This window comes from Poecilia mexicana, unplaced genomic scaffold, assembly GCF_051168715.1.
Source record: "Poecilia mexicana isolate PSO_F unplaced genomic scaffold, ASM5116871v1 scaffold_10, whole genome shotgun sequence".
In the NCBI taxonomy this organism is placed as follows: domain Eukaryota; kingdom Metazoa; phylum Chordata; class Actinopteri; order Cyprinodontiformes; family Poeciliidae; genus Poecilia; species Poecilia mexicana.
Window position 1 is genome coordinate 8,980,368 of NW_028263379.1, and position 215,168 is coordinate 9,195,535.

The 215,168-nt window shown below is 37.7% G+C and overlaps 3 protein-coding genes across 6 annotated transcripts; 2 read left to right on the top strand and 1 right to left on the bottom strand.

The window, feature by feature from the left end:
* The first annotated feature begins 76,157 nt into the window (after positions 1-76,157).
* Positions 76,158-168,898, top strand: ppargc1b (peroxisome proliferator-activated receptor gamma, coactivator 1 beta). The gene is made up of 12 exons (XM_014997792.2): positions 76,158-76,255; positions 136,578-136,763; positions 142,387-142,587; positions 150,519-150,644; positions 153,223-154,282; positions 154,825-154,870; positions 157,328-157,392; positions 159,204-159,849; positions 160,820-160,877; positions 161,089-161,207; positions 161,672-161,799; positions 162,672-168,898. Exons 1-12 carry the CDS (start codon positions 76,175-76,177, stop codon positions 162,761-162,763), a joined length of 2,808 nt encoding a protein of 935 aa, XP_014853278.2. The 5' UTR covers positions 76,158-76,174; the 3' UTR covers positions 162,764-168,898.
* Positions 168,899-176,161: 7,263 nt separating this feature from the next.
* pde6a (phosphodiesterase 6A, cGMP-specific, rod, alpha) lies at positions 176,162-200,891 on the bottom strand. 3 transcript variants are annotated; one of them, XM_014997797.2, is made up of 24 exons: positions 200,014-200,891; positions 198,330-198,663; positions 197,576-197,717; positions 195,504-195,656; positions 195,162-195,251; positions 194,799-194,939; positions 193,607-193,681; positions 192,545-192,609; positions 192,044-192,110; positions 190,811-190,858; positions 189,831-189,980; positions 188,178-188,321; positions 187,477-187,542; positions 186,240-186,386; positions 185,549-185,656; positions 184,939-185,048; positions 183,732-183,819; positions 183,339-183,439; positions 181,696-181,803; positions 181,553-181,616; positions 180,032-180,106; positions 177,456-177,539; positions 177,207-177,375; positions 176,162-177,057 (listed from the first exon to the last, which is right to left on the bottom strand). In XM_014997797.2, exons 2-24 carry the CDS (start codon positions 198,656-198,658, stop codon positions 177,017-177,019), a joined length of 2,565 nt encoding a protein of 854 aa, XP_014853283.1. In that variant the 5' UTR covers positions 198,659-198,663; positions 200,014-200,891; the 3' UTR covers positions 176,162-177,016. The 3 variants fall into 3 exon arrangements, with proteins under 3 accessions (XP_014853283.1, XP_014853285.1, XP_014853280.1); XM_014997799.2 differs by having other exon boundaries at positions 176,162-177,054; positions 198,330-198,666; XM_014997794.2 differs by having other exon boundaries at positions 198,330-198,666.
* Positions 200,892-201,061: 170 nt separating this feature from the next.
* Positions 201,062-209,992, top strand: slc26a2 (solute carrier family 26 member 2). Of its 2 annotated transcripts, XR_015764455.1 has the most exons (6): positions 201,062-201,171; positions 202,336-202,944; positions 203,111-203,401; positions 204,941-205,389; positions 206,584-208,508; positions 208,553-209,992. XR_015764455.1 is itself a non-coding variant. In XM_014997800.2 (5 exons), exons 2-5 carry the CDS (start codon positions 202,351-202,353, stop codon positions 207,404-207,406), a joined length of 2,157 nt encoding a protein of 718 aa, XP_014853286.2. In that variant the 5' UTR covers positions 201,062-201,171; positions 202,336-202,350; the 3' UTR covers positions 207,407-209,992. The 2 variants fall into 2 exon arrangements, 1 of the variants encoding a protein (XP_014853286.2); XM_014997800.2 differs by having other exon boundaries at positions 206,584-209,992.
* Positions 209,993-215,168: the final 5,176 nt, after the last annotated feature.

Consider the following 215,168-nt stretch of genomic DNA (forward strand, 5'->3'; position numbering starts at 1 on the left):
TTTAAGGTGTATGGCACAAAAGAAATAAACCAGAACCTGGTAAAAGATGATGGTACAAGGCCTCTTGGCAAATAAGTGTGTATAGACGCTGGATGGATGAATATTGCAGCTCAACACTGTTTTCACTGCTTAGTTTGAGGTTTTTCCAAACGTGATTTTGCCAGTTTGGGATTTTCTACTCATATTAACACCATAAAACACATCTTGTGCAGGAGCTCCAGCTGTATTTGGCTGTTTTGTCTGAGCTTCCAGTGGAATCCGGGCAGACGAATGTGTGTACCAACCACCTCCATCGAGAGCATTAACAGGCTTCAGCAGCCGCTCGAGTGTGAACTGAAGAGCTGGTTCTGTGGCTTTTAAGGGCGCACTTAGAGAACAAGAGCTCCCTCTCTTTCTGTATGGATGCTGCTAGCACAAGTGTTTTGAAGCCTCCTGCATGCATGGCTATTTTATTGGTCCATTTACATTTCTGAACAACCATCCTTTATAGTTTATTTGTTAGCATTCTTGCTAAACATACTGTGTGTGTTGCAGGATGTGCAATAGCACTTAAAACTCAGTGTGAAGATGTGTGTCATGCCCATTAATGCTTACATCAGCAGCCATTTGATGCAAGTAAGCCCCTCCAGGCACTTGATAGCCTTTAAATGACTGCATGTCTGAGTGTATTAATGAATTAGTCCTGGTCCTGGAAAGTGTGCCTTGCAGTGTGAGTGGGAGGATGCACATCCTGCTGTGTGTATGTTTGTGTGTGAGGCTGAACCTCCACAGCCCAGTAGTGAACAGATTCACGGCTATAAATACCCTGTCCTCCAGCTGAGGCTGAGCTAAAAATAGATCTGCAGCTCACTGCGGCACCTAGAGGACAACGGCAGAACTGCTGCAAGGCCCTTTGGATTCGATCAGGCTTGTGGAGCTGGATTTATAATGTAAAGTTTATTATATAGTTGTATCATTTATGAGATTCATTATTCATTTTGTTTCAGAGGGATGAAAAAAAAGAAACAAAGCTAGAATTATCTTCCTGGCCAGATATTTACTCATTTTGAGTTTTTAGTGCTTTTTTAATGGGAGCTGATAGTTTACTGATGATTTTTACAAAACAAGAATTATGTTCACACATGTAATTTATTATGGATATTCATAATCCACACATGCCTAAAATTCAACATGCTCAACAATCTTGTGTAAAATTTCGAGATCAAGTTGCAGAAAAACCACATTTTTGTTGTCAACTCCAATCTTTTACTGTAATTGTGGGCTGGTATTCAACAACTGTTGTTGAGATCTTAATTTTAAAATAGGGTTGGTTTTCTGGGACTGTATTTTTTGTCTAATTTCTAGCAGTACAAATATCTTAGTGCACTTTAAATAAAACAAAACTAACACTTTTTTTGCATCACATAAGCCACGTGATCAAGAACTGGATGTTACTACTGGCAGAAAAGACAAAGAAGAAGACAGGAAGTTGTAGGAGGACGATGGCCCAGCATGGTTTTTCATAACTTATTGCATGAATAAGCTTATTTGTGTGAGGATTTAATTGGGTTTCTTATTTAATGGAAAGCACCGCAACTGCAAAATTGTGTTTTTTGACATTAACAAAATATCAACCAAGTTGCTAATGTCAAACTTGGCAAATTACAGAATCTCATTTGTTATGAAAACACAGCAATATTTTCCACAGTAACAAAAGAGCTGTGGAGGAAAGGAGCTGATATTAATGACATTTTTAAGATTGGCAAAATAAAATCAGTATTATTACTTGTGGTTGTACTCAGAATTCCTTCAAGAATACACATGAAAACAGTCCAAAATAGAAACAAACACAAAGTCACTCCTGGGATTTTATCGCTGAAGCTTCATTCAAATGTGGTGTCTCTTCAGTGCTGAAAATAAATGCTGAACAGCCATCATCTTCTTAGCATTGGGTGCCACTGAGGTGCCAATTTGTTCTAATTAAGTCTGCGTGTGAATGTGTGACAATCGCTCTGAAAGCTTTCTGAAAGTGTTAGTGGTCATCGCCGGGGTCTTGTTTCTTACAATCTGTCTTCATAATGATGCCAAGCTCCTTCAGTCATCTCATAAAACCGAACTACAAAATAAGGTTTCTGCTTTCTTTTTGACTGTTTAAGTACTATCACTTATTCCCTTTTATTTTGCATGTTAAAAGTGCTTCCTCTTTGTGGCTCAGTAAGTTGCCCACACAGCAGCCTCACTGATGAATTTCCATTTCAAAATGCATGCTGGGTGGATCAGATGGCGCTTGTTTCATAATAACACTGTTGCTATCATGATAAATAAACATCAGGAAATAATAGCTCACTCACGCTCTCATTAAACTGATTCACAATACATTTTGTGCACACTCTCCTGACACATTACTGCCTGCATGATGATGCGGTGCAGGCCATATTCAGACAGAAGACCCTCATGTTCTCACACATATCAGGGGATTGTTGCCATTAGATCTGAAGTCTCCCGACAGCAAATGGATACACTCTCCCTAACTCACGCAAGCGTCTGCACAGATTTATATATGCAGTTTCCCTTTCATCTACAAACATATGCGCTTATCAACTTACAGCCTGACCTGTCGTTCTTCTTTAGCTGCCTCACTGCATCTCACATTCCTCAGAAAGAGAAGACAGCCGAGTGAATATATGACAGAGTCTAAATAGTATCTTAGTTAAGGAACGTTGCAATAATTAACTTGAGTCATCATGAGATTTTAAAAGCCCTTGAGCATAATCTTAAAAACATATAAACCACATAACTGTCTCAAAATTAATAGTACTTGATTTTATTACCTTTTTAAGGAAACTGACTCTTCAATTTTATTTTCTGGAAAACTGAATCTAAGAATTTCATCAACTGGAGCAGTATTTTCTTAATTAAAAAAAATACAATTAGTTTAATGATAATTGCTTTTGATATTTATTCACTTGCTTTTAAATTTTAAAAAAGCTTTAAAACATTATTAAATCTTCATTGTTATTGTATTTGGATACTCTCAAAAGCACAATCTACAGAGTTAAAATATTTTATTCAATACAATATCACCTGCAGACATATCTCTACTTGTGTTCAGAATAAAGTGTTTTGCTGGGTGCATGAATTAGGATGTCAAAGGCCAGTTTTTGTGTGTTTCTCAGAATTACACATTTTAAATAAATTATGACACAAGAACACCAAAGTATTTAATCATAAAATTATCATTAAAATAATTTATGCAAAACAGGAGAAGAATCAGACATTAAACAAGACACTAAGAAAGAAAATGTAAAGTAGAGAGGAAAATGTATATTAACTAGAGAAGAAAAATGAATTAGTGAGAAAGTGGAAGCAGATAAGTCATATCTTCATTGGATGAAGAACAAAATAAGGAGATAAAGATAAAAAAAGATCACAGAGGAGAAAGAAAAGGTCACTTGTGCCAGTCAACCTAAAAAGTTGTGTTCTGTGTGAAAATGTTCAAAATTTTTGAATTGCTGGATTGGAGAAAACACACTGAAGGATAAGAACAAAAAATAGAGTAGCACAAATCTGTTTCTATTTAAAAGACACATTTCACACAATGTTTGGAGACAAGACTGACCTTCATCTTCTAGCCAATCACAGACAGAGAAATACATTTTACCAGGAAGTTGCAGGTAAACCAGTTCCTACAGGAGCCAACAATATCTGCATTACTAATATCCTAACAAATACCCCTTAATTATATTAATTGAAATTTGAATTTGAAATAGTAACTCATAAATGTTAAATCAATTTTTTGTTTTTTATATATTCAAATTTAATCAACATATTTTGGCATAAATTGCAATAAATCAAATCTATTTAAACTCTAAATATGGATTATCCATCTTTTAAATGTGTCAAAAACATGTTATTTGCTTACAGTTTAAGGTATAAATGCAGTTTAAGGTATAAATGCAGTTTAAGGTATACATTTCCCTTTTGGAGGGTTTTCCATATTACAGATGTATACACTGGTTTGGATGCCTTTTCCACATGTCTAGACCTACATACCAAGAATCATGACCTTCCACTCTGGCACTAATCACTTCTCTGAGTAACTCCAGCACCATAAGCAGTTGTTGAGTCCTGCAGCTTTAAACCAAGCAGCTGGTCAGTGAGAAACTGCCAAACATCTGGCAAACAGCCCAGAGCTTCCAATTATAAACTTACCAAGCTTATCCAACCAACCTGTTTAAAACCAACTACAACCTCATCAAGTTTCACTTCCAGTCATTAACCGCTTAGCCAGCCGGAGGGATTTCTTGTAATGTTCAGTTCAAAGGAATACAATCAGTAACAAAGGTACCATGAAGCTAATAATGAGCTGGATGCACCATTAACCCGTCAGAGCTGTAAAAGTAAGAACAGCCACCATAAATTCAGGTGAACTCCAACATTCCAGTTATCTGCACTCGACTTCTCTCCAAATAATTTTTTTTCTTGGAAAATTACCACAAATTTAAATTTCAGTGTATTTTACTGAAGCTTTTAGTTGCTAGACCAACAAATAGCTCATAATTGTGAAGTGGAAAGAAAATGATTTACCTGAAAGGTGTGGCTTGCATTTGTAGTCGTTCTTTAGAATCAGTAGCTTTTAGAATCATGGATTTGTGCAAGAGATTGAACGTCTCCGCTAACTTTACACATCTAGAGACTGACATTTTTGCTTATTCATATTTGGAAAATAACTCAAGATTGGATGATGGTAGATGATGGTTTTCAACTCTCGCCACAGATTCGCAATTGGATTTAAATCTGGAGGTGATGTTCTATGCCTCAAACATGCTTTTATCTAAATCAGGGGTGCCCAAAGTTGGTCCTTGAGGGCCAACATCCTGCATGTTTTAGTTCTCTCCCTGGTTTATCATACCTGGATCAAATGATGGCTCATTAGAGGCCTAAGAAGAGCATAGACATGCTGAGAAGGTTGTTACTACCACCAGAGTAACAACATGCAGGATGCCAGGCCTTTGGGCACCACTGATCTAAATTATTTTTTGTTCACCTGTGGCTGTATATTTAGGGTCTTTGTCTTGCAGGAAGGTTAACCATAAGCCTTCTGCTTTTTTCTCATTGCTCTAAAAGATAAAAACATTTTTTGGAATTTCTTCCTCCTTGCCTCAGAAATGAAAGTGACTCTTTCAAACATCTGGAAATTGTTCTCAAGGGTGAATCACACTGGTGCAGCTTCCCATTGTATCAAACAAGAAAGCAAAGTGTTCAAGGTGTGGCCTTAAATACATCCACAGGTGTGGCTCAAAACATCTCAAATATTTCAGTTAACCTCTTAGAAGATTCAGAACCAATGAAATAATCATCTGTGCTTTGTCGGGTTAGAGATAGTATTCTTCCTGAATGTTAACTCGATTTTGACTTAATAAATTAATGAATCTCTCTTATAGTTTTGTCATTTAGCAAATAGAAAAAGAGAAGTTTGGTTTGATTTAAATTTAAACTGAGAAAAAAAGGTGAACATGCCATTTGATATGTATGTAAACTTCTGGATTCACCTGTACATTAAGGTTTGTGGTTCTATTTAGATCAAATGTGAAAAGTTCAAAGGATTTACATTTTTATTTTACAAATCTCTTATCCAGTCCAAGGCATACAGGAATAGAAACTGGCCAGCAGAAACATCAGCCATCATGCTGCCATGGTTGGAGAACATGAAAATGAGCCCCAACTGCAGATCTCTGCTAACATCTTGTTGACAAACCCATTTCCCAGAAAAGCAGCCCATCGCATATATGTAGTAATTAGCACAAATAGCTGCCATCCCTAAAGGAACAAGACATGGAGAGGCAGCTAAAAACAGCCAATTGTCAACAGAATCAGTGAGTCATTCACATCCTGCAAGCCGGAGCTTCCGATCCAAACTTCGGAAACACTGTCTGCTAAGTTTCAGTCTGTGAATTACTTATGGAAGTTTTTAGGGGTAAAATGATCTAAATAATTTCCAGATGAGCAAAAAACAAAACAAAAAAAAAAAAAACAATAAAAATAAATGAATAATAAATGTTTTGTTTGTAATACAGTTGAGACACTGAGAATGCAAATGGCTCAAAAACAGGCAGAGATCACAGGGGATTAAATGCTTTGTGTATATTGACCTCTGCTGGTAAAATGCAAGTAAATGTAGGGAGGAAGGAACCAAAGGAACAGCCTGAACTGCATGCAGACGCTGTGCTGCAGTTTATGGCTTCTTCCTCTTTTTTGCAGATTGGTCACGAAATCCCTGATTGTTCTCGTGAGGTCTTTGTGATCCAACATCAGGTTATCCTAGAACATCCTTCTTTTCTTACTAGATGAGGAAATACTTTTATGATTGTGAGTTTATTGGGTGGACCACCAAGGCCAGAAGTGAATTACATTTCCTTCCCTTCTCACCATCTATTGTTAGGCTGACCAACAGCTAGACGTAAAAGGCTGCCAACAGCTCAGGATAATTTTCTTTTTGTGTAAAATTTATGTTAGTTTAAAATGTATGTTTTAGATAGTAAAAGAAGTGCCAGACTTAGGAGAAACATGAATGTTTGATTTAACACTATTGACAATAAAAAGGAAGCAGGAGGAGCTGCTTAGCCCAGCAAAATTATATTTTTATGCAGCACACTCTTATGCTGCAGCCCCTGTTAATAAAACCTTAATTTCATCATAATATAAGTGAGATTCTAAAAGATCGGTTTCAGACTGCTGAACAATAGATTGGGCACTTATTCAGTGATATAGTGTTTCAGGCTACCCATTTAAGCTAAACTCATTTATAAACCATAGAAAAATAATAGTGGCCTTATAGAATTAAAGTAAAAGCTTTTTCTTGTTACTTTCTGGCTTTTGAAGATTGAGGACCCAAGATATTTATTTACACAGTAGAAATGGAGGATCAATATATTTTTGCATGTAGCTTTAGGTCTTCCATATACTTTGTTACTGCTTTTATGACAGTAACCCAAACATTACGGAAAGGATTGGGTTAAAACTGAAACATGTCAGGATATGGGTACAACACCTCGATGTGCAGTTTCATATAAAAACAGTTAGAAAAATCACACTTTGTCATGTGGTGGTGAGGATGAACGCAGAGACCCAGGTTGTGATGAAGATGATGATGAATTTAATGTTAAATGTGGCTCAAAAGAGTCCAGATCAGGCAGCAAGGCAGAGAGTTTAGCACACAGCTAATTACCGGTAGCAACTGATATAATGAGGACTGAAAACAAGAGCTAAACGCTAACCAGGACTATACAGCACAACTGGAGAGCAGAGAACGTAAGACAGAACTGACTTGAGATGACAGTAGATGAGGACCCGACAAGAGACAGAGACAACAGGTGGACTTAAATACACTGGGAGGGTAATCACAGGAACGAGACACAACTGCAGAACAATCAAGACAGGGAGGACAGGACATCACAGAGACTCACAGGGAACAGAATCACAATGAACACAGAAAAAACCCAAAAATAAACACAGAAAAAAAAACAAAAATAAACACAGAAAAAAACAAAAATAAACACAGAAAACTACGGATCACAACACACTTGACTTTACAAATTCAGATATTCATTAGGTATGGAAAGAGAAAGGAAATAAAAAGTCTGGAAATAATTTTTTTTTTAAACTTTATTTGCTTTTCCCGTAATTGTCAAAATCTAGAAAAGTTCAAACTTTTTTAGACTATAATATAAAGACAGTGGAAGAACCCTAAATATTGTTCTTCTGCACTCCTCATCAACTGTAAAACTATACATGATAGATATATAAAATGTCCTTGATATGCAGTAAATGTTCCTAATTTAGCTGGTTGAATTAAATTAACTTTAAAAATGTGCTGGTAAAACAGTCTCATGTGTGCTGTATCGTTCCTGTTTTTCTATTTGTCTGTACAACGCCTAGCAGACAATACTACAGTGTTGACACAAGTACTTATCCAAGGACTTTAAGGCATTTTGACACATGTACAAACAAAATGAATAACTCTGCGGAAGTCTGATAGAAAGAATTCCTCAAAATTAAACTTCCTGGATGTGTGATGACACACATACTCTCTTTAGTCATTGTTTATACTGTCTTATAATAAGGCTTACATATCAACAATGATACGGACTTGTTCTTCATCAACAAACATCTAAACATGTTGACAGTGCAAGCAGCCAACATAAAGGATTTAAACCTAAACCCAAACAGTGCAGAGCATGATGGGGGAAACAGTGATCTAATCAGACTGCCTGGGAAGCAGCACCATGAACTGACTCAACCTTTTACTACCGAGTTTTTCTGACACACCTGCTCAAAACAAATACATATCACATTGTGTTGCTTGCTTACATCTGATGTCTTAATGGAGAAAACGTTTATTTTTATTTCCCCAATCTTTAAGGCCTTCGTGGCACTGCTGTTTTCTTCTGCTTGGACATCCTCTTCAGAGAAACTGATTTTCTTTTTCCTCTCGGTTAAATGTGTGCCTTCACCCCTCCTCATGAACTCCACATCACTTCTTACCCATTTATAAGCCCGTCTCCCAGTTGTACTGACTAAGTCTGTTTATGTTGGCATCAGCAAAATCAGTAACAAAGCCCTTGGAAACTTGCCAAGCTTTGCTTTTTGAGCTACAAAAATGTCCTAAAAATATAAATGCTGAATCCCAACATGAAAGGTGAGTTTGGTTGAGAGACCACAGAACAATGTCTTTTCTTCTGTAGGAATTTTGCAAAAAATAAAATAAAATAAATAAAAGGTGAAATAGCTGATATAAATATCACATCTAACTGAAATTAGAATGTTTTTTGAAAAAATATGTACACATTTTAAGTTTAATACAATGTGAACCTAGATGAAAGATTTGTGTCTCCCAGCTTTGGATTACTGACGTGTATTGATTAAAACACTTGAACGAAGCACAAAGCGGATTCCTGTTTTGCAGCATAGTTGTGCAAGACAACACACCCATGCCCATGTCGGGAAAAAAACAGGTTGAAACTGACTGGGAACACGTCTCGGTTTACAGCTTTTGTAACAGGCTGTTTGAGAAAGTGTTTGTAAAGGTTTAGAAATAACAGGATTACCTGCTGTAAATTACGTAAAGCACTACAACTGATGCTGTTTTCCACTTTCTCTCATGCGGCATGAGAGGAAGCTGTTTTTTTTAAAGTACAAACTTTTTATAGATCTTGAAGCATTTGTTTTTCTCTCACACTCAAAGTACAAATTGTATGTTAGTCCAGAAATGGTCCTTGTAGTGCACATATGGTAGCTGGTTGACATCATGTTAAGTAATGTTGCATCTTCAATGTTTACAAGTGATTGATTGTAACTCTAGCTGACACAGCTCATGTTGTTAGAACAGTCTTACTAGTTTGCTTCTCTTGTTTACAAAGGTAAAATGTTCACAGATGATCAATTTCCCAAAATAATGAAGTGTGATGTTGAACCAATATTTTGTTAATAAATAGTGTTTCAACTGTTGAGAGATCACCCCATGGTGCTGGAGAGGAGGCTCTGATGTTGAATATTAGATCCAGGAGGAGCAGAGTGGGTTTTGTCCTGCTCATGGAACTGGACCAGATTTTGATCCATGCAGAACTTCAATGGGAGGCCATCAGAGTTTGAGTGTCCAGGCAGTCCAAGTGTATTTTATGGCTTACAACCATGTTCCTTGTGTAGTTTTACAAGAGTGTAGATACAGAGTCCTGGAATGATTCTTGGAGTTGTATGCAACCCTTAAAGTCAGCCTCATTCACACAGGATACTAGGATGTACAGGAAACAATCTATGAAATATTGAAAAGAAGACGTTTAGTTGGGTATATATATTCTTACATGTGTATAATGTGCATGTTCAATAGCAAGAACACAAATTACATAAAAAGTGTACATGGAAGAATAGACTGATTATGACACTAAGTTTTAAAGTCAGAAAGTTTTAAAGTCAGAATAAGAAATAGCCAGTGTTTGAATGACTAGTCCAATGTGATATATATATATATATATATATATATATCACATATATATAAATGTCACAATACCAAGTGACCACAACATCAGGAAAAAGGAGCAACTGGAGAAATACCAGGGCCTCAGAGAGGAACTGGAGAAGGCCTGGAAGGTGAAGACCACAGTGGTGCCTGTGGTCATCGGGGCCCTCGGGGCAGTCACCCCCAAACTGGAGCAGTGGCTCAAACAGATCCCAGGAACAACATCAGACATCTCAGTCCAGAAATGTGCAGTTCTAGGCACAGCCAAGATACTGGAGGAGAACCCTCAAGCTCCCAGGCCTCTGGTAGAGGACCCGAGCTCAGAGGATGAAAGAGAGAGAGAGAGACCACCCGCGGAGGGTGAGAAGGGAATTTCTTTTTTATATATAATCACAAACAAAAAATACACTGAACAAAATCAAATGGGAAAAAGTGCAATCTGTTTTTCAAAAGAAGTAATTAATGCAACACAACAAGCATTTTATTACTTGTTTTCCATTTGGCAATTAATTAAAGAACTTTATGGCTCAGTAACTTTTTTCAAAGAGACCTTCTTTGTAATTGCTGTTTTTACCTTCGTCAAATAAACAAAATATTTTCTCATGTCCTGACTCCAAGTATAGTTTCTCACTCTTCAATTCTTTGTTTCAACATTACAGAAGAGGACACATTTTATATACACACTTCATTTCACCTACTGAATGCTGAATCATTAAGACATCACTAATCATTAGACATCTTAATGTTCAGTAAAGGTTTTCCCTCTGCTTTTTATTTCAAGAAAATTATATACTTTGCATAGGTGATAAGTGTAACAACAATTAGTGTAATGACATGAAATCATATTTCTTAATGGAACTAGTTTTTGTAGCATTGAGCAAGATGTTGAACAGCTCTTAAGTGGCATTTGGCTTTGATGGAGATTTTAATAAGCAGTCCAGGTTTTAATGCAACAAAAAAAAAAAAGATGTGTTTAGTGGAAAAAGGGAAATGCTTTTAAAAGGCAATTAAGTCAACCTAACTGCTCTGATGTGACGTACCATACAGGAATATACCAAAACATCTCAATTCAAACGCATTCAGAGTTACTTTTATTTAGTCAGAGTCCAATGTGTGGCTTTGTGTTCCAGGAGATATTTGTGTTCTCCAGAAACAACACAGCAGGAATATTTTACACTCCTCTCCAGTCTTTTATGGTAGAAAGAGTCAAGACAAACATTTCCTTGCTTGGTAGGTCTTCTATACAGGCAAGCTGAGCTGCGGTGTCCTCTCTCTATTCTTTCTTTGTGTAGCTGTGAGTGAGTGTGCATGCCAGGCACTAAGACTGATGAGGCTGTTTGGAGCTGCACATACCTTGGGAGCTTGAGAGAAAAGCAAGTCCTCACAATTTTGATGGAAGTATGTGTTTTTAAGTTTGTCCTTTCTATTTGTTTTGCCCAGCTGTCACCATTTTGTTGGTTGAGTGTAGTTGTGTATTTCTGTCCTCAGCAGATTGACACATGCCACTGAATGTTGTACTTACTGTCAGTCAAAAATGTGAGAAACTGAAACAGTGTGTGATGTTCCAATCTCCTGACATGGACTTCTAATAAGTATTTTCTGATCAGTTGTTGCAACTCTCACATGTGCCTGTAAAGAATGCCTCGCTCACAGAATAAAGGCAAATTCCTCTTTGAAAAGTTTAGAAAACATATTTCAGAGTGAACATTGTGTTGATGAGCCCATAAATATTTATGAAAGAGCAGGTTAATTTACACTCACAAATCTCTATCATTGGTTGACTGGTTAGTTAAACAGTCAGTGAAATTTATGAACCAGATAAACAAGCATGTAGCACTTTATTTACATTAAAACTGATCATTGCTTTTGCTGGACAGTGTCGTAGTTGTCAGAGATACAAATACCTGCCTGAACGATGATGCTGTCACACCATCAGGGCACACTAAATGACCTTTTTGTAAAGTATTGCACCCTGATCCACACCAAGAATAATGGTTTAGGAGCATGCTAATAGCATTTGTGGGATGTGCTTTGCAAACAGTTCCAGATTTCTGCAGGCGCCACATCTCAGATATCAGGAACTGAAGGATCTGTCCTTTACAGCGTGGTGTCAGATACCGCAGCAGAACTTCAGAAGTCTACGGGTGTCCGGACTGTTGTGACTGCAAAACAAGGGACCAAATAATACTTGATGACAAAATAAAACTGCTCCAATTAAATTCATGCATTACCAAATGTTATGTTCAAGAAAATGCTTCCATATGTCTTAATGTGTTGGTTCTTCTTCAACGCATCTCCTATGTGTGGACAACTCCTGGTTTACCAATTTATACCAAAGTCAATAACATGCAATCAGAGCACGTTTTTATGCGTCAACATGCGTGTTTGCTGACAGCTCTCATCTACAACTGAAATCCTGCTGCTCTTCTTGAGAGATAAACATACATGAGGCTCTGCCTAGCAAGCTGCTGACAGCTGAGGATGTGCTCTGTTTGGAGAGGAGGAGGTTTACAGTTCAAGCAAGTTCAAACCATTTTTTATCCGACTCATTAAAGCAAAACTAGACGACCACCGGGAGCAGATTTTATGCAAGTCTTTTAATGTTGGGAAAAGGCTGCTGTTGTTGTCAAAAAACATATGTGCCCTTTTTTTACTGCAAACAAGAGAGCAATCTGGTTTTACCTGAATTCAATATGCAGCACATCAGAGAGAGAACTTGAAATGATGAAAACAAAAATTCAGCATTCATTCTTCTATATTTTTTTAAAACTTTACTGTTCAGCCAACTTCCAACTCATCTATAATCATGAGTGGTGCACTGTAAGTGAAGAAATGAAACTTCTGATTCAAACATTAACTTCCGCAGAAGAGTGGCTGGACTTAACGTTGGCAATAGGATGAGGACTTTTGTCATAAGTTGTTGTTGCTCAGCATTTTACTTCAGTTATTTTTGGCACTGAGTTAATGTATTTAAGTGTCTGAAAAATGAGCTGTTTCAAAAACTTATTATTAAGTCACAATTGATGGGCACTATTCCATTAACTGGCAACTCTAGCAAAGCCCAGCCCAAGCAGAGCTCCAGCATGTCTGGTCAGCTGGTTTCAACACTGAATGCGCTGTACAAAGCTGCTGGAAAAGACAAGTGTTTTGTTGTTGGCATACCATTCAGAAACCACTTGCAGAGGCTTTACTTCTGTTTTTCAAAGATGTACTGCTGTATAATTGTACATCTGTGTGCAACCATTTTCATGTACACATGTAAACGTTATGTTGGGGCTGTGGCCAGCAGCAACTTAATTGGATTTAAAGAGACAAGACGCCCTAAGCAGCTCATTCTGAAAAGAGCTCAATGTAGGCAGAACTGACCAGACTAAAGCCTCATTATCTAAGAATGACTTTGTACAAAAAAAAAAAAAGAACATGTTTTATATAGTCAGTAGATGATGTATCCTAATCTGTTTAAGGAAATGTGTCACCTGTAAGTTATTTGTCATATAAAAATTGGATTTTGCTAATGATAATGCTGCTGGTTATTAGACTTCATGGTGAATGTTTCATAATCAAAATAAATGTATTATAGTGATCTGTTCGATGTGTGCAGCCAGTCTGAAGTTTTTGCTAATCCCTCCATTGTTGTCAGTTAAATACCATATGTAAATTTTTTAAATTGCTTTTGGGGTGCAGAGGGACTTTGCCTCATCCAGGGTCCTGACTAAGAAGTGGAAATAAAATCAAAGAAAGAATAAAAAAGGTGTGGAAGCTTGTGTCTTGTGGTGTAGCTTGTTGACAGTAAAAGTGTAGAGTTGATGATGGGTGACACATTCAGGGTCAAAGATGGCAGTGAGTGACAGCTCGGGCCCAGAGTCTGGGCAGCCTCCGGTCTGACCGCCATAACAGACAAGCAGGACTGGTGGGCTCAAGGCAGATCAAAGACTGACAAACTGGAAGCAGTGGTCTGTAGTTTGGGCTTGTTCTGCCAGCATGATCATGACAAAGAGCTTGGAGGTAGTACTTGTAAATAAACCACACCCTATTTACCCATTAAATATAAATTAAGAATATTAATGAAGGAAACACCCTTAACCACATTAAAATAAATTATTAATCAAAGTTCAGAGCCAGGACAAAGACAAAGCACATAGAATGAACAATTAACCAATTATCCATGTTTTTTAACCATGAAAATCTGCAGCTCCTGTTGAACGCCCATGCGTCAGCGGACTTTGTACATGTGTCTTGAGCTGGCTGAGAAACAACTGAAGGGTTACTGAATTCACTTTGAACTTATTGTATTTTGCACTTTTTGAAATGGTTCTCACACAAAAGGCCTCTTTATTTATAAAATGGACATTTCATAAGTATGTTAATTATACAGAAGAAGAATAAACTTTCCTGTTAGATGCTAATTGAGCTCAACATATTTATCTCATATTTTCTATATCATGGCATCACATGTTGAGAGAACAAAATTTCCACATTACCCTCAGCTTATCCAAGGTTGCCGGATAAAATATTAGTTTGTAAAACTTGTATATTTCCAGATAAAGTGGATCAAAACTTCTGATTTACATGGGAAGCCCATCCTTACTCCATGCAATAACTACAGAGAAAACGACATTTGGTAAAAAGACATCAGAAAGTCCTATTAAATTATGTCTAACAAGTTTTTCCTTAAGACAAACTATCTATCTTATGTTTTAGTAATATGGGGAAGAATACCACTGTGAGCTGTCAGTGAGGCAGCACCAATATAGAGAAAGTGAGATGAGAGTCATGAGGGCGAGGAGCCCGAAGCCAAAAGCAATGAGTCAAGATGATTATTAAACTAATATTTTGTGACAGGAAACCATATTTCTGGCAAAAGGGACAGTAATTTCTAGGCAAGTCCTTCAAGTAGAAAAAAAATACTCCTACAAAGTTGCTTTTGTTCCATTAAATATTAAAAATGTGTCTTTTTACAGCAAAATGATGATGATGCTGAAAAACATAAAACTACACTGAAGCTGGGAAAAAAGCATACAGAACATTTTTAAATTCTGCAGATGCTTTTCAAATCATATTTAATAACAAGAACCAACATTTTTATTTTACAATAAGCTTCAATGAGAGCATTGCATTTTCCTAAACTCAATTAAGTGGCTTTCTTGTCACAGCCTAAACAAATGGTAAGCAGAACCAAAATAGAAAGTGAATGAATGCAAACAAGAGCAATCTTTACAGAGACCATGTGATTCCTTAAAACATGGAACCGTGGTGAACCTTCCAGGAAATGGCTGTTCTGCCAAGAATTTACCAAAAACACATTAATGACTCATCCAGGAGGTCAAAGAAGTACCAGGAAGAAAACAGCTCAAGCATTTCAGACCTCACTAACCTTTGACGAGGTCAGTGCTCACCAGCGAACAGTCCATGATGTGAAGCTTATGCACAGTTGGGTTGTGTAGAGAGACAGTAATCTGAAGCAGATCAGCAGGCAGACATAAAACTGAGCTGAGGTAAATTAATGGTGGTTGTAGTAAATTCAAACAAAGGAGACAGTCTGTCAGTCAGTTAATCTGCAGCTGTCTGATGTTGAACCTTCTGACCTTTATAGCCGGATAATGACAATTTAATCCCACCCCTGCTCTCACACACGCACACATTTATGAATATATCTCTTTTTGGAGGATTCTGTTCACATTTGGCATTTCTTGTCTTTTTACTGTAGAACACAATAATGCTACGCAGCTGTTTGGATGCTTGTTTAAGAAAATAGTGACATGAAGACAAATGTAATTTCTCTCTTTCTCTCTCTCATTCTCATTACTTCCTCAACCTCTCAATTGTAGATGTCCAAAAACACACTCTTCTGCACATGTACATAGTGGCCATGGTTCATTTCATAAATCCTCGTGGCCCTTGACATACTATTATTATATTAAGTTTTGCTCTTTCTCCCCCTTCAGCCTTTATCCATTTTACTTTAAAAACTCAATTGCGCATAGCACAGCTGGTGACTGAGATTTCTACCAGTCACCTGCTGTCCTGTGAGGTGAGGAGTAAAGGCAGGAGACCTCAGTCATTGTTCTCTCTTCAGATTTTTGTTGTCTTCTTTGTGGTTTTCTCCAGTAGTAACATCCGGCTGTCGATCACATGAACCGTGTGATGCAAAAAAGTGTTTCCATCGCAGTTTTGTGAAATACATCTATTTTGATAAACCACCTTGTCATAGCACAAAACTTTTTATCAAAGAGTCAGTTTTTAAATTGGCATGTTTCCATTGCACACATTTATTTTATTTATTTTATTTATTAAATTTATTTATTTGCAAGTTGTGCAATTTTATGGTTTATAAAACTCAAGTAAGCTATACAAATATTCCTGCTAATAAAGAAATAAGAATTATTTCATGTTCTTTTTTTGACGTTTGGTTTTGACAGATGTCCGTCTTGCCGCTGACCTCTGTGCAGCTCTCCTGTTTGCCCTTTGCCGTGGCATCTCTCGGCCATCCTGCAGCTGCTGATATGCTTTCTGCAGCCCTCTGCTTCCTCAAAGGAAAACCATTAACAGCAACAGCATCGCCACTGTATGACACTGTGGTTTCCCGATAACCGTGTTATGTCTTGTTAAACTCCCAACACACAAAGAGAGAGAGAAATGAACAGCTTTGTTAGAAGATTAAATGGTTTACGATAAGAAGCTCCAATTGACCCGAGTCCTGTTTAAGAAAGGATCAAAGTCACACAGAAGGAGTTAAAACAGATTCTGCTTCTTACATGGTTTGCACCAAATCACATTTTTTAGTTGTAAATTCTCCCTTGGACATTGTAAAGCCTATCAGTTTGCATACACTCCTGGGCTCTGTAAGGTTCTTTTTCCAGGGTGGATCATACGACATCTAGCTGGAATAAATAATGAACATGGGTGAAAACAAATGCACCTCCAAATTACTCCGGTTGATGCTGCAGCTTTGATTTGTGTGTTTCAGTTGGATGAGGAGTAGCAAACAGAATTTCCATCGTTGGATCAGATGCATGTGAGTATGTGTGAATTATGTGTGGTGGTCCAGCAGAGTTATTGATGCTCGTGACCTTGAGGCCTTAAAATAACAGCCATCTACTCAATTATAGATTGCACTGCTCCTATGAGGGAAAACTGAGCGTGAGTGCCAAAGTTAACCCATGTCTGTATGAGCGCACAAGAGCGGGGAAAATGACTGACATATTAGAAACACATTTGTGAGCTAGAATTAATTTGAGTCTCTGTATGTTCGTGTTTGGCTGCGAGTTTTGCAGGATCTGCAGCATGACGGAGATGCAGGGGGAATTCACCACTGCTGTAAAGGATCTACATGTTTTTCTCTCCCCAAGGGGTGAAGAATAACTGAGGAGACACAGGAGAGGGTGGATTTGTCAGGACATGAATGTGTAAGGAGATTAGGTGGAGCTGAAAAGATAAAGAAAAAAAGCAAAGTCATCATGAACAAAACGGTTTATGGAAAGAGGAGAGTCATCATGAGCAGCAGAAAAGGGGATACATATAGAAAAACATGGAGCTCTGATTGAAAGTAAGAACTCTGTTTTGCTGCAGTTGATTATGTTTGGGTGCCAAGCAGTTATTTAACCAGCTAAGTGTTTAATTCTGCAGAAATAATAGTCATGCTGTGCTGTTGCTGTGGACCCAAATGCAAATGTTAAAGCAACTAATGCCTGAGGTGATTTAATAAACCGAAAGAGGGAGGTTACAGACAAGTCACAAAGAATTCAGGCCATGAAACTAGAGCGACAGCAACTTGAGAATCCAGCAAACAAACGCTTAAATAATGACGAAGAATTATGGAAACCAGGTGAGTTTAGACAAAGGGCTGCAGAACAATTGAGGGAGAATCCCAGGACAATTAGGGGTGGTGAGGAGTAAACGGAAAATGAGAGATGTGGCTCAATGTCAGCATAAGATAGTAGAGAACTACAAAATCCAACTCAATTAAGCTACTTATTGTTACTGTTGATTTTTCAAACATGTCAATGTCTTTGAGTTTAAATGTTTGCAACAGGACTGACATAAAAAAGATTTCAATAACAACTCTAGAAACAAAGAAATGAAAGCAACAAATGAAGTAATGGGTAAAAATCTGGCGTGACAGAGAATACTCATTGAACATACAGGACTTACCAGGGTTAATGTGACATAAGTATTTTTTGACTATCATCATCTCTGACCAATCTTATGTGTGTTTGATCGTTATGAATAAATAACAAACGTCTAACACCTCCGCAGGACATCTCTGCTTATTCTGTTATTACCTCAAATTCAAGCAGTATCCATGTTTTTGCAAGACACTGTAGATAAACAGAGGAACTAGGTGAGGCATATTGTGCATTGACTCTGTCTGTCTTCTAGAGATATCTCTGAGGAGCCACTTTATTGCAGTCACATCAAGCTGGGAGGACACCCTGGGGCACCTTACTGGAAAAATTATATCTGCCAAGGGAGTGCTGGTGGACTCCTGTAGAGGGGAACCATTTTTTACTTCAAGGACATGTGAAAGTCACTGCAGTTGTTCGTAATTTGCATGCAAACACATTATAATTTGTGGTTATTTAACCAAACAACATGCGTTCCTTTTTTCACCTTATTTTCCTAGACTTGGTGGCTGAAAACAGTGAAGTACCTTTCAGGGGAAAACGCTTTTCAGCTCAGGAAATGAATCAAATTTCTCCCAGCCGTTCGTCGTGATTTGTAAATGCCAGGATGGATTGGAAGTTGAGGGATTGGAAAGAGAAAGAACAGGTGATGCAGAGTGGAGGTAGGTAGAAACACTGTATGTGGTCACAATTTACCAGTGTTCTCCATAATATGAGTCATGAAGTAACTATCTGTGAACTAAAGAGGAAACACAGAAGACAAACTCGCACAGATGTAAAAACGTATACAAGGACTGAAGTATTTCTTTTAATATAATCAATAAAAAATATTGTCATATGAACACTGCCATCTTGTTTTTAAAGAAAAAAGTCAACATCAATACAACAAATACTGCAATGGTATTGAAGATTTTAAAAACATAAAATGTTCAGTTTTATTTTAATTCTTTGAATACTGTATAGTAACTTAAATGTGAAATTCTGTTGTATTTCAGTGATTGTTTCTATCTGCAGTTAAGACTCATAATAAGTTATCAGCTTGTAAATTGCTGCCAAGCAGACAGGCTCTCAAAACTTTTCTGTGAACTTCTTGGGGGAGATTTTTGACTTAAACTGCATCTTTCATTTTACAATATTAGTTAAGAAAAATATGTCTGCAGTAAAAGAAGTGCATAGATTTTTGTTTTGCTAAGCTTTTGGGGTTTGATCCCTATTGGAGGAGAAATTCCTCGTTTTTTGAAGCTTCAGCAGCTTGTAATGTATGATTTTAAATGTAAAAGCATAATAAGGGAACTCTTTGTGATTTAGAAGAGTGTTTCCTGTCTTAATGTTGCCTGGAGAGAAACTTGTATCATCACTGATATGAATGTCTCGAAGATTCATTCATCACAGTTTCGTATTGATCTTTACCATTTAATGAACATAAATGTAAAATAAAGTACAGGTCATAAAATTATTCAACAGGTCATGAATAAATTTCCATTGCACATAGCCTGACTTATTAGCTCATAATTTAAAGAAACCATTTACAAAATGAATCCAGCCTCCTTCATTTAAATAAGAGGGTAAAAAAGTCACGATTTTTGCCATCTATGGCCTTATCCTCTAATTCTCAATTTTTTTTGCATGAGTTCATCTTTGTCACCACTTAAATCCAATACATTAAACTGTACCAGTGCTTTCTATCCTGTACAGTATAACAGCAGAATCCAACCCACAGAGTATAGGATTGACTTTACAGCAAACAACAATTGACTGCATAGATCAAATCATAATTATGAGGATTTGTTTGCCCAAAAACATTATAAATACCTGAACACACACAGTGAAAACTTCATGCTGCCATGGAGATGCCTGAACAGTCTTTCACCTCAAGGCTACATGCAGTTTTCCATTAATAGTGAGTGGCTGCTGCAGGGAGAGGGTTGCATTTTAATACGTTTTCATTATTTAATTAGAAAAAAAATGTATTAAAATGGGGGCTTTTATCTCCAGTTCTCGAGAACCACTGTCCTGCATGATTTAGATGTGTCTCTGCTTCGACATAGGTGACTCAAATGGCTGAATTACTTCCCCTGCATGTCATCAGGTTCTGCAGGAGCCGATTAATAAAACATTAATTTGATTCAGGTTTGTGGCACCAGGGAAATATCTAAAACATGCAGGTCACTGGCTCTTTTAAGAATAGAGTTACCTCCAACTTTCAACCAAGGATTACTTACCTGGAAAAATAAATACACAAATTTATTTTTAATGAAAAAGAATGAATGGTTATTTGAACGCAGAAATATAAGGTCAAACATTCCAACAGGGTTTTTTTTTTTTTTTACAAGGACAGATGATGTTAGCATCCTTGTATGTGTGTTTCGCTGTTTGATGGTCACGTTGGGAATCTTGAAGCTTTTATCTCTGAAACATGAACTCAAGGGGGAACAGAAAAAAGTAGAGCAGCTTCTGTATCTGTGCTGCATTCTCACGGTACTGCAGCAAAACACAATGAGTGTTACAACAAGGAGAGTTCACACAGAGTTTATAAGGAGCAAACCGTTTCCAGTTACTTGCATAAGAACATAGTGAATCAAAATCCCAACATTATCATTAGAAATTAGCTAACAGCTCAAGAAACACTCACATATTGGTGTTGACATTAAACTTAGCATTTAGGTGTTTATTTCATCTCGAAAATATAAATTGCACATCTTTCAGAACATAGTGCTCCTCTATTATGTGAACAAGATGGTTTGCTTTCAGCAGCCAGTCAAAGCTAAGGTCACACAAAGAGAAGGTGAGAAACAGGACATAGTTTGTTCACTAAGTGGGAGGAGTGTGTGAAATGTTTTAAACCTTGGTTCATTTTAGTGGCTATGCTATTCCTGATTGATCTACTCCCAAACACACATGCTCCATCACAACTTAAATCAACTTAAGTGGCTATTCCAGAAATCTGGATACCTTTGGCTCAGGGTCAATGGAGTCAGTAACAACTGGTCAGCTAACTTTAGTGCCAACAGGCATGTCTGTAAAGAAAAGGTCAGAACTATAGGCTAAGGTCTGTGCATAGCAAAATGTTTTAGGGAAATAGAAATAGAAAATGTCAAATCAAAATGTGGCTAACTTTGCTGTGAGTGTGGATTTAAGTCAGATTTACAAGAACACAACAATAACTGTGGTGAAGACAAACGGATAGGAGTTAAACAGAGTCAAAACAGGGTTATTTTTTCTGTAGGCATCTTTCAAGGTTTACAGCTTAGTTACTGTACACATGTACTGCACATGCTTTAACATAAGATTGCATGTGATACAGACTGAAGCTGGACTATTTAGTATCAGTGCATTTTCTTCCAAAGACTACCAAAAAAGGAATGTCACAACCACAACCCTGCAGTAAACATTCAACCTTCTACAGACCGACATTATTGCAGTGAAGAAAGTTTCTACTGAGCTTAAAAGCAGAAAAATGCAGATGGCCTGGAAAGGGAGGGGCTATGCAGACACATTTTTGATGCAACCAGCTTGGACAGACATTATTTTTAAACCAAAATGAACTTAATTGAATTGTTTGATAACTAGAGTCAAATTGAAATTGACTTAGAATCTGACTGTGATATGATTGGACTGCATTGACTTTTGTTGTGAAGTTCCTTGGAATAACATTTACTCTCAATTGGCACTGTAGAAATAAACTGAAAATGAATTGAATTAAGTTCTTTAACCTAGTTGTAAACTTATTTGAGCCAAGACCAAACCACCTGTGGAAAGGAGCTGAAAATATGCAGGAAAATATTTATATTACATCCCTTTGTATTTTTCTATATGTATTTTACTTTATTAAATGAAAATATCATATACCCAATGTCAAATAAATAAAATAAGTCAATAATGTAATCAACACAAACTAAGAAAATATGTAGGTGCAGCAGTCAGTAGTTTGCAGACATATTAACTAAACATCCATCCATCCATCCATCCATCCATCCATCCATCCATCCATCCATCCATCCATCCATCCATCCATCCATCCATCCATCCATCCATCCATCCATCCATCCATCCATCCATCCATCCATCCATCCATCCATCCATCCATCCATCCATCCATCCATCCATCCATCCATCCATCTCCTAACGGGGTCAGGAGTGGTGCTGGTGCCTATCTCCAGTGAACGTTTTGTATTTCTTACTGTCGGACATTTTCCTGTTTGAGGTCAGTTAGGGTGACTAAAATTATTTTATACTCCAAGTACCAGACCAAAACACAAGACACATCTTATTTTCTTCAAAGTTGTATGTTTTTATGGATTTTCTTGGCATTTGTGGGCAACCCTCTACAAAATTATGGTTATTATATTATAATTATTATTTTTGTCCTTTCCTCCTGACAGAATTAGTGCAACTGTCATGTTCGCAGTTTGCAGATCACTGTTGAAATCGGTGATTGGAGATGGCTCCTCCCTCCTGCAGCAAATAACTCACCAAACAGGATGCTGCCACCCTTCAGAGCTGTAATGGTGTTCCCAGGCCTGCATGTTTTCTTCTTTTCCCTCTCAATGTCACAGTTGTTGTCATGGCCAAACCTTCTCTCTCTTTTATGTTGCTATTTTTAACCTATGTGGATAATCACTCTCCTACTAACTTCAGCTAGCACTTTCTCAGGATCTTTTGCTTTCATTTTGGGATTGATACACACAATTCACACCAAAAGTCCTTGGCCTTTCATGTAATTTATGGACAATCTTTTGGCATTTATATTGAATGTTGCACTTTCAGCAACTGGAAGAATTAATCAACAGGTATAATTCAAAACTGGCTATTAAGTATATGACTGAATTTACTGAATACATGAGCTTGGTGCCTTTTGTACCTGCTGAAGCCACTGCATCTCCACGGTACAAAGCTGACGCAGCGCTTTAGATAAGAAAGGTCACCGTCGCTTACTGTATAAACTTCTGTTACAGCAAACATTAGAAGCTGCCAGTGGCCTTCACCATCAGAGTCATATTTGGAGACACACACTCTCCATGTTCCATATTGTTGGTGAAATGGTGAAATGTCTGTTGACATCTTTGGCTTTAGACGCTGTTGGCTCCCTTCCTGTGTTTGGCAGTTAATAAAGGTGATAAATGATTCAGGGAGCAAATCTATTCTTGGCTTCCACCTTCTCTTGTTCAGTCTAAGTCTTCACTTTTATTATCTTTATATATTCTAAACTGTGGTTCTTATTCATTCTTTTATGTTTTATTTTTGTTTCTCTCATCCTTTAAAAAGTCCAAATACAATCTTGTATTTGCTCTCCATCTTTTGTCTGTTTGTTCCAGTATTACTCCAGGTGATTGGGTGCATGTGTTGTATTACTATCATGCCACAGGGAACAGCCGCTGTGTCCGCTCTCTTTTGCGGTCCATTGCTATTTACAGAGTGTATCACATGAGCACAATGACAAACACACACACACACGCACAATGACCTTCATAAACGTGCTTACACACAGTTCCCCTGTTAAACACACACAGATGCTGACACTGAAATTTGCAGACACTTATACAGTCAAACACACGCTACATGCTCCAGTTACAAACACAGGTATTCAGAGCACTCCCACATTCGTCCACACATAAATTGTTTGAACCATATACAAATGCCACCAGCATGCATAACAGCGTCTTGTCTTGTGGGGCTCACTACTCCCACACCAGTTTACTCTGCTCATCTTTTTTTAAAGATTTTTTCCTTACATTTCTTTCTTTAGGCAGGAAAAAGTTTATCCAAATTTACTCAAATCAGTTTGATAACAGTTGTATTTATACAGGGATAACTCAGCTCTAACTCTAACCGTAAAGACATGTCATTACAAATGGCGGATTTGTTTATATTTAGTCAGCAGCACTGCAGTTTTATGTTAAAGCTGCGCCGGTGGAAAACTGGGAGGTAAATCTCTCCGCCCATCTGTTCTCCTGACCTCTGCTGCAGTAATTCAATGTCTAACTGCTTTCTGTTCTTACTGTATCCATTCATCTCATTTTCGTAACTGCAGTGCCTTGGAAAACTATGCCCATCTCTTGCACATTTCCCCATGGTATAATCACAAATTTCACTGAAATATATCATTGTCATGATATGAGGGAAGACAGGAGAAGCAATCGTCGGTTGGAAAGCTGTACTTCTTTATTTAGCCAGAGCACGAGTTAAACACATGAACATGTATTGCAGGAATTAAGAGGCTTCCGACAGAAAAATAATGCGCATTTGGGGGAAATCAAAGAAGAAATTTGAAAGATGAATATCAGACTTTAAGTCACCAGAAATGGTCCTGGAACAACTGAAAACTTCAAAAACTTCTGTTCATTTTACTGACCGGGAGCAAAAAGGCCCTCACAAGAAAATGGCTTAAACGGGAACCTCCAACAACTGATGACTGGATAAATGTAGTGAAAGAGATTTATGTACTGGAGAGAGTGTCTTTTTCCATTACTGTGCAGAGAGACACTTTCTACAAGATATGGTGAAAGTGGACAGAATGTGTCAAACCTGTTATGTCTGATTTTTTTTAAACCTTGCTGTCATTCAGATTGATGCTCTAATTTGATATGTGATGTCAATTATTGGTTGGTTCTCAGGCTGCCCCGCCGCTCCTATTTAAGTTTTGGTGGTTGATGTTTTTTTTTTTGTTTTGTTTTGTTTTTTCTTTCTCTTGTCAAAAAAATGAGAAAACAGAGAAAGCTTATAAAAATGTGAACGCAATCAATATAATTATATAATTGTATTGTAACGTGCTTTCTCAATAAAAATGTTAATATATATAAAAAAGTTCCTCGGCTTCAATACGTTTAGGAGCATAAAATCCAGAAAAAATATTTCAGCATTTGTGGTAACAATGTAACAAAATGTGCAAATTGTAGGTGATTGAAATACTTTTCTAAGACACTATATTCTGAATATGATTTCTAAACTTTTTAGTGAAAAGTAGTGGATAAAACCCAATAATACTAATGTGAGTTTAATTGCTGAAACAGTTTTTTATGTCTCCATGCTGCATGTGGCATGTGCATGCATGGTTTTTGTGTGTTGTACAACCTGGGAGCTAGCTTCAGGCTGAATCAGACCTGGCTGGCATCTCCACATGCTGTGAGAGACAGAAAAGGAGAAAAGGCACAAGAGAACCAGGAAAATGTCACATCTATTAAACAAGGGAATGTGATATAAATAGATGAACATGTCATGAGGAAAATGCTGAAAGTAGGGATACCCTATTCCAAAATACGATTATTATCCTTTTTCAGAGGTGGGTAGAAACCCAAATAGTGTATTCATAATTTTATTTAAGTAAAACAATATTACTCAAGTAAGAGTAAAAATTTTTTGTTAAAATGTTTACTTAGGTACTGAGCAACTGATCAAAGCATCGGTCATTTAATATTCAAATTATGTGGAAATGTTGATATTTTAAAGATCAGAATGAAAACAATTCAAACAACATAATTACAAAATCAGGCAAAATAAACATCTTTCTAAATCTTTTTTTTTTCTGTCTAAAACATCAACAAAAACTGCAGATGTGTGTCTGTACCTGGTGAATTTTTTGTTAAAACAAGTTTATTATTCCTTCAATAAAGTTACTCACTGTAACTGTCACTGTATCCAGAAATTTTACTCAAGTAAGAGTAGTGAGACTTCATAATAAAAGCAAAAGTAAAAAAGAATGGCATAGTGAAAATATCCCTAAAAAGTATTTTTCTTTCTTTGTTACTCAAATAAAAGTAATTGAGTAAATGTAATTAGTTACTGCCAAACTCTGCCCCCTTTAGACGTTGAATTGTAAATTTCTTAGTTTTCTTAGTTGTGAACATGTAATTATATGAAAACCCCAGAAGAAAATAATATTTTTAGGCTTATTTTACTTTTGTTTTGAGCAGCATGATCCACTTGATCTTCATGGTGATGTTTGGCCCTTGCCTGGGGGTTTTCTAGCCAATCAGCCCCTGAATCCAGGGATTTACCCTCTTGCACCTGCCAGCAGTTAAGGGAAGCATTAGGACTTTTTTTGTTTTTCTCCACCTCGGCAGCAGTGTCCATGAGCGTGTGTGCACGTTAAACAAGCAGGATTAGACCTAACCTTTACACCCTGTTATGAAAACACAAGAGGTGGGGGCTGAGTTATGCTAGTGCCTGTTATTTTACAGGTCTATGTGACGATAGCATGTCTCTGTGTGTGTGCATCTGTATATATAAGAGCTTATGCAGGCACAAATTTGAGTGTGTGTTATGAAGGTTGGCTGCCCATGGGGAAGACTGGAGGCGCTCTTGTTTTGAATTCCTTCAAGCCAACTGTCATAATAGAGTTGCATAGAAGAAGTTTGAGAAGTGAGGGGAGGAAAACTATCACAACAATACAGCAATTTTTCTTTGTCATTGAATTTTGGGATTTCTACCCCACAAATCTGAAGAAAAATTGTGTGCACTCTGCAACACTTGAATAACATTTTGAATAAAATGTTTCTTCCTTACAATTTAGCCCTTCACTGCCCAAACCTAACCCTTCCAAGCAAATAATATTCTTCTGATTAGCTTTATCTCTTTTGAAGCAGGGTGATATTATGTAAAATAAACTTTTTTGAGTTTTATATTATGTTATAATGTTATTGCCTCATCAAAAATACCTTTGAGTGTTGCTTGATTTTTTCGTGCATATTTGAGAAATTGTTGAATCTCTGAATTTCCTCAGAGCTGCAGTCCCCATGCAGCCATGCTTTCCCCACACAGCTCCTCCAGACTAGTGGTAGCAGTAATAAGTGAAAACCTGGTGGAACTGCATGTCAGCTGAGCTCATCAAACAAACTCATTCTCAGTACAACACGCCTATGTTATAATATACGAACATTGTTGTGATGACGTGTTGAAAGATGTCAGAAAGACCAGGAGCTTCTTAAAGAGATGGAGGCAAATTTCAAGATTGTGAAGTCAAGTTTCTGTTAAGTTATGCTTGATAGAGCATTTTCAGAATTGATAGTAACAGTTATTTGATTGCACTATGTGCCTGGAAAATATACAACACCACCCATTTTATATGACTTTTGCTCCATATTTTAGTGCTAATAAAGGGACATACCTTAAATCTTTACATCCTTCCCCCCAAACGTTTTGTTGCAAAGCTGAACGACTCCTCAAGCCGAAATAGCTTGTCTGTGTGGATAGCAGTGATTTTTACCTGCTTCCCAAAACTTTATGCAGCAGAAATGTATTTTTTTGCACATTTTATCCTCCCTACAATTACTTGTGGAATATCCTTGCAATTATATTCCCTACCATTAAATGCCCTGCTGGTTGTGGGCATGGACACTGACTCATATTATGAAGCCTCTGAGGGGAGTGTTGGCCTCACAGTGACCCCTGTTAAGCATGATAGGATAAAAACCAAAACCCCGTATCAACCCAATTATATGTGATGCACCTCTGCAAGCAAAAGGTCAAAGAGAAGTCAAAATGTGAATCAACAGTTTGTGGGGAATCCATTGTGCTGTCGGATGCACAAAGGAAAGAAAGTATGCAAATTGATGTTTCTTGCTTGGTAATAATAATGATGACTTGCATTTTAACTTAAATATTATCATTGGGATTTGTCCTTGTACTGCTCTGTATTCAAGTTATGTTTGTTTGAATATATGCAACTAGTAATACTTTAATTATGTTGTAGAAATGGTAAAAATCATCCGTTGAAGAAAGAACATCAAGCCCCCAAAACTGCAGAGGCTAAAATATCGATAGACTGGATCATCCAGCTAGTCGAGTGAAGCTCCGATTTTAAGTTCTAACATCAAAATATGGGATTAAAGCAGTTTTCCTCTTTTGAAGGAATATTTTCTCTTTGTGACAATGTTGCCTGATTAAATTTTATTTCTGTATTCAATTATTGTTTGTCATAGTTTGAGCTACTGTGAGTTACAGGTTATGTTTCATGTCATCCTAATTACTGATGACAAAATGGTAATTTTGGTTTGGTGGTTTTGCACAGTTCCTTTTTTTTCTTGAAATGAGATGATTGTCAAATAACTAGATGTCCAATTATGAGTCTGACAAGACAGTTTAGTAAATCACAAACAGAAACAGTCCTTCAGTTCTGTTTCTTTTTAGCTTTTTTTCTGGCTCAGAGTAAATCTGTCCCTCCGTCTCTCTATTTCAGCTAAATACAATTTCACACATTTAGCTTATTTATGATTAAGTCTTGCATTTATTTGACCTTTGGTTCCACAGAATTTCATCCTTTTGGAATTTAGGTAGAATGAGTCAAGAGTCGCTGATAATATTTAGATTAGGTTATGTGATTTAGCAGGAGTTGTAAGAAATGTTGCTTTTCTTTATTTAATAAAATCAAATATGAACTAATCAGGTTGTGGTAAAATAAGTACCGTGGGTTCATGATAATTCAAAGCAGTTCTAGTGACATCAAACTTTCACTCAAATGACAATTTTATTGGGTTAATTCAGCATAGCAATTAACCGAATTCACGGACATGAATAAAAATAACCTGTTTGCTGTTTAAATCTGAGGAATACCTGCTGAATACAGCAGATTTGTAAAGGATTAGTAAATGGGTTGAAAATTAAAGAATGTGAGAAAGCAATTGTCCAAACACTCAATTACCACGAATATTGCCCGGCTGCAGTTAACCTGGCAAAGATAATTTGAGCTCTTTCTGTGACCACAGTTTTTTGTGAGAGCATCGATCCACCAGGAAACACTCCAGAGGAACCCGGTGTGCCTTTGAGATGGCCTTGGTAGCAGCAGAATTAGATGGAGGCTTATTATCTTAACCGCCTCCCACCACTGCACATACACACACACACCACATGTCCAGCATGCATACAAATGGTAAAAACTTGGCAGCAGCTACATTTGCACAAGTGCACAAGAACAGACTCAGGTAGGAAGAGACCCTCCCTGACAAACATCTAATAACACAACACTGATCAATATCTGAGCTAATGGGAACTCATGACAAGCCACAGGATCAAAGTGAACACATATGAATGCACACCTTTTAATACGATATGCACACACACACACACACACACACACACACACACCCCTACACACACACACATGCACAAACTTACTGACCTAAAAGACCTTCAGCTTATGCTGTAAAATGTAAATGTAGCCTGGAGGTCAACTGGTCCTGACTCAGCCACACACACACACACACACACACACACCCACACACACACACACACACACACGCACACACACACACACACACACACACACACCCCCACACACGCACACACACACCCCACACACACACACAACCACCCACCAACCCACACAAACACACGTGCGCGCCTACACAGCTGAGGGCTCCAGTATAACACCAGTCACTCATGTGGAACCATTTGACCTTCGACTGATACTTGTCCTTGAGTCCCATGAAACGGATTGGAGAGAAGTTAAAAATTACATTACTTGTAGATGTAAAAGCTAACCTGCTGAGCGTTTTAATCCTGCACACCTGTTCAGACAACGACTGCAGCACTAAGCTAATATCTTTAAGACTGTTCCACTGGGATGACATATAGCCTGTACAGGTCAAATGTTACTGCAACAGCATTTTTAGCACTTGATTGAAGAATAAGAACTGAAAAACAAAATGTTTACACTTTTTCAAGTAGCAGAAATTTTACTCTTTTTTTGTAATGTCAGTGATTGATCAGTTTTTGTCAACCTTAATCTTTTGTCAAAAACTGATATCTAACCTGTGATTTTCTCAAACCTTACAACGCTGTGAGAGAAAGCTAACTGAATAAAAACAATTATAAAACTAAACTTTGAGATACATAAATATAAAAATGTTCTATATATTAAGGTCTTGAACCAGGTCTCTTTACACTTCTCATCAGGGTTAACTAAAGTGGATTAGAGTGTTCTGACTTTCTCCTCAGTTGGAAGACACTTTATTCTCTTTGACAAGTGAAATGTTTGTTTATTCTTTGGTGTTTAATTAAATGTGATATACAATAAACTGCAATTAAATTATTTTCTTCTTCTGAGATCAAATAATTAGATGATGTGACCATTCCTTTATAAAGAACAGAATACTGCAGAGTCCAAATGTTTTTCTCTAACTGAGGATCAGTTGAGAAAACTTTTTCGCACTGTTTCTGACTCCTGATTGTCTTGAGGTTTGAGCAACAATTCAGTAAAGATTTAAATAACAAAAGGGATGTTTTCATCCCTAATCTCTTTCCAGCTCTTTCTCATTCGATATATTTTACCTCTTTTCCCTGAACATCTTTATTGTTTATTCATCTTCAAATTCTTCTCCCACCACCTTCCACCTCGCTCTGATTTTAAATTCCTTTCTCCTTTTTTACACAATTTCATGCTACTGATTCAACATAATAACGCAGCTTTTTAACTTCCACACATTTTAATTGATCTCTCCGTTTTCTTTATTCTGGCTTGCAGGCACAAAGCTGCTGCTGCTGCTGCTGCATAAGTTTCTCCTCATTTCCCTAGTTGCTCATAAGATCCGTCAAATAAAACATTTTGCACAAGATTGAAACAAACAGATTAAGCTAAACTTGCTGATCCAAGATAATCTGAGTAATCAGCCATCGACAACAGTATAGATTTTAGCTGAATAAATCAAAGCATTAACAGTGCTTGAGAGAGATTTTGCTTGTGTTGATTTGTGCAGATTTTAAAAGTCTAAGTCTTCTGTGCTTTGAGTTTTAGTTACCATCACAGGGGTTTTGTATCACTTTATTAGCTTGTTATAAAGTCGCAGAAAGATAGAAAATCAATACAGCTTTCTTGGTTGTTTATTCTCCTACCTTCAATATCCAAACACCCATTCACAGCAGCAGCACTAGACTCTGCTTTTGCTCTTATGGACTGCAGACATTCAGATTCTGGTCACTTCTGTCATGTTATTTTGCACCAGTTCATGTCAAAAGGGAATTCACCTGAAACCAAAGAAAATATGATCATCCTCAAGGAATCTACAATCATCTTCCATTCAGTGTGATGTAATTGCAAAAACCAGAAAAGCTTTGGGTTTTGGAACATTTGCTAACAATTGCATATGTTTTTATATATTCTCTGGTATTCGTCTGTGACTTGGTAAAATCTTATAATTAGCAAAGAAATGCTGTCGGTTGCAGTAACGGTTCAATCAGTTCATCAAGTTTATTTGTGTGGCACATTTCAGCAACAATGCAGTTCAAAGTTCTTTACATCATAAAAACACAAAAAAAACTGCTACTATCATCTGAAGAAATGCATCACTCCAGACCAAAAACAACCAACCAGAGCCAGGAGGTATGTCTTAGTGCTGCCAATCATCTTTGTGACTGTGCTGCTAAATATGCTAATGGCAGAAAAACAACTCACTGTTATAGGAAAACCATTTATCTGCCATCATTGGTGGCCATGCTAACTAGCATTAGCATTCAATAGAAGCTCTGCTGACAGGGAGGAGGCTGGTAGGCGGTGCACATACAGGCCTGATTGACAGTGATAAAACCCTCCTGTCGGCTCTGATTGGTTGTTTGTAGTTAGAGCTGGGATAATTTTTTTCACTGAGTATCTATCTCACAGTATACTGTAACAACAAAGTGAGAGTTTTAACAAATATGTAAAAAAACACTTTTTGTAAAAGTTACAAACATGCTGCCTTCCTCTTAGATGTCAGACTCCACCAGCTGAACAGATTGAGAAGATCCTCAAAGTGCTCAATCCATCACAATCGTCGTCCCTCGGTGTCCTTTTGAGTGGAAATCTGCCAGCGGTGTCCTCGACAAAGTTGTCTTGTTGCAGTCTTGTCTTCAGCGACAGTCTTTGAGCTCAAAGGTCTTTCTCAGCTGTGTTTGCAATTCACTTTCCACATACCACATATAAATCAAAATGTTTTTAATAAGGTAAAAGTAAAATATTATGTCATATTAATGTAAAATACCTCAAATACTCTACCATAAAGATAAAAAAAAAAGTTGACTGAAGCTGTGATTCAACTGACAGACTGTTAGAAATCACTTTGAGGCATCTTCATCATTGTCAGCTGACTTCATAATGATGCTGTTTTATGATCAGATGTATGGAAACTGCCTTATCATGCTGAATCATTTGGGCTTGCTGCTGCAGGCAGCATGCAAGAAAAAAACATAAAACACTGAGATGTTTTTTTCCACAACTTATCTGATGATCCTGTACAGAGCCTCTGCACCACAACAACACACAGTGTAGCCCCATTTTGCAGATTTCATATTTTACTACCCTGTGGTATTCAGACTACTCTACATGCCTGTACACATTTTATTGCTAAAAACAGCAGGAAGCCAAAGGGCTGGTTGCACATCAGCTGGGAACTGTTGTTTGCTTCCAACTTGTTTTTGTTCATTTCAAACTTAATTGAATGGCTTTTGTAAATAAACTACAGTGCATGAAAATTGTTTTAATCATTGTTTTAAAGTTAATCACTTTTCTTGGGGGCTATACTTTTTTCTGAAGACAGAGAGTAATGGTGTATAGATTTCAGTCTCAATTGTTCAGCTTACTTGATGAATTTCCTCTGCAGATTCTACAAATCGTTGATACAATATCTTCCAAATTCCTCTAACTCGTTTGTACATGTTGTCTCATTAAAAACACAAACTTTACTGTATATTGGTTTTCATGTGTCAAGCCAACACAATGTAATGCATAATGATTGTGATTTTTATTTATTCATTTTGTAACAAATAATCTGGATAACGTGGCATGCATTTATAATCAGCTCCACATAGTCAATAATTTTTAGAACCAGTTTTCCTTTAATTACAGCTCTGGTATCTCAGAGTGTGTGTGCGTGTTTTGCACATCAAGAGACTGAAATATTTCTCATTTTTCTTTTTCAAAATAAGTAAAACTCAGATTAATGAAAAATATATGTGTTAATATTCAAGACTTGTCCAACTTCAGTGCTCACAGGCAGGCGTCCTGTGTATTTAAGGTGCTCCAACATAACTGATTCAAACAGCTTAATTGTAATGGATTTAATTTTGAGTTACAGAGGAAAGGGGGTTGAAAGCAAAGGCATGCAAAAAACACGTAGATCATGTATGATGGCATATGTTTTTTTCACAATAATGTTTGCATTTGTTTGATGCATTAAAAATCCCAATTAGACGTTAAATATTGTGTTTGTAAAATAGTGTAATCTGCTACTCAGAAGAAAACCTCCCTTCATTCCTATTCGTCAGATAATTGGAGATTAAATCAGAAATGGAGTTTCATCACAAGCTTGGATTTCTTGGATTTTCTTTTTCATATAAAAGCGTCTGCCATGATCTGACCTTCTGTTGGGACCAACATATCTTAACTGCTTCTTCTCATGTCTATCACCTGAAAAGAAAAATCCCTTTGGTCTAGCCTTTTAACTTTACAGCTTTTGGGAAGTCATCCTGTAAAATATGTAATGAAACCTGCTGTGTCTTGCTGAAAGAGGCAGTCAACCACTTTATTTCCCTATTGTGGGTAACAAAAGTGTAGCATGCAACACTAAAAGCAGCTTTACAGGATTTCCCAGCTGCCGTTGCTTTCCTGTGTGTTGAAATCAGTGTAATAAGGCAGATTTCTCTGTACAGAATCCTGAGTAAAGATCAGATTGTTTAAGTGTTTTAGACTATCAGATTTTGATATCAATGTTGTAAATGCAAAATGCAGTTTTCAAATGAAGATTTCATTTATTAGGAGAATAAAGCCATCCATAGTGTAGCCTATCACATCATGATATGCTAGCAGGTTTGTTACTGTATCTATTTAAATCTGGGACATTGCCTGCTTCAGGTTGTGAGACTGGTTCAGATCAAGTCATTTCTTCATTCTACAGGCCTGGGAGTAATTAGGTACCACTGTAATTTCGAAACTGAATTTTAAATTTTATATGAAACTGTGATAATCTGAAAAATGAATGTGATGAAAATCAAAAACAGAAGAAAAGGCACAAATACTTTTTCACAGCACTTTGAATTTTTAAACTTTCAAAGAGATATCAAGGTTTGTTTTTCCTTCTTATCTCTGCTCCTCATAAACACACGTTATCTCTTTTGTACTCCGGTTGTACTCAGTGGCTTTTGCTTTTAACGTCTCCGGTACAAAGGGACACGGCAGCTGATAAATGGGCCAGGAGAGGAATAACTGGAGCTGAAATTGTGAAACAGCGGCCAACTTTATTCAATGCACATCATATTTTACCTTTATAGTCACTTCCTTATTGTCTTCAGTCAGAGGTTCTGCTTCCACACATCTATTCCAAAAATACTCACAAGTCAAAGGTTCGGACCCGCACTGCAGGGGACACATTCTCCCTAAATGTCAAAGTGTTGTTATTCTACAGGGCAACATTCTTGTGCTTCTAATGTTAGTGATGCAGGTTTTGTTAAAGTGTTTGGATTAATAGCCTGACTAACTGTAAAAATTGAACACTGTCTTCTTCTCTGGAAATCTTTAGTACGTTTTCTCTTCACATGGTTTGCACACAATTTCCCCTTTGCATATGTGTGTGTTTGCCATTCACTAGTTTAAATGTGGTACCTACCAGTAAATGCAAGGTAAAAAACAAAAGTACCCTTGAAGGAATATATTTTTTTATCATTTAATAACCCCCACCTATTTTCTGATCAAGTGGTTTTCAGGTATTTCAGTGAGAAACAGAAGCTGGTAAAATTAAATCCATAGAAGATGAACTGAAACTGACCCCCATTAATGTCTATACAAACCATGGCTGATTTTTGTGCCACTGGAACAATCTATATCATTGAAGAGAGAGGAAGCTTATAATTAAAAAGGAGAAAAATAAAACACTAAGTCAGAATGTTTTTTATCTGGTGTGATGTAAAGTTATTTTTTTACAAGTCTAAATTTAAACGATCTAAACGACGTTTGATTTGGATAATAGATTTCAATTCTGACGTTGAAATCTGAAAGAAAAATTGATTCAGCTTTAAATGCAGACATGACAAACGAGCTTAATTTTTATTCTTGAGAAAGACACGTGGCGTACTTTCAAGACAAGGCTAAAACATTTGTTTTTTGATAAAGGTTTTACTTAAAGAGTCTAACGATACCCTAAACTTTCTCTGTAAATATGACATGCTGCTCTAGGCTTATGCTTCTGGTGGAAATATTGACAACTTTTCTCACTCTGCTGCTTTCTCCTCTCCATTTATGCATTATCAACAGTTACAGTTTCCATTAGTGTTATTCCCTCTTCCTCTGTTTTCTTCTCTCTATTGAGCTGCAGCTGAGCTGGTCTTTCTTTGTTTAGCTGTGCCGCCTTTGGAAGAACTGTTGCTATCAATAACCTAAAATGTCTTCTTACCATAGATGAGTGGCCATGTTTTCTGTGTTTAACTTTGTTTCGTTTCTTTTTTTCTTTTTTCTGTTTGTTGTGTTTCTGTTTTACATGAAGTGACACTCTGGAACTGATGCATTGATTATCTGAGTATATAGTGGAGATATGTTGAACTAAACTCAACTTTACTGACTGAAGCCAAATCTAGTGTGACGTTTCTCTACTAGTCAATCTTTTAAGATTTATTTCCAAATCACTCTTCTTTTAATTTTTAATTTTCATCATGTGCACACACCAAAATTATGTATCTTTTAATTTATTCTCTACTCATCTGATCTGATACTCTTCTTGTCTTGATTTTGCTTGTCCTTTCTCCCATTAAATCCAGATGTGTTTTTATGCCTTCAGCACTTTCTTCGGCTTCCCACGTGTTTGCATGTGTGAGTGCAAGTATTTGAATGGCAGAGCAGCTGGGATTTTGCAGCATGTTTGGAAGAATTTACTCAGATTATTTGAGGGATTTTAATACCCTTTCTGTGTGTGTTTGCATGCGCGCGCGTGTGTGTGTGTGGTCTTGTGGGGCACTGAACTAATCACAGAGATTTCTTCCTCAATGGAGCGAATAAGAAGCAGGAGCCTAAGGAATAGTCTCTCTCATCTCATTTGTTTCTTTCACTTTATCTCCTCTTTCCTCAACTCACCTTTTATTTTCTGCTACTCTATTTCTCCCTTTGTCTTGTTTGACACAGTGCTCCTGTCAGAGCATATCAGTTTGTTAATATTTCCTAATACTAAATCTTTTTAATGTCCCCTTCCATGCTATAAAATACTTTTTTTCTGATCTACTACGATGCATAACACCGTACTATGCACGTGTTAAGCACTGTACGTACAATATGGTAGCACATATTGCATCCAATATGATTGTCTGCTACAACAGTTCACAACAAATGACAAATGTTCATTGTTCAGTTTGTTTGTTTAACTTTCTAGCTCCTGAAAAGTTACCATATACTTTTTGGTTGTTTCTGTGATTAATGTTCTCAGTGGAATTGTGTTTTTCTTTTTTTCTGTTTTTTTCTTTTGCACATTGGCTTAGGGGTTAGGTTGATTACATTTAATTCAGTTTATTCATGCAATAGCAATTCACAACAAACATAATCTCAAGACACTTTGCAAAGTGTCATGTTAATCCTTATAATGTGTTGTAAAAAGGCAAAGTGTGTTGCATGTGCAATGAAAATGTAAATGAGAAATGACAGAATTTTACAGTGCAACGTTGACTTTTTTATGCAACAAAAGAGCTATAGTCCAAAAAACATATTTATGTGTGAAAAAACAGACATACAAAACAACATATGCAAAAAGAGGAGGTATGCTGTTAAAACAGATTAATTCCATCTTATTTAAACTTCTTGCACGCTGCCTTTATTCTTTATTTTCCCAGGACTCGTCCCTTTCAACGATGACTCATCCCTCTCTCTGTTTACCACCCCCTACTCTTTCTGTTTGCATCTTCACTCTCTTCCTTTAACTCCTTTCTTATACCCCCCTCATTTTTGCTCTCTGCTCTTCCCTCCACCTCTTTACCTCCTTCTCCCTCTCTTTCCCATCTATCTTTCCTGCCCCTCTTCCAGACTAAGCGGATGTTTTGGTGACTGTCCAACAACAGCTGTTTATGTTAGTTGGCAAAGGTTTGGTATGCGAGTGTGTGCATGTGTGTCTGTGTGATCATTAACTCTACAAATCAGATTCTCATTTGTTCACCCACTGACACACCATCTCATTTCAGATCAAACAGGCTTCAGATGCATGATTTCTCTGTAACCACTGCAGAATTTATACACACTCTGCCTCTAACTGAGAGTCAGAGTTGCGTGTGTGTGCATGTGTGTGGACCTCATGAATCCAGTGATATATTTCAGAAATGCTCTCCATCAGCCACACGTGACTCAGGGATTATTTCTCTCCTCTAGAATAAAGCTGAGAGAGTGAGAGAAGCTGAAAGAGAAGAGGAGGAGAGCAAGTAAAGCAAAAACAGAGTGAAATAAAAGAACGGCAAAGAGCTGCAGTATTAGTCAGAGTGTGAACCTTCACCAAAAAAGCAGAAAGCGTGATATAAGCCTGTTTTACTGTAGCAAGTAAAACAGATATAAGGATAAATAAAAACTGCAAAGACAAAAAAAATCTTAAATCAAATCAGAAGTTTTTTTTTTATTTCTTGAGGCACTACTGGGCCCAACCTTATGAACCCGTGGATTTTGATATTTTGAGTTTTCTGTCATTCTTCACTAGATTCCTCCTGCACATTTGACATTTTCTCTTTCCTGCTTGCATCTTGGCTCTCTGACCTCAAACTTAAAAAACTTTACAATTTCTACCAAAAGTTCATATGTGTTCATTCTCACATTATTTACTGCTCGACACACAGCATTTTGCCTCACCACAGTTTACATTATCTCATGCAAGTCAAGGGTACATTCACACCTGCCCTGTTTCGTCCACTTTAATTAAATTCTAGCTCGTTTGCCTTCAAAGTCTGGTTACTTTGGACTCTGATGCGGAACAAAAAAGCTAAATCTGGTCCACCTAGAAACCTGGGTCTGTGTTTGGTTGAAGTGAACTCTGGTGTGATTCAAATGGATATGTGAATACCAAGCAGACTGGAGACCGCTCCAAGAGCAAGAAGTGGACTACAGCACAGGGTATTCTGGGAAAATACAAACAAAGCAAACTTGAGAGTCTAACGCTAGTGGGTGAAATGGGTTCCAGTCTTTTATCGACAGAAGAGAAATCCTCCAACCGGTGAAATCTGACACTACTTCATTTTTGTTTACATTTTGTGAAGAAGGAAGTTGCGCTCATGAAGTTTGTGTGTCATTTCCCTCAGGGGTCTAGGTACAGCACCACCACGGGTGATGGAGGGAACAGTTTTTTTCTGATATTTTGGATCATTTGACACAATGCAGTGTGAAAGCGAACTGCACCAGCTGAAAATGTAACAAACCGGACTATCTCAATTTGAGATAGTCGGGTGTGAAATTGATTGTGGGGCAATAGAAGAAGGTCTCACCACTTGCAGAAATGATTGATGAGGACAAAAAATATTTGTCTATCCTAACAATATTTAAGAGGAAAACACCCACATTCAGAAACTGCAGGACACGACAGAGAGGTGAAAGTTTTGAGCTTCTGTAAACAGCAGAATGTGTGAAATCTTCTTGATGCAGCAGCAGCATCACAGTGTGTAACATCACGCCGCACAGCAAGTTCCCTGCAGTCACTCTGCATTACATGACTCACACACGCGCTGCTTCTCTCTGAGAGGAGGGCTGCTGTGTTTGTATCTGCACTTACATACTCTAGGACTATTTACATGCTGCACATGTAGTGCTTTTCCCACTGTACACTCATTTGCATGCTCACAGGATGGTATCATGAGCTGCCTTAATCTGTGTTTTTCCCTTACTAGTATCTCTCAGCTTTTAGATTTAATTGATAATCTGACAGAAACTGGTTTACATTGGTGTAAATCTAATTTACTTCAGATGATCTGCATAAATGCTGCATTAACAGTTAGAAGACCAGTAAAGGATATAAAGTAACATAATAAATGGCACCATGTCGTAAAAAAAGGAGGATCTGACACTAATTGGAGAAAATTGGGGAGTAAAAGTGCAGGGGAGTGTGATTACTACATGAGTGTTTGCTGATTACCAATGGATGACAGATGGAGCTAGGAATGAGGTGCATCCAATGAAACAACTGAGGAAATCTAATGAAACGGATTCACCCATCCATCATTTGTTCATATCCGCATTTGTGTCACTTGCAGGGTCATGGTGGGTGGGCAGTTGGGAGAGGGCAGCACAAAAAGAAATGAACATACAGCACACACAACCTTGTCCACGCACACACACTAACTCCTGTGGAGATATCTCTTCCTCCTAGTATCTGTGTTTTTGGAAAGGAGGGGAAAGTTGGAGTACCTGGGAAGAACTCACACATGTACTGAGAGAACATACAAGCTCCATGCAAAAAACCAGAGGGCGGGACTGAGCCCAGGACCTCTAAGGGAACAGAGAACTGTGGTGCCGAACCACCCAGGGAAGGGATTTCTAAGCCAAAATAAATAAAATGCACACAGAGAAATCCATAAAAAACAATAATCTCAACCAACCAAACACAAACCACCTCTGAAACTCATACGATTTACCTGTGTAAATCACCACTGTTCTTCTTTTGAATACACCAGTTACATTCTACTCCAACATACTAATTAAACAGCATAATTTGGTGACATGATGCTGGATTCAAAGGTGGGAAATCTTGTTTGATCTTTTGACTGTTGTTTTTATCAGGTTGACTTATTAAGTGCAAAGGAATTTATTAGCTGTGCAGTGATAAGAGGGAAAGTTCAACTAATCTCATAAGTAACCTTTTCATGGGCTCTCAGTCACGAGTTTTGGCTTTTGTACAAAATTGTTAGATGTTTTGAGATATGCATTTTCCCAGTACGCTTTACAAATAAAACAAAAGTTAAACAGTATGAAATTATACAGGTAAATTCATTTTGTTATAATTCAAAATATATATTAATTGATTCAAAGAGTTCTGCCTGTCAATGCAAACTGACCTTTTTTTTTTTTTCAAATGACCAACAGAGGTCATACGTTTACATGAATTTAATTTCTACTACATGCTTGTCTGTGGCAAAACATTCAAAATGACTCACAACATTAGTCACCGAACCTGGGATAAAGAAATCACATTCATTTTTAAACACTGTAAATCCTGACAGAAATCCCAACAAAAGAATAATCAGACCACAGACATTCAAATCTGGACAGAAATTATGTTTATTGACACCAGACTTAATTTTTGCTCCACAAATTCACACTGACATGATGACAAATGCTTCAGTTCCTGCTTGGAATACGTCATGAGACTTTACATATAACGAACTTAAGATGTCCTTCTCTCTGTAAGTTATCGTGTTCAGGTTCAGGCCATGATAACCTGTTCTTTTTGTGCATAAATAGGTAAAAATATTTTGAAGGTAGTGATGGTGGTGTTATTTTCTGTTATCTGGTTGTGTATGAGCCTGCATTTTACCTTCATCATTGCAGAGAAAATAATCCTTGCAAAAATATTACAGGTGACACTAAAAGAGTCAATCAGCTCTGTATATTGCTGAAATAGCACTTTTAATCCAAACAAATAATTTTATTAAACATACATTTCTGATTTTGGATTCCGTTGTCTTTATAGTGAGGAGTAATAATGACACATAAATAGCTTGGAAGTGTTTTAATGTTTGATATTGACACAGGAAGACTGTAAGCTACATTTTTTGATCTATCAAGTAGAAGAAAATAAAAACAAGCATGTATTAGATTTACCAGATTTTCCAGATTTTCCATATTTTCCCCTGTCCTCTAACTAAACTGCCATTGATTGCTCTCTCCAAGTTAGAAAGTAAGACTAAACTTTTACCAAATAGTGGAAATGTATTGTCAAGAAATCAAATCTTGATTTGTCCACAATAATACTGGATTTTTAGGCAGTTAAATTATCTGAAGATTAGTAGAAGTGGTAATTAACTGACTTTTCAGCCGTGTGCTATTTTGTGACAGCTTTGTTGGGCAAGTTTCCAGCCTTGGCAAGCTAATGTCCAACTGAGGCAGTTGCTGATACTGTAGGTTACACAGTTCGACGTACAAGTTGTTTTCTATGTCAAACGGATACTCATCTCCACCCACTGGCCTAATAGTTTCCTTTTTTGCCTTGGGTTGGTTAAATCAGTTGGTAATTGACCTCCACAGACTTCTCAGTAGTCTCAGCTTCCCTATGTCATAATCTCCTTAAAGGGCAGGAATCTGCTGCTGATGTGAAAACAGGATGTTTTATCTTGTGTTTACAAATCATAACAACTATCACAATCATTTTAAAAGATTAAAGATAGATGCAAATTCTGCACATGTGATTTTAGGAGGCCTGCTTGTGTTTCTGTGGGTATGTGTACATTATGTGTGGATATTTTTACAACTAACTGTATGCGTCTGTGTCCTGTGCTCTCTCTCGTGAGTCATGTTCTATTTCTGTGTTGTGCACGAACTTTCATGTAGAAAATGTACCAGAGTCTTCACATGACCAGCTGTGTTACTGGGGCAGTCTGATTGGACAAGAGTGGCGACTAGCCAAACATGCAAAGGCAACGAATTACTTTTAAAATACCCATCACTAATAATGTAGACAACATGGTGTTTAGAGCATAACCTTTAGCAATGCTTAGTTTTTATAAAAACCCAAAGTGATTCTATTTTTACCTGGTCTGTATGCTGAGAGCTCAGGGTTCATGATGTCCTCTGTCTGTCCCAGCAGTGTCACATTTTCATGGACAAACATGCCTTCTAATAATCAACAACCACCTGTGTTTAAAAAATGTACAAGCTTGCGCTTCTGTTTCATTAAAACTATTTATGATATTTGTTTCCCTAAATAATGATTTTTCTGCTTTCAGTTTTTACAAAGAGCTTTACTCTCATGCCATAAATGATTAGTGTAACATAAAACCTGCTTTTCTCACTCTGTAATTTTCCTCTCATTTAATGTTTTCTTTCTTCATTTACTCCAGTGATTCATTTGTTTCTTATGGAGCTTAAATGTTAATGATTTCCTTTCTTTATCTCACATCGCTCTTATTCCAGAAACTACTGCTGGATTCATCCACACTAACATGTAGCTTTCTTCATGTTTTCACACAACATTTTTCCTAAGCCTTGCATGTCTTAACAATACAATATTTGTGTTTAGATGCACTCAACTATTGGACATAAAACACAATCTATGCTTACTGTCACCTTTCATAAAGATGTATAAGAAGCCTTGATATAAATTTAACTTTTTTGCAGGAGTAAGATAAAAATTGTACATTTCATAATTCTTTTGCTACAAATACATTTATTTAGCAGAGAGCGCCTTTAATAACTCCCTTTTACTCATAGGACCTCACTTCTATGAAATTTCACAAGTTTGGAGTTTCCTGAAGGGAATATTTGACCATCCCTTGTTGCACAATCCCTCAATCTTAGTCTGCTCTTTTTTTTTCTTTAGCTTTCCTCACAGGTTTTCCGAATGTCTGTGAAAAATTTCCTAGAAATGTTTTTATTTTTGTTCTGGTGAACTGCTTCTGTGTTAATGCGACCATAAAAAATAAAGACCCAGAGACGAACCACTTTTCATTTTTCTCCCAGAGAGCACTAGCTTTTTATGTGAAATATTTTGGTGTTTTCAAGAGTCCATGATGGCATTTACTCAAAGGTTCTCAGTGCTTTTGTAAGAGAAATGGGCCCACAGGATCAGAGGTCTTCCACCGTGCTTAACAGCAGGCATGATGTGCCCACTCCAGTGTTTATTCCTGAAAAGCTTAATCTTAGCCTGATCTTACCAAAGCACTTGGTTCCAGCTAAAGACTTATAACAGTTCTACAAACTTCACACCTTTACATTTGTGGTGGCAGAGAAGAAAACTACAGTTTTCCTGTCAGATCTCCCAAGCATTTAATGCAGATAGTTTCTAATGGTTGCCATTGTGGGTTTATTCTTTGTTCCTTGGTCTCTTTCTTTGATTAGATCAGTCTTGTTTCTGTTTTAGTTCAGTCCTTCTCAGTGTTTCTAGTTATGTTTATTTCTTGTCTTGGTTATTTCTTGTTACTTTAGTTTAATTATATTTCTTATATGTAGTTATTTTTGTTAGAATCCCGTCCTATTCGTCAGTGTGTCTGTCTTTCTCACTCCTCAGTCTGCTTTCTGCTCTTTCCTCACTCCTGCAACCTGTTAGCTCATCAGCTCAGGGCTTTTGTTCAGCATTCAACCTCCCAGTGCTTAAGCACCTCAATTTCAGTCACTCCTTGCAGGTTCCTCCTGTTATACGCTGTTATTTTCTCCATTTCTTCACCATGGTCCCTGCTGGCTTTTTCATTAGATTTGTGCTTTTTGTTCTGCCCTGGCTCCCTCTGATCTTTGTAAGTTTTTCCATCATTTTTTATTAAACATTTGTCATTTACTCAACATCTCTGCCTTTCTGCATTTGCATCCACCATCAAAACACACATCATAACATATATTTAGAGTTCGTGAACCCAGGATGTCATTTATTGCTGCAGTTGTGCAAAAATGTGATTGGGAGAACTTTCTTTTTTTAATCTCCCCTACCACCATTTTTACTGTGCATGTTGGCACAATAAAATTGTGTGCTGGCCCAGCCCTGTTTATCACACTTCCAGTTGTTTAAACTTTAAACTTTTAATTATTGCTCTGACTGGGGAGATGGGCAAGTTCAGAGAAAGGGCTATTTTCTTATTGACTTTTTCTGAAATGAAGCATCCACTTATCTTTGCCATTTTTAAGAGAAAAATGGCTGTGTATTGAGAAATAGAAAGTCATAAATTACTGATTAAAGGTTCCTAAATGCAGGTTAAGTTATAAACAACAGTTTTCCACAAATACTTCAATTACATTTGTAATTTTGGGACTACTTATAAATTTATCTACTTTTCAATATAAGAAGAAAAAAACTTTAATGTGTGAAGTTTTCTCCTTCATTCAATCAATCTGCAGAATGCTTTTTCTGCCATTTTGTATGAGATTATGACAATATGCTACTACATTACTACTGTTTTCTTTGAGAATTACTTAAACCTTGTAACCAGAAGGGCCAGCATGTGGAGGGCGCTGTGAGCTTCCATGATCTCTCAGCGTGTTTGCAACAGATGACCTGGATTATGTCCAAGGAAATTTCAAGGAAATTCAGTGAAACATTAAAGATGACCCTGTGTAATGATCTACAGGGATTCAGATTACAGGTTCTTCCTCATAAAGGGAAATATGAGACTTATCTGTAAGAAAACCGACGGCATAATGAAGTACAGTTCTGATATGATAACAGATTACTGTGGACTCACATTAAGTTGCATCAGCAAAAGAAGGTTGATACTGAAATTTTACCACAGCTGAACCCTAGCACCTTTCTTTGTGTGAGAAGAATTTTGAAAAAGATGATTTATTGTGAATATGCTGGTGATTTTCCAATTAAAAGTTGAATTACTGAACATATTTTACTTTCGGTTTTAAAGGAAAAAAACAATCATATCAAGACCTAGAATATTACGCTGAGACTACTAGAAATTTGTTTTGGTGCTGAGACAAAACTGTCAAACTTTTATAAAAGTAACAATTAAGTTCACAGTATATCTGTAGCAGAGGTTATCTGTCTAGATCTGTCTGCAAAGCACACTAAATAAACCATTCTGAACTTTCTGTTTGTAATGCAGATTATTTTTTCAGCATGATTTATCTTCTGACTGCAGACTTGACAGAAGGCTCATGTTAAGTGATACAGTATGTATTGCATTACTTTCAGTAATCAGTCTGTGATATTGACAGTAAGATTGTGTCATCACTGTTCGGGGAAGAGAAGCCAGTTTTGAAATTTAAGAATTTCATTTACTATGTTTTTAAAGAAGTACTGTAGTTTGTCATAAGGAAAGTTTTGTAACTTCATTGTTTTTCTTCCAATATGATTTTTATTGTAGCCAAACCGCTCATAATTATACAGAAACTGAAGAAAAGTCCCTATTTTCTCCTGTGTTGTTTATCAGCATATAACTGCTCTGGGTCATGAATTTTCTGAGATTATTTAGCAGTGAAAAATGAACAATTCCAGCTGAGTACTTCTGCTGCAGGGTTTTCTTGAGAAAACGGATAATGATTGAATGAGGCAGCTGGTGGAAGACCAAGTACCATTTAAACAGCAATCCTGATTGCATACTGTGGAGCGGAGCTATGGACCAACAGCTGCAGATATAAAGTGTGCATGCTTTGTACATACTTTAAAGTAAAAAAAATCAGGGGCAAAGGAAGCTTAGCTCCTCAAGTTTTTTTGGAGAAAATGTGCTTTTCTTCAGCTAAACACACAGCTATAATTACAGAAAATGTTTCAGAATATAAAATGAATTATGAGAATATAAATCCCTGTCTTTGAATTTATTTGCCCCAAATGTTTAACTATTCAGGCAAGGCTTATGAATACAAAACTGCTTTGAAGAGGTAATTTCATTGTAGAGCAAGAAAAACTCAGAGTGTAAAATATATATATTTTATCTTTATGCTTTTTTACAAACCAGATAAGCAATTAAAGTACGACAACAAAACTAAATAAATAAATTGAAGCAATGCCTCTTTGAAACAGAGTAGCCATTACCATATATTACTGATAACTTACTGATAACTGTTCACTCAGCAGATCTTGATACACAATTCCCATATTTCTGCCGAAACCAGATTTTTTCTTTTCATTGTTGTTCATGCTACTAAGTAATGCAACCAGACTTATGTGTGAACAGTTTACAACCCTAAAGCTCATCTTGAAGGCGGGGCTAGGTCCATCCAGGCGTTTTATTCGGCTAAATGGTTGCCATGGCGATTAAAGTATTCCTCAAACATGAAAGAAAGAATCAAAACAGGTATGTTTTGATGTGTAACATTATACAATGATGTAAAGCTCAAAAGAGTTGATTTTATATAATACTGCCCCTTTAAAGGAGACATGGTAGAATTTTTCTTTTCTTTACCAGCTGATTTTTTTTGACATATTTTATGCATAGTCCTGTTTACCATAATACTCTAAAACATGTGTGTGTGTGTGTGTGTGTGTGCGTGCGTGCGTGTGTGTGTGTTTGTGCTGTTTGAGCACTGAAAAGCAGAAGTTTCCCTGAACAGCCACCAGCAGTTGAAACGTCAATGACAAGAATCTGATGCAGTAAACACACCCGCTGCTTTGAGTCAGCCTCACACTCTCACACAGACCAGACCCCCACGCATAAACCCGCACACACACCTAAATACAATGCACTTAACTCCTCATAGAGTTTGGATGAATCAGTGTTTGCACATGGTTTCCCACTAAAACCAAAATCGAACTTTTATTCTGAAGACATAAATTCCTTACTGGAATGCTTAACCAATGCAGGAACACGTTGGTCAAATTCATCCACTCCCACAAACACACTCTGAGTTCAGATGTCAGAAAATTGCTTAACATAGTTTTGTTTTGATAATCTTTTAATTTTAATTGTGTTAGATTTTTACTTGGAACACCTTGTTAAAGGATTCCTCTTTAAATTTGTCACATTTTGTTACTTTACAACCAAAACCCTCCACATTTTTATTGAGATATTATGTGATACTACAACAAAACGTTCTGACAAATTGTGAAGTAGAATAAAAATAATACAAATTAAACTTGTTTGCCCTTTTTTCCCCTGCCAAATAGCTCAAGCTAATTCAGATCAGGGACATATAGTGTCTGTGAACAGCTATTTTTTATTATTATTATTTTCTTTTTGCAGACTCTTAATTTGATTTACATTGGACTTTGGCTTGGTCAGATATGATCTAATACAAACTTTTGGAACAGTGAGTCAGTTAAGTTTAATTCAGTGTTGAAAATGCAGCTTCTGCCTCTTCTGCATTTAAAACTTCATAATGAAAACATGTTTAATTCACAATGAAAGTAATACAAAAGAAATATTTTAAAGAAGAGAGTTTAATCAGCTGAAATGTTCCTTTACTAAAATATGACTTCAGAACTCAATAAATCTTGTTAAATACATAAAGGTGAAAGACACAACTTTGAGGAAGACTCATCTAATTTCCTGTATGTAAATTAGATTTGAAAAAAGAAAAACCTACTGCGTCCTTGAATTTAAAATGTTGCTTAGTAAACGTCATCTGTTGAAGTGATTGAGTTGTGTGATATGTATTGGTCAATAAGACTCAAACACAATGTCTTTTAACGGCTGACTTGGAAAGTTAGAGCACCGTGAGCAACTCCCAGTTTCAAGTCAAGATGGCTGCCACTCATATTAAAAGTCTTTAAAATCTAGAACATGCAACTCACACAAATTCACACAAAAATTATGTTCCTGCAGCAAGAAAAAACTGCTAAAAACCTGATTTAAAGATCCAATTTCATATTAGTTATCTGTTTTCTGATGTCAACAAAAATATATCCTTTGAATCTTGTCGTTTTATGTCTGAATGATTAGAAGACCACACCTACATTAATTTTTAAATAAATCTTCTTGTAATATAGACTGACAAATATCAGGTAATGACCAAAGAAAGAAAGAATCTTGAAAATAATTAAACGAGGGATGACTCAAGAGTGTCTCTGTGTATTTTTGAGCATTTCCTTGTGTGCAGGATTTAGTGTTGAATGAACCTAGAAAGTGCTGTATAAACAGAGAGTTTCTTTTCACTTGGGACTGCAGCGCCTTTCACAAACGTATCCTTCCACTCTGTCAAGCTTGTCTGCTTTGCGTGGGCAACCCTGCCTTTATATGACTGTTGACATGTGTGTGCATGCATGTGCATGAGTTGGCAGGAATGCAAGTGTGAATATTCCTTTTAATATTCTTTCTGTGGCCCAAACACGCAGCGCAATTTTGCTCACGTTCCTCCCCTTTGACAACCGTGAAATGAAAACAATGGAATATGGATCAGTGCAGCTGCTGTTTACCTGCAGGATGTTTTGTGATGACCAAACAGCCTATATGTGAGAAACTGTTCTTTATGCTTGTTTTGTCCTGTACACACCAGCAAACCTTATAGTCTATGCAAATCACGCACACATAGCAAGGGTCAGGGATTGATTTTTAGTAAAAGTGTGCTGCCATCTTAGGTTCCCTTCATGCATTAACCAAAAGGAATGAAGAGACTCGAACCATAAATTAGCATAGCAAAAATGTTCATCTGACTAGAAACTTCTTTATCTGTTTAATTTTTAATTACTGTGGATATCTGTTTTGAAAATTTTTTCTCATCAACTCCCTCTTTGTGATAAGGTTTTCTAAATCATGAAAATATTCTTAGATGAGTGATAAACTGGAAGTTGGCAAAACTAAGTCTGAAATGCAGTAAGAAAAAAACGAATTCAATGCATTCTTTTCATTTTTTTATGTTAATCTTATTTTTTTAAATATATATACTGTTTTCAACACTTTAAGAACTTTTTGTGTAAACCTTTATTTCTGTTTCAGCTGGTAAACCTGAATTTCCCCTTTGCGGGACAATAAAGGTTGTTTCTATTGACACTCCTTCACACAAATAGTCAATTAACAGCTTTCTCTCAGGTGTGGGCTTCTCTTTTTATTTATTTATTCTTTACAAAATCTACTCAGTTAAGTTACACATAAATGAATGGAAAATATTGAACTTTTATGCTTCTTTTTTTGCTGCTTTTGCTCTTTGCAATTCTAATTTGTTTACAGTGTTGCACAAAAACAAAGTACAAACCTATTAATAGCAAACATAAGAAACATCCTTTGGGTAAAGCTGTGCACAACTTGAACAATATCATCAGTAAAAGCTGAGGTTCACTTGAGAGAAAGACATTTTATAATAGAATGATAAAGAAATGCAGAAAATATGTTGGAAAGATTTTGACAACTAGTTCATTTTTGAATGCAGTGACTCAAGCAATGATGTGTGAACTCTTTGTTTCATAGGAAATGACTATTCTGCATTCATAAGTATAGTTAATTTTGACTGACATGACATAAACAAATAAATTGTATAGAAGCAACTGATGCATGTCCAAAATAATTAGCAATTTGTTGGAAGGAATGAGGAACTGCTATTATAATTGACTAAATGTTGTGGAGGTTAAACTATAAAGTAATTGAGGAGAAACGGTAAAATATAGTGTTAAATGCATGTGTCTGCACTAGGCTACATAACATTCAAAAACTGGACCTTCTCATGTTTTTCGGCAATGCCTGACAGGATGTTGTTGTCCATCACAGGAGGAAATGCTCTCTCTGCATTTTTGTCTTACAGTAGCCCATAGGTGCATATAGTGGATGTGTTTTTTTGTTTTTTTTGTGGGCTGACACATACGCCATTTGGTCTGTCTAAAGGGTCACAGCTATAAAACGTAACTGCCACACAGATTTAGTAGCTGAACCAGGATGAGTGACTGCAACAAAGACAAGGATGGAGAGAAAACCTTAGAGGAGGAAAAGAGAGATGAAAAGAGGGGCCTCGGGTGGCTGTCTGACAAAACTGATTATGAGAGAAAAGTGTGAGAAACACCAGGCTTGATCATTGCTATGTCACCCGAAAAGATAATAATTAAAACATTTCTGAAACACAGAGAACAGACATTCAGGATCCAAGGATGTAAGGAATTGCTTATGAGTTCATTAGCGTGTTTCATTTGTTTTGCTTCATTCGCTGCAAGTTCACATAATTACCATACAAGCAAAGAGAGGATGAAGAAGTTGCGAGGAAAGGGAGTATGAAGCCAGATGGACATAAGGAAAAAAGGATATATAATGCAGGGAGGAGAGAGGAATGTGGCCGGATGAGAGTAAAAATGGAGCAGAGCAGAGAGGAGAGCGTGGAAAAAGCCCAAGCGAGGGAAAGAGATCAGTACTGAGTCATGTGACAGAGCAGCACGTGTCGGCCGGTAGTGTCAGCTCTCCCTCCTCTTCCTCACTCTCCTTCTTTCCACTCAGATACAAGAGGTGTTCCCAGCCAATCAGGACACAGCAACTCTGTTTTGCTCAGTTTATGTGTCTCTGTGTCTCTGTGTGAGTGTGTCATACTATTCGTGACAGAATAATTAATGGGAAGGCTCCTTTGCGATTTTAATGTTCAGAGCCATGACGGTAATGGCAAAATCCAAGGCAACACAACCTAAACTCAAAACATGACCACAAATCAAAACAAGACTTTGAAGAAAATCAACACAAAGAAGAGATTTATAGCAAAAAGTGTTGAATTAGATCAAATGACTTCTACGCATTGCTTTAACTGCAACATGGTGGATTGTTTCTTTTTCTGAACGTAGTAATTATGAGACCCAGCAGACAGAAAGTGCTTTCATCCAAAGCGGATAAACTTCATGCACATTTTTAATTCTCACCCATTAACAAATTGTTCAATTGTTTTTCTGGTTCGTAATTTCAGTGTTCCCGTATTTCAGCTTCTATTATTTAAGACTTTACTCTTGTGTGGTGTCACTAACTTTACAGCAAACTCTCATGCTAAACATGCCGTGCTTAGTATGCGACGGTGGAAAGAAATCTCCAGCAGAATCTTAGTACAAGCAAACATCTATCACAACCAACTGGAGGTTTCTCTTAACTCTGGACAAATCAAATATTTGTTTGGCTTGCGTGGATGACCTTATTTTGCTTATTTGACATCCCAAGAAGCTTTTGAATTACCGTATTTTCCGCACTATAAGACGTACCTAAAAACCTTCAATTTCCTCAAAAGCCGACAGTGCGCCTTATAATCCGGTGCGCCTTATATATGGACCAATATTGAGCCACAACAGGTCCAGCAACGGACCTTACCACAGGGGCCGCGTTTCATTGGCTAATGCCCATTTTAGGTCACAGTGCAGCTACCACGTGCGTGACCGTCTCACAAACACAAGCTACAGTAGTAAACATATGCTAATGTACATTGTGGACCATCAAAACCATGAATGCCGACTTACCCAGCCTTGCAAGAGCAATAGGCATCAGTGATCTTGTCCACAGCTATATTTATGCTGAGGGTGTGAGGATCTGCTGTTTTCCTCATCTATCGGTAGCTTTTAGCTGTGACGCGCACAATGTTGGAGGCATCCAGTGGCTCAAACACCTTGATGTCGTCCAAAAAAGATGACATGAACTTGTTGGTTCCCCTGTCCATTGTCGTGGCTGATATGTTGTGAAAATCCGGCAGAAATGCTACGCTAATTAACTCAGATCGAAATGAAAGACGTCATGTTTACACAGACATGCAGTAGGCTGCTTACGTAGTTGGTCCACTACGGTAAGCAGCCGCCAACTTCTTTTTCCCCCGAAGAAGAAGTAGTGCGCGGTGCATGCTGGGATAGTTGTCAGAACACTGGTTTGTTAATAAAGTTTGATAATACATTTAAAGGGGGGGAGGGGCAGGGGAAGAGAGACAGAGACTGCAGTGGCAGCGTGTCGGTTGGTCTGTGTTACCCAGAAAGCAGTTGGGCATAATATCGCAACACCAACACCGTGAGTGAAACAACGGCTGGGCCAGCCTACTATATAAAGTACTCGGGGACCACTTCTTTATTAATGTGGATGTGTAATAATAGAGTATGAAGCGTCTATTCTATGCGCCTTATAATGCGGTGCGCCTAATGTATGAAAAAAGTCCTAAAATAGGCCATTCATTGAAGGTGCGCCTTATAATCCGGTGCGCCTTATAGTGCAGAAAATACGGTACCCTCAACTAGCTGTTAAACTTTAAAATGTCCAGTGTTGAATTTATTTTCTAAATGCGAACTAGGTTCCAGTCATGGGATATGCATTGTCTCAAGTGATAACGTCAGTTTTTTTTCTCTTAGTCTAAAGACAATGGTTTGGAAAAGACACTGAGGTCAGGGTTTTTTCCACTTTCTCTCCTATGTAACACATCACCCATTTTACCTTTAATCCACCTCTAACTTGTGCTCAGCTGCTTCCCTTGGCAGAGGACACTGCAGAGGAGCTTAGCTGAGTCAGAGACAAAGAACAGCAGAAGAAGGTTTTGCTTAACCAAGTCAGAAAAAGGTCTGATCAACCTTTCAGTTTCAGTTTCATCAAATATTTTCACTTATATCATAGTTTATACTGTGTTTGTTTGTGTTTGTATAAAAAAGATTTCAGTTTTCATTCCACCTACTATGAATGTGAGGTGCTAAGTTCACTCTTTGTATCCAACCTGATTCTCAATCCAAAGAAAGGAAACATCCAGCAGCCTGTGCCAGAACTAACCACCTGCTAGTCTGCGAGTGACCTCTATGCTGACAGGCCCAGCTGTTCGACCAGTGACCCAGTTCGTCCTCTAAGCCAAGACACGGACATGTGGGAAAACCCACATCAAGGAAACCAAGCAGGGACCATGAGAGGGCTGACGTAACAGACCACAACGGATGAAGGAAGACATTTATTCCTCAGGTCTTTAGTGGTAGTTTTGTTGTTGAAAGCTGAAAGGTCCAGGCGTCTCAGAAACTTTGAATTCCAACCATTCATCTGTTTTCTGGACTCAGTAAATCACTGCAGGGTCACAGCAGGGCTGGTGCTTATCACCGTTTGTCAATAAGTGACAGGCGGGGTGCACCCTGCATAGGTCATCATTCCATCACAGGACTTTGAATTCCTTTCACTTTTTCTTTCCCCTCTTAGGTTAAAATGAGACATTAGAGTTCAGAAGCTGGTCATACAAACCTTTTAGCCAACCAATATACTCTTCATGAATTTCAGATTTTTAGTAATCACTTCAAGATTTTTATTCTAAATGGTTATTTTTTTGTTTGTGGGCTCATTTTGCTTAAAACAGCATAATGACACTACTTATAAAATTCTTCATTTCATTGATTACACGTTGTAATTGATTTTTGTATAATCTTGCTTTTTGTAATCTTGACATTACATAAATCCTTATTCTGAGAATTAAACAGGAATCTTTGAGTGCTTTGTTCTTATGTGTCATTTAGTGGAGAGCTCAAGAAATCACTATCAGACTGATAGACTGATTTATGATCGCTAAAATGACTAAAGGTAGATAATCTTTAATAACTGCAATTAGAGAACAGCAATCCAAGTTGGACAATCTGTCAGGACTGAGGAACCTATCTGGCCTCCCTGAATGATTGAGATCAGGTGAGTGATCAACCTTAACAGAAAATAAAAAGAGAAAATAGAAGAGATCGTGACAGCATTCAATAATGTTTTTTTTTTGCTTAATAATTTATCTTAAGGGTTTTTGCAGATATTACAGTAAATATTAGAAAGTTAAACTAATAAGTACAGACAAGCTGTTGAGAATCCACCTACAGTTTGTTTGCAAGTCTGTTGAGGTCAAATACTTTCTAAATGGTGCTGCGTGGTTGTGTTCAGGGAAACAATAAACATGTGGGAGAGAAGGGAAAGCTCAAATACTGCATCAGTGTTGACATGCATTTTAGCTTCAGATTCATTTGCATTTTGTTGATGATTTCTGTGCTTCTGCTCAGTCGTAGGCCATGAATAACATAAATCAGAATTAAAATGAAAGTTTTTCCTTACTCTTTCTCTCTGTTAATTTAAAACAAGCACATTGCTAGTTGAGTCCACGTTAAGTGTTTGAGTTTGTTTTAAAGTGTTGTTCATTTATTCAAATTGCTGATGTGTTGAAGCTTTAAATGAGGTAAATATTTCTCTCAGCCATTCCATTTCTCTCATCTCTCTCTCTGTCCCCAGCATTACTCGCTGTTTAAATCTGCAGATATTTCCATCTGTCTTTCAGTCTAGCGTACAGATTTGTGCAGCGTGCTCAGTCGTGGATAAAAAGCTGATGCATTGCACACTCGAGCACACTGGGATGACTTGGTTGAATGTGGTGTGCCCTAAGCCTCTGTGTCACTATGTGGCAGATGGAGGAAGAGAGAGGGCGGGAGTGAGAGACATAGTTGAACAAACAGGTATTTGCCTTGCAAGACGATGCTCGGCTGATCCTCTTGTTTACAGTTAATTGAGTGGCTCCGCAAGTGTGCATGTTTGCAACTCAATGGCCATCACTATGCAAGCAGATCAATACCCACGTGATTGATTTACAACACAGGTTATGTGAGTTAATATTATGTAACATGGAGGAGAGCTTGTTCATGGTGATGGTATCTGAGTGCGTGCGACAGATGTGCAATGTGATCATTTTATTGAATGTAAATACCTACAGAGGTTATCAGTCACGTAGAGTTTGAAGTCATTTGAATCAACCTCTTTAAAAATAATATTTTTAATTTGTGTTTTTATAGTACATTCCGTATTTCTTATATTTTTATTCCAAGAAAGACTTTTAAAAAGATTTTCCAAGTATAAATCAAAGGTTTTATTTTCTTTGAGATCTTCAGAATCATAAGTGGGGAAGTTACCTTCGTATTGATAATGTTTTATCCTCATTGTAAAGCTAAACGTCTGGATCTAGCAAACACAATTTGTATTTCTAAATGTACATTTTTGCATTTTTTTTTATTATTCTTACATTTTACTGCATTTATTTTTTGTGCAGATCTTGTAAACTAAGTATATGTTACTACAATTTCTTATGCTTGTTTCACATGGTTATATGCTCACCTTAACAATGGCACTTCCCCAACTTTAAGTTACATAAAAAAAGAATTGATTGATTTATTAACAACAATATAATGTGGCCTAATCACACTACATAAATTCTGACAACTTAAATGCTCCACAGTTCAACATATTAACAAGATTTAAAACATTAAATAAACTTTCTCGATCTACAAGGATTCTGACTGAGTTCATTCAGTAACATACATCTTTCAGTCACTGTAGTTTGCACATCTGTTATTTATGCATCATTTGCTGCTCATCAACCTAGACGCACCTTGCACATCTGTGACTTTGCCGTCAGCTGCCAAGTCTGTTGATGCCATGCAGGAAGAGTCTGTTTTGTCTCTAAGGATGCAAATTTGTGACTTCCACATATGGAACCTTGTGGTTGTTTTTCCCCTTTCAATAAAACAAGACATTGTTTCAAAATCAGTTGGCATTCTGGCTGAAGAGATTGCAAGATCATATTCAGCTGAAAATATCTTCTGGTCCTTTGAGATGAGAAAAGTTCAGCATCAGTTCTACTACTTTGAACCCTTAAAGTTTGTGCAGAGTTCAGTGTTTATCAGATTACAAGTGAACTGAATGAAGACAATAGGTTACTGAAACAGATGAGACAGCTCACCTGATGTAGGTACACCATGAGGTCCTTTGGGATTCAAGAGAAAGAACACTGCACAACTATTGGTGAGAGAAAAATCAGTCAGTCCTGCGCATCCTACAATCTAACCACAACTTGGATTGAATCACATTCATAGACTGTAATGGAAATTTATTAGAACACCCTGAATATGAGACAGGCTCTGACAGAAATAGAAACACAGAGCACTCACCAAACTCTCACCTTGGAGGGAAAATGCAGTTACTAATATATTAAAAAGGAAACATTGTCCAACAAATACTCATATTTTAAAATGTTTTATTAGCTCAAAATGTTGACTCCAAAGCAAAGAGCATGTTTAATGACACCAGGTAGACTTAAAGAATAACAATTTAGTATATTCATACAAAGCAGCACCAATAATAAACAACAACTGAAGCCTGACCATCAAAACTTAGAGGTCTGGATTATACTGGTTTGTATCCCAGTGATGAGACTGACAACACTTATTCTAATATAGCCAAGCAGTCTAAGGGAACAAATCCAAAGTTAATCAATTTTGACTAATTGGACATGTGGTTTCCAAATGGGGACAAGGTTCAGGTCCCACCGTTCTGTTCATTTGTATTACTCTCAGCAGGGGTTATTGTTTCACAGTCCATTAAACTGGAACTGCCTTTCATGGTGAATAGCTGATCGAGTAAAGGCAACAGAACATCTCACCTTAATTAAACATCAAAGCAGTCACATCTGTCCTGTTTTTAGGCAGCAAATGGCAAAGTAAAGCGTGTCTGGAGCTGAAGTTATTCAAAGCACTTCATACAGGCAATGAAAAAGGTGACATTTAAAAAGAAACTGAATTAAATCTAAACATGAAAGAACTGAAGACACAAACATATATTGGAAAATGTTTCAAAAAGATATGTATAACGCTTTCATGCATTGCCTTCTGCTGAGCCACACTGACAAAAACCCACCAACTCTCATTTTCCATCTGAAACTAGGAATGCAACTCCTCTCAATGGACATCAGGTATCAGTTTTTATGATGACTTTTACAGATGCAGCGCACCAAGGCTGGACTGATCCAGTTATCTTTTAGGTCTCTATTGCTGAAGATGATTGTCAGAAGAGGTTTGTCTTGTAATCCAACAGTTGCTTCGTTGCTCATGGAAGCTTGAAATATTTGGCCTAAAACAAGAAACAATGTCAGAATAAGTAGATACAGTTGGATGTTTCATTGTCTGAAGTGAGTGACATCCTAACCCACAGTAGTTATGGTTAATGTTTTGAACCTAAAATAAACACACTCTAAAATGAATAAGATGTTCAACCACACAGCACTACTAAAGTACACATCTCTATACAGTTAGAACCTCATATTTATGCTGTATAAAAATATGTATAAGTGAATTTTCTAAATGTTTTACATTAAAGAAATCCAAACTTTTAATTTTTAGGTCTGCTAGGATTATCAAAATGATTCTTTTTATTATTTGTTAAAAAGTACTAAGAAAGGGAATTTTTGGAGTTTTTTGTTTTACTTTAGTGAGGTTTATTTATATAAATTGTTATGCTTTTAAGGAATTGGTGAAAGCTTGGATAATGGTGTTATGGCTTAGTAGAGGCACACCTTAAGTTCATTGTCATCTTGTATAAACAATAAATAAACAATACAGTAGTAACATAATGAGATGTGATGTTAAATTGTTAGTCCAAAATCAACATAAAAATGTAGGATCAAAGTTTTCAAATGCACCCAGGAACAAAAACTGGCATTTTAAAGTCAAATAAAGTAAACAAACATTGAACTGTTTGGCTGTAATTACCACTTTTTCATTTAGAGGATAAAAGAGTAAATTTACAAGCTTGAGAATATAATTATAGCATACAGGCATGGCAACTTCCTGATGTGTTGTTGTTTGCTGCAAGATGGACTGGTACACTTTGCAAAATTGATGGCAACATGAGAAAAGAACATTTTCTACTGTACTCAGTAATTGTTCAATAGGTCTTCCAAAAAGACTGATAACTGCAAATAAAACAAACAGCCAATAGATGAAGCTTTCTTGCTCTACTGTAATTATTACTAATAAGTTTTAAATTGTATGTGACCAAGAAACCTCCAGTTGTTTATATGAACTATATCAGTTAAACTGACATATAATGTTGTTATTTTTTTTTACTTTTCTCTGTATTTGTTTCTAAAAGAAGCATTTTTTTTTGTTTGTTTTATAAGCAGATATAAAAACTAGACATCACAAGCAGCAGGAGCTTGTAAGCAAAAATGGATCACTGGAGTTAGTCAGAATGAGAATAATGTTGTTTTGGTGCAAATTCAATTGCATTGTTATCACAGCTGTGTAGAGTGAGGAAACAGCACCCTGTGGGAGCAGAGAGAGATTTCTGAGATGAAATAGGAAGAAGGAGAGCACAAATGAAACATTAAATGAGATGAAGAGGAAAACTGTGATAGAGACTGAGAGGATTTGGAATGGCTGTGTCAGGTAAAAGGAAAAAAGTGTGGAGATTTTTTAAATTTGTTGGAGGAAAAATAATATCTAAAATTATGCAAACAGATTAAAAGTAAATAATGAAATAAACATCTAGTGAGACAATAAAAGTGGCTCCATGGCAATTTGAATTTGGATCATGTGGATTTGATTTTGTGCTTTTGTTCTTTGTAACTTCTGTACAATAAAACTATTTATCTATAGATCACTAAACTGATCTGCATAAAAACATCATCCATGTTTCTGTCCCATATTTCTATGACATTAAGGGATGTACTGACACTTATTTGTCTCCACTTGAAGTACTGTCCATCATCTGAATACACACACACACACACACACACACACACACACACACACACGCACACACACACACACACACACACACACACAGTAGAAAACTGCACAAGTAACACCCACTCACACAGATTTCATATATATGACAGAACTTGATGTTTCACAAAATGTGCTTCATTTGGCCACTTTTAGAACAACATTTTTTTTTCACATGACCCAACATATGTGGGATGATGAGAAATAGTGCAAGACTTGCTTAACCTCAGAAATATAATCACCTTCATTGGATGAATTGTAGGAGATTACGCTCCCTAAAAATATATGTCAACTAAGAAATTATGAAGCAACATGTCAGGGACAGATTAAATAAAAATGTAATCGCTGTAAAGATATAAATAAAGACGACTACAAAACCGCCAGGACAATGACCTTAGAATCTGGCACAACACTTGCTGAAGTGGCATGATACCATGATGTCACAGATGCAATCAGGTCACTATTCCTCCGATTATCAAAGATGTTCTCTGATTAACATAGTGAGTAAAGGTGTAATTTAAAAGTCTCCAAGAACAGGTGTTTATAAAAACATAGATTTTTGATATGAATTTTTTCTAGAATTGTAGAATTTTGCACAAATATTTAACAAGTATTGATTTCATGCAAAAATCAGTGTGTACTCAATATTTGCCTTTTCCTGTGGAGTAAAGGTCATCTCCAAAAGCATGATAAAAAAGTTTTATGTCTTAATCTTACAAATTTGCATTTCTTTGAGTTGCAAAAGGAGGTAAAGCAAACCCTTTCCTAACGTCTTAGCACACCACAGACCTCCGTGTCATGTTGTGAAACGCCTCATGTGATATTCTCCTCAAAGCTGTTCAGGCGCTGTCTGCGAAAAATGTACATTTTCTGTCAAGTCAGCACATTTACTATCCCATTCTGGGGCCTTGTCTCAATTTGTCGGTGTGCTCATGCTTCATTTCACAACAAAAGTTTAGAAATTCTTCATATGTGATCATAATGAGGAGTGAGCAACATAAGCCTCCTGGTCTATACCTTTTACTAACCAATCCCATGACAGAAAGCAATTTAAATCAATATACCTTGTTTGGTTTTGATAAAACAAGTTACATTGTAACATTGTAGTTTAAACTGATGTAGCTGGGAAAGTAGATTTTATAAGGGAAACTACATGTGTGAATAGCTCTGGGCAGTCTGCAGCTGAAGTAAATTATGAACTGCTGGGAAGAAAACAATGACAGAGGAGTGGCCAGAGAGAACAGGACTGAAGGTCAGACGTTGTTTCTTTTCATGCCACCCTAAGGTGCGATAAAGAAAACTATTCTGGCTTCTGTTTTAAAAAATATCCCTTACGGTTTATTGTGCAGCTGTAATTAATAGCTGATTTAGCATTTTCTAATTAGCTGTTTCAAACTGTGTTTGCACTCGATGACTTTTTGCTGTCATTTCAGTATTTTTTATGTAAACTATCATTAAATCATGTTCACACAAGACAGCAACTGAAACAATTCGAGTTGATAAAAGAAAACGGCAAAATTACTATTCTATGTCAGTCCATTCATCGTCTATAACCGCTTATTCTGGGAGGGTAGATCCTGGACGCTGGTCCATCTTACAACACAGGGGACAAATATGTACACACACACACTTGCACGCATACACGCACGCGCACGCACACACGCACGCACGCACGCACGCACACACACACACGTCCTTAGTGCAAATATATATCAGGGTCAATCAGTTATGCCAGTGGAAACAAATTTGCAAACTTGTTAACATGATTTACATATCTGCTGAGCATACCTTTAATGTGCAATAATAGCAGAAGACTCTAAACTACAGCATTTAACTGTCAGGGTTCTGGGGTGTTTGGGTTGCATCTGTGTTTGTGTTTTGATTATTTCCTAGTTTATTTCAGCTTATAGGTTTTGCCTCTCCCGTTCATCTCTTTTGTATTTAGCCTCTTTGACTATGATATTTCATTCTTTGTGTAGTGTTTTGGATCATGTTATTTCTCCTCTAGGTTTACTCCTCTGTTCCTTCCCCAGTAATTGCCCCAGGTGTTCCTCATTCTCCTGATTACCCCTGTGTGGTGTGTGTGTGTGTGTGCGTGTGTGGGTGTGTGTGTGTGTGTGCGTGTGTGTGTGTGTGTGTGCGTGTGTGTGTAGGTGTGTGTGTGTGTGTGTGTGTGTATCCCCACCAGTTCCCATTTCCAGCTGCTGGATTCTTGTGTCCTATCATGCTCATGTACTCCAGTGCTCCTTTGTTTTCTGTGTTATATCCTCAAGTTGTCCTGTAAGTGTTTTTTGAATTATCTTAATAAATCATCATTTGATTCCATGCTCTTCCTTGCAATTCAATCCACCACTCATCTGGCAAAACCTGATATTTAATCCTTTAATTGCCACGTCTTTACTCATCAGTTGTTCAAAAGTTTATCCTCTTTCCTTTAGTGCTATTAATTATATGTAATCCACTTGGCAGCTGTTAAAATATCATACCTGGTCAGTGTTTATATCATTGGTATGTTTTGGGATACCAAAACATACCAATTAAAAAGTAAAACACAATGATATTGCTACAGAAACCTACAGTTCGTGGAACCAGAGATATTTTAGTGCTGAAAAAGCAAAAGTAGAAGTTAAGTAGAGAAAGAAGTTATGCCACACAGCTATAGGAGAAACAAGGTACTTGAGAAGCAACAGGAAGGCTACTTGCAATACAGAGCACTAATTTACATTATTCCTTGAGCTTTAACGCTCTTTCTGCCATAAAGCATGAAATATTTGGAAATGTTGAAATTTTGTTGGGAGACAACATTTATGGTAAAAATATTTAAATATATTTAGATGTCAGGACCAAATCAGAACCCCAAAATTTTGGATCAGACTATCTCTGATCTCAGACATTCATTATTGCATCAACTGCTGTGGACTAACATGATTCACCCTCATGACATGGACATCAGGCAATGCTAGATTAAAATTTCTACAACCTTGCTGTAATCTGCAGAATTTCCATATCAGTGAGAAGTGTCTGAACCTCCACAATCAGTTCCAGGCTTTCCAGCATGAGAGATTGCAGTCTAAGAGGTTTCTGTTAATGCTGCACCCAAGTTAATTGTTCAAACAATTTTAAACTGGGCTCATCACTCTGTACACATACCTTTCAAGGTGCGGTCAGAAGGAATCATGCACATGGAATCTAAAAAGTCTGTTTGTGCATCAATCATGATAATTCTTTGGAGTTGAACATTTTTGTTTCCTGGTCATGCTTCAGCTTGCTGATGCTTTTTCCTCTTCATCCTCATTGGTAGCAAACTTTATACCATGGTTACTCTTGCTACTTGCTGCATTCTGACTGCATCCTGAAAAGCTCACAACTTCCTTTGGTCTCCTGGCAACTAGCACAGCCAGGTCTATGTACAATTTGGAGGTGTGCGCCCCACTGTGCATTTGGGAAACTAAGAGCATACTGATTAAATGTGGGGCCTGCAGCTGCTGTGTTGCTTTTTGTCCTAGAAAGGGGATTGTTTGTAGCAGTTGTGCATTGAGGTCTTTTTGGTTGAAGCAAAAACAGCAACAACTTGGAGTCACATTAGATTCCAGAATAGTTGTGAGGTTGTAGCCGTGGCATCTGGCCAATGTGGCCATTCCTGCTTTAAATTCTGTGCTTATGGGTTCCTTAGAATAGATACAATGCCTCTACTGCCAACACACACCCTGAAGCTCCTTTATACTCTATCCAGGACCCGGATTTGCTGCCAACACAACAATGAACCACCATAAACTCACCATGGAAGTTCTGTTCAGTCTCAAAACAGTCATTGGAAAAGTCACATCTAATTAAGAACTCACTTTTTAAAACATTTGTCAAATGAGTAAAATTAAAAGTTATTTCAGTCATTTCATTCTTATATAATACAGTTTGTCAGAGTCACAGAGCCTGTCATTTTATTCACAACTTACTTTACTACTGCATTGTGTAGCAGTACGACTCCAGTTGAGATTTGAAACCAGAACCTTTTTGGTACAAGACAAATGGATGAAACAATTTGTAAGTCCATACTTAAGCAGGGTTATTCACAGGTCAGAGCCCCCAAAATGGATTTCAATTTGGTCAGTGTTCCGGCAGATCTGATTTAAGGGGTTAATCCAGTTGACGGCTTAGGTGCAACAATTGAAATCGTGTGATCCCTTGGGTTTTTGAGCCACTACAAGTATCTGGTTAGACTGTTTGAGGATGACTAAGAAATAAAATATGACAAATAAGTAGAGGTAGCCAACCACCATATATTAGAACATACTCATTTAAAATCAATCCTAAAAGAACAAGAGTGAAATCCACTTACAGTGTGAAACCCAAACACCAGTCCACATGTGTCACTTTTCCACATGTTTTAAATTTGTCACAGCTCCTACATACCTTCTTAAAAGAAAAAAAAAACTTCCCCAGCATGTTGTCAGGTTGTGTGGATACTTGTTATTCTGCATCAGATGTGCTGAAAAGAGGAACATGTCTGAAATGTGCACATTTTTCAGTTATAGCTTTCATATTTTCCATTTTTACTGCATCTTAGCTGATCCCCAGTGAGAAGAGAAGAAACAAATATTCCAACGTTTTCAAGGTTGCTTAATTTTGAAATACAAATCAGTTTGGACATCTTGTATGGTAATAGCTGATACATGCTCAGGAAATTTAGCCAAGCCACAGTAATTTGTTGAATGTGGTTTTGCAACACACACAAGACACTCCTTAAAACATGTAACGTACTTAGACATTACATAGTGTCAACAAAATCACACACGGAGTAGAGTGTGTTACTCCCTGTATGTAACACACCCAACTCCCCCCCAGAGGGGACCGTTGGGGTGCACACACAGTGACATAAGTAGCAAACATCACATGAGGAGTCATTAATACAGCGACAGAGTGTGATAGGTCACTGGGAGGACATTTGCAAAGGAAGACTATTTACAGCATGTCTACACATGCTGTTGTGTAAAGACTTATTATGGTTGTATAATAATTAATATGTACAGTTTAACTTAATTTAAAATCCTCAAACAATATGAAATGTATGTGTGTAATCTGTGGTAGCAGAAAATAGCTTGTGCCAGCCATCAGCTGTTTAATACAAAACAAGGCAATTGTTAAAAAAATTCACTTTTTCACTCTTTTGTTTTGCAGAATTGGTTGTTTGCCACTTTTCTTTTTGCAGGTGTGAACAGGAATGTGTTCCATTGAGACATTTCATAAATTTGCAACTGCCTTGAAAATGTTTCAGTTACAGCTTGATGACAAATTACTTTTAAAAAAATGCTGCTTTATGACTCCAGTCTACTAGTAGGAGGTGATTTAAGTTATTTTGGTTAATCATTAGTTATTAGTTTTGTCAGATTGTATGCATAACTTAACCAGCCTTATTTGAATCTTGGCCAAAATAAAACAAAATGGTGTAGAAAAAAACTTAAAAAACATAAAAGTAAAGAAAAGGATTTGGAAAAAGGCCAGTCTGAGCAGGGTTGTTAATTATTCCTAATTCTAGAAGTATTTCTACAATTTACTGTGCATATATATCTACACACTCTTTAGAGCAGACACAAAATATAGCTCATGAAATTTAATCCTAATATTATCACATTATCAGCAGTAATGAAATCAATGAATGACTGCTGGAAGGCAATATTTGATTTGTTATAAAACTTCAGGTGCCTTGTAGGATTCTATAAATCTTTATGGGTCAGTTGAGAGTGAAATATTAAATAACATGGATTTCTGAAAATACTACCAGATGGGGAGAAAAGGGATTTTGTTGCAATAAATGCAAAGTAAAAATAAATAAGAACAATGAAGTTTTTCTGTTTTAAACATGAAAATTCTTTGGCGATATTTAAAGCATGATGGGAGGGATGTAAGTGAAGCAAGGCCTTGCCCTGGTCAACAGCTGTAGTGTAACTGTATTTGGATGCAGTGGCATTTAGCTGGACACACACATGATCCGTCAGCCCCACTGTGATATGTAGTGCAAAAGTCAAGGTCAGCTTGCAAAAGAGAGGGACCGATGAGGAACATAAGTGAGTGAGCTAAAGTGTAGAGAAGCATGTGTAGAGGAGAATAACGCATAGAGCAGGATAAATTAAAACCTACCTCGCTCAGATTCACACCACACACAATTTTTCCAGCAGCTCTTCACCAGATTGACCAAGCAAGTAATGAAATTCCCTGGTTAGAAGTGAATGATGCAGGCTGACTTGAATGACATACTCCTATAAATCAAGATGCTCGTCATTCAGTGATGTACATTTAGGATGAGGAATGGAAATGGTTTTAGACCATAAGGGAATATACCTGCAAAATACAAGCAGAAGCTGGCCTGTTCTCAATGCTCATCTTGGTCCAGCAGTTGTCATCCTATGTTACAGTCATGTTTACCCACCTGCAAGTCCTTGATACACTAAGCCACAGTGTAGGAGGACCAATAGGATTCCCTTCTAGCTTTGTGGTAATGCAACCATTCTCAATATGCAGAAACTAAAAATGTTATTTACTCCTTATCACCTTTGTCCCTTCTCTTTAACAACACCAGCTGTAGATCAGTGAGCATCAGTAATCACTTGCCCACAAGTTAAACTCTTTAATCAGATAATGTATTCAATCTCTTGCTAATTTTAAGATCATTCGCCAGGATGCTGGTGGAGAACATGATTATCTTTGAAGAAACAGCTTATTAAGATTACAATAAATAACTTTACCAATTTTCTGTGCCTGTCTGTAGTGTGTTGATGTGTTTGAGTCCCAAGATTAAAACAGGATGTGGGTGGTTTTCCCAAAAGGCCACATAAATAACTTACATTTTTACAAAGCTTAGTTTCATTAGCTGAACTAAATTATTCCAAAAATATACTTAGTAATAAACTCTGAATACATTTTCATCTGCTGCAACAATAAAATGTACCAAGATCATTCGCCAGGATGCTGGAGGAGAACATGTGTTCTCCACCAGCATAATTGAAACGTTCAATTATCTTACAGAAAACAATTATCTTTTAGAATAAACAATGGTCAAAGAAGGAGGAGATGCACAACTTTCAGTATTTCAGTGAATGCTTAGCCTGGTAATGATCACTGAAGAGGCAACCCAAGTGAAGATCAACCTGCTGAGAACCACAGTGACTTCAGTTAGCAGAGGGATTCACATTGTTACATAACTGATTTGTTAAACTATTGCCTTTAGCACCCTCTGCGACCTTTACAATCGTGGACACCATTATTTGTGTCACATGTGTGCATCTACTGGAGTAAGACTCCATCCGACGGGTTGCATTTACTTTGTAATATTGACATGCAACTGTTTTCCTAAAATCACAACAAATAAATAATGCATTCCAAATAGTTGTCTGAAATATTATTTATCTGCAAATTGACAATATGATGATGATATTTCATGCAATCGTTGATTGATTATCAGGTTCTGTTAACAACTGTATAGTCAGTAGTGTTCATAGGGCTGGTCTAAGGTTGTATGAAGCCTTAAGCAGAATTTTATTTGAGCCCCTTCTTCCTGTTAGAAACATCACTGCAGTTCACAGTGGTTGGTGGATTCCATGTTTCATTGAGGGAAGTACATTTATGGACCAATTGAACTCAAACACAAAGAAAGACTAAACTAGAAGCTTCAAATTTTCACTGTGTTAACACAACAGTAGAATATTTTCTGTGCTTTCACAAAATATGTTTGTGCTTTTTCAGCTTTGTCATTCTCAATAAACAAATATAAACTCTAGCAAGCCAACATTAACCCATACAAGAGGGTTTTAATGCAGCTATCCAATCGGAGAAACAGCTGCAATAATCTTCAAAATAACACAAACAATAAATCTACGCAATTAATTAAACAGATACAAGTTTCCTAAATCCAGCATAGTTTTGGTTTAAACTTTGCAACATTAGACATCTGTCGTGAGGTTATTCACCAAATGTACAGGAAAACTCTGATCAGTGCTCAATAATGACCCTAAAATTATTCCTGTCTGATAAGTAATTATAGTTCTTTTTACACTGTTATCACTCAAACTGTAAATATCTACTGTCCGAGTTTCTGTGGCCTACAACAAGGTCAGCAGTTCACAGTCTGACTGCAGTTCATCTGGAAGACAGCTTTACTATTTAAAGTTTACTAGAGTTTGAATTCTTTATTCGCTCCAAACTTCAATTACAGAGCAGCAAAAGAACAAAGCAACACAATGTGCCTGTTTGAGCTTTTTTTTTTTTTAGATTAGTCTGACATCAGCTTGAGGATTTTGAAGAACTCAGCTTTGTGAGTTTGGAAGTTTCTTTTAATCTCAATAATCCACACAAGCATGATAATGGAACTGACATATTAACATCCTTGGCTCTTAATCCTGCAAACAGCGTTCAACTTGATTCCTGTGGAAACTCAACCTGTGTGTCTGAAGTGAGAAGGCAGTGTAGCAGAGTGTGATATTCTGGCTAAGTGGGTGCCTCCTGGACTGCCTGGTTTACAATGTTCCAGAGTATTCCAATATCTTGGACGGTTATATTTGGAACATCCTTCTTACATGACGAGATTCTTTTCAGCTTCTCACTGACTACGTTTGATCTCAACATCATAAAACAGTCAACGATCAAACAGTCAGCTGGAGTTTTTTTTCTTTTGCTGAACTTTATGGACTTTTCTTGTGTGGGTTTTTGTACTTTCAGAAAAGTCCATAATGACTTGTTTTCTGCATGTGAAACAGATTTGAGAGCAGACAGAAGTTAACTATTATTTTTGGGGTGTGCTTACAGAGCAGAATCACTGTTCACATTGACACTGGGATGCTGAGTATGTGGAAGAGTTGTGTAGGGTAAGGGTCTAACACAGTATTCTCATTTTTAGACTGTTTTGAATCATTGGACACTTTGGGAGAAACCTGCTGTCATCCCTGACTTTTGCTTCCAGACTCACTTGTTACATCAGATAAGTAGATTAAAAAAGAGAAAACCTTAGAAGGATCTTAATTGATTCTGTCAAGATGTCATTTACAATTCCCCCTTCTACTGAACCAAATATGTCTGTACAGAGATGTAATTGTATCATTTTGCTAATAAATTATTCTATTTTTGAACATTTGAAAAAGTTCAGATGGTATAGCTGTATATATTTCTGTAAGAATATAATAACAAATCAGAATTAGTTTGGTGATTTATGTTGACAGCTCCCCATTTTCTTTTACCCATCAATTCTGTAGTACATGGTGAAATTACAACATGTCCCCAGGACACAATGCGACTATTGATCAATGTGCCTTGAAATTTAGACATAATATTAATGGTTGTCAAAACTCTTTGTAGAGTCATAGATTTTTATTTTGCACATAAATTTTAAAAAATCTGACCAAATAGACTAAAATCTCATATGTTCATTGCTACTATCTCCAGCCTTAGTTCTTTTCCAGCAATGATCAGAAGGGATCATTTGTAATCATAAATTAACACCACCAATGGGAAGTTTAAAAGCCAATTACCTTTTTTTGTTAAGTTATGATAATTATTGGTTCTTCTGCAGTGTCGGATTTAACTTTTCTGCAGCTTGGGCTCACATTTGGAGAAACTACTGAATGCAGGGAGCTGAAGAGAACTGTAGGAAACTACAAAATAAATTTACTGATCAACAGAAAAATAAAACATTGGGACATAATAAATATAACAGAACATGACTTAACAGAAGTCCAAAGTCTCACATATACAAAACGACAACTCTGTATAAATGAAAGAAAAGAAAAACAAGAAGTAATTAGACAGAATGATGGGGACCTCTTCAACGGAAACAATGAGCACAACTTTATACATTTCAAAGAGTAAAAGCATGAAACCAAACTTCAAAATAAACATATTGAAAGTCCCAAGGATTATAACACTTGTTAAGCTAAAAGTTACAAAGGTTTACGTTCACAAAGAAGTACAGAGTAAGAGGTTTCTTCAATAAAAGGAAAGCCAAATACAATGCACATAAGTAATGGCAGCAGAATTCTCCCTTGGAAAGATGAACAGCTACATGTGAAAAGCATTCCAGAGTGTTTATTTGTCATTAGAGTCTTAAATTATCTAAAATTAAGGACTTAAAATGTCTTAAATCCATTTTTAAAAAACTATGTTTTTTGCTTTACATAATCACTGGCCTTTACTTTTAAATTTTATCTCATATATTCTATGTAGTTAATATTTCCTGTGGAACTTTTTTGAGTCGTGTACAGACATCTTCATTGCGCTCTGTGACTCAAGGCGGTTAAGGCTACTGCTAACTAGCTCCTAGTTTTCTAGTTTTCTGGATGACGTTTGTTTTTCCTACTGGCTCACTTCTGTTGTCAACCATTAGATGCTACATTTATTCTAATATTAGCACTAGTTCCATCAACAGCTGTGTCTACCAAAAGAAAAGGATACAAACCATTCTAAAACATACTTTGATTTACTGTCCTATTAATTTAAAATGTCCGCTGTAAGTTCTCACACACCTGTTCTTGGTAGGTTTCATAAAAGGCTTTTAGGTTTCTTAGAGAAGTTTTCACTGACCTTTTGCATGAACAACTAGTAAAAGGGTGTACAAGCATACATTGTTTAGTAGAGTACAAAACTGTGAAAGATTTGAAGTTGTGCATACATGCATTATTTAAAAGAAATAAAGAGCTAATTTTAATAAAATCCTTTCTCACCTCTTAGTAATAAGGTGTAGCTTCTGGAATGTCCTATTACCCCTGAAGCTATCTGAGGTCAGCCTGACTGTTGCAGTGACATTAAAAAGTTCAGGAGTTCTCTGTTATCTTCTCATTTGCACATTAAGGCACAGAAGCAGCTAACAACATAAGCTTGAGTGCAGCTAAAAAGCCCACTTCAATAAAATACAGCAGTTATCTCAAGAACCGCCTCACAATGCCAACCCAGCTCAATGACAGCCTGACCTCAGATCATGAGCTTGGATTGAGACTGCATGGCCTGAGGGACAAAAGTCAGAGAAATGTCCATTTTAATGGTCTGGATATGAGTGAGACACACATCGTCAGTATTTATTCTTCAGTGGTATTGATTGTTTTTGGTGTTTGTTGTGGTCGGCCGCAGCTTGGTGTGATATACGAAGGCATTAATGTTGCCCTGGTTGCTGCAGCTTATTGCCTGTTTGTCATTTTGAATGGAGTTTTTTTCTAGGAGTTGGAAGACATTTGTTGTGTAAAGCTCCTGTAGGCTTCAGGGTCTCACTGCATATTCTCGTTCCCTTTTTGTCATTTTGTACACAGAAAACTTCACAAAGACATAGTTCTGAGTTATTTGTGGTATGCTCTTAAAAGTGACCTATGCTTCCCTGACCTGATTTGGATAGATATGAACTATTCGAAACATGTTCACTACATTTTTTGCACCAAAAGGATTCTTAGATAATGAGATTTGAATCTGCTCAGTTCTGCCTATTTGACCTCCTTTCAGAATGAGCTGTCTTGTAGGGTTTCTTGTCTCTTTAAATTCAAATAAGCTGCTGCTGTCCCCCCAACTCAATCTTTACATGAAAATGGCTGGAAACAGATCCAATTATACAACTGCATATATTTGAAAAGCAGATGTGGAGCCTCCTGCACAACTAACAAGAATCCAGCAAGTGGTTTCTCTATGGCAGTGTTTCTCAATTCCGGTCCTCAGGCCCCCTTGCCCTGCATGTTTTAGGTGTTTCCCTTCTGCCATACATCTGGATCTGTGCATTATTAACAGGCTTCTGCAGTACTTGATGGGCATGCAATAATCTGAATCAGCTGGTTTGGAATAGAAGCACATCTAAAACATGCAGAGCAGGGGGGCCTGAGGATTGGAATTGAGAAGCCCTTCTCTATGGCAATCCAACAACAAAACACTTGTCTTTTCCAGGAGCCATTGTACAGTGTGTGCAGCAGCAAACCAGCTGACCAAATGTACTGGAGCTCAGCTTGGGTTGCTAGGTGATGGGCAGTAACTATTGGTTTGTGACATTACATTCCAGAGGTTTATGAAACTGCTCATTTGAAACTGGAAACCGGTCCAGACACGAGAAACATTAACTTATAACCAAAATCCAGCTGTGTGGGTTTTTTAAGCACTTGGGCTGTTTTTAGGAGCAGTAGATGCCCAAATGAAAGTACAAAAACATGCAAAATGTGAATTTTACATAATACATCCCCTTTAAGTAAAAGAGATCTCATTGCAGTTTAGTTGCTCTCTCTTCCTCTCCATCTTTAAGAATGCCATTTTAGTTATGCTGCTGTAGATGCTCTAGATGTTTCGAAACTGAATGTTACTCTGTTGTTGAGCTCCTTGGCTGTGTTTCAGGGTCTGGGAGTTGACTGGAGGCATTAATGACACCAAAATGCAGTAATAATAGAACCAGGCATCACCAGAAATTGATTTAGAGTACTTTGCTGGCATTTCAGCTATGGTGGCTTCTTTAAAACACTACTGACAAAACACCCTGAAGAAGAAATTACAGTTGCTGCTATTTCAACCAGTTGTTATGACTTAAATCATTAGTTTAGTTCTCCTGCAGCAAACCTAACACATTGTGTCTAATGTGACTGCCTTATTATTTGTGTTTTCATATTGACATTGTTTTTGCCATTGGAGTAATCAATTCTTAAAGCCTTGCTCTGTTTCAGGCCCAAAAGAAAAGGAATAGTGTGTGGTGTAATGTGTAAACTAGTGGGTGTTGAAATCAGATGAGGAATGAGTAATGCTGTACATTAAAATAAAATTGCTGTTGGCTTTGGGTCTTTTACTGCAGTTACACAACAGTATAAGATAAAAATTTGTAACCATGAATAAAACCTACCACAAAATGCCTCTGATTCTCACTGTACCTTCACTTTGTTAGAACTTCCAGGTGTTAAGCCTAGCTGTGGTGCCATTAGACTTGTATGTTTAAATGCCTCATTAATTCAGTAAAGTACTGAAAATACATTATGTGTAAGTTATGAATTGAGGAAAAAGAACTTTAGATCAACAAAAATTCCTGTCTAAGTCACCTTTACTGGCAATGCTTGAACCATGCAACCCCCTCTACTCCAAAGGCCTAAAAGGATTTGCTTACAAAGCCAAACAGACCTGTACTGCACAAAATTCCTATTTCCCAAGTTTCCATTTTAATATGCATCTAAATCAGCAAAGATTCATGTTCATGTAGCCCTTACTGACAACAAACACCTTTTTGAGATATTCTAGAGAAAAATGTGTGCATTCATTCTTGTTATATTTAAATGTTTCACACTATGAAGCAAGTTGAACATCAAACAATAACACAAAGTAAATCTGATGCAGTTTTCATGGTGAAAACCCAATCTGGCACAGCATTTCAGTCAGACTTTGACCAGGCCACTACAAATCCTTAACTTTGGTTCTGCATGCACTGTAAAGTACATTACATACATAACATTTCTGTATTAGGATCAAATTTCTCTTGGTCTTCTGCAGCATTCTACTTTTTCAGAAACTACATTTTGAGTTTTCATCAGGTGTGAGTCATAATCACCAACAGTATTAAGCATTTTTTGTATTTACTTTATCATTCTGTGTAAAACAAATTTTATTCTGAAATAAACATATTAAAATCAAATTTACTGAAAATAATTATCTTCTCAATGATATTCCCATTTCTTGAGATGAAGTGGTATTCAGACGACCTTAACTGCAAGTAAATGAGTTTCTCCTTCATGATGAGGATGTTAATGAGGCATCATTACTATATCACACCCAAACTTGTATATCACTGCCTTTGGTAAAAAAAAAAAGAAAAAAAAAGCATTTGTAATTCCCTGTGCATAAGGAGAAGTTAGTATTTCCTGCTCCCATGGTTGTAAAACATGATCCCCGTGCCTCTTTCATGTCAGTTGATAAGTCCTTCCAGCCATTCACTCGCAGTGACTCATACTTTGGTGTTATGACCTAAATACTGTACCTGCCAAACTAACCTTTAGCTAATAAAACCTTTCACTTGGTTTCTGCTAAGGAAAACATCAAAATCAAAGACATAAAAGTTATTTTTACTACCTTACTGTGTTGAAGCAAAATAGAATTTGATAGGTTTTTTTAATCTCCCACTTCACTCAACTTATAAAGTCTTGGGCACTGCATGACGAATATGTTTCCTTTGTTTTCAAAACTGACACTGTTAGTTGACATGTTGTTTGGGAATAAGTTCTGACAAGTTGCCCTAATTTATATAGTGTATGTATGAAACTCATCTGTCTCTTGCAAGTAACAGTTTATTTCCCCAAAATATACTCTATTTGAAACTGTCTATCAACTTGTATTTCAGTGTATATTCACAGCTTGCAAAATGAGTACTTGTCAAATTGTGCTTCTCTCTTTCTCTCTCAGATGCATGTGTGGAGGTGCTAACTGGTGGTACTGGGCTCAGTAAATCTGTCTGCCAGGTAATCATTTTCTACAGAAGTAGTTGTTGGTCCAGCAAAAATGCCGGAAACATTTTTGGGACTTAAAAAGTCCTGTTGATAAAAATCATTACCCTTAATGGAGTTATTAGTTTGACTCATGCAGTTTGACTCAGAAAAATCACTGAAGGTCTTTGATAATGAAATCTGACCATTCCAGTCAACCCTTGTTCTCTTCACCAAGCTGTCTTTATCCATTCTTAGACTCTTTGTCTGCTCCACTATTTAGTCGCCTTTTTGTGTCATGTTTTTGTGAATGTTATATTTCATTTATTGGTTTTGTCTTTTCTTATTGTGTAATTTGTGTCATTTTAAAATTTGTCTTGCCTTTCAGTCCTTTTTAGTTGTAAGTAAGACATTTGTTCACAATGTTTTTTTAGTCTATGTATATAAATGTTTTATTGTAATACTAATGAAAGTTCTCATCTACAGCTCCAACATGTTGGTGCAGCCAGAAATTGTACACATTTTTTCCGTATTACAGCAAGGAAAAAAACAAGATGCATCTTTTGTCTTATATATTGTGTGATGTCATCAAAGGCATGTGTGTGTGGAAGATTGTTTTTAAGGGATTGGACAATAAAATAGCAAAATAAAAAAGTACAACCAAGACATGATGTCCTACAGCTGACACCTTATATCTAGAAAGAGTTTGATTGATTTTACAGAAAGCAATGCCTGTTACCTTTACCTGAGCTGTTCCTCATTTTTTTCAGGCCCAAAGGACTTGGACCATTTTCTTTTTAAAATCTAATTCTGCAACACCTTTCTACAAAGGGATTTATTTGCTCTGTGATTTGTTTAGATAATTGGGAATCTGTCCAATGCCATAATTTTTCCTGGAACATTTTAAGGAAAACTGCATTACATGGCAACTTTTTTTCCCCCCTGACCAACAACAAAACACAAACTTGCCTCCCAGCAAACCTACTTACTGCAATAAAGCATAGCTACTGGTGCCAGCAAACAAATGCTGAGGTGTATTTTCCATTCTGTTTTGCTCTGCATCTGGATCTGACACAATTTCAGAAACGCATAGTAAAAATGTAACAGTAACGAGTGTGTAGTGGGAATGTACAACTGTGGATTAATTCTGACTGCATCCAAGGAGCTGGCCTAGTTTAGATAATTGCTTTTACTGGTACTAATAAGGCAACAGATTTGTTTCTAGTTTCTGCATCTGAATGAAGAAAACTTTGTGTTTTTGTGGCATAATTAACATATTTGCATCTGCTCGGGTCATGGATGTGCACTGTCAGATGCATTCATATGGAAAACAGAAAGGCTGTTATGAGTTCAGAAACTCTGGAGATCTACTGACAGAGCACATTCATCATTACCTGGATCTGACTGTCCATTATCAAGTGAAATGGCTTTGGATTAAGTTAAAGCATGTGCTGGAATGAACTTAAAAAATATTGTGCTCATCCACTGATGATACAACCACAAAGGATTAAAATGTAAGTTTGCCTCTAACTGCAAAAGAGAGAATTGTGTCTAAACTATACTGTTTAGTCGTGTCTCTGTGTGCAGAAGGTTGTCAACAAACTGCCAGGGGAAACTATAAAGAATTAAGTCATCCAATTACCACTGACTGTGTGCAGTAAAGACGAGATTTACTCGAGCGTGCTATTTTGCTTCAGGCTAGGTGTCAGGTTGAAAGCTAGGTAAAGCCGGTTAATTCAGGCCAATAAGGCAAAGTCATGCTGACTTTCAAGAAACAAGGTTGAACAACATCACTGTTCTTATCAGATTATAAACAAATGGCTCATAAACATAAAACACCATTGCAGAACAAAGTATTAAATTTAAACATTTTAGCATAGTTTCTTGCAAAGGTATTTATACCTTTTGAACTCATTCACTTTTTGTTATGTTACAGCCACCATCAACAGTGTTTTCATGGGGATTTTACCTGATATGTCAGCACAAACGTGAAGCAGAAGGATTGCTTCAGTTGTTTTTCAATCTTTTTCACAAACAGAATTCTGAAAAGTGTCACATAAAATAAAAGCCAGCGTTACCCACTGCTTTCAGAGGCCACCTGATTAATGAATAGACTCCATGTAAGTGTAATTTAATGTTAGCGTTAATATTGCTCGTCTGAGAAGACTGCAGAGGTTTGTGATGAGAAAACAGCTATTGTTAGCAGGAAACCATAAGCCAATGCGCTCATGCAGGAAGGGATACAGTAAATATGTGGAAAAAGGGGCTGTCACTATATGAATCAATACAAATATATAAATATATACAAAAACCCTGAGTGCAAAAGAAAACAGTACCTGGTTAGAATGGTTTCGCAGAACATCAGCTGTGTTGGAATAGACAACTGACAGGCGTCGATGTTGCTGTTTCCCAGCAACAGCAAGAGGATTTTGCCACTTATAGCTGTGGTTCTGAGACAAAAGCTGAATGTTTCAAGAGTTTTTAACTGTACAATGCATGTCCCCACTGATCAGCCCCACATTTTGTGTTTTTCTTTTCTGTGGTTATAAAACAATGTCCTTAATGAATGCATATTAGTTTGGCGTTCATTTTTATTCTTAGTTTCAATGCCAAGATTGCACTTCAGATTTGTGTTTGGTGTCATGTATTCAATGATCAGGCATAACATTATGACCACTAAGAGTTGAAGTGAATGAAACTGATTACATTTTCTTTACGGTACTGCAATGGAACACTTTGTCCTAAATGTTGATTTGGAGTAAAAATTGATAAGTGTGAAGATTTGAGTGACTTTGACAAGGCCTGAACAACTTGGTCAGAGCATCTACAAAACTGCAGCCCTTATAGGGTGTCCCTGCAGTGGAAAACGCCAGTCAAAAATAGCATAGAGGACTGATGTCTTGGTCATAATGCACATCGGCAGCAAAGGCTGGCCTGTGCAGAGAGCTGAAATTGCTCAAGAAGTTAACGCTAAATGGCTTTTGCGTATAACATTTTTTCAAACCAGAAGACCCAATTCTCTCACCCCCCCCCCCCCACACACACACACACACACACACACACATTCTAATGGTGGCAAGCTACTGGATAGTAGCCACAGTTGTCCTATCAGGGCTATTTTATATTTTAGCAGAAAACGAGAAACCAACCCACTAATAAGCAGCCGGTCATAATGTTAGGTCTAAATCATGTGCGGTGATGCTGGACATTGCTGAAACCCTAAAAATATACAAGGAAGAAATAGAACAGGTAATTCTACAATAACAACAATAAACTTCAAAAGTGAAGTCCCAAAACTGAAACTATGGATGGTGACATGTATTTGCATGTTTGAGCTATAATTCATCTACTAGTTCAACAAAAATATATCAGAACATTTTAACTGCTGTAAACTGTTGATTATATTGCAGAACATGTTCTTTCTTGTGAGAATATGTCTATCTATTTCTATAAACAGATCTTTATTAAGCTTATAGGGCAGTGACACTGCAGTGAAAATGTCCTGATTTAGCCGCGGGAATCCAAGCATTGACCCCCTGGTGCTCCCCGGAGACCGCTTTTGAAGAGCCGCATGTTTTTTAATGTGTATGTTTGTCTCCACTAGTAAATAGATGCGCCCCCTACAGGCGGCCCGCTCTCACTCCTCCTCCTCCTATACTCCACTCTCTGACTCCGCAGCTCCTCATTCACTAGAAGATGGCGGACTGCGCTCCACTATTAGATGAGGAACTCTCGTCCTTTGTCTTCAGTTACCTGACAGAAAACTCCGGCAGCCAGGTAAGATCCCAGCCTTGGAGGATACACGGGACGCAGGGCTTTGCAGAGCGGGGCACGTCTCTGCACGTCGCCGGCTCTGGTGCACGCTGTACCCGGCTGATGGGAGCCTCTCTCTGGGCTGCACAGCAGCATCTCCCCGGCACAGTGCAAGCCGGTTTCTCGGTCTGCATGCGTGTGTGCGTGAGCTTGTGTGTGTGTGGACTACAATGACTTGATGTCTGGCTTTCACGTGCCTTGGAGGAAATGTCATCAGCCATCGGCAATAGGAGAATTTAATGGATGAAAACGGATAAATGTTTTGGTGTTAGATCTGGAGGCGGAAAGCAGCCGGTGTGCTGCTGCTCGGCCGGGATTATTTGGTATTCAGAGGGGCGCTTTGGAAACTTTAGACGCATTCTTGAGGGAAGTTTTAATTTCAGTGCCGGGGACTCGGAACACGTGGTGCGCCTCTTCATGCGTGGACGAAGCCGGTGGATTATTGTGATATATTGACGTATTAATTGGCTTCTGGACTGTTTATTTTTTAAATGTGTGTGAAGAAAGGCAAACTTGTGTGTGCTTAATCCATGTGTTTGCGTTCCTTGTTTTCTTTTTAACACTAATTGAATGTTTTGAAGAGGTCTCTTGTTGTGGCATTGCAACACATTAATGCTGTGTAATGTTATTTATCCACTTCATTATTAAGCTGATTGCCTCGACACAGCGGGCTTAGAGCGCTGGAGGATCTTTGGATCTCCTGCGGATCTACGCGTGCTGGTCGGAGCGCTCAAAAGTTGAGCAACACCTTTCCCACGATGCGTTCACGGACATTTGATTATTATTGTTAATGAGACTTTGTATCTCCAAAACCTGGACGAAGAAGAGCAGACGCGGGTTCCGAGTCAGCTGGGAAAGTTGATGCGGTTTTACGTTTTCGTAATGCTTTGCGTAATCGAAACGATTACAAAACGCGTCTGAGTGAAAAACTGACAGAAATCTGCTCGATTCTTTGACCGCTTACCTGAAAGTGTGATTTTGGTTACAGGCTGTTAACCGATTGTGTGTATGGATGAGGAGGGTCCGCGGGGGGCTGCGCTTTAAAGGGGCCAGTTATGTCAGGAAATCAGCGAAGATTTTCTGATTCTTCTCTAATTTACAGTCGCAACACACGAAGATTAATCTCCTAGCAGGTAGTCTGCAGGAAAGACCCCCTCAGGGGTCTGTCACTGTCAATCCAGGATCCGCAGCACAGCGTGACATAATTGCATTGCGGTGATTGTTTTTGCTCTCGATGATGCAGGGTCATCGCGGCATCTGATGCGCTGTGTGTGTGGGTTGGAGGTATCGGTGTTGCTGTTGGTGAAGTGGGGGATGAAGGGAGGTCTGTCACAGCTGATTGGCAGCTCTAGCAGGTTGAAATCAGTGCGTGGAGGGATGTAGGGAGACTGTGGGCTATTTATAAGCCGCAGCAGTGACATGTGCCTACACATAACACATACTGTGGATGAAAGCCATCTCAATGTTATGCATATTAAAGGGAGATGCAAAACAATGTATGTTATATTTGCAGAACATTATGTTACACATAACTCAGCTATATTATTCATGTATTCTCACTGGAATTTATCACATATTAAGCTCTTTAAATTGGCTTTGCAGCAACAAATTGAATCACAGTCATCACACATGATCAGCATATGCAATATCTCTATTCCAAAGCACTGCAATATTTTGTAGCCTATCATATTTCATGTTTTATGCATTCAAACTGCTTTCCAGTAATCCTTATAGGAGGTACAAACATCAATTAGCATTGTAAATTACTCAGACTTTTTCTTCATCATGTTGCCAATAAGTAGTTGGGATATATTAGGAAAACATTTCTCCTCAAAGTCAGAAAAATGGGCAAGCGTAAGAATTTGAGTGAGTTTCATAGGGCAAGTGTGTGATAGTCAAATTGTGTCAGAAACAGCAGCAATTTGTAGTTTGATGTCTTTTTTAGTTAAAAATACTTTTTATATATCATTATTATTATTATTATTATTATTATTATTATTATTATTTTCTGTTTTTTTTATAGAAGAAGCTTGTTAACTTGTCTGTATTGCACTGTCATGTATTTTTAATGATTGTACCCTGAGAGACTATGGCTAACTCTGGTATATTATATAATATTCATTGTCCCTTTTTGAAATAAATAAACAACAGGTTGATATAGCTTGTAATGAAAAACTGGAAATAATTTAAATCTCTACAAGTGCAAATCTGGAAGAGATTACATCAAGAGGGGCCTTGCTGGTCATAATGTTATGCCCTGATGGGTGGGTATTTGGCCCATTGGACTGATTTGACTTTAGTGCACTTTATATCTGTACCAAATCTAGATTTTAGTGACCAAGAGTCTGAAGCTCAGGGGATATCATGACCATGGAAAAGAGCAGTACAGTACATAATCATATCTCTATTACTTGCAATCATTATTATTAATGTGGTATTAATCAACAATATTGTGATACAATTATTTGCCCACTGACTGATAATGTAAAATTGGAATAGAAGACATATTCATGGTGTATATGATACAAGTTTTGTTGTCTTTGTCCTTGTCCCTCCCCAAATTGAAGTGGCGCCCTAGGCGGTGAGTCTTAACGGCCAAATTACAAAACGCCATTGTGTATCAGGTTACCACTGGTGTGAATAAAATTCCCTGAAAGATTCAAAAAGTGGTGTACCAAATCATTTCTGTTCAAAAATGACCTCTGCCTTACAAACCCACACAACCAAACATCAGTCAACCAGCAGAAGGGAGTTGGAAATGCACATCATACTGAGCACAAGGGGGGAAAATAATGCACAAGACACCTAATACACATTTCGATTTGGAAAATGTGACTATAAAACAAAAGTATATCTGTGCTGTGCAGATCCAATAAAGACGTGGATGTAGAATGTAAATGGGACAACTGTGAGGGAGAAAAGTGCTCAGATGAAAATAGGCATGCTGTTACGTCTACGCGGCGCTTTGCTCTGAGGCTTTTAATGCTGGATTGCTGCTAAGTCCTTGACTGGCACGGAAGAAGGAAGATAAACTTGAGTCAGAAACGGAATCAAACTGTGCACTGTTTCGCAGTGTGAAGTCCTTTCTTTATGTGCTGTCTGATAAGGTTATTTATAGTGCAAATGGCACACTAATATGTTAATATTTACTACTGGTTATTAAGGTGGACTTATGGCTTTCTTTTACTCCCCGTTGCTGTGTGTGTGTATTTGGGTTGTACTTGTAAAAGACACACTCGCCCCTGCCGGCTGGTTATTGTAGTACTCTATCCTCGTGACTGGTGTTACAGAACTGCCCTGCTGCAGTCATGTGAGTTGTAGTGGAGGGAGGGGCGGATGGAGGCGTCACCGTGACGTAGAGGAGGGATGGGCTGTCTCGCCTCCCTCCTCTTCTCTTCTTCCTCCAAACATGTGACTGCTTCCTCTTCTCGCTGTCTCTTTAGTTTTCTCTCACACATGCTCACACAAACAAGCATGGCACAGTTTGCCTCATTTTTTCTCTTCCTGTCTGTTTTGCACATGCACCTCCACATATATCAAAATAAATTGCTGTTTGGGCTTAGATTCCATTTCTACAAACCTAGACAGGAATTGCCTTTCCAACAAACTTAGGTTTTTGCTTTTTATTTTGGGATTTTCTCTGGCAATATTTGCAGAATTCAAACTCCCCAGAGTTAGTTTTCTTGAGTTGTCTCCTAAATGACACAAACTACTGCCTATATCTGTTGTACTATGTCACCATATAATCAAGTTTGGAGTATTTGCTCATTTCTTCATCATAACATGACAATTATAGATTAGTCTTACACAAAATATGCTGTTGCCTCCAGGTGAAAGTGATGGTTTCTTAAAGTTGCTGCAATGTTGGCATCTAAAACATTTGCCTTGCAAAATCACAATGTCTTTGATGACAAGTTCCTGCAGATGCTGCTTCTGACGTCAGCGTGTTTTGGTTTTTATCGCAGAGAGAACAAGTAGATCCTTCGTAAAACTGCATATTTTAAAGTAAAGGCAACAACAGGCCCAAGTTCACAGTTATACCTTGCAGCCAATTAAGATGATGAAATTCCCAAGATGATTCTGGAAGTGTCGGTTTGAAATATTTTTTGCAAAAACTCTTCCTCTTCTTTCATTGATGAGTAAGTCCATGACAAATGTAGGTCAACGTAAAAAGGTTGAGTGAAGCCTGTAGATCATAACTAGAAGTTATGATTTACAGTCAAGCCTGCACTCAACTACAGGATAACTAAAAGTTATGATTTTTCCTTTATGTATTTTGCTGAATTTCCTCAATGTGGGACAAGAAAATATATTTCTATTTTATTCTATTCTATTTTCACCCCAAGCTACTTTCAAAATACCAGATAATCCCAATTTGTTATTACATATAAACACAGTTACCTAAAAGCACCAGACAGTGTTAAATTGTCACTTCATACAAATCTTTAGTAAAGTATTGCTGCATTTGTGCAACAATTTGGCAAAATTCTAGAAAAAATTGCAACATCATCGAATTTATTTCATTTATGTAGAAACAGAATAGTTATTCCAACTGCTTCTAAAATAAGACAGCATATAAACAACCCCCCACTATATTTTGTTATTGTATTGAAGAGTTTAATGCACAGTTTGTCTGTTTGATTAACAAGCCTGCTGGCAACTGCGTAACATTCACAGCTTAACAACTGTAGTTCATAGTGCTAGCATACTACATGAACATACTAATGTTCTTGTGAACTTAACAATATCAAAACATTAATATTATTATCCTATGACAAAAGTTATTGTAAGAACTACTCCTGTGTAATCTAAGTTTTAAATGTGTTATGGTTTTACAGGATAACAATGTATGTTTTTGGACTTGCAAACCTGCTGCTTCTCTGGAGGTTTAATGCAAAGACAACATGATGTATTTAAAACTTTTCTGTTTCCGTTGACCCGACCGGACCCACAGAGAAGTCGCTTTAGATCACAGAAGGCTTCTCAGACCTCTCTCAGGGCTTATAACTGACCGGGTGTCGAGGGTCACTCTCAGCCCTCTCAACAGGGGTGGGAGGGATTTTGGCGGAGATCAGTCCGACTTAACATCAGCAACACATCCTGCTTTGACAGGACACAACCGGCTAAGGGACGCATGCTGGTAAAATATTAGCCTTGTCATGTCCAGGCCACTCTGCTGTTCAAAGCGCCGGTTGGGCAAACTCGCTTCACTACTGAGAAAATCACATGCGCGTACAGCGCACACGTGATATTTTCCAGTAAAAAGAAGGTGAACTCAGAAGCACTTGCTGCCTCTTTGATCACCATACAGTAGGCCAACCATCATTCATTAAACAGCACCATAAAGTTGGGTGAATCATTTTTTGTCAAAGTATTTTGATGTTCTTTGGATATTTGAAAACCATAGTCACATTTATATCCATAGATATTGTGGATTTTTAAAATATTTTCCTGCATAATTACAAAAGTAAGTTGCTTTGCGTGCTTTTAAAGCACTTTTAGTTGCCCTTTCTATGGTTAGAGCCTCCCTCAAAACCATAATCGTCCTTTACCTCATTGCCCAATTGGAAATTCAACTTTCTGTTTTTTCATGATTTATGGAAGATCTAGACAGGCAAATGATTTCTTTTGAAATGTTGGAAAATATTATCGGACATATTTTTGAGTCTGCTAATTTTATTAATCTTGAAATGAGTCACCAACCTCATTCAGGATGTAAATGTTGCCTTGAGCTCAAGCAGACTTTATTTCTAATTCCAGCCAGTTAAAAACAAGCTTCTAATGTGTTCATGCATAGTTTTTTATGTTTCTGTATGATTACAGGAACAAGATGATGCTAATACACAAAACAATCCGGTGGAAGTTAGAATAAGATTTATATAAAATCTCTGTGATTTAATTTGGATATACAATTCTATTTGATTTGTTGCTTTCAGCCGAATGGGGGCTGAAAGCCAGCTGGCACATCCCCTTCTTTGTATAGACTGATAAATATGCCTTAAACTGGTTGGTGACTGAGGAGTGAAGGCTCCGCACAGACAGCAGACAGACGAGTATAGATATCAAGGCTTTAAGGAGCCTCCCAGGGGTGATGGATGTCTTCAATACAGACGTTACTGCCAGTGTTCAATATATATTCTATCCTGAGTTGTTTTTTTTTGCTTTTCAATGATTTAGGCTTTTTGCTGTGTCTCCGCTGCATTTCCTTTCGGTGTGTTTGTGTCCACCATCCTGTGTTTTATTCCCAATTCCGTGCCTTTAGCTCTCTTGCTGTTCCTCTCTTGTCTCTGCGAGTCGTGATGTGCAGTGCTGCAGTGCAATGTGTTCAGCCTGCAGCCCCACGGTGACTCACCTGTCCCTTCTGTCACTATGCGCTGCTCACATCACGAGCAGCACTTGGATATAATCACACAATTGTGTGGAAACAGTGTCCAAAATGACATAAGATGACTTGGTTTGTCTTTTAAATATTTTAATATAGCTGGGGATGATACAATTAAGGCTGCAGCTGGTGCAGTATCCACCTTGTTGGAGACAGAACAATATGTCCGCCTGACATAAAGTACGAAAGTAAAATGAGAAAGTTTAGGTGATTTGTTGCCCAGGTGTCAGATTCACAGCTTAGTAGTATTAAAATAGTCACTGGTCTTTTTAAAGCACCCCATTATAGTGTTTTGCACCTGATAAGAATCACCTAGTTTTTGTCAGGGATATAATTGCGTTGATGTTTGGCTAATTCCCTTTGGGTTTGTGTTAGTCTGTGATGGTGTTGGGGATATGTTTGTTTCCTCTGATATCCCTCTGAGGTTCATCAGGCATCCTGCTGAGACACAAAGGGCCCCTGCTCCCATTAACCGCGCTCCTAGACCCTGTGTGTGTGTTGAATGGATCTCTCAGCCCATCACGTGTTTGACTGTTGCTAGCTACCATGCTAGCAGAGGCAGGTTGGTGGAGGGGGTGTTCAATAATTAATTAGGTGGTGATTCATCAGCTGCTCACTCAGACTTTCTTGGCACCACAGCAAAAATTCATGCAGACATACTCCCAGTTAGATCATACAATCTCTGATTAATTCTGGACTTCTGTCTCTGAATTCAGATTATTATTGTGTCGTCTCTATAATCATAGCTCTTTGTTCTTTTTCTCATTCATCTAAGATACTTTTCTGTCATGATTTGCATTGTCAGTCATTCTGGTAACTTAGGTCACCGCTCAGATTTGACCATCACTGAAAATATATTGTAACAGTAAATTGATCCAACTCAAAATTACTTAACTTAGAGTTTTAATGACAACTGATTTTACCTTATTAGCGGAAGCAGTTGGCTAACTGTTTATTAACTTTTCAGCAATGCATTAACCGAGTTGCTTTGCAATATGACATCTTGGCATGTGTACACTGTTTTATGCCATTGATAGTGTTCTTGTAAATGTGTGACAAAAACTGCAGTGATTTCTAATAACTGCACTCTAAGCGGCATATCAAGAAATATGATTAGCAACTGATTTTTCTTACAATTTTAGTCATGATACATCAGTCGTTGAGTAAAAATCCAGTACATTTTTGCTACGTCCAAAAGATTTCATGAAGTATACATCAGCCAGGTGATCCAAATCAAATGCAGTTGATTAACTGACCACCAGTCAGTTCACCACTAAATAGCCAGTGGTTTTGGGAGGACAATGACTTCAAACACAGCCGTAAATCTGCACCAGCTTAGCCGAAATGACGTGAGTCCTGGTGTTGCAATGGCTCGGTCAAAGTCCAGACTCCAGACTTTGTCATATTGAGTCATATTGTCAAAACAATTTACTACGACCTACGTCAAGTGAATGCTACAAAAGATAGCTATAGAATAATTAGATCTTGTTCTTCCTGTTTCCATAACTATGTTTGTGACTTTTTAAAACACAACAATGGGAAATTAAATATTGTCAATTGTATTGTATGATTGCCTTCAATTTTTGTCCGCAATGGTTTTGCAAAGTTTTACCTGTAACATAATCTCATGTGACCCTAATTTTGCAGGGGAGTAATCAGAAGGTGTTTTTTAGACGCAACAAATCACCCCTGCTAATTAAAACATAGCACAGTTGATTTCATTAAGCCTTGATGGATACAGTTTTAATGTGCAGAAGTGGTATGATTATTGCTAAAGAGCCAGACTCATTAAGTCTTTGCTGGCAGTCCTGTAAGACTGATACGGTCTATCCATCTGTCAAGATCAGATGCAGTTTCTTCTTCTAATCATGTGCCTTTGTCTTTGGTATCCCATAACAGAGCACAGTAAGGCTCTTGGGCAGTGTTAACCTTTAGCCCAGTTTCCAAACAGGGATAAACGGTGCTAGCAAAGGCTTACCGACCTGCAGGTTCAGGTCAAAGTGGAGCTGTACATTATTGCTTTAGGTTTAATCAAATCAACATGAGTTTTGTTCCTGCTTCCCTTGAATGGATATCAAACTGCCCCCCACCCCCAATCACCACAAGCTTCAGTTTCATTTGAAGGACCTTGCGTTAGTGGAACTGCCTATTTCAATTGATAGTTTGAGCACTGAGCTTTCTCATGATCCTATAAATGCTGTTTGTAGAACGGAAGTGGAGTATAACAGGTTGCATTTCTTACATTGCGTTGTAAGAAACTTGGATCTATGGATGAATCTCTGAAATCCAATTTCCATGCAGCAGAATTTCACACAGTGGCTTTCTGTTAGGTATTGCAGTAAGCAGCAAAAAAGGAAAGATGCTGGAGAAATCAGGCAGGCCGAAAAAAAATCTAACATGACTCAGACTCAAGGGGAATTCAGATCCTATTAGGAATTCCTTATTGCATTTTTCCACCTTAATTTATATGAAAATCTATTCAGACTGTCGCCGTGTTGCAGGTTGTTGCCACTGTGACTCAAACCGGAGTGGGATGTGAAGATGTAAATTTCTCCTCCGTCTCATCTTTTGCACTCAGTCCAAGCTTTTCAGTTAGTGTTGTGATTCACTGGTATCACCTCTCTCCATTTCCTCATGCTGCTGATTATTCTTCAAATTTATGCTTTTTATCTTTATGGCACATTGAAATCCACCTCAGAGGGTTTAAATATATTCAGTCTTTTATTGTCAAATCATCTTTTACACACCGTTTAACACTGGTGAGCTGGTTAAGCCTCTTGGTTGGATCTGATAGAGCTATTCCCCTGCACAGACCCTGATTCATCAGCGAGTCAAATTACAACAATTTGAGTAATTTTTCAGTCGCTAAAGTCATTGAGAAACTTCTTTGGATCAATCTTTTTGCTGCTTTCTCCTGTGACTGTAGGCCCCAGGCAGTCATTAGGTATTTTGTACTAGTATTTGATACTGAATAGGCTCATAAATGGCTAATTAGACATTTATTAGACAAAACCCTGACTCTAAAGCCTTACTTTTTACCCACTCAATAGCTTACATTGTATTGCATTTATAACACTTTGCCATCTTGCAAAGCTAAACATTTACTAAAAATATATGTTTATATGCATTAATTGCTTTCCATATATTAACTCAATAATTATTCAGCTTACGTACGGTTTGGAGGCTTAGGAGGAAGGTAGACGCTCTCTGACTCATGGCATATTGACATGTCCACTTTCTGCAAGCTTTGCCACAACCCCAGAATCTGCTTTCCCTTCAACCAACTCCTTTCTGATGTTTTTGTGTCAATCTATATTCATACTCCTACTTAGGAACACAAATTGGTAAATTTAAGTGGAAATCATTGGTAATTTGATAATTGGAGCTGCAAATGTAGTTTCTCTTAAAAATTTAACATTAGATCACCAAAAAATGGTTTTTACAAATTTTTAGAACTACACAATCTTTGGAAAGACTTCTGACTGGACAGTTAAATGATAGTCAGTCACTGACACTTTCATGAGAAGGGTAAGCCATAAGAGATCATTGCTAAAGAAGCTGGTTGTTCAGTGTGTTTTGGTGGAAAGTTGAGTAGAAGGAAAAACTGTGGTAGGAAAAGTTGCAAAGGATTGTGAAGCATAACCCACTCTGGGATAACTCTGCCATATTCAGATTTTACTTCACTGTCAAATCAGAGGTAATGACAAAAGAATATTGCCTGAGGCAATGAGAAAAATAACTAGATTGATGCTCAGTGGTGCAATATTCTTTTTTCGAATGACTTGCAGTCTAAAGTCAAGAAATTGACTTTAGTATCTCTATAAACAAGGTTTATAGAGATACTAATTTCATATTCCTGCAGAACGTGACTTCTGCTCACACTGCCAAATGAACCAGTTCCTGCTATACTGGCTTACATACTTTAGACAGCTGTCAGTGTCAGTGACAACTGTACTTAATTGGCCAGTAAACATATTGTTAAGCTGTCTAAAGTCTGTAAGTCAGTTGTCCCAACTTTTAAGGTGTCCAGAGAAGATCCTAAGTGGCCCAGTGAACAAAAATTATCTTAATAAAATGGTTGGACTGGTGCAATATTTGAAGTTATGAGAAGCTGGCTTTTGGCTTTCAGTAGCTCTACGCCATAACAATCAAAATTACCCAAGAATAAACAATTTAAATGGATTACTCTGTTTGCAATGAATAAAACAAACTTTTCAATGATATTCACTTGTGTTCTACGTGTCCTTTCCTAACCTTTGTTTGTAATTTGCATTCATCACAACTGCCATGGTGGCTATATTGATAGTGTCAACATAAGAAGTGCAGCTGTCATCCGTTGTACACTCAGACACACAGTAGATGTCCACATCACCTGAGGGAGGCGTGGAGGGGTTGGTGGAGGGGGAATTCAATCTCACCCTGCTGCTCAGGGCTTTGTAGTGAGGCAAGAGCTCGCTGGATGCCCTAATTCTTTAAAGCTCTCTCCCACCGCTGCCTGATTTATCATGGGGGCATCCACACAGGAAATGCCTTATTTTAAGGGTGAAAGACCCATACCCAGTGTTATGTCTCTTTTCAAAACCTTAGATGAGTGGAAGATAAAAGAGAAGGTCTAATCTTGCTGTGTAGGAAACGTGACAAGCAAATAATGGAACATACTTGCAGTGATAAACCACTGCGTCTCTTCCCTCCAAATAATCCACTCGTCCTTCTGGATTAATGTGTAAGATTATGACCCATGCTCCACAACTTCAGGGATTACATGGTGCTTCCTGGGGCAATGCCACCCAGAGCTGAGGAGGCAGTGATGCAACATCAGTGCATATGTTGCACTCTCTGTAGTATTTCCCTTTACTCTGCTTGTAGTCGCACCGACCAGTAGATTCACACAATGCTAGAAATGGCATTGCTCAAAAATGCAGATGATGTGTGTTTGTGGAAGGAAACATTTAAAGCTGTGAAATGTATTGCAACATTAACTGTGATCACAATATTATTTGCAGAGAGTACATAAGTCTTTCTTGCAGAGGGTCTCTCAAAATCAGAAATTAAGAGATTCCTTAAATTAAAACACACCACAATACAACCACTATTAAACTGAACCTTGATGAATTCATGACTTTATTTAGCTTATGCAAATTTGTGACTACACTGTCCAACTGTCTCACCTCAAATCTAGACTCATCGGCCAGGCAACATTTTCTGCTCATTTTCAGCAGTCCAGTTTTGACTTTGTGATTTGTAGCTTAAATCAACGAGTGGCACCTGCTCAGGTCTTCTGTTGCTTGCGTTATGCTCCTACTAAAAGTACGCCTTTCCTGTGGCTTTGCTGGGGTGCCTTTGTCATGGGAAACAGTAACAACAGAAGTTAAAATGTTGCTGGTCCCAGTTCATACGTTGAAACCAGTTTGGTAGCTTTGTTTACCAGCGCCCTCTGTTGTTGAAGAACACATTACTCTATTGTGCCTAACTACTGCAAAGAATATTTTGTGCAAGCCACAACATGTCTGAAAACTTGATTTGCAATTTTACAGTATTTGTGTTGTGAAAGCAGCAGGATGAGACTGTTGGAGATTATAACAGACTTTTAGAAGTAGTCTTGGCTAAGCTATTAGAGCAGTCGAAGCAGTGATATTACTCATCATGTGGCTCAATGTTTTAGGAGTTTGGACACCTAAACGGTCTCCATGGCAGTTGGTTTTATCTCTACTGAACCGTTTACTGCCCCCAACAAAGAGACAGGGGAGATAGAAAAAGTTTTTGTTGCACCGAGAGATCTCTCAAGGGCAATGGTGTAAATGAGGGAAAGGTTAAAGGAAATTTCCACGGAATGGCGAAACAGACCTTAGGGACAAAAGGACACACAGTCACATGCATGAATGCCAGCATGGCATATATCTGTGGCAACAGTGAGCTAAGGGAAGGCAAGCGCAGACTGGTATGATCATGCACCTCTGCAAACACAGGTATCCATGGTTTGCTTTAAACACAGCCTATTACAAGCAGCGCAACATTATTAGATATGGTTCAGTGCAGTATTGCACACACTCCTGCACTTATAGCTTAGTGTTTCTCCCTGTGCTTTACTCCGCTTTAAAAGATGTCTTATTTTTAGATTTAACTTTGTTGCTTCCTCCGATAAAAGGCACATTATTGTCTCTCTTTACCTCAGTGTGTGTGATCCAGCAGGGAGTGACTGTTATAAATAGATCTGTTGGCTTCGAAGTGAACACCTTTCTGTCACATCATGCAGACTTAGACTTGTGGATGATCACAGGTTCAGACGTAATTGCTAAAAGAGCTCCATGTGGGCTTGTTAAAAGAATAACGTAGAAAAATCGCAGACTAATGCTGTAGCTCATCAGAATGTATTAAATTACAACAGCAGAAATCCAAAATTGAATTGCTCTGATTTTGTGATGTATTCTGATGATAATCTAATGTAATATCTCTGATAATTCCTAATGATGAATACATTAGAGTGGAGTTTCAGTAATAGGCTCAGGAGGCTCTGTGGGGCTTAGTGATGGAAAGTTTAGAGGTGTGTATGCTGTAAGCAAGCAGGCGTCTACCTGCACTGAACGGAGGCACTGGTAGAGGTGGGTGAGGTTGTTGATGTACATAGCGGTGCTTACTTCCACACTGGTACACGCATGTCAGCATTCATGCCAAGTCTAACATGTGAGCACATGCTTTCCGCTAAACAGACATCCTGCTTCTGGAAATTTCCATCCTTTTCCCGCCTTTTTGTGCAATCGTACTCCTTTATTATGATTTTATATCTGACTTGAGCATGACTTATTTCCACCTCCTGCCATTCATCAGCCTGCTGCTCATTGACCTACATCCCAAATTGCCGCTTAGGTTTGCGTGACCGCAGTTCAGTGCCATGGTGATGTGGCATTACACACATACAGTTTTGTGTGTACAACCAAATTTGCTGCTGGGAAGTTCAGATCTGCTTCTGGATGCTGTAATCTCAATCCAATCCAGAAACCTTCAGTCACAGTTTGGACACAACATTGTAACTAAAATTAATAAAAATGATTGTTATATTTAATGATAAAATGTAATTCTTAAATATACTCGAGTGTGAAATTGTTCAGATTGAAATCAGAAAGGTGCATAATACGTTTAGTCAAAGCCAATAAGCATAAAGTAGTAAACTACTGAAAGCCATTATCTGTGTTATTACATTTTATTGCCTTTATCTGTTACAACAGGTAATAAATTGTAAAGCGCATTCACAACTGGTCGGACATTGCTTGAATACTAGATGATGTGGATCAGGAACAGTGCTGCCTTGTGGTGTTTTGTCTTTGTTGAACTTTGCCAAACTTTAATGCAAACAGTTTGGTGGATTGATGCCCAATATAGATGATTTAGATTAGATTTAGATTATAAGGCTTTACAATACACCACTGATTCCACTACATGACACATGGTGTATCACATTTTGAGCACTGCTAAATAAAAACAAGTGGTGGATATTCAACCTTCTGCATCTCACCCAGCTATTCTTACAATGGTTTAGATAGCAGCCTAATCTGTCATCTGTTGTGATTCTTACAATGCCAGCTAGCCCTGTTCCGGGTGATTCCTATTGACTGGCTTATTCTTTGTTGGGCTTCATGTGAACATCACCTGCACAGTACATGTATGCCCCTTAAATAGCTTGAAAATAAATAATTAAATGTTCAGTGTTTTACCTGCATTCTTTGTAATGTCTGTATAGAAGCCAAATTGCAACTAAAGCATGCAAACACTCAGCATCTTACTTTGTGCAAATGTTTAGGTTGGTCTGACTTTTTTGAGCCAGAGAGGGAAACATTTTCTTTTGTGATTTAACTTTTCTGTGAATATTTTCATTCTTTTGCATCAACGCATCCAACACAAGAAAGTGAAATGAATCAAATTTAAAGTTTGAAAATCCGTTGTTGCTCTGTTGATGCAGCGCAGATAGATTAAGCAACTTTCTTCTAACTTTTGTATTAATCACATTTATCAGAAAATTGAGACGAGCCTCAGGGGAGCATCAGGTTTGAGTTAATGAGGAAATGATTTCTAATCAACTCTGACATATTAATGTGCCCGGTCCTCCTCTCTCACCTCTTCAGTCTGTCAGTAGTTGGGAGAGTATCCGATCTCCATCAACAGACTAGAAAAATGACAAGCATCTTGTTGATTGTGCTCTGAAAATATGGGCACATCCAACACTGTTGAATGCTGCACTTTTGTTTCCTTTTTTGCTCTCTCTCTGGTTCCCAGCTTTGCTGCAATGCGGGGGCGCTGTTGACATAAGGAACATTACTATTATAATGGTAGTTGGGTAATACGTCTCATACTTTATTGGTGAGTGTGTCTGTTTTTGGTGAATTCATCCTTTGTGCTAGTTAGTTGTAAATTAATCTTAAAAAGTTCAATAGTTTAGTGAAAAGCTGCACATTAAACCAGCGTGTGCTGATTTTATTGTCACATTAACTGAAATTCTTCCTCTTTCAATTTTGGTTGGTGGTTCTTCACAGTTATGTTAGGTCCAAACACTTAACTACTATTTTATATGCAAGTAGTTACATCTGCAAATTCATCATACTTGTTCACATTTAGCATTGTGAAACCAACAAATTTTACCTCACAAACTGACATAATCCCAGAGTTTTCCAGCTTTTGATTTATTTATTGGCATATTTGTCTGACTGAGGTTTTATTTATCTTAAAGTAAACTTTTTATGTATGTTTATTTAATAATTCACAGTTGCACATTGTAAAAAAGAATCTATTTACAAACATGCTTATATTATATATTTTCTAGCTTCATGCTGTTCACCTCCAACCTCTGTTTTTGCCCTGGGTGAAAATGGTCTGTTCTTTTAAGGCTTGTTCCCATCACACTACAAAGAAGTAAAGGTTAGCTAAATTGGAGGCTTATATGGATAAACCAGCAGCCTGGAAAGAGTGAAACCAACCCTGAGCCATCCAAACTTTGGACCTTTCAGCACCACGTAATTGGGTGGAGGTGATGGATGGCTGCATGGACACACATTAGAAGACTAAATGTCTCCTTCTGGTGTTGTGTACTTTTATCTATACTCAGTGACTTTTTGATGCGCTGTCATTCTTCTGTACTTTGTAGGTCTCACTGATGCTCTGACTTTCCAAAACATAAAATGTTTAAAAACATACACCGCTGAATTTCCATCAGTCCATCCAGTCTATATTTTTTGCAGGTCCCATATTTAAAGCCTGGCAAATGTTGAAATGGCTACCATAATCCCATTGCAACCATTTTGTATTTGACCTTTAAAAGTTAGCCATAAAAGTATTGATTATTTTACAAAATGAGGATCTGGAAAATTGTAGAATCGGGGCTGAAAATGTGTCATGAACCCATGTTATGAATTCAGATTGGGGGACTAACCAGATATGCACAATATGATTTCTAAAGTGATGAATCCTGAAGGTCAGTGCTGCATTTTGGTTTCCCAAGCACACGGTAGAAGAAATCCATGTGATTTGCTTGTTTGGTAGTTGGCAGGGTTATGCAAATTTCCTTACACCTCATGTAAAGTTGGACTATGTACAAATACAGCTGCGTTTCCGGTCACTACAGACCTTTCACGGCATTTTTTGTTCACCTCACTCGTGTCCTTTCCGTGTGCTTCTTGGCTCTCCATCATCGCCCCTCTGTTCTGGGCTCCTTGCTGGAGTCTGTGACCTTTCTTTCAACTGCCTTCCTCCTTTTATTTCCTTCCCATTTTACTCTTTTCAATGTGTTTTTTATTTCTGTTGGCTTAGATGTCGCTGCAGCCTGCTCTATCTTTTTTTATCACTCAGCTTGAATATTGCTCTATTAACAGTTAGTCATGTTTCGGATACTGGGGCAACACACACACACACGCGTGCACACTTGTACACACTCACTGTGACCGGTAAGCAGTCATGAGTGAGTGATAGAGATTTTGTCAATCAAATGTAGGATTTGAATTGACAGCACACACTTGCACGTAAACGCACACACACTTTGTCAGAGAAGAGCACAAATACCGGCTCAGGCAGGCTGATAGCCAATTTACACAGCGTGAAATACAGGCCGAAGAGATGAGAGTGAGTCTGTGAGTTGTCGTGGTCTGATAGCTTATCGATTCCTCTGCAGGTGATTTTAGGAAGAAGACGACCAGGGAATGCGGGGAAAGGAGGAAGTAGACAAAAGAGTCAGAGCAGGTGAGGCAGATAGTGAAGCAGAGATAGACTCATATTATTTTAGTCGAGGGAAACAATCCTTCTGAGAAAGAAAACCACCACAGACCTTTAGTCTCCTTTCAATGGGTGCGTTTCTTTGAAATTTACTTTCTAGAAAGAGGAGCTTGCTCAGTGTGTTCACTCACTTATTCAACTCTGAACTCTTAAAAAACATGTATTGGTGAGAGAGGTCATAGTCTAGCACTTATGGTACTGACTTTTTTTTTTAATAAAAGATAGCTGGAATCAATATTCCGAGGTATAAATAGAAAAGGTAATCTGTAATCAGTCTAAGAAAAGTCACATTTTAGCCTCTGTAGTGGATGCTTAGGCTGAGAGGTGGCCATTTATGGCTGTGATTTCTGCTGCAGTTTTAACTAGGTTAATTAGTTAAGCCCCAAACAGCCCTTTGCAGCTATTTAGGAGTGAAGCAGGCTGATGAGGAGCTCCCCAACGCCTGGTTGTGCCTTGGATAGAGTGTGAATGTTTGGCAGTGCCTCTTCAGTTGATATCTATGCTACAAAGTAGGTGTGTTTTATTTGTTCTGGAAATAAAACAGAGCAAATAAAACTGTTACGTAAAATTACGTCCATTCTGGAAAATCGACATAATTCCTTTTTGAAGGGCTCGTGAACACATCAGCCAGATCAGACATCCTAGCTTGTATGTTTGCTCTACATTTCTACTATTTACATGAACGAGCTCCTTTTGGTTTCCTCAGCAGAAGTCAGACTAGTTAGCAAGCCATGTTTCTCCCGGTCTGGTTGTATTTCAGAGTACTGAACAGTGCTGTTTAATATTCAGGTCTTCTTTCTTCCCCCTGAGGCTATGTGTTTGGGTAGCAGTACTGCCACATTGTTTGATATTGTTGTAGACTGCCCACGAAGAAGACTGAATGATCACCCAGTGTATACACTTCTGTGGCCTTGTCCCATCAGAATGGCGATCTTGGTTTAGTTCATCAGCATTATTGCCAGGACCTGAATGAGAACCCGTCGGACATCTTGGAAATCAACAGTAAAAGTCTAACATTCTTTTGAATATTTTAGATAAATACACAAACATTTAATTGGTGAATTGTCTGCAAATAATTCCATCGATTAAATAAATGCAAATATGTGAATTAGCAAATAGGAAACTTCAGTGTTTATGTATTGTTTTGGTTGGTTACATTTGTGTGTATATGCATGAATAGATGGCTGAGCATTGCAGCCTCCAGATGAAGCCACTTTAAAAAGGTGTTCAGCAGCAAAGCAAAGGGAAGTGATTAAGTGATGGAAGGCTTCTTTCAGGCAGCCATGTTGGAGGTTTTTAAGTCCTAAAAAGTGGCAGTGAAGAGCCAATTGAGTCTGATTGTGGATCTTAATTTGAGCCGTTCAGCCGAAGTGAAGAATTGTGCTGTTTACTGAGAGGAAATAACCCCCGGAGGAGAGAACCTGAATAAAACAACAGATATCCAGGAGAGAGATCAACTTTAGTTGGTTGGTGTGGTTTCCTATTCATTACATTGCCTAATTAATCATCTGAGAAGTCTTAAATTGATTCATGTCCTCCAGCCTGATGTAGTTTATTAAAACCACCGCATGGGATGGTTTAATAACCTAATAAGTTATTAAAGTTATTAAAGTTTAAGAAGTGAAGGGAGACAAATAAAATGAATAACATGATTTGAAGCAAGATATTTATTCTTCCTTAATGAATGCTTCCTGTTGCAGGCCAGCTTAATTTTAAGGTGTCAAAACCCTTTAAAGTGTGAGACGTTAAATGTTCTGACTGTGGTCAGGCAGCTTCTCCAAACAGCCATTCCCATCTGGATCTGATGATGGATTCTGACACCACTGTCAAAAGATTAGTGGCTCAAACTTCTGTTGCTCTTTTAGAAAAAAACAACAACATGTTTTTCTGTGGAAGTCAAATTGAAAATGCAATAATCTCATCGAAATTTTGCAACTCTTAAACAAATGAGCATCCTCCTGAGGTGTTCTTATTTGCCGTGAAGAAGTCCCATTATGGACACCAGGAGCAGTTTTACAGTGTTCACTAGTAAAGTACTGTAAAGTATGTGGATACAAACTCTCTGCGATTAATTGGAAGAAAACCTGCCGGAATTTTTTCTTGCATGTATAGAAATGCTGAAAATTGCTGTCATGACTAACACTTGCATAAGAGCTTCCTACACACACTTCATCTCACTGACACAACACATACTCACACACTTTATGATTCATCAAGCAATCACAGTTTTTGCAAAGTTGCTGAGTGACAAAATCTACGTTCACATTGTGTGCCATTTTTCTCAAAAGGTGTGCGCTTTAAGTGCAATTTGCAAAACTGATAATATATATTACACGACCGAAATTCTGCTGTCCCTGTCTTTTTATGGCGCCTCTAATTCTCTTACTGCTAAAGCTTAAATTGTTCTATTTTATCACGTTGGGATTAGTCTGTTCAGTTAAACATCTTTTTTTTGTAGTTGCATTGCTGCACCTCACATTTTAGTTTGTAGCTTCTCTATTTATTCTGATGCTCTAATAACAAAAGTCCAGTTTCAGCAGGATTTGACTAGAGCCGTTTCAATAAATGCGGTTCTTCACATCAGCCTTATTGACCACTAAGACTTTTATGCACAGCTTGCTGTTGTGTGTCTTAAGATTTCCCAATAAAAAACCACAGCATTTCTTTTCAAAAAGGGAAGTCAATCTGCAGGACTGTCATATTGCTGCCAGTGTCACTTTGTTTTATGAAATAATTCTTCAGACGTTTTAATTATTGGCCCTGGATATGAAGGTGAGTGTTTAAAATTTGGGACTACGTTGTACAGGAAGTGGTTCTTCTGGCTTACCATTAGCTGGTACCTAGAAACTAGGATGTTTGGCATCATCTCATGTTCAAAATCTGGAATAACTAGGATGATTTAGCCTCAACTGAGCTATTCTACACTAAACAAATATTGTTTTTAAAACACAGTTTGAGATTTATGAAACTTTCATTTTATATTAAATTGTGTTTTGGCCTTAAGAACACTACCAGGAATATTTCCAAAATATTCCACAAAGACTATTTAAAACATTTTTAATTTGAATGTTTTTGATTTGTGAAGCTTCATAGACACAAAAACTACACACACACCTGTGTGCATGGGTTTGTATTAAAGGAATGATGGTAGTATAGTAATAGAATGAGGTGGTGGTGTGAAGGTCATTCTGCCACCATAAACATGATATGATACACACACACACACAGACACACACAGACACACCCCCTCACATCAGCCGCCTGTCCCACTCTGCCTGCCTGTTATTTACTGCCACATTTTCAGAACGAGCCCACGGACCGAGCTCTGTCCGAGTGTGTGGTGGAGTGTGTGAAGGCCAGTTTCAGTCTGCAAGGTGAAAGATTTGCTGCAGGTTTGTTGTCATGGATGAACCAAAGCAGCAGCAACTGGAGGGAAAAAAAAGTTTTTTCTTGTACATTTAACTGAGTAGTTTCAACGTACCACTAATAAGCAGTTCTTCTTTCATTTTCCCACTCTTAAACATTTGCTTTTTCACTTTTTAAAAAGATGTGTAAAAATGTTTTGACTCAGTTGAGAGCTATTTTTGTGTCGCCTGTTAAAACACAGCTGAAGTTCTCTCTCGTCACTAAACATGCGCTTAAACTTTTAACGTGTTGCATCATAATTTTTAATCACAATGATTGATCACTTTTTGAAAACAACACTTTCGAGATGTCATTAGTGCATTTAAGATAGAAAAACAAAACTCTTGCAGATGATGTTGCAAAAATGTAAGTACATTTTTGTCAATATCTTATAAATTATTTGTGAGCAGCAGTACATTGATAGACGCATTATTGCAATATCGTAAAATCAAAATCATTCATACAGATTTAGTTTCAAGTGGTCAGTTTTGACAGAAAATTCAGGAATTATTCAGAGGAAACAGAAAAAAGCCACATGAACTGGACAGCATCATGTTTGTGTAGCCGAACTGAGTCGTAATGGAAAAATGAAAGAGGACACCACCCGACATTTGTGTGTTCATGTGATTTTGTAGATGCAGCGTGCGTCTGTTACACTATGATCCTGCGGACCAGGCTGGACATAATGGCCTAAATAAAAAAGGATGTTGTGTGTGGTGCAGTGTGTGAGAAAGATGTTAAGAGGAAGCAGATCTTTTGATGGGACAGCTGGGAAGTTCAAAGCCCGCAAGGCTTTGCGTCTGATGATGAACACACATGCTCCTATAAAAACACACGCACGCAAATATACATATTCTGGTGTATAGTTCACAGCTGCAGCAACACACAACCTCCCACACACACATACACACGCGCACACTTGTTTCGTCAGCCTCTCAGAAGCAGGTTCACTTTCTGCAGAGCTGTATTTAGAGATAAACCAGGAGGTCAAAGGTTGCAGTACAAAGTCCATGTCTTTGTTTCCCTCCTTGTCTTCCCTGCCTAATATGGATCTGCTGCCGCATGAGCCTTGCAGTCACGTGTGTCATCCAGCTGCGAGACCACACACACATGCACAAAGACACACAGAAATTCAGCTCAAAACGGAGCATTTCAGATGCAGCGGTTCTTATTGCAGGCATGCTTGGTGTAGTTCAGAAACATTAACGTCGCTCTGTAAATGTTAGGGACTCCTGTTTAATACCGGTCTCTTTGTTCCTTGACTCCTCTTCTTTTTTCCTCTTATTTCTTTTTTTCTTTCTGCTTATATCCAGCTACCATCTTTTTATTATTTTATTTTATTTTTTTACAGATTTCATTTCTTATCTTCTGTGACCTCATTTTCAGGTCTGTTTTAGGCAGTCATTATTTTGACATTAGGTAGAGTGATCTTTCTCATGCAAATACGTTTTATTCTTTAGAATTCCTTTGCAAAATGTGACAACTAGTAAACTTTTCTTTTAATTTTGTCCTGTGCTCCCATAACGAAAAATAATAAAAATAATCATTTGTTAGTAGAATGCAATTTTTAACTTTTAATTACCTGTGTTTCCAGAGCATTTGATGATAAATTACCTCTGCTGCTTTGTTTAATCTTTTACAAACAAAAAAAAAGAGAAGCAGCAAAATTAATCTACTTTGAACATTGACTAGTTGGACAGAAACTCAAAAATTCATTAATTTTCTCATAAGTAACCACACTAAATGCTGCTAGCGTAAAGTGCTAAAGGACTTCAGCATGAAACTTTTCATAAATAAAGAAAATTCAACATTGGGTGCAGAGATTAACTAAACTTTGAGGAGTAATGCATTCTCTACAATATAGCAAGATGTCTGTGGTTGAGTCAGGCTGATAACAGGAAGGGTAAGTGGAGCACAGAAAAGTTGTAGTTTATCATGGAGTATTCTAGATTTGGGAATGTTGGCAGCCTTTTGAAAACCTCAGTTTGACTTAAGGTCTGAATTCTTTAAGAAAAATACTGGGAGTGAACCTTTTTTAATGCCAGTCGTGATAACTTCTAAATAATGTCTTTTATAATGTCATCACTGAAATAATTTTCTCTGTTTCAAAATAGTAAAGCCACGACTTCCAGTGAATGCTCACACACAGCAGTGTTGTCGCCTCCCTGCCTCTTAATGGGCAGGTTAGCTAAAATCGGTCAAAGCTTTACAAAAACCACCCTGTGAAGTCTGATTGTTGCACTGTCTAAAAAATCATTCATGTAAATGTTAAAGTCGACATTAAAATACTCCCACAACACTCAAAATGTTCTGTGACTTTTCAGAGTCCACATAAAGCAAATGTGTGTGCTTGACTGGAGTTTGCAGGGCGTTGCAACTGGTTGTGCTGGACTAATTCTGCATGTGTTAAGCCACTAAGCCGTGGTTATCTGCTCACATTTGGCTAAGCAGCCTATCCAGGCAACGTCTGGACTGAATTCAGATGCACCTGCCCTCTCTGGTCATTATGTGAGAGGTGGCAGGAGCTTGTACCTGCATGGGTAATACTTCTTATGCTAATGCTCTGCTCAAACCTCCTTTTAAACTCTTTTCACTCATTTCCTTCCTTTTCAGACTGAAACTGGAGTCTAATAATGCCAATAAATTAGAGGAAAATGACAATGAAATGAAAATTGCCTCCCTGTCAGGTAGAAAGGCATGCATTAATTTTCAAATCAAAATGCTACTTTAAAGACTTCTGAATTTGAATCTAAAAGCAGCTTCTGAAAAGGCATAAGATTGTCCCCCACACACCTTTAGAAGCCGCTAAAAGCAGCAGCACAAAAGAATGTGAGACAGAGTAAAGGAGAGAAAATAAAAAAAAGTTAGTAAAAGATGGTGGATGATGAAGCATGTCGTGAGTTTAATTGAAAACTGAGAGCGTGTAAAAAAGATATCAGGAGGAAAATGGCAAAAAGGAGAGAGATGAGTCTGCAAGATTCCTTCTCTCTGATAAAACAAGAGAAAATGTCAGAGGATTAGAGGAAAATGTTAAGGACGCTGAATACATTTGTTCTTTAATCATATCAGAACTCTTCAGACTGTATAACATCCTCCTGCAAGGTGTACATGTATGTGTGTGTAATGCCTGAGCAACAGAACCACGTATGTGATTGTGTGTGTGTGTTTGTGTCATGTCTGCTTGATGATGTGTCACTCGCAGCATTCCTCACTCAGCCCAAGGACGGAGTCTCTGATTGCACTGGTCATCCTCCACTGCCTCACTCACTGTGTTCATGTGTTGGAAAGTGTGTGTATGTAAGTAAATATGAGTGTATGCCTGCTGATCCTGTTCTCTGCTTTCATGTATTTATTGTTTTTTGTGGACTTATGCAATGGGTTAGAGATTGTTCAGCAGTGACAGGTTGCAGGTAAAAGGAGGAGGGGTGACTTTTACAGATTGCATGCAACCATGCATATCTTTAAGGATGTTGCAGAAAGATGCATTGAGTCATTTAAGATGGAGGATGCTGGTTTAAGTATTTTATTGCATGCTGGGTTGTGACTTGCACACAACTGAAGCACTACAATGATCTAAATTGGCATTTATTTTGCACTCATATATAACGCATGTTGTCTTTTACTTTTAAACAATCATAGAAATGCATTAAAAAAAATAAGCACACATTAATCCCTTTTATTGTGTTGTGACTTTATATATATATATATATATATTGGGATTGGTGCTTTTAAAAAAATGGTACACAAAATCTTTATCAGTGCATTTCTGCACGCTTCATCCTGAAGGATCTTTTTTTCTTTTTCATAGTTAAAGACAGAAAATGATCTCTTTTTTGTTGTTTTTTCAATGGTCAGATTGAGTGATGGAGTTTGTTTTTGGTCCTAACAGAGATAACCTTAGCTCTGTCCTGATAAAAGCCTTTAGCTGGAGGTGCTGGTGTTCTTCTAAAATAGCCACTAAAACCATCCCAGCCATCTCAGTCATGTACAAGCGGTCAGAGGAAGTGCTTTATAAGTCATAGACCTTGTGTTTCTGAGTCTGACTGACGTGCCCTTTAGCGGTGTGCTTTCTTAACAACTGCTTCATACCTGCAGCAGCACTAGAACGGCCTTGTTTGTCCTCGCAGAGCTTTTGCTGCAGGTATCTGAGTTGCATAGTCTAACACACACATATATATATATATATATATATATATATATATATATATATATATATATATATATATATATATATATATGTGCAATGACTGCATCAGAGAAGGGCTAAAGAGGTCAGCAGTCAAGGCTCTGAATGTTCTTTGTGTTGTGTTAATGCAAGCCCGCTCTCCACTTCGCTTTGTATCATGTGCATCTGTGTCAGCAATTTAAGCCACACTGTAAGTCAATGTGTTATGCAGAGAAAGGCTTTTATTTTCTTCCCGTGTGTTTCCGTTCACCTGGTCGTCCTGACAGTGACGGATGGATCGGGCTTCAGAACGAGAGCCTCATCTGCCGACATCCTTTCGCACATGCGCACTTGCGTCGCCTATTTATAGCCGTATGAGTTCACGCATGTGAGGAGGGATATTATATCAGCTTTCTATTTTGGCATGGGATGACTTCTTAGTGGACCTCGAAGATGTGCCTCAAAAGCTTCTGTTTGCATGCTCATGAGGTCAGAGTCTGACCAGCTTTGTGTGTGTCGCCAGGGGACACGCATCATGTGATGAAACCTGATCAAAGGTGGAAGGCGAAAAGTGAAAGCATACAAACGATGACTTTCTGCTCAAAGGTCGTCACTCGCTTGTGTTTTGCTCAAAGTCAACCTGATTTCTCCACAGCGTCCACTAACCCTGGACCCTAATACAGAATTGAGTAACTCGGTGGTGCATGTTGCAGGAGGGGAGGCCACTATCTAGAATGCTAGTCAAGTCCAGACTACACAAATGCTGCTCCACTGGCCTCTTCTGGTTTCCCATCATGAACCTTTCACAAGGTGTTTTTATTTTCAGAGGCAAATTCATTAGAAGCTGCCAGGACACTTAACGCTGCGCGCATCTTAATGTCGATTTCTCCGCCGAGCCTCAAGTTGCTGCCATGTCGTGGATAATAGCGGCGGCCAGATGATTAGAATTGGTTCAGCTTAAATTGGCTCTTAAATGAGAAAACTGTCGTCATTTAGAGTTACAGCCCATTTCATTCTCTCAACATATAGTTAACATTTTGTTTGGTCATTATAGTGTGCGGGCGCTATGTAATTGGATCTATTTGATCTTAACTTTGTTTGATGGTAACATGTGACAGTTGCCGTTGCTCAATTTCCTGACAAGTTTGTTCTTTCGTGGAGTTTTAGAAGCAGTCTGATGTAGTCTGTCATAAAGTGCTAATTATCTACTAACTACTTTATGTAAAGTGTCTTGCAAAAAAACAAAACATTAAACTTTGATGTGTCACAACCAGAACTTAATTTATTTTATTGTGAATTTATGCAGTAGGTCAACACCTACCAAAGAAAGATTTATTTTTCTTGAATAACAATCTGAAAAGTGTGGCATGCATTTGCATTCAGCCCTTTGAGTCAGTGACATTGTTTCCTTATTTTGTGACATCGTTCTGTATCTTAAGTCTGTATTATTTCAGTTTTTTGTTTAAATTTTAATCTTCAGGTTATTGTTTGAGTCGGTAGTATGCTTTGTAGAGCTCTCTTTAGATAATATATCCCCTCTAAAAGTGTTTCCCTGTATTTCCCTTCATCGTGCTTCTTCTGTTATGCTTAGATTCCTGCTCCTCAACAGCTGCTGTGTGTGATTTATTCTGCCGCCTGATTCACATTTCAGTAATCAGCCTTCCCAGAATTTATGCCTCTTTGTTTAGCAATTTCCTTGCCAGATCCTTGCATTGCCATGACTGTTTTTAACCCAGTTTGCCCCCATATTGCTTGTTCTTATCTGTGGCATTGATGTTTTTGGATTTGATTTTCTCATATTTTAACACAAGCTTCCTTCTTCAGCATTCCTGCCTTCCATCTCCTGCAACTATGTCCCCTCTACTCAATAAATGATGGCACTGGAAGTCTTATGTATATTTTTTCTACCAGTTTTGCACTACTGAAGAGTGAAATTGTTTGTATTATTCTTTGCTAAATAGCTTGAGTTGAATAGACATCATTCCTTTTCAGGTTTTGGGACACATTTTCATTGGGATTTAGAATGAACTTTGACTGGGCCATTGTACACAAATATGATTTGATTTAAACCATTCTGATTTAGATCTGGCTGTATGGAAGGTGGAATTTCTTCTACTATTTCCCCAAATCAACCTTGCCCTTTTTCCATGCCCCTAAAAACCAGCATCCCCACAGGATTATTCTGCCACTATTAAGTTTCCTCGTTAGGATTTTACATGTGCAGCATCAGCCTTTTGCGTGTAAACCACAGATCAGGTTTGTGCATCTCTCTCTAATGTGGATTATGACCAATTTTGATGATTTTGCAAATGAATACTTGCCTTAGGAAACAAACTTTGGATATTTAAGATTTCCTTTCATCATGAACTACTTCTGCTGGTTTGTATTACCAGACTGCAGTGCTGGTATCATATTGCACCACACTGGGCTGCTACTGTTGGTTAGCCTTGTGTCTATCTGGGCCAGGCTCAGTGCTGAGCCCTGGGGAAGAGAAACAGTTTCCTAGCCATCAGACCTTTGCAAAAATAGAGTTTCAGGGAAAGGGTTTCAGATAAAGGTTGTAATGCACTTAATACAGACTTGGCCTCATCAATTTGAGAACATCTAAGTATTGTCTTCAATGCTTTTGTGAAATGCTGAACTGCATAAACTGAATCCCTTTGAGCGTTATTCAACTTTTGTGCTGACAGCAGCTCAGACATGATGAAATACATCAAACCTAAATCAATCAAATGTTTCCCAATGAGGCCAATGACTGCAATAATGTTCATGCAACTCAGATCTCTCCTGACCATATTTCCTTGAATAGCTCAGTTGAAGTGAGGAAACACTGCAAATAAAAATATCTCTGTAGGATGACGTTTTGTGCAACAAGATAGGATCTGGTGTTTGAGGGTTTCAGACAGAATGGTGAAAGTAATTTCATTCAGCCAATCTTGGGCAATATAAGTAACTGTCGCTTTATTAAATCAAACTGTTAGGAACAAATAAATGTAATTACAGCCAATATTCAGGTAAATAGAGCATGACAGCCTCAGTTCACTATCAGCAGATTTGTGTTTAGCCTAAAATTTGTTACTGAATAAAGTATGGAAATTTAAATGGATCCATTAATTTCTTTCTACAAGAACCTGAAGAGCAGGATGAGATTGCAGGTCATGGTTATTATTCAATGTGTGTCTTTCTGCAGATAGTTAAGTGACCAGACTACATACTAAAAGTTTGATGTATTTCAATTATCTATTTGTGAATAAAGCAGTTTTCATTGCAATGTACAGTATGTTATTGGAAAACGCCTTCTTTTGCAGTCTAACACATTTAATATTTGTAATGTAATCTATCAAGGCTGACCTTCAGAACCTTTATATGTGGAATACTGACTGCCTTTCAGGTCTATAAATAAACAGACGCAGGGAACAGATTACATAGCTTAAAACTGAATTTAATAAATCTCATTGTATTCCTGCTTCTTTAGTCCGTTACACTTGCAGGTAGAGCGAGCAGCTCTTCAGAGAGGAGAGGCAGGTTGCACTGCTATATTTATAGCCGCTCTGTTTCCATGCTAAGCTCTCACATGTTCTGCTGCATAGCGGCATATGCGGCATTCACCGCCACCGTGTGTCCTTCAGACAAGGAGCTCAGTGCCCTTCATGACTGCTGCATATCAGCAGATATGGACAACAAGGGAGGGAGGGATGGGGAAATGAAAGGAGATGATGGGGTGACACAGACCAGAGCAAAGTGGTGAGGGGTGATGGGAGGGAGACAGAAAAGTAGAGCAAAGTTGAAGAAGGCAAAGTCAAGAAGATGAAAAATCTGAGAAGGAAAATGATATGTAAAGAAAGATGAAGATCAGGCAGGGGCCAGTAGGAGATCCTCAGAGTTTGATCAATTTGGGCAATAAAAGGATTTCTATTTATGACAAAAGTCTATATTATCTAACTTATTTCATTTTAAATGCACCTCTACTGCTAAAAAACCTATACATTATTACTGATTTTATTTATACTGTAAATTTGTTGTTTTACGCAGCTCTTTGAATTGCCTTTTTGAGGATATTTGCTACACAAATAATCTTGCCTTGGTTTGCCTGGCCGTAAGGTGAAAGTAAGGGGAAATGTTAAAATACTTGCTACCCTTAGTGAACATTCTTTTTGCACCTAATGTTACACTAAAAAACATCAAAGCAGTATAATATTTACATTAATCCGTTCACTAATTGGGAAAAAAAACAAGAGAAAAAATAGAGTGCATTAGAGGAAATGAAGACTGCAGCGGAGGCGAGAAGGAACACAGATGGTTAACTGAGATGCAATAGATGAGAAAGGGAACGAGAAGAGCATTGAAATGAGAGGAAGAGCATTAGGTAAGAGAGAAGAGTCGAGAGAAAGATAGAGGGAAGTGGACTCCATTCATCACTTAATGCGTTTTCTCCTTTTTCTTTAGAGTGCAGTGGCTGGAAGGCCTACTCCGGTGCATTAGAATGCAGAGCCAGCTCCCGTTTTGTCAAGCAGTTGGCCTCCCCCTCTCGCACTTTCTGTCTCTTTTTCCTTTTCGCACGTCCAGACTCCATGTGTGCGCCCACATGGGGACGCTATCACGCGAGTGTGCATCCCCGCATGTGTTTGTGTTGCCGTGGGTCACTTGAGGACGACGCTTGAAGGCTGTGTCTTCCTCATTTTCTTCGCCATGTTGCTTGAGACGATTCACAGCTGAAGGAGAGCTTGCGGGTAATCAGTGGTGTTTATGCATATGAGTGTTCTGCACATGCAGGACCGCCGCGCTCATCATCTCCAAGGAGATGCAGGAGCCGAGACGACAAGCCAGCAAGGAGTAGTAACCCAAAAAATGTCGCTTTCTCCAAGTCTGATTTTGTGTTTGGAGGAATGTGGCTGAATTGAGTCCTTACAGTTTTTCTGCTGCCAAGAAACCCTGTACATCCGCCATTTATAAAACCTTTCTACGTGCTTAATCACAATGGCATCCCAGGTGTGTTTGGATCGGTGCTTCCGTGGTGAAGTATTTCAAATGGAGATTATGTTGCAGCTGTGTGTTAAATTGCCATTTTTACTCAAGGTATTTGGTTCATCTGTTCAGTTTGGTCCATTCTTCTCCAGACATATCCAATAGTTTTTCCTTTCTGTCTCTGTTCTTTCTCTTCCTTACTGCCCCATCTAGAATGTTTTCCGTCATCACTTGCAACCATTTCACCACTCTGCTTTGTAGAAATGCTGTATTAAAAAGGGGAGGAATGAAGGTTAGATTTTTATGTTGTTTTTTTTTAAATCAGCCAGTAAGTTTATTGCCCAGTAAACTTAAAATTGCTACATTACGTTTTCATTTAATTTTGGTACATATTTAATGAAAATGAAAGTTGTTTTACTGTTGCAAAAAAATAAATAAATAAAGAAAGAAAGTTTGGGGAAGCTTTAAGTTAAGTCAGAAGTTTTGAGTATCATTTTTTGGATGTTTATGTAGAGAGCATAAAGATTTATGATGACCACTTCATCTATTTACAAGTTATCAGATTGGTTATTAAGGAAAGTCCACTGCCAGAATAAAACAATGATCTGGGTTCAAGTTCAATTCCTAAGCTGAGAAAGGATTATTTTAATGAACTTTCATTGGCATTAAACTTGTGTTTATATTTATTATTTGTGGAGTCCAACAATGTTTCTGTACAATTGCAGGAACAGCAGGAAGGAGTTGCTAAGAAGGGCTTGAACCCCAATCCTAACTGCTCTTCTTCTCTTCCTGGTAATTTTTTTTTCCATCAGCAAAATACTTTTGAAGCTTAGAGATATTTTTAGTCCAAACAAAACTTACATTTTAATCTGAAAAGTAAAAATAAGTAATACCTAATCAAAATGGATTCAGACACAAATCTAATAAACAATATTCCAACATTGGCTGTTTTCTAGGACTCTCTAGTAGCGTAGTTTACAGAACACATTTTACCAAACGTATGTTTAGCCTAGAAGCAGCAGTTATAACTTGGTGTCTAATACCATCTGTGTCCTGCGTCGGGTAGGATTCAGCTTCCCAGACTTACAGACACTCTGATGTCTGTGCTGGGACTAATCTTTTTGGTGTCACTCTGTATTTAGTCCAACGTGACCTCACAGCTATGCATAGAGTGACCAGGTGAACTGAGCCAATCAGACTGTCAGAGTCGTCTCGAAAAGCTCGCTGTGTAAGTTGCAGCGATTACACTTCTGCTGCAGAGGTTAATGAAAAGTTGAACACAATCACAACTCTTATTTTTACACTCTTTTTTGTCTATATTTGACAAGGCTGTTATATTGTTACATGAATGTGTCAAAACAATACATACGATGTGAGCATATGTTGCAAAAACCTACTCACTGAAGCAAATGTAGTGCTTAAAATCAGATTTAAAGGATTTCCTTTGAGCTTGAAGGTTCAGTGGGAGAATTTTTTTTCCCACTTGGATTTTTATTTGTAGTTATTTAAACAAAAGCATAACATGGATATAAGGGAGCATCTCATATTTTCTTTGCTTGCTTATTGCTTTGCAGGTTGTTTATCATCCTAATGACAGAGACAAATTAGTAATCAAATTGGTGTTTCTGCTGTAGCTGTCTGGAGTGCTGTAATTAACAGTGTGTACAAACTGAGTGTTTGTGTGCGGATGAAGACTGTTAAAGGTTTGAGTTGGCAAGCAGCCAGTGGGAATTATAGTTCACCATAATAATCCCTGTTTGTAGACCCATTGAGGATGTGAAGCTGCAAAGTTGGATAGTAGTTTTTGCAGTTTTGTAAATTATATGTTTGTATCAGTTTGCAAAATACTGCCAGGAGAAAGAAAAATGTTGTAATCTGAAAGTTTTGAAAGGTAGAAAGTTTATAGACAGCTACTGAAAGGGAATCTAATTGTATTTTTAGTGCTAATATGCATCTAGTAACAAGTAGACACAGAACTTTCCAAGACTAAAAGAAAACTAAGCTGCTACACAAGGCCCCCACTTAATCACCGGACAAATCATGTTTAGGGTTTAATACGATCTTGGTCAGTAAGAAATTCATTTTCTGTTTTAACAGCTATCAAAAGAGACATTTTATATAAAGAATTTGCATAACTGTTCTAAACAGTCGAGTTCATTAATTCACAAGTATCTTCAGTTTGACTGTATTAGAGTCATTTTGCATAAAGCCAGAGTTGAGACTGGACCATGAAGCTCTGATTAACCCTCCTGTCTGGACCTGTACTGAGTGTTTTGACGCAGACTTGACCCTCTTAAAAAGAAACTCATGACCTCATCACTAAGCTGTATTCCTATACCTCAAGAAAATGTTTTTTTTTTCTTCTGTTTGTCACATTTACCCTGTTTTCTGATTAGTTTTGAGTTTTTAATACTTATGTGCCCTAAAATATTTTTTTTCTTTCCTTTACAGCTTCCTTTTAAAGCTGTAAATCTCCCATCTCACCCAAACAAGATTTCATTTTAATCTCTTTCCACTGACAGGAGGGTGTGTTCTCAGAAACTCAAAACATGCCCTGCACAGAGGTGACTTTGTATAGCATTAGATGCAGGTTGCAAATAAGGATTCCTTTATCTTGAGCTGTATTTATAATTAAAAATGTCAAAATTAGCAAAAAAAACTTGGTGACGCTTTGAACTTCCAGATACCTGAGCTCTTTATGCTTATATAATTTAAATCACATGTCTCCGTGAAGCATGCAGCTCTAAATGTGGCTTCGGCTGAACTGTCTGGCCTCATTGGAGGTAAAACCCTTAGAAGCCATGACATCAAAATCAGGTTAAAGATTAGCAGTCTGCGGGTTGTGTTCCATTTAACTAAAACCAAGCCAGTTGATAAGCCTCATTTAGACTGGAATGTCACACCTGCTAAACACTGTCAGAATGATAAAAAAAAAAAAAAAAAAAAGCAGGTTAACATCAAAATTTGGTTTGGTAGTTGGATCTCCAGTCAACCAATTGATGGTCTCAATGTTGCAGACGAGCATTGATGTAAAAAGTTACTGCTGTGCAATTGGCTTGACAACAGATGGCCCTGCCGTCTGTCTCCACATTAATAAGATACTGATGAGATGAGTCAGTCAGCACAAACACTTTCCCTGCTGTGTCTGTGCCTGTATTTGACCATGTAGATGAAGAAACTGCATATCTGTTCAATATCCCTTTTTTTGGTTTTAAACATATACCTATTTGTTGGTGTGTGTGTGTGTGTGTGTGTGTGTCATTGCTCCCAGTCTCCTCTGTTCTGCTTCCTCTGAGACATCAGGGGACATCGCTGACTCGCAATGTCCACTGCAACACACACGCATACACACACACACACACACAGCAGCAATGAGAACAAGTGAAATACATGAGTTGTCAAAAAGGCAATAGCTTTTTCTGATAGAAGATCCTCCACTTTTGATTGAAAGTTGTGTTTTTTGAACATTGAGTCAGAGATAAGCACAGGTGTGAAAAACATCACTTGTGTGCGGTTGTGTCTATATGCTGAGAGGATAAGCCCTCAGCATATAGATTTGATGGCATGGTGGGATTCTGCAGTCAGCCCCTTCCACTTGAATGCATCCTGTGCTCTCATTATGTATTTAGTAGATGCCACATTAGATGATAAAGCTGCATTTTGGATACGAGGGTTGAATCTGTCTAATCTCTAATCTTTGACCTTTAGATGGATGAAGAGATTGGATTGAATTTCTAAGCTTGATTGTTTCTGAAACTCAAAAATCAAGTCATTTTCCAAACAGTCACAAATAAGTGTTATTAGGTTGTGCTAAGAATGCTCTTCAGTGGACATTGTTACTGAGTTAAGAACATGCAAAATATGTTTCTTTTTAGTTTCAGTGTGGTGTTTAAAATTAAGTCAGAGTGAGCACAAAAGAAAATACTTAAAAGCAAACATCATTTTCATTCATATGTTGGGACATGTCAGCAATTTGTTCAGACTGTGAGATAGTGAGTGAGAGCAAGACTCTCAGGAACAGTAAAATTGCTCCGTTGTATTCTTTGAAACTTTCAACCTTTGTATCTCAATTTCTGATGAATTTGAATGAAGGGTATGAACTACATTGTCAAGCAAAAGCATAGAGAGACTGTTGTTTTAGAAATGCTAATGTTTTACAGTTACTGCTTTCTCTAACCCCCACACACACTTTGACAGTGGCTCTACTGTTTAGGAAAAGAACTAATGATCCCTCACAACAACAAAAAAAAAGTTGAATAAATCTTTAATTAACCCCTCTTGTGCATTTTGCCAAACCTAATATTTAACAGCATTCAGTTGAAGATTTGTCAACTTGAGTTTTTGTTTTCCATCATTCGATTCATGTTTTTTTTTTTACAATTTTCTTCAGGCAATGAATGCAGATGAAGCACTGGAAGATGTGCATCCTTGACTTTTTTAGATTTAATATAAACAAATTAATCCTCTTAACCCGTTTTATTAACCTCTAACTTAAGATTATCCCTAAAATCTGTGGAAATGCTCATGTTAAGTGGCATATAGTTTCTCTTACCAAGGCTAACGGCTACAATCAAAATGGTTCACCAATCTAATTTACAAGTAATATTATCTTTGAAATGTCTAAAATCTTGTTAACAGCTACAAAGTATAGCTTGTAATGGCACATTACATTTTAATAAAGTTGGATGAGGCTTTTAATTAGATTTATGTAACTTGGATTGGGAGTACTTTCACCCAAAATGACTCTCAGTGTGATGGGACAGAAAAATTCTCTGCTCAGCTGGTTCTCCATAGAAGTACATCTGAAAAGACGTAAGTGCAGAAATGTCAGAGGTGAGATGTGAAGTAGCTGCTGACTGCCTTTAATGTTTTATGTTGTTGCAGTTAGTGTTCAGGAATGTGTGTGAGTGTGTGTGCGTGTGTGTGTGTGTTTGTTAGACTGGGCTCGCTCTGTCCCTTGGAAAATGCCGTTGCTGTTTCTTCTGTTGCTGTGTATTTTAATGCAGAAGTGATTACACAGCTCCATGGTGCATTTGGGAGTTTGGAAGGGATGCTGATGTGCATATGTGGAGAACAGCAGCGACCAATGCTGTCAACAAGAAGACTTCTTACCAGCTGCTTAGCACACAGAGTTGGTGCAGAGTGAATCTATGATGTGTGTTGGGCTTTTGAGCGTCGTATTGTTTATTTAAGAAAATCTCAGCTTGCGAGATATTAGGATGGATGGGAAATAGGGAAAGTTATGCTCTTGGACAAAGGCTAAGCAACTCACTGTAAAGGCAGCCCAAACAGAAACAATTGATGAGGAACTCCTATGTTTTGAGTGGAATGACAAAATCACAATGTGTCTTCATCAACATCAAGGTTTAGTTGAAATTTAGAATGATTCCCCCACAAATAATCTGCTAAGCTGATTCTTTGGGTCACTAAGGCAGTCCACCAGCAGCTCACCGTGTTTTTGTGTCAATACATATTAAAAGTTACAAAACTTCACTAAATATGTTAAAGAAAGCTGTTCACCTACATGTCAATGTCCTTACTAGGACCATCGCCCTTCTTGTTTTCAAGGACACTTTGCTTCCAGGTCCATCAACCCAAAATATATTTGGCTTCAAAATATAATTTGGTGTGCAAAAGGAGGCATGTGGTGAATATGAGTTGGTGTCAGAGTGGGGTGCAGCGAGGGGCACATGGTGGTGTGCTTGCTTTGATCCTACTTTAGCTGGCTGCTCAGCAGATATACTCAGCCAGGGGCCAGCTCAGATCACATCGTTATTCTCAAGTTGGGTGGTGTTTGCAGGGAGGTGGGGGGTAAGTTGTTGGTTTGACTGTTCAACATGAGGACACGGCTAGTTCAAATAAAATTAATCGCAAGGCAGCAGATATCTAAGTCTGCCTTAGCAAGGTAGAGTTTTTCTTTTTTCAGACACAAAAGGCTTTTTGTTCAGAACGAGAGAAAATAATTCCTTCCTTAAAGATGAACTTCATTATTTCCTGTTAATTGATCTGGTTTTCCTGGAATAAAACCTTCCTGAATTACAGCTTTTGGACTTGGTTTATTATGCAATGTTACTAATATGCATCAGAGAACATTTGTACCCATTAAGAAGGTGCTACGCTATCATAACAGTATAAAAAATCACAATGGGGCTTTGTAATATCTCCAAATATGCAGAATCAGGCAGGCTGCTGCTCCATTTCTACATGCGTGCCATGCTGTGATGAAGTATGTGTCCCTCAGAGATGTCTGTTAGTTTTGCTTTTATGTCACACAAAATATTTTAGATAATCAATTTTAATACCAGACATGGATACAAAACAAAAAAAAAGAATGACAATTATTACTGGTCGTAGTGTGATGGTATGGGATTTATTTGCTGTTTCAATACCTAGAAGATTTTTCTTTAATTGAAGGAGCCAGCAGATTATGAGTTTAGGTTCAAACACTTGTTTTATATAGCAACACACTGATCCACAGCATACAAGTAAGTTGGCCTCTGCAAAAAAACAAAACAAACAAACAAACAAACAAGAAAACAAACAAACAAAAAACCCAACTAAAACTATTAGATTTTTTTTTAAACTGGCCTAGTCAAAGTCTAGGACTGATTGTGTGCTGTGGGAAGACTATAAACATGTAGGAAATGTTGACAGTGGTTGCCACAGCAGACTTAAGTTAAAGGACCATTTACATCATCACATAGGCCCAGTAGACAGATTTTTCTGCTTAATAAACAAATTTAGAATTTGAAAACTGAATTTTGGTTGTTAGACAAAAATATGACAATAAAAGAAATCTGCAAGGGGGAAAACTAGGTGGGAGCTCTAGTTCAAGTATAATACAACATGTGTGGAAGTTGGAAAATCTTTCAAATAACATCATTGTTGAAAAGTACAGAGATTCACATTGCAGTGTAAAACCTGTTTGTGTGCGCGTGTGAATTTAAAGGAGAGCTTTAAATTTGCTCGACTCTGTGTCGGCTGTTTGGGATCGAATGGGTGACCTTTCTGATATTAAACAGGCCGGCTGTTACATGAAAACAAAGAGGAGTCAATGGGAGACAAGCATTGCAGCCCTGAGGCCTACTTTTTTTCTGCGTGAGTGACTGTGAGAGAGTCCACAGCCACCTCTTTGGTATGCATGCTTATGTTTGTGAGCTTAAAATATTTTCAGCCTTGGAAAAGAGAGAGAAGGCTTCTTGGTTGGCTGTTTGTCACCTGAACACAGTCTCACATGCACAGAGACCCCCGACAGTCTCATGTAAAGGTCAGATCTCCACCCATCTCTCCTCTGCTAAAACAAAATCCACCCCCTTATTAGAGATTGGAGGAAGGAGACATGTTGTGTACAGTAATACTTATCACCACACACCCTCCCACATTTATACACACACACACACACACACACACACAGTCTGGCTGGTTGTTTTGAAGACAAGATGGAATGATGCCGATTTAGACGAGTGATGACCTGTTTGCCACGAACTGTGATCCAGTAATTCTCCGGTATCAAAGCAGCTCACAGCCTTCTCTTACCTTTTCACCCCCGTGTGACTGTCATGAAAAAGCGGCAATGATTTGAGCAGGAAAGTGTTTGTCAAAGGGATTTTTTTTAGAAGTCTGTCTGCGACTCTCACTCTCCCCGAGGAGAAGAGACGGAAAGAAAGAAAGACTGATGATGACTATAGCAGCAAAACAACTTCCTTATTTAGATGAAGAGGAAGAGAGGCTAACAGAGGGGAGATCCTCTGAGAGACAGATTAAGAAAGGAGCAGCACTGATTGTTAGGCTTTTCTGCTGTGCACTTCAGGGGGAATTGTGAGCTAAATTGTTGGTCCTAAATCACCCTGCAAGACCTGTCCATCAGCAGCTGAAATGGAGCACTGAAGGCTAAAAACAGCCAACAGCGTACATGTGATGTTGCTAAGGTGTTGAGTTTCAGACCTATCAGCAAAGTGCACGCAAATTAATTAAAATGAGCCATCAATGAAAGGAGAAGAAATTCTCCTTTCCCTGCCTCTGTGTCACTGCTGCTCTTCTGGTTATAGATGTTTGGTAATGAATACTTGTCAGACCTTGTTTAGAAGCTTCGCTTTGTTTCTCTTCTGAATTTCATTTCTTTTATTTGCTGCAAAATGACCTTTCAAATAGGTATTATCACTCGCCATCTAAAGTTCAAAAGCATAAATGTTCCACAACATAATCACAGCAAAATGTCTCCCTTTATCCTGTTTTGGCATTTTACTTTGTATGTATACACACACATTCACAGATGTCTCTGTTATATACATCCTCTAGGCACAGGCCAAAATGAGATTCTCACAATATGATAAAAATAAAAATACCAAAGTATTTCCACAACAATGTGAAACTAAAACATATGATATAATTACACTTGTTGCTGTTTAATATTTTATTGTCGCTTGTAGTTTGCCATTCCATCCATCCATTGTCTTCAGTATGTAACTTTTATAAAAAATATTTATTCATATATTTTTTTTACATATTTGTTCAAAAAATATTGAGGTCCTGCCTTCCTCCAGTTATATACAGAAATACAACGCTCTTTCAGAAATAACCAATAAGAGCCAGGAGGAGGGTCTTAGCACTGTCAATCATGCTCATGTATCTGCAGCTCACACTCCCCTTTGGTCTCTAATACGCTGCAGCTGGTTCACCACACTATAGTCTTCCAAAAATGCTAAGGCTAAATAAACAGATAAACAAGTTTAGGTTTCCTGGCACATTAAGTTGCTTCTCTGCCATTAGCACATTTAGCAGCACAAACACAAGCATGATTGAAAGAACTTCATCTTGGCTCTGATTGGTTGATTTTGAGCGGAGCGGTGCATTTCTTCAGTCGGCAATGGTAGCTCAGGTTGCAGGAGATTGATCTTTTCACAGATCGATATATCATCTTGCCACCACATGGCAGCATGGTGACAGTTTTAGCAAATATGGATAAAATATATTTTTGGAAAAGTTACATACTTAAGCTTTAGGCAGTGAGACCCAGACTTCCCCAGTCAGTTGAGCCAGCTCCTCTGGGGGGATCCTAAGGCAATCCCAGGAGATCACAATGATGAAGCCAAAATGACCACATTATCTGCAAAAAGCAGAGACACAATCCTGAGGCCACCATAACGGATCCCTCAACAAATTTAGTCTTGGAATTCTGCCCATAAATGCTATGAACAGAATCGGTAACAGGATCAAGCTCAGTTTTCTCTTATTTTAACCGCATAAATAAATGTTGGATCATTTTGCTGGAGCCTTACAAGTGTTCTTCCAGACATTCACATCTAAAACGTCACTACCTGCTCTGGGAGCTAAGATGTTACAGCAACCCATAAAGGAGCTTTTCTGAGAATAATATCACTGCGATATCTTAAGCATTTCAAATATTTTATTTTCATATAGGAAGTCATACAACATTGTTCAACATAGTACAATAATGATGCCTCTAAGTCATCACTAGAGCAGCAAAGTAACTTTAGATGAGTAGTAGAATTTTAAAAAAATATTTTTATCTTGATGTAAGTTGGATTGTCTTTTGAAACTTTTACAGTTCATTGTGTCAGTTTGTAGAAAAAAAGAGACTAAAGTTGAGTTCATTAATCTTTCAGATTCTTATTTGTCTTTTGCTTCGTAGAAAAGAAACCAGCTTGTTAGGATTGAAAAAAGGTAATCCATCACATATACATGTCATCTGTTATTTGAGGTTATTTTTGTGAAGTGTAATGCCAAGCTGGAAAATCAGCTTTTGAAATAAATATAAATCCACATAAAGGACAAGGCAGCAGCTTAGATTTGCTTACATTGCTATGTTTGTTTCTTTCTGTAATTCTTTGTACCTCCCTGGCTGTTTTTCTGCCCTGTTGGTTGATGTCTTTGCGCAATTATGGAGTCGTGACTGAATGGGTGCAGGAAGGATGAAGGGAAGAAGAGGGAGTGGTTGAAGAGGGGGAAACGGGTGTGCCATGATCTTCAGTTTCACCCCTGTTTTCTGCAGGGATGGAGATGGGTGGATTAAAGCTGGGGGCTGAAAAACGGACAGAGAGAGGTTGCATGCGCAGGGGTTAAAGAGCACAGAAATGATGCAATGCTTTTAAGAGGCAGGAAATAAAGGGAAGAGATTTCTTAAATATGTAATGAAGGGATGGAATGGAGGAGGGAAGGGATGAAGAAATAAAGAGTGACAGGGAGGGGTTAGGATAGGAGGGTAAGTTTGCAGACACACCGAGCGTTGAATGAGAATGAGACAAGATGGAGTGCACACACACATACACACACACACACGCATAGAGAAAGTCGTGATGCATCTGCTAGATGAGGCATTCGATCAGGTGACTCAGGTCCGGTCCATTACTTTTTCCCTGCTTCTCCTCTTCCATTCTCTGTGTCCTTTAATTTTATCACCTCATTCTCTCCCTTTCCTCATAACATGACCTCATTCATTTCTTATTTCTTTCAGCTTAGCTCCCTTCCTTCGTTGGGGTCTTCACTAATGAAACTCGCTGCTGTTCTCGCTAATAGAGCCACTGCACTACAGAAAGACCATAAATCAGTCTGTGTGTGTCTGTGTCTGTCCAGTCCATTTGGTTTCATTGCTTAATCTGCCCAGATACAGTACCTGAACTGCACATGCAAGAACCGAGTGCAGACTGCGGCCCAAGGACAGGAAACGAATGAAACCCTGAATTTACCTCGACCTCACGACAAGGCGGCACCACCTGCAGAGTAGTATCTGTATGTGTCAGAACAGGTGTGTCATTATCCAGCCTGCTGTAACAGTAGACACCTGCTGTCATTGTCTTTTTGTAAAGGACACCGGCGGGGCGACAGATAGGGTATCCCCTGTAGCGTGTCGTACTTGTGAGTGGATATTTTCAATGCATTTATGGCAACTTCCTTCAGGGTTAATGAGCAGCCATGAATAAAAAGAGAGGGTGTTTCACAACAGTTGGTAATTATCAGTGAGACATATGAAGATGAGATTAGTAGAATTACAACTGGTAGCACTTTTCTAGAGCAAATATCGTAATACACTTGAGACAAAACTAACTTACAAGTAACTTTTCAGCAAGTTATAGGCGTTTGTTTAAATTCCATAATTATTTAATATTGCTGAAAAAGGGCTGGTCGATATGGAATTAAAGTTTTATGATATTTTGTGACAACTATAAAAGTGATGATGGGAACTATTTATTACAGCTTTTATCGGTAACTACATGACCATATTATTGCCCCACAAACACAATTAATGCTCAAAAGATTTCCATTTATAATACTCTAATTAAGAACACCAGTCATGTTAAGAAGTGCAATTTGTATCACTAGCCTTCACACCGTAACTTTATTTGTTGATGCTTTTAGTAAACAAACAGTAGAAAAAATAGTAAAATTCCGACAGTGAAGTCAATTTAGGGGATTCAAACACCATTAATTGGAATTTATTGTTGCAATAATAAATAAAAATTATTTTAATGATAAGTAATTTATCAGAAAAAATTAATAAATTACAAACGATACAATAAATGCCCACCCCTAGTTCCACAAGCAGATTATTTCACTTATAACATGAAAAAATATCTTATTATAAAGGAAGTAATCTGCCAGTAACGACTACTTTTTCATCAGTCGTAAAAAGTACTTGGTAAGAGTTTGATTTGTACTGCATAGTAATGTTTTCTATAACATTTCTTATTCTTAATTAGGTTAAAATGTAGGCACCGACTGAGCTGATGAATTCAATTGTATCTTTCTAGTAGCCTTTAAATCCAAAGCAACGGGTGGGGGTGGGGTACAGCTGCATTAATGTCAGCTTTTTAAAATAATTTTTATAATCATGACAACCAGAACATTTTTATCCATGGCTGGATTTCTTTTGCTAGCTGCAAAGACCGCACAGACATCACACTTAATTTAGCTTCTTCATCATCAGTTTTTTTTATCGTTTTGTGCTCTGCCACCTTTCTTTTCTTTCCCCACCTATTCTCTTCAAACCCTCTGACCCCACAGCTCACATGCTGAGTTGTGCCTACCTGCACATTTCCCAGCTATCTCATCCATGAGAAACCACCGATGTGTGTTGGTTTGTGTTTCCAAGCTGTGATAAGCTTTTTTTTTTCCTCTGTTAGCCACTGATAGGGACACCCAGGATGGTGTAGGGGAGACACTTTCTGGTGGAGCTGAAAAGAAAACTGTCCAATTTACTCACTGATAATGTAATTCCTGATAATGTGCTTTCATAGATTTATAGTCTTCTCAACCTTATATGGAATCTATGAGTGTCATAGGAAGCAGAAAAGCCAAACATGTCAATAAAATTTGCCTCTTTTCATAACTCATACACCAATCAATCCATCGACTACTGATTTAAATGGGCCAATTTTGTCTTGATTGGCTCATATTTATTATATAGATGGTATTTAGGAATTTCCACTATTTTCCACTCTGTAAACAGATCAAGAAGATACACTTTGGTGCATAATCATATATAATCCCTTTATTTTGTTGGATTTAAAACCACTACCTCTATCAAGAAAACTGCAGGATATTTTTTTTTTCTTTTATGGTTGATGTTTGTTGCAGTTAATTGTTCAGGTAAAACAAAGATTGGACTGAAAATATGTACTTGAAATAGAAAACATTTTCTGGAAATGGTTATGGTTTGATTAAAACCAGTTGTTTCTCTTCTTATGAAAAAATATGTAAATAGTTTTGCATTTTATATTTTGAAATGTTGTTTTAACTGAACCAAATTGGATAAATAAAAATGACCACAGTTTGCTGGTAATTTATTAGATATTACTTGTTCATATAAGCATGATTATGTAAAATTGACTCTTTTTGCGTGTGCACGTGTGTGTGTGTGTGTGTGTGTGTGTGTGTGTGTGTGTGTGTGTGTGCGTGCGTGCGTGCGTGTGTGTGTTAATACATCAGACGTCACCTTACCATGAGAAGTCAGTTTGGTCTGGTCGTTAGTCTTCACAGTGCAGCTCCGTACCAACAATCAGTGGGCTGCAGCCAGCAGAGAAAACACAATCAGCTGCTATTTGTCTTTCTGTCTCATGCACACGCATCCGTGAAGCAAGCCACTAGTTTGTTTATGTTTTCGTGGCGGAGCAAATAGGATGTGATTGGCTGTGTAATTAGCTGCATGCACTCAGGTTTTCATCAGGTTTATGCTTCTGTTCAGGCTGCAGGATGGAAATGCCTTTGCACAGAAAGACAGTTGCTTGGTAGAGTCTGGTCTGTGTCTGTGGTTTGTCTAGGAGATTAATTGACTCACTGATCGATTGATTGGTTTGCTTGTCTGCTTAAAGAGTTGGGTGTCATTTGTAGAATTTTTTTTAGTGTGAGAATCCTGCTGTTTAGTAAGGATTTCAACATTTTACACACTTGTAAAAACAAATCTATTACAGTTTTTAGCACTTAAACTGTTATTGCTGCGAACACATGCATTTCAGTTCAGACTTTAATGATATTACAACAGCATGCCTTGCTAACTTTACAGTATCCTTCCTTCCACGCAGGAACGCCACCTATTCAGGTCTGATTCTGACGTTAAAAAGCTCACTCATGTTTTTTTCAGAATTGCAGTTTGCAACTAAAAGTTCCCAAAAATGCTGAGAATGTTCAGGTCACTCTGCATGCTGTGGCATTATCTAATTGGACTCTTGATAATTGATGAAGCTCCATCGCTACTTGGTGATATCATATTTCAGACCGCAGGATCGCATTTCCCTTCGGTGTCCTTGCTCTGTTCCGGCTGCCCCCTTCTCTTCCTCACACCCCCACCCTCCCTCTCCGTTCGTCTGACGTTACATGCTGCCTTAGCTGCCCTTCAGTCAGAATAAGCAGAAAACGTATGCAGCAACGTCCTTTGTCGGCAGCAGATGGAAAACACGGCGTCAGCAGACAGTGTCGCTAGTCTAGAGTCAGGATGGCGAAGGAGATGCGGGAAGAGAATCATAAGCAGGCTGCATTAGGGCCAAAGGATGCCTTCAATTTTCATAGAAAACTTTTAAATTTAATTTGCACAGTTTAGTTCTATTTTAATTGATCTGCCTGGATACCTAAATTGAATTTGCAATATGGCTCTTTATTTCTGCTGACAGAATTGCAGAATAATTAACAAAAACTTGCACACTATCGGTATGTTGCTGCAAATAGTTGACTCCACCTAATGCAATATCAGCTCTGGTCAATCCTCTTAAAAGCTTTAAAAACTTCTTGATTCCCAGCCAAAGGAAGAGTTTATTGGATGCATAGACAACAAGAATGATGGACATAGCCTTTATAGTTAAAGATTGTTGAATTTGGGTTAATTATAGATTTGTCACCCTAAGTCACAGTTTGTGATATTAGTGTAAAATTAGATTTTTCTTTTAGCTTTCATTTATTTTTCTCCTTTTTGGTGATTTAAACATATTTTTACATTTGCTTTGCATTTTTTATTCTTTTTACTTAATTCCATCTGTCATCCCCTTATCTTATTTCATTTGAGTTTTTATTTGTGTTTATTTTAGTTGCTAATTTGATTTTTACACATCCATCCCATGATATTTAGACCAGTCCAGAATCTGCTCCTAGTGGTAACAATGTTCAGGCCTCAGAGGAGGAAGTATATGAAGACAAATTAGTAACAAGACTAAATTTAATGAGTTACTTATTGTGAGCAGTCTGTTGGTTTGACCTCTGTTCCTCTTGTGTTGAAACATGCATGTGTGTTCTTTCAACATGTGAGGGGCGGTGGATGGCACTTAAATCCAATGGAGAGATCGACAGAACATGAGAGCGGGTGACAAGACGTGCATTACTGCACATAGACCTGTAGATAAAAGAGGTTTTGAAAGAGGGATTCAGCGTGAAAATGATGCTCTGTTAGACTTTGCAGTGGCTGAACTTGCTGCTGTTATTTCAATCCAATTACTATCCCAGATCAAACCCTGCATCTTTTTGCCTCTGGAGTGGTTTGGGATACCATCAGATGCACGGATCTCACAGTGACGCATTCCTCAAACTCTGCAACCCGGAGAAAAACAGAGAGCAAAAAAAAAACAACAAAAAGAACAACTGCCGCTTTCAGGTTTATTGGCTCCCAATTTGATTTGTCACCAATGATAAAAGGAAGTGGCTTTCAGGAACAGAATAGGCAGTTTGACCGCTTCTTTTAGTTAACTCACCACAAATGTTTGGGTGAATTAGATAATTGCTCTGCAGCAGTTGTTGCTGACCTGTGGGTCTGGATAAAGCTGAGTGTGTAAAAGTTTAGTGTCCATAATTTAGCCTCTAAAGTAATATTTTACATCATAATTTGAAAAGACTCAGAATAAATGTTTTTTTTAATTATTATTATTACTGCAATGCTGCATCAGATGTTTAAACCTAAAGAGATCTGCTGTGATAACTGTAAAATAAAAGGCACATGTGTGACTGTGAATGCATGGATTAAAATCTGAAATGAACATCCCTACAAAATAAACTATAATATAATGAAAAAAGTAAGTTTAGGGGTTCTGGTGGCGCTAAAGGCTGGATCCAACTGCTCTGGAATTAGATACTACTATGGCAGGACATCTGAGACTGGGGCACCTTAAGTTGAAACCTGTTCAGCTGCAAATTCATCAGTCTACAACTAAACAAGCTGGCGAAGGAATTTGGAGACAAAGAGCTTTTATTTGTTGGAAGGCGCTGACACAGCAGTGTAAAACGGAGAATACAAAGGGTTCAAACGTGATCCAAACAGAATCTTTACTATTTGATTTTTTAAAAATCCATGTTTGTATCAACACCTGCCTTTTCGCCTACATCTCCTGTCCTCTGTCTTTTTCAGTTTGAGGGTCAGTCACTCCAAACCAATCCTCTTGAACCCCCGAGCTTCTATTCTTAGTCTTTCTTTTCTTATTTCCTTTCAACACCCCAACATGTTTCCTTTTTCTTTCTTTACCATTCTCCTATCACACTGAAGCTTGTGCCCTGCATGAACCTGGCTGGCAGGGCCACCATGTCGACTTAGCTGCCACCAACGCTCTTATTTCTGAGCTTTGAATCGGCTTTTCCCTCTTCGATCCCATTACTGGGTTGGCCCTCAACCCGCGGGTCAAGATGGCAGCTCTCCGCCCTCCAAACTGTTCTTTGAGACCTTGTGTAGATCTTTACGATATTGACTTAAAGCAGGGTTCAATAAGGAGCCTATATGTTTAAATCTTTATGAATAATTAACTTTAGTCTCATCTAGCTCAGTAATTTTTTGAGGATCATAACTAGAGATGCACAGATTAGAATTGTATCATTACATTAACTGTAAGAGCCAATGATATTTAGGTCTTTGCTTTAGCTTTATTAAATTTTAAGAGATACTGATTCTTCTAAGAGGTTAAAAGCTCAAAAGAACGAAATGAAACAACATTTAGCCTTACTGTTATCTCCTGAAAGTGTTGCTCTCTCTTGGATCCTGAATGAACTACTTATATTTCTTCCCAGGATATAGAATGCACATTTTCCTTCTAAATAACGCCTTCCATTATATAAAATAGCTAAATTATTATTTTGTTTCATTAAGAAAGAACACCCACACCAAAGAGGTTTTTCTGACTGTGCAACTTTATTGTGCTTAGTGGTGCTTTGAAAAACTGGAAAATAGTCTTTTATGTTTAAATATTTTACTACATTTTAATTATCGTGGAAGTTAATGCAGAATGTTTTGATGTTGAATCCTTTTATTTTAGTAGATGTTTTTCTTTCCTCTATGTACTCTGCTCCATGTTTTCCCCTTTCATCCAATCAAATCGCTTGCCTTCCACTTCCCTCGCGCTTGATTGGCTGAAGGTTTATCATCGACCACTGTGTCAGACTGATATTATTAGCTGTCAGTGCTAATATGACAATAAGCAAGTGCTTAGCGTAGTGGTGAAGTGATGTTGATGTGGACGAGGCTCAATCAAAAACTGTGAAAGAACAGCTGCTGTAGCACCACATGTGCTGGATGGAAAAGAAAAACATCTTGAACCACAGATTAGTCAGGCAACAGAAATAAATACACCACACCCTGCCTATGTTCTAATGCGCCTCTCAAACTGAATAAAGACTGTTTGTCGCTCTGAGTTTATTTCCATCCGGCCATCATTAGCCTCTTAATTCAGGATGCAAGGGAGGGTTCACCAGGACTGCTCCAGATTTTGTCACGATAACTCTGACACCCTTTGGGGGAGTGGGAGATGGTGAAAGGGGGGAGGGATAAAGCCAGATTAGGTTGCAGAGTGGCAGAGGTTGGCTGGAGGTGAGATCAGTGTAACGGATCTGCCAGCAGGAAGAAAGGCAAGCAGACAGCCTGGATTCCCTGTCGTCAGTAACCTTAGACACGCAGACTCTGTGGAGAGTATTTTTTCCTTTTTTCCAATTTTAGAACATCACAATTAATAATTAATTATGTATATGAATGTAAATTGATGATGCGGTGAGAACATTTAAGCAGGATCCTTTTCTCTTCTGGGAAACTTTATGTTTGAACGCGCAAAAAAAGCCAAGATTTTCACAAATTTGTACTTTTTCATCAAATGGACTGAAATGAGAAGTGTTAAAAAGCAGGACTTCTCTGTGGATGCCAACTTACTGCTCTTGCTCCAAAATGTTTTATCACACTTCCCCTTTTTAGTACATCCCTTTAAGGGTTTTATCCATTATGGGAAGAGATGGATTGCCCATCGTATTCAGGAGTGAGAAAATGAGCATTAGATTGAACTCTGAGCATTTCTTTCAGGTGAGACTGGAAGTGGCATCAGCAGCACTCAGTATCATTTGTGGTATTGACTCAGATCATTTAGTTCAGAAACTCTGTATGCGTGTGTGTGTGTGTGTGTGTGTGTGTGTGTGTGTGTGTGTGTGCTTGTGTGTGTGAGACAGCTACACCAGGGAAGTGAAAGAAAATTTGTTCCTGAGATAAAAGATGACAGCGGAAGAGTGTTTGATCATGTGCGTTTTTGTGAAACAGAGATGAAAGTAAATCCACATGGAGAAATTTGGGTTTTTGACTTTGAGTCAAAATGCAAGTGACTGAGGTTGAGTACTTCCCTACATCTTAACTCTCATCATGTATTAGGGACTTTTTATCACTCCTGCTCTCCTGCTGGCTTGTTCCCAATTGGTTTCAAACTTGCCAGTAATGAGAAAGGTAAAAGGTCCCCAGTCACAGTACCATCAGCTCCAGAAAGCAAATAAAATACCAGTTAATCTTAGAACCACACATTTTTATTTAAGTTGGTGCAATTCATCAGTACAGTATGCATTAAACCCTGTGGAGGTTGAACTTGAATAGCTTTGATTTGAAAAAAACAACAACAAAAAAACAAAACAAAACGGTTCCAACAGTATTTACGAACAGCTGGTTATTAAACTGAACTGTAGCGCTTTGAAATCACACCATGATCATAGCAGGAATGCTCTATACGTTCAAGCAGATTTATGATACTAGATGTGATTAACATCAAACCATCTGGACAGAGCTGAGTAATTACTCAGAGATGATCTGAAATATGAACAAGAATGCTTTCTGTGTTCATTCCTGGGTTCTCTGTGGGAACTCAGACTTCCTACTACAGTCCAAAACCCATGCTTGTTTTTTAGGTTCATTAGCTACACTAAATTGCTGCTTCCAGTGAGTTTATGAGCATGGTTATTAGTCTGTCTCTGTGTGTAGCTGTATCCATGGTACACCTGCCTCACAGCACCTCCTGCAAAACCCTGGAAATGGACGGGTGGATGTTATAAACCGGCTCACTTGCAATGGGTGGAATCTTTCCCTATACTGTTTCTTACTTGGTTGAGTCTTTTAAACCTCCACAAACATAAAGAAGAAACCAGAATTTAATCTACCATGATTTTGTTTACCATTAACTCAATGAAATTAAATGCAGATTGATGCTATTAGACTGAAATGAAGCAGAATTTAGTGGAAATGTGTCTTAGATATTTGACATGCATCTTTTTAAGTACAGTGTTAGCATGTCACTAATAATTTTGAGTTTTAGTCATACATTAAACTCTTCCTGTTATCTCCTGAAAATGTAACTTTCTCTTGCAACCTGGATAAACCACAGAAATGTGTATAAATGTCCCTTCCTCTGCTTTCAGTTTAAACACCTGACAAATACTCAGTATCTGAGTCTACTTCATTCAGTAACAACATCAACACAGATAAATGCTCTGACAGCACTTATGTCGGATATGTTTACTGATCAGAAAGACTGAATGATTGTGTTTCATTCAGCCTTTTTGATCATAACTGACATATTAAAATATTTAATAAACCTTCAAAGCTTTAATGTAGCTTTCATGTACGTAGCTTAAAGTTGCTGTACTATGACCAGTACTGCAACTGATGCAGTTGGAGTACAGTGAAATGTTATGGTCTTGCTCTAGGTAGAAAGGACTGGGAGTCTATTGGAATGACTGCACACAGAGATATGCTCAGTTGCATCAAACCACTAGAACATTATCACATAAATGCACCCAAGAGAACAACAGCCAGCAGTTAAAATGCTGTTTTCTGGACCATCATACTTACATTTCATTTGCAGTTATCACAGTTTTAACACACAAAAACAAACCGCGATCGTGTGACTCACTAACTGGCCACCTCCACAGTGTATCCTAAATATAAAGAAATGAACTTAAAAAGTTCATTTGCAGACAGCTACATTACTAAACTTGTAATGTAGCTGTCTGCTTCCTCAAGCTGTCTCTCTTTCAAGCGCATGCTCTGACCGCTGCTCAGGCTAGCAACACTAGCTGCCAATTTAGCCTTTCATCCACTCATTATAGCTGTTTTATGTTGTGACAGAAAGAGGCTCCCATTCAAATAAATCACTTAATGTGGCATGTGGTCATGGCGTTGTGCGAGGTCGAGGCCACGCACACACTCACGCACGCAGCCAGGCCGGCGGTTGCCACCAGAGCTTGTCCGATTAGACTTTATTGATTCCACAATAATCCCTGTTCACTTGCATCATCAAGCTTTAAGGTGTGTGTGCATGTGTGTGAGAGGATCATCAGTGTCTTGCACTGTTCCTCAGCTCACTGGCAGCCAGTGGAAGAACTGGTCATGAGACCAGGATAACAGCTAAATATAGAGGCACAGACACAGTGGACGCGGTCTGTTTGTTAGTGTCTGCATGAAGCGTTAGCTTATCAAAGATAGATTAACATTCTGGTCAGTGTCTCCCTTTATTTCATTTAATTCTCCTGTCCTGTTCCTCTTTTATTCCAACTTGAATAGTATCTCCAGAAGTAACAGAGTGACTGACGTGTCACAACATCAGAGACGGCCTTTTTGTCTGAAACGCATGTTAATTAACATTTTTTTTAGCTTCATTGTCAGTGCATTGATTGTTCTTTTAATGTGAACAGGATGTTTAGTTACAGGTTGAGATGGTTTAGCAATCAAACTTTTAGCGTTTGATACCATTTTCTGCTTTTCTTTTATGTTTTGATAGATCACAGTTTTATTAAACTCAATACACAGTTCATGAATGAACTACTCATTTTCAGTATTGATCTATCAGTCCGGGTAATTCTGCTTTTGAAATGTTTGACCTGCTGACCACGGTACTGAGTCAATCAAGAAAAATCCTCTGATATCCATTACTGCCCAAATGTGATTGTTGCATCACTGGCTATAAATGTCAAATAATCTCAAACCAACCAACTATAAACTGTTCATTTAGAAATGGCACATTAAGAGCCACAAGAGCTTGTTGTGATAACAATATGACCTCCAATTAATAAATCACCGAACTGTATTAATTAATTGTGAGCAGTTTATTCAACTGTAAAACCATATATCCACCTCAACAAGGTTTTATTGCAAAAGTTGCTTCTGTCTAGTGTTTTCTTAATGACCTTACCACCATATGGCCTCTTTATCTCCAGAAAATATTTATTGGCATTAAACAAATAGTGTCACCAAATATATTTCAGGTGTGGAGAGCCTGCATGGTTCCTAAATAATAAGCTAAACATTTTTGAGGTCCAAGCAGTTCCTCTTTAATAATACAATAATGACAATTTTCTGATTTATTGTGCAACACTTTACTAATTGTGCATTTGTAAAAAACTGACATTAGGCACTTTCTTCTAAATACATTTTTCTCATAGCTATTTGCAAGTTATTTATTTATCCCTAATTCAAAATATTATTGGCCATCAACAATCCTGACAAGTGATGTCTGATGGAAACAAAAAATCCTTTCCTAGCTCTTTAAACACTGATATTGCCCATTAGGTTTTAGCTATGCAAATGCCTTTAAGTTTCTTCAATCCCATCTTGTGTCCTATTTATAGAGACACTTACATTTTTAAACTGCCAAACATTCCTGTCATCACAGTTTTGCATAACCCCATCAACAGGCTGAGAAAAACAGTAAATCACAATGTTAAGTGGTAGATCTGTCTTTACAACTCATCTCCCAAATCTTACTGGAAAAATTTACACTACACACTGAATCTTACATGTTTTCTTCATAAATTAAATTATGTTCATTTGATATTTCACAACAAATGCAATCTCAAACCACTGTGCAAGATAAACAAGCCTAATGTCTGTTCAGTTATGTAAAACTAATTTTAATCAATTGCAATGCAATCCAGTCATCAGCTTAACAGTCAAATTCATTACATAATGTATTGTTAATTAGAAAAGTATAGCAAGAGGCTAAAGTAGAGAGGATTCCCTGTCAACAGGAAGTAACCTCCTGCAGACGCACCCTCAGTAGCAGCAACCATCTGCCTTCACAAGCTGGGTGTTGAAAAGACTGAGTTGACAGAGAAAAGAGCAACTCACAGAAAGGGATAATAACATAAAGAGAACACAAAGATAACGTCACCATTTGGTGTCATTAATTTTAAGTGCAATTATTGGAACAGTAGTACCTAAACTGATGGAAATTGCAAATGAGTATTAGAGTAGCTATTTAAACATTCTGGGCATCTGCATTTGCCATTAATTGACATTAAACCTGTAAATGTAAAAGCTGAAGCTAAAGAAGCATTTAAATACTATATTAAGCTTTTCTAAGGAAAAGAAGAGATTAAAAGCTACGAGATAATGATGTGCATTGATCTGTACCCTGATTTAGCTTCTTTCTGTATCCCTGGTGAGATTTTATTGTCAGACTTTGTGCCTCAATAATCAAACGACACGTAATTGGCTTTTTGTGGCCCTTATTAAACAGCAAGGGGGGCGATGGATGGACGGGGACATCCTTTTTATTCACTTTAATTAAGCACATCTCCTTCGTATTGGCTGTGTAAAGGGAAATTGAGTTTTGAAGTATAATTGTTCAGCATTCCCTTCCCATTCACTGTTAGTAATTTATTCACAATCCCATAGTCCCCCTTGTAAAAGTTCATCTTTATTTGTTAAAGAATAAATGCAGGAGGTCACAGTAGACATTTTCTTGGGTCAGAACTTGATATGCCAAAGTTGCAAGCTTCACGATTAAAAAGGGAATATCTTTGGATTGTGGCTTGGAAATGAAGGATACATACGGCTCCAGATATTCCGAATTTAATAAAACGAAAGGATTTTATGTTGCTCAGTACCCTCAATCTTTGACCGTAGCTTTCTGAATTGTCATTTATTATCCACTCCCTGTCAAAGTGACCTACAAGAAAGTGGGACTTAAAGGAGTGGCACACTTCGCGGAGTCCCCTGCTTGGCACTCTGCCTTATATCTTCCATGTCTCTTCAATGTTCGAGGCTTGAAGGTGATTACGATTCTCCTTCCAGCTCCCCTCATAACCATCCTTCAGCTATATGGTCTGTGCTCTTGTCACTTAACCTTCACATATTCCTTCCCCTCTCCATTTTCTGTATTATGGCATCTCTGTGAGGCAGGGAATGGCAACTGTTTGGATTATTTAACATTCCTAATTAAATGCTAATTCTCAGAGTAGGCCAAATGAAGCTGACCTTAGTCTTTATTCTTTGATCAGCCAAATCTGAGGTTCCAGTTGTTAATCTGTCCTGCTGGAGAGTGGTCTATCCCAACTGGCATGAAACAGAGGCAGGCATTTCTACTTCTGTGCTGTCTTGAAGTTTCAAATATCTCCAGAGCAGTTTGGACATCTCCCCACTTGACTGATGGGGACTCAGATGTAGATGTAACATGAAGTTTGAAACCAAATTATACGAGAACAGCTAAACTATACTTCCAAATTTGCTTGGAAAACCACTTTGGTTTGTTTCGCCTCTTGGATATTTTGCATATTTATGGAAAACATAAACTCAGAAGATGAGAAAGCACTTTTCCACTTAAGCAAACAGTAACTAAAAAGCTGTTTGCTTTGGAGATTTACATTGTTTTCCTCCAGTTTTTTTTTTTTTTTGATCCAATGACATTTATTAAGAAGTAAATTCAATTGGGATAATGAATCCCCCAAACTAAAATGTACTGTTGATGGTGCATTTCTTTCATAAATACAGTCATTTTAGTATTTTTTTCAATCCTAAACTTTCTGGACTTCTGGATTATTCATTAGGTGTTTTCAAGGTGGTAGCATTACCTGAGAAACTGATTTGCACTTCTAATTAAGACTTAAAACTATTTTTTTTACTTCCAGCATCCTTAGACCTGCACCACATAGTTGAGGGAGTGAGGCCTTGTATGGTGTTGCCTGTGATCAAGCATGCCTGTGCCTAAGTTTGTTCCTAAAGGGAAGTTTGGACAGTCCAGACCAATGTCACATGACTGGGCTTGTGACTGACCTTACGTAACATTACAATAGCCCCCGCTGTCTAGCTGCCAGGAAAGCAGCAGCCAGGGCTTTGATTTCTTTTTGTGGATCAATAAAGTGTCACATCATTATTGCAGCTCTGCTGCAGCTCAATGGTTTATTTTCAACAGTCGAACACCTGGATACATCAGACTGTGGCTGTCATAAATTAAACAATAAAATGTGCTTATACAAATACAGCCCTGCAGATTACCCTTGTATTCTGAGTCTATTCTGGATGTTTCTGCAAGAATGGTTGGTTCTGTTACTCCTGTGAAAAATTTAATAAAAGGTTGTGTTACCTAAATTCACTTTTGGTTTCCAAACCTCTGCAAAGGTTGGTTATCAGAAAGGGTTCTGCCTTGATGAGACCATGTGAGCTGCACTTGAATCTACTGCTCATTCAAACATGGAAGCACTTCCACTTTATGCCCAGTACCATGGTCAAAACTCATAGAGGAGTTTCCAACTTCAAGTATGACCCCTGCATTGATGTATGTTTATAGAAGATCAGTTTTCAATTTTGTACACCCACATGCGAGGGCATCAGCACAGACTCTGTCTAGTTTTCCCACATCCATTTGTTCGTTTTACTTCATACAGCTTTCCCATGTGCAAGCTTTCTATTAATAGGATGGGTCTAATGTGCGATCATCCCAGCAGGCTTTTTACAACTGAACGGGCCAGTAGGTTCTCTGTGTTGTTACTAAGGCAGAGATTAACCACAAGAGGAAGTCACTGCACTTGGTTTTTTCTCCTTACACTCAATTCTGCCAATGTTGCTATTAGGCTTTAATGCTAATAGTATTAAGGGTTCTAAAGATGTAAACAATCCAAAACAGATATTTTATATCTAGGTTTTTTTAAGATTTAGAAATGTTTGTATGTTTAATTGGGAGCTAAGCAGCCATCGATTGTTTTCACCTAGTTTTATTTTTCTGCCTCCAGCAATATTGAGCTGTCAAAATGATGCACAAATCAAGCAGAGTTCAATTGCTTTTTAACGCACTGTGTTGTCAATTTTGGCTCAAAGCGGTTGTGTTGGAGCAAGCACTCAATCGTTACTTTATTTAGTACCCCTTGCTGTTACGGGGTTGGATCCCCCACTTCTCCTGAAAACTGCCTAAATTCTTCGTGGCATAGATTCAATAAGATGTTCAAAACATCTCTGAGATTTTGCTGCATATTGACATGATAGAATTGCTGTTACTGTGCATTTTTCCACAGCACATCCAGGACCCGACTCTTCCGTTTCACCACATCGCTATAGTGCTCTGTTGAGTGGCCGTTGAATTACAGTCCAATCATTTTGAGATGATTTTAGCTTTTTAAAAAGATACATTTTTCTGCTGGATGTAGCCAGTGGAAGATGAGTTCTTAGTCCCCTTAAGGGGTTGGATGCGATCAGCAAGAATAGTCAGGTAGGCTGTGCTCTTTGAAAGTGGCTCCTAAAAGGCCCAAAAGTGAACAAAGAACATATCCCCAAAATCATTTCCCACTACCAGCCTGAACCGTTGAAACTAGAATGGATGGATCTGCTTCCATGATGTTTGCACAAAATTATGATCCTACCAACTGAATTCTTCATCTGAAATTATGGTTCATCAGACCAGGTCACGTTTTTCCACTGTGTTGCTGCTCAATAAGCTCTTGTGTAAACTCAGGCTTCAGTTTCCTGTTCTTAGCTGACATGAGTGATGCCTGGTTTGGAGAGATGGATGTGTGTGAAATCCCAGTAGATCAGTAGTTTCTTAAACACTCAAGCCGGCCCACCTGACACCAACAACCAACAACCATCCCACATTCAAAGTCACATACGTCTCCTTTCCTTCCTCGTTTTGATGCTTGGTTTAAACTTTAACAAATCACCGTTACCGCTTAAGTGCATTGAGTTGCTCCTTTCAGATTGACTCGTACACTGTTTGTGTTAACATCAATCTACAAGTGTATCTAATAAAGTGGAAAGTGAGTTCATAAATCAAGGACAAGCAAGAATCAAGCATTTGAGGCATATAAATGCTTTAAAGCCCTTGAAACTATCTCCAAACTTATCAATGAAATATGCCTTTTTGTAACTAATATGAAGTCTTTATTATATATCAATTTTGACACTAATTGGCCTAATCTACCAGTTCTAATGCCTCATTTAACCCTTGGTAGATTTAGAGATATTGACAGAGACATTCCGACTGATGTTTTCATTTCTGAGGATGCCACTGTCTAATTAAACTGCCGACTTAACAGTGGTGTTTTTCAGTGAAAAGATTTCTCTTGTTCAAACTCTGCATTGGGTCTTTATTGACCTACATGATAGTTTGCTGGATTTGCTTCCCAGTTGAACACATTATGTGACATTCCACACATTAAAACACAAACAGGACTTTGACTTCACAGCCAGCATGTTTTCTGAAAACATATTTTTTTGTTGTACTTTTTAAAAAGTGAAATTGATTACTTAAAATTTCACTTGCCAATGTTCAAAGCTTTTGGGCTTCAGTAACAGTGTTTCCATGAATTTTACTTCACAATTTCAGATGCTAGAATCGTCCTAAAAGGAGTGTTCTTATTTTTTGTAAATGTCAACAGGGGATAAGATAATGCAATGGAAAAAAAACAAACACCAGCTTAGTTAGAAAGAATGTTTTGTTTTTCAGAGGTGTGTAATTGAGATGAGATTGAGATAAAAATCTCTCAAACTTGCTGAACAAGTTTGACAAGAATCTTAACAATGTATAATCTTTCCTTTCATAACATATTCATTTTTGTAACGTTAAAATGAGGTAACATGAGTATGAAAAAAGACACTTTAGGAGTTTTCACCTCCTAAAGTGAAACAAGAGCTGCATGCAGAGGAATAACTGCTCCGTCCTCTGATTCTTCCTCCTGGCGCCTGTGAGTCATGATGTGAAGCTGTCAGTGGCTTCATCAGAACTTCATAGCACACAGCATAGTAAACATGCTGCAGCCACAACTCTCGGCCACATTTAGCCTACTTCTGCAGCAGTGAAGACATAAGAAGAACCGTCACGTATTCTAGATATTGTTCTTCACGTAGTTCTACCGTCTCTCTTTAAATTTTTTCATATAACCACAGAAAGACATTACTGTGTGTTTGCTTATCACATTAAATCGCCTTAAATTATATTGAATTTTATTGTTGTAGTCTCACAAAATGTGAAAAAAATTCAGGAGGTTTTAGTGTTTCTGGCATGTAGTATGCACCTGTTAGCATATCATATTAATCAGCGTCATTGTAGTGCTTATGTCTGTGAGTGTGTGTGATAGAGAACAGGATACAGGAGAGTGGAGCATTAGCAATATAAGGCAGAGAACCTCTGCTTTGGTATGTGAATCAGTGTCCTATAACAAAACATGACATTTATTCCTGTTTTCAGGTTAAACATTCGCTCTATGCATCTGTGTGCTTGTGGATGTGTGTGCCATGCCCAAGGATGTTTTTATTGATTGACTAGTTGTAATGGACAGAAGAGGGGAGATATAAAGGGATGATGAAAGAGGTCCAGCAGCTGAGTGGAAACAAAGGAATCAATCAGCCAGTCCTTTGAGTTTATAAGGAGAAAAGACTGAGATGGAGGGATGAGAGAAAGATGGAGAACAGAGAGGAAGGTCATTGGAGAAGGCTTGTATAAATAGGAAAGAAAGTTGAACATAGTGTGGGATTGATGAGTACAGAGTCACAAGGCAAAAAAGAAGGAATGAAAAAGACACTTAAGGGCAGATAATGGATAAAAAAATGGAAGATATGCAGGGGAAAGCTAAATGACAAACAAAATATGAAATATGAGCCGAGCAGCAAACACGTGGTTGTGGGGAAGAGTGGAAACCATGTGACATTTGTGTGTGAGCTGCATGCTAACTAACATACAAATACAGCAAGGTGAAAACACACCTGCATCAGCAACTAGAAAGAAAGGAAGCAGCAGGAGGGTCTTATAGAGGACATCCTTTCCTTCTTCCTTGCTTTTCTTCTTCCCTTATCCCCAGCGACCATCTTTTTTCTCCTTTGGCCTAAATGTTTCTTTTCCTCTCTCCCTCTTTGTCTTCATTCCTGCACCTGGATTCCCTTTTTCTTACCTTTCAAGTGTCCGGTATCATTTTTCCCAGCTTTATTTTCTCCTTTTCCTCTCTCTCTCTCCCTCTGCATTTCTTTTTCATCCAGTCCACGCTTTGATCAAGTCTTCTGTGGTTTACTGTGACTCTACTCCCTCTAATTTATGAAACCATAAATGATATCAGCTGCGTTATCCATTCTTTGACCTAAATAAACACATAACACACTCACCCACCCTGCAAAGCAACACGATAAGTAACTCAAAGGCAGATTTTAAAGCACTATGCACAGCAAATATTTTTACAGCATGATAATTAAGATAGAGAAAAGAAAACAGAAACTGACCGAATGTGGTTTTCTTGTTCATGAGAACTGGGAAGGTTGTTTTGTCTATGTGTGCATTTTACTGTGTGCAGAGAAAGGAAAAGACTCAGCTTGAAATTGTGAAATATATTAGTGAGAAAATAACCCATTATGGGGTAATATGATTTATGTTAATTATAAACAGCAAGGGTGTTTAAAGTGCCCCTTAAATTGGTTTGTAAAAGTAATCATAAACCTCTAAGCATCAAGGAATTTTAAATACGGTGGTAAAAACAAAGTAATGATGCTGCAGCGAGTGAGGAAATAAAAAAAAAGCGAGAAACCTGATAATCAAACACCGCTTTGCAGAAGAAAAGACAATTAATTATGATGGCCTAATGGTAATTTGTTATAAATTTGTTGTGGTTGTTGATTTTTGGCGGTGCTCTGTTTGTGCGTAATAGATAACCACAATGACTTTTTTAATGAAATCTGTGATGATTGAATGGATGAAAATGTTCCATCAACGTGTTTGTCTTCTCTGATGACATTTTCAACCATATTTAAGCTCAACCAGGACAAGCAATCAACATAATTTGCATACATTTGTTTAATTTAATCCACAATCAGCTTTTTTATTAATCAAACTGAGCTGTTGATGTATCCAAATGAATTATGTTTAAGTGTCACAAACTTACACTCAATAGATTCAAGTGATTTCTCAGTTCCGTGTTTAAATGAAATCTGATCCATTTTTCCTTTTACGTTCTTGACAGAACTTTTGGTTATTTTCACTTTAATCTCATATTTGGCTCTTTGAATGTTCAGGCTTTCTTTATTTGTAAAAATTAATATTTGTAAAACAAAAACATTTTTTGTTGTTGCACTGTATGCATTTATTTCAAACTTTAAAGTGCAACTCTATGCTTACATTTTATTTCATTATCTACTGAAATACAGGTAATATAAAACAAAGCTTATTTGTACTTTAGGTAGCAAAAGATTTGCTTAAGCAGCAGGTTAACTCATCAGCCCTGTTTGCTCACCACAGAGAAAACAGACGAGAAACATTTTTTATTTTTTCTGTGGGCGTTTTAAGTTCCGGAAACAAAGCATACTTCCCCTTAAAACTTACAATAGATCATTGAGCTCTAGTTGCTCTCAGATGTGCAGTTACATGTTCCGGATGTAAATACATTTAGCTGAGTCATTGTGATAGTGAAAAACTGGTTGAACTACGTTGTTTACGCCAATGTTCCCGCCTCTAACGTTCCCTCCTCTCTTCTCCAGTTCTTCACCTAAAATTTCCTCCTGCACCCTCCTTCCCCAGGAGACTGCAGTTGGTTTCCATCACAGAAAGCTACACACACACTTCCTGCTTGTCTTTTAGGCTGTTCTCATGGTGACGTGGCAAAAAGTTTCCGTCTGAGACCAACATCTGTTCACTGCACAACATGTGGCTGTTTTAGCCTCATTTAAAATAGTTTTATAAATGACGTAGTTTGTTTGGGTTTGCCACAAGTTTGCATATGGCTTTAGAGGAATCTCAAGTTTTAAAGCAATTGTAATTTGAGAATCACAACCTTTGGAAGTTGGAAAAACAACTTCCAAAACCTGGGAATTTTCTGGAAAACCTTCGCTCTCCATTATCACACATGTTTTTAAGAAGGTTGATGCAATCCATTTTTCTCCCCAGGCTTTAAAGTTAAATGCACACACAAGTCAGACTGCATAATAACGGCTCTATTGGAGCAATTGATGCCATGACGCAATGTTTTTTAGAAGATGTGAGATTTTATGATTCTTTTGTCTAAAAAGGGATACCTTTCAGCAAATGGTGCTTCAGTGAAACAGGGGTCTTGTTTCAGTTGCGTCATAAAGGTGTTTTCAGGAACATAAAGGTGTTTTCAGGAAACCGTTTTGTGCAGAAGTGCTTATTGGCCAACTGTAGGAGTTTTAGTTCTTCCTCAGGAGTAAATGTGACCTGAGACTCACTGAGACTGTCACTGATACAAATGGAGATGTCCAAGAAGTTCTTGAACTTTCAAAGCTTTGAGTTTAGTTGGTTCATAAAGTCTGAAGAACATAAAGCAAATCCCTGTACAAAGTTTACAATACTTGGTCAGATTTTACAGAATAAATCAAATACAGAAAACAATGCAGTCTACTTCACAGATAAACACCCCCCTCAGCCGACAAAAGAAAACTAATCACCTTAGGACCTCTAGGGTAACTCTGCTCTGAGCCACAGGGGGATGTTGCAGAATAAATGCATAATGCAACCTCTGCGGTAACTGTCGGTGCCTGTGACGCGTCTTCTGACTGCCTCGGTCGGTTTCCGTGTTGAACCTCTAAACGTGGAAGTCTCATTATCTCTAATGAGTGGCTGTTGAAAGATGAAGAGCTGTTGATGAGAGCTCCTTCTGACTCAGACAGTGAACTGGGTAATAATATACAGTATTGGCCACATTATGGGGGCTTTTATCCAAAGTGCCTTGCTGTGCTTCGCCTGCATGCATATTTTAGAAAGGGTAGCCCAAGGGGAACTAGCTAAACCTCTAGTTCTAACAATGTGACTCTTCACAAAAAAACACCAACTGCAGCAGCATGTATCAAAGGTGGAGCAGGGTTACTTTTCATGCTTGGCATCTTGTTTCAGAGAGTTGGAGGGGGGGATGTAAATTTCTTTGTTTTGACAGAAAACTGCAAAGGTTCATATTTGTTCATATCTCGCAGGAGATCTGTCCAGCTGTGATCAACAGCTCCAGATTTATTCTGGATTCATGTTTCAGAGAGTGACTGGCTTTTTTTTGTGTGTGTGTATGCATGTGTGTGCGTGTGGGTGTGTGTGTGTGTGTGTGTGTGTGTGAACTCTGTTGTGTCTCAGAAGACCCAAACGCCTGGGAATCGTGTGTGAACTTAAGTACTGATGTGAACTTTCTCTCTTTGTTTCCATCTTCAGTATGGGGAGGAGGAGGTGTGTTCGGACCGCTTGGACACAGACTTCCCTGACATCGACCTCTCCCAGCTGGACACCAGCGACTTCGACAGCGTCAACTGCCTCAGTGAGCTGCAGTGGTGCACTGATCAGCCAGCGGATGTGTCGCCAGCCTCCATCCACTACAGTACGGCAGATGAGCTCTTCGAGGTGAGCTTTTAGCACTGAAGTGAAGTTCACGTAATCTGCCGTTGAGTCATGGACTCGCACTTCAGCGTAGAATGCTTTTATAATAGCGCAATTTCATTTTGCTCTATTAACAATGAAATGTTTGGTTTATTTCATTGTTAATAGTTAAGGGACAGTAACGTTAAATGTGTGCTGTTGTCAGTCAATAAATAGCAGTCATACAGCAGTGCAGATATTTTTTTCTACCTTTGTCTATCACAAGGACAGACTTTGTTTCTGTATGAAACAACAGTGAGGTCAAATTTTCCATTATGTTCCTGTTTACCAGATGATCTGCAGATTAATTCACCAATAATCATTCTGTTTACAAATTGTGCCATTTCTCCATTTAATTTTCCTTTGTTAAATGAGGGCATATTGACAGGCACAACAACAGTCCTGTATCTTTCCATCCAATCTTTATTTTTGCAGTCCTGTTCAGGGTAAACACTTTCATATTCTGCATCCAAGCTACTGTTGTACATTTTATTTAGTTTCCTAATAAATACATTTTGAAGTTTTATTTTTTTCAAATAGTTAGCAGGGGAAAAATTGTAAAACACATGGTGATTTTTTTTCAATAACTTTGGAATGATTGTATTGAAATAATATTCACACCAAATGTTGGTATTAATCCAAGTTTCATGGATAAAAATAAATGAAAGCAATTTATTCTAAACTGAGGTCATATGTAATAAAGATTATAGCACAATGAATAAATATTGAACATGCTTTCTCAAGTAGATTAAATACTTAACTGAAAGAGATTTCCTGTGTCGACAGTCTCGTCTCAGGACTTATTCTATAGAGTGATCTCCAGTTCTTTGCATTGATTTTCAATTGTATTCATGTCAGGTGATTGATTGGACCATTCTGTCAGCTTTATTTTCTTTGAAGCCGACTTAGAGTTGCTTCTCTGTGTCTTTGGGATCATTATCTTGATTAAAAGTCCACCTTCATTAAAGCTTCACATTTTCATCAAGTGTCATTTACTGAAAGGTATCTCCGAAGCACGATGCTCCCACCTACATAACTCACTTTTTTGAATATTGCATATTGCCTGATCAGACTATATTCTTCCAATATAACATTGGTGTGTCAACGCTTCTTGTGTGCTTTTTGTTCAGAAGTGGTATTGCAGAAAACCCTGCTAATTTCATGTGTCTTGGAACCTCTCTATGATTCACCAACTCTTATTATTCTTTTGACTTTTATATCTTTCTTCATTGCGACCTATTAGGTTCTCACAGGAACATTGAGAAGTTTAGAAAAAGGTCTACAACCAAAGCCATCGCTACGTTTTGCAGCAGTAAGGTTGAGAGAGCTCTTCCTTTCTTTTTACCCATTATGAGATGACTCTTGTGCAATACCCTGGTAATAGGAAAGCTTTTTATGGGCCATAAATTAGTATCAAATCAGCTACTATTAATTTGCATGGAAGCGGTTGGGATTTCTTTCTAATAGATTTCAGTGAGTTTTATGGCTTTTGCAGCTTCTTTTCTTCATGTGTCCATTGCTTATTACCTGGGTAATTCCATCCATCTCTTGTGAATTTCAGGTTAATGGCTTTATAAGAAATTGAATTTTTGAGAAAATTGGTGTGCTTCATACTTTTTATTCCTTGCTAATCCTGTAATTTAATGAACTAAGTGAAAGACTGTATTATGTTACTTTGGGTGCTGTGTTCTTGACCTCCAGTACAACTTGTGCAGTCGCCAGAGCATTTCTGTTTGTTGACACGTGCAAGATCCCAACCTTCACTTGATCCTCGTTCTGAGATTCAGATATGCAGCAGGCCTCAGAGGGCACTGCCAACAAAACCGATTCCCATTGACACTGTGTAACACGATAATGGAGGCAGTCCATCAGTTTGGACTGGCTGAGTGCTTCTGCAAGGGGCCGGCGACAACCTTCAGGCTTCAGTTTCCTGGGGCCCTTCCTCCAGGAATTCGGAGAATCCCCATCTTGATTTTTCCATATCTAAAAGCCAACACTTCATTATTGACCAGGCGAGGTGTTGTGGTCTCGTTACAAAGGATAAATTTATTTACTTTGCAAATAAAAAGGAACAACTGAGAAAAAACATAGCATTTTGGTGCAGATCGTGGGTCATGTAATCCAGCCCTGCAGGTGGAAATTGCTCTGATCCTGTGATGCACCGCAGAGTGTTGCCGAAATGAAAACAGGCAAGGCATGATGGGAATGCAGGAGAAGTAAACAGTTACTGTGTCTGTCTTTGCTGTTTGTCTCTTAGTGCCTCAGTCTTTATCACTACTTTGATTTATTTTAGCTGACACCTATTCATTGCAGACACAAAGCAGATCTTCATAGTAAAGTTTGACCTTTTTAAAAACAAAAGTCCACATTTTGCATTAATGTTTTATTTTCCTCATCTCATTTTGTTTGTTGAATCTTTTGTTAATAAATGTTAAGTTAATAATCTTTCATCTGACTTATAACTTAGTGTAGATTTCATTAAAGTGTAACTTCATTACCCAGCTTCCTGGTTTCACTTTGCCTAATATGAAAATGTCTTTATTCATGCATTTCTATTTATTTATCTGCCATTGCTTTCCTTTCATTAATTAATCTTTTGTTTTTACATTTCATATCTCATTTGCTCATTCCTCTGATTTTGTCTTTTTATGCTTTAAATTTGCACCGTTCCAGCCCAGTGTTTTGTACCTCTGTGCTTATTCACCCCTTTTCCTCCTTAGGAACATCACATTTTGGCAGCGTAGTCTATCAGACTGATTCAACGTTGCAGACAGTCAGGCATCATTTAATTATCTCTGAATACACTGATAAGGACACAAATGAAGCTTTTGTCAGTTTATCTTTTATGCCTCTGCTTCCTGTCAGTTGATTTCTTTATAGCAGCATATTGGAACTTAATCCCATGTTGAAAGTTATTGATCGCATTTCTTGGGAAGACTCAATATTACCTTGGAGACTAAATCAAAGAGGCTGTTTCTAAAGGTTAGGCCAATTATAACTCATCATTTGTTTTTAAACTGTAGCAATATAGATGCTTGTTTATACATCTTATTTATCACATACATAAATAAAATGTTTTCTATGTTTTCTTTGTATAAACCTTTCATTGGATTAAATATATTAATAAAGAAATCTCACCAGTGCCAAAAAACATTTTTGCTGTTTTCTGTGTCATGATGCCAAGACTCTCTGGGCCTTTTGAAGAAAAGCACACCCACAGCATCACACATCCTCCACTGTACTTACTAGCAGGCATGAGGTGCTTTTCTATAATTTATCCTTATCTGGCTGTAAGCAAAGTCCCAGCAGCTTTTTGCAGTCGTTCACATGACTATGATTTGCAGTGAATAAATACTTTTTACTGTTTCTAATGGAGATTTTTCCCCCTCCTTTAAAATCTTTCTCACTGTGTGTGATGGAACGTTAAACTTGTTCCTGTTGTTTTCAACTTCTAAATTATTGCTCTGATTGTAGAAATTATTCATTTCTTGACTTACAAAGATCCTCAATCATCTGACATTTCCTCTTATCTTTTTGTCTTTTGAAGAGTAGGCCGTGTATTACAACATTTCTATATTCCCAGTTATACCTGAATAATTGGAAGTTTTTAAGCAATCTAATCAACTTAATGTATAAATTGCATAGTTTTATAGTAATAGGGACTGCTTGGGGCTGCGGTAAGTGTGTCACTGGGGATTATATAAACCTGAAGAGCTCTTGGTTACATTAAAGGCAAAAAAATTCATTGTATAATTAAGTTTACTAACCATAACAACTAAGACAATTATTATTTGTTTGATTCCTTGATTTATTATGACATTTTAAAGTATTTCTTCCTTTTCCAAATTCTGAAAAGTAGCTTCTGGCACAGAGGTAGAGCGGCAACCAGCCGAGACAAGGAATACATTTTATGATAAATACTTTGGTAGTGAGGGACATATTAAGCTGGATGATAAAAGTTAGTGGCTTCCTGTAGGCCAGCCGTGCTATCACTGCTCCTCCAGACGCAGCTCTCAGCAAGATGGCAACTCCTCATCAGTAAACAGCCCCTTTGTGTTGGGGTGCTGGGATTTAGAAAGCAAACAAACATTCAAACAGAAATCTTTTCTGCTACTTTCACTATTTTCTTCATGTTTGGAAACTATAGGAAATATAAAAATAGTCCCTGCCACAGGAAACATAACATAGATGAGCAAGAGTTCAAACTGAGCCACATCAGTCATGATGAATTAAAAGGAATACAAATCCTGTTTTAGCAGAACTGGGGTTTTTTTCTCAAGATGGCCAGACTGGTGTTATTGTGGTTAAATGTCAGAAATCAGAGGAACTATTAACCCCAACTGATTAGTGCGTAGAGAAGGCTGATTGAAGAAACAGGATTTAGTCAACATTTTGTCTGCACGTAAAGAACAAAAGTTCATTTTCAGTCTCAAAATGTGGTAGATGTATATAAATCCTTCAAAGGATTGCTATTTTCTGTCCCTCTTTATGACTTCATGGTGAAAATGTTTGCTGTGTTGTGGATGCTTCATGGGTGATGATTGCAGGGTGGAGTGAGATGTGAAAGCAATTTCCATCCAAATGCTGAAAAGCCTTGCTGAAACCTGATTCTGTTCTGCTTAGAGACTAAACTCCAAGCTTTAAACCTCTTCTACCCTTTTGCACTTGAGAGTGAAATACCCATTTTGAGTTTATCACACAAGGTGGTGGAGTCAGATCTCTGGTTCCACAACATATATAGAGAAAATCTTTGGAAAAAAGTGCTAGCATTGTCTTTTTTTAGTGTTCCCGTTGTATAACTGTCATTGGAAGTTACTGCACCAAGCCAGAGGAGAGACAGGCTAAACGGCTTAGTCATGGTGACTCCACATAGGGATAATGTAGGAAAACAAGACGCTGCATGCCTCTTTTTCCAGGCGGAAATGCAAATTGCTCAATTCAGATTCAGATCTGATTTGTCATCTAAGCCTAATTACTTCCAAGTTCACCCTTAAGATTATTTCAGTAACAGCCTAATGTGAATTGTTCAAAAATATTTTAGCCAATGATGTTTACAAATAACCTCTTTAGTACAACTAATTTTGTTACTCTCTTAAATAATAAAATTGATTTTAAAACAGTTCATTTTAACATGAGAAAGATTTGATTCATTACTTTAATTGACAAAGAAGAAGAAGTGGTATAAAAATTTATAGACACAAGGTGTATCAGTTTGGAGGATATGATGCACCATGCATTCATGAATATCTTCCCACAGGAGGCGTTTAGTTGAGAAGCACAGCTAATTTTCCTTTTTAGTCCTCAGATAAGTTCCAGTGATATTCTCAGTCTTAAATGCATACGCATTAAATCTGAAATCTCCCCCAAGGAGTTTTGGATGAACTAATGCCGAATATTGCGATTGTGAGCGGAAGGGAATTATAGGGAATAAAATTCACCATTAGGACCAAACAAGGGAATATTTCCCAGTTTTTTGACTGACTGACTGATTGATTGTTGCATCTCCACAAATATTTAAGAAACATTTCCAAGAATCCATTCCAGTCTTTTTCTGTGTTGTTTGGTTGTATTTTCTTTTCTCACCTTTTTTTTTTCTCTGTGTTCGCAGATAGAAGAGGAGAATGCGGCACTACTGGCCGCCCTGACAGACAGTTTGGATGGCATGGTGGATGCCGAGGTGGGCGGGCTCTCTGTTTTTCCAACTCTGGAGGAAGAGCCCAGTCAAGAGGAAGAGGACGAGAGGAGTCTTCCTCTGAGTGCCGAGGACTTCAGTCAGCCGCTGGGGGCCGAGACAGAGGACCTATCTCTTGTAAGAACATCTGTTAACTTAAAGTCATATTCATTTTGGTTACATTCTGAGAACAATATTATGAACAAAAACATCAGATATGAACATCCACCTTCATGTTCCTGCCAGTCAGTTTACAGCACACCTTTGAGTGCCTGTTTGAGAACATTAACGCTTCCCCCCTGGTTCTGTTTACAAAGATCTGAAAATCAAAAGTCCCCTGCAGCTCAGAAAGCGACATCTGTCAGAGTGGGTCCTTTAATTCGGGCTTCAAACGCCATCTATCCCCTCCTCACCCGTGCTTCGACGTGCCTCTCCTTTCCCATGCTCCCCCACTTTCTGTCTCACCGGCATTCTAATCTTCATTGCGCGTCGCACCTTGATGTTCCCCTCAAGTTGGCCTGCGAGGTTCAAAGTCTGCCTTTAACTCCCCGAAAAACAGAGCAGCGCCAAGGCACAAAGTAACCTTTCATCCGGTCCTGTTTAGTGAGCGTGGGCTGCTGTAGCTCCAAGACCCACGTGTCTCTTCAAGGAAAAGGGAGAAAGTTTTCAGAGAAACAGGCTGCATGCTTTAATCTGTTAATTAATCATCAAAATTAACAGGAAAAAAATATTGCAATGCAACAGGGTGACATGTATTGAATTTACATGTCAGTTTAACTTTTTGGATTTCATTTGGATATTCTAAGTTAATCCTAAATTAGGATTCAGCTGTATGTTACTGAATAAAGAAATGTTAGAGGATAAGATATCTTAGCAAAAAGTGTGATGAAATATCGCCTTTGAAGAATTAAGGCTTGCCCTTGACAATCAGAACATTTTTGGTTTGGGTAACAATCACACCTGCTTGTTAGCACACTCATATGAATGCCTGGGATCGTGTTGCTCATGTGATTGCCTGTTTTCAAGCCCTCTTTTCTCTTTTCACACTGTGTTGCTGCATGCCTCCCTTCATCGTTCCCTGAACCACATTTCTGGGAACAAACCGTGTTTTCCTCTCTTCGCTCTGACTTCTCCCTGTTATCAGCCTGCACCTGAGCACCTCCCCAGCCCCTCACATCCTATCATACAGGAGCAACAAATTGTTGTATCCCTTTACAGGGAATATTGTGGCCCATTTTCTTTTGTGTTGGCTCAGCTGTCAGAAGAATGCAGCCCTGTACCCGGCTCTGAAGCCTAATTAAAGCAGGAAGCTATTTCACTGCCACAAACGACTTATGATTAGCGCTGTAATATGGCCTTATTGCACTTGTCGAGTTGAATCCACCCAGCGTCCTTAATTTGACTTAAATTTCACAGCATAAGGGCCTGCGTCTAAGGTTCTCTGAGTAAGTGCCGGTCAACAAAGATGCCATTGTTTGGCAGTCACGAGTCAAGCTGGATGGCTGAATACCTGCAGCGTAAATATTCACCAAGCTACTCTGCAGGAAAAATTCGCTAACCTCTTTTATATTGAATGAGTTCATTTATAATTCAGTCCAAAAGAGAAAAGCAAAAAATGTTTGTCGGTTTGGGTCTCACATTCTTCCCTGTTCTGTGCCACAGTGTTGGGTTTTTGTGTTGCAGAAAAAAAGACCTGTGCATCACTTGTTTTTGTTAATTAGCCTCCATCCATCTTAAAGTACACTTACAATATGGCGAACCAATAATTACAAACAATCCCTAGCACTATAGGGAGCAGTTGGTGAAAGTTCAATGGGGGTAAAGGAGATTATATACAAGCAAATTTGTGATTGGCAGCCACATTGTTGGAAAATCTGAAAATAGAGAAGCAGAAAGTAAAGTTTTACTCTGTGGACTGTGAGTGTGAATCTAAAAAAGAAGCTCCTGCTCTAAAACTGAAACAATAAGTATGACTTTTATTTGAAGGTGTTCAGTTTATTTGAGGGTAATCAATTACAATGCATGGTAGCGGCAGCTTCATACAGTAGCATTATTTTGCTGCCTGTATAAATGGTGTATCCCACATTTCCAACACAGTCAGATATAATATGCTGTCAAAACAGAGAGACTTTTTAAGCTGGAGTGAATGACATAATAATCTTGCACATTACACTACCTCCAAACTTTTTTCTCTAAAATATAAACTTGGACAGAAGTGCTCTGTGCTGAACTATTTTAAAATATTTTGATGCACATCTATGATGTAAAATTTAAATTTAAGATAAGTAGGTTTTTAATTTGTGTAAAAAAGTATTTTTTTTTAATTGAAGCCCCATATGACATTCATTCCCATTAAAAAATATGTATGTATGTAAACATCTGAACTCAACTGCCTGCCATTACAGTGTCAGTGAAAGACATTTCCAAAAAGTCAGGCCTGGCAGCAATAACAATTACTGTGTGGGCTTTCTAAGCTGGCGAAGCAACGGCATCCAGCAAAACATCAGGACACAGAGGTGATTGTGCTGCAACAGTCTGATAAATGCCATGAAGGTATTGTTTTAGTCTAAATAAAATGTCAGCAGTACAGAGAGATCACACTTCCGGATGGGATTTTCTTTCATTTTCTTTGCTGTTGTGTAGGGAAAAAAACACAATTGTCCTTGTTTATCCTTGAAAGCCCTCAGTTATCAGTTGATGTGTGTCTAAACGAGCGTCGAAGCAGGCTGGTTACTGAGTTACCCATGTCTCTGTTTCCAGACTTATGGAGCAACAGAAAGGGTCAAACCAGAAGCAGAGGCTCATTCGGGTTCAAAGATGAATCACTTTACACGTTTTCTCCATTTATACCTTAAATGTTGATGTGAACTCTATGATCTTGTACGAATTTTGCACTTTTCTCACATCTCCTTCCACAACTTATCCAGCACCCAACCCTCAACATTGCCCTACTTATGCACTCAAAACACAGATCTGTAAAAACCTATTCTCTCCCTATGGATTCAACTCTGACAGCTTGGCTCTGTCTCCTTTTCATGGTAACAGATAATTCTCATACACACTCAGTCCTCTCTACAAAATCTTCTGCAGAGTTTCTGCTCCTACCCTGACTGAATCAGTTTGCCACAGGCGTAACTTTTTCTTGTACCTGCAAGCAGGCAGTTTGTGACGAGCCAGTAAGACCCATCGCTTCTAGGAATTTCATCGCCTGAAATCGTATCATTTACATACAGAAAGACTGGTAAACTGCACACTTTTCGTAGCTTAGTTTGAGATGCTCAAGCAAGTTTTCCCATCATTCCTCAAGTCTTTAAAGAGGTTTGTGGTGCGCCTGTTCAGGGTGCAGTGTCTCAAAAATCCCTGATGCAAATCCAGCCGTGACGTTCAGCGCCCCTGAAAAAAAGCAGGATATTTCGCTGTACTAAATATAAATCATATCATCCTGAATCCTGACTCTGTTTCCACTGAGTGCACTATCAGTGGCAAATATAGCAACCTGACATTCACATCCACTCACACAGAAAAGCCTGCTGTAATAACATTAGGCCTTTACTCAACTGAAGCTGCCAGATGTGTGTGGATGTGCATGCGTGTGTGTGTGTGTGTGTGTGTGTAATTCATCCTCTCCTTCCATCAGTTGAGTGGTTTACTGTCACATGTCTACTGTCACTCATGCGCTCAGGTCCGAGTGTGGCGCTGCCCTCTACTGTTAAGTGCTGGTTCTGCAGATGAACCAGCACTTAACAGTGAACTTTCTAGTGCTTCTTTCCCTGTCTGCTCACTGTCTGTGCTTTTAATGCTCTCGGTGTAATTATTGTGGAATAACTGCACACATTTTATTCATAATTGCACATAAAAGTTTTTATGGGCTTTAAAAATGATAAAGAAGAATATAGTAAACATTTTGTACTATTTGTATCTCCAAAGAGAAAAAAAATCAGTTGAAAGTTATTTTATTTAAGTAATTTAATTGAAAAAGTAATACAGCTATATTATATAGATTGTTGTACACAGAGTGGTGTTTTTCAAGCATCTTTTAGAAAGTTCAATATTTTAAAGACCATTAAATACATGATTTATATAATGTTTTGGACAAACTTTTGCCTACACAAACATTTTGAAGACTATTGACAATCAACACCCCCAACATAGAATGAAGGCAAAAATTATTATTATTGTTAAAGAAGCTGACTGTCCACTGTTTACAACTTTTTAATGTAAAGTTGAGTGGAAGGAAAAAGTTGAAAATTGTGCACATGGAACCTATGTAAAACCCATTTAGAAATGGGATGACATTAACCTATACCATAATCCCAATCCAGAACAGTTAGCCATAATCATCTATATAAACAGAATATGTTTTTTACATTGTAAATTTACTGACATGTACCTTGAATGCAAAACTTTCTTTGTTTTAAGAATTTACTTGGCTTTTCCAGGATCTTATTTGTTGGCTTGGAGTAGACTGCACTGAATGGGTTGAATGAGACATTATTTTAATCCAGAATCATTCATTATTGAAATTCCTCAGGGAATGGCAACAAATAAGTGGAAATAAGAAAATGGCATGGCTACTTCGTGTTTTTAACTTTTACGAAACATCAAACATCTAATCAGAGTTTGTGTTTGGACAAACACATTTATTTATCAGATGTGCGTATTCCTATCCATCTTATTTGAGTAAGTGAGTAAGAAGCTGTATGGTTTCAAAAAGATTATTTTGATTAAAAGAAGTTGTTCTGAGGAAGCTAATTATCTTTCTTCTTTGGTTTTCTGCCAGATTGCATTTCATACAATCTGTTCATACGTGTGTGTGATTCCCTTTGCATTTTCTCTTTCATCACCTGCGTTTGCAATTCCACTTCCACTTTTCCTGTATGTGTGTGTTCCACCTTAGAACAAGGCCTCTATTGATGATGCCAGCGCAGTTCTGGAAGCCATCCAAAGCGGAGTAGTAGAAGAGTGGGCTATACTGTTAGGGAGGCCCCCATGCCGTCGAAGAGTTTGCAACGTTTCACACAGACTCAAACCTTCAGTCTACTCTTCAGTTTCCTCAATGGGACTCTCAGAGGAGCATCATCACACACTCCAAGCCAAGTTGGCTCTCAGACAAAGGGCCACAGTGGCCCCATTAGCGGCGCAGGCAATCGTCCCATTTCAGTCAATTGACCCAGATAGTATTCTTTGGTGGCAGCCAGCGCTGTTGGGTGGTGATGTTGTGTTCATTAAAGCATTATAGTACTATAACAGTGATGAAAGTTGTTTATACCTTGACTCATGGCTCAGCAGTTTTACAGCAAAAACTGCTAATATAAATATGTCAAATTTTGGTGCACTTTTAAACCCAATCCCTTTAAAAGCAGTTCTACCAATAATGTTTCAAATTACTTTCTCATAAAGATGTTACCATAAAAAGCCTATAATTATTATTATTTTTTTTTTTGTTTTACTGTGAAGCACTTAGTGACTGCTGTCTGAGAAAGGGGCTAGTTAAATGTACGTACTGTTTACTCAGTATAAATTGTCACTACCAGCTATTCTCAGATCCATCTATCTCATTTTATTAAAGATAGTTGGCTAATCTGTAACATAGTCCTGATGCCATTGATAATTATTGTGGTCCATGCAGAAACCTTTAAAAGGACATTTAAAGAACATTTTAATAATAGGGAATAGACCAATATATCAACATTACACGTCAAACTAAAGTGTTTAGTCATAAAAACGTTTTAGTAAATAAACAGAATGCAATGACATGATTTGATTACAGAGCTCTAACAATAATTCAGTGCCATGTTAATATCCCTTGCACTCATTCTGTCACATCTCAACCATGACAAAATTGTTGTATTTGCTTTGGATTTGTGTAAAAAGTAGCTATTATTGTGAAGTTCAAGGAAATAAAGTCCAAGGTCTTCATATTTTCTAACAAATACAATCCTGAAAATGCAGTAGTACAAATATAGCAGTACTCTGGTTATATTTACAGCCAGATGTTTTGTATTTTTTTTCTTTACTGTTTTTACAGAGCTAAAAACTAAACATTTTTCTATTGTATTTTTAAAACAACCCCAGCTCACCTGTTTGTCCTTAAATTGCAACAAAAAAGTAAAGAATCTCCTTTCATAACATTATTAACTTTAAGGAAACATATTGGATAATTTCTGAGAACTACAGAATCAAAAGTGATGCTTGGCTGCTTTGATACATCTATATAAATTGCCACAACCACCTCCCAAGTGATTCAGACCCCCAATATTGCTGAATTGCCCCCCACTTTAGGTCGACCGTCTTTATAATAGATCCCTTTGAATCCTCATTCCTATCATTTCTGTATTTTCTGCATCATCTTTTGGAGCAAAGGCTGCAAAGCTTAGAGGGGGATTTTCTTTCCTAAGCTGATTTATATCAGCTGATAGGGCTGCCATGAAGCCACGCTCAGGACTGAACGGATGAGTACACAGATGGAAAAAAAGTAATGAAAGGATAGTTGGAGAAAGAGAAGCAGTTGTGTTAATATCCATTTCAAAGGGAATACCCAGGGAAGGTTTAAGGAGAGTTTCCTATGCTTTATGCCTTAACTTGGGCTTTGTGTTTGATCTGGAACAACAAAAGGACGGGAGCAGGAGGATGGGACGATAGAAAAGAGGGCATAGTTGATGTGACAGTTTAGAAATTAAGATAAAATATGTTAGGGTCACACAGGCTGATTTAGAAAAAAACAAGATTATATATAAATCAAACAAAAAAATGTTGAACAGGTAGAGAATGATGGAGGGATGATGGAAGAACAGGAGGCTGAGGGAGAAAGAGGAGCAGTGGTCACGCCGTATTATTATGTAGAAAAGAACAGCTGGATCTGGCTCTTTAATAGGAAACGTGAATGTGCCATGTAGCTGTCAGCTTTAGTGGTGTGATAAATGTACAGTATCATGACCTTTTCTACACATTATTCCTTTATACAAACATCCATCTGAGGAGCATTAACGCCTGACAGAATATAGATTAGAAAGTGCAGTGAAAGGCCAAAAGAACTGAATGTTCAATGTTTTTATGTCAATGTGGGTAGTTTTTTTCTCCTCCTGTTCTATGTACTATGGTGATTTAAAGTATGTTATCACATATTAATTCACTATATTTGCATCCTAATGATTCTGGCTTAATGTGTTTCCATCTGATGACCCAACTCATTAAATAAGGATGTATTCAAAAATATGTATTGTAAACTAATATATTGTATCACAACACAGAGTGCTGTAATGTAAAACATCAACTTCTCAGTATATAATACCCATATAGAAAAAAATATATATTTTTGTGCAAAAACTTGATTTTTATGATAATGTCATGTTGTACATAACACTGCAATCCAGTACATGATCACTGACACCCTCCCATGGAGGTCAAACCATAAAAGGTCAATGCTAAGGAAGTTTACTTTTCACATTTTGTTGCATCTCATGGAAAGTTGAGAGGAATGAAAAACTGTGGTAGAATAACATGCACAAGCAGCAGGGGGATTTAAGAGTTTTCTGTAGATCTGTACAGTTGGACTGGCATGAGGCATTAGCAACAGCAGCACACCTTGGCCAAAGAGAAAAAAAAAACAACTGGACTGTTGCACAGTAAGGCTTAACAATATCAGGGAAATGTTATATTTGTGACACTCTTGCTGAGTATCACAATGACAATCTGATTATTCCACATATTTTCTTTCTTCAAAAGTTTCCTATCCATTTTTTGCAAGCTTCACCATCTTGCCTGGTAAAAATATACATTTAGTGTGGGCATCTAGGGAAATCAAAGTTCGCTATTGTATAGTACGCTATAAAATATTGCTTCTAAGCAGTGCTTTGCAGTTGTGGCAGGTCACACATTGATATTGCAATGGCTCTGGCCTTCAACCATAATCATCTAATTTACCATGTCTAGTATATATACTTCTGTGTGTAATGAATCTTTATAACATCTGAGTTTTACCATATGAACTAAATTAATAACTATTAAAGGCATTCTACTTACAAAATACCAAGAGAATGTTCTGATGTCATATGCATTTTTTTCTGCAGCTGAAGAAGTTGTTGTTGACTCCTCCCAATGTTCCAACCGGCATCGACGTGCATAAAGATGGAGTCCAAAGCCATCGCTACAGCAGCAGAAGTCTGCGCCTACGACCAGTCAGACCTCTGACTAAGGTGAGGTACAAATTACTGTGAATAGGTGACAGGACAATATCATCTCATACATATAAAACACTCTTATCATTAATATATCCTTTAGTAAAAATACCCACTTTCCAGCAGTCTGAAGTAGAACAGAAGCAAAAACACTCAGACGCACATTTCACTATTCGCTGCATGATGCCTCATTCCGTGTCCTCTGAAAGCTGGTGAGATAACGAAATTGGATTTTTCCAATCACTTCCTCTCAGGGTGGCGAGTTGAGGCAGAAGTAATTTACAGCTATATGTAGTGTTTGCAGTCAGCATCACTGCAGCTGCAGGAGTTGTGTTTTTACATGTGTCTGCATTAATTCGTCTTGCCTAGCCTTTAATGCACAGAAATGATTCTGAACTTCAATTCTATTGGATTGTTTTTGGTCATTTGTGAGGCTTAAATATTTCTAGCAAAAACGTTGCTCAATGAGGGTTGGGATGGAAAACTGCTTGTGTCATCGCTTGCTAAGATATAAAACCAGATACAAATTTCAGAAATAAAAGTTGCTTGTGCATGACAGTCGGCAGAAACAGACGGAACAATTTCCAGGATTTGTGTGCTGAGTAGCATCCAGAAACAGATTTTCTTTTAAGATCTCTGGCAGCCCAAGGAATTTAACTACATTTTCTCCACTTCCTTATGAGTTACTCAGCAAGGATAAAGACCCATCAAATGCTTTTGTTTGTGCTTTGAAACAAAAGTTTCGCAATGAAATGTAGAGTCAAACAAACAAACAGATGCTTGTTAGTGATGCTGCTTTAGATGTTACATTTTATTGCTTAAGTGTTTTCATGCTGCATTCTATTTGACTCGGTAATGAAAATGCCTCACCCACTTTGACCATTTCCAGCTGAAGTGCTAACTACTACTAACATGCAATCTGAAACAATGTATTCAGTACATATAAATATTAAAGGAATATTATCAAAATAATTGTTAGGCTGTGCAAATATTCCTGCTTAGCTGTGTTTTAAACTTGGAGCAGTTATAGCAAATCTTAAGAACCTGAGTCCAAAGTGGCTGTTCTCTTTTTGCCACCATGGATTTATTACATTGTTCTACGTTTGTTTCTTGTTTATATAAACAGAAGTTAGTGCTTTAGTTTGGTAATTATCTTTAGAAGCATCTTTAAAATCAGGCTGGAAAAAATCGGGCTTTTCTTGAAGTATTTACAGAACTTCCTAGCAGTTTAGTATCTGTCTTGAAAAATATGGTGAGGAGTGGGTTTTTGTAACATCAACAGAACCAAACATTGCTTCTTAAATTGGCTTCTGCCGGAGAGTTTAAGCAACACAGACATGGTAAAAGAAATGATCAAATAAATCCAGCCACACTGTAAATAAAAAGAGGGTTCAGGACAATCCGGCCTCGTCAGCTCACGTGGAGGCTTTAATGTGTCTCCTGACAGCTCTCAGATACTCCATTATGTTTACAAAAATGGGAAACAATATCAAAGCTGTCCAGAATGCAGCAGCAGTACGTCGCATATGGTGACAGTTTTTATTTTCCCAGTGATAGATATTTCATTTTAGAATAAAAACCCTGAGCCGTCAAGCTTGCAGAGACCTTCAGCTGCTGCTTGTGATAAATGTAGTGTTGGGGATGAGAGGACATCTACAACGGCTACTGCTGTATGACTTAGCAGTAATTGGATGGCTGCTAGCATTGTGCTTCAAGTGGTCATTGATTACAACACTGGTCATTTATCTTGTACAAGCATAGGGAACGGGAAGCCTTCGTGCAGGTTGTTGCCTACATAAGGAGCATACAGAACCGCTGCAGGAGGAAGAGCCTGGCCTGTGTCTGTCACAAGGCCTTCTTAAAGTCACCGTTGATGGCAGATGGTGGAAGTATTGACTGACAGGGCAGAAGGGCAACAGTGAATCACATTCACTCACTCTATTCTTTATCTGTATGAGTAATACAGATCAGCCATTTTATTGCAGCTGCAGACTGAATCATCCCTCACGAAGTCGGAAGGAAAATTTACTGCTGTGTGCGCCATGATCATGTATCCAAGGCAGGAAATTGAAAATGCAGTGCTTTTTTTCTGTTTCTCTTTATGGGCGTATTCACACCAGCCCTGTTTGATCCGCTTTAATTGAACTACATTGCATTTGCACAGAAAGTTCGGTTTGCTTCGGGTGATGTGAATGTGCAATCGGACTCTGATGCAGACTGAAAACGTGGACCATGTTCCACCTAAAAACTTAGGCGTCGGTTTGGTTGAAGATAAATCAAAATGCAAACCAAGTAGACCAGAGACCGCTCAAAAAGCAGGAAGTGGACCATAGCCCAAGGGTTTCTGGGAAAATACAACCAAAACACATTTAAAATACAAAAACTCAAACTTCATGTCAAAATTGAGTATTTCAAACTCCATAGTACAATGTAACTCCCATATGTATAGCATAACGTCATAAAATGGTCATTGTCTGTTTGATGACAAATCTAATCTTACTTACTTGAGATTGAAATCTCTTGTTATTTTATATTTAAATAATTGTCCAAGGCATTTTCATGTTTGGTTCCTGAATATTCTCTTTGTCTTCCCCAGAGCGACCTCCCATTAGAGCGGAAGCCCCGAGCGGTGCGTCCCACGAGTCGCCTGTGCACCGAACTCCACCGCCACCTCACCACGGCGCAGGACACCGAGGACGCTCCGGTTCACGACACCGACGAGGGCGAGGACGAAGAGGAGGACGAGGACAGTGAGTCGGAGGAGGATGAAGAGGAGGAAGGGGAGGAGGAGGAAGAGGAGGAGTCTTCCAGTAGCGAGGTGGAGGGCGCAGTGGCAGCGGCCGCTGGCCCTGCAGAGCCCGCTGCGCCTCAGTTCAGCTCGGAGAAAGAACTGCAGTCCGTTGTTGAGCTGATCACGTACATGCACACATACTGCCTGCCCATGCGCAAGCAGCAGGGTTGGGACCGCAAAGACAGAGACCTTTCGAGGCAGCGGACCAAACCCGACGTCCCCCGCCCAGCCAACACAAACTCTCACAGCAGAGTTGTACTGGTTAGCGCTCCTGGGACTAGTGGGAGCTTGAATGGGACAAGCAGCAGCAGCAGCGCCCCCAGAAGGCTTCCCTTCGCCAGGCGGAGGGAGATGAAGGCCAACTCCCTTCTTCGTGAGCTCTTGCAGCAGAGCAGCTCCTTCGACGTGAGCAAGCCTTACAGACTGCACAGCCCACCTTACGTCCACTCACACAGTCCCAGCAGGGGCACGGCCTCTGCTCCTTCTGCCCCAGCTAATAAAAGCCCCCCAGCCCAGTCCTTCAGCTCCATTCACCCCAAACCAGAGTTTTGGAAAGACTCTTCCTCACTGGAGAGGAGAAACTCTTCCTCCGAGCTGCAGCAGAACCTGGAAGAGCCGGCAGAAACCAGCGGCTCTTTCTCCGTTCGCCGCTCCAGACGTCTGGCGTCTTTTCCCAGCCGCTTCGCCAAAAGGTTGCGGCCTACACGAGCAAAGGAGGAAGAGGGGAAGGAAAAGGATGAGAATCCCACGGACAGACTCCTGCCCACCCAGGCTGGAGGGGGAACGACGACGGAGGCGCAGCCAGAAAAACTGACATCTAACGATGGCAGCAATCCCTCTGAGCTGACCAAATCCTGCTGCCATGGTTAGATCACCAAACACACACAATGGCTGCGTCTACACCACTCACTTCATAGCCAAGTTCACTTTAAGCATTACTAAATTTGGAGCAATAATTTTTTTAAAGGGAAAAATATTTTCTTATTTGATGCTCTGAGATGAAAAAAAAAATATTTTGATTAATAAAATAAGATTTTCTGATGAGATTTTCCTTCTGGTGTATTCATGATAACATTGACAAACACATGAAAACCTGAGCTGAAGTCAACCAGCTATTGTCAACTTTAATAGCAGGCAGAGAGCAGTGACCCTATAAAAATGACTTAATTCATGTTGTTGAATTTTAACTTTTTTACGAACAATTTGCCTTTCTTGTTACAAATTGAAAAAGTATCTCACTATTTATTCATGTTGCTAAATTGCTGTCCTTTGCTACAATTTATACTGTGGGCCATTTATTCGGTCATTCCCGCTTAAGATAGTGACTAAAAGTATTTCTCCTTATATTTACAGGTGAGCAGTAGTAACTGTCACCCTGTTCTAACCGAGGTCTTATTCTAATTTCAGAAAAGCGAGCCTGTCTCTGTCTGCCCCTCAACCCAAAGTCCACAGGGTAAGTATCTGTGAAAGGCACCTGCTGTTTTGCATCATTGACTTTAGGTGCTTTTCGTCCAAACAGTGCCACAGGCTTGCTAAATGGTCCACAAACAGTAAATGGTCCACAATCTAGAAAGTAACAGGTTTGGAGATGGATCAGGAAAACATGTAATTATGTTGTTATTGCAGAATATTGTGATGAAGATATTGATTTCTGTAAAAAAAAAAATCGGATTCTTGACCATCATGTTGGTCTTCACTCTTTGTGAAGCATCTTGCACATAAAGTGTTGGTGCCAAGAACAGACCAAATAAACTTCTCTCATGCAGAATTTGCATGCATGATACTTGAAACATAAAATCCAACCAGTCCTTTGCAGTTGTAATATTACACACATTGGTATTAAAATGATGCTTCTAGAATATATTGCATAGCTTTATCTTCCAGGGGTGTTTTATGTGTAGAGTTTGGTGGAAGAATAAAAACTTTCTCTCACATAGTCACAAACACAGCATACAGTCAGAGTAAAAAGAAAGTACACCCCTTCAAAATATGGAGTTTCAGTAAAAAAATTCACTGGAATCTGTGTTGTGGCTTTAGATGCAAATAATTTCCGAACCGAGTGACATATTGACTAATATTCCTGCCAGTATTCTTCACTGAATTTTTAAAGGTGAAAATATCTCCATTAGTGCCAAAGTTATAAAGGATGTTGATTAATTATAATATACACTTTAGCAAAAATATAAAAAAATATTAATTTAGTAGTAGTTTTCAATTGACTCTTCAGCCCACTTTTAGCTGCTGTACTGCCGCTATTAGCTTGCTAACATAGCTTGATAGCTATTTTAGTTCTCACATTGACTGTTTTTTGCAACCCATTTTACTTCTGAACAGCGAATTTTTCTATTTTGTAACCAAGGCAAAAGTGTGGAAGCCTTGTTTCAGTCAGCAGGCTGGCAGTGCACAGCAACAGTTGATGGAGTTGCAGTGCTGGAATCCCAAGACTTCTTTCAGCACTCAAAATTTTAATGGTTTAATGAAAGTGTAATTTTTTAAAACCTTGGTGTCCAATGAGATTGGTAAGCAATATGTCTTTGCTTTACAGTCAAGTTGGAATTCCCAGTTTCTTACTAGATTTGACTAAAAAGGTAAATTTTGAACAAATTCTAACAAAACTGACATATTTACACTGGTTTTCAAAGATTGTCTTTTGAAATTTGCAACAAAGAGGGAAAAAAAGTAAATCAAAGCACTTTCTGATCTCAGGTAGTCTTGAGACTTTTGAGGATCTTTTCCCATGTGGATTTTCTTCCTGATATCTTATTTACTGAAAACCGGAACCAACAAATGGAGTAAATTTAATCTAATACTGGAATAATATGGAGCAGGTTCAATTGAGGCTGAAATTATATAAAGCTGTCTAACATAAATTACAGTGTTAATCACCATCTTTTTTTGTACATTGCAAAAATCATAAATAAGCCATTAAATCCCATTCCTTAAACAGCCTCAGTAATATAAAGCATTGCTTAATTATTGGGTATTGTTGAGAAAAGCTCTTCATAAATGAGTAATTAGCATAACACAGGACTTGGGGCATAACAAACAAAACTGGAAGCACTGTCCTTAGATGTGCTTCACGTCATCAGTTCTGAGTTGAAGCAGGACTCAAATCAAAGACTAAGCTTGTTGCTAACTTAGAGCAATAATGATTTTCTTCATTAATATCAGTTTGCAGGGTTTGCATGTCCTTATTTTTATTTGTGTGATGCCTTTTATCTGTGTGCAATAAGTCACTGCTATCTCTGTCCTTGTTCTATTATTCTCACAGGGCTAAAAGAAAATTAAGTCACAGATTCAGCTCAGATTTAATAAAATTCTCAACCCTAATATAGTCATTAACTTTGACCTAAGCAGGTCTTTTTGATTTGCTGTTTGATACAAAATTTGCATCAGAAATTGTACGTTTTATTTACACGTTCGGCCTTAAACCCTGAACCTTTTCCTCAGCAAGAATCCATCCATCTTCTAAACAAATCACTTGAAAGGACATCAAAAGAGAAGAAAAAAACAACTTTTTTCTATATTTGGTGTTTTCTGTGGAGGGTAATTGATCTCCCTGCCTGAAGCCAATCCAGTCTGCACACCCACTTCCTTTCATTGCAACCAGAGCAACAGAAACTGACAGCCACCAACAGCAGGAGGAAGAAAAGCAGTGGGGACAGTAGAGCACATATGGCTGTGTTGATAAGAAATGAGATGCGCAGCAAAGTGCCAGTACTGTTCACACAAAGGAAATAATTCAAATTCAGCAGACATCAGCCTAAACTGCTCTCTTATATTTAAAGAGGCAAAAAGCCGAGACTCGGAACCTATTGAGGGATTGGTGTTTTGTGTTTTAAGCCTGCAACGTATTCCGGCATGACAGAGCGAGCTGAAAATTCTCTGCTTTGATCTGTCTCTTCACCAGAGAGCCCCAGTTCGGCACCAGGCCTTATGAGCAGACGCTCAGTGTGGATCTGTGTGGAACAGCAGGTAATCTCATCTCAGCCTCAATGGCTTATTTGTTGTCCATCTACTCATGTCCCGGTCGGCTGGTTACAGATCTCAAACAAAATGGTTTGTAATGGAGTTAATAGGTGACTATGAGTCACAGAGGGGATGTTTCTAGAGGTCTGGATGCTTCAATGGATCTGAGAGAATAATGAAGCATTTACTGGAAAATACTTGATCAAACAATCCGTGTGACTTATACACGTACTGTATTTACTGGCTGATAGTGCTACAACCCCCTTTGCCAAAAAGGCAACACTTTCTCTTCTAAGACTGGATCACATATTCCTCTTTGAACAATTTCTTGTCCATCCAGAGTCACAAGTTAGGATTTAAGTCTAAAGACCTGCTGAAACACTCAAAGTAAGAGTCTGTGATGCACTATTAGGGGTTCCCAAAGTTGGATCAGGCCCCCACATTGGGTCATGAATCAACAATTTTAGGGTCTTGAGATTCTTTAATAATTAATTCACAAAAATTATAATGGTAAAAATCATATTTTTACTGTAAAAGTAAGAAGAGATTACATGACAGGTAAATCCAAAATTGTGTTTGTTTATGGTGTTTGTTTTCTCATTATGCTCTTATTTAATTGTTTTGTAAAAGCACTAATATTCAAGGTTATTAGTTGTTCCCTCTTTTATTGGGGTGGAAGCTGAACATTTTGGGAACTACTGAGGTAACGGAGCCTTTGACAGAAAAACAGCCCAACAGCACCACTGACCTTCAGTCAACATGTTCATCATTCAGGGTTGTTTCAGGCTAAATCTGCCCTGATAAAAAAAAAAAAAGTAATCTTAGTCTCATCTGACCAACACACTCAGTAGTATTGAGCAAATTTCACAAGTTATTACTTGTGATGAAAGGAAGACTAAAAAAGTATTTGTTTGCTGGCATGCTTCTCAGCGAACCACTTGGCATACTCGTATACTGCAGATAGTAACCTCTATTGGAAAACATCCCCATCATAAATCTGGAGCCAAGACCAAGGAGCAACATCTACTGTTGGTTTTCAAAAATAAAACTACCAGCACAGAACTACTGAACAAAATGCGGAATCAAGATCAACACTCCGTCTCGGTCTTCCAGTATGTTTTTTTTTTTTTTTTTTTACAAAACAATAATAGCAGAGTAACTTAGTGCAGTGATATGGTTGTTGGCTGAGTCAACTCTTTGAACTTAAAGTGCATAACTCACCATCTTACATTTCTCAATGATAACTGCTTCCTAAGTCCTGCATGGAAGCATTTTGTGAAACGGGTTTTGAATGATCATTATGGAGACAAAAGCCCAAAAGCTTCAGTTCTTCTTCCAGTGATCTTTGGAGAGTTGTTTCACATCCCTTCTCTCTGTGTGTGGCGGCAACACAAGCCACCACACATCTACAGTACTTGCTGAGAATGGCATATTCTCTTCTCTTTCCAATGTTGAAGAGTGGCTGAGAAAAATGGGCTTAAAAGATAAATTTCAAATGGAAACGGCAAGTAATGGGTGAACTAATTCAGAGCTCAATGAATTAGCGACCCATAACTATTAATTACAAAACTTCAGACACATTTAGTTTTTAGGAATTGTTAGGGCTACCAGTAAGATTTTTACTTTCTGAATTGATTTAAATAATAAACTTTTTTTTTTCCTCAAAAAGTTTCATCATGACATTATGCTGTTGCAGTCAGAGCTATTTATTTTAAAAAATGTTCATGCATTTTTGCCAAATGCGCCAATAAGTATTTTGTTTTTATTCTTAGAGGAACCAACCAACATTAAACTGTATATCTTTCCTTCTCACTCAGGTCTCACCCCTCCAACCACTCCGCCTCACAAATCTGTAGAGGATGAGCTCTTTAAACCCACAGAGGGAGGAAAAGGCGGCGGCAGCAGTGATGGTGGAGGTGGCAGTGAGTCTGTCCACCCGGCTTCAAATGCTAACACCAACGTTACCGCGAAGGGCTCAACCTGGCTGAGTCGCTCCCACCACCAGAGGAAGCTTCCAGAGCAGACCGAGCTTTACGCCCAGCTGCGGCGCATGGGTCAGGCGGGAGAGGGCGACACCCAGCGCACCTTCGGTGACCACGACTACTGCGCACTTAGTCTCGGGGAGAGCCGCAAGCGCAGCGCTGCCATCCTTGGCGCCATACTCCAGACCCAGGGGGGCAGTGAGGGAGATGGCACCCAATCATCCAGTGTGGTGGATAATCAGGTTTTAGGTGAAAAGGTCCAAGAGAGCGAAGAGGAGCGCCTTGTGATGACAGAAGTGGTAGAAACGCAGGAGCAGCAGACGACAATGGTGTTATCATCATCACCGCCATCAGACTGCCAGTCAATTGCTGCAACGCCTCCAGTTTCTGAGGAAGAGGCGGAGCACTTGTCGGCGTCTCGCTCTCCCTCACCCATCCTTCACATGTGTCCTGACTCTCCCTCCAGCAAGACAGACTCCAGGTGAGACAGACTTCAGAATAAAGAGAAATATTTCAAGGGATTGGATTCAAAAAACAATATCTACACTTTTTTGCACAGATGCAAAGGTTATAACTGTATTTTGATTATCATATGCAGTACGCCACCATCGCCAAACACAACATACACAACATACACAGACTTGTAACTCACAATTATCTCTGGACTTTATTTTAAAAAAAACTAATAAACTAATGTCTCATAATAATTTGGGTTTCACTATAAATGCTACATACGTGGCAGACGGAATGGAAGATAAAATACTCAGACGACATTTGCACCAAAATATCCTGTTCTTCACTTGACTCTGTCACAAAGAAAAAAAAGCTGCTGTTGTTTGACTGTGAATCATCATCCATATATGGTGGTGCCTTCCTGTTTTTATAAGTAAAAATGCTCTTTGACAGAGATGGTTCCAGTTATATTCACACTAACTTCTTTTGGATTGTACAGCCCCTTGTTCTGATTCATAATTTAGCATATAACCACATGATATTTGACGTTTTTACCCCTCAGTCTCTGCATTTAGCCCTGTGCATTGGGTTGTGAAGCAGAGGAATTCAGTCGGTAAATGTGTTGTGATTTATACCATATATATATAAAAAAAAACACTCCTCAAACGGAAGCTGTTCTGTCCAAGTTAATAAGGTCAAAAGTCCTGTTTGTTTCCGCTGAATGTGTAGATGTAACCGGGCAAATGCTGGAGCATCACTCAGATTTCAGGCAGAACTGTTTGAATAAGTGGCCTTTCACAGAATGAGGTCAGCAGTCATGTTATGTCTTATACATTATGACAGGGAATGTAACGGGAAGAGACATAAAACAGAAAGATAGTTTTTTGCCACCAGTGTGAGACGTGTGTTGGATGTGGTTCACCTGTTTCTACATGTCTCACATTACAGTTTCCCACCAACTCACTGTCTTCCTCCCTGTCTGCTTTATTCTCCTTCAGTGAGAACTCTGAGAGCTGTACGGACGACAACCAGGAGAACAAGGACAAGTCTGACGAGGTACACACCCTTCACATTCTGCAGCCTCATTCAAACTAAAAAAGTCTTTGAACGTCTAATTAAAGTCTGCTTGGGTTTGACAAAGGCCCAGACTAGCATTAGTCAACGGTTTAGCTCCTCAAAAGAACAACAAGCATATTGTCATTGGCTCTAAACTGCTTGAAAAACCGGTCATTTGTTCTTATTATTGCTGTGGTTTCCTTATTGCCAGGACAACTGCCAGGTGTTTTACATCCATAACCTACCAAGCAGGGTGACCGAGAACATGCTGAGGAGACGCTTCCAAGTTTTTGGCAATGCAGAGGACTGCAAAGTCATCATCTGCAACGAGTAAGTGTCCCAATCTGGATCAACTTTTTCTGAAGAGACACAGCAGATTTTGCAATGATGCTAGTTATGGTGGATGAAGAAGATTCTGCGCAAAATAAAAAGAGCAATTGGTTTTGTGTATATTGGAGGTTCTGTTCACATTGCTGTCCTTGACTCAGAGAAAGACCTCAGAGCTAGAGACGGTTGTCAGATACTGCTTCTTAACAACTGGCGGCATAGTGTGGAGTTTTCTGTCAGGATTTGTTAAATACAAACACAAATTTATAAATACTGCTAAAGAAAACCCCAAACTCTTGTAGTCTAGAATTTGTTCTTGTACTTATTTAAGATAAAATGCTCACTTAAAGCTAATACACCATTAGACATTACAATTCAATGAACTTTCAGGTCACACTGTTCACACTCTTTAGTAATAGGTTTTATTGATACATCTTTCATGTGTGTTTTTTTCTGCGTGGCTGAAGGGAGCGCTGCGGAGTGATAAAGATACGTCAGCCGGGGCCTCAGAGACACCGCAAAGAACGAGAGATTGTTTTCCAGAATGCACCTCCAGGCCTAAGGAGGCTAACAAGGAAACGCTACATAGACCTTGGTAACCAAAACATAAACACTCAAATCTATTATAGCCAATCCTAGCACTGGAAGTTATTTGAACATATCTTCTTTACATCATGGTGTTTTTGCATTGAGGTTTTTATTTCAAGTTGTATTAAACTAAGAAATGGACCATTGGACCAGAATTTACCCTGAAGTAACTGAACTGTTGAGTGGTGTATCTGAATAACAGCTACATAGTAAGAAGAAAACAGTTTGTGAATCACTAAGAAGCCATTTCCTAATGCATTACCCACTTTTTTATTTGGAAAATATTAATTTTCACAATATGAATATTGATAATAAATGAACACAAAGCTAACAAGACTGTAAACTGAGTAGAGACTGTAGTCACAAGTCAAGTACAAAGCGGGAAAATTGTTCTTAAAGTTTTTGGATAAAAACTAAATAGAAGCTAAATTCAAAGGGGTACTTTGATATTTTTTATTATTGAGGTTCTGTGACTATATAGAAAGCAGAAAAATGTCATGTTTCACTGCAGCTTGACTTGAGTTTTTGGAAAAGTGAACAAATCTTCAGAGGTATGACATGTCTGCTGTTTTTGGCCATTTCAAACAGCTAAAACTGAAATACAGTCTATTCATACTAGAAAGCATCTATACATCCATCCTGCTACCTTAATAACATAGTTGTGTCAGCTAATGAAGCAATTAGACAATAAAATAGACTTCTTGCAATGTGTGGTACATTTTGCTCATCAAAAAATGCATTTATCAGAAGTCGGCAGAATGACGTTGACTGATGATGCAGATTTTTACGTTAGCTCTGTGACCTTATTGAGGCTGTAAATGTTTCAGGCTTGATTTCTACAAGGACCTTTTGTGACCTCAATGTGTTTCTGTGTTTCAGATGAGGCTGGCCCTGGCCCTGTCAAGAGTAAGTATGATGCACTGGACTTTGACACTCTGCTGAAGGAGGCCCAGAAGTCCCTGCACCGTTGACAGTCCAGCATTGCTGGCTGGCCAGCCTTAGTAAACTGCAGCAGAACCCCGCTGACAACAAGGGTCTGCCCACAGTACCTCCGTGCAAGGCAACCTCGCAAAATGTTTACATTTTTACTGTTGGAATAACGTAACAAGGACCTTGATTTTTTAAGTCTCTTTCACCGGAGCATACTGCTAAAAAACAAGGAAGTCACCGCGAGGAGTTAAGAGACAGGAGGGAGAAAAAAGGACTTTAAACAGCAATGGTACAACAGCTAAAAACAACAATGATACAGTTCTCTGAACAAAGGTAACAACAAAGCTGCTTCCTGTCTGTACTGGTGTCGTCTTTGCCCTGCCTTGGAAGAACGGGCATAAAAAACCTGTAGCAAATCCTTGCTATCCCTGCGTTGCGTTGGTCGTTGTAGTGTGTGTCGTTGCGTGTGCGTGTCCTTCACTCTGTTTGTTTTGTAAGCAAAAAAAAAACAAAAACGAAAAGAGAAAAGCTCCCTTTTTTCTGGTCACAAATGGTGAACCTGCAGGCTGTGTTTGCTTGTCTGGTCATATAACCAGGATGTGAAAAAAAAGTCTGTTTTGTTTTAGCGAATAATTGTGTATGTTATAAATTTTTAAACTTACTCTGTGTGAGTGCGTGTTTGTGTGAGTGTGTGTGTTTGTGTGTGTCTCATGGACAAAGTATATAACAAACACATTATTTAATGTAATCAATGGATGACTGATAAAAGTTTACAAACCTAAAATGAAGAAAAAAAGTCATGTTTTCTTTTTTGTAATTGTAGTGCTTCCTTGATTTGATCTATGCACTGTAACAGAGGTAAATGTCTCCTCTGTCCCCCTTCTGTGTCTAACTCTGCCATGCTAAATATTTAGCTTCTGCTACTGGCTGCTGTGGGCTTTGTTTAGTGAATGCTTTACACATAAAGACCCTATTTAAACTATTTATTTTTTTAAACATTGTTCATATTTTTACAACCAATTTAGACCGAGGAAGGAGTTTTCGCTAAAACTCATTTAGGTTAAAACCTTACCTTAGAATAGACAAATAGATCAAGATGGCCGTTGACTTGGAAAAAAATAGGATTCTCTAATTTATGTTTAAAGGCAGAAATATGAAAAAACTGGATTGGACTGCAACTAAATGTTAAGTAATTTCATAAACTGAATTAATTTCAGGATTTAGACTGGTGTGAGTAAAAATACCATGATTCATAAATTTAGCTAAAGATTAACATATTATCTCTTTTCAATGTTTTCTCTATGGTATAAAAAGCTGATATCAGCTGATTAATGATTAGTTGGGTTGTCTGCTGAGGTAGCTATCCTGCCATCTGTTGCCATCTCTCTTAGCTTGCCAACTTTAGCTTAAAGCAGAACTACTATAATAACAGAGACAGTTTGGACTCATTTAGTTGCCATGTCATTCTTGTCATTGGTTTTCATGATCGGAAATCTTTACAGCCAAATTTGTCTTTGTTGTACATGGGACAATCGTTTTTTTCGCTTTTTTTCGGTCAGCTGACTGTCAGTGTGGGCACTTTCTCTGGAATCTCAATGATAATACTTAACACTATAGAAACAGCTGATATTGACTTACTTTTTACTGGAAAATAACTCATTTGTAGTTATGAGTTTATCGCAAGTTGAAACCCAACTCATTGACAGAACTAAACTAAAGCAAAGCTGGGTTATGGGTCACATATCTATTTTAGGTAGTAAAACAAAACTCCGTTATTTGACTCTGAGTTTAAAGAATTTTTTTAAAATCCTTTAAACACATTAAGCTTGTTTAAATAGCCTTAATTTAGACAATATTTTGACAAATCATTTATAAATCTTTTCAACTGCAACGATATCCTGACATGTCTGTTATTTCTTCTAAAGGTAAACACAAATAATGGTATCATTTGTGAGCAAAACATTTTGTTCTCTGGAATGTCCATCACTTCAATTACATGTAGTTTAACATGCAATAGAATAAAAATAGATTTTTGTAATGAGTTCAAACATAGGAAAAGGTTTTAATTTGGCCGCAATATGGAAATTTGGGCCCATTTTTAATATATTTTTTTAAATATATTAATATATTTAAAAAAATATATGTGCAAATAAACCTGACAAACATTTACAGATATATGGGAAAAATACTAAAAAATGATGTAAAACCTCCTTCCTCACAGCCTGCTTACATGTTCCAGCCATGCAAGGTGTTCTCTATACCAGTCCATTTCAATCCAATCATCTATTGAGTTAATACTGAATACAACACAAAGTTGTGGTCTTTAAAGATATTGTGTTTATTTACGGTTAGTGAACTGTTTGGTTTTATAAGCACAAAATGCATTACCCATTAATACACTACGGTCACAGATGGAGCAGGAATGTATTTTAAGAAGCTGAATGTAATCATCGTGTTGTCCCCACACAAAGACTGTGGAGCGATGTGGTGCTTCAAAAGATGGGTTTGCTTGGTAACTTCAGACTGGATCTGGTTAGCAGCTAGTTTACATTCCAGCAGCAGCCAGCAGCAGCATGCCTTGAAAAACTTAAGAGAGCCTCTGAATCCTGCCAATCTGGTGGCATCAACTCCCCACCAACAATGCAGCCAGGGAGCTGGCAAGGGATCAGCTGATTAAGAACTAAGAAAGTAACCGGCTGAGAATTCGATTTCTCGTCATCTACCGGGTCAGATGAGCATCTCTACCTCACATCCCTTCATCCAGGTCCTGACCGTCTTTGTGTTTAGCGGTTCTCCTGAACGCTCTCCCTCCTCCTCTATTATCACAGCATCAAAAGTTTGTTTTCTTAAAGATTAAAGCTTTCACAGCTGATGAGGGGTGTAGGGTGTTATAAGGGGTGTAGGTTTAGTTTTCTAAGCTCCTTGTGACAGAGGTGATCTCTGTTTGTAGTCTGTCCTCCGCTTGCCTCATAACAGTGTCCGTTTGTTGGAGTCTCAACGTTGTATCCTCGTGTAATCGAATGTTTTGTCTTTGTCTCGTGTTTGAGTTGGACACTGCTGACGCTTACGGGTCAGTGAGAGGTCGAACAGCAATCTGGTGGACTGGTTGTTCCTTGTGTGCGCTTCATTGGTGAAGATTCAATTCAAAATCTTCTCTAACTGCACTCGTTTTCATGTTGTCTTCAAGGAAGTGCCACTCCCCCTGTTTTTATCTGCTCACCCTCTCCTTGCCTAGGACATCCAGAAAAAAACGCAGCCCAACTCTTTCTCCATCCCTAACTTCTCTCTTTGTGGGTTCAAGGCCTCATCTTCTCCAGGTCTCCCCTCACAACGTTCCCACTTTTTGCCAGATAATCTCCCCGTCCCGGTTCTTGTCTTTTCTATCTAAACCACATCTTGGTAACACACACACATACACAAAAAAATTGAATGTTTACATCACTTGTTTCTCCTTTGACTTTATTAGGAACGCACACTAAGTACAAAGGCGCCTTATTCAGTGCTTAAAAATGAAATAACAGCAAGTCAAGATTCTGGAGTGGATGCCTTCCTCTCCAGGCTCACAGATGTCCAAAACTAACACTTTAGTGCTATACATACTGATTGAAAACAAGGTGTCGTCTGTTAAAAAGGACAAAAAACAACAACTTGTGAACTGAGTAAGGTTTTGTGCTTAGTATGTATACTACTAAAAAGTGAGAGAATGTGCTGGTTTACATGTTAAAAAGATAATATATGAATATATAATGTGTATATAGCACTATGCCTCATTGTAAACATGAAATTTATTGTGTGTTTTTATTTTATTTTATTTTTTGGTGGTGGGTCACACTTGATTACTAATAAGACAGGAGATTTCAGGTCTGTTTTGTTTCAGTATGTTAATTTTGTTCAGTATACAGGGAGGAAATGAAGGGAAAATCCCAACTTCACACAAAGTCCAACACAACACTGTAGCAAAAAGGAAAAAAAACAAAAACAAATGAAAAGGTATCACCATAGATAATCACGCTAGAAGGCTGTATTTTGTATCTTAATGTGGATTTTGTTTTCCTTGTTTTCTTAAAAAGCAATTTTCCGATGCAATACGTAATAATCTCAAGACAGCCTTTGTGAAAAACGGAGGTAATAATGTACAGTGTGTGGTTGATTGTTGAGCTATTACATGGGCAACTGTTAAGCTGCGGATTAAATAGGCTGCTGTACTGTATGTAGACTGCCATTTTAAAAATAATCTACAGGAAGAATGTGGTCAGAAAAGCAGATAAACGGAACACGCTGATCTAATGTTCTCACTGCACAAATCGTCCTAATTGGTGAACTACCTTCACTGTATTTTCTTCTTGTAAGCTGTTGTAACTATATTATTACCACCTTTTGATGGTGCACAGATTTGGTTTGAATCAGTTGCTTAAAGCACTTACTTTACAGCCAATAACTATACAGTTCATGTATAGTCTGGTAAAGGAATGTGGCAGGGAGGTGTTGAAGAAAAGCTGGTGAATATTTTCCAACAGCCGATGTTGGCACTGTAGAAATCCTAGTTTCACTGCTGCACCTTACTTTGGATCGAAAAAAGGTCGACATGGGAGGGTGCATTCTTCTTGAAAAACATTCAGGCAATTATCCAGTTCAGGTTTCCTTGCAGATGACCAGTCGATAACGTAAAGGAGAGGTATACGCTGTCTTTTCATGTAAATTAAAGTTCAACCTTGAGCCTGCAGTACTGCTATGGTTTCTACAGTGACTGCCTCTGTGCCTGTGAGGCTTTTCAAGGGTTAAGTGAAATCGGATCAATCCCATGTCTAACATGGCAAGCCTTAAAAATCAGTTTGGGGGGAAACTAAGCTATCATTAGCTTTTAATATTACTATTTAAACTTCTTTCCAATCCAACGTGGTTTATTATTAAATAATTACTGACGTAATTTTTTCAATAGCCATATTATAAAAAAAGGTATATACATATATATGAATATATATATATATTTGTGTGTTTGTGTAGATATCTAGATTATTATATACTTTCTTATAGAAAACTTTGATGTGGGTCATTCTTCGCAGTGTTTTGAGAACACGTTGACACATTTCAACATTAATAACTGCTGTCTATTTGGTCTAGGTGCTAGGTCAATAGGCAGCGAATCCAAATAAATAAAAAAAAAACTTATTTAAAAAAAAACTTCCAAAGGGAATTACCCTCATAAGAATGCAATATCTTTCTTTCCACTCTTCATTTCAGAAAAAAATGGAAAATGGTGAGAAAACAAACTTCTTAATAGGCAAGCTGACCAAAAAAAAAGTAAAAATAAAGAGCAATGGTTCACCAGGGGTTGTGAACAAATGTGAAAACGTCCCGAGATTCAGTTCTAGATGTTACGTTTTTAACGCCATGGCTCGGTAAAACTTTGCGTCACTCACTGTTTGTTTTAAGCCATGAAATTATCCCCGACCACGACAGGAGTGCTTGCAATATGGGCCGAGTTAAAATGAAGTGTTCAAAGAACTTAATGGCTAATCTGACAAACTAAAAGGCGACACTGATGTCAAACAGATACTTATTTGGGACTGTAAACTGTCAAATCTGCTTAATATGAGTGAGTGTTTTTTTCTTTCTGTTTTTTTGGGGGTGGATATAAAAGGGCATATGTTTATGTTCTTTTTCATTACTGTTCATTTCACTGTCTCTTTACATCTAATGACTATCAAATTCAAAAATGATTTTTTTTCTTCTTTTTTTAACCTAGTTTTTTTTGGTAAAACAAAAAAGTAAATACTGCTAGTGAGATTTTATATTTTTACATATGTTGGTTTTATTTCATGTTTTCTTTTTCTTTTTTATTTATATGCCACTTAGTTTTGATGTCTTCAAAGGGTGTTTTTTTTTCTCTGTTGTGTAATTTCATATTTCTTGAGAATGTGGAGACAAAGGCATTTCAGTATTTTTGAATTGTTAAAATCTAGTTTCATAGAAGCTAAAGTATCTGATGTTATAAATTATATTTTAATTCATGTAAATAGTTTAAAACAGACGACTATGGCTTCCTTTTAAACTGAATACATTTCTCTTCAGAGATTGTTTACATTATGAAACTGTAGAGATGTGCTCCTCATATACTGTATAAAGTACATATATTCATTGATTTGCCTCCAAAAATAAAATCCTAATGAACAATATTCTGGCTTTGCTTTTGTTTATTTAACAAGAAACCCCCCAACTCATTGTTTACACTCAGACATGAAAATGACTGCAAACAAATTTGCAATTATTCATACAACCAGACATCTTTGAAAAGCAGAAGTAGAGCCTCCTGCGCAGGCATCAAGGCTGCAATAATTATTAGCTTCTGGATTGCAAAACATTTGTCTTTTCCAGCACTTTTTTTACAGCACATACAGAAGTAAAAGCACCTGAACAAACACTCTGAAGCTCATTTTGGATCACTATGTGATTGGCTGTATTTCATTGGGGTTGGTATGTGATAGGCAGTACCTGCTGATTCGTGACGTTACATTCTGGAGGTTTTTGAAATGGCTCATTTTGGCCACACTAAAAAACATTAACGTATTCATTGTCAAAAACAAAACTGGCTGCATGTTTTTTTAAATGCTTTGGTAGTTTTAAGAAGCAGTAGAAACCCAAATCGAAGTACAAAAATGTACATAATGTGGATTTTGCTAAATGCGTCCACTTCAAAATAACAGTTAACATGATTTAACACTAAATCAGTTAAAAAATCTGAGATCTGATCTGAAAACTGAGAGGGCCTTGTTCAAATCAAAACACAAACCTGCAGTGGTTAAGGAAATGAGGAAAGCTAGGGGTTACATATTCAGAAGAACTGTAGTTATTAATTGGTCAGGGATTAATTAATAAATATGAATAAAAAAATGATTGCATGCCTCCTTGCCCAGTCCTTCGAGGAATGTGAAAATTTAAATAATTAGAAGGAGTTGAGCCATTTTTATGAACATAATCCTCTTCAGTCGGAGCCGTATTTTTTTGTGAGATTTTTATGATTTGCTCTTTTTATGTAAATCTTTAATCCATTTCATTTTAGCTGTGGACAAGACACTGTCTCAGTAGGGGTACGGGATGGATAACAGTACATAAGCAGCAGAGAGGTGTATTAAACCGCAAACCTGATAGAATTTGCAGAGGTTAAATGTCACCTTAACAGTTTCTAGAGTTTAAATGCTAACAGTTTTAGCTTGTTTGTTTACAGATGCTCTTCACACTGCAAGAACAATTGGACGAAGAATCAACGTCACAATTTCTGTGGTTTGTCTTCACAAATCTGCATTCTCTGGTGTTCAAGCACACGCCATGGCACACTAACAGACATTCACTATTTTCAGTCCTCCTTTGGTTAACAACACCCTATTAACAGGCCGCTGGCAATTTTCTGCCTGGCTAGACAGTGATTCACATGTCAGTGACCGCACCAATGATGTGAGTGCACAGAAGATCCTTACACCAGCAATGCTGCATGCATGGCCTCTTATTTCTTCAGCATAAACTGGAATATGGATTTATCATGTGAAATTTGTCGTAACTTTAGGTGCCAAACAAATGTGACCCTTTTAACTCTTTTGAGTCACAGCAGAGCAAACCACCGCTGAGTTTCAGCAGCGTGTCTTTTACTTACTTGTTTATAGTCTCTTTTTAAATTTCTGAACGCATTCAGATAAATATAATAGTAATTCATGAGCTATTAAAAGTCGTGTTAAAACAGCTATTTGCAGAAGTATTAACCTTTAAATCTGGTGACTGTAAAGCCAAAGCCAGAGGAGATTAGAAATCATCCTGTCAGCCATTTCCTGTCCTGCTATCCTCTGTACGGCTGTTACTGTGGGGTAGTCGTGACTGCAGCAAAAGAAGCAGCTCTGCACTGCAGAGATATCAGACACACAGCTTTATCCCCCATGAGGTTCGAAGTAACAGACAGAAACACCAGGAGGAGGACATTACCTCGAAATCCAAACTTCATAATTTTGCCTGTCATGGACTCTCATGTTGTTTTGTAAACACATTTGAAAGTCCTTTAAAAATAGGATATAATGGCAGCTGGACTTATACTGCTGTAAAAAAGTTCTTGCCACCTTAGGATATTCCTGTTTTTGCATTTTTGTCACACTTTTGTGATTCAGATCATCAAACAAATTGTATTAACAAAGATAGTATAAAATAACTAACAATGAGCTTTTAGCTTCAACAGTCCATTTAAGGTCACGACCCACCATTTGAATCAGATTTGAGTTGTGATTTGATTTGACTGTTGTGCCACGATCCTCATACAGGCCTGTGATCCCAATGCAGTCAGTACTTTAAACAAAGGCAAGAGGGAAGTGCATCATGTTTTGCATCAGATTAATATGGATTGACGTTAATCCCCCCTTACATGTCGGGACCTTTCATTTGAATGCAAGGTGAAATTTAAAACATGTGGATCAAGGAGCTAAAGGACCATTTGAAAGGGTTCTTGAATTTCATTAGCTGGAGGAAAAATGATTTGTTTAGAGCCATTAGCCTACTTCAAGATGCCAGACAGGTTCTATTTGAGTGGTTTCATAGGTTGAGCAGATATTGAGCTAGTGAGTAGTTGGTAGGGTTTCTTGACTTCAGTCTAGACTTTGAATGAGCCATTTAGTACATAAAAAATCTTAGCTAAACAAACTTAACTAAAACAACTGTTTTAGTTAACATTCCTAAATTTCTGAGTGTCATGACAATGTTAGAATCAAGGGACCAATACTTTTTTAGTAAATCAGTCATGTGGAGTAATGAAGTTCAATCAGACACAAAAGGTTAGAAGAAAAACCTTTGATTCCACTAAAAGTATTAACTTTTACTGGGGCTGATTGGCTTGATCAACTTATACACCAGCTGCAAAAGTTGAAGAACAAAGGAGGATCTATTTTCTAAGTAAACATTTTAAAATCTTCAACATTCCTGATCTGTAACTTCAAGAAAAAAACGAGTAGGTTATGAGCATGCATTGTTCACAAATATGTTTTCTCCCTATTCATTTTAAACAGTTCAAGTTGGAAATAAAAATTAGATGGTATCCTATTAAATGTGTCATCTTCAGCTATGTCTAAAAAGGTTAATTATTTTGTTTTGCAGAATTTATGACTCATAGTTCTGTTAAATGTATTTTTAAAGCACATTGACTTTGTACCTATGTTTTTAAAAGCAGGCAGAACAATAAGAGATACAGTAATATACAGTTAAGCAATATAAATGTTTATCTTGGTCAGAAATAAAAAAAAAGATTAACCTATAATCTGATTACATGTCATTGTACATTGTTTGAAATGCATTTTCTGCTGTCTATAAATAATATTAACCCACGAATATCTGAGAACCCCTCGGGGGATTTCAACGCTGATTCATGGAGCGCTGGTGTTAGAGCGCTGAACAGATGCAGGTGGAGTGGATGTACTTTAGTTTGTGATACATTTGCTTTCTGCATAGATCCTGCTTATTGCTGGAGTTGTTGGATAAGCCTCTTAAACTGTCCTCATGAGGCATGCTGATCCAGGCAGCCACACACACACACACACACACACACACACACACGCACACACGCACACACACACACACACACACACGCACGCACACACAGACGCACGCACACGCACACACAACATGCTCAGACTGAGATAAATTGACTTCGTTTTGTGCTTGTGCAAAGAAAAGCTGAGACAATGATAAAAAGGTCACATCCCGTCTTCAGATAATGTTACTGGAATCTCATTTTGCTTCTTTAATATTCTTTTCTTATTTAACTGGAAGCCAACCATCTCCATCATTTCACAGTTAGGTGGGCTTTTTATCCACTTTGCAATCAAGAGTCATGTGCTGTGACACAAAAGTGACACAAATATTTTCTTTTAAATATTATTAGGCCCTTAATCTGTCAGTCTTATAGTGTCAGTTATACTATTTTTGTCAGATCTGTCACAGATTGATTTAAAACTTTTGAAATCGGATAAAACTGTAGATTTTACAACCTTATCAACACAGACAACACAAATATAATTTTCTATTTTTTGATGGTGAACTTTGTTCCTATCCTTCATGCTTTCGCACATGCAAAACATCACAAGAATTTAAAGTAAAGCAGCATTAAAATGGAGGAGTTGGAGATGATTGTGAACCAGGCCAGATGCTAGATAGAACTTAGAGGGGCTGTAGGCCAGGGCCGGGATTCTCTTTTGGGCCCCAAGTTTTTTATTTTTTATTACCCCCTTTTTTTATGAATATGTGTTTTGCAAACATTGAACCTTATATAAAGCTAATAAGATCACATCAGGTGTGTTTTATTTAGTTAGGTACTTTCAAGAATATAAACCATACTCACGTATTTGAAAATGTTGTAGTTATAGTACATATTTTGGGTACAACATGGAGCTCTAATGAACTCTAATTTGCATTAGTAATTTTTTTTTTCTTTGGTGAATAGGGAACCAAAAGACATTAAGACAACCAGCCCAATTCCTGCAAATGCTTTGACAAAAACACTAAGTTTGTTGTGAGATGCCTACTGTTTACTAAACACCAAAAAAACTGTCTGCATGATGTTCACAAAGGGCAGAGAAACCAAACAACCAGCATCACTGAGCATCACTGGAAACAGGAACTGGAGATTAAATATATGGGTTTAATTTGGGGCTCCAACCTTACATTTGAAAACACATAAAAAAGGTAACTCAAGAAGTTAATTTCAACCTACAATACTCCAATAAAATTAAGGCTTTTTTATCTCAACACAGTCAAATAAATCTTACCTTGGCTGAATGATTTTATCACAAATTTAATATTGCTTCATTACTTTGTAATTTCTATTAAACAAATAAAACATGGTAAAATATGGAGTCCATTGAATTGTTTTATTTTCTGTTAATTGCTCGTACAGCACTTTGATTTAAAGCACTGCAGGAATAAAATTATTATCAGTAGTAGGATCATGATAAAAAAGAAAAGGCATTGTGTTAATTCTAGGGTTCGAACATGTGCCTAGCTCTAAATCAAGTTAAATTTAATTTAAAGCATGCAAAAACACACACACCAAATTACACAATTTTATTCATTATCAAACAATGATAAATGTAATAAATCCCTAAAGTTTTAAGCTGTTGTACTTTGTGTTCCCTGTGAATGTATATAATGAGATTATGTATTTAAATTAATGATAAATTCAATAACACAGCCTAAAAACAGAATAAAAACAGACAGAAAGTAGATTTGGAGAACTTAATACATGCACTTGGGGAAATATGGGTTAATCAATTCAACGTGTGATCCAGTCTGAACTTCAGCATTTTATCAACCTTTGGTCAGCGCATTATGAAATGCACTGCTGTGTCAGAAACTCTGGACAAACTAGTCAAGTGACTTTCTCTGCTTGGAAACTGCAGTCAGCCCATGCATAGCTGTCCTATAAATAGTCTTGCATTGCTTTCCCCACTCTGGCTTACTGGCTGCCAGCATTGCAATCACGACTGCCCCTGAACAGTTAGAATGAGGCAGAGTCTTCCTTCCTATTGGCTCTCTGGGTGCACTGCAGCCGCGGCTCTCCCCCTGCCTTTCCCCTCTGCAGTCACGGGATGTTCCTGCGTCAGAGCCGAGCCTTACAAGCTCTGCTGATCATCAGCACCGTATACGGCAATCCTTTGAGCTCCCAGCACAGCCCTTACATCACGGGCACTTACGTCACACACCAGTGACGACACACTTAAGATTATGTATCCATGCTATTATTGCAACACTGCTTCTAAGGGAGAGAGGGACGGAGGAATGAGTGTGATGAAATTAGCACATGAACTGCCCCCCTGTGGAGGATCCTGTAGCAATCAGTTTTCATTATCCATCTCTGGCATCATGTGGAGTTTTGCAACAGTGTTATACATGGCTCTTGGTGGGAGCATTAACTAAAGTTTGCACACACTGATAGAAGGAAATAGTGCAGCTGATAGATACTGTATATCATAGATGTCCCCTGCAGGAATCTGCATTATTTCAGCAAACTTCACCCCTACGCACTGTAGTTTCAGTCATTCACTCATTTTACTCATTAGTTGCTAAAGTGTGACACACAACCTTAACTTTCCATAGTTGAAATTATAATGGTGTTGTGGTTTTAGTTTAATTCATACCAGATGACTCCATCTCAAAACTTGTTTTATGGTTTAACCCAGAAAGCACTTGTGAGGTTTAAGTAACACAAGGATTTGTTTTCCACAACTAATATGGAAAAAAAAACACCAAAAAATATGTTCTGTTTTGTGTTTAGTGTGAGCTGCCGTCAGTAAACATAGTAAACATTGAAACATTTCCAAAGAAAAAAAACAAAGTCTTGTTCTGAAAAGCTTGGTCTGACCCATGCACGTCGTAATTACATTAGATAAAGAATGTTACCACATCCACCCATACTCATGAGTCAACCCTGAAAACATGTGGCCTGAGAACAAAATTAAAATCAGTTTCAAATAACACTTCTTTTGGAAATCAGAACTTGTAGCACATCTTTTATTTAGTGAGGTGGATATAAGTGATATTGTTTTTGTTTATGTTCTGTCTCAACACATTTAAGAGCAACCTTTATACAAATCATTTTTATTCCATTATAATTAATGCACTGAATCTGATATATATGCATGCAATATAAATTTATTCACTTATTAAACTCGCCACTAAAAGTTGTGATTTTTCTTCTGTAAGCCTGCAGGAACCTTTTTGAAATTGGTCAAAAATGTTGAACAACAGATGTCTTATTTAAAGCTGTGAAAACATTTAGGGAACTTTTACAATAGGTGTTTACATCCCTCAAAAACTGTCAGCTTTTCCACATACTTTCACTGATTGACACTTCACCAGTTCATATGCACTTGGCCATTGACTTTCTAACACAGAAAAATGGTAGGTCACTGGCCTTCAATCAAAATTGATGTAAGATTTTTTTTTATTTCATATGATAATGTTCTAGATCTGTCCAACATATAACTTGCCTTTTACTTAATGACCACTGGATATAGAGACCATGGATGAATGGGCATGTAATATTTTGCAAGGCTATTTTGGTTTTTAAATGCATAGTAAGTGCAGCAGGGATGTGATTTTAGCTAAAAATATGACAGTAACACGTACCTTAGACAGACTATTTACGTCACTGATTTTTACTTAGAAGATGCAGTTATGATTTCTTGGATTACGACCTTTGACAATTTCATTTAGAGAGCTGCTTGTTAGTGGATGGGAGATATTAACTTTAGTCCCTCTTGTGGAAAGAACCGGTATTACAAAATCCCATATTAAATGAGCTTCAAAAATAAACAAATCATTAAAATGTTTTCTTTAAAAACATGAAAATAATATTTTTTACAAAGTTAAAAAGTATTCAAGACAAGAAAAAAAAATCACCAGTTGGCATTAAGTGCTTCCATACGATTTTTTTTATTTTATTTTTTTATTTTCTCACCAGGTTTATTATGTGCAGATCAGTTTCTTCTGTCTACCTGGAGGTAATCAGTTATATTACAGCTCATGTGCTACATGTTTGAGTGAATATGTGTGTAAACAGGTTAATATGACATGTGGATAACAACAACAGCTCTACGTTACAGCACATATACTTAACATTTAGGTGTAGCAGATGAATCTCATATGATGAATTGTTTATATAATCATTAAAAATGCTCCAGTTAATAGAATCAGAGAAGAGAATTTAATGTACATAGCACAGAAACATTACAAATGCCCTTCATACAAGCCATTACTTTTTATCTGCAAAACATAAAATACTTATTTTACAGCATGCAGATGTGTCAATGTATCAAGATGTGTCAGTAATACAAAATAAATGACATTCAAGTTCAACTATGGTAGCCTTATTGTTTTAAAGCATCTTGAGCAAAATTAATAAATAAACAACATCTAATAACCTGCACTGTTTTGGTTAATGTCACACATATCTATAATCAATTCATAGAGGCCAGCAAGGTAATGCTGCATCAAAAAATTGGAGTATAGAAAAGACTCGCTTCATCATCAATGTTCTCTCTTTTGTGTATGATTTTCAGAAAAAAGCAAAATTCTGGCAAGAGGGGAAAAAAAGCAGTGCAGAGAAAGAGCAGAAGAGAAAAAGTAAAAAGTTGATTTAAGATGTAAGTAAGTTAGAAAGCTAAAATGACTTTTCAGGAAGATAACTTGGTTTTCAAAGTGAGTTTAGAAAGACCTCAAGCTATACACTACAAACATACAGTGAGTGAGCTGGGGTGACAGCAGACTTCCTAGCTTAGAATACAAGTCTTTGACTGGGATGCACTTGCTGCTGGAAAAAGGAAGGAAGAAAGAATAAAGAGAGAAGACAGATGAGAAGTTACTTTCATGATTCCAGCCCTTTGAAACAGTTTGCATCCTGAACTTTATCTTAAACATGCTACACCTGGCATTTTGGTCCCATTTGGGGTTCTCTCCCACCTTGCTTAGCTGCTGCAGCGCTCTGAGCTGCCTCCTCTTTGGCCTGCTTAGCGGCCTCGATGGCCGCCAGCTTGGCCTCGTGCTGCTCCTTGAGGGCGTTCCACTCCTTCCTGTTGTTCATGAGACGGTCCAGCATGGGGGTGATCTCCACGTGGAAACGGCTGAACTCCTGGGTAAGGTAGGAAGGAATCAAAAACACTCAAGGAACATCAAACTCTCTGTTTGAACTTCTAAGGTACGAGGATTGACCTTGTATACAAATGCACAAACAAAGTCGATGAAACCACACTGCAGCTTTGGAAGGTCGTCCGCTTTATTTCGGTCCATCATAGGCTGAAGGAGAGAAAGAAGGTAACACATCAATGAACCAAAGACTAAACTCTTGTCATTCAGTGATGTTCAATAAATAAAGTAAAATATTTTCATGCAGTTTCTGGCTTTAGTACATAGTTATGAAATAACTAGCTAACTAATGTTTTTTCTATACATTAGCACATCTGATTCTTATTTGGTTGTGAGATATATTTTATAGAAAATTACCAGAAAAGCCTTCATCTTTTTAGTTTGCCGGATTTAAATGAGGCATGGTTTGAGAGGTACTTTGTATTTAAAGATAAGCTTCAACAGTCTATTTTGGGGTTTTTTCTACACAGTAATCATTTTACCTTTTCTTAGTTTTGAAGCTGTTGCTCTCTTATCTATAGCAGACAGAGGATGAGGGTCTTGCATTTTGACAGGGCAAAACTGAAATTTTGTGACCAAGGCTAAAAAATGTTCAAAATATTTCACCGAATAGACAATTTGTGCTTCAAAAGTTTGGAATGGAAGGTTTATAACTGCAGGACTTTTACACTAAATGTCTGGATTTAATGTTGGGCATGGATGAATCATCTTTGGCATAATTAGCTGTCTGTTGCAAACTTCAACCCATTCAAAGGAAAGTTTATCTAAAACAGCCTGTTCAGAGCTACAGTGGGGAACGCATCTCCAGAGATCAACGGATGAGAAATGCTTTGCACCTTGAACAGATGAAAATTTTATTAACTGCAACATTTGAAATGTGATCCAGAAACTGCCTCTAACATTAGCTTTTAATACCACCACTCACAACCTATTACTTCCTATTTGAAGGTCCTTTTCACTGTTAATAACATATTATTTCTATGTTTCTATCTCCAGAGTTAATGGCAACTCTCCTTAGAATGTAAACTATTTAATAATATGCTTAAGTGAAGCCAATAGAGGGTGACAGAAAAGGAGATTGGTTGGTAAATAAGAGGTGGTTCTAGTAGAACAATGGGAATGGATAGATTGTCTTTGCTAATATCCTTTCTGTAAATTTGTTAATCTGCAAGGATGGTTAAAATATATTGGTCCGTCACAGCTTAAACCAGAGAGAAAGAAATAGCTGAAAAAATAAGCTGTTTTATCATGTAGCCTTTTAGTATTTACAATGTTTATTCAAATGTAGATCTAGCAGACCACTTATCTTCCCTCAAATAAGAAAAAAAAAAACATGTACCTGAGCAGCACATACAAGTTTGAATTTCTGTGACAAGCTCAACCTGAACACAATTGTAAAAGTTACCACCCACACATTTAAAAAAAAGAAAGAAAAACAGCTTGAGTGCCCCAGCCTCTGCAAAGTCCCGTCAGGCAGCGGTGAGTCACAGAATCCTCTGCTGGAAAAGTGCAAACTGTACCAAAATGAAAAGTTTTCCCTCCTGATGGATGCTATTAAATTCGGAGGTGAAAACATGTAGGATGGAGCTTCTCACGCTCGGAGCGTCTCAAGGACACGAGGGAACAAAACCGAGGAAGCTGCGGGGAGCCAGGGAAGGTACGGTCGGCTGGGTCAAGGCCACGGTGACCGATCTTTCTGAATCAGTGCTCCACATAATGGCTTCTCTCTGCTCAACACTGCCACCACAGGGAATTTAATCTGTCTGTTCATTTGGTCTGTGTTGCTGTCGCTTGTTCTCTGTTCTCATCGTGTCCTTCTCTTTCTCTCTGTCTTCAGATGGGGAGCTAAAAGAAGGCCTTATCCTGCTTTATACCCATGAGCCCTTCCAGTCATTCTACTCCTCTCATTAAAAAGTATTAAAAAGAAGAGAAACAAGTCAGTTGGAAAAACTAATTATAAAAAAATAACAGAAATACTTCATAGTTTGAGATTTTCAGGTCTAAATACAACAAAAAAAGTACTTAAGTGCAAAGTTTCCTTACCGCCTTGTTTCTTAAATTTTGTTATTAAGTAGTCACATTGGATTAGATTTTTGTATGAAAATATTCTTTCAGTATTTTAAGACTTTGATCACTTCTTTACCAGGAAGCTCAAAAATATGACTGGGCTGTAAATGTGTGTCCGTAGTTTATTCCTTTCCTTGTATGTGGTTTGTGACATGCAGTTCTAACTGTGGTGTTACAAGAATGACCTTTAAGCTTGGTATGAACTGTTTTTTCTCAGCAGAAGAGAAAAACAGTCTTCACAGACTTAGAGTCTTGCACATAAATTATTTTAAAGGTCATGTATAACATCATCTATTGATATATCCAACTAAAGTCACTGTTGCTTGGCTAAAAAAACCTTGGTTGTAGTTTTGTGATAGCAGAAAAGCCATTAAGATTCAGTATCTTTAGCAGGATGAATCATCCTGACAGCAACAGGTCTAATGAGTCAAAGTGTAAATGCTGAGGAAATTTCAGAAAATTTGACATAAAGGTAACATAGATCAACCATCCCATATCACAGCATATGCAGAAATATTGTGTTGTACAGAAGCATAAGTTAATCCAGCTTGGGTTATTTTTTGTTGAACTCTTACAATAGGTTGCTGTTCCAAGACGGTCCTCTCCAAATCTCCCTGCTCCCAGAACTCTGCAGCCACAGACAGCGCCACCTAGAGGAAGAGTTGAGATGTGCATTCAGTCACCTTGCCAATATTTTGGTTTCCAATGCAAGCACAAAGGAAGGATATAAGTTTTAAAGCATAAAAAATACTCTTGTTTGAGAAAGTGGAGCTTAACAATCTCAATTTCCTTTGATTTATGTTTGAATTTTAGGGGCTCTTGTACTCAGCAAAGATATAAAACTGGAAATGGACCAGCATTTATACAATGCTGATATAATAGATCTTTCCCCTCCATGTTGTTCAAATCATTCTTTAAAGCTTTTACAATGGCCCACAATGAGAAGGGTATTTGCAGATCACGAGGCAGCTTTCTGGCTTTGTGTCTTTGATGAAATGAAAGCCCATATTATCTGCCCTCGCAAACCAAAAAACTCTGCAGAGCAAGATCTGTTGAATAATATGTAAATTCTGTATTCAGCACAGCACACCCATTTTGAAAGAGTTAGTCATCAAGCCGTTTCTGAAGGAACAATTGCTCCAAGGCTTGTACAGAGACACTGCACTTTTTATCCAGAACCGGATGAAAAGCACAAAATATCACCCAATACAACGGCAGCAGCAACGTTTCTTGCATAGAGCACAGCAGCTCAGGCTCCAAGTAATGTTATGAACAAGACTGTCTACCATCTGTATTTTTTTGTTGTTGTTTTTGAGTAACATTTGGCAAAGACATAGTTATCCTAGAGTATATAACCATCTGATTAGCAGCAGCAATTATAAGAGATCTCTCTCATTATTGCAGCATTTATGAAACAGAAACAATTTTGGAAATCCTAAATGAGTTAAAGCAGGAAATGTTTAGTCTGATTCAATGTCAAACAGTGATGAAAAATATTACTTGTTATGCAGTGTGTGTAAGCATCTATTTTTAACTGTAATTTATCGATCTCTGTGCTTTATAAGACCACCTAATTTCCTTTTACATGCAGCATTGATGATGCATTTGCCATAAAACTTCAGTCTGTGTTTACACTGAATAACATGAAGCAGGTGTTACTGAAAATGAACACATTTTGTGAGGCTGTTACAGCCAAATAAAGGTAAAAAATGACCATCAAGCACTGCCTGTCGAGTGGCCAGATATGCTTGCTGTTCATGTTGATATGCGATAGTTGCTGGCTTGAAGGCAATGTGCACATTACATATTTCACTAAAATAAGATGCTGAGACTGGCAGGCGGTGATGAGGAGAATGAAAAGCAGCAGGTTGCTTTTTGATGCATGAGGCCATCAGGAACCACCGCCGAACGCTGCTGAGAAAAATGGTAGAGCTGACAAAATACCATTCGTTCCCTACTCTATCTTAGGTTCTTGCAGAGTTTGTGCCTGAGTGTGTGTTTTATCACCATTAAAAGATAGTTGTGAGCTACACTGGAGAGCTACTTTATACCTACAATCCTAAAATTGCCTGTAAGAAGATCATCCATGGATCTACCTTGCTCTGGATCTCCCAAGGTTTGGCAATTGCAGAAAGATCACAGGCAGTCATCATCATGGCCCTGCAAACATAACACAGGACTGAGACCTAACTGTCTTTGTTTCCCTGTGGAACATTAATTTTAGCACATTTCTGCTTACATGACAATCTCTTTGCGCGTAGTCTCAAGCATCATGTATTTGGTCCAGTCGTTCCAGTTCTCGTAGGTTTTTGACTGGTCAACGATCTTCTGGAACATCGTTCTCTTTCTGCAGAGGAGCACAACAGACAGATTTCATTTCTGACAGCTGACAGCTCAGGTAAAAAAAAACTACCTCGGAACAGAAGAATCTATTTTATCAACATTATTAGATTATTTTTCTTCTTTTGCTCTTTGCTTTTGGTTTATTATATTGTTTTTGTATTTCCTTTTAATTCATGTTAAGCACTTTGAACTGCCTTGTTGCTGAAAATGTGTTATATAAATAAAATTACCTTACCTTACTTCCATCCCGCTACTCATCCTTATTACTTTTTAATGCATATTTTTCATACCATTTATCCTCCTAATTCATCTTTACAACCTCTTTCCAGCCTCCTCATCCTACTGATCCCTCTTCGTGATGCTTTTTTCAATGTATTTATCTTTCTCAGCCCTGTTTATAACTCCCTCTCACCCCTTTGTCCTTCTCATCTATTTTAATGACCAGTTTTTAAATCATTTATTCTCACCAATGCTCTTCATATTTCCTTTTCATCCCATTAATCCTCTTATACTGATTACCCTTATCTGTTTATGCAAAGCCTTCATCTTCATCACCCCTCTCATTCATTTTTTTGCTACCTCCTTCATCTCAATATTTTTTCCTAAACATCTTCATGACTTCTTCTGATGACAATCCCTACTAAAAAACTTTTTCACATGCATTCATCCAAGTTTGTTTAGTTTCTGTTTGCTTACTAATTCTCAACAAATGTACCATAAAACCTAAACCTAAACTCAGTTTCACTTAGGTGATATTAAATTGAAATATTAGATTGATCCATTTCTTTGCCCTCCCTTAATATTCTATGATTATCAATTTAATCAGACCATTCCAATTGTCTTGTTAGCTTTTTCTAAGGTTTTATCAAAGGGTTCCAAGGTAGTTGTATTAGCTGCTGCAATACAAATAATCTCCTGCTCTAAAATCATGAGACTTTCCATATGAAGCTTAAATAACTGATCCATGCATATGCCTAATTTCTCTGCATTAATTCCGATTACTGCAATTGACCCATATTATTGGGCTGTGGTCTGTGCTAGTAAATGCAACTTAGAAATTATGGTAACACTTTATTTGAAGGGGGTTGAATAAGACTGTCATGACACCGTCATAAACATGACATAACACCTGTCATGAACATCAATAAGCCTTCATGAATATTTATGACTGTTGTCATAAAGCGTCATTCAGTAAATTATGACACTTTCACAAGTTTAAACAGTTCATTACTGTTTAAACTTTACCTTTAATAACATAAAGATACCTGATTTTTAAAGTGCAATCAGTAATACTTTTATAACAAATTTATATCAGTAATGATTTTTTGGTTAATGTCAAGTTGTCATAACAAAGACATTTTGAATAATGTCAACTTTGTATTAAAAGTGTCATAATTTACAGAATGACGCTTTATGACAACAGTCATAAATATTCATGAAGGCTTATTCATGTTCATGTCATGTTTATGACAGTTTCATGTCAGTCTTATTCAACCCCCTTCAAATAAAGTGTTACCAAAATTATATTTTTGTACTGACTTGAAATAAAGAGCAAGGTCTGTGGCAATAATTGCGATGTCCATGAGGTGGATGACGATGTCATGCTGGCGGCGGTTCAGATTCTGATAAATGTTTAAAGCCTGGAACAAAAGAGAAAACGTTGATGGTACCAACATGTCACTCAGGCGAGGAGAAGGAGAATATGTCGAGTGGTTGGGGTATAAGAAGCCTGGTTGAGGATATTACATGAGTTTATTTTTCAGGAACAAAATGAGAAGTTGTAAATCAACCACTCCTTTTGTGGGAAGCAAAAAATGAAAGCAAAAAAAAAGATGCATAATAATCGTTTGGGTTAAATTTCTTACTTTTACCTTCAAAACTGCATTACTTACAGGTGACCTATCAGGTGTGCAAGATAACGGGCCAACGTACCTCATCTCTCAACAAAGTCTTGCCAAACTCCAGATGGTGTCTCTCCAGGATGGAGGAGCCGTGAAGTTTGGCCAGAGGATTACCCGACCTGGATACACGCACACAAACAGCATGAAGGGAGGTTATACTGTGATAAATCATGCATGTTAAAGCTCAGGGAGGGCCTGGCCTCATGTGTTCACAGCTAATGGTAATACTCATTAGCTCATCCATCAGCAGGTGGAGCGCAGCAGCTGGAGGCGTATCTAGTCAATAACAGATAACCGATGTCCTCTGTGTGTCATTACCTTTACCTGAAGAACCAAGATCAGGTCATCCTAATGAAGGACAGAAGGAGTGACAGCTGTATGTCTGACTCAATCAAACTGGCTCACAGGAACTCAACAATCTGATGTCAATAAAGTTTTATTGGATGTAGTGTTTGCTCATGAAGAATGTGGGTCATTACAGCAACAACAAAAAATCAAAACTATTTATTATACTCCATTCTTGGTATTTAATGAAACAATTTTTTATTAAAATTTATTTCGCACAAGCCTGGGTTGTGAGTTGAAAACACTCCTTTCAATTTTTCATTCAGTCCTGGTTTCATTTGAACCAATTGTTTTCTGTTACATAATGACTGAACAGCATCCAACTCAATTAATGACAAAGAAAAAAAAAGAATTGAGTGCAAAGGTTTGAATTTATAATGGAGTTTCTCTCATCCTCACAGGGTGAAAATTATGTGCTCCAATACATATTTTCAATAACTCACAGTATGAGTAAAGATAAGGTTTGATTGTTAAATCAAAAGTACCTGTTGGAAATAACAACTTTTAAGCATGTATTGAGCATCTCGGGCTTCCTGGACAATCCATAAATTTTCCACATGTTGAAATCATATGTTTGCAGTCACCAGCTTAATCTGCTCAAAAATATTTTAAGTATTTATTTTAGATCATTGTCTTCATGGAACACCAAAGTGTATCCATGTCTCACCCACCACCTAATTATTGATTTTACATTATTATTTTTTTAAATTGTTATTTACTCCCCTTTTTTTCCTTTCACTTTCACTTTATTTAAACATTTGACTGGCATTGCACATGATGAAAGTCAAAGTAAATGTTCTGATGTCAGTCCTCTTTTAGCTTATGAAACTATAGTTGCAGATTAATCCCATCATGCTTCTGTGCCGTTTCCCCCTCAGTCCTGCAGCTCTTACTTCATCTGGTACAGGTTGTTGGTTCCTCTGTGGTCGATATCGTGACAGAATCCAGCAGTCACCATTGCCATGCACTCCAGGTCTGTGTAGTAACGCTTCAGATCACCTGTCTGAGAGCACAAACAACCCAACAGTCAGACAGAAATAGAAATGCGGGGTTAAAACAGGGTCAGCAATACAAAGAACTACACATGATTCAGTCTCACGAACAAATAAGAGTTTTCCTTACAGGTCCAGATTGTTGGAACAATGACAATAAATAATTGTCTATTCAGACAAGACTTCTCATTTGAAGACATAGTCCATTACCTTTGTCGTTTTCTCTTTTCTTAGTCTTCCAAATGCACATAAAAACTATCCCATTCATGCTCTTATTTACCACACATTACAGGGAATCACAGAGGGGGAAAGACTGAGAAAGAGCAGGGAAGAGAAGAAATGATCTTTATCACCTTAAATCAGGGACAAAATGAAGGGCAGACTAAATGAAAGAGTGGGTGTAAAGCCTGAGAGGAGGAAGGGGAGCATGAGGTGAGGAACTGATGAGCACTCAGGGAAGGAAGGAAGAAGGAAGGAGGTGGAGGAATGAGTCAGATTAGCTGTGTGAGACCATCAGCAAAGTGAACATGGTCTGTCCAACGTTGAATCCGTGTCTCCAGTTGTGGTAGGTGATCTTCCTGTAGCCTTTACTGAGAGAGTACATAAATCTCACCAAAGCCTGTGCGATAAAAAGAAAGTTAAAATAAGGTAGGGCTCATATTCTAAAACACTGATGTTTGATGCATAAAGCTTGCATTGTTGCTAGAATTACTTATGTATTATCATAGCTCTTATGAAGCCTGCACAGCTGGGAAAATATTAGCATTTTTTAAATTCATTTTTAAATTACGCACATTGATGCTGATATTATCATAAAGTTTGTTTGGTAACGTCTTTGTACTTTCAAGTAATTCTTAAAAATAAATTTAAGATTTGCTTGCAACACACTTAGGAAAATACGTTGAAAGTAAGGGCTGAACCTCCATTCAGCCCTTTTGTAGAGATTCTAGTTTTGGCCCTGTGAGCCTTGGGATTATCCAGTTGGGTAAAATTAGCAAAAAAAAAAAATAGTGCTAGAACATGTCTAACTCTACAGCTGTAACTTTCAGAACACAGACTGTTGTTTTTAAAGAAAATGTCAGTGTGTTGCAGAGTCCTGTTGCCTTTCTGATGTTAAAAATTCTGTGCCATTAAGAATTTCCTCCATCTTAGCACTAAAAATAATTAAGACATGCAGCAGTAACAGTGAAGAGAACACTGACCTCTCTGGGAATGTGAAACTTGTCCACCACTTTCAGCTCATAGTACATCTTAATGCCACATTTCACCAGATCCAGCTCACTGTGATCAAAGTCACAGAAGTGAAACTCAAAGATCTCAGCTTTCTTAGAGTTTGGCAGAACTTCAGACTGTGGAATAAAACATAAATATGAACATTTTACATCTGAAGATTTTTTTAATGTTTAATCTACAAACCTCTGTATCATATATTTTGATATTATGTGACAGACTAGCACATGTAAGACATTTTTGAAGAGAAAGAACAAAGATTTGTGTTTTTCCAATCTAAAAAAGAACTGAAAACAAGCAATGAGCATTTGTATTAAGTCTCTCCACTTTCCTTATCCAGGAGAGCATAAATCAGGGGAAAGCAAACAAATGCATGTTAACTCTAAAAGTTGCATAAATCCATTGACAGAATAATTATTCGTAGTGCACTCCATGAATCTGGCTTTCAGGAACTGAAAAGGAAAGCCACTGTTAAAAGAAAAAGCTACAGTTTGCTACAAGCCATGTAGGGGAAACAGGAAGCATGTGGAGGAAGGCAATAAACACACAAATGCTACAGTGAAATATAGTGGTGGCAGTAAGATGCTGTAGGGAACACTTTTCTTCAAGATGGTCAGGGAATGGATCAGAAGATGGATGGTGCTGAATACAGGGCAGGCCTGAAAGAAAACTTAGATCTGGGGTGAAAATTTAGCAAAACCAGAGCAACAATGTAATATTTTACCCTAAAGCATATTCATGTCTTAGAATGGGCAAGTCAAAATTAATACCTAAATTCAACTGAGAATCGTAGGCTCAATTGAGTTGAAATGTAATGATTGCATATTCTTTTAATAAAATCTGATTGAGCTTGAGCCATATTGGAAGGAAGAATAGGAAAAATGTAGCTGTAGCGTTTACTCAGAGGATGAAGTCAAAAACTCCAGTTTTCAGATTTTGTGTAGTAAAAGCTTAAAATAATGTGTCATATTCCATCCACAGTTATGTGCCATTTCCTGTTGGTCTGTCGCAGTAAAACACAAATTAGAAGGCTACGCAACACACATTGAAATTTCTGGATACAACACCAGAAAAGATGCAAAAGCCTTGTCACTCTGCAACTGAAATTACAAGTTAGACAGGAAGGTATGAATCCTTGCTATATATTCATACTACATATTGCATATTGTTGGGTTTTTTTTTTCCTTTAATGACATGCTCAGTGCTTACCAGAATCTCCTGAAGTTCCTCCTCCTCACACTCATCTGGCTCTTTCCCCCATCTCGCTCTGGTGTCCTGCAGAAACATACATCATAAACACTCACCTTGGATGAAACTGTACAGCATCAATCAGCTCACTCCTGATCTAAGGTCAAAATAGGTGATCTCCCTTAGCTTTTGTGCTCTTTCTACCCCCTGACAAATCACCTCATAGAAAATCTGACAGCTTATTTCATCTTATAGATGATGCTTACCTCCATTTTATATCACCTACATCAAAAAGCTGCTTCCAAACTGACTTGGTTGATACTGTTTCAGTTTTTAGAGTTTTGAAATTCTTAGTGTCACAACAGTCTTGTGAAACTGATTTTTTTATGATTTCATAGCATTGCTTTAATACAATAATAGAAATAATTGAAATCACAATAGTGGTATTTTTAAATGGAAAAATCATCGATCTACAAAATCATTTATCTTGTGTTTAGCAAGAAATCACACCTTTTTTGTCCTAAAACTAATTTCTTTCTCATCCATCAGTTTCACAGTTGTTACTCTTAAGGGACACGAAGCATGGAAAAGTGTTGGATTCTAGTAGAATTTAAACATTTTTAATAAAATGATCTATTTTAAATGTGCCCTCTGTTAACATCCCCCCTCTACTCGATTTGACAATGAACACCAGGCCTCTTTCCTTTAATTTATTTACTAACCAGTATGTTCTGGATTTCGTCCTTGCGACACTTGACATGGTACAGCACCATGTCCTGGAAGATGTCCTTCCTGTTCTCCAGCTTGTTCATCTTGTCGTATGTGTCAGTGTTCAGCACAGACCAGCCCAGGAACTGGGTCAGAGACTGGACACAAGTGTGACAGAGAGTTGGGTAGTAAGAAACAGCATGCACTTCTCACTTTCTACACATGATAGAATTGGTGTTCCAAAATTTTGGTGGAAAAATTTACATTTAGCAACATTTGTGCAACTGAAAGCCGCTGCTTAATTAATATACATTGTTCATTTACTTGTCATTTTGACCATTTTGTTGTTTATTGCTGTATTACAGGTCTTATAAACAGTCAAGTTAGAACTTGCCCTTTAAAAAATATTTTGGAAATATGTTTGAATTTTAATTTTCTAAGTCTGATGTACAGTAATAGAATTTGGAACAATTTCAACAAAACTGGGGAAGAAGAAGCAAATTCCTGTCGTTTCCAAAGAGGAACACTTGCTTTGTGGTTTGTTGCTCTAATAATGATAACAATAATGCATTTTATATGAGTGTGTCTTTCTAAGATCCAAGGTTACCTTACAAAAATGAGTAAATAAATTATAAAATAATCAATAAGCCATTACTTAAAAAATTCAAGTCGATAAACAAGATTTGACAGCAGTTCAATCTAGGTTTGAGAAGCCAGTTTGAATTGAATTAGATTATCTAAATTCAAAACAGAATGCAGCTTGATAAACTAATGCAATGCTACTTGACACTCTATTTGCAAATCAGCCAATCACCAAGGTGCCAAGAGGACCATTAATTGTCTTTGAGTTTTATTGGCTGCACCCTCAAGAGAAGAGATAAGGACCACTGTAAATATTAATTTCTGTGCAAGTGCCATAATGTTTTCCACTGTGCATATGCATCCATGCTAAGGTATATTTAGTGTTTGAACAATTTAAATAGGTATTTGCATGTGTTTTTAGAGGAGATCTTAAGTATTTGTGCACTTCAGCTATTCTTGGGTAGTTGTGGTCCCTAACTTCCACGAATACTGGGGATTTAGAATGTTAAGTCAACCATAAGATCATCTTTCTGACTTCTGAAGCTTGTGTCCAAAGTGGGTTATCAACATGACATTTAACCCAAACTGAACAAAAATTCTTTAAGAGAAGGGCTGAGAAAGCAAAGAATGAAAATATTCCAACGTCCTAGTCAAAGTGCAGGCCCTAACCCTATTGAGTAGATTTCACAGCAAAACAATAAAATTAAACTAATGTTATGGAGGAGTGGAGCATCATTTCCTGATGGAATATGCAGAAAGTCTCTTTTTCCCTGCAACTACAGCTTCAGGATCTTCATTAAAGATAGAAATAAAGAGTTTCCTAAATTTGACTTCACCCATATAGTAAAATGTTCTTAGTCAGACAATAAGCTAAAGATGACTTAAGAATTAAAAGCTTCATTTCATGAGAAACGACTGCTGAAGATCAAACTGCCATGACTTAAGTTTGTGAGTTACACAAACAGTAAACCGTCGGTGGAAAGCCCTCAGGCTCAGTGATAAATAATGCAGAGCGTCTGAATGGCCTGTAGTGTATTTATAAACCAGTGACTCAGTGCAGCCACACACACACGCAGAACCTTTACCTCCATCAGCGTTTCATCCATTTCATCAAAGGGTTTCCCATCCTTCCTGTTATAGAACGTGGCCACGCCCACTATCTCTTCTTTCTTGTTGACAATTGGCATGGACAGGACGTTCTTAATGGTCCAGCCAGACTCGTCCAGCGGCTCCGTCTGCAGATAAAGATACAGCCACACGCACAGACATAAAATAATGCACCTTATTTTAGAACACAGGCTACATCTGGATTCTTACCTAAGAGGAAACATTGTTTAAAGGGAGGCTTTGAATTTTTAATACGTAATATTATCACAGCCATATAAATCCTTCTTAAATAAAAAAAATATGAATATACTGTACAGCTAAGACATTTTCACAATAATATGGAAATGATTTTAATGTTTGTTATGTACACTTTTCATATACTTGCGTATGTGCTGAAATTTTGAGCATATACTAGAAATGTGACACAATGAATTAATATTAAAAGGTATTCTTATTAATCAAACAATACAATTCTCAAATACTGGAGAGACCTTCAGGCATGAGAACACTGTACAGCTTCAACTCTATTTAAAATCTGTGGGTTATGCTTCAAAGAAGGAAACCGACCAGCTAACATTTCTGACAAGAAGATCAAACATCCAGAATTAAGGCAGATATTTCTGTACAAAAACATGTGCTTTCTCAACTTGATAGCAGACATATGTTAGTACAAATGTATGCATATATTTAGCAATGTATGTATAAACTTGACAGTGTATATTTTACAAAATTCATAATAAATTCATATTGCTTGTTTTTAAATTGCGCTGATATTTTCTGGGGTAAATTCAATGTACTCCATAAAAGAAGTATTCAAATAAGTCCTTAAAAGTTCAAACTTCACAAGATGTTTGTGTGGATGACATGGGTATGTAAGGGTCTAAACTCCATTGTAGATTATAATTGAACATTAAGTGATTCAAACCTCAGGAACAAACATTGAAAAATGTTTTCTTACCTGGAAATTAAAAAACTCATCCTCAGCAGCATTCATGATGTTGCAAATCTGGACAAAAGCAACAAAAAAGGCAAGAGGAGAGGTTCAATGTATGTTCAAGGCTTCAATCTAAAACAAATCTGCTAATATCTACTGTAAATGTGGCTGAAACAAAATAGACATTGAAAAAAATTGGTTGCTATGCTACAGAAGAGAAGACATCAGCATGTTCTCCCATGATAAATCCTCCAGCTTCACCTTTTCAGACAGAAACAGGTTCATATATAATTTCTAGCAGCTGACAAAGTTTTATCGCTCCACTTCTAATTTATTCACATCCCAGTGTCAGAACAAAAACCATCAGTGTCACTTTGGCTTGTCGTTTTATCCCCAATTTATGAATATGAGGCTTTATAGAGACGTAAAGTTTTCACTTTTCACATAATAGCAACAGGACTGATAGCAAAGAGGGAAGATGATGGAGACTCGAAAAATGAAAAGCACCAAAGAAAATGAGAGGATGTAAGGAAGACAGATGGCGAGGGGAGAACAGACGAGTAAGTCAGGTTCAGCACTTTAGGAAAAGCTCTCAGTGATTAATTACAATGGCCACAGAAATTACAATTCTACATCAGAGCGGTACGATGCGTCACACTTTTCATTTCTACAGCGGTGTTTACACTGACAGCTGTGTAATAATGCCTAATGGTGTCCTGTTCATCAAACCTCCAGCAGCGTCCTCTGGAGCGGTTTCAGGTTCTCTTTAAACATCTTTTTAGAGGACACAATTTAACAAAGACTTCTGTTCAGCAGAAGTAAAATCTTAGTTAAATCAAATGATAATGAGGAATGTTTTGATAATTTGTAGCCATACATTCTTTTGTGAGACAATTCTAATTTCTTTATGAGGCACTTCTTTGACCAATTGTTTAGTTTTCAAAATTAATTCTAGTTTACTTTCTTGGCAGTAGACACAAATGTACTCTACTAGAGTAGACAGTAAATATCTCCCTCTTTGGACAGAAATTGGATCAAAGCATGGACGCTTGTTAGTCAATAAAATATTAAAAATAAATTCTTTATCATTAATAACAAAATCAACAAAAAAATATGCTTTTCACTTTTTGAAATAGAGGTAAACAGGGATGTGTCTTTCTTATTATAAGTATGTTTTATCATGTTTGAAATAAATCTCAAATTAACCTTAAATAAGACTTGAAAGTCAAAACCTTAATAAGAGTCTGAGTCACTCACCAGCCCAGTTTCTGCAACATAAGTAGGTAAACCACTGACAAGAGCCCAGTGGTCATCTGGAGGATTCCTGGGGATGAAAAATATGAAAAATAAAAGATATATAGAGGAAAAAAACAGTTTTAAACGTTATGGTTAGTTCACAGTGGTCATTTTTTATTGTAAGACCCATAATATTGTCTGTTGTTTCTTCTAAATGCCTCAGAAATAATTGTGTCTATAGACAGGCCTCATGCCTGAACAAACAGCTTTCAGTATCTGGTTTTTGAAAAATTCGGATCAACAAGTTTAGTGTCCTTATTTAATAAAAAAAAAAAAACATGTCCCTTGATTAGGCATTTCAAATTTAAATAGAAATGACCTTATTTTATTTCAGTTTAGACCACATGCTGTCAGATAGGTGTAGGATCACAGCCTATATTGCATTTCTTTCATCTTTCCAAACTCTTCACTCTTTGCTGACTATTTGCTGCATCTCAAACCTAAATCAGTGTCATGACTTACGGAATGACTTTAATGTCTTCTTTCCCATGGAGGATATAGTCGATCACTTTGTAGAAGATAATTTCCTGAGGAAGAAACAAAGAATTTACCAAGACACTTTATTACATGTAGTGAGTGTGAACACATAGATCAAACCATTCACCTGCAAGAACTGCAAAGTTCTTTCAAAGTATCACAGATACAACAGATACATCTCTCATTTCTTAATGTGTTAAACTTTCAATGTTGACAGAAGTCCCACTCTGATTGGCTGATCAATTTGCCAAGATGACTCCTCCCAGAAACTACTGGCAGCTGTTTTGTGAGGTTTACACATAGACGAACGGGACCAGGACATCGAATGGCTCCTTAGGCCTTATTAACTTGTTAGACTCAGTTAAAGTAAACATTTTTATTTTTATTGTCTCCCCATTTGGAATCTAAAGTGAGGGCCATCTGTACTTTATAAAGCCAGAACCACAATCTCCCTTCTCCCCCCTCCCCCTCAGCCAACAGAGCTGCTGTTGTAGCTAAATTTGTAGTGATGCTAAATTAATTTTAATTTGAAAAATATATTGAAATCAATGATGAAAGAGTGGTTTGTTTAATGTAAATTAGTATAGTTTAATAGATGATTAAATGCTACATACAGAACAAATTCAATATTTTCCAAATGTTCCTGGCATAAAAAAGCTGTATTAGTGATACTTAGCAAAAAATGAACAGGAACAGCAATACATATTCTATATATCACCCTTTAAGGTGCAGGATCAAGTCTGTTGCTGATATGTGCAATAATAACTGAATGATTAAGCAACAGTGTAAAGGTGAGCTCTACCAAGACTGATGCTGTAGAGTTAAGAGCCCTAGGAGATTTAGCAAAATCCAAACAGTTTTCAGGCCATGGATGCTTCACAGACCTCTGGAAAATCTGTCACCTTCTTTCTGAAACCTTAAAATGATAAAAGATGTAAAATATGGAACTGGCTCGGTAGATGTTGAAAGGTTTTCTCAAGAGAAGGTGTGGCATTCAGATTAAAAGGGAAAGGAAAAGTATTTGTAGTTGCTATCTTTCATACTTACCCTGCCATCGGGAGTTTTGGGTCCATCGTATGGTGGAACTTCTCCCATCAGTACCGGCCACAAGTCAAAGAACTCCTGTAGGCAGACACACAATGAAAAAAAGGGATTTAAACATGAGCAAAAACAGATGATCCTCTGGGTTAGTTCTTATTATTTGGATGCACTTAAACCTTTGTGTACACAAACCTGCATTGCTTTACAAGGATGTAAAGAAATAATTCTGTTTAAAGCACTTAAAGATGTTTCTGTTCTTATTTATTCTGGTTCAGTGATGAAGTTTCAGGACTGAACCATCTGTGCAGTCAGAAGTGTGTTTGTTCACATTAAGCAGGTGTTTGGAATAAACTGGCAGCAGCTTGTAATAAGTGAGAGGCAGTGCAAACAAGTAACATAATGTGTTGGTTATCAGAAATACACAATGAAGTCCACTGAACGTTTAAGCAGATTTAGAGTTGTAGATTAGATAGGAAAAAAATCACCTCCCGAAAGTTAAAATAAATATAGGAATGGAACAGAAAGGATTAGTATTATATAAAAGCAACAACATGTTGGTATATCCCAGCATATCAATCCAAAAATACTGTATATTGCTTCACATAAGTAAGCTTTGATACATAAGTTCGAATGACTTGACTTCTTTGTTCCAACTTTAATATAGTTAATGTAGCTGTCTTTACAACTGGGAAAACTTAACATTAATATTAAACAGTTTCCCTGCCAAACTAACAGAATTTGACCTTTGCTTAACTTTTTACAAACTGCTGTACTGAAAGCATTACATACTTATTGTGCTAAAAAAGTCCTGACTGGGCACGTTTGACATGCATGTGATGGGGAGGATTTCGTTTGGCCCATCTACTATGCAAGCCTGAAATGTAACATTTTTGATCTAATAATCCTGGAGGATTAGAGAAAGGTTGAGAGAAAAAAAAGTTTATAAAACAGTTGATTGGGGACTTTTTGAAGATAAAAAGCTTGAATCTCCCTGAAAGTCCAGTTTATCCAGGGAAACTTGTCTTTTACCTACCATTTCTGACTAAATTAAGCCCCTTATTTTCTTAATTTGAAGGTTTTAATTAAAGAAAAGATATATATTTTTTTATATCTGAAGAATTTATACCACTGTAATTGGCACATATGACTTATAAACAACAGATTGGAAAGTTTTGAGTTTGTATTAGTGAAAACCTACCTTAGTCTTAGTCATGTCCAGCAGACCAACAGAGTAGCGGTCACAGTTCAGGAAAGCTCTCACTGTGTACAAGGCCTTGTGGAACTGCCTCTCTATGTCTGTCAGCTCCTCAAATACCTTGCTGGCTGACCACAGCAGTACCTGAATAATGAAACAAAAGAAGAGATGCATTTTTACCAGCTCATCTGCTGTTTTTCCATATACTGACTAATAATAATTTCAATATATATGACAAAAGTTTATCTCTATATGTGCGTATATGTGAAAAGATGGCAACTAGACTTTGTTTAGTTTTGTAGTCAGCTTGTTCAATCTATTATTTAAGCATATCAAACGTATCGAAATCTTCTTTATGATTCTTACCTGACCCCTCCTCGTCTCGCAGTTGTGCAGGTAGCTCAGGTGGTAAACTCTCAGCACCAGGTTAGCAAAGTTAAGATATTTGTTTAGAGTCTGGGAGAAATAAGAACAGGTGGAGCAGATCATGTCATAGTTTTATTTTGCGTTCAGTGTCACTGGTGTCCAGTCAACCACTAATGCCTGCACTCTTAACATTTTAAAAATAAAGATGGGAGAAAATGCTTTTGAAAAAATCAAAGAAAACCTTGAAAAGCACACATTTTCTAACTACATGACAGCAGTTCTACTTTTTGCTTCAGAACATTTGTTTAACTGGCTATTTGTGCAGAGATGAAGACAGTTTACCTCCTCATCCTTGGCAGTGAAGCACGGTCCGTCCAATTTATTGACCGCCATCATGACCGCCACCATATCTTTACCATTCATAATGGGGATGGCGAGGACATTTTTGGTCTCATACTCAGTCAGTTCATCAACAAAATTACTGAAATGTGGACTCTAGGAGGAGACGCACACAAGAGATATTTTACTCCTTCAGTCTTAGGTCATTTAAGCTATAATGGTGGCAGCATAGTGTTGTGGAACATTATGCTGCCTCCTATAAATGCTACAAACTCAATTCACTCTGGGCTTCACTCCTCCTACGCTTCCTCCTCTATAGCTACAGTCACCAAATAGGATAATAAAAAGGTTATTTATGCATTCTAATCTGTAGAGCTAAAGTATTACGGACAAATAGAACCTTTTAGTCAATGTATAATGCTTTTAAAAAGCTGAGTGAAATGGCCAAAACAATTGGTGTTTGCATAGCTCTTTATGGAAGTATGTTTTGACAACTTAGTTACATTGAAAATCAATTTAAAACTAGATTTTTTTTACTGTAGAGTAGCCAGAGTGGTCTAGTGGAAAACAAAGAGATAAATTATTAGAAGGAAGTCTAGGATGATCTTGAATCAGCTTTGTAGAGGAAAGATTTTAACTTCTTCGAGTTTACCACAAAACACATTTCTGGCAGGCAGTTTTTCAGCTTTGCCCAGATGATTCACATTAAAACATTTTCTGAATTGAATTACATTTTGAGACTGTGTTGGTGGAAAATCAAAGATAGACAGAAGCTATGCAGCATCTTTTTAAATTTAAAGTCAAGAGTCACATTTCTTCACTTAATCTTTACAAGTTAACCTTTTTAAATTCTGTAAAAATATCACAAATTCAAGTTATTTCCACAGCAAAAGACAATGATGAGAACAAGAGCAGAGCAGCCCAGAGCAGTGTTATTGTGCTGAGTCGGGGAAAGTGGCTGAGGGCTTGTGTGGCCTATGGGAATAATCTGGGATCGCTCTAATTCTGGACAGATTAACTTGCTCCATGTTCAGGTTCTCTGTCTTACTTCCTCAAAGGCACAAACACACAGACAGTTATTGAGTAACCACACCTTAAATTATGAATTAAATCCATCCTGTAAATGATGGGATTGTTAAATTCAGTTGTACGAGGGAAAGACAAATGATGATGGGAAATTTAGGACAGCGCTTAGTCACTCACTGCATAATCCCCACCTACGGTGCAGCACAGGCCTCTGCTAGATTGGATTGGGATGGAAATAGCATGCAGAGACAGTGACATCCAGTCTGTTACTAAAAAGCCATCCTTCATGCATTAGCAACATAAAGCCAATCAATTAAATAGAAACATTAGCTGCTCCTCTGTTGCCACTGGAAAAATTGAGCCTTTGATCGTTACAGTTTTCTTTTATCTGCTGATGTGAGGCTGTTACTTCACGGTCTGAGGTTTCGACCAGAATGAGGTTTGTTCTGTCATGGCTCACAAGGAAAGGCACAACAGGCAGGCCTGGCAGCATGAAGTGCCAGATGAAAAAAAAAAAAATCAAAAAGGCAACAATTATCCCTGGTCTGTTGTCTTCATACATCAGCAGCTGAGCTCTCTAAACTCATATGAAAGGACAAGATACAGAGAAGTGCTTGTAACGCATCAGTTAAGTTTTGCTTCATTATTACTAGTAAATGTCACAAAAACACTTTGGGCAGGTGTGGGTGTAGTGGGTGGATGTGATGAGGATCTGTGGGAGCATGATGGGTACATAAGAAAAAAAAAGCTTTGTGGATATTTTAAATGTCAAAGGTATTCACAGTAATGAGATTGAGCTGGCTTTGGTTAAATGAAAGTTAAGTCGGCGGAACGGTGGGATCTTGGCGCCCTCTGGTGGTCAAACAGAAATAAATATTCAACATGAACATTACAATTAAACTGTTTTATCAATCATACCAAAGATATTGAAGCATTATTAGATTATTTTTTTATCATACTGTACCAGAGTTGTATAGTTTATCTTTGACAAAGTATGGATTTGAAAGTGACCATCAGAAAATCAATGAACCAAAGTCAAATTGGCCTACCTGTGTCACGTCTGGAATGTTCACCATCTTCTTGCTCGTGGCCACATGACCCACTATGCCCATATCTAGCGGGTATACAATTTCACTTTCAGGTTGCACCAGGCATTCATCATATATTGCATTTGTATGGACGTTGAATAATCTAAAAGGCACAGAGAAAACATTAGGAAATATGTAATAAATGACGCAGTTGAGTGATGATTCTATATGCCTTTTGTTGCATTTAATTTCCTAATATATGTTTTGCTTGCTTACTTTTCTGTAAATAAACACTACCTTGTTTATGAATGATGATGTACAAATTAACTTGCCTTACCTTCATAATAAGCAAAGGGAAACTTAGTGTCAGAAATTGATGAAATTCACTAAATTAAAGACAAGCAATTAAGGCCTTGCTTTAAATGTGGGCCCTGAAGCACTGCAATTGATTAAACCCTCCACATTAGCACTAGCATATGTGTTGCTGTGCTGAATGCAAGTTAAAAAAGCTGAGTACATCTGGACATACAATAATCTACAACCTTAAACTTAGGTGTGGAAAACTTAAAATAAAACTGATCAGGAAACTAAACTTTACTTTAAAAACCTTTTTTACTGAGTTTTATACTTTTGCTAAATATGGTTTGCAGGTTCTCAAGCTTCACAGATCCAGCTAGCATCTACATAGCTGCTACAAAATGGAGCAGAGTATACATACTAAAAAAGTGTTGTTCAAAAAGAGCCATTAATGGTCGTTAATAAAAGCTTCAATGACCTTGTGGCGAGCTCAGCCACGCCGTTCCTCTGCCGGTACAGGAAGAGGCTCATACGGTCCGCCCTCATCATGAAGCTGAGGTGCTTCATGAGCTTGAAGATCGAACGCTCAGTCTGCAAGTTGTCCTGTATGTCTCGTACCAGGTCAAAAAGAATCTCACTCTCATCCACCATGGTCAGATCATGGTAGGTTTTGATGTCCAACACAGGCTGCCGGTTGCTGTCCAGCAGATCTGAGATTATTTGGGGCTTCAGATTCATGTCATAGTACTGTTTTGCGAATGCTGGGTTGGCATCCAGGAACTGCTCTGCTGCAGCTGCATCCACCATGGCTGCTGCTGTGAAATACAACAGAAGAAGAAAAAAAAAACATTTCAACACACGTATTAATGACTACATGTGTGCCTGCATGTATTGGCAAGAAGCTATAGAAGCTAAAAAAAAATAATCTTTTATTGCAATAGCTAAATCCCAAATTAAATTTAGAAAAAAATCAGACCTTGAGATTAGCAGTTTATGGATTCCTGGGTTATAAAAGGGGAAGAGAAGTTGATTTCTCTTAGATATTCTTCAAAATAGGAAATACAAGAAAATATAGTATTGATGTAGAGTACTAGAACTTTGTTGATCCTCATAAACCAGTCAATATGCACAACACAACTGCCACTCAGCTTATTTAACCCATGTCTGTAGTCAGACATTTAACTATTTCATCTTCCCACCACACATGAAGAATGGTAATGGAAGTAAAACACTCTCCAAAGCTCACTGTTAAGTTACAAAGAGTGGCCAAGCAGCCATAACAGTCATTAAAGACAATCTTTCTATCAACTGGCTGAGAAGGCATGGGAAGAAAAGTCTTGCCTGTATCACCAAAACACATAAACATATGTAATCTGCCAAATACAAACAACTTTAACTGGAATAGTGTGTTTGGGTGGGATGGCATTAAGATGTAGCTTTTTGGTGACAAGCACTCCAGGTGGGTTTGACATGGAACAAAGGATAAACATGTTAAAGAAGAAATGTAATAAACATTAAATACATGATAAATAAGAAAGATTGCTCTAAGTACAATGGTCGTCCATTCCCTCTGTATGCTTTAACCTTGTAAAATATTACAGGAGGAGATTAAATACTGTTGGCAAAAAGGGGTTAGGGTTGTTCAACATATCAACAGTAGAAGTTTCAGTAAGAGTAGCATATTTACAAAAAGAAGAATGATCAGAAAAATGTTAGTTTTTAATGTCAGTTGTCTTTGATTCAGCTATTTTTTATTTTAAGGTTTTTGTTCTTTGTTTATAAAGTATCTAATTTTATTTACTGGATAATTTGTTGTTAAGGTTGGACAATATTACCTGAAAATACAAAAAATTAGACAAGTTGGAAATAACCACCTAATTTTAAAGGGTGTAGTAATATAGCATGCAGTAAATACAATAAAAGTAGTTTTTTTAATATCTCTACTGGAGTGAATGAATAAATCTCACTACTTTAAAAGAAAACAGTTAATTCGCTTTGTACCAGCATCTACTCACTTTGGTGCAGTTATATCTTACTACTAATGTTACTTAAAATAAAAAATAAATAAATATTAAAGTTATGACATCAATACCAGCATTGTTAATCATAAGTATACCTCATAAGTGTAAATGACAATAGCAAATTAAAGGAAATATTTGTACCTGTTAAGTCCTTGTATTGTCCCCCAGCAAAGTGTTTAATCCCTCTGTACTCCTTACCAACCCAGGTGTAGGTGTCTGAGAAGAGAAAAGGGATTACAAGGATGGCTTTAAATGGTCATGTGTGGACATAATCCTGCATCCAATTACAAGTATGCGGATTACAAAACCGACCAATGTTTAATAACAATATATAGGGAATTCGGCTGTCTTTCTCCAAAGAGATATGGGTATTGGACCTTATTAAAGAGACTTGAATTTGATAACTGCTGTAAAGTTTCTTGTTTAAATATGGAAAAATTACAAATCAAAAATTTTGTCAAATATAGATCAAGTTACTATGTTTTATATGCATGGCAGCAACGCTGTATTCTCAACTTTGGACTGTGCTATAACCACCAACCTCCACAGTTGTAATTCTGACTAAAAGCATTGTTCTTGTATTTTTTTAATGCAAACTAAAATAATAATAATAATAATAATAATAATAATAATAATAATAATAATAATAATAATAATAATAATAACAACAACAAATAAATAAAAATAAAATAAAAACAGAAAGAGAAAAAAAAGAGACAGAATAAAGAGCGATAGAGAGCGGGTCGAACTGTTCTGAATTTTGGGGATTTCTCTTTTTGTTTTCTATGCAATGCAGAGTGCCACGAAATCCAAATCTAAAAAAGGAAGTCGGATGTCATGTCACTAAAAACACGTCAGGTTTCTAATACTTGACTTTCGATCCACTGTGCTTTTTTAGTGTCTGTTCCCAAATATAACATACTTTTTTTTTCTTTTAATAGAAAAACTCAAAACTCATAATGTCGTTTTTTTTTGAAAGACCTATGAAAAATAGTTTCAGTTCAGAAACTTCTTATAAATGTATTAAAATCGGTGCTACATTAACAACAAAGCTATTAATATATAGTGTAACATTAAATTTATAATACAAAAATTGAGACACATCCTAGCCAAAACTAAGTCCATTTCTAACTGTCTGTTTCTAGCTGCAGATCACATGACGCAAACACGTTTTCTGAAGACGTCATGACGTACCACATTACAGTTAAACGTAAAATGAATCCGAGGCGGAATAAAACTCGACTTTTGGAAAGTAAAAGGAGAAAAACTTGTTCGTAACAGCGCTTCGTTCGGCGGAAGGTTAGTGAAATTTAACTTTAACGTTTTCCTCTCTGAATTACGTCCGGTCACGTTAACTTACGTATGTCCACGTTGACAATTTGTTTACAATGGTGCTTATTCATAGGACTCTGTTAGATAATTAAGAGAAAGAAAGCGACCCAAGCGATGCTATATCGATCTATTCAACGAAGTTGTTGAGACTGCTGGTGTAAATTTCGGCAACTTCCAAGTGGCAGTATATAAACATACTATAGACTTAGCACCAACACCATTGCTCTGCTTTTAACATTGTGAAAATACGAACTTTTACCTTTCCTGCCGAAGAAAGTATACAATATTATTTTTAACTACCAATAGTCATCTTTTATTCGGTCACATTTATGAGTTATAACTACACAGGAACGATAACCATGTTCTACTGTCACTTTCCTCATTCTTTGTCCAGACTTTGGTCCGTATATTCGCCATTCAGGTTTTCTTGGTATGTCGCTTTATGTGTAACCTGAACTGTAAGCATACGCAGCATATCTCATACGCATAAAAGAAACATGCTTTTAGATATGGACAAAATGTGAAGTCATGCTAGAGGGACTTCCGTGCTTTTCTATTGCACGGTGACTGTTATCAGGTTTAAGATGAGATGAATTGTAAAATACATTTATTAAACATGCTATTATGAGAAAAGTATATTCTGATGTTATCATGGCAATGATAAGAGATAGATACTATGACAAGAATTAAATGTGGCGACAAGAATTAAATGTGGCGGACGCAGTGTGATACTTTGTGTATACTTCTACTAGGTCCTTCCATTCATGTGGATGTTATTATGACGCTCTATCATGTCAATGCTACAACCTGAAAGCTTTAGCTTTATAGGAGGGATAATCCACTTAGCTTCAAAGAAAAAAAATGTTTCAGGAATTGTTTAAGGAGCACAACATCAACTTTGAGGTGTTAACTTGCATTTCCAGCTCCCCAAATCTCTAAAGAAGCGTCTTGTGAGATGTGCTTGACAAAAGTCTAATCTGCTTAAAGAAACTGCTAACATCCTGTTGCCACAGCAGACCTTTAGTTTGTAGACTTGCTTTCCCAGCAAAAGGGCGACTAAAACAGTATTAGGCAGGTGGTCATAATATCTGATTGGTTTTAATGTTTGATCACTGAACATTGTCACTGCAGGAACCAAAGCTCAACATGCTAGATGGGGGCGACTGTTGCACAACTGTGGAAGCTGACCCACAGCAGCCACTGATCCTGGAAAGAGCTGAGAAGGAACCTGAGAAGAAATGGCATACTGTTGTGTCACATCGGGTGAAGAAGCACTGCTCATGCTCCCCGGAGAAGGCGAAATCCAAAATACTGAGCTTTGTCCCAATTCTGCAGTGGCTGCCCCGCTACAAGCTAAAGGACTGGATTCTGGGTGATATTATGTCAGGACTTATAGTTGGAATTCTGCTGGTTCCTCAGTCCATTGCCTACTCCTTACTGGCTAGTCAAGATCCTATATATGGTTTATACACTTCCTTCTTCTCATCTATCATTTATGCCATCCTGGGTTCCTCCAGACACATCTCAGTGGGGATATTTGGAGTGCTTTGCCTGCTTGTGGGTCAGGTTGTGGACAGAGAGTTGGCTGTTGCAGGATACCTCCCAGAAAGCAGCTTTGGCAGTAACAACAGTGATGCCTTGTTGGCTGGCCAGGGGAACAGCAGTAATGTAGAGTGTGATAGAAGCTGCTATGCGATCACAGTGGGAGCAACAGTCACCTTCACTGCTGGCATTTACCAGGTAAATTTAATATCTCACAGTTGTCCATGAAAATAAAGATAGTTGTTAATGTGAAATTAGGCATAGTTTTTAGTAAATGCTTACATATTCAAACATTTTATTAAAGTCAAACATCAGTTACTGCTTTACTTTTTAACTTGCTTGCTTTTTAATCTCTTTCTCTTAGGTTCTGATGGGCCTTTTGCAGGTAGGCTTTGTCTCCGTCTACCTGTCGGACTCCCTCCTCAGTGGCTTTGCAACAGGGGCCTCCCTGACCATCCTCACGTCCCAGATCAAGTACCTTCTGGGGCTGAATGTCCCCCGGGCGCAGGGCTGGTTCACTCTGTTCAAGACCTGGTATAGTCTGCTCACCAACATGGCAGAAACCAATATCTGTGATCTAATCACAAGCCTGGTTTGCCTGGCAGTCCTGATTCCAGCAAAGGAACTGAATGATCGCTTTAAATCCAAGCTAAAGGTAAAACTACTAAGAGTTAGATTTGTATTTCTATTTGCATGTCTTAGACTGTTTAATCACTGAGAGAAATCCATACTCTTTTCTCCATAGTGAAGTAAAAGTTGCGATCCTGTCTGGGTTATGGTACACAAGCTACTCTCTTCTGCTATTTTCTTACATAATTAATGTGCTTATTGATATATTGCATGTTTCAGGCGCATGCTAATCTCAAAAGGTATTATAAGGAAGCATAAACGACTTGAAAAAATGGCCAAAAAAAAAATTCCAAAGAATATTAACCCTACAATTGTGCATTCAGGAAAACATGAAAGTCATCCAAATGGATAATCAGACAGTATTGTGTCTTATCAGGCACCGCATAAATAATGTTACATCTTATGCACTGGGATTGCCACTTGGTGGTGCATATGGATCACTATCAGTGGCAAGCAGGCATGGCCTTTAGGATACAAGGCACTGCAAATCCATAAATAAACAACAGTAAAATAAAAATGATTTTGTTGCCATTTCTTTAAATAATCAGAAATGTTAATGTTGCTGGTAAGGAGCATTCAGGGACACTGAAAAAGTCATCACAATATTATAAAATCATGATAGATGTTTATTTTTCCCCTTTTCAATATGACAGAAATGTAAAAATATATATATTGTCTAAAAAGTTCTTCAATATGCAGTTTATTACCAGTCCCTCATTTATTAGCAACTTTCCTATACAAATTCACTTGGTTTGCATTAAGTTTGAAGTCTTGTCTTCAGTTTCTTCTTGTTGTTGATTCTGCATTCCACACATTCGGACTTGGTCTGTAACGATAGAGGTGTTGATGTGACGGTCGAATTGTAGAAACTCTAGGTTGTCTATGTCGGTGTGTTTGTGCTATGAGCTTTCAGTTAGGAGCTGTAGTTGGTTGTGTTCCTGTGATGTTAGTTTATCTCAGATATGCTGCAACATTACGTGCTTCACTTTGCACAGTTAAGTCCTTGTTTTTCTACAGCTTAAAATGTCTGCAGTTACAACAGGAACCTGTCTGTACAACCCTCTGTTCTCCATGCGTCCTGTATCTGCTGTATGCTACTACTGTTACGATGACGGACAGCTATTATAGACAGTAAATATGATCCTGGCACTGAGAATTAAACTAGGCAGACTGATCTCGATGCTCAGTGTTTTGGAAACTACATTTTTGTACTGACCTGACTTTTACAACGTTTAACTCATTGAAAGTTTTCAGTGAGTTGTTCAGTTCCTTTGGTCCAATTTCTGCCTAAGTCATTGCTTCATTGACTGTGACATTTCTATTATTATGCCCTCAATATTTTGGTTGATGCTTAGCATACATATGCTGAGAAACAGGTTTAGTGAGTCAAGACGCACCTAAACACTAAACATGTTTGAAAAAGACTTATCGTAAGCATGATTCCAGGTTCAATGCATATAAACAAAGCCACACATTTGGCTCTAAATGTGAACTTTTTAATTTGATCATACATATATCATATATTTTACACCAGATTTATTTTACTCCTTTTTCTCTTTCCCAGGCTCCGATACCATTTGAGCTGTTTGTGGTTGTAATCGCAACCGTTGCCTCTCACTTCGGTCACTTCAACAGTAAATATGGTTCTGGAGTGGCTGGAGTCATCCCTACAGGCTTCCCCCCTCCTCAGCTACCATCATGGACCCTCATCCCCAATGTGGCTGTGGACGCCTTTTCCATCGCCATCGTGGGATTCGCCATCACCGTCTCCTTATCCGAGATGTTCGCCAAGAAGCACGGCTACACGGTGGATGCCAACCAGGAAATGTATGCCATTGGCTTCTGCAACATCCTGCCTTCTTTCTTCCGCTGCTTCACGACCAGCGCTGCTTTGACGAAAACCCTCGTCAAGGAGTCGACGGGGTGTCAAACGCAGATGTCGGGCCTGGTCACGGCTGTTATTCTGCTGTTGGTTCTCCTGGTTATTGCTCCACTCTTTTACTCCCTTCAAAAGTAAGTGTGTCAGAATTTCTAGACACATTAAACATTTCTAGTTAATGTGATTTATTGTTTTTACATATGGATATCATATTTCACCTAAAAATTATGATCCTTGCAATCAAGGTAACATTAAGCATTCATTTGTCTGGAAAATGTTTGTTGAGGGACACTGCAGCTTAGGAAAAGTAAAATTTCTTTTTTGTGTGTTTTCTCTCCATAGAGTGAAAATGCTTTGGTTGCTTTTAATCAAATTTTTAGATTCCCCTAAAAACATGTTTTAAAAAAATACACACACTACAGGCACAGAGTATAAAACTTTAACATGGCAGTCATTTTAAAACGTCCCCAGTGTTTCAGGAAGCAGCAGGTTTACAACAGGATCTGCTTGTGTTTACATTTTGAAAAGAGTTTTCAAAGGTAGACTTTGACAAATACGGATAACCTCTGGTTATAGTTCCGATCCCATGTTGACTCGCCTGCTTCTCAGTCAGCTGGAGCTCTGCTCAGTACAAACCCCGGATACAGATGTTTTAACATAGCCATTCATTTACAACAATAAACAGGCAGTAAAATAAAGGAAAGTAGAAGCAAACCATCAATGAATACAAATTAACTCTCACATAAGGAGTCGCCCTGCATTAGTTTGCACACATATTTTGTCATGTTACAACCTTCGCCGTGCTTTTATGATTAAGCAACACATTTTCTTGTAAGTAAAAATCAGAAATATGTGGCATGCAGCCGCATACTTTTCCAGTTTTTAAACAAACATCTTTTTAAGCAATTATCTTTTCTACAACTGCTATAAAATGAAAGGATGAAGCGATGAAATGGCGAAGCGTGCCCCTGAAATGGGGATACGAATCAGTGAAGACTGAGCTCGCTTGAAACTGGACAGCAGTTTGACACCCCACGTGTTTTTATGTGGTTGCCTGATCTTTTGCAATTGGCACATGTTTCACGCCTTTCCTCTTTCTCACACTGACTCACTTTGCACGCCAAACCCCCCTTGAAAGTTGGCAACCCTGGTTAATGCACACTGAGGTGAGCTGCTAAGGAGAGATATTCCGCTTAGTTCCGCTAGCAACTGCAATTTTTATCTAGAGTAGCAGATGAGCCAAACGACTCTGAGGTTTTTTTTTCTTCCTTATTCTGTCCAATGAAAACTGTTTTACATGAGGTTTTTCTCTCTTCTGCATTATACAGATGTGTTTTAGCAGTTATCATCGTGGTGAACCTACGTGGTGCTCTAAGAAAGTTCAGGGACGTTCCCCGGATGTGGCGCGTCAACAAAATCGATGCCTCGATCTGGCTGATCACCATGGCAACATCAGCGCTGGTCAACACAGAGCTCGGCCTCCTGGTTGGTGTTTTGGTGTCGGCCTTCTTCGTCCTCGGCCGGACCCAGCAAGCCCAGGTCCTGGAGCTGGGCCGCGCTGCCTCCAGGGAGCACTATGAGAACATTTCATCCTACCGTGGCCTTCAGACACATTTTGGAGTGGCTGTATTCAGATACGGCGCTCCGATCTACTATGCCAACCAGAGCTTGTTCAAAAAATCTCTATACAAATGTGCAAATCTTAATCCTGTGAAGGAGAAGGCTCAGCGTTTGAAATTTGAAAAGAACAAAAAGCAGAAAGACACTGAAGAGGGAGCAAAGGGGATGTCTGAAGACAAACAAAACAGGGAGAGTGAGGCTTCTTCATCCGTAATATTGATGCTGGACGAAAAGTCTTCCAGAAGCGTACGCAGCTTGGTAATCGACTGCAGCGGCATCTTGTTTTTGGACACGGCAGGAGTGAACGCTCTGAAAGAGGTCCGCAAAGATTACAGAGAACTTGCGGTTGAAGTGGTCTTGGCCCAGTGTAATACTTCAGTACTGGATTCTCTGGAAAGAGGCGGTTACTATGACAGCAAAAAAGATGGTGAGGTAGGAAAAAACAACATGATATTCTTCACCATCGCGGATGCTGTCAGCTACGTCCAAAACCTTAATGTGCCAAATGGAGATTGTGATAACAAATCCTGAAGATGCAATAATCCATCCAAAGGTTCAGCACACAGCTAAACAGAAGCTCTTTGTCACCAACATGCCTTATAATTCTGCTGCTGCTGATGGAGGTTGGTGTTACAGGTGTAGATCAGAATTATTTATTTTACCTTCAGGGGTCAAATCAAACTTAGAGAAGAGTTACTGGAAACCTTAGTTATGATGTTACAATATAATCTTATTTTTCTATTTCGTAAGCAAACACACTGAAATGAATTGTTGAGTGCATTTTCCCTCCAACCGTTGGGAGAGGTCTAAAATTTATATTGATGTATTTTTATTTTGCTACGTCTGTCATGAAAATCTATTCAACCTTATTTTTATTCTACTTATTTTAAATCTAGTAGTGATGTTTTTTTCACATGGAATAGGTTTTTTTTTTTTTTAGTCTTTCTAAATTTGACAGTTGCTTGCAAAGAGAATAAAAAACCCCAGAGGAAGATAATCATAAGTTAATAAAATCGCATCTTCACTGCCTTTCTCTTTTTTAAAGAAAACATGCTTTGTACAAGAACCCTTCCTTATTAGTTGTCCTTCCAGTCAAACTACTTTTTGCCTTCATAAATAGAAAAGTGACAATACCAACAGGAAGCGTTTACTTTTGTCCATTGAGGAACAAAGTTTAACTTGATTTCAATCCGTATTACAAATTCTTCATTGTTTTTGTAGCAATCCTCATTATTTTTAGACGATAGTTTCATCACATATCTTTTCCACATTATGAAGCCATAATTCATGTCTGAGAACTCCTGATTTATTCATCACATCAGTGCACTTTTGTATTTGACTATTAAGGCAAATGCTTCAAAGCATTCCTGATCAGAAATACTGTATGCTTGGCCTCATTATCTCAATAGACCTCAGTAATGCAGCCATCTAAGAATAAATGTAGGAAGTTAGGTGTTTATCAGTGCTCTGTTTTTTTTGTTTGTTTTTTTTACAGGATTTTTATCCCCATTGGATAAATACACGTAAATTAAAGGTAAATGTTTTATACTAATGGTGAAAAGGAATTTAATTTAAGGTGTCTTGCGCAATTTTATCATGGAGGCAGTAAAACATATGACTGCCTCCACTATTGGCAATGTCAATAGTGACATTGCCTGTCACTATAGCTAGTGACAGGCAATGTCACTAGCATTAAGCAATAATTTAACAATATAGTCAGGTAGTCAAACATACATTATTACATTTCATGTTAGAGATGAAGGTTTGATTTTTGTTAGACTGGAGTAGGCTCTTGAGTAAACTTTAATTACCTATACTATACAGTTGTTTGAATCTGTGGGATTTGGACATTGAACTTTCTCCTGGTATTCTGCAGCACTAAAAAACTCAAATATTGCTTTAAACCTAAACTGGTTTTCAAACGGTTACATTTGGTGGTGTAAATCTACCACAAAATGGCTCACAGCTGTTGAATTCGATCATAGTTTTAAATATGATCAAATTCATTCAAGCATTTATTAATGCTTTGCTGAAACCAAGAGACAAAAAGGTAGAGCCAACAGCAAAAGTAAGTTTTTGAGGTTTCCAAACACTGCTGAACAGGTCTGACTGTAACATGTAAAATATGCAGCTGAAGGTTAGTTGTAGTGAAGTGAATGCTATGTACTCCTCTGAGTTTTGTGGTAAGTCATCATGGTTTCAGTTCAAATATTTGATCAGTCAGCAAGATGAAGGTTGAATATACATTGAAAGGTTTACTGTAGGTCATCAGAATGAAAAGCAGAGCAGTTATGCAATCATAAATGAAACGTTTAGGAAGTCGCTGTATAAATAGTTTTCTTATGTGCTGTAGCACAGGACCTGGGTATAAAATGGAGGAAGAAAAATTACCTCAGGCTTATTCTCACTAGAACAAGTAAGGAAACATTATTGCTGCTTTAAAAGCACATTAAAATATGTACTATTCATGTCTGAAGTGCCTAAAGCTTTTGCTGTCTCTGTTACCAGACATGCCTTAAATTACAAAGTAAGATTGTATATATAGCACTCATAATCCTGTCTGTAAAGGCTGTACGCCCATTGTTTAGGTATGACTGTTAACATTCCATTTGCACTCAATTATGGGTGTGGGAGCTGTAAATAAATGTGGACTCACCAGTTTTACTTGTTTTGTTATGATAATCAATTATAGGTATTTTCCTGCTGAATTATACTAAAGAAACTGTTAAGCTTTTGCTCAAAAACAAATCCATTAGGTAACTGAGATGTGATTTTTTTTGTATGCTTCTAAGACCATCAGTGTCTAACTTTATTTCTTTAAACAAAGTATCTATGCAAAAATCCATATTACAACCTTCTCTTGTGTATAGTTTTGTAGTTTTTAATGTGAGTAAATCCTTGAACCAAAAGAAGAGCACAATTATTTTTATTGCTTTAAGGCTCAGGTTTATTTATTACTCAGTATAGACAGGAAGTCACAAAGTTTGATGTAGAATCACAATGTTACCCTTTACAAGAACATTTATATGGTTGTGATATTTTAATAAATAAATAAAAGCGTAATTTTGCAATCGGTTTTCTTATTCTTTATAGTTAAATAAATGAATCTGTCACCAATTGTGTCTTGCATTTGCTTAAAATTTGGAACGGAGCTTCCTGGAAAACTATCAATCCCTGTGGTGTAACCATAAGAGTTTAGTTTAATATTTTTATAGCATTAAATAAGGACATAAAGATTTCAGTTTACCCTCCATTTTCTCTTGTGAATTATTCAGTGCTAAAGAGTCTGTGCTCATTGAGAAGTTAAAGATATAATAATTCAAAATTAGTTGCATTAAATGAGTCAGGCAGACCCAGTAAAAGAGCAAAACTGTTTCAGCTGTATTGTATATATATTAACTTTGTCTCTGTCCAGGGTGAACCCCGCCTCTCGCCTGAAATGTCTTGCTGGAGATGGCAACAAGGATAGAGACAAGGATGTACAGAAAATGGATGGATGTGTTTTAATTATATGTAACTTTTCCTTTATACAGTCTTTTTTTTAATAGACCTCCTGCCCAATTTCCTTTAATCTGGGAGTTTCTTCAGGTCTTGCCAAAATAGAGATAAATCAGAAGAATAAATGATAATCTTAAAATAATCATCTAAAGTCTTAATTCATTTATTAATCAGTTTGCTCTGTGGATGGTGGGACACTGAGAGAAGACAGACCATTTTTTTAAAATCAGTCGGATGTTTCAAGGTAAGCCAGATTCCTTCCTTCTGAAAATGGATTAAACTGCCACTGAAATCATTACTTTAAAAAAAACATCAATGTGTTTAGACACTGATTGTTGTTTACGCCAGTTCTCTTTAAACACTTTCCTTATCTCGTTTAGATAAGAGACAATCCCATCAGGCAAAACAAAATACCAGATATTGATGTGAGTGGGGATCCCTTGATGATGATCCCATGACTCTCCTCTCTGATGCTTTTGTCAATATTGATGCTGGTGTTTTTGTGGGTCAGTGGATGGGATTTAAGAGTGCAGGAACTCTAGGTTTGTCTTCATCACCATCCTCTTCCTCCACTGCAGGCCTCCTCTTGGCATGTTTGGGTGTCCATTTCAGCATCTATTTTTGCTCCATCTTCTTCACTTACATGGTTTGAAATCATACGTTGTATAAATAAGTGCTGTACTGATCAGGCAAAACATTATGACCGTGGACAGGTGGAGTGAAATTGTCTCTTATGTTATTGAGTGGAATCTAATAGGCAGAAAGAAAACCATTTGTCAAAAAAAGCCATTACTGAATATGTTACAAGAAGGAGAGATGGAGAAAGCTGATCTGGCAAATTGATACAGTGTCTGGATTGATAGGTTCTGTGTTAATCCATATAGAAAAACATGTAATTCAGCTGATAAAAAGTCTGCTATGATATATTCCACTGATTTGAATTTTCAACAAACTCTTTTGACATCTTTTTATTAAAGGTTAGTCAACTACTACCAGTAACTTCACTAATCACAAAATATCTAAACAAATTGTTTAAAAGATCTGCTAGTAACGACCCATTTTCAGAAGTGACAGCAGCCCTCAGGGGCCCCATGGACTCTGCGCCTCAATGAGTCTGGAATAATGTGGCAACAAAAGGGGGGAGAGCATATTACTTGGCAGGTGGTCACAATGTTATGCCTGATTGGTGTCTATTTTATGAGTTAGTATTTGAGGCTCAGACTGTGTTAATGAATGTTGTTTTGCCGTTTATTTTCCATATGATTAGAAACCTTTCAAAAGTGAGAAGATTTTTTGCCAGATGAAAGTTATATTAGGTACCGCAGCGACGCTCTTTCCACTCAGGAATGGGAGAGAACGCGCACTGATCATAGAAAATGCCCTAACTTCCCACCATCAAAAGTCCTTTTTAGAATATTTTTTTTCCAAAAGCAACACTACTGTGTTAAAGTTCATTGATTTTCCTTTCCAATGATACCAGTTTTATGTATGTTGAAGCAAATTAAACACTTTAAATTTCCCAGTAATTTTCATAATTTTTTCGAAAAGCCGCATTATTTATGCTAATTCGAACGCCCCTCCTGACACATAGTTCAAGAAAATCAGTTGGCGCGTCACGAACATATGACCAAATGAGTCAACAGTGATATCATATTAAACCTTAAACTATAGGCTTTCTCTACATACCCGGTTTGTCAAGGATTATTTTTTTAGTTTTTTTGTAAATCATAAAAGTATCAAAACTTCGTCAAATAGCGAACGAATTATAAAAAATAAACCAGACAAACTGGGTATCAAAATAAAGATTAATTTGTTAGCTTTAATATAATACAGGAATCACACTTGTAGAATCAATGTGCGTGACGCGCCGAGCATATCATCAACGAAAGGCACGTCGCCCCTCTGGCATAAAAAATGGAGCCGCCTTCTGTGGACGCTGCTGACTGTTCGGATCACTGCTCTATTCCGGACGTACTAATTCCATACTTGGGTAAGTTAGACACACCTTCTTACATCAGATATCTTTAAAGTAATGTAAAGATAATAGTTAGCGTTATTTTGATATGTGATTGTAGCTATTTAATCCGGTGTGGGAAGGCGGTTTCTGCCGATCTGGTCGGGCTTTCTCCAACTTCGCCGTCCTGTTAGCAAGCTGCTTGTTTTTAGCTGGGTTTCTATATAGCTTACGCTTAAAATACAAAACGGAGTGGTAGAAGATGGAGCGTATATGTGTGAATTTAGATACCTGGTCAATAAAATAAATAATATTGATTGTATATTCTCAGAGAAATGGGTTCGGTCTTGGAGCGGATTTTTTTTTTTTTTTTTTCATTAGTGTGCCGCTTACGCTACAACCAGCGGTTAATGCTCAATGCTCATTATACATGCTAGTTATTAAAGATACGTTGTTACTTCATTTCTCATATCGGACTCTTTTTATAGACTCTATTTAATTTTACTTTGTCTGGTGACATCGCAGCACAAACGTGCGAGGTTTCACAGACGAGAGTCTGTGAAATCGATCGATTTCCCAATGTGTGTACAGAAAAACATCCGACATGACAGTTCATGGATGAAAAAATAAACAAATGAACATGGTGTTTTTTCATGTTTATTAGTTTTATTTTGTGTTTTTTTTTTTTAACAATAAGATGTGTTCATTTTTATAATCAAAATCAACGTGAGCAATAAAGAAAATCAGGGTATCTAATTTCAGTAGAAGCTCAGATACATGTAAAGCTTAAAAAAATTTGATATTGAGAATATTCATTGCTGCTTTCTTGTTTTTCAGTGAATGATGACTACTCGTTAAAAATGAGTGCTTTGTCTGGTGAAGTGACTGGATGTGTCCAAAAAGAATAAACTCTAGACAATTTTTATGAAAAATGGCACCTTCTTTGGTACTTTTTCAGATGGTCGCTAATAGTGAATTTTCCATTAAAAAAAGGAAAAATCTATATTTTCTGTGCCAGCTTTATTAAGAAAACTACTGAAGATAGCCCTAAGTAAATGTCTTTATCTGATGCAGCAGCCTAATTGACATCTAGGAAAGAAGTTTCTATGAAACGCATAAAACAACAAACATTTTGGAGCAAGTCAAAAATTGTCTAAAATACGAATTTTTTAAAAAACGCCTCAAAATCCATCTTTCCTACCTGCAATATTAAGGGAACTATTGAAGGTAGCCAAAAATGGATGTCTTTATAATGTTCAGCAACCTAATTTACTTGTACTAAAGAAGTTTCATTGAAATCCAATGACAGATACAAATTTGAGGAGTGGTCAAAAAATACTCAATTTTGTCTATTTTTGAAATTTTGTTCTGTCGGTCAAATTAGCTTAGGAAGCATTTTTGCAGCCAAATAATTTTTTGTTTGACTGTCCCAGACCCCTACAAAAAATTGGGCTTGTTAAAATCACATAGCAGCCTGGGAAAAATGGCTTTTGGGCCTTAGTTTCAATATATATTTTTTAATATCATATCCCAAACATGCCATCTCTGCAGTCAGGGTAAATATTGAAATTTCTGTTATTTTAAAAATTCAATTTTTTAAAGAACCTTCATTTTTAAAGTAAGCTAATTATACTGCACATTTTCATGTTTTACAATATAATTTATATCTATTTAAAGAATGTAATTACAAATAAGTGTTAAATTGATTTATTTTTTGAGTAATCGACTTTCAAAAACCACATCTTTTTCTACTCCAAGGTGCATTTGTGGGAAGGTACACCTAACCCCCAAAATCTCAAAAACCGTTAGAGATAATGGGCTGAAATTTTTTCTGCTCTTTTCTGGTAATACACTTCGTAGAAAAATGCATTTAGAGTACCAAAAATCTAAAGAAAAAAAAATTGGCTGCCGGTACCTAGTTATATTTTATCTTTGGACACTTCTTGACATTAAATATTGACATATATTAATTATTATATTGTTGGTTGATGTTGAGTGTCTGTTTCACGTTGAGGTATTGAACATACAATTTCTTGAGTCTAGATGACCACTAGATGGCACTAAAGTCTAGGAAAGGGTTTAGGATATATTGAAGCAACCTTCACCAGGTTTTACATTTTGAGGATTTACATTTCTCGAAATCTTCATCTGCATGATTTTAGAAAATCCTTTGCACATTTACTTGACCTTTTTGGTCCATTGTTACTTTATATTTTGCTTCCGTTTTGTTTTTCCCTCTTCAAGTCTAATATTAAATCAAAAAGAGGAAACCCAGACAGCATGATGAAATGACTAAAAGCCCCTAATCTCAGCTGTCCAACGTTGCTACTATTTTCCAATAAAAATGTAAGTCAAGGCTGAAGGAGACTGAGACTGAAAACACACAAATTCTGGACTTTATCTGTCTCACAGCAGAAACGTCATTTGTTTCTTGGGTATTGAAAAAGTAATGAATTAATTAGAATATTTTTAAGCAGAAAAAACAACTGAACTCCTGAAGATTCGCTTTAAATCTGTTAAAAAACTGAGCAGTGAAAAAAAAAAAATCCCAGTTGTCTGTGGCGAAGTGAGAATTGCAAAGATGATTATGGGCTCTTTCACGGCTTGATGCGTCTCACAAATGACATTTACCGTTGGAATGGCACTTGTCTTGATTGATGCACTGTGGAAACTCCCAAATCAGAAGCAGAAAGTTAATATATGCTCACTTCAGTCTGTACATATCTTCCTATCACCAGTTCCCAATACAACTCTCACTAATAACACCTGGAGCAAAATTATTCCCTGAAAGTGGAGAAGGTTCCTGAATCTTCTCTGGAGGGAAAAATCTGATTTATGAGA

Bases quoted from the DNA above. Each gene is read 5' to 3' on its own strand.
- pde6a (XM_014997797.2), bottom strand. From the start codon at position 198,658: ATGGTGGATGCAGCTGCAGCAGAGCAGTTCCTGGATGCCAACCCAGCA. The intron at 190,859-192,043 runs GTGAGTGACTCA...GCTTTTGTCCAG, and splicing joins ATGTTGCAGAAACTGGGCTG to ATTTGCAACATCATGAATGC. The intron at 189,981-190,810 runs GTAAGAAAACAT...CTTTATCTGCAG, and splicing joins ATGAGTTTTTTAATTTCCAG to ACGGAGCCGCTGGACGAGTC.
- slc26a2 (XM_014997800.2), top strand. From the start codon at position 202,351: ATGCTAGATGGGGGCGACTGTTGCACAACTGTGGAAGCTGACCCACAG. The intron at 202,945-203,110 runs GTAAATTTAATA...TCTTTCTCTTAG, and splicing joins TCACTGCTGGCATTTACCAG to GTTCTGATGGGCCTTTTGCA. The intron at 203,402-204,940 runs GTAAAACTACTA...TCTCTTTCCCAG, and splicing joins GCTTTAAATCCAAGCTAAAG to GCTCCGATACCATTTGAGCT.
- ppargc1b (XM_014997792.2), top strand. From the start codon at position 76,175: ATGGCGGACTGCGCTCCACTATTAGATGAGGAACTCTCGTCCTTTGTC. The intron at 76,256-136,577 runs GTAAGATCCCAG...TTCCATCTTCAG, and splicing joins CAGAAAACTCCGGCAGCCAG to TATGGGGAGGAGGAGGTGTG. The intron at 161,208-161,671 runs GTAAGTGTCCCA...GCGTGGCTGAAG, and splicing joins AAAGTCATCATCTGCAACGA to GGAGCGCTGCGGAGTGATAA.